This window comes from Crotalus tigris, unplaced genomic scaffold (genome assembly GCF_016545835.1).
Source record: "Crotalus tigris isolate CLP2741 ecotype Arizona unplaced genomic scaffold, ASM1654583v1 scf7180000018825.4774228, whole genome shotgun sequence".
Taxonomy (NCBI): Eukaryota; Metazoa; Chordata; class Lepidosauria; order Squamata; family Viperidae; genus Crotalus; species Crotalus tigris.
The window spans coordinates 4,073,859-4,312,884 of NW_024097215.1; the positions used below are offsets into that span (position 1 = coordinate 4,073,859).

General features: G+C 40.0%; 6 protein-coding genes and 3 long non-coding RNA genes across 16 annotated transcripts; 2 read left to right on the top strand and 7 right to left on the bottom strand.

The window, feature by feature from the left end:
• Positions 1-55,627: 55,627 nt before the first annotated feature.
• On the bottom strand, positions 55,628-91,036 carry LOC120313967. 2 transcript variants are annotated; one of them, XR_005558308.1, is made up of 3 exons: positions 90,857-91,036; positions 63,899-64,023; positions 55,628-55,781 (listed from the first exon to the last, which is right to left on the bottom strand). It is a non-coding gene; the product is annotated as an uncharacterized LOC120313967 (long non-coding RNA). The 2 variants fall into 2 exon arrangements; XR_005558307.1 differs by having other exon boundaries at positions 63,899-64,135.
• Positions 85,569-87,330, top strand: LOC120313966. The gene is made up of 2 exons (XR_005558306.1): positions 85,569-86,117; positions 87,230-87,330. It is a non-coding gene; the product is annotated as an uncharacterized LOC120313966 (long non-coding RNA).
• Positions 91,037-113,346: 22,310 nt separating the features above from the next.
• Positions 113,347-123,176, top strand: LOC120313982. The gene is made up of 3 exons (XR_005558310.1): positions 113,347-113,433; positions 120,991-121,110; positions 122,867-123,176. It is a non-coding gene; the product is annotated as an uncharacterized LOC120313982 (long non-coding RNA).
• A 12,553-nt stretch (positions 123,177-135,729) lies between these two features.
• LOC120313948 (secreted seminal-vesicle Ly-6 protein 1-like) lies at positions 135,730-137,158 on the bottom strand. The gene is made up of 3 exons (XM_039356487.1): positions 136,844-137,158; positions 136,243-136,362; positions 135,730-135,869 (listed from the first exon to the last, which is right to left on the bottom strand). Exons 1-3 carry the CDS (start codon positions 136,893-136,895, stop codon positions 135,736-135,738), a joined length of 306 nt encoding a protein of 101 aa, XP_039212421.1. The 5' UTR covers positions 136,896-137,158; the 3' UTR covers positions 135,730-135,735.
• A 12,732-nt stretch (positions 137,159-149,890) lies between these two features.
• LOC120313989 (secreted seminal-vesicle Ly-6 protein 1-like) lies at positions 149,891-152,105 on the bottom strand. 2 transcript variants are annotated; one of them, XM_039356562.1, is made up of 3 exons: positions 151,816-152,105; positions 151,017-151,145; positions 149,891-150,606 (listed from the first exon to the last, which is right to left on the bottom strand). In XM_039356562.1, the coding sequence occupies exons 1-3, from the start codon at positions 151,865-151,867 to the stop codon at positions 150,470-150,472; spliced, it is 318 nt and encodes a 105-aa protein (XP_039212496.1). In that variant the 5' UTR covers positions 151,868-152,105; the 3' UTR covers positions 149,891-150,469. The 2 variants fall into 2 exon arrangements, with proteins under 2 accessions (XP_039212496.1, XP_039212495.1); XM_039356561.1 differs by having other exon boundaries at positions 151,017-151,148; positions 151,816-152,085.
• A 12,283-nt stretch (positions 152,106-164,388) lies between these two features.
• LOC120313996 (nucleoplasmin-like) lies at positions 164,389-191,461 on the bottom strand. 3 transcript variants are annotated; one of them, XM_039356586.1, is made up of 13 exons: positions 189,881-191,461; positions 189,305-189,421; positions 186,761-188,739; positions 185,905-186,024; positions 184,377-184,872; positions 182,723-183,115; positions 181,742-181,861; positions 171,619-171,706; positions 171,433-171,518; positions 170,166-170,285; positions 169,786-169,879; positions 169,040-169,215; positions 164,389-167,297 (listed from the first exon to the last, which is right to left on the bottom strand). In XM_039356586.1, the coding sequence occupies exons 8-13, from the start codon at positions 171,686-171,688 to the stop codon at positions 167,241-167,243; spliced, it is 603 nt and encodes a 200-aa protein (XP_039212520.1). In that variant the 5' UTR covers positions 171,689-171,706; positions 181,742-181,861; positions 182,723-183,115; positions 184,377-184,872; positions 185,905-186,024; positions 186,761-188,739; positions 189,305-189,421; positions 189,881-191,461; the 3' UTR covers positions 164,389-167,240. The 3 variants fall into 3 exon arrangements, with proteins under 3 accessions (XP_039212520.1, XP_039212519.1, XP_039212518.1); XM_039356585.1 differs by lacking the exons at positions 181,742-181,861; positions 182,723-183,115; positions 184,377-184,872; ... (2 more) ...; positions 189,305-189,421; positions 189,881-191,461 and adding an exon at positions 177,365-177,401; XM_039356584.1 differs by lacking the exons at positions 181,742-181,861; positions 182,723-183,115; positions 184,377-184,872; ... (2 more) ...; positions 189,305-189,421; positions 189,881-191,461 and having other exon boundaries at positions 171,619-173,492.
• Positions 191,462-191,984: 523 nt separating this feature from the next.
• CHEK1 (checkpoint kinase 1) lies at positions 191,985-204,404 on the bottom strand. Of its 2 annotated transcripts, none has more exons than XM_039356502.1 (13): positions 204,074-204,404; positions 202,551-202,635; positions 201,573-201,736; positions 199,765-199,829; positions 199,595-199,664; positions 198,694-198,882; positions 198,163-198,267; positions 197,290-197,385; positions 196,854-196,962; positions 195,559-195,736; positions 194,529-194,660; positions 193,948-194,049; positions 191,985-193,129 (listed from the first exon to the last, which is right to left on the bottom strand). In XM_039356502.1, exons 1-13 carry the CDS (start codon positions 204,354-204,356, stop codon positions 193,034-193,036), a joined length of 1,674 nt encoding a protein of 557 aa, XP_039212436.1. In that variant the 5' UTR covers positions 204,357-204,404; the 3' UTR covers positions 191,985-193,033. The 2 variants fall into 2 exon arrangements, with proteins under 2 accessions (XP_039212436.1, XP_039212435.1); XM_039356501.1 differs by having other exon boundaries at positions 201,513-201,736; positions 204,074-204,400.
• A 2,717-nt stretch (positions 204,405-207,121) lies between these two features.
• Positions 207,122-221,826, bottom strand: STT3A (STT3 oligosaccharyltransferase complex catalytic subunit A). Of its 2 annotated transcripts, none has more exons than XM_039356498.1 (18): positions 221,697-221,826; positions 218,787-218,909; positions 218,241-218,301; positions 217,283-217,404; positions 216,514-216,659; positions 215,548-215,638; positions 214,492-214,598; positions 213,558-213,722; positions 213,182-213,362; positions 212,397-212,552; positions 211,894-211,985; positions 211,476-211,631; positions 210,549-210,737; positions 209,972-210,088; positions 209,589-209,691; positions 208,956-209,144; positions 208,039-208,154; positions 207,122-207,373 (listed from the first exon to the last, which is right to left on the bottom strand). In XM_039356498.1, exons 2-18 carry the CDS (start codon positions 218,872-218,874, stop codon positions 207,335-207,337), a joined length of 2,118 nt encoding a protein of 705 aa, XP_039212432.1. In that variant the 5' UTR covers positions 218,875-218,909; positions 221,697-221,826; the 3' UTR covers positions 207,122-207,334. The 2 variants fall into 2 exon arrangements, with proteins under 2 accessions (XP_039212432.1, XP_039212434.1); XM_039356500.1 differs by having other exon boundaries at positions 221,666-221,779.
• A 1,245-nt stretch (positions 221,827-223,071) lies between these two features.
• Positions 223,072-237,819, bottom strand: EI24 (EI24 autophagy associated transmembrane protein). 2 transcript variants are annotated; one of them, XM_039356506.1, is made up of 11 exons: positions 237,666-237,819; positions 233,097-233,242; positions 232,184-232,329; positions 231,123-231,183; positions 230,305-230,371; positions 229,818-229,942; positions 229,128-229,247; positions 227,818-227,929; positions 227,311-227,422; positions 225,804-225,878; positions 223,072-224,630 (listed from the first exon to the last, which is right to left on the bottom strand). In XM_039356506.1, exons 2-11 carry the CDS (start codon positions 233,136-233,138, stop codon positions 224,480-224,482), a joined length of 1,011 nt encoding a protein of 336 aa, XP_039212440.1. In that variant the 5' UTR covers positions 233,139-233,242; positions 237,666-237,819; the 3' UTR covers positions 223,072-224,479. The 2 variants fall into 2 exon arrangements, with proteins under 2 accessions (XP_039212440.1, XP_039212442.1); XM_039356508.1 differs by lacking the exon at positions 237,666-237,819 and adding an exon at positions 237,057-237,116.
• Between the last annotated feature and the right edge of the window lie 1,207 nt (positions 237,820-239,026).

Sequence of the window (239,026 nt, forward strand, 5' to 3'; positions counted from 1 at the left end):
ATGAGAAAGAAGAGGAATGGTATTTTTATCCCCCTAGAAGCCTGTCTTGGAATAAAATTGGACAAAGATGCTTGAAACTTTCAACAAAATTCTTCAGCTCCTTCACAGCAAAGTAGAGTTGCTGATCTTTTCAGGTCTATGTTGGCCAAGCTTGAGTTCTGTTTTAGAACCCAGAATGATCACAGGTAAATTCTGTGTGGGAAGGTTACTCTTCCTTCTTGAAGAAGAGATAGAAGATGTTGTTGTTCAGTCACTAAGTTGAGTCCGACTCTTTGCAACCGCAAGAACCATAGTATGCCAGCTCCCCTATCCTCCCTGTCTCTCAGAGCCCTTCCAAAGAACAGTTAAGGTTGATTTCCTTTAAGATAGAACATTTAATCATTATCAAATAGAAAACTGGGATAAGCTAAGCTGCTCTTTTGGATTGTCTTTATGGTCTTCTGTAGCAGAACAATCTGAATACTTCGTGAAGAGTCTCCCAAATAGCTGGTCATGTTTCTGATAGATGAGACCAGCAAAAAGAACTCTAAAGCAAAAAAGTTTCCTTAAAGAACATATTTATTTGGCTACATAATATTGGCACCTTCAAAAGTGAACCCAAGACTGAAACACCCCCTCCCAAGGTTACAAAGTTTCAAAATAAAACTTCCCACCCCAGTAATATGTCATAAATCACATTCCCCAATTAACTACTTGTCAGGAGGCTTTCTAACTAAAGTTATAGCCAGCCAAAATGCAGGCAGAAATGACCTTGGTTCCCACAGAACAATTTATTGTTATGTCTAAGACAGAGGTAGGCAATCTTGGCTCTTTTATGACTCGTGGACTTTAACTCCCGGAATTCCTGACCAGCATGGCTGGCTCAGGAATTTTGGGAGTTGAAGTCCACGAGTCATAAAGAGCCAAGGTTGCCTACCCCTGGTCTAAGATAAAACACTCATCCCCTGTCTCAATTTTGTGGCAACCGAAAATGAAGGGAAAATGGCTTCAGCTAATTTCACTGTAGAGTTGACATAGCTTTTTCATGGCCTAAGGAAAATAAAATGCCAAACTAGCCTCTTATATCCCCCCAAAACTGACTGGATTGTCTGCTGAAACTTTTTTTCAAGCTTTATGACAGAACTGGATCTTCTGAGGACAATTGGCTAGCTTAGAAAGCATAGGGCAAGTATAGTACCATCTTCCAATGTCCTGGGTGAGATTATTGGCTAATGACAAGTCAGGCTCCCCAGTTTCTCTGCAATATTAGGCATAATTTAGCTGCTGGGTTTTGCAAAGGTGGAACTCGTGAACCTGAGTGGTATGATGTTGTTGGACAAAATAGGGCCAAGGACTGTGTGATTCCAGTAACGATTATGTGAGACACAATAATAATCTGTTCTTTCTTTTCATGTTCACAATTTTCATGAAATTGTGAAGGTAGCTTGCCACCTTATTGCCATTATAGAGGGATGACCCACTGGGAACAAAAGAAAGATCCTGCAGATCCTTTCTATAAGACTGATGGCATAGATCATTGGCTAGCCCAGGGGTAGGCAACCTTGGCTCTTTTATGACTCATGGACTTCAACTCCCAGAAATCCTGAGCCAGCCACGCTGAGGGGAAAGGGAGGTTTCTAAGCTGAGCCATGCTGGCTCAGGAATTCTGGGAGTTGAAGTCCATGAGTCATAAAAGAGCCAAAGTTGCCTACCCCTGGGCTAGCCATTCCTTGCAGGGTTATTAATTAATTTTAAAGAAAAAGTAGTTTTTCTATAGGTGCAGAATAGTTTAAAATACATCAGAAAAAAAAATTCCATGTATTTCAATCAATTTTGCTATGAAAGATGTCAATGAAATTTGGTAAGATCCCATATTACCCCGAAATAAGATTTGGCTGGGTGCTCTCCTGCTAGTCTTAACTATTCATAACACATTCTGCAAACTTGGTTCAGAGAAATGGCTTAAGAATCAAAAATAGTGCAATACCAGTGAAGCAAAACCAGCCAAAGTTTGGTCAATGACATGGATAGGAAACAACTGAGAGCCCACTAGAAGACCTGCAACTGTAATAAAGTTTTTTTTAAAAAAAAATCCATCTGTTATGCATTTACTGTTTACACAACAAACGAGTATGATAAAAGCCACACCAAACAGCTGTTTAATAACCGTAAACAAACAAAGCATATAAGTAGGTATGCAACTAATTCCTGAATGCTTTTCTGGTGTTTGTGAACTTGACTGCATTGAAAATCCACATGGTTGGCCATGGTCCAGCCCAACTGACTATAAACAGAAATACTGATTATTACAAAATGTTTGATTGGAGACCAAGGGCTTTCATTCTCCTGCCTGTTCCACATCTGCATGCCCTCCCCAAGTAAAAAAAATAACTAAAAGCATCTCCCCAAGCATCAGAAACATCCTTCTGGTTGGCAAGAACCTTTTGAGGCTATGCCTCAAAACACTAAAGCAGTGGTTCTCAACTTGTGGGTCGGGACCCCATTTGGGGTCGAATGACCATTTCACGGGGGTCGCCAAACAACGCAGTCTGCCATTTTTTTCCCCCTTTTCCTTAGCTGTGCTATTCCCTTTTATTCTATTGGCTTTTGAAAGCCAATAGAATAGACTCTCTTGAATAGAGTCTAATTCTATTGGCTTTCAAAAGCCAATAGGAATTGTCCAGGCTGTCTCTGCCCTGCTGAGCCCGCCAAAAGTCCCATTCTGCACACGGTGCTGCACCAGTTGAGTAGTCCTCGACTTACGACCGGTTGAGTAGTCCTCGACTTACGACCGGTTGAGTAGTCCTCGACTTACGCGGCATTAAAAAGGTTGAGAACCACTGCACTAAAGAATGCTCAATTTGTTTTTATTTTTGCTTCTAATGATAGGTTCAAAAGAGTCCCTGGGTCCAACTGAGCCTTCTCTTTCTACCCTTGGATCCTATGTTCATCCTCTAGCTATTCCCAACACGCTCTTCCATGTGTATCTACATAATGCTTTATTTGGGACAGGAGGACTTGGTTATGGGAACTCATACCCTCGTCACCACTCAGAGTCCTTTAATTGGCGTGGCACAGAAATACATTTAAGAAACAAATATCATACAAATGGCAAAATCCCAAATTAGCGTATAGGAGTAATTCTCATGCAGAAGAAGAAAGAAAATGGACTACCATGACAATAAGTCCACATTTCTCTGCCTATCCCCCCCCCCTTAGATAAAACCTTATTTCCTTGCTGGATAAGACGGTATCGACACCTCTATAGGCCATATAATAGGTGTGAGGGAGAATCTCCACCTGCAGCTAATAAGTATCACATGGCATCATTATAGCTCTTTTCATTGATCTGGAGCCCAATCCCCATGTCTTTGATCAGGCACAACCCAGCAAGATTCTTTGCCAGAAACCATGGATGCTTGCTTCAATAAAGTGTGATTTAGATGTTAGAGTGATGACAACTCTTTGAAAACACGCATGCAATGGGAATGTTAGAGGCAAGGTCTGTCTGCAAACACTCCTTGTTGCAAACATTTTGATTCATTTTGCTGGTTAGGTTTATTCCAGTTTTAATAATCTGATATTATCAGTTCTGGATTATTTTAGCCATGTTGATTTGGAATTATGGGGATGACCATCTGGTACATTTGAAGGGCATCTGTTTGAACAAGACTACTTTACCCCACTCTACTTTGAAGTTTCCACCCAGAACCACTCTTTTAAAGGTGGTGGTGGATGCTCCAATCTGTGATTTTAGCCTCTCAACGGGGCCAATATTTTTTATTCTACTTATTGCAGAAGTATATTCTCCTTATTGCACTGTTGCCAAAAGCCAAGAAATATAGATTGAGTTTTCACCTGGGTTTTTCAGTTAATATAATTATGTCTTCTACCAAGTCCTTTGAAGAAGTCAAGACAAAAAGCACCAACTTTTATTTTATGTTATGGTAACAGAATCTTGCTAACTTAAATGAAAGAAGCAGAGCCCCAATAGAATTGTCCACACAGGAGTCAGCTGGTGAGGCTTACATTTCCTGCACAGATAAGGTCAAGAAGCAGGAGAATGATCAATAAGCTGTCTTGTGCTTAGATTCAGCACCAACCCAGCCCTGTTGCCAATCTACTGCATCCTAGCTTGGAATTTCTGAAGATGGCTTAAGAAACAGATGGGAGCAGCATGGGAGACAAGCAGCTTAACAGACTTACTCTGAGAGTAATGACAAACACTAATTTACTTATAACTGGCAACATTTCATTGATGAAAGCGAAAGTCTGCTTGCAAGTCCTCAGTTCTCACAACACATTTCCCAATCTGGTGTCCTAATTTCCAAAAATCTCAGCCTACCAGACTTCCAGTCCCAAAACATCTGGCTGAAAGTTTTTCACTGTGTTCATTCATTCCATAAAGTCAATTTTAAATATTTGTTGTTCCCTTCTTAAATTCATTCCATCTCATTTCCATGGAGTATCAGCTGACAATTGCGCAGGATGGAATTTGTAACCCAGTATTCCTAGCGGGGTTATCAGGATGGGGAAGAGTGTTGAATTTTGGCATTTTGCATTTTGCGATCTATGAGATTTCTCATTCCTTCCTATCAAATTTCTTTCTATATTCTGGGAAATACTAACTTGCAGTAGTCATCCACTTTTCTAGTACATTCCAAAGTTTTGTCACCTTTTTTAGGTAGAGATCTCAGAAGTGCTTTTGATAACACAAAGCTACTTCCCACTATAAGTGACACAGTTGCCATCACCTCTGCATCTGAATTTCAGCTTAGGTATTATTTTAAAAAAATAATAATTAGAAGGGCATTTCTCTTTGAGGCTAAGATACAATATGACACCTGAATTGCAGATGATGCCTACTGCTTTTAAAATCACACCATATGCTTTTAAATAGACAGTTTTCCTTAAAAAAAAAAACTAAGAGAGAAAACAAAAAGAACAACCTTATGAAACTTTTATTGGGAAGTATGCTCCAGTGACAGAGACAATGTGGTCATATTTTTTTTAAAATCACAAACCATCCTCACAATCCCAAATGTTATTTTAAAGAGGTAAACACAGATTGAACTAGAAGAGCTTACAGCTTTGCTGATTGTAACTTGCAACCATGAGTCCTGTTTTAAAAATGTTCACATCTCATTCTAGATAGCAGCTTATGAGATGTAGCCAGAACAGATCAAGGAGGAGTCCTTGGTGTTCTTTGAGCTTGGTTGCTTTCTTGCAGATGTTTCAATACCAAAACTACCTTGGTCTGAGTATTGAAACATCTGCAAGAAAACAACCAAGCCCAGAGAACACCAAGGACCCCACAGTTACCCTTCTCCTCCTCATCCCATTCTCCTCCTCTTCCATTCAACAAACCCTACTCCTTTCTAGCACTGATGATGTTACCTAGTTTGAGTAATGAAACATTTGCAAGAACACAACCAAGCCCAGGGAACATCAAGGACTCCACAGTTACCCTTCTCCTCCTCCTCCTCCTCCTCCTCCTCCTCCTCCTCCTCCTCCTCCTCCTCTTCCTCTTCCTCCTCCTCCTCCTTCTCTTCCACTCAACAAACCCCACTCCTTTCTAGCACTGATGATGTTACCTAGTTTGAGTAATGAAACATTTGCAAGAACACAACCAAGCTCAGGGAACATCAAGGACTCCACAGTTACCCTCCTCCTCCTCCTCCTCCTCTTCCTCCTCTTCCTCCTCCTCCTCCTTCTCTTCCACTCAACAAACCCCACTCCTTTCTAGCACTGATGATGTTACCTAGTTTGAGTAATGAAACATTTGCAAGAACACAACCAAGCTCAGGGAACATCAAGGACTCCACAGTTACCCTTCTCCTCCTCCTCCTCCTCCTCCTCCTCTCCTCCTCCTCCTCCTCCTCTTCCTCTTCCTCCTCCTCCTCCTTCTCTTCCACTCAACAAACCCCACTCCTTTCTAGCACTGATGATGTTACCTAGTTTGAGTAATGAAACATTTGCAAGAACACAACCAAGCTCAGGGAACATCAAGGACTCCACAGTTACCCTCCTCCTCCTCCTCCTCCTCTTCCTCCTCTTCCTCCTCCTCCTCCTTCTCTTCCACTCAACAAACCCCACTCCTTTCTAGCACTGATGATGTTACCTAGTTTGAGTAATGAAACATTTGCAAGAACACAACCAAGCTCAGGGAACATCAAGGACTCCACAGTTACCCTCCTCCTCCTCCTCCTCCTCTTCCTCCTCTTCCTCCTCCTCCTCCTTCTCTTCCATTCAACAAACCCCACTCCTTTCTAGCACTGATGATGTTATCTAATTTGAGTAATGAAACATTTGCAAGAACACAACCAAGCTCAGGGAACACCAAGGACCCCTCATTTCAACTCTGAGCTCCAAATATTCTCCTTTAGTAGAGGCAAGGAGGGCATGTAGCGAAAGAAGATGAGAAATGCTTGAATGCGTTTGAAGAGGACAAAAGACAGAACATGATCCACTGTCTGGAACTAAAGCTAGAGTGGTCAAGATTTGCCTTACGTTATATGAAAGATGAGGTTAACTAACCATTGGAACAAATTCTCTGGTGGGGAAGTTCCGTAACTGGAATGTATTTAAATTCAACATATCAGATTGCAACAGAATGTATTTTAGCACAGCTGGGAACTCTGAAAATTGAGCAGGAACTATGGTTGTTAGACATGCCTGGTGGGTTGCATATAACTTTGCCGTATTCTCCTGGTACGAAGGGACGAAGAGGAGATGGAAAAGAGAGTTATCAGCACAAGCAGGATCATCTTCACACAGTGTATCTGGTTTATAAAGATGCCAATGCTTGTCATAACTGTTGTACCAATTCACAGTTTACAACACAATATGAAAGGGGTGAGTTTTGTCCTTGAAAGCTCCCGATTTTCACCTTTTTTATTTCAGTCTCTAGGAGCACAGATTTGCAGTGGCCTAACATCAGCAGAGGAGGGAGGCTGGAAATATGTTTTGTTTTCAAAAGTGGCATTAAGCTTATTGGACATTCTATGCTCAATTCCAGAACTTTTTTCATCCTGCAACAACCTGGAAGATGGTAAGGAAATACAGCAGCCTGTTCTGATGGCATGCTCTTGGGAACATTTAGGGGGATATTGGAAAAGCAAGGACATCAGCCTGCCAACCAAATGTAGGTTAGGCCACCCTACTGTGTTCCCTGTAGCTACCTATAGTTGTGAAAGTTGGACCTTAAAAAAGCAAGACAGGAAGAAAATCAACTTGTTTGAGCCATAGTGCTGGAGAAGTCTCCTGTGTGTTCCTTGGAGAGCAAAGGTGACTAACAAACAAGTCCTGGAGCATACTGGAAGGAAAAAAATCAGGAAACAGCATCTTATTTTGGCCATGTCATGCAGGGGAATTCACTAGAGAAAGCAATTATGTGGAAGAGTTAGCAGTAAAAGGAAACCAGGCTGCCAAAGAACACGGTGGCTGGACACCATCAAAACTGACACCAGCCAGAGCATAGAACAACTCAAAAAAGCTGTGCAAGATTGGAAGATATGGAGATACCTGGCCCATAGAATTCCCAAGAGTCAGACATGACTGAATGGATAACATCATCTCCTCCTCCAACGCCTCCTCCTCTTCCGCCTCCTCCACCTCCACCTCCTCCTCCACCTCCTCCTCCTCCTCCTCCTCATCACTGGACAAGGACTACAAGATGGTGTGTTTCCCATGATTGTACTATGTGTTAGCGAACTAGGGATGTTTTTCTTTTTTCATTTGGGTTATGCACTTGAAAGGGAACAAAGATGACTGATATAATAAAGTCCTTGCATAAATGTGGATAAAACATACGATTACAGGTTGGAAACAGCTGCTCTCCAAGGGGGAAAAAAAATGCAGCAAACTTTTTAGAATGGAGTAATGGAGAGTAAGTACTGATATGATAAAGGCACATCATGTGTGGCATGTTCTTTTGTGTGTGCTGTGACTAAAGGTGTCTACTGGAATTAAATGCAGGAAGATTCAGGACCGATGGAAGAAGATACATTTTTCACACAGTCCATGCCACTGGCAATTAATTGTTTTCAGAGTCAATGATTACAAAAATCAACCTGTCAGTGGGTACTTATAGTAATGGATATTTACTGCTTCCAGAATCAAAGGCTGTAGAAAGTTTTACTAGTCTGGCTGGTTGGGGAATTTTGGAAGTTGAAGTCCACACTTCTTAAAGTTGACAAAGTGGAGAAAACAATGGATTTAAACGCTGGGATATTGCAATAGTGGATGGGCGCTATTACCTACCAGTTGAGTTCATGTTGATGCCCAAGTAGAGGAGAACTAGCAATCTCACATCTGCTCTCCCTTATAGGATTTTAGAAGGAAGTTGTTTCTGACTAAAGGGCTAAAATGACTCACTAATTATAATAGAGTATTGGAATGAGATAGCTAATTGCATGTTTACATCTGATGCCTCTCAGCCAAGCCAATGCCAAGGAATTGTACTCTTCTGTATCTGCCTTAGATGCTCTTCATTCTTTGCTAGCCACTTTGCAAAGGGACGGGGAAGGGAACTTATCCAGATGTTTGCATTTCTTCCAAGAGCTCATTTCGTAGGATGTGGACCACTGCAGAGGGCAAAAAGCTTCTACTTCCAAATTTCTTCAGGCGTAGCTGTGCTTTGTCAACAGTTTGGTCATGAAGCAATTTGGATTTTAGGATCGCTGGAGATTAAAATACAACAACAAAATTCCCCTTCCACAAACCACTGCTTGTATACAGGGAAAATGGAAACTTCTGCTTCTCATCTAACTCAGCAAAATTGAGGACCAAAGAATTCAGGGAGTCTGTGATGCACATAAAAAACTGATCATACTAAGGCCAACCTCTTTTTTTTTTTTTTAAACCAGACTCTGGAGATACCCAATAGAGGCTAAAAACCTGCATCCAGCATTTTCTGCCTTAATATTTTTGCCATTATTTTTCAAAGTAGTCATGGAATTCCAAAAATATGTGCTAAAAAATAAGCAAACAACAAAATGTAGTTCCTGCCATAGATCTCAGAACACCTTGAGGCTCTGGGAACAAAGATAGCTGGGTGGTAAAATATGCAAGTAGTTCCTGCTTAGCAATTGCCTTGTTTAGCGACCATTCACTGTTATTATGATGATGGAAAAGTAACTTTGTGAGTAATGTTCACATATACAGCTTTCGCCCATCTATAAAGGGTGAAGGAAAGCTGAAGTTAGACTGTAAACACATGCGTGGCTTAACTTAGCAACTCTCTGATCAATCTGAGAAAAATGGTAGGTTCATGGGCATCTACAGGACAATCTCATGTGCCACAAGTCACATGTTGCCGCAAGATCATGCATAATTTGGATCATTTGCATACTAATGTCATAATGCATTTGAACAGGAGCATCTGCTGGGATGCCCCAAAGGTATTTCTTCAAAAGGCAACTGGACTTGGTTTTTCCTTGGAGACATTTCGCTTCTCATCCAAGAAGCTTCTTCAGTTCTGACTGAGTGGTGGCGAATGGAAGGATTTATATTCCTTCCAGTCATCTGGTCATTAGCACTCTTTCTGAGAGTCCTTGAGGCCACTTGGGGGTTTATCTGTGCCCTGAGATAAACTTCCAAGAAACTCAAACCGTCTCAGAAAGAGTGCTAAGGACTAGAAGACTGCAAGGAATATAAATATTATGCCGCAAATCACTATCAACCATAAGCCATTAAAGCAGATTAAATGATCTATATAATGGTTTACAATGTGCAAAAATAGTTAGTGTAAACATTGTTACGGTTGGCGAATGGAGATAAGCCAGTTTACTGGGTAGAGACAGAAGCATATTTCAGAAGAGAACAATCCATAGAAGAAGCATCAGAGTAGAAAACTCAATATCCCTTGACTTACCTTTAAGACCTGAAAATCTGAATAATTGATCCATGATAAATCTTGCATGGCTGGCTAGGAAATTCTGGGAATTGAAGCCCACACATCTTCAAGTTCCCAAGGTTGAGAAACAGTGCAACAATCCATCTAGTACTCTCATTCAAGCCCCATAGCATTCATCTCCATCTTTTAATTGCCTCAGAAAACAATCAGGAAGGAAATCAGGAAGTTTTGATGCTGGTTTTCCCTGAAGACTTTTTCCCCCCCAGAAAATGCACAAAAGGCTATGGTAGCTAAGAGTATATCATACACATTCTTATATGTTCAGTTTGCATTGGCTGACAACCATACCACTATTTTAAGTTCTAATGAGAAGAAAGAAAGAAAGAAAGAAAGAAAGAAAGAAAGAAAGAAAGAAAGAAAGAAAGAAAGAAAGAAAGAAAAGAGAGGGAGAGAGAGAGAAAGAAAGAAAGAGAAAGAAAGAAAAGAGAGAAAGAAAGAAAGAGAAAGAAAGAAAGAAAAGAGAGAGAGAGAGAGAGAAAGAAAGAAAGAAAGAAAGAAAGAAAGAAAGAAAGAAAGAGAGGGAGGGAGGGAGGGAGGGAGGGGGAGAAAGAAAGAAAGAGAAAGAAAGAAAGAAGAGAGAGAGAAAGAAAGAAAGAAAGAAAGAAAGAAAGAAAGAAAGAAAGAAAGAAAGAAAGAAAGAAAGAAAGAAAGATCCCTTTGAGCCAAGGCCACATATCTCCCTGGGAATCACCCCAATTCCATCTTCTGCTTGATAACTTTGGTGTCAGAAATGCTGACCTTTGATCCAGAAGATTAAAGAGGATAACACCTGGTCTTTTGCAAAGCCATGGGATAAATATATCCTTTGTACTTGGTCTAGCAACAATCCATTCTTGAATCCTCAGGGTAACTCAAACCATCCAGGCAGACCTTGAACAGGGAAGAAGAAGATGACCAAACAGACCTAGCATTGACTTCCAGGTTGATACAAAGCTTCCAAGAAAGGAATCATTTGAATCCATTTTGATGGGTATAGCCTGATTGGATGTGCCATTCTAGGAGAGGTTGAATTATGATCTTAACCATGAGCAATCCAAATTCCACCATTGAATCATGTAATTATGATTTATATTAGACAGCCTGGTCTAGTGGTTATGGCATGGAACTAGAAACCAAGAGATTGTAAGTTCTAGTCCTGCCTTAGGCATGAAATCTGGCCTGGTGACTTTGGGCCAATCACCAGGTGATGGTGAGTTCTAGCCCTACCTTAGGCATGAAAGCCACCTCAAGGTTGTTGTTGGGAAATTATTATTCAGTATGTTTACCACCTTGAGTTATTTATAAAAATAATAAAGGTGGGATAAAAATAAATAAATAGAAGTGCCATATAAATCAGCAAATAATTGTTTGTTTGGAATCACTAAAGGGATAAGAGGGATTTCTGTAGGACTGGCTGAAAAAAATTGGGATCCAGGTTTTGATTGTTGTTTAAACTTAAAAGAAAATAGGGACACACGTGCCATAGGCCTGACATTTGGGGGAAAGCAAATGTTTTAATTCAAGAGACATTATTTTCATGTGTTATAATTTACTGGCATAGTTTACTTTTTTCTCTCTCTTTTTGTGAAGCTTTTTAAAAAAGCACTCTCCATCCTGAATGTACCAAAAAAAAAAAAAAAAAGGAAGAGAGACTTAAATGAGAGAGAAAAGAGGTTCCATCAGAATGTAAACCATTAGTTTCAGATGAAAGCCACCAGCAGCCATAAGAGAACATAGATGGGTAGATCAGTCTCACCAGCTCTCTCCTGGGATAAGTTAGCTTTATAAAGACAGATCAACTTCTGCAGGCCTCACTTACTCATAGCAAACATTTCTTTTTGATTTAACCAAGGATTTTTTTTTCTTTTTCTTTTCAAGCATCCACAGACACGTCCTCCCCCCACTTTCCTCTCCCTCCATCACATCTGGCAAGCAAACAAGTCAGAACATCTCTTCTGGCTAGGAGCCAAAGAGCTGATGGAAAAAAAAAAGTGGGGAGCCATAACTCTACAAAACTCAAGATGCATTTTCAGACGTCTCCTCTTAGATGCCATGAGCAATGGGCTGGATCAAAGAGGCAGAGGGTAATTCACCCTCCCTTTACTCCCTGAGAAACAAGTCTGGGAAAGCCATATCCTAGCCCAAATCACAAAGTGGCTCATTGTGTAGCAGAGTAGTTATCCTAATCAGAACGAGTCAATTACAGATATGAAGAAAATATCTGCAGGGATTCAGAAATTCATTTCTGACAGGTAAGATGGGGATAGGATATTTTGCAATGATACCACAAGGGGTCTTGCTTACCTGGCCAATGCTGGGTTACCTTCCTAAGGTCTTCATTAAAGATTGACACAGCTGTTCTTGTTTTTTTTTCCCCAGAAGCCAGGTGGGTCCATTCAGACTGAATATAGGAACCCTCCTTTGCTTTTATGCATGCCAGACTTTCTACTGTGTTTTATTACCTTCGATTCCAGATTCTATTACCCCACTGGACTATTGACTGTAGGAACAGTAATAAGCAGAAGTGTATCTCAGCCCAGAATCAGATCTACATTGAAGATGATCCCGGAGAGAATAAACCGATAAATATCTTTTTCCAGCAATGGGTCAATCTTACACTTGCAAGTCAATCTTTTGGTGGCTGAGGAGCATAGATTTTTTGGCCTGTGGAAAGTGGGGCCTGGAGCACTTGCTAGAGCAGAACATGACACATAAGTGAAATCCTTCAATATCAAATGAAGCAAAAGCCCTTGCATCTTGCTCCTGCATATAATTCTGATACCATGTTGCCCACTTTTGGGGTTCTGTTCTGATTCTGGCTTGTAATTAACTGCATTGGTAAATGTTTGCAATGGTGAGTGGGCAGGTAGAAAGCATTGTTTCTGAGAATCCAAGCTTTCTCTTTCTTGTTGGTTAAAACCAGCAGAGTACCTGGCCTCTAGTTGCTTTTCATGAAGTCCAAAGCACCCTCTGAAATAACTCCCATATTAGAAAGATGTTTATTTAATTGAACAGAAATTGGTGGCTGTGGAGCAAAGATTGGATGATGAAGAAAAGAAAGTGGAAGAGATGGGAAAAAATTTAATGGAGGCTGATAAAGAGTTAATGACAGCGGTGATATTATTGGAAGTGGAGAAGGCGTCCCAATATCTTAGGTTTCAAAATGTTACTGAAGAAAGAGGAGAAGATCTCCCAGATAAGATGGCTGCGTTGCTAGCAGGAGCTTTAGAGAGAGAAAAAGAAGAGATGATTGCTGAAATGGATGAGACCTATAGAGTGCAAACAAATTATGGAAGACATCATAATCTTCCTAGAGAGGTCCATGTTAAATTTATAAGAAAGAAGATTAGGGATGAATTATTATACAGAACATGTGATGACCAGTTAGAATATGGAGGGAAACAAATTATTATATTAAAACAGATACCTAAGAGGATGAGAGACCTCTGGAAAAATTACCTCTTCCTGTCATCTAGGCTACATCAGAGTAAAATGGAAGGGAAGAAAGAATTGTAACTGCCATTAACCTTCCTATTAATCTTGCAGCAAATGTCCCAGAATTTAGCAAGGCCACCTGGCCTCCCCTGTTCTTTGATCTGCAAAAACAGGTTAACGTAGACTACATCCTTGCCAAAATGTGAACCAGCAGAGGAAAACGAGCATTGAAATATACCAAATCAATGAGGACAAGAATACAATTGAGATGAGCTTAAAACATGAAAAACAGGCTGTTGGACATCATCATTATGAGCAGATAGGGCTCTGCTGTATGTTACAGGTTCAACCTATAGCTTGGGTATCTCAGCTAGAAAGTTTTGATACTAAAAAAAAAAAAAAAACAGTTCCCAAGAGAAGAATAAAATGTTCTCCCATTACAATGAATCACAATTACAATAGTTACAGCTTGAACAACTATTATATTTAAGATGATGGGTACGGTTGGGTTTGCCCAACATGCTAAGTTACAAAAATTGGTTTATAAGCTATAGTATCAAAGTTTATACATTGCACTATGCCAAAATTGAGTTTATATAAATCCACTCTTTGAAGTAGGGCACTTGAAGAACGTATATGATTGTGTTTCAAAAGCATTACTGAAATAAACATAGGCAAAGAAAGAGAGAATGCTACAAAAAGAAGCAGTCCGTACATTGATGCTAAGGTTTCTTGCCATTGATAAATCGTCTCATCTTGATTAATGGGTTTTGGATTTCACTCCCAAGTTGAATTCTGGCTAAACTACCAGCTTTATCGGAATCTTTCCAGCTCAGGATTAATTCCCTGGCTGGGACACAGAAGTCCTATAAGGAACAGCTGGGACAAAGAGGTCTATTGACCTGCAGCAAAGGTGTCAGTATACAAATCAAGATGCTACTCGGATGTATCAGAAGACTGTTCTTGATTTCACCTATGAAACAATGGAGGGATTCCATGTTCTCATCTAGCGGTGAGCCAATTTACTACCATGCATTTCTTTCAATTTCTTAGAGTTGTGAATATCAGTTTGGGCTCCTCTTAGTACGTCATTTCCTGCTTGACCCAGTCCTGTGCTGAACATTAAAAAAAGAATATTTGCAGTAAGATGGGCATGCATTTTTGGGCATAGCCCTCCAGACCTTGCATTATGATATTCAGTTGGGTCTAGATGTGCATTTCTCTGTAGGTAACTTCTCCAGTATTACTTCTGTGCCTTGTGAACAATTAATCAGTGGAACAACTCGCCTCCAGAAGTTATGGGTGCTCCGACACTGGACATTTTAAAGAAGAGATTGGACAACCATTTGTCTGAAATGGTATAGGGTTTCCTGCCTGGGCAGGGGGTTGGACTAGAAGACCTCCAAGTCCCTTCCAACTCTGTTATTCTGTTATTTTCATGAAGGGTTACATTTCTGTGCCTTCCTTTCTCGCAATGTCACTGTCAGCATTCGGACAACCCTTCAGAAAGGAGTCAATATAGAAAGGCAACCAAGCTTTGGCTTGTGCTTTGTTGAGAAAAAAATAACAATAAGACAAGACTGCGCCTGGTTGCAAAGGAAGTGAAATTCCTCTTCCATCGCTCTATTCAGCCCAAATCTCTTCTGCAAGGAAAGATGCTTCTCATCCAGAAGCCATTGTTTCCTTTCTGTGGGTTTATTTTAGTCCTGATTGAGAGAGCTTCCTTGTCAGGTCTGCACTGCTCTTTCTAACTCTTTCCCTCCTACTCCCTAACTATCCACTCAGCTAAGTAAACAAATCCAGCACTTGGCCTGTTCACAAGCTGCTCACCCGCCAATCTTGCCCATCCTCCCTCGAGCAACACTTCTAAAACAAACACCCTTCCCTCCATCCTCACTGCTGTTGCGTGCCGTTTGTGCACACCCGTGATGTCTGTCTCCTCCCCTCGGACCCACACGGGGATGTGCGGGGATGATGCGCGAGGGAGGTGACTTGCTGTTCTCTTTAAATAAACACAGGCTGAAAGTATTAGCCCTGGAATAATAAGGGCAAGAGAGTCCAGCCACCTCTCTCCCCTCCTTCCTTGCAAAAAGGAAGAGAGAGAGAGAGAGAGAGAGAGAGAGAGAGAAGTCTGGAAAGGATGCGGGAGAGGAAAGCCACCACCCTTCTCAAACTGACAGAAGTCTCTCCAGAGAAAGAAAGGAATAACTATTCAGCTCAGAGCTGCATTTAGCTTGGCAGCCCAGCCAAGACAGACAAGCTCTCAAAGTGTGTTTTCTCTTCCAAGGGAGAACATTAACTCCCAGAGACAGAATGATGGAGTGACTCAGAATTCCATTTCTTACAAGCTTGCCAGATGACATTTTTCACTTTTGAATTCAAGCAACCACGAAGCCGATCTCTGTCCCAGAGAAGAGGAAAGTGGGGTGCAAAAACGCCATGTGAAAAAAATAATCTTGTTGTTCAACTGTGACCGTAGGGTGACCCATGGCCCAAAGTTCTTCTTGGATGGTTGACCCCTAAAAGCATGGGTAGACAAACACAGCTTGCTAGATGTTTGGGATTAAAATTCCCATAGAGCACAACTGGGAGGATCCCTATTCACAGACAATGGGAGCTATAACCCTAAACGTATGAACTGGTTTGTATTGCCTGTTACTACCTTGAACCATTTAGTGGTATACTGCCCGTAGTGTTTTATAGTACTCTCTGAAATGGTTTACAGAGTCAACATATTGCCCCCAACAATCTGGGTCTTCATTTTACTAACCATGGAAGGATGGAAAGCTGAATCAACCTTGAGCCGGTCAGTGTTGAACTCCAGACCGTGGGCAGAGTTTGACTGCAATACAGCACTTTAACCACTGTGCCATAACGGCTCTTAAGGTAATTAAAGGTAATTCTCATCTATTCTTCTAGATAAATATATGACATGTTTGGGGTAGTCCAGGGCAAGGTACCATTCTGATCCAAGGTCTCATGGACAATAGCAATAGCAGTAACACTTAGACTTATATACCGCTTCATAGTGCTTTGTAGCACTCTGTAAGCAGTTTACAGAGTCAGCCTATTGCTCCCAATAGTCTGGGTCCTCATTTCACTGACCTCGGAAGGATGGAAGTCTCTCAATCTGGAGCTGGTCAGGATCGAACTCCAGACTGTGGGCAGAGTTAGCCTGCAATGCTGCATTCTAGCCACTGCGCCATCAGGGCTATGCATTCTTTCTGATCTTTAAACAAGTTACATGACCCACATTTATTACTGTGTCAAGAATCACTTTTGGGGACGTGACCATCCCTAGTCCATATCACTGAAAACAAGCTCAGCATCACCAACCATCAGTCATAAACAGCTGATAGTGTTTGCTTTGCTTTAACCTAGGATCTGTCATCTTGAATTTCCTTCAATTCTACCCTGGTAGCCTCTGCAGCACCATTTTAATCTTTCCAGATTGTTGTGCTGAAAGTACCACAAGGGCCTTATGGGAAATGTTGAACCCTTTGGGGAAGGAGAGTGAGCTCTTTTTGGTTCATTCCTGCCTGATTTGTGGTTCTTACCATCTGTCATTTTGTGTTCCTTGTGTTTCTCTTGTTATTAGAGGTTGCAAGCTGCTCCTAGTTGTTCAGAGCGGGGTGGCATGCAAACTTGATAAACCAACAAACAATGTTGGAAAAAGCCAACACAGAAGGTAAAAGAAAGCTTCAGGACCTTCTCTTATGAAATTCCAACTTTTCTTGGCTTTTCAAGAGAACATTGGTGGGATTGATTTTTCAGTAAGAAATTTAAACTATACATAAGGGCTACAAACAACTTTCCTTTTTGTCGTTAACAATATGGGCCTTCCATCATCTGTGTTGCAAAAGAGAGGAACCGGTGATAGGGACAATATCCATGTGATGAAACATTGGTCTTTTGAATCAATACATTTTCTTCCAAAAGAAAAGAGGTTGCTGCTGCAGTTAGTCCTTGACTTACAACTGGTCACTTAAAACCATTCAAAGTTACGGTGGACTCTGAAAAAGGGACACATGATCTGGATCCGGAATTCCGGCAGGGATGGTCTCCCCATGGTCACATGACCACATTTTCGGTGCTTAGCAACCAGCCTGCATTTATGGCCATTTGTAATATCTTGCAGTCACGTGACTGTGATTTACACCACTTTTTTTGGGGGGGGAAACTGGCATTTTTTTTCAGTTTCAGGGGGAAAAAAACATTCCATAGTGAGCAATGGGTTCATTTAACACCTGTCAATTTGCTTAACGACTGCCACAGAAAAGTTCGTAACATTGGGCGTGGCCACATGGTGATCTGCTTTATGGCATCATGACTTACAATTGAAATTACAGGCTCGATTATAGCTGTAAGTCAAGGACTTCCTGCATTTATTTTTATTTTTTTTACTCTTTCTTCTTGAAAGAGACATCATTAAAAGCCTAGTTCTTCTACCCTTGGGAACTGAAGCACAGAGAGAGGATGGGCCATCATCTGACAAGTGTCTTTTCCCTCTTGTCTGATCAGAACACGCCAAAGGGGACAAGAATGGGCAAGATGGGAAGAAAACAGCATTAGGGAAGCAGATTAACTTCCCTGTTTATTTGACATTAATCTTTAATGTAAACACACTTCCCCATTCCACAAGTCAGTGTTGCTCTGAAAATGGAAAGAAAGAAGTCTGCGTGTATGGAGGCTTGATTGCAACACTGAATGTCTGCAATGTTGTCTCGGCGAGGGAGCATAAACCAAGAGTTTTATTTGAAGGGTATTCAGTAACCTGTGCATTTTCTTTTTCTTTTTATTAAACTGAGCATTTTAAAAGGGGGGGGGAAGCAGAAGCAAAAAAAGGAAAAAAATTACCAGCAACTTCACAATGTGTTGATTTGCAGTCATCCCTGCATGCAGAAAATTAACACGTCTAGGACTTTTCAGCTGTGTGTTCATATATCACGCGACCTAGACTAGAGCCACTTTGGTGTGATGGTGAAGGCACCAGGCTAGAAATCAGGAGACTGTGAGTTCTAGTGCTGCCTTAGGCATGAAATCCGACTGGGTGACTTTGGACCAATCACGAGGAGACTGTGAGTTTTAGTCCTGCCTTAGGCATAAAAGCTGACTGGGCAATTTCTCTCTCAGCTCAACCCTCTTCACAACATTACTGTTGTGGGAAAACCAGGAGGAAGAAGTACTGTGTAATGTTTTTTGTCACCTTGAATTATTTATAAAAAAATAATAAAGATGGGATACAAATAAATAAAAACCTCACTAAGCCAAAACATGCTTACTGAATAAAGTACATTTGGTTGCGTTCATTCCCGATACATTAAGCCATAAACAAAGACAATGCAACTTCCATCAATGTGGGGGTGAAGATTTGGGTGACACATCTAAAGGTATCCTCCAAAGTGCATGGGACCAAAAAATGGTGACATTTTCAGGAAATTAAGAGGAGATATGGGTGTCTAAAGCATTTGCATGGCTTACACTTTGTCCCTTAAGCCCTCCCTCCAAATCCTCCCCAAAAGTCCAAAGGAGGAGGAGACTAAGTTTGGGACTCTACTAATTCTGGAGGCCACAAGGAGGATGCTGACATGGTTCTTCATGCCCACACAGTAAACCACAGTTTGTAAGCTGCAGCAGCTGAGTTCATGTATGGCATTAGACCAAAGTCCAACGTAGCCCAGGATGATTCAGCATCTGCTATAAACCAGACCACAGAGTAATGATGATGGAAAAGTTAGAAGGAGAAAAAGGAGGAGGACTGGAGAACTTCAGACAGGTTGTGGGGAGGGGTGTCTTGGAAAAAAAAAAAAAGGATAAATGATTTCACAAATCTTTTTAAATACCAGGGCCTGGGGCTGCAACATCAACTGCTATTTCATTAAATGGGGACATTAATTTTAACAGCTGTACAGCAGATGTGAGGCCAAAAACACAATCATGGTGCCTTCCCTTAGCCTTCCCCCCCAAGCCCACTTAAAAGTATTAAGCACAAGGCATCTCTCTCCCGGTCAGTCCTCCTGCCCCTGGCCTACAGCTATAATATGGTTTTTGTGAGGATCAGAAAAAATAAACAGAGCACAACCAGGACAGTTCTAATGTGCTAAATTACTGAAAAAGACATAACAGATTAGCAGGCAGGCTGAGGCGTGGTGGACAGGGGCCACCCTTTCCATCTCAGGGAGTTATTTAGTTAAGGGTTGGTTTTGCTTTCCCTGCCTCTCAGGATGGATGTCAGCCTTCGTCAAACCCAGTGGGGGGGGGGCTGTGAGTCACAGAAAAGAGTTTATAATAAAGGCAGGGGGGCAAAAGCCGGAGCTTTCCCAAGTTTCAGCTGGGATTTCTTATGTTGGAGGGGAGGAGAGAAACATGGCTTTGCTTTGAGTATCAGAGCGCTTATTCTCCTTCAAGCTAATCATGAAAAAGTGGAAACTGATCAAGGAGAGAAGCAACCTGGAATTAAGGACAAACTTCCTAACAGTGAGAACAATTAGCCAGGGGATCAGCTTGCCTTCAGAAGTTGTGGGCGCACCATCACTGGAGGTTTTAAAGAAGAGACTGGGCAGCCACTTGTCTCAAATTGCATAGGGTCTCCCACTTGAGCAGGGGTGTTGGACTAGAACAGTGTTTCTCAACCTTGACAATTTTAAGGCATGTGGACTTCAACTCCCAGAATTCCACAGCCAGCAATGGTGGACTAGAAGATCTCCAAAGTCCCTTCCGGCACTTTTCTGATTGATATTCTGATTGAAGCTTCTGGAGAAGTGAGAGCTTCCAGTTGCTTGGTTTTTAACTCCAAAGAAGAAGAAAGTTGGGGAGAACATTTCCTGGATGGGATATAGGATCTTTGAGCCTATTTTAGGGGTAAATTTCGCTCTAGCCTTTTTTTAAAAAAAAATCTGGGCATAAGAGTTGCAATGTTAAGGGATTAGGTGGACTTGTACATCCTTCTCACACTTCTTTTGTCTGCTTGTGTGTAATAGGAAAACTCTGTGTCATCAGCAAGCATAGCAGGTTGTGAAATTGGCCTGATCTTTGCAGTGGAATGACTCCTATGAATGGAGAATTTTGTGATATTCCCCCGACAACATGGATAGCTTTCTTGGCCATCCATGGTATTCTCAAGAATCTTGTCCAACACTACTGACCCAGTTGCTGGGGGGGAAAAATCTGGGCTGTTTGTTTCCTTCCTTGAAATTGTGGCTGTGTCTTTTAAATGATATGTCAATGGGGTTTAACTCCATGCATCTGCTGATGACTAATTTGCCCAAATGCCAAGCTTCCAGGAATTTTGCAACATTTTGGGATTTGGCTTGGTCTAGATAGAATATCAAGTTCCCCCAAAGAAATGGTGGTTAGATCTGTTTTTGTGTTGAGAGATTAATGATGGATCTCAAGCTGTTAGATGGGCTGTCAAGCTATAGCCAATCAATTTTATTTTGGGAGGCAAATAAAGTAAAATCTTAGCCTTGAGCAAAGGAGCATCCCAAAGGACAAATATGAGTAAGAAAAGATTATCTTGCCCGAAAATGCACTGTTTGAATGTGGTTATCTTTGCATTAAGAAAACGTCTTAGAGGAAATGTTCATACGTATCTCTATAGATGGGTGTATTGTTTACTGCGGTTGAGAAAAATTTATAAGCCAAATATGTAAGGGGAAAGTATGATGTCACTGGTGCTGACAACAGATCCTTGTGATCACCATAAATTAACTGTTGCAATCCTGTTACACTGTTTCCCCCAAAATAAGCCCCAGTTAAGATCCTCAGCCAGAAGGACACATTTAGTACCATGTTTCCATAAAAATAAGATTTAACCGGAAAATTAGCGTCTATTGGAGTAAAAATTAACATAAGACACGGGCTTATTTTCAAGAAAATGCAGTAGTTATGGTTAAATATTGCTGTTGGCTCTTTCCTAGACACTGTTTGTAGTGTTACAAAAAGTGTTAACACAGAGAAAGTGAACAGGTGTGCCATACAAGCAATGACAGCAATATGATACCAAATTTACGAATAGATTTCATCTGCATACAATCTTCCACATTGATAAAACTACCAATCCAACCAGCATGAGCACTTTGTTGCTTCAGATGCTTCTTCCCATTTTTTTTTATTTTTATTTTTTTCTAGCTCCAGATGAGTCTCCCAGATGGTCTGCATTAAACGGAACTTCCAATATTTCCATCATGGAACTAGAAAACCTTCGCCAAGAATGTTCTGGCTCTTCCTGACTGAAATTTACCCTCCTCCCAGGGCTGTCAGTTTACAAATGACCCAGGTACCTCCTGGCACATGAGATTAAAATGCATCTGTTTGCCTGATAACCTTCCCAGACTCTGGTGAAATATGTCCCAGTCTGCCGTTCCCAGAAGTCAGAATGGGACATGGAGGAATTGGTCATCAACAGAGATTTAAAATCCTGTTGTTGTTGTTAATTGCGAAGTCGTGTCCGACCCATCGCGACCCCATGGACAACATTCCTCCAGGTCTTCCTGTCCTCTACCATCTTCTGGAGTCCATTTAAATTCACACCTACTGCTTCAGTGACTCCATCCAGCCATCTCATTCTCTGTCGTCCCCTTCTTCTATTGCCCTCAATCTTTCCCAGCATTAGGCTCTTCTCCAGTGAAATCCTAGATAGCTTAAAATCCTAGATAGCTTAAAATCCTAGATAGCTTAAAAACCCTGAAAAGAACTATAAACCGAAGGAAGGGGGGGGGGGAAATGCCAGCTATTCTTTCTCTAGAGTAGTGGCAGTGTGGTAGAATGTATGTTGAGTTTCTGAGGATCTTAAGGAGAAAAGTATATGTAGTATTTATTTGCATCCCATATTTATTATTTTTTACAAATAATGTATCAATATTGCTTCTTCCTAACGACCTCCCAACAGCCCTGTGAGACTGAGATTGACTAGCCCAGAGGTAGAGAACCTTGACTCTTTTATGACTTGTGGACTTCAATACCCAGAATTCCTGAACCAGCCATGCTGACTCATGAATTCTGGGAGTTGAAGTCCACAAGTCATAAAAGAGCCAAGGTTCCCTACCCCTGGACTAGCCTAAACTCACCTGGCTAGCTTTGGCTAAGGCAGGACTAGAACTCCTGCTTTCTCGCCTGGTGCCTTAACTGGCTTAGGGATCCCTCCTTGCCTTTGTTTTTGTTTTGCTGGTTAAGTAAGCAATGTAACCAACTGGTCATTGAGAAGACTACAAGGCTTTTCCTGCTCTTTACCAGTAAGAAAGAGGGATCTGTTTCCTGTCAGTCCGCCATCTAGCAAGGCTTTAGATCTGAGAGATGAAACAAGAAAAACAAGACAGCCTGTTCTGCAAATTAGGTGTTACTCTAGGGATCTTTCCAGCAATGTGTCTCGGCACGGTTTTAAGCCTTGTGTGGACAAGGGTCCATTCAACCCACAGATTTCTCCTTTTTTTAGGAGAAGGGAAGCTTCATTTTAAGGAATTCATTTGGGTAACCTAATACCCACGTGCGTATCCCCAGTAAAATGTCTGTACCATCAGGAAAGGGAAAAGCCATTGGGAAGAAATCCTTGTAATTGCCCTATAAACATTCTTGTGGGACTTGGTGACACACCTAATGACGTCAGTAATGGTTCTGGCCGAGAAGTGAATAAAGTCTCAAGGAAGTGTGAGTAAATAGCTACTGCCTTTGAATTGTGAGGCCCAGGGCAAGGGAAGCAGTACTGCAGCAGAGATATAACCGAGGGTCTTTCCCAACTGTTGAATTGAAGGGCTGTGGTTATACCAGTGGTTATACCAGTGTGAAATCCTTTCTCCTTTGCTGTTGCTATCCTGTCTCTATGTTTTAAGTCACTCCAGTCAGTTCAGCAATCTCAGGTGGCATAGTTGATATATGTTGTGGTTGTCCTGGGATGATGTTGGAAGAAACATCAGTTTCTTGCATCAGTTCAGTTAAGGATGCTTTACAACAGGGGTGTCAAGCTGCCGGCCAGTTTCATTATACCAGAGCTGCGCCCACCCCATTGCCGGCAATGGCGAAAAAGCTCCGATACATCACGTGACGTCACATGACGTCACGAGTTTGACATACCTGCTTTACAGTTATCTCACTTACGGGCTATTGATCAGATGAAGGCAACCTCAGTGGAGGGACAGTTGAAAAAAGATGCTGCCAAAGTGTGTGATGCGCAACGAGCAATGAAAGGACCCAGAGATTATTGAGCTTTCACAAATGTGGTCAAGTGGTCAGGAAGACTACATCATTTAGTTATGGAAATTCCAGTCTCAATTACCATTGTTAAATGAGGACTACCTGTATTATATTATTCCTCTATCTACTGGGTAAAAAAAAAAATGACAAAAATAGCCTCTTCCAGTTTTACCTTTCCAATTCTGTGATGTAGAATAGGCTAGGAAGATAGTAGAAGATCCACAATTATCAAGAAAACTCCCTAGCAAAATAGACAATGGATCTTCCTGGCCCTAGTTCAGCACAGCATCTGTATTTAGCTTCTTTCTCTCTGGTTCAGGTTTCATTCTGCTCACCAAGGTGAACCAGAAGATCCTCTTGGACAGGAAGGAAGGACCCTAAATAGTTCCTCAAATTTGTGGACTTCAACTTTCAGGAGTGGCCATGTTGGTTCAAAGGACTAAGAGCTGAAGTTCACATATTTAAAAGGAGCCAAGTTGGAGAAGGTTAAACCAGATACGGATGCCAGTTTATCTTCTCAGACCAAGAAGAACTTCTATGTTGTGTTTGTATCCTTTTATCTTGCCCTATCCCTTATTCTTTGCTCCTGTTTGCCGACTCTTGGTTTATGTGCCTTGTTTGTTTAGACCATGTCACTGGCTGTCCTTACAATTTCTTATCATCCTCTGGTTTGATAGGTTGCAATCCAGAGGCTAATCTGAGAACCCGTCTAATCTAGCCTTTCCAATTTAGCATTTTCCCAATATGCTGGATTGAATCTTTTAGGTAGGACCTGCAGACAGCTTGGCCAATAACATGTTGTCTGGGGATGATGGAAATCTAACATATTTAGACAGCATCAGATTAGAGACAGAGGCCAAACGCACTAAAACGACACCCAACAACTTTAAAATATTATGTTCTTATTCAGTGATGATTAAGTAAATTATTTACATAAGCACTTAGCATTTGACATGCAGACTGATTATTGCTCTGTGGCAGCTAACTTTTTTAATAGTCTAAAACAGCTAACTTGAAATACTGTTCTGTAAGTTTTTTTATTCACTGAATTTATTAATTCTGGGAGGAAACATCTTCTGAATCAGTGAAATATTTCCAAAAATTCAATATTCCCCCAGATTTCTCATTTGCCTCTTATTCCTAGATAGCTGTCATTTTTTAAAAATATAGGTATGTGTGTTTGTGTATGTATGTGCATTTAATTATGGTGCTAAATAAATAATGGAACATAACTTAAATAAATATGAATAGAGAGTTATTAGGAACAGATGTCTACCGAAGATCTCTCTTCAAGGATCATAACATTGTTAAAATATAGCAGCGAAAACTGCTGAACCACAACACTTGGATCATTCTAAATATAATTAACCCCAGTAAAAGATGGTACTAATTATAAATGCCAAATTGTTGAAACTAGCAATAACACATGGCACAATGCAGATAAGTCAAACCATTGTGACGAGACTTTTCAATCCAGAAAGAAATCTTTAATTCTTAGAGTTCTGGTGAATGTTTTCCAGTTTTCATTTTCAGGAAGAAATAAGCAAATTCAACAGAAGCCCTCTTTTCACTCTTAAAACTATTGAGATGTGTAAACTCCAAAGAAGGATTCAACCCATTGAGAATGACACAATGGGACTAACACATCATAAGATTAGACAACCTGTTGGATTTGACTGAGGAGGCACTCTATGAACCAGAGAGGGCAATGCAAATGAATAACAGAACAGCAGAGTTTCAGATAAATGGCTGTCCAGTCTCTTCTTAAAAACTTCCAGCGTTGGAGCATTCACCTCTTCTGGAGGCAGGTTGTTCCACTGATTAATTGTTCCAACTGTCAGAAAATGTCTCCTTAGTTCTAGATTGCTTCTCTCCTTGATTAGTTTCCATCTATTCTTTCTTTTCCTGCCTTCATGTGCTTTGGAGAATAGTTTGACTCCCTCTTCTTTGTGGCACTCCCTGAAATATTGGAACACTGCTATCATATTACCCCTAGTCCTTTTTTCATTAAACTAAACATATCCAATTCCAGCAACCATTCTTTATATATTTTAGCCTCCTACTCTTCTCTGCATGGTATAGGGCAGTGGTGGCAAATCTATGGCACGTGTGCCGAGGCAGCATCAGAGCCCTGTCTGTGGGCACGTGTGCTGTTGCCCCAGCAGAGTTTGCCAGAGTAGCGAGCACATGGTGTTTGGAAGTGAAAGGGCAGGAAGTGAGCGAGCAAGCAGCGTTGGCCCGCCCAGGGATGCCCCGGAGATGGCGAAGCCTGACCCCGGCTACACTCACCCAGCAGGCCACACCCCCCCCAAGGGCACCATAATGCTGATGCAGCTCTGGCACTTTGCGATAAATAAGTGGGTTTTGGGTTGCAGTTTGGGCACTCGATCTCTAAAAGATTCGCATCACTGGTAAAGGGTTTCCTGCTTGAGCAAGGGTTGGACTAGAAGACCTCCAAGGTCCCTTCCAGCTCTGTTATTCTATTCTATTCTATTCTATTCTATTCTATTCTATTCTATTCTATTCTATTCTACTCTACTCTACTCTACTCTACTCTACTCTACTCTATTCTATTCTATTCTATTCTATTCTATTCTATTCTATTCTATTCTATTCTATTCTATTTCAGAAAAATGGCTGTCCAATCTCTTCTTAAAAACCTCCAGTGATGGAACACCCACAACTTCCAGGCAAGCCATTCCACTGATTAATTGTTCTCACTATCAGGAAATTCCTCCTTAGTTCTACTGTAGGTTAAGTCTCTCCTTGATTAGTTGCCATCCCTTGCTTCTTATCCTGCCATCAGGTGCTTTGGAGAATAGATTGACCCCCTTGTCTTTGGGGCAGCCCCTTAGAAACTGAAATATTGCTATCATGTCATCCCTAGTCCTTTTTTTCCATGAATGAATACAGGTACTCCTCAATTTACAATCATTTGTTTAGTAAACGTTCAAAGTTACAATGGGATTGAAAAAAGTGATTTATTACCAGTTTTCCCACTTATGGCGGTTGCAGCATCCCCATGGTCACCTGGTCAAAATTCAGACGCTAGACAATTGACTCATATTTATGACGGTTGCAGTTTTCCGGTGTCCCATGATCACCTTTTGTGACTTTCTCACCAGCCAAATCCATGGGGAAGCCAGACAACCAGACTGCTAACTTAACAACTGCAGTGATCCACTTAACAACTGTGGCAAGAATGGTTGTGAAGTGTGGCAAAAGTCACCTAACCATTGTCTCTGTTAGCAACAGAAAGAGTAAGGGCTCTCCTCGTCATAAAGAAGAAAAGCATTCTTCACTACTTCACAAAAAAGCAAAAGCATTAGAAATAGTTAAAAAGAATATTTGGGGATTAATTTAATTAGTTGGGGGCAACAGGAGGGAGGATAGAGAGAGTGAGGCTGTCCTGTCGGGAAAAGAGGGCTGCTACATTAGATTTTTGCAAGTATGATACCCACATTAATTAAACATACACAGATTTCTACCAATCAGCAGACGTGTGTTCCTTTGAAAACAATGCTGCTTTTCTGTCTAGGCTGGAAACAGTTCTTCTTTTTCAATGACTGGCAATTAGTCATAGCAGTTTTAACACCAAAATGGAGAAAACATAATTTTCTAGCAATCAGGAGAAAATATATTCTTTCTTTTTTTTTTTGAGTGGGGGAAGGTTAATAACTTGGGAGGGGAGCTTGCTTGGCAGGGCTGGGCTTATTTGCTGAGCCACAGAAGGTAAAATAAATCATGCAAGCAGGGGAGAGATCTAGTGGCTTAGATAAAACTTCATGTGTAAATCAGAGGAGAACAGAGAAGATAAAAAAGCCCTCAAACTCATGTTAAAAATGTAAGTCTCCTGCCAAATTGCAGTGAAGGGTCTTGCCTCCATGTAAGGAGTTTGGAGAGCTTAACTTGTTTTTGAAGGAATACAGAACCATTTTCTGAAACAGACTAACCTTTAGTTACATTAGACTTTTAAGGAGATTTTCAGCAATCACCGATATTGTGAACTCTGAAGCAATCTGGCTTTCCAAGTCATCTTAGAATCATTTAAATGTTGTACATTAGTGTTTCTCAACCTTGGCCACCTAAAATGTGTGGACTTCAATTCCCAAAATTCTCCAGCCAGCCATTCTGTCTGGGGAATTCTGGGAGTTAACAACCACACTTCTTAGAGTTACCAAGGTTGAGAAACACTGTTGTACATAATTAGCTCTCAATATAGGGCATATATAAAGTGTATGTGTGTATGTGTATATACAAACACACCTAGTTCACACAATGCATCAAGTCATGGTGTGCTTAACTGTGATCTGGTGAATTTATCACAGTTAGCTAGGTTTCTGTAGTACATTAAACCATGAATTTAGTTTGCAAACTACTTTGTCTAGATTTATATAATTCGTTAACCCATAATGAGAAATGGTTTGAGAAATAGTCCGTAGGGTGAACCCAGTTATTGTTTTCTTTCTTTGATTTATTTTGTAGACAATTGTGAAATATCACTATATGATTCATCTTTAACCAATCAAAACTTGTAACTTTGCTGTATTCCTCGGTCATTATAGCCATTTTGCTTAACGAATGAATTTAGAAGGGGGATACATATATACACCATACCATATGTTTAGGCATATCATATCTGAAATGGAACAAAACCTGGATTCCCATTAGATGGCAGCAAAGAGAAACAGAAAACATTACTCTTTTCTGCCATCTAATGACTGCCTGGAGTTTTGCAGTCTATCTATGATATCCTTAGGCAGGATGTTAGAATGTGAGTTTGCATGTTTTCTGCTTTACACAAAGTATGGACCCACTCACAGAGTTTTTAAGCCATGACTTATGATTAATCGGTCAACTATAACTCAATCAACAAATAATTATTTAATAACTGTCTATAATTGAGTTTACACCTTATTTAAATGTCGTATGTTGGATCCCACTTAATAAACCAGACATAATTCACTGCGTTCAGACAGCTACTAAGGCTTATTCTAGAAAACATCATTAAACTATGGTTTAGTTTAAAAAATGAATTCTGTCAGCATGCATAAAGGGCTATAATCCAAAATTTATCTCAAAATATTATTATAAAAGTTAACAAATGATCTTAATATGTAGTAAATGAAGAAATTGAACTGCAGGGATTCAAAATATCCTAGGAAAATTTGATTCAGGGTTCCCCCCCCCCCTTTCTGGGCAAGGATTTCAATAGTTTTGTAAATTCATACTACTATATCCAAGATCCCTGGACAAATATGGCTGCTGTCTTACTGGATCTCTGCCTGATACTTGTTGATTGCAGTATTTTCAACAGTGCTGAGTTCCCAGCATTTATTCTGCCTGCCCACAGATGAAGGGAAAAGATATGATTACAATGGAATTCCAGTCAGGCCCAACAAGCCTTGAAAGCTTTAGCAGTAGGGTTGAAATTTGAGGCTAACACAAGGTTTAGATTTCACAAAAGAAGGATCAAGCGAAGTCTGTGGAAGCTAAAGTGGAAAGAATCCTCAGCAGCTCTCCGTTAAAAGCAAACAATGTAAGGGGGGGGGTGGGAATCCTGTCCTGGAAACAGCTGTGCCCATCTGGGGGAAAGCAAGTGAAATAATCTCCTCAAGTGTCTGATAAAAAGAAAGTGGGATTTTAAGATCTCATGCTAGTAGTATGCCGTTTCAGAGAGTTACACTTCAGTGTTCTAAACTAACATGATGAAAAAAAGGTATTAAGCAGGACTAAGGAAGTTAGGCACTATCTAACAAAATGAAATTCAATGGTGAAAAAAGCAAGGTTCTACATTTAGGCAAGAAAAACCAGATGCATAGGTATAGTATAGGGGGTACCTTGCTCAGTAGTAGTAACTGTGAGAGGGACCTCAAAGCCCTAGTAGACAATCACTTAAATATGAGCCAGCAGTGTGCTGCAACTGCCAAAAAGGCCAACACAGTCTAGGCTGCATTAACAGAGGGATAGAATCAAGATCAGGTGAAGTATTAATACCACTTTACAATGCCTTGGTAAGGCCACACTTGGAATACTGCATCCAGTTTTGGTCACTGCGATGTAAAAAAGATGTTGAGACTCTAGAAAGAGTACAGAAAAGAGCAACAAAGATGATTAGGGGACTGGAGGCTAAAGCATATAAGGAACGGCTGCTGGAATTGGGTATGTCTAGTTTAATGAAGAGAAGGACGAGGGGGGACATGATAGCAGTGTTCCAATATCTCAGGGGCTGCCCCAAAGAAGAGGTAGTCAAGCTATTCTCCAAGGCGCCTGAAGACAGGACAAGAAGCAACGGATGGAAATTCATCAAGGAGAGAAGCAACCTACAACTAAGGAAAAACTTCCTGACAGTTAGAACAATTAACAATTAACAACCTGCCTCCAGAAGCTGTGAATGCTCCAACACTGAAAGTTTTTAAAGAGAGACTGGACAGTCATTTGTCCGAAATGGTATAGGGTTTCCTGCCTGAGCAAGGGGTTGGACTAGATGACTTCCAAGGTCCCTTCCAACTTTACTACTACTACTACTACTACTACTATTATTATTATTATTAGTATTAGTACTACTACTACTATGTTAGGCCAAGAGATTCTAGTCTGGATAGACTGGATGTTGAGCCAAGTTTGGGTTGCCCAGCCCTGTAAATCTGGCAGATCGACTCTTTTTGTCCACAGGTGAATTTCTTTACTAGACTTCCATTCCATGCAATATTAATTGATGCATCCACTTGAAAGAACTCCTTGCTTGTCCAATGCCCTCATGCTCAAAAATATAGTTCTCATTCCATATAGATCACTGAATTTAGATTTCATTCAGTACAAGTCCATTTAAATAATGGTTTCAAGGTGATTATCTCTTAGAACCTTTGCAGAAGCTCCTGTTAGGACATGTTTTTGGAACCCCTGATTAGTAGCTTTAGTTCCTGGTGACCGATAGAACAGATGTGGTATAACCAGAAAGAATTCTTAGTTATATGAAATGAAAATTATATGAGCGATGCTCACGGTCTTGGCAGAAAGAGAGCGAGTTTTGGGTTTTGTTTATTTTACTGTTTTTATGGTTGCCTCATAATTGCAGGTGGTCCACAACTTACAACCACAACTGAGCCCAAAGTTTATGTTGCTAAGTGAGAAATTTGTTAATGAGCTTTGCCCTGATTTACGACTTTTCTTGCCACATTTGTTAAGTGAATCGTTGCCATTGTTACGTTAGCAACACGGTTGTTAAGTGAATCTGGTTTCCCCACTGACTTTGCTTGTCAGAAGATTGCAAAACAGGATCACGTGATCCCAGGACATGGTAACTGTCATAAATGTGAATCGGTTGTCAAGCATCTGAATGTAAATCACATGATCCTGGGGTGCTGCAATGGTCGTAAGTGTGAAAGATGGTCATCAATCACTTTTTTCCAATGTTGTCGTAACGTCTAACGGTCACTAAGCAAACTCTTGTAAGTCGAGGACTACCTGTATTGTTTCAATGTTGTTGTGAGCCATTCAGCACCCAGTGTTGTTTAAGATGGGTGGCCTTATCAATCTTCTAAGTAAACAGATAAAGCCTTTGTGGTGGTCTCCAATATTCCTGAAGACTTACAATGCATGAACTTTGGCTTATCTTTTACAGCCAGAGCTTCCAGCAAGAACTTCCAAAATCCCATCTATGCTTGCTAGACAGTTGGAATGAGGTGGAGCTTTCTGTTGACAAAATTGTAAAGCTGTCAGTGCTACTGTAATTTGTCAGATGTAGCTGATATTAAGTTGCTCAGATTCCATCTATTCTGCTTAACTAGACCTTACTCTTTCTTGTGAACCTCGGGGCATCTTCCGTCTCCTGGCTCATGCAATTAAGGAGCACGTTAAATCCTTCAGCGATCTATCCCTAGGTTTTCATTCTACCACCCATCAGGAGATGACATTATCTGTCCCTTTGAGGAGTTTTGGCACACAGGAAGCACACATGCTTGGAAGAGATTGATTAGGTTCTGTCTGCAACATAAATCTGAGTTTTCATTTGATTTTACAACAGGATCTGCTTCTAAAGGTACACCATGTCAGAGTTTGGTTCTGCCCCGATTCCATAACAGGGTCACCTGCAGGTGGTAACCACACCGAAGCCACTCAGAAATTCTGAGAGCCAATCTGGTGATAAAGTGTGAAATAACAGAATAACAGAGTTGGAAGGAACCTTGGAGGTGTTCTAGTCCAACCCCCTGCTCAGGCAGGAGACCCTATACCATTTCAGTCAAATGGCTGTCCTCCCTTTTCTTAAAAACATCCAGGGATGAAGCACTCACAACTTCTGAAGGCAAGCTGTTCCACTGGTCTCAATGATAGGAAATTTCTCCTTAGTTCTAGATTGGTTCTCTCCTTGATCAGTTTCTATTCATTGCTTTTTGTCCTGCCTTCAGGTGCTTTGGAGAATAAGTTGACCCCCTCTTTCTCTGTGGCAGCCTCTTAGATATTGGAACAATCACTGTCAGGAACTAGGATTTAGTGTTCAGAATGCACAGTCAACGCCAAAGAATGTACTGAAATGTATCTTTTCTAAAGAAATTTTTGCTGTTCAAGCCAGGTCCTGACACAAGCAGAAGGAAAGCTTTGATAGACACCCCTTGTTGGAAAGGTCAAATAACTAGGCTTTTGTGGGAAGACCGTACTGGAGGCGGAGTGTGAAAAGATGTACACAAGGTCACAAGCAAACAGCCTAATATAAGAAGAACTGGCTATCAAAACACCATGCAGATGGAAACTGGTGCCCAAAAGAGAGAAATTTCCACTCTGTTGTATTGTACAGGGGAGAGAAAAAGATGCCAGAAACTGAACCCTGATCTCACTTCAAATAAGGCTCACATATATTACCCAGAAGTCACTCAAGTTCTTTCATAAAGGCTTCTTTACATTTTCTTCAGTGCATCTACCTCTGAAGTTGTTATTCCTTTAAGTGCCTTCTCCTTAAGACTTCTCTCTCATATGGAAAAGGACTCCTCCTCCTCCTACTACTACTACTACTATTACTACTACTCCTACTCCTACTACTACTACTAGCATTTTTCCTATGCTATGGCAGAGTATGGTATGGGAAAGGATTAACAGTGAGAATTATTCATGGCCAAAGAAATATTGCAAAGTCTTGCATGCTTGATGCATGCAAAATCAAGTTTAACTATCCCCTTGAAAAAAAGATATTTCCCCACTCAAAGATAAGCATCACCTAATGCTAAGAAACCAATAATCATATACTGCAATGAAGTGTCCTGTTGGATTGTTGCACTGCAGGTGACCACACAACAAGCAAGACCAGATGCAGAATGTTGCACGTCCGTTGTGTTTTACACTCCTGTTCTCTTATACATGTAGCCCTTGAATAAAGGACCCTGCCTGTTAAAGCTCATAAAACACAACAGCCATTAAACAGGTCAGTCACATGACCTACCCAATTTTACAATGTTCTTTGCAGTAGTCCTTAAGCAAACATGGCAGTCATTAAGCAAACACACTGGTCGTTAAGCGAACCCATTGTTCCCAATGGTGCAGTTTCATAAAAAGCCCTGCTTTTCAGCAAAACCATCAGAAATGTGATAATTGATAGCAGGATGCTGCAAATGACCATAAATACAGCTGTGTTGCCAAGTGCACAAAATGTGGTCACGTGAACGGGGGGGGGGGATTTCAGTCCTGTTTTCCTGATAATTCGAGGACTATCTGTATCCCGCTGGGTCAGAGAGAATCTGACCTAAGTCTCGTCCTAATGTTCCCTCCTTTCCAGAGTTAAGAAATTCTTCTGCTCTTGTTTTTGTAATGGCTCCTGAACGTGATCTTCAGAGTCATCTCCGTGCCTCTTTACCACAAGCTGCTGCCATCATCCACTGGCTACAGATGGGGCTGAGGAAGCACAAGAAAGCATTTTTCCAACCTAGCAGAAACCTACAAGAAGTTAGAGAGGAAGGAGACCTAGAGGCAACATCTGTTGCTTTTTGCAATGTCAGTCATATCTTGGTTATAAAAGGTTATTCCAACAGTGCACACCCAAAGGGAGGAAAAGATGCCTTCTTGGAGCTAATAAACTGAAGTATTTTATTCATGTGGTTCATAACCGCAACATATTTTCTGAGTTCTGAAAATGTAGACACATTTCAGACTGTTTCTCTCCACCCCCCCACAATATTGTTTTCTGAACGGTCACAGTGGGTAGGTTTTCTGCTGCCTGCTTCTGAGCGAAGGTACCAAAGGAGCCTTTGGATCACTGTCAGCGGAATAAACTGTTTTTTAATAAAGAAACTCACTTATCCAGACGGCTCTTCTGTCTGCTTTGCTCAAGAATGCTTTTTTTTTTTTTTTTTACATATATTAAAACAAATATTTTAAAGTGTTTGGTACAAGCTGGCGTCTAGTGCCAAAAAATGAGCTCAGACTATATTTCCAAGATGTTACTGTGTAAGAATACTGTAGATGTTTGAGTTGTATATAGCAACCACCTGGATTTCTTTTTTTCCCAGGAACGAAAGAAAAATGCCTCATGTTCCATCTGATGCGATCATCATTCGGTTAGGACTCCCACAGTCCTTAAATAATCCTTTACTAGATCAAGTTAGAAATACACAAGGAGAAAAAGAATTCACACACACACACACACACACACGCACACACACACACACACACACACACACACACACACACACCTCCTCTGGAGAAGGGGGGCATATTAAGCAATTTACATTTCTATTAAGCCATTGCCCTGCCATAGAGTCAAGTCAACAGAGACTGCTTCTGGCCTCCATAAAAGGAGAGGCGTAGAAATGGGTGGAGGTTGACGAGGATGAAAAAGGAATTGGCTGCTGCTCGTTTTCACTTTCAGCAGTTGCTCCTTATGGGTGGGCTTCCACTTCACCTTGGATCCTGACCAAAAAAAGCATAAGCACTCAAAGTGTTGCTCGCAAAAAAACGATAGATCATTAAAGAAAGAAAGCTCTTTGCTTGGTATGGTTTCCATGAACCTGGCTGTGTGAGTACAGCTGGCTGGCTGGCTCTGGTACTGCTTTGCTACCTTCCTCCATTTCAGATCTCAGCATCAATGCACGGACAACACGTTCTGCTCTGGCTGCCTCAAGAGAAACAGATGTGCATTTGTAGGAGCAAGAATGAACCTTTACGATAGTCACACATTCTGTTCAACAGGACATTCGCCAACTTTGAGCCACTATTCTAAAAGGGGTGGTGGTGGCTTTATAGATTTGGGATGCATTGAATAAGGAATCTAAGCCAGGATGTTTTGATGTCACAGGAAAACCTGTTGGCAGGCAAGAATATTGCAACTGGAATGCACAAGTAGTTCCCAATTGAAGTCGGTGTTCCATCCCTGTGAATTGTAGGAAGGTAAAATCATCTTCCAAATCCATTCTACAATGAAAGAGGTATGCTTGAGCACCCTTGCAATGATTTGTACATCGTTCCATTTTAGTTCTTTCTGTGGCCTGTTAACAGCAGATTGATCCTGAAATGTTAATGTCTTTCACTTAAAGCATTATATTCCATTACTGGCTTGAGAGAATTGAACTGCTGGCAGTCGACAGTCAGCAGAATTAGCCTGCAATACTGATTCTAACCACTGCGCCACCATTATTTGGGTGGCACCAGCATAGAAAAGTTTGATTTAGATCTGTCAGTTTGGGGAATAAGCAAACAGAGGCCCTCCTCCCAGTCCATTTTTGCATCATCAACTCATCCATGTTCTTCTAAAATGGTTTAACAAGGTCTGAGGCCAAGAAAATATTCTCCATCCAAATCAGGATAAACCAAACTTGGAACAGCAGGAGGCGAATTGGCAATTAACAGTAAAAGTCATCTGAATTCAAGATCTCTAAGACAACAAACATTATTTCATAAATGGAGATAAGTAGGTTCCTTTACTGAGAATTAGGGATTACTGTTGTGGAGCATTGTTGCTGCGTTCACTTTATGACCACATTTGCTTAACAAGCACCATTAAAAAGGTTGTAAAATTGGGCACGGTCACCCCCTTAATGAGTGGCATACTTATATGACCATAATTCCATAACAACTGTAAGTCAAGGACTATCTGTAGTAGATTCTCCCCAACCTTCAGGTGTGAGGACCAAAAGCTGTCTAAGATTCCCACATGTCAAGAGGTCAAGGAAAACTCTCAAATGCAGCTGAGTTGCTCTAACTTTTCTCAGGTCTCCAACATCTGGATTCCACATGAGTTCCTTTGCAGCGGAGCCAATTCCTGCCTTCCAGATGGGAGAAAGAATGAAATGCTGAGATATTTTTTTAAAAAAAAACCCTTAAAGGTCAAAGTTACATGACTCATGATCACAGGAAAAGGGGCAAGGAGGGGGGAATAGACACATGTTTCCATGGTTCTTTTCTATTTTGGGGAGGTGTTCCATGTAGTCTTGAGCAATATCACGCAGTTAGTTATGATAGCTGGGAAAGAAAAGGACTTAATTTCTCAGTTGTAAACTAGGTAAGAGAGAAAGGATAACAGGTGGGAACAATACCAATTTAAAAACATTGTAGTTTGTCCTCCCTTAACAGATCGGTGTTGTGGCATCAAACAAGATGGATGAAAACGAGAGAGAGAGAGAGAGAGAGAGAGAGAGAGGGAGGGAGGGAGGAGGGAGGGAGGGAGGGAGAGAGAGGGAGGGAGGAGGGAGGGAGGAGAGAGAGGGGGAGGGAGAGAGGAGAGGGAGGGAGGGAGGAGAGAGGAGGGAGGGAGGAGAGGGAGGAGAGGAGAGAGAGAGAGAGAGAGAGAGAGAGAGAGAGAGAGAGAGAGAGAGAGAGAGAGAGAGAGAGAAATAGAATAATTTTGGAATCTCAGTTTTGGAATCTCAGCATTGCAGTTTTTGTTAAGGCAAATCTGTGAAACCTCTCAAATTATGTCAGCTCTTTGAAGCGGACCAGCCCTTTGGAAACCAAAATTAAGAGTACAAAAACTACTTGCATTATAGAGCTATAGTAATATAATCCTTCAAGTATGAATATGACTCTGCCTTTACAGGTAGTCCTTGATTTACAACCACAATTAAGCCCCGGATTTATGTTGCTAAGTGAGAAATTTGTTAAGATTTGTTCCAGTTTATGACTTTTCTTGCCACATTTGTTAAGTGAATCACTGCACGTGTTAAGTTAGTAACACGGTTGTTAAGTGAATCTGGCTTCCCCGTTGACTTTGCTTGTCAGAAGTTTGCAAAAGGAGAGCCACCATGCCCCCCCTACAACATGTGGTACCTTGTTGTAAATGTTGGATATTGGAGGGGGGGTGTTACTTAAGTTTTGAAGGAGATCTCTGCGTCCTTTCTTTTGCAGAATAAAGTTTATTTTACAATACTCATCCCAGTGGGGTCCACTTTTGGTGATAGTTGCACCAGGCAATGGCCCCACTATTGAGCTTGTCTAAGATGTATTTCTTTTCAAATTATGTTCCTGTTTTAGGCTCAGATTTCTCTTATCTGACTGTTGCCTTGTCTGTGGCTCCTCTTCCTGTTCTTCAAGGTTACTCTCACAGCCCATCCCACGTAGTGAGCTAAATTCAGACACCCATGTTCTGTTCTATTCATAGCCCTCTCTGTGCATTCTCTCTGCTCTACCCCTTATCTCACACAAGGATAAAGGACATTTGCAAAATGGAGAAAGTGGATGTCTTTTTTCTCCCCTGCTTTAGTGAGTAAAACATCACAACTGGGCTGAGCCTGTAATTAGGTATGGCTGCAAAAAAAAAAAAAAAAAAAAAAAATTTGGAGGCTGCATCCGTGCAGGCATAGCTTCCAAATTACAGGAAGTAAATTGTCTCATTCTGTTCAGCGTTCATTTGACCTCATCTTGAATACTGTGACCAGTTTGGGGTAGCCCTTCTCTTTAAGGAAAGGAAACAAATGGAAGCAGATTCAAATACGAATAAAAAGATTTTAAACCTAAACAGATTAGGCCTCCAAGGTCCCTTCTAGCTCTATTCTGATTAATTAAAATATGTAGATTCAACCTTGACTAATAATGAATGTGGGAGACTAATATACCAAGGAAAAGGGGTTTGTTTTCCTTTAACCCATAATTCAGGACAGTTTTAAGTTCTAGGAAGTCAGGACCTAGCTGAATGTCAGAACTTCAACTAACAAGAGAATAAAACACATATGAATGCCTTTTTATTGGATATGTTCAAGTGGTCAAATTTAATGGCCATGATAGAATTGTATAATTCCACCAGCCCCTTTATTCCAGCTCCCAATATGTTTCCGCTAGAGGTAAATCAACACTTAGCAGAACAAAGGAAGCAAATCATAGCAAATCATATTTTTCTGAATATGAATGGCAGTGACCATTTGTCTCACAGCGTAATTTGGCAGAGTTCATCCTGCAATATTCAGGCTGATTTGTTGTTATAGAAGTTGCATTTCTAAAGCTGAGTTGGTCAGATTTAAGTGATGATCATGACCTCCCACTTGCATAAGACCGAATGATTTCAAAGGAGCAAAGCTTCAGCTAAAATATTCTCTTGATATTGTCCAAAACCACATTCCATCTGGGCAGGGCAAAGAATAGGATTGTGGTTCAAAGCATTCTTCAGATAATCAAAGTCAGGTTGAACTTCTGGCCAAATTGCTGCCTTTTTTTTTTGCTTTGCTTTCTCTTTTTACCCTTAATTTTTCACTTAATAGGAAAGTTTTAGCTACTCCCCAAGATTATCATTCTCAGTCTTCTAGCCCTGTCTAAACCGCCTAAGAAAGGAAAAACAGCACCGAGTACAAAATTCTATCTGCGCTAACATTTCTCTCTCTCTCTCCCTCCCTCCCTCTCTCTCTTCCTCTCTCCCCCTTTCTCCCTCCCTCCCTCTCTCCCCCTCTCCCCCTCTCTCCCTCCAGAGATGAATCTGAAGTTCAATAACAAAAATTGTAAATGGCTTCAGGATATTTAGCCAAACCCTTCCCCATGTTCTGTCTTTACATTTCCAATTAATACTCAACGTCCTGTGCTTCTAAGAAGTTACTGAACATATCTAAGCCTTGTGGAGCTCTTTACATAGACATGGGTGCTCCCTTTCTTTTCGTTAAAATACTTTTCATTTCTGCACAGCTTGGAGTTCATCCTTATCAGGCTCATGTTTGTTTGTTTTTTGTTTCCACTTTGGCTCTGATAGTATCGCCACTCAAAATCCATTTTGATTTAGAAGGAAATCATTCATAGAGTCATCGTTAATTGGATAGATAGACAAAAACACCAAATTAGATCAATCTGAGCAAATAATATGTTTGCAAAAGCCAAGCCAGAATTGCTCAAATGTATTTTAAGCTGGAAGAGCAATCTCATTCTCTCCCCCCCCACTCTTTCCGGTTATAATTTGTGTATTTTCTGCTGCTTCGTAAAGATTAAATGGCTCATTTTCCACTTGGAAATTTCGATATATTTTAAAGGGATGGCCAAGTAATGAGAAATGCTTTTTATGGCACAGCAGTATGGAAAATATATGCCTAAGCAAGCAAGTTTTCTTCTATTTAAATGTAGTTATTTCAGATATATTTCCCTTGAATTAGAAGACAATTCTAATGAGTATTATGTTTCTGCAAAGCTAATGTGGAACAGATTAAATAAAAATAATACTCCAGACCAGAAAACAAAACAAAACAAAACAAAAAATCCTTTGCCCTTCTTTGTTTAGGGGAATTTCTTACATTGTCTCATATTATAGTTCTGCTGTCCATTAATGGCACTCCATATGGAAGAGAAACTGAAATTCTAATAAATGTAGTTTGTATTTTCCGGCGTATAAGACGACTCGGTGTATAAGACGACCCCCAACTTCGGAGAAGATTTGCATGGTTTAGAAAGTTGTCTTATATGCCGGAAAATATGGTAGCAGCAGTAGTCAAAAGACTACCAATGAAATCCAAAGGTACATTGATTGGTATTCTCCTAGTAAGTGGTAGCTCAAGAGAAAATCCCAGTGAAAAACATGTAGCCTGTTTAAATGATGACTAAAACATTCAGTATTTGATCTAGTGGTACTTTGAGCTAAGGAGTACCACATTATAGGCTATAAAGTACATGACAATATAAAGTGTATCCACACTTAATGATGATTTTTCATGTTGTTGCTGTAGCCACAATGCTTGAAGTGCATTAACATTCCATTTGGAGGTTGGGACAGTTTCTGCACTCACCCATCTCTCTCTCTCTCTCTCTCTCTCTCTCTCTCTCTCTCTCTCTGTGTGTGTGTGTGTGTGTGTGTGTGTGTGTGTGCAAGAGAGAGACAGAGAGAAAGAGAGAGGGAGAGGGGGAGAGAGATATGGAGAGAGAGAAAGAGAGAGAGAGAGATGTGGAGAGAGAGAGAGAGAGAGAAAGAGAAAAGAGAGAGACAAAGAGAGAGGGAGGGAAAGAGGGGGGGAAGAGAGAGAGAGAGAGAGAGAGAGAGAGAGAGAGAGAGAGAGAGAGAGATTTCATGTTTTTCTTCCCCCCAAAGGAAGTGACTCACCTCTCCCAGTTGAGAGCCACAAAAATTAGAGACTTCCCCTTGCCAACAGCCTCCATCTTCTTAGAGGCATCAGAGGACTTGCTAAGCAGCTGCACCCTTATACTAGTCTCTGGAGAGAAAGTGTGAACAATGCACATTTTTTTTAAAAAGTAAGTATCTTTGTCCTATTAAAGTATGCCCTTGGAGTAAAACCCATTTATTTATTTAATTCCCATAAGCTTGCAATATAACACCACAAAGGCAGAGAATTGGCACTCTAACCAGCGAGAAGTCTTTCTGAATTAGTGCGGTCCCAGCTGCCTCCTTGTACGTTCAGGGAAGCGAATTATGACACATCTGGAGGACTGCTGTGAGAGAGCGAGAGCCAGCCATTCTGTGACTGAACAGGGGTTTAACAGGCTGAACCCATTTACACAAAGAATAACAGAGGGTTTGTATCTACGCCAGGGAGATATCTACCAAGCTTCATGGCATTAATTAACCAATGTAGCATGTCTCAGACAAACACACACAGCCCTCTAGTGGCAACGTTTGTGTCCATCTACTGGTCCAGAAAATACCTGTCGTGTTATAGTACCCAGAATTCTTAGGGGCAGGAAATTAGGTCCCCTACTATGGCAAAATGAGGTTATAGATCTTTCAAGACTCATCCAGTCTTGGCAATGTTCTTCTTTAGAGGATGTAAATGTGCACAGACTACATTACATCACAGAGACTGGGAAGGACTTGAAAAAGTAGACAAGTTTCTCTTTTAACCTGTATAGTGAAAATACACAGGTCTTTCACTGCAATTGTTCTTCTTGTGGTTTTAAATGTCTCTCTTTAAATTTTTGCATTGGATAACTGTAGAACGAAAATCAGATAAACTGGTGAAATTATCTGGGGCTTAGAAATACAGCTCGTACAGGGGATGGCCACAGAATGTGATATCCCTGGAGTGGTTATTAGTAAATAGAGAATTTCCTTATTTCTTGTAATAAGAAGCCATCCAAAGGATTCAATCTAAAAATGCAAAGTTTTATCCTTGTGACTGTTTTCCCCCTTCCATGTTTCCATTTGCCCTGGGTTATTTCTGCTTCTTATCACCAGCCTGTCAGAAAGGCATGTGTTTCATCTCAGATGTGCATGAATGTTGTCTCACATCACAGCCAGAGCTGATCTATTAGCATAATATTCATGCCTTTTGGCTTTTCATTGGCACCAGAGGCAGAAAAACTCAATCAGAAAGAACTGAACCATGACACGGGGTGAGCAGGATAGAACTGCTTCTGAACTCCCTCACCAAATCCCACCGTAACTCCAGATTGTAAATGAACTCTCAAACTTCTCAGATTTGAAAAACTAAAACTTTCTGCTGCAAAAGTCTAATCTCCTTTAGATGAAGACTTCTGAAGTGATGGACTGTATTTCAGAGAGATGAAGCCACCCCTTTTAAATGTTGCAATATGCTTGATCTAGAATTATATTAAAGTAATTTCATGTGGAAGAGAGATGTGCATTGGATTAACTACCACTGCTAAGAAAATCAGACTTTGGGCAAAAGATTCACATCCTGATCAGCTATCAGCCAAACAACTTCCTCACCTTTTCATACCGTCTATTAGTAAACCCCTGAAAAAGTCTCCATTTTCACTTTAAGAGATAGGTTAGGCACTACAAGGACAGCAATGCAAATTGATGAGATTTCTGAAACTTTATACCATTCTTTTTCAATAAATCTTGATTAACTCTTGTTTTGTGTTTTGTTTTCAGTTATAGCTAGCTTGGCAAATTGTAATACTTTCCCTCAAAAATGGCTACCACACTACTGTGTAGTAGAGATGAAACTGTTTGGTGTTCTAGCCTGAATAGGAAAATGTTCCAAGTTGTAATTCTGCTGGCTGACAGTACTAGGAGGTGATGGTCCATAATTCTGTACATAGTGGGAGAATTCCTACATTAAACTATTCATTTATAGCAGTGGTTCTCAACCTTTCTAATGCCGCGACCCCATAATACAGTTCCCCATGTTGTGGTGACCCCCAACCACTTATACATTACCGGGTGCCAGGGGCGTGGCCAAAGAAAAGGGGGGAAAAATGGCAGACAGCCTTGTTTGGCGACCCCTGTGAAATGGTCGTTCGACCCCAAATGGGGTCCCGACCCACAGGTTGAGAACCACTGATTTATAGGAAGGATCTACATCAGAGTTGTCAAACTCGCCATGTCACGTGACGTGTCGCGATGTATCGCAACCTTTTCCCCATTGCCAGAGCTGGGGTGGGTGCGGTTTTGGCATGATGCATCCGGCTCGCAGGCCAGCAGTTTGACACCCCTGATCTACATCAACCTTTCCTAGTGAGTTGCTCTATATGTGTGCTTGTTGAACTCCTGTAACACCCAACCAATACAGCCCACAATGAAGTCTTATTGTGCCTTTATAAGTTCAATGAAATGGGTAGGCTAATTCAAGGCTCTGTAGGAGATGACCAGGCTGAGCCCGAGGGAGGGGGTCTGCCCATTTCCCTTGACTGTTAGTAGGTCAGATTTTTGTAGAGAACTTACCCTTGCAATAAATCTTTATCCTCATTTGAGCTGCCTAAGTCTCCTGATTTCCCCAGTGCTTGACAAGCTCCAGGATATGGCTGATCATTGTAGATGATCACGTCATCCCACACAGCTGTAGATTTCATTGCCTAACCTTTAAGCAACTGCTAAGCCTCACAGCATTGATTTTGAAAACCATTAGTTTATGAAAGGGAATCCCAGCTGGATTTGAATACAGATCATCAACTGATGTATCAAAGAATCTAGATCAACAACTTTATTAGTTTGTGAGCAGAATAGATACAGTGCCATTCATCCAATAAGATGTTATAGTATCATGTCATTACTAAGGGCATATCCTGTAAATGTAGATGGAAATATATCTAGAGGTTACTTTTCAGGGAATGTTATCCTTACTTCTAACCCTTTAAAAAAATCTATAGATGCTTTTGATTTGGATAAGCTCTAGTGAAATCCCATAACACAGCATGGATTTATAATAGGCATTTTACCACATCACTAGTACGACTGAAGAAAGAAGGGGAAATATCTTTAGGATTCCTTCATCCTTCTGTAATCAGTGCATTTATTCCATGATTTATATGTGGTTTGTAGATGCAGTTGCACAAACCATCTGTAAATGGATTTACTATGAATCATTTATTTGACTCGGTAATTTAAGTGACAGGGATAGGTTGACTTTCACAGATTTTGAGCAGGTAAATCCAGAGGCCACAATGTACACATCCTAAAAGCCAGGCAAGATACTTCAGCTTGAATTCCAAACATAAACCATGGGAAAAGAAATCTTCCTATAGAAACTTTCTGCACAGAAACACCAACGGGTTACCCGAAGGGAGGCGTTTACATACTTTCGGCTCACATGGAGACCTTAGATCATCACAAATTTCTCAAACAAAGCTTGAGGTTAACCAGAACCCTGAAGTCTAGCTGTAGCAGATACTGCTGGATTAGGCGACCGAGAAATTCTGAAGAGGAATAGTGCAGTGTACCTCCATTAAAGGAATCTGGAAATCCCCAAAGGAGACAAAGTTAGGGTTTTCCAGTCGTCTGAATCTTAGGGACAGAGTGCAGAAAGAGTCTAGGATTTAAAAAGCAGGGTTAAGCAACACTGGATGATCCTGTTACCGCAAATATCTCAAGAGTCTCCTTCATGCTGATGTCTAATGCAGAATTACAGAGCTAAAGTCATTTCCATCTGTTTTCAAAATAGATTTATTATGCACGTTCTGATATTCACCTCTCGGTGAATCTTTCTGTAGAGAGAAAGGAATGAGATTCTTGCAATAGAGCAGACTAGGGGATTGGCTTGAGAGAAAACAGCTCTCTCCAACACTTGGGGTATTAAAAATCTGCAGGTTTTTTTTTTAAAAAAATGCTAAATCATGAAACCTGGATCAGACCTGGTTACCTGGGTAAAGAAGAGAATTGCGTAGAGGAAATTAAGCTGATACTTGATAACTGCAGATGAAGAAAAAAAGGGTTCTATGCCAGGCTGGGGAGACACGGGATTCTGACAGTCAAGTAAACAGTGTTGGGCTGAGTTTACACAGCACCAGAACAGAAATAGCCCTTGACTGTGTTTATCCTTTCTTTCTCACTCTCAATTTGTTAGAGAGGCATTGAACGATGAGGTGAAGGTGAAGGTGGTGGTGGGGAAATCCCTTTCACAGCTCAGTGATAGAAATGATCCACTTTGGCTAGACTGTTTCAGTATCCAGTGATGGCATCTGTGCAGGGAGCTCAGGCAGAAAAAGACCATCTTGACTTCAAAAACAACACAAATGCTTTGCAAAGAAGAAAAACAAACTTGTTTTTTTTAAAAAAAAAAACAACAACAACAACAACCAGCTCCCAATCTATATCCTTCACCCAATTATAGAAAATTTGGGTGAAATTTTTATCAAGGTTAGGTAGACTCCTGTATTTACTTCTAGGTTCGCCCAGATGTGTCTACAAGCGTCTTTTCTTTTTCACCGAGGATTCGTGTTTGCAACAGACTCCACTTTCTTTAAATTTCCAAGGAATCCCAAGGGGAAAACATCAGGAGAGAATATATTTTTCAGCCTTTTTCAGACTGGAAAGTAAGGGCCTCCAGAGAGATGGAAAGGGAAGAAAAGAAGAGCAGCAGCATAGGCACCCTCAAGCCTTCTTAGAAACCTGGAGAGAAACTCCAGAGAAATTCTCCAGCTACCCAAGAAACATCTAGAAAACCTTTTTTCCCCAGAGAGAAAATCGGCGGAGGAAAGACCCGTTCTGACACAGTGTTTGCTCCTTGAGCAAATTCCTCCAGTGCCAGCCTTCCTTAATCAACTTGGGTTTAATCAACTCCCCCAAACAAGGGACAAGTCAAAGCCCCCCTTGGTCCCCTACACTGGGTTTCCCCTTCCTTCATTTCAAAGCCAAGGGACTGGAAAGGCGTGGGGACTCGGGGAACAGTGGGGGGGGGGAAAGAGAGAGGAACCCTACTCAATGAACAACAAGAAAAGAGAAAAAAGAAAGACGTGCTAGAGGGTTTTACTATGAATTTTTGATGAACAGAAGGAGAAACTGCCCCCTTCAAACAGAGCTGGGTGCAATGTCAATAGTGTTGGTTTAAGTAATTTTGCACGGTTCAGTGCGTTTCTGAGAGCGTCTTATAAGCAGGCTGGGCCTCCCTAACAAATCTCTTTTGCTCTGGGCTCTCTCCTGCCAAAGCTCTTAACAATAACTGCTTTCAAGGGTCTCTCCTCTATGGAGCTCTTGTCTTTCTGTATCCTAATCCGACTGTTGGCCAAAGCAGGAGTTCAGGGCGCACTAGTCTCTTTTCTTTTCCTTGGCTGCTTGGCAGTGGCAAAAACTAATGGCCCTTTTAAGAGAGGACAGGTCAAGTTTACTCCCAGACAGGGCTCTCTCGACCCTTGCTACCCACCCCCTGCCTCTACTGCATTCACACAACACACCAGTCCCGACTTAATTATTCCTGGAAATGAACTTGCAGCCATTCTGCACCAGGGTGGCCTGCCAGAGAGGTGGGGGGGGGAGAGAGAGAGAGATGGAGAGATGGGGAGAGGGAGAAAGAGAGAGAGAGATGGAGAGATGGGGAGAGGGAGAGAGAGAGAGAGAGATGGAGAGAGAGAGAGAGATGGAGAGAGAGAGAGAGAGAGATAGAGATGGAGAGAGAGAGAGAGATGGAGAGAGAGAGAGAGAGAGAGAGAGAGAGAGAGAGAGAGAGAGAGAGAGAGAGAAAGAGAATGTAGATGGAGTACACCTTTGCCTTATTCAGACTCTTCATATAAATAAGGTGACCAACCATCCTCCTTTAGGGAGGATAGCCCTTCTTTTGTAAGTTCTGTCCTCCCTCGAAATTTGTCCTCCTACATGTCCTCCTTTTTGATATTTGAAGAGTAATCTGCAGGGCTTTTTTTTTGTCATAGAACGCTCAGAACGGCGTTCCGGCACCTTTTTTTGATGTTTCTTTTTTTCACCTTTTGCATGAGCTGTGCTACTCCCCCTATTGGCTTTCGAAAGCCAATAGGAATTGCTGCTGAGCGCGCCAAAACACCCAGCTGGCAAACTTTGCACATGCAAGTTGTCTGTATTATTGTTGCAATGAATAAAATGTTTCTTTTATTTACGATATTTTTTCTTCAATTTATTTGTGTCCTCCTTTTCATTGTAAAAAAGTTGGTCACCTTAATATAAACGAGACAAATGGGATGGAATAAACCAAGGTTTACTCAGAGTCTGTCTCTTTTTCCACAGGAACACACCAAACCAGAAGCAGAAAAATATCAGGAGCCCCAAGCCTTGTCCATTCCTCTTAGCTCCGTCAAGAACCTTGAGCCTTACAAATAAAATCTGAATAATTTATCCCTACGGATTCCTAATACAGATAGTTCTTGACTTACGGCCTTAATTGAGCCCTACAGTTCTGTGGCTAAGTAAGAAAATGGTAAAGTGAATTTTGCCACATTGGTTAAGTGAATCACTGCAGTTGTTAAAGACAGTAACACAGTTGTGTAGTGAATCTGGCTTCCCCCACTGACTTTGGTTGTCAGAAGGTCCCCGGGACACTGTGACCATCATAAACATGAGCCAATTTCCAAGCGTCTGAATTTTGATCTCGTGACCGTGGGGATGCTGCAACAGTCATAAGCATGGAAAATGATCATAAGTCACTTTTTTCAGTGCTGTTATAACTTTGGAAGGTCACTAAATGAAGGGTTGTAAGCTGATGACTATGTGTAATATTTAGAGATACGTTACCTGAATATATTCAATCAACCAATTTATTATTACAGCCAAAGGCCAACACATAAATTAAATATTCCAATAAAACAAAACTAAACAGAACCAACACAAGAAGACAGAGCAATATATTACAATTAATGATAGAATCAATGGGTGACCAAGGTCTGCCTAGTTTTACAGACAGTATAACAAAAACTAGCTAGCTTCAGAAAAACTGAATCGTACTGTCCTGACAATAAAAACCTGAATATATTAAGCAGCGTGGCCAGCTACACAGGCTGGGGACTCCTGCGATAGCACAAGTCGGAACTCTAAACCTCTGGTCCCAGTGACTGACCCAGACTGAATCTTGAAACATTATCTTGAGAAAAATATATTCGCCTTCATTCGTCAGGTGGAGCTTTCACTGCATCTTGTGGTCCCCATCATTTTGACTTTTTTTCTTTTTCTTTTTGCCATTCATTGCCAATACCTCTGACTTGTCCCAAACTGTGGGGAATGAAACAAGTTGCATGAGACTGCAGGGATTGTTCTGTCTTGCATTTTTTTTTTTTACCAGATCAAAATTGCCCTGTCAGCTCTGAGTTGTCGATTGCTTATTGCAGAGAACTTTCGGATTCTCCAATGCTGCATATCATAGAAGATGGACGAGAAAGCAATTACATTGTAAACAAATAGCTGGAACATTTTAGAATAAGTTATTATTTGGGAAGGGGGAAATGGGACTTTAAGTAATGAGATGGGTTTTTTTGTGTTTCTTTTGGCAGTCAGAACGACTGCTTGGGAAGTGACCCTTTGACCCCGAAGGTCCTTTCCCTTGAGATGATAAGCAATTTGGCTTGAAATCATTAGGAAAAATGTCCAACTCTGTCAAGGAACACCTGCCAACAATTATAACCTATTTCTGTTCAATTCTTCTCCCTCTAGCTCTTTCTTCATTTTTTTTTTTTTAAAAAAAAAAACTGACTCTCATCCTTAAAGCTGAAAGATGTCTTGGACACCACACGCCATTTTATTTAACAAGTAATACTAAATCTTTTAATAATTCTATATCTATTATGCCAGCCCTCCGCCACCTGGATGACCTCCAGTGTATTGACTTCAAGTTATAGGAATTCCCCATCCAGCCCAATAACTGCTAGAACTGAGGCATCTGGAGAGTACTAATGATAAGAAAGGCTGATTTACTAGCTCAGTGATAGAAGACATTCCCAGATACTTTGAGATGACTACTCCCAGGGTTGAAAACATGGTCAATAGCTTTGCTGGCTGGAATCTTTGGGAGAAGTCCCAGCAATTCCAGAGAGTACTAGCGTGGAGAAAGTAGGCTATGGATCCTGGCAGAAGTCCATCTATCATATTATAACCTAAGCTGCATTACTATGATGTTTTACAATTTTATCAGTACCTGGTTCTTAAAACTAAGGTCAGCGGTGGGATTCAGCCAGTTCACATCACTTCGGCAGAACCGGTAACTAATTTTTTGTTGCCCAGGCCCAGAATGGACTTCCAGAAGCAGCATCCACACAGAGAACCGGTTGTTCCCATATTTGAATCCCACCACTGGCTAAGGTCTCATGAACATCTTCTAACTATCTACATGAAGCTGAAGGAAGGAAGGAAGGAAGGAAGGAAGGAAGGAAGGAAGGAAGGAAGGAAGGAAGGAAGGAAGGAAGGAAGGAAGGAAGGAAGGAAGGAAGGGGGAGAGGGAGGGAGGACTCATATAAATAGTTCCATTAAGCAGTAATTTGCAAATCTAGTATTTGGGTTTGTGGAGGAAGGCAGCTGGGGAACAGGTAAGAATAGGATTTCTCCTCAGCAGGGAAGCCATAACAGGAACAGGACAAATCCAGGAAGAGATATCACCAGGAGAAAGTTTCTGGTGTCTGGCCTCACTTTGGAAGCTTTTCAGCTCTTTCAGATGCACGTGAATATTGGCATGGCTTATTTCAAATCTTCTCTCCTCAATCTGAAAAGGATGTGGGAGGAGCTTACTTTCTGAGAGCATTGCTTGGGATGGAGGTTGAGCTCGGATAGCAACCAAAGCTAAATCTTTCGGATTCTCCAATGCTGCATATCATAAAGCAGGGGTCTTCAAACTTGGCCCTTTTATGACTCGTGGACTTCAATTCCCAGAATTCCTCAGCCAGGCACGCTGGCTGAGGAATTCTGAGTGTTGAAGTCCACAAGTCATAAAAGGGCCAAGTTTGAAGATCCCTGTCATAAAGCATAGGTGAGAAAGCAATTATATTGTAAACCAGTGTTTCTCAACCTTGAACCACCTGAAGATGGGTGGCAAGACAGACTGGGGAGTTCTGGGAGTTGTAATCCACCCATTTTCAAATGGCCAAGGTTGAGAAACCCTTTTGTAAGCAAATGGCATGGAAAAGTTTGGAATATGGTTCCACAATGTAAGCCAAACCATTTTAGAAGGGCCAGAAAACCACGCTCCTTCTCTGAGATGGCACCCAAACACTCTTCTTCTTGGAAAGAAAGTTCAGAAACAAAATTCCCTTTCACCAAATGGAAGGAGAACAGGTGAGGAACAAATAATAATGATGATGATGATGATGATGATAATAATAATAATAATAATAATAATAATAATAATAATAATAATGGTAAGGACTCGATAGGTAGACAAAATGCCAAATCCAGTCTGAACATCTGGCTGACTGTGCGATGATCCATAATAATAATAATAATAATAATAATAATAATAATGCAGAATTTCTTCAGATTTTTTTTTTAAATCTAAAAAATATCACCGCTAATAATTTACCACCAATAAATTCAGAAGGAATACCATTAGAAAAAGTTGAAAGGATCACACATCTTGGTTCTAATTTACATGAAAGCTGGGACATGACCACTGAAGTAAAGACTAGGATAGAGAAAGCTCAAACAGCATTCTTCAAAATGAAAAAGGTCTTCTGCAATCACGACATAAGCCTATTTCAAAATCTAAAGGACTGGTTTGGACAAAACTCAGCAGCACTTTTTCGTGTGGCTGCTGATAAAAACAGGATCGCCAACATGATCGCCAATGTCCAATAACGGATATGGCACAAGAAGAAGAAGAAATATCACAGATTCAAGCATAGATTTGGGGTGTTGGGGGGGCAGGGGCTATGGAGAAGAAGAAGAAATTGTCAAGTCCCTTGCTTCCACTTGATAAATCAGCATCAACTAGAAAAGAAGGCCTCTTGAGGAAACATTGCTGCTATTTCCAAGGCAGATGGCATAAGCTCCAGTCTTTGAGGAGAAGAAGCCTATTCAGTTCTGCTTTTGAAAGCTGCTTCCAAAAAGAAGATCTGTGTCTCCGTCTCCTTCCTTATCCCATGTTCCTCCACACTGGATTTTATAAGGAGCTCCCTGTGGTTGGCAGCTCCTTGTAATTGAAACCAAATGCACGTGTCTCTTTTTGTGAACAAACATGGCACAAAAGAAAAAGAAAATGTTTTCTGTTGGCTGCCAAGGATTTAAGTGCCTACAGGTGTCTGAGGAATGCTAATGGCTGGAAAAAAATGGAAGGGGGGGGGAGGAAAAATGGCAGGGGGGCACAAGTCCTCCATCTGCATTTGGTTCCCATTAAAGTCCCCTTTCACTGCTCTCCATGTGCCTCCAGCCTCTTCCTGAACCCTCCAGCAAAGGTGGCTTTCATGAGCCGGTTGCTTTGTCCCCTCTCTCTGTGTCCCCCAGTGAGCTGGGCATGGTTAACCAAGAGCAGATGTGAAGGGAGCAGAGAACCGGTGGCTTCACCCTGGCCAAGGCTTACGGAGCCCAATGGATTCTCTCCCTCGAATCCCAGAACTCAGAAAACCATGGTGGAGCTTGGTGACCTTGGCATCTGAAGTCATGGGGCTGAAAAGTGGGTATCTTGGCTAAAAAGAGTTGTGGTGGCACAATGGTTAGAATGCAGCACTGCAGGCTACTTCTGCTGACTGCCAGCTGCCAGCAGTTCAACAGTTCGATTCTCACCAGGTCAAGGTTGACTTAGCCTTCCATCCTTCCGAGGTCAGTAAAATGAAGACCCAGATTCTTGGGGGCAATATGCTGACTCTGTAAACCACTTAGAGAGGGCTTTAAAGCACTGTGAAGCGGTATATAAGTCTAAGCGCTATTGCTATTGCTATGAGCTTTCCCAGTTGATGACTATTGAACCAGGGCAAGGTGGTGGCTGAGTTGGAGACCAGCTTCAGGTAATGCTTTACTGATAAACACAATATTAACAAGAAGAAAGCCAGTTTAGTATAGTGCAGAGGTGTCCAACTTTAAGACTTGTGGACTTCAGTTTCTTTTTTAAGACTTGTAGATTTCAACTTTCAGAATTCAGAATGGCTGGCTGGGAAATTCTGAGAGTTGAAACTCAGAGGTCTTAATGTTGCCAAGTTTGGACACCACTTGTATAGTGGTTAAAGGCACTGGCCTAGAAACCGGGAGATGGTGAATTCTAGTCCTGCCTTCGACTTGAAGCCAGGTGGAGGATTTGGGGTGAATCCCTCTTTGTTAGCTCCAGAAAGAAAGCAAAGGCAAACATTTCTGAAAATCTTGCCAAAAAAAACCTCTGGTAGGCCAAGAGTCAAGACTGATTTGAAGACAAAAAAAACCTATTAAAAGCAGCACACAGACATTTTTATAAAGAAAATAAATAAACACTATCCCCATATACATATCTGGCATACAGCCTATTAATTACTAACGCTGAAGGGGAGGAATTGTATAAGTTGCTGGCTTTATTTTATATTAATATTAATCTTACTATATGTTGATTGTGACTGACCTCTTTTTAATCCTAGCCTTCAACCCTGCTGTAGTCAAGGTTAAACATCTCTGTTTAATTTATATGGCAATCCTAGATGGCTTTTGGATCTATTTTGGATGTTTATCCCAGACGTTTGTTAATTTATGTTGATTTATTGTTTTCTTTAACATTCGTTTTGCTTTTGTACCTTGAGGATATTTTTAAAAGAAAGTTTGCCATTTTTTTTCTCTGTGACTCTCAAGGGGGAGGGTTGTGTGGAGGCGGAAAAAGGAATCACATGGAAACTGCCTTTCCAGAATTTTTCATTTTCCACCCCAGACTTGCAGGAAAAGGTTATTCATTTTCTTTGAACCCAACATGACATTTTTTTAAAAAAAAAAACCAAAAAACGACATGTGTCTTTGATACACATTCAGGATGCACAAACTTTCCTTTTTCCTTACCAAATCTTTATAGGTTTCAGTAAGAATACACACTGTTTTGATTGATTTGTTTCTGTCTGCTTGAGTCAGTCATTTTAAGTTTTGGGAAAATTTTGTCCATAATTATCGTCACAATGGTTCATTCCTAAGCCACTGCTGATGAAGGTTGAAACTTCTGTTCCCTTCCTAGGGTGGTTCAGACACACACTGCCTGGCCTCTGGGCTCATGTAAGCACATAATTAAAACAAGACAATGGTTAATTAACCCACAGAATTGTGCTTGAAGACCACAAAGGCGGAAAAACAGGGTGAATCAGAAGACCCATTGTAGGATTTAAAGTCATTAAAATGTAACACCTGCCAAGGAATCTGGTTTGTGTTGATGTGAGAGGAAAGTCTGTTGCAGATGTCAGAAAAGAAGGAAGAGAGCTAATTTTAGTTCCTAAAAAGGAGAGGGAAATTGACCCAGGGTTATAAATTATGGTTTATTTTTTATGTCAACTTTCAGTTCAAACCAAACCCCCAGATGGTTCATGAAGGTTCCTACAAATTCAACATTAGGACAACAGGAACTCAAGGTTCGTATTTGAAACCTGCAATCTCTCAATTTGTTCCAGCCTTAAGAGAGAAAAAAAATATGTAACTTCAACATAGCCTTCTAAAAGCTTGTTTAAAAGTCAAAGCTGGTAGTATTCACTTTCCCAACGCATTCTCCAAACAAATCTTGTGTGGTAGGTTAAAATGACCAGCTATGGAGCAAAATTAGTTATACGGCAAAATTCCTTTCTCAGCAGCAACTTTAGGCCAGCATGTACTAAGGTGGGTTGGGTCATAAAGACCCAGATAAGAGAAAGCTGCAATCCTACCTTTTCAGAAATACTGTTGATTTACCATCATGAAACTATGCTTAATGAGAGTGTATCTAAACTGGTTATAAGGGGGCATGATGGCTCAACTGTTAAAGATGCTGACCTTATCAGCTGGAACGCTGATAGCCTGGGTTTGAGACCCGAGTCTTGCATGACAAGAGTGAGCTCCCATTCCTTGCTTCAGCTCCTGCCCAACTAGCAGTTCAAAAGCATGCAAATGCGAGTAGATAAATAGGTACCACTTCGGTGGGAAAGTAACAGCATTTCCTGTACCTTGGTGTATAGCCACAAGACCATGGAAATTGTCTTCGGACAACATTGGCTCCCTTGGCCAACAAACGGAGATGAAGAGTTTAATGAAGAGAAGGATGAGGGGGGACATGATAGCAGTGTTCCAATATCTCAGGGGCTGCCCCAAAGAAGAGGGAGTCAAGCTATTCTCCAAAGCACATGAAGGCAGGACAAGAAGCAACGGATGGAAACTAATCAAGGAGAGAAGCAACCAAGTACTAAGGAGAAACTTCCTGACAGTTAGAACAATTAACCAATGGAATAACCTGCCTCCAGAAGTGGTGAATGCTCCAACACTGGGAAGTTTTTAAGAAGAGACTGGACAGCCATTTGTTCGAAATGGTATAGGGTTTCCTGCCTGAGCAGGGGGTTGGACTAGATGACCTCCAAGATCCCTTCCAACTTTATTACTATTACTATTACTACTACTACTACTGTTACTATTATTATTATTATTATTATTATTATTATTATTATTATTATTATTATTATTATTGATCATCGCACAGTCAGCCAGATGTTCAGACTGGATTTGGCATTTTGTCTACCTATCGTGTCCTTACCCAGGACCTGGGATAGGCAGATGTGGATGTTTGATGGTATTACAGGTATCGTCGCAGGATGGAAGCAGTTCCTAGTAAGACCGCCTTTTGCAATTGACTAATAGCAAATTTGTCAATGCCAATGGTGTTCAAGTGGTGCTCCAGTTGTTTTGGGATTGCACCCAAGGCGCCTATGACTATTGGTACTACCTTTGCTTGCTTTTGCCACAGTCTTTCTATTTCTATTTGTAGTTTATTATTATTATTATTATTATTAAGATGAGCATTGTGCCTTAGCATCAAACATGATTGAAAGGAAAACCTTTACCTTTTTTTATACTGATTATACCAACAGCAGGATAAGTTTTAAAAAACTCCCAGTCTACTATTAGAATCTTTTCTATGCAGTTTTACAATTTTGTTCATGATTGGAATGGGTGCCTTTCTGTTTTACCTTAATAGGCAAAAGCTGGTTTTGACCTTTCAACCTACATAGTGGGGTGCTAATGTATCCTCAGGGCCAGTTCTTCTTCTGTCTCCCACAAATGAGAATGTCTAAATTAAAACTCTGTCGCTATAATCATGGCTACATCAGGAGGCCATTCAAGAATCTCCGAGGTGAACGGCATTTGCTTCAGAAGAATTTCAGATATTTACTAGTTTCTCCAGGTGTATGGATTTGATTGAGCTGGCCCGAGAAAGATTTTTAATGGCGCAGCACAGATATGTTAGTAGTAGACGCCTCTCTCAGTGGGTCTAATTTTGTCTAAGAGTTACTATCAAGTTAAATGGAAGAAAGAAAATCCTTGCAAATGCTGCAGAAATGTGATTTGACTCTTATTACCAAGTATTTGGTTCCTAGGATCCCAGGATAAGGTGTTTGTGTGTACATGTGAATTCGGGGAAAAAAACCAAGAGGAATCTCTCTTTTCCTTTGAAATCTTGGCTTCATTTCCTTGGTTTCTTAGCAATCTAAAGTGCATACAAGTACTTTATTTAATTTTTTAAAAAACTATATTTTTAAACATTTTTAAGAAATGGAAAAGGAACCCGCAAAAAGAGGGAAAGGAGACCAAAAAAAGGAAAAATAAAAGACAAAACGATTATCTACAAGCTTCATAGAATTCAATTAAAATTCCTAACAATTCATATATTAAAACTACAAATCCAAGTAATATACGAATTTCAACAGCAGTAATCAGCAGAGTGAAAATAATAACATGAAATTAAGAATTACGACAATTTCTGTTGGAGCAAATAAAGGTTTTGTGTTAAGAGAAACCCAATTTTCAGTTGTGGTACAAATCCATATATAGAGTTACAATCCATGCAAGTATTTTAAAGAGAGGAGCAAGTCAGTTTGTAAAACCAGGGAATATAAAACAACCAGACTTTGCTCTCTGACCTCAGTAATGATTTGTTTATTGTTGGAACAGCAGTGTGGAGTATAAGAAAATTTTAGAGTGGTGCTAACTGCAAGAACTCCAGTAAATAGCACCATGTAAATGTTAGGCTCCCTATATCGAAGTTTGATGGTATCTAAAGAAAAATGTCAAAACCCCACGTGATAGACAGGATTGTGCAATGATGGAAGACATGGATATCTGTCCAGTATAGTCTCTCTATCTAGCTCATTCTTTTCAGAAAAAGATGCACAGATTGTAGTTTGCAGATCCAAAAACATGAGATCCCAATATTTTCCTTGTAAGCAAAGCAGTGGATTGACTTGCCTCCAGAGAACAACACTAGAGGTTTTTAAGAAGAGATTGGACAAGCCTTTGTATAGGGTAGGGGTAGGCAACCGTGGCTCTTTTATGACTTGTAGACTTCAGCTGGCTGGCTCAGGAATTCTGGGAGTTGAAGTCCACGAGTCATAAAATAGCCAAGGTTGTCTATCCCTGGTAAGCTTCCTGCTTGAGCAGGGCATTGGACTAGAAGACCTCCAAAGTCTTCTTCTGTTATTTTGTCATTTTGTTATATTCTTTCCGATTTACTTACTGTGCCATTGTCTTATTGTTCTCTGGCCTCAGCTTCTGCTATGAATGGAAAAGGTTTTGTTTGCATTTTGGCTCTATACAAGTCAGTGTCTTTCACATTTCCTTGCTGGTTAAACAAGTCGCAGGTTTCAGCCCCTATAAAAAAAATGGAGTGATACAATATCAGCAGCCTTCAAAAATGGGATTCCAGTATCTATTTCATTGCACGAGAACAGATCAAATATTGTAGATGTAATGAAAAGGGAACAAGAAACCTGCTGAATGAGTTTTGTTTCCTCCTCTTTGTCTTCTTTATCTTTCTTTTTTTTTCTTTTTTGTTTGTTTGTGTTAAATGGCTAAAGCAAACGTAATTTTGAACTTCCTAAAAAGTTTCCAGCTGTGTCTCTGGAACGGTATCCAAAGAAATCTCCCATTTGGGATGTCTTTGGTGTAGCAATGTTTAGACTGAATTATAATTACAGACAACATGGGGATGGGAACAAAGGAAAACTGAGGCCACAGAAAAGTCACCCTATATGAGCTCGGTTGTCCTTTGTGGAACATTGCCACGGGATGGACAGCTTGCAGGCTAAATGCAGCCTTCCCTCATTTTTGGTTTTGTTGAGATGGAGCTGAATTTCTCCTATAGCCTTTCACCATAGCAAGGCAGAATCTCCACTGAGTCATAACGAAGTCAGGCAGCCTATAAAACTAAATGACAATCCATAGGCCAAAAGACTTCATCAAGGCAGATTATGTGAGATCCACAAATCCCTAGCATAGCTTGGTAAGTCAACTCCTGCTTGGCATATAGGAACTATCCATGTTATATTTACATGGTAGACCTTGACTTACAACCATTCATTTAGTAACCATTTGGGGCTGAATTTTAGTCATAAGTCAAGGAATATCTGTATAAAAAAAAACCAAAAAAAGAAAAAAGGGAAAATCATAGTCCAACTGCCATCGTTCTAAGCCTAATAGGGCAGGATGGGAAGAAAATTAGATGCAAATGTGAATGTTTGTGAACTGCCGGCTTGTTCAGCAGCTGGTTTTGATATATTTCCCATCAAAGAACGACAACTATCAACACCTCTTTTTACAAAACCTCATCTTTGCTTTGGAAAGAAAGAAAGCATTGGTCACTTCCTTAATACAAGATGCCTTTGGGAGGAGTTGATACAACTGAGGCAGGCCCCAAAGTGGGAAGGAATCTGTCACAATGTTTTAAAATGTCACATTAAGTGAGTATTTCTTGCCCTCTTGTTCTCTGCTTCCCCCTAACTCCCTGAAGCTGTCAAAACAAGAGACCTGAATTTTTTTTTTTCATACAATCAGCTTCTCTGAAGACTGGTTTGCAATCAAGATCCACTTCTGAGTCAAGTCAAGAGTTGGAAGTGATTGTTCTAACTAGGCACGGCTTATAATGAGGAAACAGACACTGTTGGGGAGCCCAAGCTGGCCCTAAGTCCACATTAATGAGACTTCACATAGAGAAGTCTCTCTTTCAGGAAGCCCATGCTGGAATCCTGAAGCTATGGAGTCTGCTTATTAAGAGACAAAGGCAAAGAAATTGGGGGTTGGGAGAAGAAAGAGGAACAAGAAAAGAAGTCCACTTTGGTCCAAATTTTAGGTAACCATAGGGGGACAAGGAGTCTATATAAAATAAAGAACAATAGTTCAACTATTTTTTTTCCTCTCCATCTGGAAAGGAGTCTTTCCCAATGTCCAGCAATATTATTGATTTCCACTTCTTCCACCCTCACTGGTCAGTCTGAACTAATTACCATTTACCCAGATTTTATCCTTCTTAAAGCTCTACCAGTTTCAACTTAGATCCCAGTATAAATCTTGAAGAGCAGAGTTTTCCAATCATTTCAAATCAAGCTCATTAACAGGTCCCTGTTCTGTGGCACACAATTGTCTCTGACATCATCAATCACTCTAAATCTTTTGGCTGAACATTTAGAGGCATGCAGGAAACAGAGCTTTTTAATTGCTTCATCAGTGTTGGCTGGACTGAACGCTCAGCGAAATATACCCAAAGGGAAATAATTTCATTGTGCAACTGATTGCACACAATCCTTATCACACTACCTATCTCATGAGGTTGGTTGAACATGATGGTAGAAACACTTTGGGAGAAAGATGAGGAAAAAAGATGAGAAAGAGAGAGAGAGATGGCTGTTACAGCTAGTAACCTTTGTTACTAATATCTCCACATACTAGCCAAGCCGTTTAAACCCATATAAGCTGCCATCTTGCACCAATGAATGCCATCAATTGAAAATGCATGCCAATAAAGGAGAATATATGTAGCTCAAGGTTGAAATGAGGGTCCTTGGTGCTCTCTGAGCTTGGCTGTTTTCTTGCAGATGTTTCATTACTCAAACTAGGTAACATCGATGATGTTACCTAATTTGGGTAGTGAAACATCTGCAAGAAAACAACCAAGCTCAGACAGCACCAAGAACCCCTCATGAAAATGGTTTGAAGAAATACTGCCTTGTGTTTTCAAATATCTACACAGCTGACATTAAGGGCACAACTATCTAAGATTCTCTCCTTCAAATCTCAACCTATAACTCTAAAGCATGCTGGCTGAGGAATTCTGGGAGCTGAAGTCCACAAGTTATAAAAGGGCCAAGTTTGAAGACCCCTGCTCCAAAGTTTTGATTAGTAGGATCAAGCATAGCGTATAAAACTCATTATCATACGATTACATTGTATACCACTCAGAGCCCTACTCTGAGGGAGATAGGCAGTTAAGAATTACAAAATATAAAAATGACAATTTCTGTGGGATATTGGAAAACTATAACAATGGGTACACCCTAATGGTCTAGATGTATGGGCATCTGTAGGAGAAGGCGAGTGACCTCATGTGTGCAACTACAGCATTATGCCCCTGACATCATAGTTTCATGTATGATGATTGACAATTGATAAGGAGATAGATTGGCTAGACTGACAATTAATAAGGAGCAAGACTATCTGCTATGTTCCTTTAATATTTAGCTAACACTGTTATAACCAGTTGCTAGTTTATTCCAATATCCTGTTGCCTTGCAATAGCAGCCTGTCCCAAGTTGAGACTTTCTAGAAATTGATCTTCGTTCCCTATCAGTCCTTGTCCATTGGTCCAGCATGTTTAAAGGAGACCAAAACTGGGACAGCTGGCCTGATATACAAAGAAAGCTAGTGCGTAAGTAACATTAAAATAAACAGGTAGTTTATGGAAGGGCTGGAGCACCTGTTTTGCACCCAGGAAATCCCAGTTTCACTCTGACATCTCCAGACAGCTTCTAGGCTGACTGCTATCTTGAAATGAAGCTTCTCCTAATCCAGGTTGACAACGTTGCCTTAGTGACTTGATCTAAATGGAAGAATTTTCATAGGTTTCTAAGGATTAGCACAAAAACCACTCACATATTGTTCCAATTGAAAAGAGACAACAAGTCGCCCTAACATAAGAAGTTGGTGGTGGATAGAATATTAAGAGTTTATTGAATGTGTCAACTTCAGCCTTGTTCTAAAGGATGAAGAGTGAACTGGGAATAGAATGGTATTTATTCATTGCTTTAAATGAAATTAAATGTAGGGTCGTGGAAATGTATTCCCTCCAGCTGAACACCAAGCTTTGAATAGGAACCTTTTCAAAGCAGCATCCAGGACACTAGGAAGAGGGATCAAGATCTGTTTTAAATTCTACTCAAATGATTCTCACCTCTAGGGTGATATGCATGGATCTGCAATTCCCATTTTTTAAAGATAAGGATTTCTTTATGTATTGCACTGAGGAGAGAGGGAAGAGGAAGGGAGGGAGAGAGGGAGAGAGAAGGAGAGGGGGGAAAGAGAGAGGGAGAGGGAGGGAGAGAGAAAGAGAGAGAGAGAGAGAGAGAGAGAGAAAGAGAGAGAGTCTTATGTGGGGGGGGGAAGGTATTCTGTCAGCTTCAACCAATGAGTTCAGGGCTCATGATCTGGAGAGAACTTTTTTTCAGATACCAGAGAGCAGTAATCCCCAAGAACAGCTATAATTTTTTTAAAAAGGAAAAAGAAATTAAAAGGGTGTCTGGGATCTGCCGTCATTCTTAAATAGAGCTAGAAAGAACCCAGCTGTAGGATTTCTAATCTTCCTCGATTCCTTGTGCAGTTTTAGAGGAGACTTCATTTTACCCTCATTAGACATCAGTGTAGAGGGGGGGGGAAATCCACCAAGAATCTTGACTTGAAATAATCTTCTCCCCTGACCAGAGAGAAAGAAGAGAGAATGCTTCCTTCCAAAAGGCAAGCAATTCAATTCAAGAAAAGTGGTTTTTAAAAACCTGTAGAATTTCCTTTTTTCTTCATGTTGATTGAAGTACCAGATTGATCCATGTATTTATAAACAATGTGCAACAGATCAAGCCATGGTAGTTGATTTCCTTTAAATGTGATAGCACACAAACGTGTGTGCCAAAAATGTATTCCAATGCACAACTTCGCAGCATGATACCAATATATTTTACAATGATATAATTACCCAAGATTAATATATCTGCCTGACACTTTCTACCTACTGTACCGAAATATAATGGGCTCTTTAGTTTTTGTTTTTTTTTTTGACATTCATTCATTCCGTTCCTATTTTTTTCAATGCACTCGTTCCATTTTCCAGTCATGTTTGCTTGGCCACTGAGTTAATATAATCGGTGTGAAGTTGCCTCCATACTTACAATAAAACAGCATGAAAGTTTCAGGAAGTTTCAGATATTCTTTAATTTAGGTAGGAAGCCTGTTGAATTCAGAAGATTGGATAAATAGGGCTAGTTCTATTGCCCCTTTTAAGACATTCTGTATTACTGATATCCACTGATTGCGTGGGACTATCTGCAAAAAACTGCAATTTTAGTCTTTAAGATGGCACTGATTTTTTCAAGCCCTCTTCTGCTCATCCCATGAAAGAGTCAAATTTCAAGCAAACTATAAAATTCTAATCAACAGACCCAGTTTATTCTCTGTGCCTCCCTGGGGTAAATTGTATCCAGAAAGAGACCTGTTTGAATGAATGAACCTGTATATATCCATAACGTAGGTCAATAACAGAATAATAGAGTTGGAAGGTAGCTTGGAGATCTTCTAATCCAGCCCTCTGGTCAAACAAGAAACCCTATACCATTTCAGACAAATGGTGTCCAATATCTTCCTAAAAACCTCCAATGTTGGAAGCACCTGCAACTTTTGGAGGCAACATATTCCACTGATTAATTGTTCTCACTGTCAGGAAATTTCTCCTTAGTTTTAGGTTGGTTCTCTCCTTGATAAGCTTCCATCCATTGTGTCTTGTCCTGCCTCCAGCTGTTTTGCAGAATAGGTTGATCCCCTCTTCTTTGTGGCAGCCCCTGAGATATTTCTAGAAGGAACAATAATATTTTCTTTTCTTTCTTTCTTTTCTTAGTTTTATTCATTTATAACATAAAATGTGAAAATACAAAAGCAAATAATAGAGGACAGCAGTAGAAAAGGGAAAGCAAAAATGGTGTGAAGAAAGGGGGAGGAAGAAACACAAGGTATTGACTTCCAACTCTCTCTGTTGCAGTAAAATCAGACATTAAAATCAATTCTCAACTTTTTACATTTCTAGAACAATGATATTTTCTTGATTTGAGGTCATGGGTTCTATAGCAAGTAGAATTTCGGAATAGCGACATTCAGGTCAAAAAATAGATGAGATCAGTCAGTGAAGCAGCACAACATCTGCTCTGTTCCTGGAATGTCTAACAATGATACCACGTTCATTAGGTAGTAGCAAGAAAAGGAAAAGAAAATGAAAAGAGCAGCTACTGTTGCTATCTCTGCAATTCAAGTAAACCACAGAACATCAGTGTTTCATTACAGTCTCTGTACTCCTACACAAACAGCATCTGGGAAGCAAAGCATGAAGAATTGTAGTAAATAAAACCCCAAATTCAGTGTCTCTTCCAGTAAATACCACAGTTATGGCTCCAGGCTGACAACGTGGTAAGCTGCCTTCCCATCAAGGCAGAGCAAGAGGGCAGGATGAGGACAAACAGCGCAAGGCGTTGGAGGTGGAGATGAGTTCAGAGGCAGGAAATTTTGGGAGAGAGAAAGAGATTGGAAAACAAACAACAACAACAACAACAACCAACCCTCCCCTCCAATGCAGTTCAGTAGAAATTTCCCTGGCAAGTCAGCTGACTTTTTCAAAGAGTTTTGGGTTGCAATTTTCCTGTCATTTTTTATTTTCTGAAATGTTTGATGCAACCTATCCCACAAGCAGTCTTGGAAGTTAAGATCAACTGTGTGTTAATGTGCCCCTTTGATTTAAATAATAATAATAATAATGAGGTGAAAAGGGAGATGACTGTGAGCAAATTAGTGCTCTGCACACTCTCTGGCCTATCTAGCGTTGATAGAAATATTTTAGTAGAAGTTGACTGCCATATGTTAAGCAGAAATGGCTCTACAAGAACGTCTCCAGTATTATGAATCTATGGTTGTAGAACACATGGATGTCTGGTATCCTTAGAGCCCACCAATCCATCCAGGAATATGTCAGTCTTTTTTTCCTGAAATGTTAGCTCTACCAAAGATAAAGAAACACTCGCTCCTCCAGAAAAAAAAACCCAATGTGTAGACTACATTGTACTGACGGTTCACTAAAATACAAATTTACTTTTGCCATTTCAGTCCCAGAAATTTCAGCCTCAAAACTACAAAGTCCTCACCAACCTCTAAAGGTTCTATTCATGCTCTGTAAATATTTTTTTCACAACACCTGGTTCTTCTGAACACGGTCAAGGATGTGTTGGGAACCATGCTGCTTTTGTTTTGTTTTGGCACATTAGCATGGATGTGCCCAGAAGCACCTTCATTTCAGTTTATCTTCTGAGGAGGACATCAAGAGTCCAGTGGTCCTGAAAACAATTACTTGAGATGAACATTTGGTGCTGTCACAAAAGCCCACCAAAAGACAGAAGAACAAACGGGCTGCTGGCAGATTTGTATCTGAAAGGCTTAAACTGCTTGAGTGGTGAAAAGGGAGTCTTGGACACGGACATTAAGAGTACAAGGATCTGGAGGGAAATTGGAGCTTCCTCAGGTCAACCTTTTGGCTTTGGAAGAAGCCAGAGGTAAGAGGCCATTGAAACAGAATGGAAGGAAAAGTAGAAACCATGGTGAAAAAAAAAATACTGTTTTCTGTGAAGCTACTCTGCTAGCCAGAGAGCCCAGCAAGCCTCTGAAGATATGATACAGGTAGTCCTGAACATACATCCATTCATTTAGCAACTGTATGAAGTTACCACAGCACTGAGAAAACTGACTTAAACCAGTCCTCACAGTTACGATCATTGCAGCATCCCCATGATCACGTGATCAGAATTTGGGTGCTTGGCAACTGGCATGTGTTTATAAGGGTTGCTGCATCCCAGGCTCATGTGATCACCATTTAGAACTTTCTAAGCCCGCTTTTGTCAATCCAAGGCAGTGAAGCAAGCCGGATTCACTTAACAACTACATAATTCACTTAATTGCAGCAATTCACTTAACAACTGTGGCAAGAAAAAAGAGGTTTCTATCCATCCCACTTGATCCTACTGGAAGGGACATTCCAGGTCCTTTCAGTTAAAGAATGTCATCTAATAGGACGAAGGAAATGTCCCTTTTCTGTTACAGCACTTGTCCCCTAGTACACCATACCCCATGAGATTATATTGGCCCTGACCTTGCCAGCATCTCATACAGTGTTGAAGACTTGGATGTGCTCCAGAGACAGAAGGTCAGGAGGTGAGATGGCCTGTTGAGAGATGTTTGTTTCTGTTCGGTTTGATTTTGCCCTGTGCAACCACTGAAGGCCGAACTCTCTGTTGCTATTCTTTTTCCTATAGTTTTGGCATGTCATTGGGTGCCCCAATTCATATTTGCAAGATGGATGGCCATATGAATTGATGAAATAAATAAATAAGTCCAAAGCATAGTGAGAAAGAGAAGACAGATCGCATACACACAAAACCCCATGTGATTCCAGCAAGGTTCAAATTCCAATGGCACAGGAACGGTTCTAATTACACAAATGTGTTCAAGAAGAAGAGTTCCTTAGCTTCGTAGTCTGAAAATTGGCTCTTGCTTAACTAGTGGGTGAATAATAATGCTACCTATTACATGAGAACAAAGGAAACACGGAGACATGAACAGTGCCAAAGTACATTAATGTTATTTACAGAACGCTGTCACTGAAGGAGACTGTTGCATTCCATTGAAACCATACTTACTCTTTTGATGTTGGATTTCCAGCTGCGAAGAATTGCTTGAGCGTCTTGTTTCTGGTGAGCAGGTTGTGCCTTGTCATCAGCATGACTAATGATTGCACAGATATTACACCTCTCAGTTTTTATATCTACGAAGACAACATATGGCATGACTTTAGAGGCTGACATTTAACACGCATGAGAAGCAAAAGAGGGGAGAAGAAGCATAGTGGTCCATGATGTCTCTCTACCATGTTACACCTGAAAGTAAAACCACAGAGAGAGACAGCGAGAGAGAGAGAGAGAGAGAGAGAGAGAGAGAGAGAGAGAGAGAGAGAGAGAGCGTAAGTTACCTAGCAGAATATTCATCAGAGCATTCCAATTATTCCATGATCTCATTCGAGGTAATTAAAGCAACTATTCATTGGGCTCCAGACATTTGGGAAATTCTCCAGCTCATGTTGTTTGGCATATAAATCCACCAAAATGCACATATCAGAATAAATCAAATAGGAGTAGGAAAGATAGTTTGGCAGATATGTTCATACAGATGCAAAGGCACTGCATTATGAGTAAGGTCATGGCCGAAGAACCTGGCTTCAAGTGAATGCTGAATCCGTAAATTCAGAATAGCTTTCACTTAGGACCCATTCTCCTTTAACTGACCAACTTTGTTTTATGCTCGTTTCAAGATTAGGCATCATAGTCTGGGGGGGAATAATTTGCCATAGGGTGAAAGGGAGGAAATTACAGTAGCAAGAAGGTGGGAGCAAATGCAGAGAAAGTACTGGGGAAAGAGGGAAATGAAAGTAGGTGGGTCAGGATCACCTGACCTGAAGATGTTGCAAATGTAGTATATGAGAGCCGGTTGCCCACATAACAATCACGTGACCATGGGGGGTGGTACAACAGCCACAACTTTGAGGATGGGCCTTAAATACAGTACTTTTTTCCACCATTGTTGTAACTTTGAACCATTGTTAATCAAATGGTCATAAGTAGAGCAGCATCTGCGTATACATTGACATCATTCATCAGTAATATACCAGCATTCTAGTTCTCCCAAAAGTTACAGAATTTTTCCTGTAAACTACATAACATTGTCACACACGGAAGACTCCCATTTGCAGGTTATATTCTCTGCAAAGAAAACAATCAAATCCCCAAGATGGCAATGAGATGGAACAGACACACACACACCCATGCCAAATGACCAAGAGGATGCCCTTGAAATACATGGCAAAGAACATTCATGGAAGACTTAAAGATTCTAAACATCACATGGCAAGACATTGAAATGCTCGCCCAAGACCAGAAATGCTGGAGATCCCAACCCGATAAGCTACACAACTAATGCTAAAATATTTCTACTTCTATGTCTCTTGGTTTACATTGTGTAGCCTATTCATAATCATTTTCTAGAACTTGGAAGATACTTTCCATAGGAATATTGCTTGACTTGAGACAGTGCTACAATGAAATGGAAGGTTCTTTTATAGAGCCGTGATGCCACAATGGTTAGAATGCAGTATTGCAAACTAATTCTGCCCACTGCCAGGAGTTCAATCCTGACGGCTCAAGGTTGACTCAGCCTTCCATCCTTCTGAGGTCAGTAAAATGAGGACCCAGATTGTTGGGGGCAATAGGCTGACTTTCTAAACCACTTAGAGAGGGCTGTAAAGAATTATGAAGCGGTATATAAATCTAAGTACTATTGCTACTCTCTCTTCTTAGTGGGAACCAAAGTTCATGCCAGGTGAAATTGATCCAGAGATGCACAACCCACAAGAGAACTTGATAGAAGGAAAACTAAGGAGTTTGTGTTACATGTCCATACAAGGGAGTACTCTGGGAAATGAGGGGGAGAAGCAAAGTATAAAAGGAGCACAGGCAAAATTCAGACTAATTATCCTCAAGGCTATCATCTACAGTATGAGCTTTGGAAACAATGAAAGATCCTTAATCCAGAATGAAAAGCAAACACGACCTCAGCCATTGTCTCCCTGCTTCCCCTAATCAGGGCGAGAGGTCCTGCTCCTGTTTATAATTAAAAATCCCCAAAGACTCCAGTAATTGGTTCTCAAGAAAGGAGAAAGGAGGTGATGCCTCCTAGCCCTTTCCTCCCTCCTCTCACCCCTATGAGGAAGGATGAAAAGAGATTTGTTGTTTTCTACTTGGCACTCCTGCCTCTGCGAAAGTAACCTCCTGTTTCAATGCTGAGAAATCAGTCAAGCTAGAAGGAGCATTGAGATGCTTCATAAAGCATCAGCTGGGCAGTTGCAACCTGCTTGTGATCTGAAAATGCTCACTGGAGTTTGCAAAGCAAGAGACATTTCATCCCTCAGAAAGAACATCAAGCCGCAGCTGAACTTCATTGAAACGAAGGCAGAATTAATATAATATATAATAATATAATATAATAATATGTAATATAATAATAAAGTTGGAAGGGACCTTGGAGGTCATTGAGTGCAACCCCCTGCTCAGGCAGGTAACCCTAAATCATTTCAGACAAATGGCTGTCTAGTCTCTTCTTAAAAACTTCCAGTGTTGGAGCATTCACTGCTTCTGGAGGCAGGTTGTTCCACTGATTAACTGTTCTGTCAGGAAACTTCTCCTTAGTTCTAGGTTGCTTCTCTCTTTAGTTAGTTTCCATCCATTGCTTCTTGTGCTGCCTTCAGGCCCTTTGGAGAATAGCTTGACTCCCTCTTCTTTGTGGCAGCCCCTGAGATATTGGAACACTTCTATCATGTCCCCCCCTCGTCCTTCTCTTCTTTAATTGTGGCAGAAGACTCAAAGCTGCTAAGACCTGGAGAGGGGGAAACAGGTATACTGTATTCCCTGTTTCCCAGGTGATGGTACCTTCTGAAATGCAGGAGCTCATCAACCAAATAGCCCCAAATAGTTATTACTCAAGGGGAGTGCATAATTATATTGCTGAATCTAGCTGCCTATTTGTCAATTAATCCCATGTGAACTTGCCAATTAGATTTCAGAACTGTTGGTAGATCCCGCCCCCGTTCATTTTAAAAACATCCTGCATGCCACTTTGAGGTCTGTCACTTTTCCACCAAGCTGAAATTGCAAGAAAACAATCAAATAAATCAGGGACAAAGCAGGTCTTTTAAACTGGAAATCCTGAGCTTTAATAAATCAACAAACTGACCAAGGATCTTGCGGTCCACTGCTGATGTTTCTTGGCAGTTACGTGTTCATTAAACTCAGAAACAGCAATTAAAAAATCAGGCTGAGTGGACTCCCCTATCCCACTCTATAAACTTATTAATGTAGGCACTGACCTGATTCAAAAAGAGTGACCTAGTATGAGAATTCGGGGCTAGACGTAGAAATGAACATGGAAGTTGTTTGTGGTGAACCAAATTCATGGAATCTTCAGGGAAGAAATGTTCTATTTGATGACTAAAACTATCGGTCATGCTAGAAAGATTAAGCCAATTAGACTCCATATTAGACCGGGAGTCAAAACCAGGAACTTTGGAAGGCTGAAAGGTTTGCAGTGCTCAGTCAGTTTGTGTGTTTTGATGAATTGTTTTTAATCATCAACTCTGGCCACCGTTGCCAATTGCAGTGCCTCCTTCTTGGGAAAGGGCAAATGACAGGGTACATAAATGGGATTCTGAGTAAGGGTGTGTATATGTGTTTGAGTGAGTGAGAAAGAGACTCCTTTCCCATTACATACAAACAGCTAGAGCAACATCTGCATTTTGGTATGTGTCGATTCCTTAAAGAAATGTTTCTCAACCTCAGCAACTTTTACATGCGTGGATTTCAACTCCCACAGTTTCCCTTGTGGCTGGGGAATGCTTGGGGTTGAAGCCCATGCATCTTAAAGTTCCTGAGGTTGAAAACCTCTGCCTTAAACTAATGGCCTTATCATACTGACCAGCCACCTTAAGATAGAAATCTATAAATGTGAGAATAATAAAATAAATAACAAACATATTGTCATTGTTAAGGGTATTAATATTAATGTGACTATTAAAGCAGAAGCAATTATTTTTCAGGTTTGTAAGGACAAATTTGAGCTGCTTCTTTGAATAGCAAACAGATGTTATGTTCACAAGAGGTCCGGAAAACCTCTTCCCAATCATTTTGGAAGTTTACATGTATGCATGAATAAAATATCTGCATGTGCATGAATGAATGTGGTGGCAGTCCTGATATGGCCGCCTTTGGGTATATTAAAGTTATTAAACACAGCTTTGTAATATTGATGTATTCACTTTCCCTCATTTTAGCTGAGACAGGAAACAGAATGCAGTTGTTTGGTTAAAGTATAAGTAAGCATCTGGAGCTAAGTTTGTGATTTCGGTTAAACCAGTTGTATATCTGCTGAGATCGTCTTCTGGACCTCTAAATTCATAGGAAAGGTTTGAAACTGAGAAGCCAAACAAATCCTCTAGCCTTCCTTGTAAGAACAACTATGCTTCCAAACTCAGAGGAAACTTAGTCCTTTTATCTTTGCTTTTGCAGGAGCTGTCAGATTAAAAAAAGAAAAAGAAAAAAAACAATCCTTTGGTCTGGAAGAAATGCCAATTTACCTTGATACTTTATCCATAAGGGTGTACAATGTTGCCTGTGGTTTTGTTGTTGTTGTTGTTAATTGTGAAGTCGTGTCCGACCCATCGCGACCCCATGGACAATGTTCCTCCAGGTCTTCCTGTCCTCTACCATCTTCTGGAGTCCATTTAAATTCACACCTACTGCCTCAGTGACTCCATCCAGCCATCTCATTCTCTGTCGTCCCCTCCTTCTATTGCCCTCCATCTTTCCCAGCATTAGGCCCTTCTCCAGTGAGTCCTTCCTTCTCATTAGGTGGCCAAAGTATTTGAGTTTCAACTTCAGGATCTGGCCTTCTAAAGAGCAGTCGGGGTTGATCTCCTCTAGGACTGACCGGTTTGATCGCCTTGCAGTCCAAGGGACTCGCAGGAGTCTTCTTCCTGTGGTTAGGACTATGCAAAGATTTAAAAGAAGTTCTTTGCACCATCCAGGAGTTGAAATGCATAACTTTTCAAATTGCTAAAGCAACTATATGTTTTGCAAGATTCACATGGCTGCTTTAGAAGCGGTTTCCATTTTTCTTGAACAGATTTTAGGTTTTTGATATCAAATCAGTGGTTGTTGTTTTCCTGCTGTCATCTCAGTCTGCTTGAGGACTTCATCCCCCATGAAAAAATCTGGATATCCTGAAAGTTTGCACACTTTGTGACCTTTGAATTGTCCTAGTACAAGAAATATTGCTTCAAGACAGATTTAGAGAACAAACCCTATTTATCCTACCCTCTCCTTTCCCACAACACATTAAAAGTTTAAGAGAATCCAAGTGCTTTATTTTGAACTGAGTATCATCACTGTGAAGTCTTAAGTCACCCTTTTCTAAAACCACTGATCATTTACTGATCACCAAAAAGAGATAATATATCATCCAAAACATCAGTACTTATAATGAGAAGGGCACCGGGCAGAAATGATGAAGTACATGTCATGCATAACTCTATTTTGTTCATACTTGCATCCCAACATCATAGTTATGGCTGAGATAAAATTTCTTCACATCGACTTACGCATACTTCCCACAGAAGTCCATTGTGGCTTTTTGTTAACATTTCTAGCCCTGTCCCAGAATATCTCCAGTTTTGTAGCATTGGTTAGAAAAATAAGTAGTCTTCCAGCATTAGGGAGAGTATTATCCTGGAAGGCATTGCATTAGCCATGCCAAGTTAGGCCTGGCTGGAAGCTCCTCTATGTTTAGTGCCCTCCCCCTTCATAGTTGGAATCTGAAAACAAGCCAGAGTGTCTTTGGTTAGAGCTTCTTACTGCTGTCCAGGTGGTACACATGAAGAGGAAAAGAACCTCCACTCAAGACTTTCTTGTTAATTGGAATGAATAAAAATATTCAGCCACAATGGCTGTATTTTAACAGACTTTTCCTGTGATCAATTTCAACAGGAATAAGAGGAAAGGCAGCATAAATGTTGGATTTATGCATTGTTTCTGTCCTGTTTTCTCAACATATTGGCTAGCTAGAATTGGTACCACCTTGCATTTGTCTGTCAATCAGTAAATGACACAAACAAGAGGTCCTCAGTGCTCTCTGAGCTTGGTTGTTTTCTTGCAGACATTTCATCACCCCAAATAGGTAACATCATCATGATAATTTTACCAGGTTTGGGTAATGAAACATCTTCAGGAAAACAAGCAAGCTCAGAGAGCACCGAGGACCCCTCATTTCAACCCTGAGCTACAAATTTTTTCCTTCATTGGTAATGGTATAAGGCCCACACCCTATATTATTCTCCAGTTTTCAAGGTGGTTGGGTTAAACAGGTATCTTTGCCATCAGATTAAAAGAGATTGAGAAATAGCTTAAGCATGAATGAAAAGAGCACAGCAGACAACACAAATCTGCATGACTGTTCATTTAGAAATAATGGCAATCCCTTGCGTAGAACAGCAATACAAATTCTCTTCGAGTAAATGATGGTCATGCTCAGCCTGTTGTCCAAATATCAGCTGTTGATCAAATTAACTCTCATCCTCTCTATATTTATTATTTAATTTAAACTCAGGCAGGCTTTCAAATAGGGAATCAACCCATAAAATGATCAGCTTTATATAGGAACTAGATTTTCCCACTGCAGGCCCCTTTTCACCTCCTTTCAGCTTTAAAGGACCAGCATTTAAAACAGTGGGTTTCATTCCCAATGTTCGGTCCTTATATATATTCTTCCTTGCTTTCATTCATTCATTCATTTCTATTCTTTCCTCCAAAAATTCACAGGGGTATGCTGAGCGCCTCCAATTTGTCATTACAGACACAACCCAAAATTAACAGTACATTTGATTCTTGGCCTCTACAGACCTCATCCAACTATCACTCCCAAACTCTACACTTAAATACAGGGACACAATTAGCACTCATCTCCTTGCTGAGATAATCTATGAGTAAACACAAATGATAAGAAAAAGGCTGACTTTTAGATAGTTTAAAGAAAATGGCCATAAGCCACCATCAGGCTATCCAGCCAATCCTTTACACCTCTTCCAAATTGCAGACACATTACTGTATATGTCAAATTGGGTGAATCACAGGGTTTCAAGAAATCAACGTGGCCTTGGTTCAAAATTAGCATTATGTTTTGGATTTGTTGATCCTCATAGCTTTTCAACCCCACCCCAGTTTTGGAATAAAGTAGAACGAAATGCAAAGCAAGCAAGCAAGTAAACAGATAAATAAATAATGTGAAACAGATGGAGAGTAGTCTGAGTAAACGTTTGGTAGCAGCAGTCTGTTTTCTTTGAGTTTCCACCTCAAAGGCAATCATAAACTTTTGTCATACCCTCAGATGAATTCCTTGAAGACTTACAGAATTCTTCATAAATCAGCTTGTGACAAACCTCAGGCCATCTGATCTTTCCCTATTGCTAATCCTCTTCTGTTGGGGAAGATTTAGATCTCCAACAGCAAAGGCTGAGAGAATCATTTATGTGACAAGAAAACATTGCGTGTTCCAATGGGTGGTATATATTTAAAAAAAAACTTAAGTCATTCTTTTCTTTGCTTTCCCAGTTTGTTCTGGAGGAGGATAGCTATCGTTTTAGTGGAAATCATAGATTTTTGCCAATAACAATATCTTTAAAAACTCTCCATGGTGTTCTGTTCCCATTTTGCTTCAGTTTGAGGGCGGTAAAGACATATGGACTGCTAGATATAGGAAATCCATGCCTCATCAAAACAAAACATTTCACTAAAACAGGGAAGAGGAGAAGAATGCAGGGGTGTTAATTTATAGATGCAAATTTTGAAATAACAACTGCCAGTTAAATAGGGTAAGACAGATGGAGAACAGTCACTAAGTGCCCCAACTTCAAAGTCTTCCATTTTTAGCAATCTCCATAGGCTTGGACTTGTGTTGCAAACAGAAAAGGTCACTAACACAAGACTAGTCTACAGTTATCTAATCTAATTTATTGGAAGTTTATAAGCTAATTTTTATTTTTAAAAAGTTTGGAGCTGGAAGAAAGTATTGGCGTAATTACGGCAATGATATCAAATTTAACTGAATAAATAGGAATCCCATTTCTCTCTTTTATTATCTTATGCCTTGTTTTTCTGTTCCACTATATTCAGTCATCCCTAGCCACTGGATTAAAAATAGCTTTAGAGATTCAACTATCTAGGAAGAATCTTTGCCTGATCTTCACGTTTGAGAAAAGATTTGGGGACTCTTAGGATAGTGTTTCCCAACGTTGGCAACTTAAAAGAATTGTGGACTTCAGCTCCCAGAATTCCCTCCATCAGTGTAGAATTCTGGGAGTTGAAGTTTATACCTCTTCAAGTTGCCAAGGTTGAAAAACACTGCCTTATGGGATAATTATTTGTTTATTGCCAGTATCATCAATTCACACAACTTTACTGACTGGAAAAGTTTGTAGAACAAAAAGCAGCACATATCCAGGAAGCTGTCTTACTTTAAGCGTCAGTTTCAACTTTCTCTCTTTTTCTTGGGGGGAAAAAAAATCCCCTTGCTCCCTCCCAATTCTAAAATCCACCAGCATCTTTCCTTTGGTGTCCATGGTTATTCTAGTAATCTGGCAAGTCTCGAAAACTGAAGACAAAGCCAAGTTTGGTTCCCTCAGATGCTGAAACCTCAGACTGAGCCTTTGCCAGAATGGAAAAGAAAGCTCAGGAAGTGATGCACAAAATTAGCGATGCCTGCCAAGTCTCACTGGTGGAGTGTTATAATAATAATAATAGAGTTTGAAGGGACCTTGGAGGTCATCTAGTCCAACCCCCTGCTCAGGCAGGAAACACTAGACCATTTTGGACAAATGGCTGTCCAGTCTCTTCTTAAAAACTTCCAGTGTTGGAGCATTCACAGCTTCTGGAGGCAGGTTGTTCCACTGGTTAATTGTTCTAACTGTCAGGAAGTTTCTCCTTAGTTCTAGGTTGCTTCTCTCCTTGATTAGTTTCTACCCGTTGCTTCTTGTCCTTCCTTCAGGTACCTTGGAAAATAGCTTAACTTCCTCTTCTTTGTGGCAGCCCCTGAGATATTGGAACACTGCTATCATGTCCCCCTTCGTCCTTCTCTTCATTAAACTAGACATACCGAATTCCAGCAGCCTTTCCTTATATGTTTTAGCCTCCAGTCCCCTAATCATCTTTGTTGCTCTTCTCTGTACTCTTTCTAGAGTCTCAACATCTTGTGTTCAGGTTGCCTTGCATCCCTTTGGATCATCTTCTAGGTCAGACTAGGAAATGAGCCAATTTGGTACACTCATCCTTCCTCGGACACTCTTCCTCACTGCTCTTCTGCTTTTACTGTTCATTTTAATCACTCCTGCTTGCTCTGAGCACTGTTAACCCTGGTTCCTCTATCTTCAAAGAGAATGAAACAAGGCCGATGAGGCCTACAGGCCAGTCAGCAATGAATAATTGATTCCATCTTAGGGGACACAGCTATAGAAGTCATCTAATCACAGACCACATTTCCTCCTAAAGCTTTTCAGCTCATAAAACTGAAATATAGAGTGTTTGCAACTCAAACATGTGCCAAAGCCTTTCTTTTGACATTGTACTCATTCCTTCATTTCTAGGTACAGGGATTGGATTTTTTATTTTTATTTTTTTTAAAAGTATACAACACATGCATTTTAGAATAAAGGCCATTGCAATTTAGGTGTAAAACCAATAGCAAGAAATACAGCAAGAAAAAAAAAATTCTATAAAATCAAGCCATTACAGACATCAATATCAAGACTGACAATACAATATTCCTGCATCACGTGAGGCATTGTCCAATAATCAATGTGCCTTTATTGGCATCTTCTAAAAGTGTGGCTGGTTGGAAGTCAGACTGAACACATCTGGAGGGCACCAAGAGAGGGAAGACAGATGTCTCCTGGATCTGGAAACATTGAACAGGTAACATCTGGGACTTGCCTGTTCCTTCAATAATCTTGTAGCATTCCACGTATGTTTACTTATCCACAGAGATAAAAGAATTTTGGAATTCTGTTAGAATGTGGTCAACAGAAGTGGAAAGCACAGTGTTGGAAAATCTACGGAATCCTATCTCCTTTGAGAAAGGTGATGATTTACTTGATTTAATCTAACGTGGCTTCACTTATCAACATTTCATGACTTCTTTTCTTCCTTGCTTTCATTTTTTTTCCCTTAAAGATGTTCTTTCTTGGTACATTAAAAGTTCATTCTGTCTCCGGAAATGAAGCATTTCTGCCAAGACCTCCGGCTGAGAAAATAGGAACAAGATGCTTCTTGCTTGCAAGAGTCTTTTCTGCTGAACTGCCTAGTAGTATCTTAGGATGGATGACTCTGAAAGCTCAAATAGCATCATTGGCAGATTTTAAAGTCATCACGGAAACACGTGGGATGAAAACAGCCAAAGAAACTTCCATAGCAATGAAAGCAAAAAAAAAAAAAAGATGTACCATAAGAGACCAAACAGAGACTGAGAGCTGCACCTTAAGGGAACAGGTGATCTTCCATCATGTTACCTGATGACAGCAGACGGACCTAAATGATGCAAGTTAATTATTGTGGGGCTCAAAGGTCTGTTTGGGAGATCTCAATCTCACAGCCAAAGGCTCTGCTTCAAGCTACAAATAGTGGAGTTGACCCTGGTGAGGGCTACTGGAATTTTCTGATAAAAGTTAGGTATGACTGAGGAAACATTCAAGATGCATGGTGAAGGGTATGCTTTGAAGGCAGAAGTTCAAATCCTAATTCAGAAGAATCAGGAATTAGCTAATAGGAAAGGCCTCTGCCACAGATCCTGGAAAGATATCACCAGTCAAACTGAACAACACTGAGCCAGAAACAAATGGAAGCAACATAGGGAAGGTCGTTATGCAGGAACTGACAAGAGAGTTTCTCTGCACGTAAGCCAACACAGTGTTGTTGGATGCAATGTCAAATAGTGATTTGCCTGTCTTCAATGGCTGTCACTTGGCCGGTGCTGTGGACATAACTGAGCATCATTTCATGGTTTCCTATAGAGTCAGTTACTTAGCAAGAGTCGTGCTTAGTGATCATCCCTTGAGAAATCGTCTAGATAAAGGAAATGTGTGGGAATTATCACAGTGGAGCTGTGTTTCTGTCACCTAAAAACTCAGCTTTATCAATATTAGCACTATTGTGTATGCTTTATTTTGACTAACAAGTTTCAGGGTATTCTATTGTGCTTTAGGATTGCAATTTGCCTTTATATGTGGTAAGCTGGAAATGAAAACCAACCCTGTTCACAGTTGCTCAGAAGGAAATTCTGTTGGAGTTGCACAGAGGAAGGGAAGGGGAAGAAAGGAGAGGAAGCAAAGAAGAGGGGAGGGGAGGAGAGGGGAGGAGAGGAGAGGAAAGGAAAGGAAATTTTATGATCATTCTAGAACAGTGGTTCTCAACCTTTCTAATGCCGCGACCCCATAATACAGTTCCCCATGTTGTGGTGACCCCCAACCACTTATACATCACTGGGTGCCAGGGGCGTGGCCAAAGAAAAGGGGAAAAAAATGGCGGACAGCCTTGTTTGGCGACCCCCGTGAAATGGTCGTTCGACCCCAAATGGGGTCCCGACCCACAGGTTGAGAACCACTGTTCTAGAATGATCAAAACTTTGAGATCAAAATGGGAACACAAGACATTATGAACACATGATCTGAAACAAAGGACTGTTGGGAGCTGACTAGGCCCAACAGTTTTTCTCCACAAATCATTTCAAGAGAGCTAAGAGGTAAAAGTTGTATATTTTTCTAAATGAAGAGGCCGGATGGTGTGGCTCACAAGGTGAGCTGTGCTCTCCAGTTACACATACACAGCCAGAATGGCATAACCGTTCTGTGCATTTGTCTGTGAATCTCAATTCACTGACAACTAGGCTATGATACTGTGAGCCAGATGGGAAATGTGGAAAACTCATTGCTGGATTTTGTTGGTTGATCTATTTCCAAATTGCTCCTTCTCTCTCCATTCCCCAGTTCCAAGTGTAATTTGAGACAAGTCCCTGCCAGAAAGAATAGCTAGTGATGTAGACTGCCTTCTAAGAGTATTATGAAGAAATGAATTTTGTGCAATACTTCTTGCCCTCAGAATGTTAAATGAAGATATAGCCACTGACAGGGCTTGCTGTGTTCAGGTAGACTGAACAGAGTTTGTGCATTTTAATGAAGAGATAGCAAGTTCCCAATTTTTAAGCTGCCCGTGATTTTTGATGAGAAAGACATACATCAGATAGATGTCTACGGAGATTCTCAGTCATCCAAGTCATGGTTATCTCAAGGTGCTTTTTCAAAAGGCAACTGGACTGGTTTTTTCCCTTGAAGATGTTTCGCTTCTCATAGGAGCTTTGCAGGCAAAATGTCTATGGAGATTTTCAGTCATCTAGGTCATAGTTATCCCAAAGGTGCTTTTTCATAAGGTAACTAGACTTTCTTGTTTTTCTTTGAAGACATTTCCCTGATGACACAGGTAAACCTCCAGGAGGGCTCAACAACTCTCTAAAAAGAATGCAAATGACCAGCTGTCTTCAAGAAGTATAAATCCTTCCATTTCCCACCATCCAGTCAGAGCTGAAGAAGCTTCTTGGATGAGAAGTGAAACATCTTCAAAGAAAAACAAGGAATTCTCCACCAATAAGCCAATTGACACATTGACATTGACCCATCCTACCAACTGCTGAGAACAAAAGAACTACTTCAACTGCAATCCCGAAGGCAGCATTTAAAATGAACAAATAGGCACTCCACCACACAGCAACAAAAATCACAACTCCCCCCCCCCCACTAAAAACTGGACCACGTCTCAACAACAACAGCCAGCCAGCCAAACAACCCAAAATCAGACCATGACTCAGAGGCAACCAAATGAATAAACACAGTGGTGGGGTTCAAATATGGGAACAACTGGTTCTCTGTGTGGATGCTGCTTCTGGAAGTCCGTTCTGGGCCTGGGCAACAAAAAATTAGCTACCGTTCTGGTGAAGTGGTGCAAACCGGCTGAATCCCACCACTGGACACAGGGTCTCCTGCTTGAGCAGGGGGTTAGACTAGAAGACCCTCAAGGTCCCTTCTACTCTATTCTGATTCTGATTCCAGATTCCCAACCCTTGTAGGCAGTGATGGGATTCAGATATAGGAACAACCAGTTCTCTAGTGTGGATGCTGCTTCTGGGCCTGGGCAACAAAAAATTAGCTACCAGTATTGTCAAAGGGGTGTGAACCGGCTGACTCCCACCACTGAATAGACACCATTTGCATCACACAGACGATACTTAAACACAAAGACTATGGCCCAGCAACAACAACCAGCCAATTAAACAGCCTGAAACCAGACCATGACTCAGAAACATCCCGACAAATAACACCCACACCAATTTACATCACACAAAAAGGTATTTAAAGGCCAGTGCTCTGACAGACGAGCACAATTCAAAGCACACTGAAGATGTCTCCCCTTCCCAGAATGGAGATGAAATGTTTGCAGCCAAATTGCCAAGCTCAGAGATCAAACCAACAGCCCAACCACCAACCCAAGCTACTAATATTCAAACACATCTCAAATATAAAGCCCATCACCACAATGGGTAGGTCTGCTGATTGGAAATCTGGGCGCCGTCCATCAACAAAGGAAGTGCACCAGGAGACTGAAGAAGACCAGACTGAACCAAATAGATCGATAATTTAATTAGTCCATTCCCTGTAATCCTAACACAAGGTCATCGACTGTCCCTTTCATATACCATTAGCCTGTAAATCTGTTATATTTGCGGAGACACCATACTGGAACTACTGTTAGTACAAGAGGTTCAGTTCAAGGCCTTTTTTCTTGAGAATATTGTAAAATTATCTAACTATCATAAATCAAAACCTTTTAAAAGTTGAGAACAGAAAGACATTTACCCTGCACTCAGAAATTCCAAGTCTGGCTGTATCTCCCCATCAATTCCAGACAGATGACCTTTTGACCCAAAGGTAGCAAGCCAAGGAGATATCTCACTGTCTTCCATAGAGGGAGAGGGAGGGAGAATTTTTCAGGGAAATAGGGAATGAATAATCCATGCATACTGATGTCAGCCAACAGCCATGAACCTACAGGCTGGCTATAAATCAAGGGAGGGATAATAAGCACATCCATCAAATCTTTGCTCTTGGTTTCAAGACAGAGATAAGGGTGATGTCTGCAGCCAAGGCTTATGTTATCACAACAATTGAAGAGTCACACACCATAGCCAGGCAATTAGGATTAACCCCATTTCCAGAGTTGCTGTAGTGCCCTGCCATCTCCCTTGAAGGAAAATGTTTCAAAGCCTGCTTCTTCTTGCTGAATCTTTTCTAATTTTGTGAACAATGCTTTCACAATCCTGCCTATGGAGATTCTCACTCATCCAAGTCATGGTTGTCCCAAAGGTGCTTTTCCAAGAGGCAACTGTACTTCCTTGGTTTTCTTCTTTGAAAATGTTTTGCTTCTCATCCAAGAAGCTTCTTCAGTTCTTTAGAATTTCTCTTGGATGACAAGCGAGACGTTTTCAAAGAAAAAAACAAAAAAATCCAGTTCCCTTTTGGGACCTTCACAATCCATCATCATCACTAGGCTGTCCATCAGATGGACAACTTCTTACTGAAGATCTTAGAGTAATGTTCCTTAAGCCAAGGGTCCCCAACCCCCGTCTGTGGTCTAGTACCTGGCCGCAGCATGCCAGCAACTGGTCTGCAAAAACAAGCAAAGCCCCATCCGGGGGATGCAGGCAGCACACAAAACCACACACTGGTCCATGGAAAAACTTCTCTCCACATAACTGGTTCCTGGTGCCCAAAAGATTGGGGACTTCTGCCTTAAGGCATGCATTGGATAGATTTACACATTGTGAACCAAAACAGATTCATTTATTTTTTTAAAAAAAATTTCTCTGATAATGTAGGATAGACATGTCAAACAAAAGGCCCGGGGGCCGGATGCGGCCTGTGAAGTGGTTTCATGTAGCCCGCGAAGCCATCCTGGAAAAAGTGAGGGAACGGCCCTCGCTGCCTTGGCTCTGGCCCAGGCTGGCCAAGAGCCAATGTACAATTTTGTGGTGGCCATCTATGCTGAAACACATTCAGTCTTAGCTCCACAAGGCCGTCCAGAAACAGCGAGGAACCAGCCCCTGCTGTGTCGACCTTGCCCCCTGGGTGCATGCTGGGGAGGTGTCACCCTTTGTGAGGAATGAAGAAATGGACCATGCCTTGGCACTTGCCCCGGTCCCACCCCCTTCTGCCAGAGACCCTCAGATCTGTCCCACTCCTGCCCAGGCCCCCACAGGCACTCTTGGCACGAAGGATGTAGAGCTGGCCACCCCCACCCAGTAGGCCACACCCACTCCATCCACGCCCACCCAGTAGGCTGCACCCACCCAGCCCCCCAAGGGCAACTGCAATGCTGATGCGGCCCTCAATGAAATTGAGTTTGACACCCCTGATGTAGGATAAGTAGAGGAAGATGTATGCAAGACTTTGGATACATAATTCATTTAGAACAGTGGTTCTCAACCCGTGGGTCGGGACCCCATTTGGGGTCGAACGACCATTTCACGGGGGTCGCCAAACAACGCAGTCCGCCATTTCTTTCCCCCTTTTCCTTAGCTGTGCTACTCCCTTTTATTCTATTGGCTTTTGAAAGCCAATAGAATAGACTCTCTTGAATAGAGTCTAATTCTATTGGCTTTCAAAAGCCAATAGGAATTGTCCAGGCTGTCTCTGCCCTGCTGAGCCCGCCAAAAGTCCCATTCTGCAAACGGTGCTGCACCAGTTGAGTAGTCCTCGACTTACAACCGGTTGGGTAGTCCTCGACTTACGATCGGTTGGGGGTCGCAGCATTAAAAAGGTTGAGAACCACTGATGTAGAACCTTATCCGATCACAATCCTACTTATTGTAGCGTTATTGACTTCCATTGATGGCTCCAGTGGTTAAATAAGAGTTCTTCAAGGCGTTCATATCAAAGAAAACCACACAAACCTCAGAGATGGGGAAGCAGAATGATCACACTGCCTGAACTTAATAAGCTGCAGTTAACCTAAAGATACTGCTGAGTCAATGTAAAATAAACATAGCTGAAGACAGCTTTCAGATTCCCTGTAGACAAAAAAATGGGCATTTGATTGACTCTATGCTCTCTCTTGTTCTGGTCTCCCAGGACTGTAAGCTTTGATCCCCCCCCCCCTTTTTTTCTTTCTTTCTTGGCAACATTTTTGGAAAGGCACTTTGAGGTACTTTGCAGTAAATAAACCTCCTTTCTCTCCAAGTGCTTGCAAAGAATAATTGAAATAAGATTGCTGTCTTCAGTTATAAAAGGGCCAAAGTAGCTTTTGAACTGCCAAGTATAATTCCGGGTGTCTGGCAGGAAATCACCCTCAGCATCAAGGCATGGCTGTGAATATTTTGCCTTTGGGTCAATTGCCAGTCATTTCTCTTGGAGTCTAAATTACTGATGTAGTTAATATTAGAGTTAAGTTATGGACCTCTTTTCTATTAAGGTCTCTGACTCCATCAGAACAGCTAGATTTTCAGGTCCCTTTATATTCTAAACCAGTGTTTCTCAACCTTGATAATTTTAAGGCATGTGGACTTCAACTCCCAGAATTCCACAGCCAGCATTGCTGGCTGTGGAATTTCCGGAGTTGAAGTCCACATGCCTTAAAATTATCAAGGTTGAGAAACACTGTAAGCTGATCTATGATACCCTGCCATTATAAACCACTAGAGTTAACACAATTTTGAATTTGAGACAAGTGGAAGATGCAAATCAAGTTTTAGGTTGCTGTAAAAATCATTTGGCTCAAAAAAAAATATCTGAAACTCTTTTGAGCCCTTGAAAATCCTCCTCCTCCTCCTCCTCCTCCTCCTCCTCCTCCTCCTCCTCCTCCTCCTCCACATACCTCACTCCCTACTAATACTGATGATGTTACCTAGTTGGGTAATGAAACGTCTGCAAGAAAGCAACCAAGCTCAGAGAGCATCAAGGACTCCACAGTCCTCCTCCTCCCCAGTTCTTGGTACAAACTTTAAAACAAACCAGTTTAGGGTTAATGAATTTCAGTTTATAGTTCAGTTATATAATCTGAATGTGGTGGGGGGGAGGATTTTCTCGGTAGAACCCTGTGGCCACCAGCCACATAAGAAAGAGATAAGTGGAATAATTATTTGTTGGCAGTGTATTCTTGCTCTCCTGGTGCCTATCTCCTTATTGTGAAACCCAGTTACACCCTGAGTGGGGCTGGTACCCAGTACCACCACCTAATTCTTTTGCAGTTCAGCCAGACTCAAAATCTCTTTGGATTTTCTCACGTCACCGAAGGGGGGGGGGAGAAAGACAGAGATGGGAGGGGTGAAGAGAGGAAAAGAAAGTCTGGTGGCTTTCCCAGAATTTGATGTCTTTTGGACGCTTGTGAATTCTTTCACATATCCCTCCCCTGCTGCTGGAAGCTTGAATCACAGCGGCTTTCTGACAGTTGAGAAGAGCTGGGGGGCTCAGCTCCTCCCTGGGGTCTGGCCCATTGTGGGAACAAACATATCATGCCTGTTGGTTTCATTAAAGGGCATCTGTGAATGCGTGAAACCACTTAACTCCTTGAGTGCCTCAGGGCTCCTAAAGCACCACTCCAAACTGGGCAGTAAAAAGACACACCAGTCAGCTGTGGAGCTGGGCAGGACCAGAGAGATTTAAAACACCAGCAAAACATTTTGCACTCCAGGTAGCCTTCAACCTGTAACAGTTCATTTAGTGACCATTTCAAAGGTGACGTATGACCATTCATCACACTTATGAAAAGTGTTGCAGCATCCACCAGGGTCACGTGATTTACATTTGGATGCTTGACAACTGGCTCACATTTATGACAGTTGCCGTGTCCCTTTTGCGACTCTTCTGACAAGCAGAGTCGATGGGAAAGCCAAATTCACTTAACAACCGTGTTACTAGCTTAGCAACTGCAGTGATTCACTTAACAAAAGTCATCAAAAGGGGCAAAACTCACTGAACAAATGTCTCACTTAACAACATACATCCCGGGCTCCGTGGTGGTTGAGGACCACCTGTATTCGTATTTAACCTGAGAAGCAGGACGGTCTTCTGGAACAATTGTAGAAGAAATCTAAAGCCCCAAGATTGGTTCCAGATTGGCTGCCGGAGAGCAGCTACTGACTTCAATCTGGTTCATTTTCATCAAAGAATGTTTTGAGAGGAGGGGATGAAAAACATTCCTTCCAATAATGGAAGAAGGCTTAGACAGAATTTCTTTCAACTCTCCTCTTCCTTCATGGAGAGGCGAGCTATCGACTGACTTCACACCACTGGGATGGCTGCAAGGGATGAGTTGTAGATGGGGATAATTGTCCATGTCAGATTACACCAACCATTGAAATTTTCAACCCCATCAATGCACTGTCTGTGTTTATATAACACATTACACCCTTACCACCACCCCACAACGGCCTGGCTGATAGCTCTGGCTAAGACGGGGTCTGAATTTCCCATATAACCCTGAACCACTAATTTGCCCAGCTCTATTTTAGCCTGGTTTAGCAAGTTGTACAAACTGCTCTGCAACTTGTGAAGTCCACTAGAATTCAGCAGCCAAATCTGAGTGAGCAGAATTATTTATTTATCTCTTCTCCAAATAGCAACTCATGTCTAATGCTTTAGCTTAGCCTTCCTTCAAATGCAGCTGTAAGTAAGTCCTCGACTTATCACCGTAATTGATCCTGAAATTATGCCAGTCATTTAGTGGGTCACTAGATGATTGCACCTAATTTTATGTCTTTTTTGCAGTAGTCGGTGAGCAAATACCATGGTTGATAAGATAATACATTTTTTTGCTGGAAACTAGAAGTAAATTCCAGCTTCTAGTCATAAATTAATGTCATGTATGGGATGTTGCAAACAGCCATAAATGTAGGCCAATTGCCAAGCATCCAAAATGTGATTATGGGACCACAGGAGGATTGTTGAATGTTTATTAAGTTCTTGTAAATCAAGAACTACCTGTATGTGATATTGTTTCTAGATTGTAATTAAGGATTTGTGCAGGGAAGTGTCCCTACATCCTGGACCAGATCTGGGCATTTTACTACCTCCGGGACACATCTGGCCCTTTGGCTATCCTTGTCCAGCCCTCGTGGACTGCTTTTATTTGGAAGGTGACTGCTATATTTTTGTTTTCAATTTATGCATGTGCATGCATGTATGCCTATACACCTTTACAGCCCTATGGGTTCAGCCACAACAGTCCCAGTTTCCCTTGTGACTTCGTGGGGAAATTAATTGCCCACCCCTGTCCTAAATAGGTTAGAAACAAGTCAGGCACTAATTCAGAGTCAGTCAAGTGATAGGTGGGTAGGTAGGTAGGTAGGTAGGTAGGTAGGTAGGTAGGTAGGTAGGTAGGTAGGTAGGTAAGTAGGTAGATAGATAGATAGATAGATAGATAGATAGATAGATAGATAGATAGATAGATAGATAGATAGATAGATAGATAGATGCTAGTCAGGCTCTAATTCAGAAACAGAAATAGAAGAAATTGCTCCACATCCTGCTTTAGCTCCTCCTCCTCCTTCCTTTTTCTTTCTTTCTTTCTTTCTTTCTTTCTTTCTTTCTTTCTTTCTTTCTTTCTTTCTTTCTTTCTTTCTTTCCCTTTCTCCTCCTCCTCCTCCTCCTCCTCCTCCTCCTCCTCCTCCTCCTCCTCCCCTCCTCCTCCTCCTCCTCTCCTCCTCCTCCTCCTCCCTCCTTCTTCTTTTTCTTTTCTCTTTTCTTTTTTTTTTTCTTTTTCTTTTTCTTTTTCTTTTTTCTTTTTCTTTTTCTTTTTTCTTTTTCTCTTTTTCTTCTTCTTCTTCTTCTTCTTCTTCTTCTTCTTCTTCTTTCTTCTTCTTCTTCTTCTTTTCTTCTTCTTCTTTTTCTTTTCTTTTTCTCTTCTTCTTCTTCTTCTTCTTCTTCTTCTCTTCTTCTTCTTCTTCTTCTTCTTCTTCTTCTTCTTCTTCTTCTTCTTCTTCTTCTTCTTCTTCTTCTTCTTCTTCTTCTTCTTCTTCTTCTTCTTCTTCTTCTTCTTCTTCTTCTTCTTCTTCTTCTTCTTCTTTTCTCTAAAACCAAGATGGTTTTCCTGGCCTTCTCACAAGAGCTCCTGTGTTTCTCCTTCATCCCCTTCCCCTTTAAATCCAATTGTGGTGCTCTGAGCTGTGGTGGGTCTTTATGCAGCTCATAAAACTCTCGGATAAAAGCTGAGATGGACAGCGAGGGTCAGAGTTCATACAATATACCCCGCCCTGTTTCATTTACAACTGGAAGTCACCTCATTAAATACAACACTTTTCTTCCCCACTTCCACCCCTTGGCCGAGTCTCTCTGCTCTTATTCAGGGAGCGCGGCCATGAAATTTCAGGTATAAGGTTGTTACTTGGCTGACTTCACTCCCTTCTTCTGGGCTGTGTGGTGTTCATTTTGCATGTTTTAAGCTAGGCAATGCAGTGCCCATAGTCACAAACACATTCTCAATTCTTTCGAGTCTCTGCCCTACTTGACTTTATTATTTTTAAAGAGTATTTTAATGAAAATAAATAAATGGGAAGCCGATAGGTTGTGAAATCTCCAAATACGACTTCGGACTTTAAATAGGTGCTTTAGAAAATAAAAATGGCAATGGGCTAAAACTCAGTGCTTTATAAAAATGTAAAAAAAAAAAATATAAGGATAGGATGACTTAGTAGTTCCTCTTACTCTGAGAGTGGGGAGCGGAGGTTTTAATATAAAAATCTCAGTTCCAAGTCTGAATATTGGACTGGTAGTTTCTCCCCTGACATGCAATAACTGAGTCTGATATAGTGTCCCCTAGGTTTGAGGGGTGCTCAGGTGTCTGCACAATAGGGAAGATCATCTCCAGATTATTTCCCCAGCCATCAAGAATTACATCACTCTTCTCAGAACCAGAGATGGCATCACAATCAGTACAATGGTTTCTTAACCCAGCAAATTCTCTTTTGTTAAGAGGGTCCTCCCACGGGATTCCTTAATAGCACAGTATAAGATTGCCTTTTCCAATTTGATGCTCAGCACATGTGCCTAAAGGGAGACGAGAGGCCAACACATTTGACAGGCAACCATATCTGGTTCCAATGTAGAATTTTGCTCACAAACTGGGCAAGTCTCCAGCCAGAGTTCCATTTGGAGTTGTCTTGATGTACAACTTTTGCTTTCAATCTGAACTCTTATATTTTATCCGGAACTTTCAAGCCCAGGTAATATTACACTTGTACCAGATAATCAGTTATGCTATCATTTGATGGCTGGGAAACGGCTGGAGCCATTTGTGAATAAACAAGCTCTGTAACATCTGGATGCTCTTTAACAAAGATAGATTTTTGAAGGAAGCAGATCAAGACCACTAATCGTGAGGAACATTAAGATGGCCCTCAGAAGAAAAGATAGATTTCTTTTGAATATCAGCTGCTGGAGAACATGAGAGCAAGGAAGTGTTGTAACTAAGCAATAGCAATAACACTTAGACTTATATACTGCTTCATAGTGCTTTATAGCCCTCTCTAAGTGGTTTACAGAGTCAGTATATTGTCCCCAACAATCTGAGTCTCCATTTTATTGACCTCGGAAAGATGGAAGGTTGAGTCAACCTTGAGCTGGTCGGAATCAAACTCCTGGCAGTGAGCAGAGTCAGCCTGCAATACTGTATTCTAACCACTGCGCCATCACAGTTCCTAAGCTTAGCTTCTTGGCCTTTAGACAGAGTGGCCCCTGGGCAAGGTTATGATGGCAGATCATGCTTCTTCCTCTTTTGCCATTATGTTCTTCTGCTGCTGAAGCCAACATATAATATTTGAGTAAGTTGGACAAGGGTCTCAAAACTGATGTCAATGCTCTTAGAGATCTGGGACATCAATTGTGATGTTTAGCTTACATACACTGGCCACATTTGCATAACCCAGCCAACCCTATGTCTCCCAGTCACCTAGTTCATCTTCATCCACTGGCATAAAAGAACATGGGATGGCTGGGACTTTGATGTTCCAGCCATTTGTTACACCTTCCCAGCCAGTGCAAACGGGACCAGGATGCTATTGCTTATTTTCCAATATCCCATTTCTTCTCTTTCTGCTCTTCATCTTTCTTCTCTTCCTCCTTGTTCTTTTGGTTGAAGGAACCTTCTATGCCTTCATCTTGGCCACCTAGATCAGAAGGTGAGGAATTCGTGATGTTGCTATTTCATAGTCTAGCTCCTGCTATGTACCTTTGATTATGCTTCTCCCACAAATTGAGGGCCTTCAAGAATTGGTGGTGGGCTTTGCATATTAAAAGAAGTAAATTGTTATTACAGGGAGTCATGATGTCATTGATTTGTGGGTAGGAAGCAAAAGCTGAAGGAATAAGGATGTCCCATTAGGGGACTGGAGGCTGAAGCATATAAGGAACGGTTGCTGGAATTGGGTATGTCTAGTTTAATGAAGAGAAGGACGAGGGGGGACATGATAGCAGCCTTCCAATATCTCAGGGGCTGCCCCAAAGAAGAGGGAGTCAAGCTATTTTCCAAAGCGCCTGAAGGCAGGACAAGGAGCAACGGGTGGAAACTAACCAAAGAGAGAAGCAACCTAGAACTAAGGAGAAACTTCCTGACAGTTAGAACAATTAACCAGTGGAACAACCTGCCTCCAGAAGTGGTGAATGCTCCAACACTGTAAGTCTTTAAGAAGAGACTGGACAGCCATTTATCCGAAATGGTATAGGGTTTCCTGCCTGAGTAGGGGGTTGGACTAGATGACCTCCAAGGTCACTTCCAACTTTATTATTATTATTATTATGAGACAAAAAAAGCAGGTAAGGGAGGCTGGTGAGGTTAACCCACCTGATAAAATCCAAGTTCTCAGATCTACCACATTTAACTCTCCTTAACTGTTGTTTTCTAAGAGGTGGACTACATTTCTCCATCATGCACTGGCAGTGTGGTCTTTAAGAGAAAGAACGGTTGTTCAACAGACAAAAGTTTCTGCAAGGCTTCAAGCTGGAGAAAGCTGAATGGTTTAGGATACTCCCAGTGTGTCAGTCCTGAACAATGACAGAAAGCCCCTGAATATAATGTATCTAAGTAAGAGACTTATCTAATGATAGCAGTTGTTAAATGAATTACACAGCAAATTCAGTTTCTTCCACTGAGTTTGTTTGTCAGAAGACAGCTAGGAAGGCTGCAAATGGCAATTACATGACTCCAGGCTAATGCAATCATTATAAATAATTGGAAATAATAATAAATGGAATAAATAATAAATGGAAATAATGATGTTTATCTATATTGCAGGCAACATGTGAAGCAGGATGGAACAAAGGTGTAAGCAGGATCTGACTCCACTGTTCATCCAGCCCATCTTTCATGTCTATTAAAGCTGCAAGTACCCAGAGGATTAGACTACTGTACTCTGATGTTTGGGGTGGACCATTCTCCTCTGGAATTCTGCTTCCTTCCTAGCCCTGTTTTTATTGGCATTTTCAGCCAATGTCTTTCTGTCTTTCCAACACAACCCATGTGGTGCTTCCTTCTCCCCAACTAAACATACTAGTGTCAACCAAAAATGGATCTGTGATGAGAGTCTCTTAAAAGCCAAACAGTGGTGTCTGTCTGAGAAAGGTGCTGTCCCCTGCAGGGTATGGCATGACTGTGCACATTGGTTCAGGAAACAAAATATGCGTTCTAACTTTAGATTCCTCATTTAAAGAGAAATTTGGTTGTATTAATGAGCTAAGTGAGGTTACTGGGGATAATGGCATTCCTCAGTGTACTGCCTGCACAACATATTTAAGAAACAGATGGGTTGCTTTCAGGTGGGTTTGTTTTGTTTTGTTTTGTTTTGGTTAGTATTCCATTGATATTATTACAGGGAGTCCTTGACTTATAGCACAACTGGGACCAGAATTTCCGTTGTTAAACAAGGTGATTGCTAAATGAGTCATGCCCAATTTTACCATGGATTTTTGGCCATGGTTGTTAAACGAATCGTTGCAGTTGTTACAGTAAATGAAGTACACAGCAAATTCAGTTTCTCCCATCGAGTTTGCTTGCCAGAAGCGAACTAGGAAGGTCGCAAATTTATTTATTTATTTATGAGACTTATATACCGCTTTAAGTGGAAGCACTCTCTAAGCGGTGTACACCAATAAGCAATGTATATATATATATATATATTTACATTGCCCCCAACAATCTGGGTCCTCATTTTACCTACCCCGGAAGGATGGAAGGCTGAGTCAACCTTGAGCCGGTGAGATTTGAACCGCTGACCTGCTGAACACAGTCAGCTAAAGTGGCCTGCAGTCCTGCACTCTAACGGCTGCGCCACCTTGGCTCATAATGGCAATTACGTGCCCCCAGGATACTGTAATCATTATAAATACACACCAGTTGCCAACCATGCTGGTTTTGATCCCATGACCAAGCAGATGCTGCAGCGTTAGCCAGAAGTGGTCATAAGTCACTCCTTTTTTTAGCGCTCTTGTAACTTTGAACAGTTGATAAACAAATGGTTGTAAGTAAATATAATTCACGTATGGATTCTCCCTCCCACTTCCTTCTTAGAAAGAAAACCTGACTATTTCAACTACTGGAGATGTTCCATCCACTGATACATGAGAAGACCATGTCACTCATTTTCATTGAATGCAGTCAGAAAAGCAGAATTCTGGGGCCTCTTAAATCTTGACTCTATAATGGCAATCCCCAGGTGTATTTGACACAACTCTCAACATTGCCTCTTCTAGTTATTTTTCTCCCAGATCTGGACACGCTGATGGGATACATCTGAGGCAGCAACGCTGTCCTGACTCAGCACCTCCTTTGTTTAAAAGAGAAAACTTCCTGAAGTTCTAACAGTCTTTTTTTCCCCCTTCAAAATCCTCTTGACCCCAGTCACATGAGAGAGGTCATAGGCGTGAAAGGTTAATACCTTTTCACATGCAGGGGTCAAGAAGTTGCTACTGTTGTATATTTTGCCCCTCTGTTTTCCCAGAACCCTTTTCCTCCTTATTCATCCACAAAAGAAAAAAAAAAATCTAAACAAATCTGGTTCCTAGCAGAAGACTTCAGCTGAAGGGGGGGGGGCAGAGAGGTACTTGATTGTGGCATCATCTTTTTGACCTTTGCCTTTGTAATGGTCTTCCCCAGGCTGGTGCCCTCCAGATGTGTTCATTCATGCTACGCGCACACACGTATCAGCAGGAGTAGATAGCTGCATTCATTCCTCCAAAATTAGCATAGGCTAGCTGTCTTCCCGTGCCCCCATTAATGTTCCAGTGGGCAGCTGAAATCCTGCTCTTTGGCAGTGACATCATTTAGGAAAGGCCATTGTTATTACCTTTTTAAAATATTTTTTATGAACTTTCATTATAAGATAAAATTATAGAAGGAACCAAAGCTAGAATAACAAGAAAAAGAAAGAGAGAAGTGCAAACAGAGGAGCAAAAAGGAATGACTTTCTGACTTTCTTCGGTGGAGTAGATTGCAAAAATAATGTAATCTCAACCATTTGCTTTTACATTTACGACATTTCAGTGATAACAAAATCATTTCAACCATCAAAACCCAAAATCAAAGTTTTATTTTTTTTTCAGTTGCAAGCAAAAACCCAGAAGTAATTTCCAAGTAGAAACAACATTAGATTCCCCCACACACCTTCTTTTAACGACCCAGTAATCCTTTGCATTGAGGTGGAGTCAGGACGACTGAATGGAGCTGAGCATTTACTGGCCAGATGCCCTTCCTGATGCCCAAGTGGAGTTCATAGCAGATATTTTCTCTTTGCTCCCAGAGAGAGAGAAATATCTGCCGCTACCTAGGATCGAACTCACAGCCTCTTGATTGTGAGGTGAGAGCTCCAACTCTACACCACCAGGCCACTCAGAAACAAAATTAAATAAATACTTTTCTTTCATTAAAACAATCAACTTCATACCTCCACTAACTCCATCACTTTTACCACCCACTCTTCCATTGTAGGAATTAGTATGTCTTCCCATCGTTGTGCATATAAGATTCACAGTGGTGTAAATAATAACAGGGCTGAACGCCATCATTATTTCTGAGCTACAAATGTGTTCTCAGCTTTCTTTTCTTGAACATTGTTTATCTATCAGTTGGGTTCAACCATGGTTATTCTTTCTCCTCTTGTTTTGCTGTACTACAGGTAGTCCTTGATGTATGACTGCAATTTGAATCCAAAATTTGAGCCCAAAATTTCTTTTTGCTAAGCGAGTCATTTGTTAAGTGACTTTCACCCCATTTTTCAACTTTTCCTGCCACGGTTCATAACTGAATTGTGGGAGTTGTTGAGTTAGTAACACAGACATTAAGTGAATCTGGCTCCCCGTTGACTTTGCTGGTCAAAAGGTTACAAAAGTTGACCGTCTGACACTGGGGCTTTGCAGCCATCATAAACTCTGGCCAATTGCCAAGTGTCCAGATTTTGATCACGTGACCGTGGGAATGCCGCAATGGTTGTAAGTGTGAAAAATGGTCACAAGACCCTTTTTTCAGTGCCATTGTAACTTCAGTCCCTGAGCCAACAGTTGTAAGTTGAAGATTACCTGTTGTTAGCCACATTAGACTGAACCAGTTTGCAAGTGTCAAATAAATAAACAAAAAAACAAAAAAATTATAAAAATTATGGACCTGTGCCTCTCCTATTTATCATATTAAAACAAGACGCATTTTAATTTCTTCTCTCTCTCTCTCTCTCTCTTTCTCTCTCTCTGTGTGTTATGCAAATATCCGGATGCAAATATGGCGTGGGAAGGCTAGGTAAACATCTGCAGCCCTAAAGCAAAATGCCTGTAAGGAAAAGCTATCAAAATGAGGAGGCTCTTCCTGCTACACTACTCAAATCTATTACCCTGCCACATATATACTGTACATACACACATGCATATTTGTGCTCACCTATATTGAAGCTTCCTTACCGAACGTATCTTCTAACGTGGCCAATTGCAAGCTTCAAGATTTGCAAGCTTTGAAGAAAAAGAAGAGAGAGAGAGAGAGATGTGAGGCTAAATTATCAAAACTAAACAAGTTCCAGATAAAACTGCATGACATTCTGCATGAAATGGCTTCCTCAGGTTGGAATCGCTACCCCCTCCTCTATTTTGACACCTTCCCATAAGGTTTGAAACAAGCCAGACGCTCCTGCAGGGTCCCCCCCCCCGCCTCTTTTGAAAGCAGGAGATTACACTGCTCCAATTTAGGCAGACAAACCCCATACATTACAGTTCAAGAGGGAAAGGCAGAGGAGAGACTTGGTATCGTTCCCATCCCCCTGGAGAGCGTCAAGCTGGTGTCTAATCCCTGCAGTATGAAATGGTGTGTGTGTGTGTGTGTGTGTGTGTGTGTGTGTGTAGGGGGGGAGTGGGGGGGAGGGTCATACAATGGCCAGCAAAATTGTCTGGCTGTGCTGTACCAATTCCATAAGGAGGCCACAAAGAGAACCACCTTCAGGGGTCGCCCCCCCTGAAAAGAGAAGGTTGTGGCCAAGTCTTTTCTCATGCAGATGTGTAGCTCGCTTGTTTCTTGCTCGCTCTTTTGCAGACACTGGCAAAAGCCTGCCTACCACTGCTTTCTTGCCAGCCACAGATGGTATCTAACTCTGAGCCCCACCAGTTTGACAAGGAAGGGAAAACAAATCTTCTCTCTCCCTCCCCTTCCCTCCCTCCCTCCCCCTCTCTCTTTCTCTCTCTTTCTCTCTTGCTCATCCCAAAGGTGCTTTTTCAAGAGGCTACTGAAGAAGAAGAACTGAAGAAGCTTCTTGGATAAGAAGCGAAACGTCTTCAAAGAAAAAAAAAGGAAATCCAGTTGCCTCTTGTTAAAAGCACTTTTGGGACAGCCATGACCTGGATGACTCTTTCCCTTTTTCTCTCTCTTTCTCTCTTTCTAATAATAATAATAATAATAATAATAATAATAATAATAATAATAATAATAATAAGAAGAAGAAGAAGAAGAAGAAGAAGAAGAAGAAGAAGAAGAAGAAGAAGAAGAAGAAGAAGAAGAAGAAGTTGGAAGGACCTTGGAGGTCATCTAGCCCAACCCCCTGCTCAGGCAAGAAACCCTACACCATTTCGGACAAATGGCTGTCCAGTCTTTTCTTAAAGTGTTGGAGCATTCACAGCTTTTGGAGGCAGGTTGTTCCACTGGTTAATTGTTCTGTCAGGAAGTTTCTCCTTAGTTCTAGGTTGCTTCTCTTCTTGATTAGTTTCCATCCGTTGCTTCTCTCTCTCTCTCTCTCTCTCTCTCTCTCTCTCTCTCTCTCTCTCTCTCTCTCTCTCTCTCTCTCTCTCTCTCTCTCTCTCTCGTTCTCTTTTTCTCTTTCTCTCTCCTCTCTATCTCTTGTACTTTCTCTCCCATCCACACCCATGTATCAGTGCATCTTCTAGCCACACACCCCAAACTAACACACCCCTTGCTGTGTTCTCAAAAGAAACCTGTTCCTCAGCGCTGAAAGTCCTGGCAACAACCAGTGGCCATTCCAGAAAGGCATACAGTATCACAGAGAGCTTTTGGCTTATTAATAGTAGGTTAATGAGGCTGCAGAAAGAAGTTGACTGAGAAATAATTGTCACCAGCTGTGCTCACCCTCAGGTTAGCGAGGCTGTCCAGCATCAGCTATATGGTCATCTTGAGAAGACAATAGGCGGAAGATAGGCCAGCTTGCTGCTCTTTGTAATCCATTGCTGAGATAATACCCATGTTTTATTTTTTTGTTATCTTTATCCTACCTTTAATGCTTCATAAGTAACTCAAGGAGGCAAATATTCCTAATAGTCCTTCCTCCTCCTCTTGTTCTCCACACAACAACCCAGTGAGGTGAGCTGGGCTGAGGCAGAAGGACTGGCCCAAAATCACCCAGTTGGTTTTCATGCTTAAGGCGGGACTAGAACTCACAATCTCCTGGTGATTGGCTCAGAGCTATTGAGCCAGTTTTCATGCCTCAGGTGAGACTATAACTCAATCATCTTCTGATTTCTAGGTCAGCACCTTAACCACTACACCAAACTGGCTCTCAGGTCATTCTAATAAGAATTTAAATGGGAATGTGAGCATTTCCTTTTGCTATTACTCTTTCTAGGTTTGAAAAGTGTTTGAGGGGCAGGGTTTTTTTTTGGGGGGGGGGAAGTCCCAGGAAGTTCAGAACTGCTGCTTCTTCAGAGGAGGGGGATGTTCTGCCACAGCAGAAGTGGAGACAGGAAATGGTTTGACTGTGACTTCAAAGGGTCAAGGCTGATCCACTGTTTAAGATCTGAACGTCAATGAAGCTGACTCTGCATTTGCAACCAAGAAGCCACAAAGTGAGAGAAACAGAGATAATTGTTGAGAAGGATCCTTCACAAAACAATCTCCATCTTGAAGTGATGCTTTCACAAAGAGCCAACAGCATGTCTCACCTTAGAGTTGATTTTCTTGGGGGGGGGGGGCATTTGGATTCTTCAGGAGTCAGAGGCAAATTATTTGTAAAGTTGTAGGCCTACCAGGAATGTTCATGCTTGTGTGAGAGTTCTTAAAAATACAACCTTTCTATATAAAATTAACTGCCCAGCAAGTCACTATTAATTTTTCATTTCAAAATAGCCAGTCAGCTAAACTAGCAAAAAAGGGGGGGGGAACACTTGGAGTGCACATGTTTTATTACAATTGCCATATAGCTTACCAACAGAATGGCTCCAGGATACATTTCAGAGATATTTTTCAGAGAACTGTTTTAATTCCTGATCAACAAGTTGCCAGGCAAGATATATGAGGGTGATGTATAGGGAAGAATACCCTGCTCCTAATCCAAAAAACCTTCCCTGGTTCAGAGCACAGAATTGCACAGCCAATATAATAGTTGGAAACTAGGGGTCAACATACTCAGTTGATCTCTAGAAGGAGATTCGATCTCCATTAACAGGGATCTGGATTTCACTAGCTTGACAACAGAACTGCTTTTATGATCTCAAACACACACACACAAACACACACAGAGAAAGAGAGGGAGAGAGAGAAGGAGAGGAAGGGAGAGGGAGGGAGGGAGGGAGGGAGAGGGACTTGCTATCATATCATATTGGATTGGATTGGTGAAAACAATGAACCAGCCAAAGAACAGAGCAGAAGATTCTTGAATTGCATCACTGCTCATTGTTTCCCCAATATTACAAATAGCATCTCCTGGTGTGATTCTGAAATTCTGGGACAAAGAATGAATTGCACAATTCTATCCACAATGGGACGCCAAGATCAACTGTCACTCAGCCAAATGTTGTCATTTTCATCATAGCCTCTCAACTCCCCTCTACACCAGTCTTTGGGCAGGAACTTCAGAAAAGCCAGCCAGAATAATATTGTTCACCACTAAGGATGAGAACCTCTAAAAATGAAGAAGCCCCTCTGGCCGGTTCTGGAGGCCCAGAAACTGATGTTCATGGTTACAAGAGAAACTTCTGGCAACCAACTCCACTAATTCAAATAGCCTGAGCCATTGAGACAAAATAATCAGCAGCTTGAGAGGCAACTGGTGTTTCCCATAAACAAATGTTTTCATTTAGAAATAACAGAAACAATTTACAAAATGAAGGGATGAGGGGAAGATTCCACAGAATTGCAGGGTGGTTTTGTTTTGTTTTGTTTACAAACAATTACACCAAAGTGACACCAATGGCTTTCACAGAAGAATGAGCAACTAGAAAATGTTGGCCACAGTTAGTTGTTTTCTTCATTTAATTGGACACTAAAATGGATTGTGGTGGGACAAGCTTAGTTGGCTTGGGTTTCATGTTAGGTCCAGTTGAATTTTTCTTCTTCAGCTGGCAGATGTGAGATTTTGAGGTGTAGTTAGGACAGGACGTTGCTGCCGATATCCAAAACGTTCTCATCATGCAAAGCAGGAGGGTCCACAACCCCAGTTTTACACTCCTGGCCAAGGAGAGACTGCATGAACAAATGCAACACAGCCTAGCTTGACTAATTCCTGTCTTTTTCACTTCCCCTCTCCCAGACAATGCTAATTCCCTGGCTCCGTGTTCCAATCTCATCTCCTTATCAAACCTTATTTCCCAGGGGGTATGGTGTGGTGAGGGGAACTTCAATCAGAGGCTTGGTTGATGCAGAGTGATTGATATTGTCTCACTCATCCTTAAGTGCAGAAAGCCCTGTATTGACAGTTCTTTTCATGCACTGAAGATTTTTCCATGACCTCATTAGTTTTCCAAGATGAGCCAAGGTCTCAGAAGACAGCATAATTCACTTTGATCCCAACTGCAATTGCTTGCTGAAGGAACTCATTCTGAAAACATATAAAGGATGCTTGGATATGGTTAATCTGCAAGAGGATGCATAGATCAGAGTCGGCAACCTGCCCATCCTTGCAGAAGTAGAATGGCCCAATCAGTGCCATCTTTTCTTTTTGTTCTCTCTCCACCCTACACACTATATGGGGGCTGCTGAGTTCACACTGGCAAACCAACAGAAAGGAAGGAACAAAGGACCTAGTGTGTCATCCTGGCCATGTTGCATTCCCTTATCTTCTCTTTCAAAGCCCAGTCTTATTCTTGCGTCTTTCTCTGCATGATAGGATGGCCACTAAATTGCCCAGGGATGAGTGATGTAAAGCTGGGAAGACGTTTTCCTGACCTCAAGTGCTGACATATCACTGCCAGAGGAAGCTCAGACCTCTCCACTCAGCCTTGTGTAGCTGGAGAACTTGTTCCAATTCCACCCCTTGTGACTAACTGACACTGAACAGGTCAGAGATATTTTTGACCTTTCTTGAAATGCTTTGGAAAATTACAGGATCTTTAATGCTCTTAGACATGGGCTTGAGTTTATAACAGATAACACATGAGGGCACAATGCAGACTTTGTATTTTGTATACCATAAAGAGTACCATTGTATATTAAATCACACCCTGTGCAAACATACACTCCTTTCATTTTACAGCCTATTTTACAAAGAAGATTTCTGCTACTGCGGGGGGGGGGGGCAGGGGTGAAGGGTATTTTGAGTGGGAGTGGGGGTCTTTATGTGGTCTGTACTCAAAAAGGTAAGAACGTGGTTCAGGCCAGGCCAAAGATCTGATTTCATGAACATTTAACAGAATTACCCTTATTTCTCCCCATGAATGCAATCTTTCCTCCTTTCTCTTCATTAAAAGGGACCAGTCCATGCCAACTTCTAAAGAGTCTTGCACCCAAGGCTTTCCAAATTTTGCCTCTTTAAGCCACAAACATTCTCACTGAATCGGTCACTGGCAGAAGAGGCTACGTGTTTCTGCAGGTAAGAGCCTAGAGCGGCCCAAATGGGTGGCCTGCGTATGCAAGCCCCCCCTTCCCCATTCAGAGTTGTCAATTACACAGCAGTCCACCTGCAAGCTCCAGCAGTGTCCTTGGAATGTGACCTCTGTGCCCTCTCCTCCCTCTTGCGAAGGATCAGGCTTCATGCCACCCCATATTATAGCCCATGGCAGGAATCTAAAGGGGGGAATTGGCTCACCCAGGAAAGCAGATTGTGTCTCGGCTGCAGCTAAACAAGCCCACCAGGAAGGAAGCTTATTAACAGCTGTGGACAGACAGCTGGTCTTGTAGGGTAAACTCATCCCCTCCTGTTGCCCCAGAATGCCCGTTTCATGGCAACCCTTTGACTTGACTTGCTTTTAATGACTCTTGTATTCAAGGAGCATGGAGCAAAGCACGTCCCCTCTCTCTGAAATTACCCTTCCCTACAAGAAAGACAATGTGTCCAACAAAGGCCCCGTTGACGTTCTTGGACAATGTAAAGTGTGGCTGGCCTCAACTGAGCCTTTGTCCAAATTGGCCCACCTGTTCAGGTTAAGGAAAAGACATAACTTGAGGGCAGTAGTAGGCATTCTTGGGAGAAGAGGAGCCTCAGAGCATCGATTCCTGGTTCAGTGGAGCTCTCCCATACCTTGAAGCGGTGGCAGATCTGGTGCTAAGTGCCACAGGCAATAATGCTAAGGTGTCACCAAGCCACTGCAAATTAACTTCCCTCTGCACAAATGCCAGAGGAATTGTCTCAAACAGATGCAGCCTCGGGGCTGAGTCCGTATGATGGACATTGAAGGGGAATGGAGACCAAGTGGCATCGATTGCATATGGCATCTTCATGCAAATGAAACACACCAGGTAACTTCCTTTGTGTCATCATGATGATGCACTGTCCCCAAGGAGGGTGCCAGGCATCTTGGTGAGTGAAATAAAATGGCTGCCAGAGGGTGCAAAGTCAATGCAAATTCTAAGAGAAAGATTGAAAAGTTGTAGCAAGCTCCTGTCTAAGGTAATGTTGATCCAGAGTTCCATTCCATTGGCCCCAAATGCTTTGGTGACTAACAGGAAGCAGTGGCAAGTGTGCTTCTGCTGGTTGGACTCCCAGGCATTTAAGAGAATAACAGTCAGAAGGAACCTTGGAGGTCTTCTAGTCCAGCCCCCTGCTCAAGACCCTACCATTCCAGACAAGTGGCTGTCCAGTCTCTTCTTAAAAACCTCCAGTGATGGAGCTCCCACAACTTCTGCAGGCAGCTCATTCCACTGATTGATCGTTCTCACTGTTAGGACATTTCACCTTAATTCCAGGTTGCTTCTCTCCTTGATTAGTTTCCATTGTTTCTTGTCTTGCCTTCTGGTGCTTTGGTAAATAGGCTGAGCCTACACCATTTCAGACCCATGGCTGTCCAATCTCTTCTCAAAAACCTTCAGTATTGGAGCACCCACAACCTCTGGAGACAAGTCGTTCCACTGATTAATTGTTCTCCCTGTCAGGAAATTTCTCCTTAGTTGTAGGTTGCTTTTCTCCTTGATTAGTTTCCAGCATTTCCCCATGCCTTGGGACAAGGTGAGAGAGATTGCAAGCACTTGTTTTCTCAGAAACAGTCAAGCTCAGAGAGATGGGGGGGGGGGGGAACACAAGCCCTGAAGACTTTCTGGAAAATTTTGTATCTGCAGACAAGAAACAGACCAGGCTGGTAAGGTTGCTGTGTCTTGGCATCCATTCAAAATAGCAAATTCAGAAGGGCCTCTGGTGCGCTGCGTTCCTGGGAAGAGAGAAATTCAGCCAGGTCTGTTGCAAATCAGAACAGCCACCTTTGACAATAATCTCAGCATAGGAGTCTTATGTGTTTTGGAGGGAGGGGGTCTCCTTCACCCTCCCCTCACTTTGCCATGCTATCACAGATAAAAAATCTAATAAATGTATTAAACAATGTGACATAATTGCACCATGTTCCCCAACCCAATGCAAAGCAGGACATTCTGGGGTATTTTTTTTCCCATTCATTAACCTAAAAGGTTACTTTAGTATTTGTTATTGCTCTGGAAATTTGAAAATAAAATAGTCAGCTATTATTGACAGTTCCATGCTGATTTTATTTTTACTTGATTTACCCAAACACCAAAGTATATTCATTATCCTTCCTTCCTTCCTTCCTCCCTCCCTCCCTCCCTCCCTCCCTCCCTCCCTCCCTCCCTCCCTCCCTCCCTCTTTCTTTCTTTCTTTCCTTCCTTCCTTCCTTCCTTCCTTCCTTCTTTCTCTCCTCTCCTCTCCCCCTTTTCTGGTCTGCTCTGCTCTGCTCTGCTCTCCTCTCCCATCCCATCCCATCCCATCCCATCCCATCCCATCCCATCCTATCCTATCCTATCCTATCCTCTCAATTATAAATTATGACAATCTGAGCCGATCTTCTCTATGTAGGACCTTTTCTTCCTCATTTATTATGTTTAAAATAATAATAATCTATGAATTAACACATAGGACATAGTCCTGATGAGGTCAGTGAGCCGCACCCTTTTAAGTCCCAAAATGATGATTAGTGTGTTGATTCAGAAGTGATGTTCATCTGGAGGAGAGAACATAGCGTAATTGCCAGAAACATTCGAAGAAATAAATCAGGAGCTGCCCGCTTGAGGTCATGTCTTTATTTCAAGACCCATCTCTGCATATTTGGACTTTCACAAAAAGAGAACAAAGGTTTATTCCTTGTCCCCATTATTTAAAAGAGAATATGAGTCCACCTCTCCATTGCAAATAGAACAGTTGGAGAAATTTCTTTGGCAGCTACTCACAGCTGGGGTTAGCTTGTGTTTCTGAGAATTTATTGTGTTTCCCTTGGAGATGAAATACTGTTTTTCACTTATAATACTTGCTGCCCCTGAATCATTTCAAAAAGAAGATCTCAAGTGACTTGCACGTTCACCGGAAAACAGGACAATAAACTTCAACCATCTACATGAACGGGTGCCTAATATATTGATGTTCCCTTAATTTTTATAAGAATGCAGACACATATTTTTTCAAATATGACACAGATCAAAAACCAACCTGTTTAAGTCCTACACTATTAACTAGGTTGCCTATTTGCTGCTCCCAGTGACTTCACACAGGATAGATTTCTGGATTCTGTCGGAGTGAAGAGACTTAGGAATGAATCCGTCATTAGACAAAAAGTCTCAGTTTGGGAGTTTTTACAGTTTGGCTCAATGAACACTCTTTTGTACTGTTTGGCATCTGAATTCTGACAAAATGTGCTTTTAATTCTCCTCCGCTTCCTCCATTTTCAATCTGGAACGTATGCTAGGCAGCAATAATCAATTTTTCCTCCCATCAAATAAGCCTATTCTTCAAGCTATGAACTGAGTTCTTCAGCGCTTTTCTCCTCAAGATTCAACTCAAAAGATTATCCTGCCTTTGAGTTTTCTGGTCATAGTTTTCTTCCTCCAGCATGCTTGTGTTACTCTATTAACTCCAGAAAGGATTTGTGAAACGTTGCTTGTATAAAAACATTCAACGGCAGCCTTTCCCCCTTAACAGATGTTCCAGATGTTCTGTGACACTGCCTGTCAGAGTTCTGGAAGTCATGGGATCCACCACATCTGGAGAATAGCAGGATTAGAAGGTTGGAACTGACCCACTGAAGTCAATAGGTGTAATATTACTTCGTATTATATGCTTCATTTCAATGTATCTGTCTGAGCACGTTTGAGTCTGGAACCATTATAAAAGAAAATATGGTTTCTCTTAAAACGAGCAGCTGCCAGATCATTTTCTCTTTCGCCAAGGAACAGAACTGCAATTGGCCGTCTCAAATGGGGCAAGTTTCATTTTCTTTTATCTATTCTTTTTCAGTCATTCGCTTTGTATCATTAGCATTTAAAAGTTTTGGCTGAAAAGAAGTTATCCTAATTCAGAACCACCGTTCTTTTCTCTTTTGAATCCCGACTGCTTCAGCTCATCAAAGGCTAATATATGCCGCGTGTTGTTGGTTTTTTTTTTTTGAAGTCCATAGCTGTGTTGAAAGTCTCAAAACAAAATAAGAAACAAGAGGGAAAACGAGCACTGAAGTCCTTCTTCAGTTTCCATTTTGTAGAAACCCTCTCGTTCTCAGGCTTAGATTTTTCTGGTTGTTAAAACATTCATCTGTCACAAAATGCCTTTCTTTGCCAAAGGAAAATGAGGGGGAAAAAAATACCCGTGAGAAAAAAAAACGGAGAAAGTGCGCCACCCGAAACCAACAGCATTGCAAGAAATGAATCTGGGAAAGTTAGCTGCTACATCAGGGGTCTCCAAACTTGTCAACTTTAAGACTTGTGGGCTTCAACACTCAGATCAAACAGGACCAAAATTTTCTTAACTGATTAACAATTGATCAACCGACATTGATAATAGTGAGCAGGTCAACAATGAAGAGTATATAATGCTTGTTTGTGACTTTTACGTAGAGGTATGAAACAGTGCTGATCTGAAGATTGTCTTTTTGGGTCTATAATTCAGAGGTTGAGTTTACACTCAGCAAAAATGGGGCTGGGTAATTGGTGGTTTAGCTTGTTTTAGGCAACTCAGCAATTGCCTTAGCTTGTTATCTAAACTAGGCCATCATCCTAAATCATTGTATGTTTTATTTATTGGGGCCTAGCATTTTATATGGATGCAGCAATTGTGTTTTGCTAACCTATGTTCAGCATGTTGTGTTGAACTTCACCTGAATGTATTCCAGAAGGCCATTTTCACTGCCACTTTTAAATCTAACAACTGTTTAACACTTGTGGGAGAGACATAAATTTCTTAAAAACCACTGCCTTATATAGTGTAAATACTCTTAGTCTGCCAAACTGCAAAAGTACAGAATATGTGCTTGCCATCAAAGAATATAAAATGCAGCAGCATAAAGCAACTCTAAAAATAAATTTATGTATTAGATAACTTGAGCTGGGAAAGAGATAATAAACATCATGCCCAAAATTGGAAGACCAGCTTCTACAGTACATATGAAGAAGAGACATAATTCCTGATACAGTATTAAATTTGGCTGAGAAATCATCAGAATCATCACATCTTTTCTTTAGAAGTTCTCCAGTTTATCTTGGGTGGGCTACAGGACCTTAAAGCATTTGTCTTGATACTTTCAAAATGTTCTGAGTGCCTCGAATTTACTGAGTTTAGACTGCACCATCCCACCTGGATGGAGTGCTATGCTGTACATCAAGAATTTGGATATCTTTAAAAAGAAAGGTACTAATCTAAATGGAAGTTTTCAGACAGGTTCCCACGGACACAAAGAATTTTTATGAGCTGGCTTAGAAAAATGAACTGGTTTATTAATTTTCTACAGCAGTTTTCCCTTGGCTAATGTCCACCAAAGGTACTGGAAGATGCTACATATTCTCATGTGGTTGTGATTCCTGGGAGTTTTAGTCCAATCTCATCAAGGTGTGTCAGAATGTGAAAGGTGATGAGAATACTGCAACCAATTTTGGTCACCGCAATACAAACAGATGTTGAGACTCTAGAAAAAGTGCAGAAAAGAGCAATAAGGATGACTAAGGGCCTGGAGGCTAAAGCATGGGATGAATGATTGTGAGAACCGGGTATGTCTAGTCCAGTGCTTCTCAATGTTTGTGTGACGGTGACTCCTGTCACACAAACGTTCTGTGCATGCGCCGGGCCGCGCACATGGGGGCGGGGCCCCACGCGTGGCGCACATGCGCGGCGCCGCCCCCATGCGCAACGCGCATGCACGACGCCCCCCCCACGCGCGGCATGCGTGCATGGCGCCGCCCCATGCGCGGCACGTGTGCGCGTCGCTCCCCCCATGCGCGGCACATGTGCACGGTGCCGCCCCCATGCGTGGCGCGCGTGCACGGCACTGCGAAAAATGGCGGATCGCCGCCTTTGGTGACCCCCGAAAAATGGGCAATCGACCCCAAATGGGGTCGCGACCCATAGGTTGAGAACCGCTAGTCTAGTCTAAAAAAGAGAAGGATAGGGGTGACATGATAGCATCTTCCAATATTTGAGGGGCTGTCACTGGGAAGAGGAGGCAACCTATTCTCCAAAGCACCTGAAGGTAGGACAAGAAGTAACAGATGGAAACTTATCAAAGAGAGATCCAATAGTAGAAAAAGAATACTGGCGTCATTGGCTGCTTCTGAAATCTTGAGTGATATCTGGTTAATCACTGCAGGAGAAAAATCAGATATTCTGCTTTGAGCCTTTGGATCTAATTCAGCAACTTCTTCCCACGGTCCTTTGTGAACTACAGATCTAGGATTGGGCCAGAGCTCATGGGTGTTGCAGCATCTCTGTTTGCAGCATAAAGTCTCTTCTTGGAGGAAATGGGATCTCTTCACTTTGATTCTGCAGTAAGTAATGCAGCCTTGCTGGATCTTGATAAATTTGTCACCTAAAAGAGAGCACAGAGGCATAGGGGAATTCACACGTTTTCTGCTAAAACCAGGTTTAGTGAATAAATCACAATGGCTGGGGTTATCATAACACACTAAGCCATAAATCAAGGTTTGAAGGGCATAATGGTTGGGTTCACCCAACACAAAACTGAAACCGAACTAACCACCTATCAGGGCTTAGCACAATATGAAGACCACCGAATGCTGCAGATTTATTTTCCTATAATAAATGTCAGCCTGGTCTGCAAAACCATACTTTATTACCTAGGCCTAAGTTGATTTATGATCCATCTGTTGATATCATTTGCCCATCTAGGAAAAATTAGATGCCTAGAAGCTTGCTGTCCTTAGCTGAGACATTAATCAATCTATTTCTCATGTGATATCACTAGGGCTTTCATCTTAGCTTAGATTCATGAAGATCATGTGAGAGACATCTCTCTCGAGAATAAAATATTTTGAAATCTAGGCATACTTACATCAACCAGGGTACTCTGCACCCTCCCACATCACTGATATTTCAACATGGGCCACACTCAGAGGACTATTCCATTTTGGCAATTCCTCTGTTCTTTTGTTAACTCACAGATTCTTCCTTTGAAACAGAGGAATCAGCTGCGACGTCATGCTCAGGTAGACATCCTCTGTCAAGTTTGTCCTTATTCTGGGGAGGCACAGTGGTTAAGATGGTGGACTTGTTGGCTGGAAAGCCGGCAGTCTGGGTTCGAGACCCGAGCGCTACATGATGGGGTTTGCTCCCATCCTCAGTCACCTAGCAGTTGGGTAGATCAGTAGGTACCACTTTGATGGGAAGATAATAGAGCTCCATGACATCGTGCTGGCCACATGACCATGGAAATGTCTTCGGACAGCACTGGCTCAATGGCCTTGAAACGGAGATGACTACCGCCCCCTAAATTTGGTGATGTAAAATCCGTAGGGTCTCCTTTATCTTTACCTTCATTCTTATTCTACTTCCTCAACTCACCTTTAATAATTATCTGAGCAAAGTAGATACCTATGTAGCCTCCTGTTCAACTTTTACAGAAACAACTATTGTCTATTTTAGCTTTGGTTTTGCGGAAATTAGGATTATATGACATTCATCCACCTGATAGATACATTGATACAAATATATAATTCTTTTAGAAAATATAAAACCAACAAATAAAATCATTTGAGCTCGAGAAGGAGGTTTTGTAGAGCTGGTTTAGAGAAACAGGAGTTTTAGGATTATATGACATTCATCCACCTGATAGATACATTGATACAAATATATAATTCTTTTAGAAAATATAAAACCAACAAATAAAATCATTTGAGCTCGAGAAGGAGGTTTTGTAGAGCTGGTTTAGAGAAACAGGAGTTTTAGGATTATATGACATTCATCCACCTGATAGATACATTGATACAAATATATAATTCTTTTAGAAAATATAAAACCAACAAATAAAATCATTTGAGCTCGAGAAGGAGGTTTTGTAGAGCTGGTTTAGAGAAACAGAGAGACTCCTAAACAAGGGCCAAAGCTAAATGCAAACAACCAGTGGAAGGATGAAGGCTTCCCACACTGGAATCACAAGAAATGTAGATATTGATATAAATTATGCAGTCAAATAACCGGCTTCATCAAATCAGACCTGTTAGGCGTTGGCAGGTCTATTATGTGCGTAGAAAAAAATTCTGTGGGCAGAAAAAAGAAACACAATAATCTATCCAGTAATCGCTTTATTCTTTCTGAGATTTTCATCAAGAACTATGTTTTCTGTTTTTCTTGTGCCAGTAGGAAGCAGAAGTGAATGAACGTCATATAATCCTAATTTCCGCAAAACTAATCCTAAAGAGATCAGGACTGAATCTGAGAGACAGCTTAAAATTCAAAGCATTTTCCTGAAATGGGTAGGACCCTAATCTTTGTTGGGTTATTTGCTGAGCTTTAGTTAACTTTCCATTCCCTTCAAATATTAAAATTCTGTTCCAGTTACCTATCTCCAAACCCTAATATTAATTCAAGAGTGCCCTCTCCTGGTTAGCAGGCCAGAAGCTTAGGTTATCTCCATCCCTGATGCAAATAAAATTGGTCATTTTACTAACTAGTAGCCCACACTTTAATTTCTCCCAAGCAGTTGTGACTCTTGTTGCCAGGATCCCTAAATGCTTCCTGATTCTTCATGTCTTTCATTCTCCCAAAGGGAGTGCAGGATTTTGTTTTTGTTTTTAACATAAAACCCTTTCAAGGATGGGTCATCAGATGGAGCTGTTGCTTTATTTAAGTGGAAAGTTAAAAGGAATGCTCTGGTTAAAAAGACTGGGGTACTGGATGGGTGATCTGAAAGGATAGAATCAAGAAGACATTCATGCCTGGGTTTACATATTGTAGCCTCCATCGTATATGTAATTATAATTTATTAAATAACCTGCATCTGATTGATGGTTTCTTCTGATTTCTATGAAGAAAACTCAAGAACCATCCAACCAATTCCTCTGCCTGCAGGTTTGATGGAGGATTTTAAAAGGCTATTACTGTCTTGCAGTACATCTCAATTTAGCTAGCATGGTTGGGAGGGTTTTAGGAGCAACTTAATGGTCCAGGGCTTCTTCTGATTTTGGAGATCACAATAGATCAGTTTTGATCTACCTTTCTAAGGGGGCGATTGTAAATTCTAAGCACTTTTCTCTTTGAAGAAATTATGAATCATTCACGTCCAAGGTTCAGAACATGAAGACTCTTGAGTTCCTAGGACAAATTGCACAATGATAATTTAACAGGTAAACAGTTAAGTCTCAATATATAAGACCACATTTGTTCATCCCATGTAAACAAGAAGCAATGGACAGAAAGTAATCAAGGAGAGAACCAATCTAGAACTAAGGAGAAATTTTCCAACAGTGAGAACAATTAACCAGTGGAATGGCTTGCCTTCAGAAGCTGGGGTTGCTTCATCACTGAAGTGTTTAGAAAGAAAACTGGATAACAAGTTTTTCTGGAATGGTATAGGGTCTCCTGCTTGAGCAGGATGTTGGACTAGAAGACCTCCAAGGTACTTTCTGTTAAATTATCCTATTGGCATTAGCTGACATTTAGGTTCTCTGATATATGCCTCCATGTTCTCTTGCATTCCGAAAGGAAGGAAATGGAACATGGGCAGTGGGAGGAATGAGGAACTTTTGGCCCACTATATTAGCCCATCTGTTCCATAGGACCTTGAGATCCTCCTCCTCTTCCTCCTCCTCTTCCAATGAGGCTGTGCTCCTCCCTTTATTTCTTACACTTCCCCTACATTTCAAGGATGAAGAAAGACAGGGCATGGATATAAGCACCAAAGAATGAGTCCATCAGCAGAAAACTGGCAAGATCTTCTCTTTTACCTGCCTTTTATAAGCATATTCCTCTCTGCCCCAAAAGAAGAAAAACAAGGCATAAGCACAGTTTTCAGTCTCTCTAAGACAGCAGTTCTCAACCTATGGGTCGGGACCTCATTTGGGGTTGATTGACCATTTCACGGGGGTCGCCAAACAACGCAGTCTGCCATTTTCTTCCCCCTTTTCCTTAGCTGTGCTACTCCCTTTTATTCTATTGGCTTTTGAAAGCCAATAGAATAGACTCTCTTGAGTAGAGTCTAATTCTATTGGCTTTCAAAAGCCAGCAGGAATTGTCCAGGCTGTCTCTGCCCTGCTGAGCCCACCAAAAGTCCCATTCTGCAAACGGTGCTGCACCAGTTGAGTAATCCTCGACTTACGACCGGTTGAGTAGTCCTCGACTTACGACCGGTTGGGGGTCGCGGCATTAAAAAGGTTGAGAACCACTGCTCTAAGAGCTAGCATCAGCTCCCCAACTTGAAGAAGATATGGGATAATTCTGCTGGTTCATTCAGCCAATGCCTTCTCTAATGGAAGAAGATGCACATGAGAAAATAGTAGAGCATTGCTTTAGTGTAGTGTTTCTCAACCTTGGCAACTCTCAAATGGGCAGACTTCAACTCCCAGAATTCCCCCAGCCAGTAGGTGTCCCAGCCATGCTTGCAGTTTGAAGACTTGAGGGCATGGATGCAATAATTCTTCCAATTTTCTTCAGGTACATGGTGAGCATGATAAAATCCCACGAGCACTCTCACTGATAATATTTTAACAATAAACCCACTGAGTCCTATGTTAAAATGCACAGGTTGTCCTTCTCTTTCTCTAAAATAAGACAACTGTAATTTTTTGTTCGTTACTTTTTCCCTGAATTTGAAGATTTGTGTTGGTTTTTTCCTCTGCTGATGATGATCAAAGCTCTGACTATAGGTTTATTAGCTTTGATCTACTTTGGAAAAGGTAGGTTGAAGAGAAAAATGTGGGACCTGTTTTGATAGATATCATTGCCCCACTCTGTTCCCTGGTGATCTATTGATTGTTGACCACCTGGTTGGTGAGATGAAGGATGTTGCTCTCCTACAGTTCCCAAACTTCAGGAAAATTGGCTTAGAATATGAGGGCAGATAATCCATTTTTTATTTATCAGCCATACCATGTCCAGGTTTGTGCTTAGTGGTGCTATTTTTGAAACTGATAATTATTTTTGACCCTCACTTTTGTTCTTTACTTATTATTAGCATATTGCTTTCTCTCTACAGGAGGATCTTTCAAATGTCTTCATTGCCAAAATGTTGCCCAAAATAATGTTTGCACATATAAGGAAAACACCTGTGATTCGGGGTTATGGAAATTCTGCTACACCCGACTGATTAGCAAAAGTGAGTCCAGGAGGCAACCATATTCAGTTCTTATGGCAGAAAATCCTCATTTATACCATAGTTGGATTTGAAGTTCCTCAGTTTTAATCAGCTCTGTGAGTAGGAAAAAAAAATAAAATCTATCTCTCCTTTTTTCTCTTTCTCTCTCCCTCTGACTTTCCTCTTCCCTCCATTTTTTTTTCCAGACTCTGTTATGACACATGTGGAACGGGGTTGTTCCCTGGTGTGCCGTAACCTGAAAAGGGGGGACATAGACTACGAAGAACGGATGTTGTGCTGTGTGAGAAACCTCTGCAACAATCATAACTTCTGGACAAATGAGTGAATGAATAAAGGAAGGAAAGCATGTAGAGCAGGGATGTCCAAACTTGGCAACTTTAAGACTTACGGATTTCAGCTCTCAGAATTTCCCAGCCACCGTGAATTTGGTGAATTGAAGTCCATGGGTCTTAAAGTTGCCAAGATTGGACACCCTGATGTAGACTGCAGGTGGCTTGTGGGGATAATGGATTTGATTAGTTGCTTATGGATTGCAAGCATGGCACGGCAATCCTGGAAAATTGAATGCACAACTCAATATTGTACTAATATAATGATACCAGTTTGAAGCCCATGATTATGGTAGTTGTCATAACACAGTAAATGCATCAGAAATCAGGCTGCAAAAAAAAAAAAAAAACTGCTTGCAAGATTCATTCAGATGGACCTGTCTAGTTTTCTGCCTAAATCGAATGCTGAGAGCCTTTCTTCTCTTTGATCTTTGCTCTGTAGTTTATCATAGGGGAAGCAATGTAAATGCTCCCTTCCCCTGTAAATTTTGTAAGCTTTAGTTACTGGGTTGCAGCTTTAAGCTTTTGGAAAGGGGTGGCATAGGAATCTTACTAATAAAATGCAATGATAAAATAGATAAAATGGATCTCCTTCTTCTGCTTCTGTTTCTCTTTCTCCTTCCCTGAAATATGAAAATCTTTCCCAGATTGATGCAAATTCACAATTATGTAGTTCAATAATGTTGAGCTATTGGCATGGAATTCCAGATCTTTTGTCACCTTTTGCAGTGTAACATACTTACTTTAGAGAGAATGGTGGATGTTCAGGAATACTGAAAAGATTGGACTCTACATTGCAAATATTCATTCCTTTGTCCTACCCCAACATGAACAGCCTGGAAGATCTCGGTTCAAGCAATGTTATTCTGAGCAACTAGATTGACATAGATTTTCATATAGTTCATTCTTAAATCTTTCCATAACCCTTTTTTCCCTATATTGAATTCAATGTTTAAACGGGATTTCCCATTTATTGCTAATGACTGAGCTTTTTCATTAGTCAGGCAATTTAAACCCTCTTTCATTGGTTAGTGTTTAAATCTATTATATAAATTCAAGAAAATTCTTAATTTTCTTGTAAAAATTAAGAGCCTGCTGTTCTTGTTCTATGGCTAATTAAAATTCAGTTTTATACCAGGTGTCATTTCCTTTTTCTGTTCTATTCTGTTTTATTCTGAAATGTATTTTGCATTTCCTTGTCAGCATTTTTACTAATATATGCTATCTACAGTATGTTTCATCATCGTGTGGGTTTCTTAATTTGTTTTCACAATGCACTGTGAAAATGTGTTTTAATTTGTGTGCACACTGTTGAAACTGTCACAGATTCATCCTTCTCTGATGGCAGTTCTCTTCTGCATCTTCTCTTTAATTTGGCAACCTTGTCGACCATGACTTAATGAATTCTGTCATTTTGAATAGATTCTGCCCACCAATTAAAAGCTAAATTTGTGATCTTTCTTCTGTTTATACAATTATCAATATACAATGCCTCAGTGTAACTTTTGCTATTCTTGAGATGGTTAATAAGAAGCTTCTGTTTCTGACTTCAGGTTTGACCCCAAGTCAAATTTAAAAAAAAAAATATCTGTATTAACTGAGGCTGTGAACCCTGTGGTCACCTTCAGATGTTCTTCATGAGACATTTTAAAACAGTGGTTCTCAAGCTGTGGGTCGGGACCCCATTTGGGGTCAAACGACCATTTCATGGGGGTCACCAAACAACGCAGTCCGCCATTTTTCCCCCTTTTCCTTAGCTGTGCTACTCCCTTTTATTCTATTGGCTTTTGAAAGCCAATAGAATAGACTCTCTTGAATAGAGTCTAATTCTATTGGCTTTCAAAGCCAATAGGAATTGTCCAGGCTGTCTCTGCCCTGCTGAGCCCGCCAAAAGTCCCATTCTGCAAACGGTGCTGCACCAATTGAGTAGTCCTCGACTTATGACCGGTTGGGGGTCACGGCATTAAAAAGGTTGAGAACCACTGTTTTAAAAGATCTCTATCAAGGAAATGAGAGAACTGATGTTTAGTAACAGTGAAATATTAAGTTGGTCAATTATCTAGGATTGCAGTGTTCTCTTCTCAGAAGATGCTTTTTGTGAATACAAAATTAGGGGAAATTCTTACATGTGCCATCTTGGTCTCTCAGATGGAAGGTGAGATGAAATACTGTAGCTAGATAGCTGAGTAGACATTATTTGCTTTGGAATTCTCTTCTTACAGTGATTCCCTTAATGCATTCACTAGTCTACTTTGAAATGGTAGGTGCTAGACTCAAATTTTAGCTTGTTCACCCCAGGATGTAGTAGTTATTTCACATCTATTGTTTCAAATTCTGAACAGTTGAAGCTGGTTATAAATGTATTTCTGCTGTAATAATTACAATTAAGGGGCTCAACATCTAGACTTAGATTGATGTCAATATCCTTTATCAGAAACTCAAAGAATATCAGCTGAGTCCTACAAAATACAGAAGGGAGAAAAGGGCTCTGGCAGGATTTAAAGATGTCAGTTCTAGGAATCAGACAACACTTCTTCAAGTTACAAATGTATTCATGTCTGCTTCTTTATACATGCAAAAGTCTTCATAATCACAGCACGTTGTTGCCGTAATTAAAGCTCCCTTTTTCTCCAAAACATTGCACCTATCACCTGGGACAGTGCATCCTCTTTCTCCAGTATGGGGTGTTTCTTCTGTAGAAAGATAAAAAAAAAAAAAGATCAGTGCATGCAGAACACAGCAAGTGCTGATGAAGCTAATCAAGATAATGTAAAATGCCCTCTCCAAACTATATGAAAGACCTTCTCCTGCATGTTTTCCACCTGTTTTCATTCACTTTATGGTGGAAGAATTTGCTTTATCTCCCAAAAGAAACTTTAGAGAATTGCCCATAGTTCACGTTTGTGATTGTGGTTGATGTAGTAACAAGGCCATGGTTTTCCCAGTTGCAATGTATGGCTGTGAATGTTGGACTATAAGAAAGGCTGAGCATCAAAGAATTGAGGCCTTTGAACTATGGTGCTGGAGAAGACTCCTGCGAGTCCCCTGGACTGCAAGGCGATCAAACTGGTCAGTCCTAGAAGAGATCAACCCTGACTGCTCTTTAGAAGGCCAGATCCTGAAGTTGAAACTCAAATACTTTGGCCACCTAATGAGAAGGAAGGACTTCCTGGAGAAGAGCCTAATGCTGGGAAAAATTGAGGGCAATAGAAGAAGGGGATGACAGAGAATGAGGTGGCTGGATGGAGTCTCTGAAGCAGTAGGTGTGAGCTTAAATTGACTCCAGAAGATAGTAGAGGACAGGAAGGCCTGGAGGAACGTTGTCCATGGGGTTGCGATGGGTTGGACACAACTTTGAAAATTAACAACAACAAGGAGTACAAGTAAGGATATGGATCCTATCTTTCATCATCTGTCTACACTTAGCAGCATCCCTGGCTTCTCATGCTTCATCTCAAAGAAAAACCTCCTCATAAAACCTCTCCCAAGCAAGAAACAATATCCTAATCAAGGAACTACCCAAGAGAAAACCACATCTCCGGCCACACTGTTAGAGCAAGCTACGTATATACACAGAGAACAAAACTCATACTCAATAGCACTGATGTCATAGTCAGGTAATGAAATGTCTATAAATAAACAAAGCTCAGAGAGCACCAAATACTCCACAGTTCAACCCAGAGCTACATATAGTCTTTTTTATTGGAATTAATTATATATTATTAGTGAACAGCCACCTCATCTTATTCCATCGTTCCTACATGATGCCATGACCCACAATTGTGGTTTACTTAAAAAAAAGAAAATTGGAGGCCCAGTTTAGAAGGATGACATTACTATTAAGTTTCTCCTTGGTAATTAAAAAAAAATAACAGCAGCATGGGACAGAGGAATATATAGTTCAAAGTTATTATAAATCCAGGAGTACTGAAAGCATTCCAAACATGAATAATATTAATTTATGGCCATTTTTTTCTCTGAGCATTTTTGGAAAAGATAACTGGCATGGCCAGTGATCTGTAAGCAACAAATGATCATTATCACCAATCAACTTGACCTTGTTTAGCAACAACATTTTTATCCTTAACTGATATCAAAGAGATATACAGTAGTGGCCAAAATTGTGGAAACCTTTTGGGAAACGTGTACAGTAGAAATACCACCTTTGGTTAAGTTTCCACCCATTTTTCTTCTAATTTCTTTATCACTGTAGCCTTGTTCACTTAATAATACTATTTTACATCACTTTCTGGGTAACCAGTCAACTCTGCACCATGACTTCAATTTTATTACGTTTTACAAGCTCACTAAATGAAAGGACACAAAAAAAACCAACTAACTTGATAGCGATCACATAACACACTGACAAATGTCCTCCTCTCAGCTTCAATGCATGACATCAATAACTGAATCCTACTGTGATCTGATTGGCTCATTGCCAAAACAAGATGACACCTGATTGGCTCTCTAAACATTCATGCTCACTGGCTACAATCAGATGAAGGAAAGCTACCTGATATCAACCTAAGCAAGTTGTGATTCCTTTTTCTGGTTATTTGGCTCTAACGTTTCATAGAATACTGTACAGATAATTGAACAAACTTTGTTGCATTACATTCTTGATTAAATTATCTTTCCATTGACATATAATTTTATGGTACTACTAAAAAAAGTGGTGTTATTAGCCATCAAACCTTAAAAATACACTTTTCCCAAAAGGTTTCCACAATTTTGGCCACTACTGTATGTTGATAAACTAAATCGTGGAATATAAACAGGCTGATGAGCTTAACCAATAAGCAAGACAGACACGCATTAATACCCATCTGTATCTGTTGGGAGCAAACTTACTTGCATAATATTTAACAAATTTGCAGAATTGTCCTGGCTCAGCCACACAGACCCCTTTTCCTTTGAGGCAACCAGTTGTAGAGTGGTAGCGTTTGCACACATGGCATTTGAGGGCATCAACTGCAGGATCAGGAAGAAAAACAATCCTTTAGGAATCTAAAATTAAATAACTAACTATTTCAGTGTCATACTCTCAGAGTTGTGTGACATAGCTAGTATAAACTCAGTGCAGTGCTCATGAGTTTATGTATAGGCAACAGTAGTTAAATGGCAACCCTGTTTCAGAAATCAGCTTAATCCATTTACTTGACCAGATAAATCCAGTAACTGATGAATACTTTCCTACTGGTATGAGGAGAAGTTCCTGTTGAGTTTGGGAAAATGACTTCCATGATTACTCGTACTTTATGGCCAGCGACATAAATCCATCTTTACTGCCCTAGTGAAATAAAGGAGGAACACAAATTTTGCCATTGTTTGCACAGGATTATTGTTACTCACCGAGAATACAGCAAAGCAAAACTAAAAAGCTGGGAAGCAGAATTTTAACCATCCTCTAGGTCCCCTGTGAGGGATAAGCAGGCCGAAGAGCAAACCTCTTTCAAATGGAAAAGAGATCCTAGGAGGAGAGAAGAAAGCAGGAAAACGTTCTTGGATACATGTTCACCCATGTAAGCCACAAGCAGCCCTGATAGTCAACAAGAGGGATGGAATTCCAGCTGCAGTTTGAAAGGAACCCAACTTCCAAAGGAGGGGTTAAAATTCCAGGACAGTTAAGCAAGAAGACTGGCGTTCCAAGCGGTTATCAGACGGGCTGTCACAAAAGCATGAGTTTTAATTGACTGTAAACTGTCAGTGCATTTGGGTGTGGGATTCACCCACAATGGTAAGTGGTCCCTTTTCTCTATCAAATGAGGCTGTGATATTGGTTGACTGGTACAAAAGGCTACTACTGTCTGTGGATCAACCAAGCCACATACCCCAAAATCACCAGTTTCACAGACGTTGCATTTGCTGCCAGTAGGTTTCCGAAGTTAAATTCCAGGTACTTGGAATTACTTATTAAGCTATATGAAAAAGGTCCTCCTTATCTTTGGGACTCACCGTCTATTTCTCTGGTCAAGAAGCAAGCTAGCTGTGAATCCTTGCACAATAAATCAAGGGAAGGGCACTCCAGAAAGAGATGTGCTTAATCATGGTACCTCGCTTTGGGATAGCCTGTCTCCTGAGGTGAGGGTGGCCCCTTTCCCAATGGGCCTTTAGGCCAAAAGGGGTAAAATAATTTGAAACAATCATGCTAGGAAGATTATTTCTTTGGTTCAGAGGCCAAATGATGCGTTCATTTTGTCTGGATATCTTTTAGCAATAGCAACTTAGACATATATACTGCTTCATAGAGCTTTATAGCACTCTCTAGGGCTAGGTGGTATACAGAGTCAGCATCTTGCCCCCCAACAATCTGGGTCCTCATTTTACAGACCTCAGAAGGATGGAAAGGCTGAGTCAACCTTGAGCGGGTCAGGATTGAACTCCAGGCTGTGGGCAGAGTTTGCCTGCAATACTACACACTAATTTTAATCTTGGATATGTTTTGGTGTTTCATTGGGAGCTAGCTAGAATATTTACAGGATAGGGGTACAGCTGGTCCTTGTTTAGCAACCACGATTGAGACCAAAACTCAGTCATTAAGTGAAGCAGTCAATAAATGAAATCACCAGACAATCTCACTTCAGCTTTCTTTTCCTTTACAAACCCACGAAGGTCATAAATGTGAAAACTGGTTGCAAAGTTACTGCCAGGCCCAGCCCAAGAATGACACAAGAATGACATTGCAGCCAAAATTCAGTTCTTTATTTGCTCATACCATATAAACAGAATCTTGCCAGACTAAACCTATGCTACTTATAACTGAACAGATATACCTTGGGAGAGTCTAGGGAGTGGTTATCTTAAATTCCTTCCTCTTTCTCTGATGCAACTCCTGCTGCCATTGCCTTGTCTTCTTAGAATGTGCTTCCCCCTTCATAGATACATTCCATCACAGTTACTTTTTTAATGGTGGCCATAACTGCCAATAGTCATTAAAAGAGGCTTCTACTAATATTTCATTGCAGCTCCAAGGAAAGCTTATCTATTGCTGAAACTTTTTCAATCAAGATGAAGGTTTTCAGGATAAGGATACAAACAATACAGTAAACATAAGGAACAGTTGCTGGAATTGGGTATGTCTAATTTAATGAAGAGAAGGATGAGGGGGGACATGATAGCAGTGTTCCAATATCTCAGGGGCTGCCACAAAGAAGAGGGAGTCAAGCTATTTTCCAAAGCGCCTGAAGGCAGGACAAGAAGCAAGGATGGAAACTAACCAAAGAGAGAAGCAACCTAGAACTAAGGAGAAACTTCCTGACAGTTAGAACAATTAACCAGTGGAACAACCTGCCTCCAGAAGCAGTGAATGCTCCAATACTGGACATTTTTAAAAAGAGACTGGACAGCCATTTGTCTGAAATGGTATAGGGTTTTCTGCCTGAGCAGGGGATTGGACTTGATGACCTCCAAGGTCCCTTCCAACTTTGTTATTATTATTATGGATCATCGCACAGTCAGCCAGATGTTCAGACTGGATTTGGCATTTTGTCTACCTATCGAGTCCTTACCAAGGACCTGGGATAGGCAGATGTGGATGTTTGATGGTATTACAGATATTGTCGCAAGATGGAAGCAGTTCCTAGTAAGGCCGCCTTTTGCAATTGACTAATGGCAAATTTGTCAATGCCAATGGTGTTCAAGTGGTGCTCCAGTTGTTTTGGGATTGCACCCAAGGAGCCTATTACTATTGGTACTACCCTTGCTTGCTTTTGCCACAGTCTTTCTATTTCTATTTGTAGGTCTTTGTATTTTGTTATCTTCTCCAGTTCTTTCTCGTCTATTCTGCTGTCTCCAGGCACTGCCACGTCCACTATCCAGACTTTTTTGTCTTTCTTATCGACAATTGTTAAGTCTGGGGTGTTATGTTGCAGATGCTTGTGTGTTTGAATTCTGAAGTCCCAAGCAGTTTAATTTTATCATTTTCTATGACTTTCTCTATTTTATGATCCCACCAGTTCTTGCTTACAGACAAATGATATTTCTGGCAAATCTTCCAATGCACCATAGTTGCTACTTTGTCATGCCGCTGCTTGTAGTTAGTCTGTGTGATCTTCTTGCAGCAGCTTACCAGGTGGTCCACTGTTTCTTCAGCTTCTTTGTATTATTATTATTATTATTATTATTATTATTATTATTATTATTATTATTATTATTATTAAACATTTAACAGAGTGTTAAAGTTCTGTGCTTGCAGCTTTGTGTCCAAACGTATTCCCAGCCTAGGATTGGTTGCAGAAGTTCTGTACGCAACATTTGTTGATATGGCGGATGTATACTCCTCCGTCCACATTCTTGCAAGCCGGGGCACAGCCGGTCCTAGTATAAAGGAAAGCACGTTCTAGAAAAGAAGAAATACAAGTGAACATCCAATATTTTCCTTTTCACTCTTATAACAGTGGATGATAATGTTATTAAGCATGGATAATAATTAGTATCTGTAATATATATGGCCTATGCTAAAGACACATACTAATTCCTAGTTTATTGCCAAATTCTTCTGAAAGACCTATTGAAGACTTCTATCACTGATGCTTTAAAAAGGACATGGTGGGTTGACCAGCTACACAATTTTGACACCATTCACTAAGTCCAAATCAATCAAATTAGAACATGGTTTAGCAAAGCGCAATCGGCTGGCTATGCACACATGAGCAGCAATTTGAGAGACAAAGGGTCACATAAAGCCCACGTTGTGTTCAAGAAGTGGATCTGATTTAGCAGACTTTGTGGAACAGACTCATGCCTCACAATTGTCCAGGAGGCCAAAGTCTGGTCTAATGTGGAGTACTGTAGCATACATTGCTTATTGTCATCTCAGTGGCTTTCTTTTTGGCAATAGGGTTGTTCCATACTTACCTACAATGAGCTTCTGTCGGAAACAACTCTCTCCAGATCCTGCTTGGCAGTGTTGAGTTTTCATTCGACATGTGCCATTCATATACTCACGGTAACATTTAACGCATGTGAGGCCATCAACTGGACAAAAAAATTGCATTGTAAATAAATTCCAAAAGAGAGACTGAAAATTAAGATGTAGCACAGCCCAAATCAGTCTGGGGTACTAAAACGTAGGATGAACAGTTGTGGAAACAAGGAGTGTCTACTCTAGGCAAACTTGAAAAAGAGGACCACCCTACACAGTCCTTTCCACGATATAGGGACAAATTTGGAGATGGGGATAGGATTGAGAAAAGACATCAGTGTTAATTTACAACTCCTGGATCACTTCTATGTATTAAACATAGTGTGCATTAAGCTGCTTGAAAGCCAACAATCTTGTCAACTAAAATTCTGGTTCATGTATCACTCCTCTTTTCATGCTTGAGTGTGTATGTGTGTGTGTGTCGTTTGTGTGTGTGTGTGTGCGTAGCATGTGTGTTATGTATATGGGTAGATATCTACTTTCTTTTGAGAGCAGGCCCCAGAATTTCGTTTTTTATGGGTGCCAGTGTACTCACAATAAAAAATGACAATAAAGGTTATATTAATTTTAAACCTAGTATATTGTTCAACAGTTTGTGATTTGTCCAATATTTCAAGTGTAAGAAAAACGTAGAGAGTTTGGTGTAGTGGTTAAGGCATCAGATTGAAAGCAGGGAAACTGTAAATTCCAATCCCACCTTCAGCATGAAGCCAGCTGGTTGACCTTTAGCCAGTCACTATCTCTTAGTCCTAGAAAGAGGACAATGGCAAGCCACTTCGGAAACCCTGTCAAGAAAACTGCTTGTTATTTGTCCAGACAGTCGTCAGGAGCCAATACTAACTCAAGCAAAGCTTAACATAGGGATGGGCAGCCTAGTTTACATGAATCTTTTAGCTCTTGGTTTTATCGCTCTTTGTGCCCCCTCCAACAGAATCCCCGAATATTAGTTCTCTAGCATTTTGAGATGAGAAGCATGCATTTTTCCATAAGCATCATGGTTTAAAAATACCTAAACAAAAATGCCACCTCCTTCTCAATGATATGACCTGAGCTCCTTCACTTTATATCACTATCCTGCCCAATTCAGGTGTCATCCCCACCCCTCTCCAAAAACATCTCTAACACACCCAGTCCTTGACCACCACAAATTTGCCCAGCATCCTTTAGTGAAGCAGTTTGAATGCTGCCATGAATTGTAATTATGCCTTCAGATCAAATTAATCGTTCTAATGGTGATGGCCAACTGATGATTTGGTTACAAGCTTACCCTCTGCGAAGGACAGCAGCATCCAGAACCTGAGTGCCAGGGACTTGTTCATGATGTGAGTTTCTGCCCTCACACCAGATCTTTCCTGGGTATTTGACTACTGTATTGCAGAGGCATGTAGGAGGCTCCAAGTAGGAAGATCATTAACTTAAGAACTTCAGAAAGTTCAGGAAAAAGTAATGGTGGGCTTCAGTCCCAGTTTGAGGATGTGCCTCAAGTCTTCAATCAAAGCTCTGCATTCAGCTGCATGGTAGCAGATCCTCCCACAGATATTTGCAGGCACAAAACTAGAGCAGGACTTTCATTTAGTCTACTTGATGTGGAGAAACTGGTTACAGAGACTTTCCGACTGATCAACTTGAACTGCTCGTTGCTGGTCCGTGTCCTGCATTTCTCGCTTATTCACAGTTGTTTCAATCACCCGACTTTCCACAAAGGGAATGGGTTACAAAGCCTGAAGGGTTTGATACCCTTAAAGGTATAACATTGCTAGAAGATGTCAAAATAAGGGGGGAATGGTCTATCTCACTATAAAATACCTACCGTAACTACAAATCTATGTTCCTAATTTATAAAATGTCACTTCTACTGTTAATTAATGAATTATTTACCAGTCCTGAAATATTATGGTCCAACATTTTTACAGATTAAATTTCACTTGTACAGTACATATCCTACCTTCAGATCGTGTTCCTAATTATTTAGGTGCCTGGAGGAAGCATATCACAATCTTCTTGAATGCACCTACTCTAAACAAACAAAAGGATAATAAAGTGCCCTTGAAATTCAGACCCCAGTTTTTTCAGATCAAAGCAATTTGACCATTGGAGTCAAGTTCCTTTTGCAGAGCAGAGTGAAGTCTTCCATTCCTAATTTTCCTTTGATGTGTTTCCATGCACTCCATCCAAAACAGGGTATGATTGTACAGATTCAACCTATATTTGTAGAATATCTTCTGCGCAAGAGAGCTGTGTAGACATCCAGCTAAGCATGTAGAGCTGAGGAGGAGGAAGAAGAAGAAAACAGAGTTAGTAGTATAAGGAATCCTGCCTGAGTAGGGAGTTGGACTAGAAGACCTCCAGAGTCTCTTCGGAATCTGTTATTCTGTTATAGAGTTCATCCCAATGTATCAGTGTTTATCCCTGTTACCTTTATAAGATAACTGATCATCTCATAAGATCTGATAGCAAGATTCATGCAAAGAAGGACTTGATTTTGTTTTGTTGTTGCCGTTTTCTAGTTGGTAGCAAAGACAGATAGCCTTGATACCATTTGCTTGGGAACAATAATGGGATTCTCAGCCTTCCCTTGAGGAGAGCTTTCTAGATGCATTTTGATAACTATTTGAGGATCCAGAAGGTTGACTTTTGACCTGATTTGGTAGGCATCCCATAAGAAGGAAATATTGACCAAGCTGTGTGAACTCATCATAGCCATATGATCATAGTCATCCAAACAAGATGGAAAGGCATGCCTTCCAGAAGCCAGTCATAAACGCCTCACCCATCGGAGGCGGGATATAAATGGAGAGCAGAGATAACATTATGCATTGCTGACCTCAAGATAGAAAAGGTGACATGAGAAAACTTTTGCATCTTGCATTACTGCTGCTGTTCTTACCAAGATTTCACTTTTTATATTACTTTGGTAAGTCTCTGAAGCTAGTGAGTCACAATTATTCTGGAGTCTGGCTTCAACACTTTTTGAAAACAAATCCACTCTTATGCCAGAGAAGAAGAAACTGAAACGTGGAGTCATGATTTATAAGTGCAATGCATTTCGAGCCAATTTTTACTACTTACTCCATGTTCCAGAGCCAAGGAAGAAAATGATTGGTCAATTTAAATACTTTTATTAATTTTAATGTTTGGACCCCTTTTGTTATCAATGGGTTTATTGAAGCCATGTGTTTGTTTGTTTTCAACCTGAAATAGGAAACATTGATATTTCACAGAAAGTCCAGGAACTGGGAAAGAGCCTAAGTGAATGTATGCCAAAAAGAAAAAAGGGGGAGGGATATGAATTAAACTTTTCTCTCCATGTGATCTTTTTGTATCAAAGCATTTGTCCTCTTAAAATATAAGTAGGACCTGCAGTAGAAGTCGGAACATAAAAGTATTTTGCCATGGATTTCCTGGGAATGGATTTTTGCTCTCAGTGGGTCAATGGTGGGGTGAAAAATAATAGGGAAAAAGTTCCGATACTATTATTGTTGTTGGTGGTCACATAGTCAGCCAGAGGTTTAGACTGGATTTGAACATTTATCTACCTATCGAGTCTTTCCGAAGAACTTGGGACAGACAGATATTGTGTGATAGTGTTAAAGGTATTGTCGCAGGATGTAAACTGTTTTGAGTAAAGCTGACTTTTGCAATTGATTGATGATTTTATCAATGCCAATGGTGTTCAACTGATGTTCCAGATATTTTGGGATTGGTGCCTACTACTTTTCGTACTGTCTTTGATTTCTTGTTAGTTATCCTTTCCCTGGTCAAAAAAACAACAACAACCTCATGCTGGATTTTCTATAATAAAAACTACCCTATATACTCACTGTTGTGTTGGCTTTTCTTGGATATTTCTCCTTGGCCATATTTTATAAAATGACCAACTTATCTATGCAAATTCATGGAGGCAGTGACCTTAGAAATACTGATCTTAAACCCAATTATGCTCTGATATTCATCAAGGGGAAAAAATGACATTGTAAGATCTGATCTCGGTTCATGTAGAAGGCACAGATCTGGAGAATTTGCCTGCAGGATGTCAACCTCTTCGAAAGCAGACAGTACAATTATACGGTGGTTGCACTTCTGCTTCTCCATCACTTAGGTAGGTGGTATGGTGCTGTGGCTTTTACACTGTTGCTATGAAAAAAAAACAAGAAAAAGAGGTGTAGCCAGACATTTTGAAAAGTATTTTCACAACCTGTTTTGGTGGATCAGAACAATGTTTCATGAATGATCCTAAGAAGTGAACTTTGGCTGACCTGGACAACTGTCCTGCGAAATATAAATTAAAATCTACTGGATTTACTGATCTACCCAGATAAATCAAAAACATTTTTTATCTTGAGTCTCATATTTAAAAACTCTCTTTTTCAGACCTTACAACCAAATGCAGGACATGTCTCTTTCGACCTCCAGGCCATGCATGCCGCAGACCAAAACCTCCTTGTGAACTAGTTCAAGGACAGGCCTGCTTCAGACAGACAGTCTATTTCGGTAAGTATTTAATGGCCACCCTATAGCAATTCCTGATTTTCTTTGGGCAGCTTGACACAGCAATAAAGATACATATGTTTGTAAGCAACAGACATTTCTTCTCATCATGGCTATCCACAGCCAGCATCAATGCATCTTTAGGAACATTCTCAGGAATTTTAATTCTCACAGGCAAACACTCATTTATTCCTTCTCTAAGTCTCAATGGAAGGTTGTTGAGTAAACCTAGGACTTAAAAAAAATTGATCAAGGAAGTTTCTCAAACTTTTTTGTTATCTAGACCAGTGATTCTCAACCTTTCTAATGCCGTGACCCCATAATACAGTTCCCCATGTTGTGGTGACCCCCAAGTGGGTGTGGCCACCAATAAGAGGGAGTAGGACAGCTAGGGAAAAGGGAAAAAAATGGCGGACAGCGTGGTTTGGCGACCCCCGTGAAATGGTCATTCGACCCCAAATGGGGTCCCGACCCACAGGTTGAGAACCACTGATCTAGATAGATGTCAAAGGGCATAGGACCTCAATGCAAATAGATCAGGAAAGATCCCACTAAGATACCAATAGGCCTTATTTACAAAGAATGGTCCAGAATTTCTCAGCAGAACATCTGAACATTCAGCTTCCCATTCTGTCTGTTGAGTTGCCCAGTTAGCTTTCCAAATCAAGCAAAGCATGTAAGGGATTTATTGATCAGAGAAAAAAGTGATGATTTGCTGGGACATCATTTTCCAAGTGAGGAAGTCTGCCCGTTACCTTGAGAATCTCAGTAGCGAGATACTTACATTTAGAAAAAGGAAAAGCTTCGTCCATTTTTATGGTTTCATAAATGCCATGCTCAGAATGAATTAATACAGGAAATGATCCAATCTGAGATGGTCATTCTTCCAAGCTTTCAGGCTCATACTGGAGCCTATTATCAAGGAACTTCTCTGTCTCTGAAACATGTGCTTTGGACTGTTCTAGGCATTGCATTTATATGGTTCCCAATTGTGTGTAGCTTTTAGTTGCTAATTAGGATGTTCTTGGCTGGCTAGCTGGCATCATCAGTTGGTCCTAGTGACCAGTTCAGATTGGTCCTGCAACATTTCACTTCATAGCAATAGCACTTAGATGTATATACCACTTCACAGTGCTTTCCAGCCCTCTCTAAGCGGTTTACAGAGTCAGCGTGTTGCCCCCAACAATCTGGGTCCTCATTTTAGCAACCATAGAAGGATGGAAGACTGAGTCCACCTCGAGCTGGTCAGGATTCAACTCTTGGCAGTTAACCTGCAATACTGCATTCTGACCATTGAGCCACCACAGCTCTTTCAGTCATGATACATGAAAGTTTCATACCGCAAAGATGGGCTAAGCTAGAAACTTTCCAAGGATTCTGTCCTGCACACCCTACGGCCTTTGCCTGTCTGGTTGGCTATAAGCTAAACTTTCACCTCCTTGTACAACTGCCCAATCAAATGGAGCTGTTTATAAGCCCAAGAAGGAAAGGACCACCCAACCTCTTATGCTGTCTACAAGTTGTGAGAGGCTGCTTAGCATCAAGGCGTTAGATAGAACAGGGGTAAGCAACCTTGGCTCTTTTATGACTCGTGGACTTCAACTCCCAGAATTCCTGAGCCAGCTTTGCTGGCTGAGGAATTCCGGGAGTTGAAGTCCATAAGTCTTAAAGTTGCCAAGGTTGAGGACCCCTGCATTAGATAGAATGAAAAGGAAAACCTGGAGCCACAGAGATAAGCTAAATCTCTTGTCTTCTGCAGGACGGATCCCACTCTTCTCCAGAATGGGTTGCAATTCCTTTTGCAGGGATGTCAAGGAGAAGAAGGAGAAACTGATGATCACTGAAACCATTTTTTGCTGCTCTAATAAAAGTTTCTGTAATGCATAAGACAGCCTGCAACTTGGAGCTCCCTACATGTATCTGATTTACAATTACCCCAATCCCAACATCAGGAATGGCAGGTGGGAGCAGCAACATGGAAAAGCCTTCTCTGAAGTTTGCAGTTGAAACATGGCCACTGTATCTCCTCTCTCACTGAATAATCAGAGCTTCTGATCTGAAAGACAGCTTCTTCCATTATGTACCAAACACTTTGGTGAATAAAATTGCAAGTAATAATTGTAGGAGATGATCAGGCTAAGCCCAAGGGAGGGATCAAGTGTGTCATCAGTCTTGAGTGCCTTCGCGCCCACAAGACAAAGAACTGATATTTCTCAGTAGAAGTTTGAGTTCAAAACTATCAGCATTCATATGTAGAGGCATCTGGAATGAAACTGAAACAGTATCATGGAGAAGAACTGAAAAAAAATCAGGGTCTATCGATGCATATTACCTGGTTGGGTAATGAAACGTCTACAAGAAAACAACCAAGTTCAGAGAGCAGCAAGGAGCCCCCAGGGTCTACTGTCTTTTCTGCCCATATCTGCAAGCAGAGATTCCACATACAAAGGTTCCTGAGCTGTGCCAGAAAAAGGGTGCAGGTTGCTCGAACACAGCCTACACATGTACCACTTACTTGGACATACATGCCGTACAGATCATCAGATGAAAATGCCAAGGCTGGGAGTGGGAAGACCAGAACTAGTCCAAGATCCATTTGTCCCTTCCCTTCTTGCATAGGCTGATTAGCTCAAAGGAACTGGGAATGTCGAACCTCTTGGAGAAAGGTGGAGCTTGCCCTTCTGATGTGTTTGGATGCATTCATCCAAGAAAAATGATAAGGTAGAAACCAACTGCTTCCCACATCTGATTTGCAGAGGGGATATAAATTCAGAAAGGAAGTGGCATCATCGTCTGCTCTTGACTTGGGGTACAGAAAGGGGAACATGAAAACACTTCTCCCTATAGGGTTATGGATGCTCCTCACTATTGAACTAGGTAAGATTCTAAGGCTCTGTGAACTGGAGAGATTTGAGGAGATACGACTAAGTCTACTTAAGACAGGAAGAAAAGGTGATGAATGCATTTGCCTGGAAGATGTTACCATACTTTTTGTCTCTTGTGGCTGCTGTCTCTCGAACTGTCAAACCCTTAGAATTAAAAAGGTGAAATAAATGGCTATGATAAGGAAATATTACTATTATCTAGTCATTATTTCATTTTTTGTTAATAATTTTTTTTTTAAAAAAATCCAACTACTGTGGGAGTTAGGGAAAGATGTAGAAGCCTGACATTGCATGCAGATGTTTAAAAGAACAAGTGAGGCGGGTTTTTTCGCTGTGAGTTGTATCCAGCTCAGGAGAGCTACTCTTTTGTTATTTATGATTTTCTCTCTTTTATAAAATCTGTTTTTCCATTCTCTCCCAAGCTGTTGGCATTAAATGCCATAACTGCCTATTCAAGAAACCTGGTGGCAATTGCATCACTAATCAAATTCCTTGCAGACTATACATGGGCCATGCTTGCTACAAAAAGACGGTCTATTTTGGTATGTGACATAGTTATTTAGATCACAGTACTTAATTTTTTTTTCCGTTTTGTTTTAATCTTCTGTCCTACCCATCCCTCTATCAAGGAATCTGGGCCCTAGATAAAACAAAATCTATTTTTCTGGGAAGGACATGTATATGTTCCTAGGCATTCTACCATAGTAAGAGTAAAATAAACAGTAAAGATTTCACATTTCAATTATTGACAGTGGACATCTCCTAAACTGTTTCTGAGTTCTATATATGATGTGTGTATCAATGATTGAGAACTAATGACTTAGATCAGGGGTTCCCAAATGACTTAGAGCAGGGGACCCCAAATGACTTAGATCAGGGGACCCCAACTGCCGGGCTGTGGCCTATTTGCAATGGGGCCAGCACGCACACACATGCAAGTGCAGCTCAACTAGTCAGTCCAATTCCCCTCTCCCTCCCCCAGATGATCCCCATGCTGCAATGGTTGGGGACCACTGATTTAGAGCAAAACTCTTGAATTTTCTTCTGGATCTATGTATACCAGGGTTCTCAACCTGTGGGTCGGGACCCCATTTGGGGTCGAACGACCATTTCACAGGGGTCGCCAAACAACACAGTCCGCCATTTTTTCCCCCTTTTCCTTAGCTGTGCTACTCCCTTTTATTCTATTGGCTTTTGAAAGCCAATAGAATAGACTCTCTTGAATAGAGTCTAATTCTATTGGCTTTCAAAAGCCAATAGGAATTGTCCAGGCTGTCTCTGCCCTGCTGAGCCCGCCAAAAGTCCCATTCTGCAAACGGTGCTGCACCAGTTGAGTAGTCCTCGACTTACGACCGGTTGAGTAGTCCTCGACTTATGACCGGTTGGGGGTCGCAGCATTAAAAAGGTTGAGAACCACTGATGTATACGAAGCAATAATAAAAGGACAGATGCCTTTCAACATCACTGTCCTTTGAACATTAACTGCCCTTTTCATGAAACTATTGCAATGGCTCAGAAGGTAATAAGTTGCATTTCTTGGTTCCAGGGACATTGCTAGCATGCATACAGGTAGTTCTTGATTTAGGAGCACAATCGGGACCACTGTTTCTATTGTTAAACAAGGCTGGTGTTAATCACCTCAAATTTTATAACCTTTCCCCTCACAATTGTTAAACACACCACTGCAATCATTATGTGAATCCTTACATGCATCACCCTTAATACATTATTTCTTTTGCTTCACAGGCAAAATGCTTCTATTTCGTTTCCTGGGCTGTGCCCCCAAATGTATTGCAGTCTATGAGCAACCCCAAGATCAAAATATCACTCAGGTTGTTACCTGTTGTTCTAACCGAGATTTCTGCAATGCTTAAGTAAGACATGAAAGATGGGAAGATGGGGTGGGAAAGAAAAACTGTCCCCGTGCCTTTGTTTTAGGATCACTGTTGCTGCTATTAAGCAATTCTCACACAATTATTTATGACATATTATGTCATTTGTACCCTGAGAAGCTTGCAGTTCCTTAACCTGGAATTTAAGCCATAGTTCAGCTCTAGTGCCATGGTTCCAACAGATGAAACTCTTCAAAGAACTTTGAGGCATTGTTTACCTTAAAGAATCTTTATTCGAGTAGCATAGCATCGGCACGTACATAGCAAAGCCTAAATCTGATTTCCCCTCCTCTGAGCACATAGTATCAAAGCACAAGTCCCTCCTCTAATTAACGGTCATAAATCACATTCTCCAATTAGTTTGAAATGCAGGCTTTCCCTCCTGTTCCCCAACCCGCCATTTGTTATCATCTCTTATTTCAAAAAACCTTGGTTCTCACACTATTACAACATTGTTATGTCTAACTAACTCCCATACACATTCCTCCTCTTTCCCCCCCCCCAGTATCATCTAATTCCAACTCTAATTCTAAGAGTAAAACATAAGAAGGAAAATGGCTGCATCTCCATATGTTGTCAATATTTGATGTTAGCAGCATTGACATCTAGTGGAATTCTCCACAACAATCGCTAGTTGGTTGAATCTACTATACTAGATCTGTGCAATGGAAAAATTGTACCATTTTCCCCCAACATATCATTGGCTTGCAAAAGCTGCCAAGCTCTCAGTAATGAGATAATCAGCAAAGTCCCCAATTTCTTGTTGGAGGCAGAAGGCTGATATGAAAGGTCTGCATTTTAATATCTAGCAAGTTTGGCAAACCCACTGAAAATATTTATTTGCAAGTGGAAAAGAGAGAAGTTAAAGTGAAAGAAATGTTTGCTTTGCTGGGAAATTCTGGCACTGAAATACTGAAGAAGAAGGGAAGACAACCAGGCCAAAGGAGCCCAACAGAGGGCGTTTGTCCATCACAAAACCATGAATGGAGCTAAATATCCAAAGTTAGGAGAAGCTCACCAGAATGGACAGGATAAGCCAAGAGAGGGCATCTGTCTATCCTTGAAGTACTGTCAGGGAAGAAAATATATGAGTAAGTAAGGTATGGAAAGTCGGTAGGAAGATTTAGAAATATTAAAATAAACTAAAGAAGTTGGGCATTTCAGAACAAGGCAGGATAAGAAGCAATGGATGGAAACTAATCAAGAAGAGAAGAGAACCAACCTAGAACCAAGGAGAAATTTCCTGACAGTGAGAACAACTAATCTGTGGAACAACTTGCCTCTAGAAGTTGTGAATGCTCCAACACTGGAGGTTTTTAAGAAGAGACTGGACAGCCATTTGTCTGAAATGGTAGAGAGTTTCCTGGCTGAGGGGGGGGGGATTGGACTAGAAGACCTCCAAGATCCCTTCCAACTCTGTTATTCTGTTAAATAGTCTCTTCTATCATTTGAATTTTGTTGGCAAGTTTTGACTTAAATAAACAAACTTACAGTGAAACCTACAGCGTTTCAGAGGCAGGGTACGGATTCCATGCACAATATGTCATTGTTAGAATGCAGCCCAGCCACAGGATTGTCATTCCTAATAAACCTAATTGCATTGGAAAGTTGGCTCCCAGTCCTTGAGAACGCTAGAGATTGTTTCTGGTTTTTCCGCCATGCGTGTCGAACCCGTTATCCACCCTCAGGATCAGCCCAGCATTCATAAACATGTTCTTTGGCAAAGGAGTTTATCCTTTCAGTAAGCCTGCTTCAGAAAGTACAGGTGGGCCTTGACTTACGACCACAGCTGAGCCAAAAATTTATGTTGCTAAGTGAGACATTGGTTCAGTGAGATTTGCCCCATTTTACGACTTTTCTTGCCACGTTTGTTGAGTGAATCGCTGCAGTTTTTAAACTAGTAACACGGTTTTTAAATGAATCCGGCTTCCCCATTGACTCCTGCTTGTCAGAAGGGTTGCAAAAGGGGATCACATGATCTCAGGACACTGCGACCGTCATAAATGTGAACCAGTTGCCAAGCACCCAAAGGTAAATCACATGACCGTGGGGGATGCTGCAGCAGTCCTAAGTGTGAAAAATGGTCATGTCACTTTTTTTCTTTTCTTTTCTTTTTTCCAAATTTTATTTATAATACAGTTAAAAACAAACAAACATTGGACTTAACGTGACATTCCAGTGTATACATTCTTATCAGATTATTCCACTTTTTACAATCAATTCTTCATCTCTACATATACATCTAAGTTTTATATACAATACTTGTTCTAAAATAAACATGTATTTCTATCTTAACATTCATCTTTAATCCCGACCGTCCTCTTCAAATTCCTCCAGCGGTAAAATTTATCCCAGGTTTCATAATAAACTGATCCACATTTGTCTTTTAACATCATTGTGAGCCAGTCCATTTCCGCACATGCTAATATTTTACGTATTAACTCTTCCTCTGTGGGAATTTCCTTGCTCTTCCATTTTTGTGCTAAAGCAAGCCTAGCTGCAGTCAGGATGATGTCACTTTTTCCAATGCCGTTGTAACTTTGAAGAGTCCCTAAATGAACTGTTGAAATTCGAGGACATATTTCAGCTCCCAGCAGGGGCACTATCTAACTTTTCTTCCATTTTGAGCCTTCACAGAGTAAATCCTCTGGAAAACAATAAAGTACCGAATAGGGTGAACGTTTCAAACTAAGCCTAAGCGTGACATTCAGCTAAAGATGATTATATTTCCCAGTTTCTTTTAAGAATCTTTATATATACATACATCAGTTAAAAAACCTGAACAGTGATAGCAAGAACTAATACAAAGTTGAAGAAGGGAGAAGAAAGAGAGAGGAAGAAATAAAAGAAAAAGGCGAAAGTGCCAAAAGGAAAAAGCAAGAGGAAAAAAAGAACAGTAAAAAAGTATAAAGTAACGCCTTGCAGTCTTCACAACAGGTATAAGTACATTTATACTTTCACTTCTCTCTCTAAGATAACACATGATTCTCTTCTTTCTGCAAGCTATCCTGTCTATCATCAAAACCATGAATCACAAGTTTATTTTCTTCTTTGTCATGCAAAAAGTAATACACAGGGTTTCCAGTCACCAATAAATGTAGGGCTTGTTTTTTCTCTAATCAAACAAGCCAATGTAGCCATTTCAACAAGCGCCATCATCTTCATCAACCATTCCTCCAAGGTAGGTGTCAACCAATCTTTCCATCTTTGCACATACAATAATATGAATGATGAAAGCGTCAGGGTTATACTGAAGTAGAATTCCTGCTCTCTTTTGGACATATGAATTCTACTATATTTGAATTCATGTTGGGCATTTTCTGCAATGCAGAAAATTCAGAGAAAGTCAGAACCATCAAGGCTAGAGATAGCTGGAGGACACCACTTTCTGAAAATTGAGGGCTGTGAACAGATTTCTAGGTACCTTCTTGCTACTTCTGTTATTTACTAAGACAAGATTTCAGTCTAACCACTAAATATAAATATAAAACTGAGGATGAAAAAATATTGCACGAACCTGAGTTTATCCTACTATATAAACTATAGTTTAAGGCTTACTGCAATACATGAATCTAAATCACTAGACTTATTCAGCAAATCATTTTCATATAATCCTGGTGTATAACACAAAGTCTAATTAGGGCTATTTATGCAATCTGAGTCCATGTGTTCTGTAAATAAGTGCAAATAAGTGTGAAGGTTTTAAGACTACAGTACATAAGAGGAGAATTTGCTGGTAGTGGGAAGAAAATTAATCTTGCTTGGAACAATGCTAAGCAAAGGTGGATTTTACTCTGGAAGTGTCCAATTTCTGCTTTGATGGCATCTGTTTCCACATTACCATTTCTACATGAAGTCCAAACCCTATTTTTAAAATTCAGATGTTCAACTGGATCGAAAGAAAGCTATGTAGCATCCTTACTCCTTCCTATGATTTAGAAAGTTGATTTTTCTTCTGGTGACCCAGCTGATCCAAATGATTGCTGGTGGGATAGTCAACAATTTGACTGCTTAGTCAAGTGTTTATTGGGGTCATTATATAACAGACAAATAGATAAACAGACATTTGTGATTTCCATTTTGCAGATGTCAAGACTTAGTATTCATAGGGAAACCTGTATTAAATATTTGATTGCTAGAAGTATGCATTATTGTGTCATTAGTTCCACAATTTAATTTAATTTAAATAATATATATGTATGTATGTATGTATATCTTCCTGCTTCTTCATTGGAACCAGAAAAACATCTACAATATTACAGCCCAAAACAAGCCATCACATCTTTAAAGCAAGATCAGATCATTTTCTGCACCACAGCCTTTAGATGCTTGGGGAAAGAAACAGTTGAAAGTAGTAGAGAAAAATAGATGCTGAATTGAGGGTAATGTTGGAACTCTATGGACTGATTTTTTTATGGTATGTTGCAGAGGTTACGATAATCACAACATGTGGTTTCAAAAGTACCCACTTCGGTTACTGTCACAGTCACATTACATTCTATATCAGATTTAGTGCACCCTTGTAAAAATATAGTTTTTTCTCCAGCATCTGAAAAAGACAAAAATAGATTAGCACATCTACAGCAATTGTTGTACAATAAACCCAGAAGAACATATCCAAGACTCCTCCTCAGAAAAAACTTTCCCCATCCCGGTAGCTCCAAAAATATTGGTATCAATTGCCAAATTGGATGGGAATTCCTGGAGTTGAGTCGGCAAGAGAGAACGTACATGATTTGATAGCTAAAAACTATAAACTGCATATCCCTTATCTACTTTCTTCTCTATCCAGAGCCCAGATAACGAGAGGGTTGTAAATACTTTACTATATTTTTAATAAGAAAATGTGTGTCATGTGCGGAGGAAACATTTTTATCTGAATAAATACCAGATTTTAAGTAGAAACATACATACCTGAAGTATATTTGGAAATTTTACACAGTTGACTCGGATTGGCAGTACAGGCTCTTGATAATTTCTTACAATTTTGTCCCACTGTAGTTATTTTGCAATTGATGCACTTAAGAGCTTCAGCTACTGGAAAAAAGAAGAAGCTAAATCCAGGTTGTATAAATATAATTAATTTCTATAGCTACAGAATTTCTCTATCACTCTCTACCTTTCCCCAAAGGTTTAACTGGGTAGATAGTACCCATAGAATTTATTGCATGCAAAAAGGTGAAACAGACAAAAATGAGATGGAGGGAGAGATGCATTCATTCACAAGGACCCCCATATTTAAAGAATGCAACAAATGTTCAGGGTAAAAAATCAAAAGCTTTGTGACATCTGATGATGTTCAGCAGAACCAGAATAATTCTGTTTTTTTTAAAGGGAGGGTATGAGTGGAAAATGATAAATATACAGGACATTTTTTAAGCATTCCATGGAAACATTGCCACCAATTATGACATGGAGAACTGAGTAAGTTAGTGAAAAAATGTAAAGAATATTTTAATTGTTTATTCATAGCCTGACTTGTCAGATTATTGCACTTAAAGCCACAATCCCTCTTAAAGAGCAGGTTCACTTTATAGCTCTGTAATATTGAACTTTGTGCATATCATAAAATATTTGCGATAGACAGGTCTCCACAGAAAGTTTATGTTGTTTCCATAGGGCTTAAGTGCTCTGGACTCACAACGTTTTTTGTTGCTTTATTTCATTTGTTTTTTTGTTGTTTCTAATGGTGAAGTAAAGTATTAAACTTGGCTATTTTTTTTATCCATTTGTAAATTGTAAAATTGAACTAAATGTGCCCATCAATTAGGTCAACACCACTACTGTCAAAAGATTAAAGAATATGGGACTTAAACCCTTCTTCAAAGCATTTTGTTGACCTTCCAAGTAGTGGAAAGCTTGGTTTATAGCTCAACTAAATGCACAAAATGAAGAAAATTAGTATCCAAAAATACACCCATTGTAGCAATACTGTTGAAAGCTTTAATTTTTGCTACTCACCCAAGGCAGAGCAGAGAAGGACGGCAATAGAGAACCACAAAACCTTGCTCATGTTTTCTTTTCTTCCAGCACTTGTTACTTTGAAGTAAGGTTGAAGAATTTGGTGGAACTTTGACTAGTATTGATAAAGATGATCCTGACCTGTTATAGAAGTGAGTGTTAAAACTCACACAGGCATACTTTCTGAGCAAGTCACAGATGGATGTAAGTTCTCTGGGCATTGAAGACGGTGTTATAAATACTCCAAAATTACAATAAAAATCTTATGACAAAGAATTAGCAATAACTCAGAGCAGTATGTTCTGTGCCTCGTTGCAGGCTACACCTGAATGCTTGGTTAACACATTATGAAAACTTTATTAATCAACTGGAAATAGACTAAAATTAGATTCAGTCACAGATATTATGCTCCTATTGGCAAGACTCAAGTTCTTTTAGGACTCTTCTTCCCCATTCTGTTGTGTATCATAGGAAAACACTTGTACCATTTCCAAAGGTACTGAAGACTTTCTTGGACCAAACACATGCCTTGAAATTGCCAAATTAACAGCTAAAAGACAATCTGAGGCAGAAGTGAGCATATTTTTTTGGGGGGGGGGAATCTCTGTCTTCTATTCCATATCCTGCTGCTTTTCTGTTCCAAATGACGACCTGTTACTGGCTACCAGCTTGCTTGCTTCAAGATGAGTTGAACCAATTTACGGAAGTCATAGCAGCTATCAGCCTTCATGGCAGCATGACTGCCTCTGAAGACCATCTGCTGGGAAACCAGTAGGCTCCTTGTTGTAAAGGTTGAGTAACAACAGGTACGTTTTGGATTATGATGGGCCATGGATAGCTTGAAGTGATATCACTTTTTTGCATTCATACCTTCCTTTTAGCTTACAGGTAGATTGAGTATTGAGACATCCTTCACTTTTCTTGTATTTACTCCCAAAAAGGGTAGATGAGATCTTCGGTTACGAGAAAGGGAAAAACCAAAATGTAGAGGAGAAAATAATAATATAAGGCATGCAAAATTCTGGAATAGAATTAAATTAACGAATATTGCTGCTTCTCTAAAAACTGCATAAAGAGTTGTCACCTTCCTCGTTGTCTATCTTTATTGAGTTACCCCAGGCAATGCGGAGGAGAAGATAGATGGTGAGAGGCAGAATCTTCTTCATCTCCTTACTTCTTAAATTATGACATTACAAAGAATTTAATAAGGGGTTGTCAGTAAATGGCAGTGACTGGGAATGGATTGCGTGTGATGCTCACATAATGGGAGGAAGTCAGAGACAATGTTAGCAGAGGTCACAAATCATCTTAATAATTATAGGTCAATGACAAGTGAAGTCCATATCCTTCTGTGCTCAGTTTCAAGTTAATGTTTAGAAGTCATACAATGGAGAAACTACAGTATTAATGACCCATATATTAAATTTTGATTACTTTGTGTACTGAGCTAATAGGGTTGTACCAATTTATGGAAGTCATGGAACTCCATGGCTATGAACCTTGATGGCAGCATGACTTCTTCTGAAGGTCATCTGCTGGAAAACCAGTGGGCTTCCTTGTTCAAAAGGTTGGTCACTGTGACAACAGGTATGTTTTGGGTCCTGATGGGCCATGGAAACCTTGAAGTGATATCACTTTTTTGCACTCATGCCTTCCTTTAGCCTTACAGGTAGACTCTGTATTGAGATATCCTTCACCTTCCTTGCATTTGCTCCGAAGATGGCAGATGAGATCTTCAGTTACGAGAAAGGGAAAAAAAATAAAAATATTGAGAAAATAATGACACCATTGACCTATTAAAGACCCATATCTTATAAAATGTGGGTTGCTTTGTGTATTGAACTAATGGACAATGAACAAACAAGTCATAATCCATGGGGACACATGTTTTCATCTGTTATGAATTGGCACTGGCATAAGTACAGGAAGTCTTTCTATTTATCTGAAGAATATGTTCTCTGCTCCGATATATTGATTATTCTGCATCTCTCAGAATGTTTTGATGCAGCTCAGTATGTGGAATTAATTGAAGCAGTGTTTCCAAACTGTTCTGTTATAGATAAAGAAATGGATAGATATCTTGAATGAAAGACAAATCTTAGCATTTGCTGAATAAAATAGAGATAAATTGCCTAAAAACTGTCATTTCCAAGGAAGACATTTATAGGTTTGCATGCATTCTTGGGACTGATATTATCACTTAAAATGTGTTGTAAAGACTTACCATTTCAATTATTTATGCTGCAATTGTAAGTCAAGGACTTAATACTAAGCACAATAGATACCTACTAGTACAGTAATACCAGTGTAAGACCTGCACTTATTTCGGAAAGTTCTGAGATATGAAAGGCATTTTCTTCCTTGTGCTCCATCTGACTTATGTGTATCATATCCTAACATCTGTACCAATGTCAAAGCAATCTCAGACTTTCTTCACCCAAATAAAGATGTTTCTTGAAACTTGCAGACTAATAAATGGGTTTACTTACTAAGGTCGTAAAATTGCAACTTTAGGAGAGCATCTCTTCCTTCTGCTTTCCTCTACAAATTAGGTGTTTTATTTTAAAATTCATCTATAGGCTCCCTCTTTCTTGGGATTTCCACTTTCTTCCTGTCACTGCCAAAGAATTTTGTTGCACTAGAGAAGTAAGTGTCGGCTAAATCTGAAGGTCAGGGAAAAGGCACCCCGAGTCATACAAAATCACAAACCACATACTTTACAAAATATTTAGGGAGGGGGGAATCCTAAACATGCCTGGAAGGCCCCTTGAGTTAAGGGGCAGACCATGTACAAACTGTAACCATGGGGATTAGAAACTGGAGATGTCATTTTCTTGGGGTTTGCTCCTAGATAGCAAAACTGGAAGTAACACCAGAGAATTGGTGTTGAGTCGCATGGCATTTGGATTGGAATCTCCTGGGACACCATGATTCCTTCTCTGTTTGGATAAGACCTCATCCTACTGGACATTAATATCTTGGGGGTCGTGGTGCCTTCCCTACTGTAATCCAGCTGATGCAAATGATTTATGATGGCACGATCAATAATTGGACTGTTTAGTGATGTTTTCTTGTTGTTGTTAGTTGCGAAGTCATGTCCAACCCATCGTGACTCCATGGACAACATTCCTCCAGGTCTTCCTGTCCTACCTGTCCTACCATCTTCTGGAGTCTATTTAAGCTCACGCCTACTGCTTCAGTGACTCCATCCAGCCACCTCATTCTCTGTCATCCCCTTCTTCTATTGCCCTCAATCTTTCCCAGCATTAGGCCCTTCTCCAGGGAGTCCTTCCTTCTCATTAGGTGGCCAAAGTATTTGAGTTTCAACTTCAGGATCTGGCCTTCTAAAAAGCAGTCGGGGTTGATCTCTTCTAGGACTGACTGGTTTGATCACCTTGCAGTCCAGGGGACTCGCAGGAGTCTTCTCCAGCATCGTAGTTCAAAGTTCATTAGATAACAGATAGACAGATAAACAGATGTCTATCACTTGCATTTTTTATTTGTCAGCATTTAATATTCATATACAAATCTATGTTAAATATTTGATTGCTGGAAAAGTGACATATTTTGTCATTAGTTCCATAATTTGATTTAATACATACATAAACATATTCCTGATAAAACAGGGGAATGAGTGTCTAGAAGAATGTGTAAGAACAGACTGAAGGATTACACCTCTCGCGATTCATGCTCCTTTACTGGAATCAGTAATGCCTACAAGACTGTAATCACAACCCAAAACAAACCATCACATCTTTAACAAATTGGATTCATCAGATTATTTTCTGCAGCATAGCCTTTAGAAGCTTGGAGAAAGAAAACAGTTGAAAGTTGGAGAAAACAAACTGTCCTGACTGGAGGGTGATATTGGAACACTATGACTGCTTTGTTTATGGTGTGTTGCAGAGGTCATGATCATCACAACATTTTATATCCCTAACACCAAGTAGTGTTAGCTCCCAATTCAGATGACATTGATGATTAGATTTAGTGCAGGTTTGTACCATGAAGTCTTCGAACGTTCCTATTGTAAAGGAAGAAAATAGATTAGCACATCAACTTCATTGGTTATACAAATCCTGAAGAGCATAGCCAAGAAATCTCTTTAGAACAGCTTTCAACATCCTGGTACCCTCTCCCCAAGGTAGTATATCCAGTTCATCAAATTGGATGGGAATTCTGGGAGTTGAGGCTCTAAATTATAGGGGGTCACCAAGATTGGAATAGTCTGTAAAAATGGAAGGCATTGGATTGGATGGATAGAAACTACAAATTACATACCCCCTCTCTACTTTCTTCTCTACCCAGAACAGAGAAAACAAGAGAAAACATGACATGTGTCATGTCAAAGGGAATATTTTTATCTGAATATTATTGGATTTTGAGCCGAGACATACCACTAAAATAAACAATTATACACTTTTGATCTGGTTTCGCAATACAGGTTTTTGATGGCTCCTTACAAGCAGATCCCTTCGGAAATTTACTGCACCTCTTGCAGGTAAGAGCTTCAGCTTCTGGAAAAAGAAGAGAAAGAAACAAAAAAGAAAAAAGAAACAAAATCCAGATTGTATAAATATAATTAATTCCCATAGCTCCAGAACTTATTTACCTCTCTTTTTCCTGATAGCTTAACTTAGAAGTTATAGAATTATAGGCAAAATGGTAAAATTGAAAAAAAGAGAAAGGGAGGTATTCATTCATTCATTCATTCATTCATTCATTCATTCAAGTATTAATCTCAAGCATTTTTTCTACCCATTTTTAAATTGTAAAACGGAGCTGAAACTTCCCATCAATTAAGTCATCATAAAAACTGTCAAACTATTTAAAATATGAGACATAAAACCCTATTCAAAAACAGTTTGCTGGCTTTCAAGCAGTGGGACGCTTGGTTTACGGTTCAACCAAATAGACAAAAAGATGGAAATGCATACAGTATCCAAAAATACACCCATTGTAGCAATACTATTGAAAGCTATAATCTTGCTTACTCACCCAAGGCAGAGCAGAGAAGAATGGCAATAGAGAACCACAAAGCCTTGCTCATGTTTTCTTTCCTTCCAGCAATTGTTGCTTTGAAGTAAGGTTGAAGAATTTGGTGGAACTTTGATTGGTATTGATGAAGATGATCCTAACCTGCTATCAAAGTCAGTATTACAACTCACAAATAAATACTTTCTTGGCAAATCACAGATGGATGTAAGTTCTCTGGATAATTAAGATGGTGTTATAAATACTCCAAAAATACAATAAAAACCTAATGACCATGAATCAGCAATAGCCCAGTTCTGTGCCTTGTTATAGGTTACACCTGACTGCTTGATTATGACATCATGAAAACCTTCTTAATCAAGTGGAAAATACACTGTAGTTAGACTTACCCAATGATACTATACTCATATTGGTAAAATTCAGGTTGTATTAGGACCTTTCTTTCCCATTCTTTGTATATCTTATGAAATCATACACTTGTACGATTTTCAAAGCTACTGGAGACTTTCATGGGCTGAACGTATACCTTAAAATTGACAAATTAACAGATAAAAGACTATGAGAGACACAAAACAACCATATTTTGGTCAAATTCTCTTCTTCTATTCCACGTTCTGCTACTTGTCCTCTCCAAATGATGGCCTTCACCATTGCCATGAAATATGGTGCTGGCTAGCAGCTTGCTTGCTTCAGAAAGGGGTTGTACCAATTTATGGAAGTCATGGAACTCCATAGCTATGAACCTTGATGGCAGCATGACTTCTTCTGAAGGTCATCTGCTGGAAAACCAGTAGGCTTCCTTGTTCAAAAGGTTGGCCACTGTGACAACAGGTATGTTTTGGGTCCTGATGGGCCATGGAAACCTTGAAATGATATCACTTTTTGCACTCATGCCTTCCTTTAGCCTTACAGGTAGACTCTGTATTGAGATATCCTTCACCTTCCTTGCATTTGCTCCGAAGATGGCAGATGAGATCTTCAGTTACGAGAAAGGGGAAAAAAATAAAAATATTGAGAAAATAATGACACCATTGACCTATTAAAGACCCATATCTTATAAAATGTGGGTTGCTTTGTGTATTGAACTAATGGACAATGAACAAACAAGTCATAATCCATGGGGACACATGGTTTCATCTGTTATGAATTGACACTGGCATAAGTACAGGAAGACTTTCTATTTATCTGAAGAATATGTTCTCTGCTCCGATATATTGATTATTCTGCATCTCTCAGAATGTTTTGATGCAGCTCAGTATGTGGAATTAATTGAAGCAGTGTTTCCAAACTGTTCTGTTATAGATAAAGAAATGGATAGATATCTTGAATGAAAGACAAATCTTAGCATTTGCTGAATAAAATAGAGATAAATTGCCTAAAAACTGTCATTTCCAAGGAAGACATTTATAGGTTTGCATGCATTCTTGGGACTGATATTATCACTTAAAATGTGTTGTAAAGACTTACCATTTCAATTATTTATGCTGCAATTGTAAGTCAAGGACTTAATACTAAGCACAATAGATACCTACTAGTACAGTAATACCAGTGTAAGACCTGCACTTATTTCGGAAAGTTCTGAGATATGAAAGGCATTTTCTTCCTTGTGCTCCATCTGACTTATGTGTATCATATCCTAACATCTGTACCAATGTCAAAGCAATCTCAGACTTTCTTCACCCAAATAAAGATGTTTCTTGAAACTTGCAGACTAATAAATGGGTTTACTTACTAAGGTCGTAAAATTGCAACTTTAGGAGAGCATCTCTTCCTTCTGCTTTCCTCTACAAATTAGGTGTTTTATTTTAAAATTCATCTATAGGCTCCCTCTTTCTTGGGATTTCCACTTTCTTCCTGTCACTGCCAAAGAATTTTGTTGCACTAGAGAAGTAAGTGTCGGCTAAATCTGAAGGTCAGGGAAAAGGCACCCCGAGTCATACAAAATCACAAACCTCCTCCACATACTTTACAAAATATTTAGGGAGGGGGGAATCCTAAACATGCCTGGAAGGCCCCTTGAGTTAAGGGGCAGACCATGTACAAACTGTAACCATGGGGATTAGAAACTGGAGATGTCATTTTCTTGGGGTTTGCTCCTAGATAGAAAAACTGGAAGTAACACCAGAGAATTGGTGTTGAATCGCATGGCATTTGGATTGGAATCTCCTGGGACACCATGATTCCTTCTCTGTTTGGATAAGACCTCATCCTACTGGACATCAATATCTTGGGGGTCGTGGTGCCTTCCCTACTGTAATCCAGCTGATGCAAATGATTTATGATGGCACGATCAATAATTGGACTGTTTAGTGATGTTTTCTTGTTGTTGTTAGTTGCGAAGTCATGTCCGACCCATCGTGACTCCATGGACAACATTCCTCCAGGTCTTCCTGTCCTACCTGTCCTACCATCTTCTGGAGTCCATTTAAGCTCACGCCTACTGCTTCAGTGACTCCATCCAGCCACCTCATTCTCTGTCGTCCCCTTCTTCTATTGCCCTCAATCTTTCCCAGCATTAGGCCCTTCTCCAGGGAGTCCTTCCTTCTCATTAGGTGGCCAAAGTATTTGAGTTTCAACTTCAGGATCTGGCCTTCTAAAAAGCAGTCGGGGTTGATCTCTTCTAGGACTGACTGGTTTGATCACCTTGCAGTCCAGGGGACTCGCAGGAGTCTTCTCCAGCATCGTAGTTCAAAGTTCATTAGATAACAGATAGACAGATAAACAGATGTCTATCACTTGCATTTTTTATTTGTCAGCATTTAATATTCATATACAAATCTATGTTAAATATTTGATTGCTGGAAAAGTGACATATTTTGTCATTAGTTCCATAATTTGATTTAATACATACATAAACATATTCCTGATAAAACAGGGGAATGAGTGTCTAGAAGAATGTGTAAGAACAGACTGAAGGATTACACCTCTCGCGATTCATGCTCCTTTACTGGAATCAGTAATGCCTACAAGACTGTAATCACAACCCAAAACAAACCATCACATCTTTAACAAATTGGATTCATCAGATTATTTTCTGCAGCATAGCCTTTAGAAGCTTGGAGAAAGAAAACAGTTGAAAGTTGGAGAAAACAAACTGTCCTGATTTGAGGGTGATATTGGAACACTATGACTGCTTTGTTTATGGTGTGTTGCAGAGGTCATGATCATCACAACATTTTATACCCCTAACACCAATTATTACTAGCCCCCAAGTCAGATGACATTCATCATTAGATTTAGTGCAGGCTTGTGCAATTAAGTCTGTGGACATTCTTATTGTAAAGGAAGAAAATAGATTAGCACATCAACTTCATTGGTTATACAAATCCTGAAGAGCATAGCCAAGAAATCTCTTTAGAACAGCTTTCAACATCCTGGTACCCTCTCCCCAAGGTAGTATATCCAGTTCATCAAATTGGATGGGAATTCTGGGAGTTGAGGCTCTAAATTATAGGGGGTCACCAAGATTGGAATAGTCTGTAAAAATGGAAGGCATTGGATTGGATGGATAGAAACTACAAATTACATACTCCCTCTCTACTTTCTTCTCTATGCAGAACAGAGAAAACATGACATGTGTCATGTCAAAGGGAATATTTTTATCTGAATATTATTGGATTTTGAGCCGAGACATACCATTAAAATAAATAATTTTACACTTTTGATCTGGTTTCGCAATACAGGTTTTTGATGGCTCCTTACAAGCAGATCCCATCTGAAATTTTCTGCATCTCTTGCAGGTAAGAGCTTCAGCTTCTGGAAAAAGAAGAGAAAGAAACAAAAAAGAAAAAAGAAACAAAATCCAGATTGTATAAATATAATTAATTCCTATAGCTCCAGAACTTATTTACCTCTCTTTTTCCTGATAGCTTAACTTGGAAGTTATAGAAGTATAGGCAAAATGGTAAAATTGAAAAAAAGAGAAAGGGAGGTATTCATTCATTCATTCATTCATTCATTCAAGTATTAATCTCAAGCATTTTTTCTACCCATTTTTAAATTGTAAAACGGAGCTGAAACTTCCCATCAATTAAGTCATCATAAAAAACTGTCAAACTATTTAAAGTATGAGACATAAAGCCCTATTCAAAAACAGTTTGCTGGCTTTCAAGCAGTGGGACGCTTGGTTTGCGGTTCAACCAAATGGACAAAAAGATGGAAATGCATACAGTATCCAAAAATACACCCATTGTAGCAATACTATTGAAAGCTATAATTTTGTCTACTCACCCAAGGCAGAGCAGAGAAGAATGGCAATAGAGAACCACAAAGCCTTGCTCATGTTTTCTTTCCTTCCAGCAATTGTTGCTTTGAAGTAAGGTTGAAGAATATGGTGGAACTTTGATTGGTATTGATGAAGATGATCCTAACCTGTTATCAAAGTCAGTATTACAACTCACAAATAAATACTTTCTCGGCAAATCACAGATGGATGTAAGTTCTCTGGATAATTAAGATGGTGTTATAAATACTCCAAAAATACAATAAAAATCTAATGACCATGAATCAGCAATAGCCCGGTGCAGTATGTTCTGTGCCTTGTTATAGGTTACACCTGACTGCTTGATTATGACATCATGAAAACCTTCTTAATCAAGTGGAAAATACACTGTAGTTAGACTTACCCAATGATACTATACTCATATTGGTAAAATTCAGGTTGTATTAGGACCTTTCTTTCCCATTCTTTGTATATCTTATGAAATCATACACTTGTGTGATTTCTACTGGAGACTTTCATGGGCTGAACGTATACCTTAGAATTGACAAATTAACAGATAAAAGACTATGAGAGACACAAAACAACCATATTTTGGTCAAATTCTCTTCTTCTATTCCACGTTCTGCTACTTGTCCTCTCCAAATGATGGCCTTCACCATTGCCATGAAATATGGTGCTGGCTAGCAGCTTGCTTGCTTCAGAAAGGGGTTGTACCAATTTATGGAAGTCATGGAACTCCATGGCTATGAACCTTGATGGCAGCATGACTTCTTCTGAAGGTCATCTGCTGGAACACCAGTGGGCTTCCTTGTTCAAAAGGTAGGCCACTGTGACAACAGGTATGTTTTGGGTCCTGATGGGCCATGGAAACCTTGAAGTGATATCACTTTTTTGCACTCATGTCTTCCTTTAGCCTGACAGGTAGACTCTGTATTGAGATATCCTTCACCTTCCTTGCATTTGCTCCGAAGATGGCAGATGAGATCTTCAGTTACAAGAAAGGGAAAAAAAATAAAAATATTGAGAAAATAATGACACCATTGACCTATTAAAGACCCATATCTTATAAAATGTGGGTAGCTTTGTGTATTGAGCTAATGGACAATGAACAAACAAGTCATAATCCATGGGGACGCATGATCTGAACAGGTGCTGGCATAAAGTACGTGAAGTATTTCTATTTATCTGAAGATTATGATGCCCAATTTTGTTGCACTAGAACACCGCTTTTCAACCTTTTCACCCAATGGTACACTTTCAGGATATGGCAATATCTGAATACCACCAGTTGCCTAGCAAGGAGTCAAAAACTTGATGACCCCCCCAAAAGGAAAAAAGTGATAAAGTACAGGTAGTCCTTAACTTACAACAGTTCACTTAGAGACTGTTTGAAGTTACAATGGCACTGAAAAAAAGGCCCCCCAAGCCATAGCCAAGCAAGACACCTGCCTGCCCACCCAGCAGCGCTCTTCCTCCTGTCTGAGGTTTTCATTGTTGTGAGCATTTCTGTTGAAGATTGGCAGTGGGGGTGGGGTGGGGGGTATTTAGTTTTTATCCCCTCCCCATCTGCTGGGTGTTTGTAGCAGGTTTTGGTCACTTCACCATGACCCTGGGACACTGTGACTGTCATAAATATGAATCAGTTGCTAAGCATCTGAATGTAAATCACAAGACCCTGGAGAAGCTGCAACATTCCAGCTGATCCTGGCGCTTCTTCTGGGCTCAGCAGAAGCACCAGGATCAGCTGGAGCCTGGTGCTGTTCCTGGTGCTTCCACTGAGCTCTGACAGCCCTGCAGCTCCAGCCATCTCTCACTCAGGCTTGTGCGGTGCTGCCACCAGTTCAGCTCATTCCCCTCCCCTGCTACCACTTTTCTAGGATGGTTGTGTACCACCTGCCAGGTGCCAATGTACCACAGGTGGTACCCATACCACTGGTTGAAAAGCCCTGCGCTAGAGAAGTAAGTGTCACCTAAATCTGAAGGTCAAGGAAAAGTCACTCTGAGTCATACAAAATCACAAGACTCCTCCACATATTTTACACAATATGTAAGTGAAGGAGGGAATCCTAAAAATGCCTGGAAGGCTCCCTGAGTTAAGAATGCACACCATGTTCAAATTCCAACCATGTGGATTAGGAATTGGAGATGTTATTTTCTTCAGGTTTGCTCCTAGATAGAAAACTGGTACCAGAAAATAACACTAGAGAATTGGTGTTGAGTTGCATGACATTTGGATTGGAACCTCTCGGGACACCATGATTCCTTCTCTGTTTGATTAAGACCTTGTCATACTGGCCATCAGTGTATTGGGCATAGTGGTGACTTCCTTATTGTGATCGAGTTCACGCAAATGATTTTTGGTGGGATGATCAACAATTAGACTGCTTAGTGCTATTATGACTAGATAACAAATAGACAGAAAAACAAATGCGTGTCAGTTGTCAGCTTTTAATATTCATATATCTATATTACACAATAATAATAATAATAATATTAATAATAATAATAATAATAATAATAATAATAAAAAGTTGGAAGGTACCTTGGAGGTCATCTAGTCCAATCCCCTGCTCAGGCAGGAAACCCTATACCATTACAGATAAATGGCTATCCAGTCTCTTCTTAAAAATGTCCAGTGTTGGAACATTCACAGCTTCTGGAGGCAGGTTGTTCCACTGGTTAATTGTTCTAACTGTCAGGAAGTTTCTCTTTAGTTCTAGGTTGCTTCTCTCCTTGATGAGTTTCCATCTGTTGCATCTTATCCTGCCTTCAAGTGTTTTGGAGAATATCTTGACTACCTCTTCTTGGTGGCAGTCCCTGAGATACTGGTACACTGCTATCATGTCCCCCCTCATCCTTCTTTTTGTTGAACTAGACATACCTAATTCCAGCAGCCGTTCCTTATATGTTTTAGCCTCCAGTCCCCTAATCATCTTTGCTGCTCTTCTCCGTATTCTTTCTAGAGTCTCAACATCTTCTTTACATTGTGGTGAGCAAAACTGGATGCAGTATTTATTTGATTACTGTTGTAAAGTGACTTATTTTGTCATACAATTCTTCCTGATAAAAAAGGAGACTGAGTGTTTAAAAGAATGTACAAGCACAGACTGAAGGATTACACCTCTCACGATTCATGCTCTTTCACTGGTACCAGAAAAACATCTGCAGTACTATAGCCACAACCCCAAATAAGCCATCACATTTTTCAGCCGTTAGAAGTTTGGGGAAAGAAAACAATTGAAAGTAATAGAAAACACACATACATACACACACACACACACACACACACACACACACAAGCTATGGGCTTCTCATTTCAATTAATTATGCTTTGTTTCTCGTCCTGGGATAAAAAAAGAACCTAACTTCTTAGCCCCCCTTGTGGCATGCACGCCAGTGCTTGAGAAGAAAACATTGTCCACCCCTCCCCTTTAAAACAGAAATATTTTTTTTTGTGCACTAGTAAAATAATTTTATTTTCCAATATCCAGATGCTGGCCATTACATTTTCCTCTACAAAATATTTGAAGCACCCTCTTTATGCATCTGAAATTTGAAAACAGCATTTTCCTCAGAGTTTATCCTTCATATTCTGAACCGTATAGCTCTATGTAACCCTAACTAGAGAGCATGTATCAGTATGTTAGAATATCTGGCAGTTAATGAATCAGTGAGAGGAGTCTCTAAAGGGCATTGGGAGACTTCCTGGACACAAGCCAGATTGGAATGTCTTTGTCTGAAAGAAGCATGGGCCATCAGATATCACCCGATGAGCCTGCGCCGTTATAAAGATGGTATGGAAGAGAGCATCATCCTTTTACCTATAGGAATGGACAAAAGATGTATTTTCCAGAAGTAAAAATCACAGCATGAATGCAAGTAATCTTTCTGATTAAAAATATATTTTTTGTTATGAAATCATTTCTATTCAGTTATCTATTTGACTTGATTTAAAAGAAGGCGTTTTTAACTCAGAGTCAGAATACTTCACTAAAATTAAAATTAAAAGCAACTTACAAGAAATTTTCTCAGAAATATTTTTATCTCTATGTGATCAATTAATTCAATTTAAAATGTTGGAATGAAGAATTAAAAATATTAAAATGAGTGTCCAAAAACTATTATCTTCGTAGGTCTGGCTCACCACACACTTTTGCAAGGTGGTTGTCCGCAAACAATTGGAAGGAGAGTTCACCAATTAATTTTGCAAACTCAGAAATCTTGCGATTATATGTAGAAATTACTACAAAATAATTCCTAGACAACAAAAAGCTTAAGAACTTGTGCTTTTTGACCAGCTTTCTGTAAGAAATTTACTATCAGGTGCAAATTATCTTGAAACCACATTGCACTCAATTTTCAAAACAGAAATATTTTATTACAGAGAAACAAGAAATACATATTACATATTTGATTGCTGTTGTAAAATGACATATTTTGCCATTAGTTCCATAATTTGATTGAATACACACATACACATCTTCCTGATGAAAGAGAAGAATGAGTGTTTAGAAGAATGTACAAGCACAGACTGAAGGATTACACCTCTCACGATTCATGCTCCTTCACTGGTACCAGAAAAACATCTGCAGTACTACAGCCACAACCCCAAATAAGCCATCACATTTTTCAGCCGTTAGAAGCTTGGAGAGAGAAAACCACTGAAATTAGTAGAAAACAAAATGCCCTGAATTGAAAGTGATATTAGAATACCATGATAGTCTTGTTTATGGTATGTTGCAGAAGTTACGATCATCACAACATGTTGTTTCCAGAGTGCCCACTGTTTCACTGAAAACCTTCAGACCACATTCATTAATAGATTTTGTGCACCCTTGTGTAATCAAACCTCTGATTGTTCCTTCTGTAAAAGAAGAAAATAGATTAGCACATCGACATGATTCCTTGTACAACAAATCCTGAAGAACATGTCCAAGAAGTCTCTTTGGAACAGTTTTCACCCTCCTGGTACCTCCCCTCCCCCAAGATATCGGTATCCAATTCACCAAATTTTAGAGTTGAGACTCTAAATTACAGGTGGTCACCAAGATTGGAAAAGTCTGTAAAAATGTTAAGCGCTGGATTTAATAAATAGAAACTAGAAATTGCATACCCCCTCTCTACTTTCTTCTCTACCCAGAGCACAGAAAACAATAGATACATAAATATTCTACTGTATTTTTAATTGGCAAGTGTGTGTCATGTGCAGAGGGAATATTTTTATCTGAATAATATCAAATTTTAAATAGAGAGATACATACCTAGAAAAGACTTAATAACTTTACACTTTTGACCTGGTATGGCATTACAAGTTCTTGATCGCTCCTTACTGACACAACCAAATCCAATCTTAAATCGTGCGCATTTTTTGCAGGTAAGAGCTTCAGCTTCTGGAAAAAGAAGAAACAAATTCTAGGTTGTATAAATATAATTAATTTCCATAGCTCTAGAACAGAGCTTTTCAACCAGTGGTACGGGTACACCTGTGGTACATTGGCACCTGGCAGGTGGTATGCGACCTCCTAGAAAAGTGGTAGCGGGGGAGGGAAATGAGCTGAACCGGTGGCAGCACCGCACAAGCCTGAGAGAGAGATGGCTGGAGCTGCAGGGCTGTCAGGGCTCAGCGGAAGTGCCAGGAGCAGCGCCAGGCTCCAGCTAGAGCTTGGCGCTGATCCTGGTGCTTCTGCTGAGCTGTGAAGAAGCACCAATCAGCTGGAAAGCAGCACTGATCCTAACACTTCTGCTGAGCCCAGAAGAAGTGTTGATCAGCTGGAATGTTGCAGCCTCTCCAGAGTCTTGTGATTTACATTCAGATGCTTGGCAACTGATTCATATTTATGACGGTCACAGTGTCCCAGGGTCATGTGAAGTGACCAAAACCTGCTGCAACCACCCAGTAAATGGGGGAAATAAAAACCAAAAACTCCCCCACCCCATCCCTGCTGCCAATTCTCAACAGAAATGCTCACAACAATAAAACCTCGGATAGGAGGAAGAACGCCACCAGGTGGGCAGGCAAGTGTCTTGCTTGGCTGTGGCTTGGGGGGCACTTTTTTCAGTGCCACTGTAACTTCAAACAATCACTAAGTGAACTGTTGTAAGTCGAGGACTACCTGTACTTATCACTTTTTTCCTTTTGGGGGGGGTCATCAAGTTTTTGACACCTTGCTAGGCAACTGGTGGTACTCAGATGTTGCCATATCCTAAAAGTGGTACAATGGGTGAAAAAGTTGAAAAGCCCTGCTCTAGAATTTCTTTACCTTTCATACTTCCTAATAGTTTAATATGTCAATTAGTCCCAATAGAACTGTAGGAAAAAGGGTAAAACTGAGAAAAAAGAAATGACTTCCTTCCTTCCTTCCTTCCTTCCTTCCTTCCTTCCTTCCTTCCTTCCTTCCTTCCTTCCTTCCTTCCTTCCTTCCTTCCTTCTGGATCCCCCATATTTTAAGAAAGTAAGAAATATTTAAGCAAAAAAAGAAATTTTTGTAACATCTGCTGATGCTCAGTGAATCCAGAACACTGCATAGCTTTCTGAAAGGAGGGTACAAGTAGAAAATGATTGATTTACACTTTTGGAAAATCTCATGGAACCATCACCACCAGTTATAACATAGAAAAATGTGTACATTAATGAAAAAATATAAAGCATTTAATATACTTTAAAATATAAACAATTTAAAATATTTTAATCACTCTTCAAGAACAGGTTCACTTCATGGAACTATAATTGTGTATGTGTGACAAAGTATTTTGCTATGATGGGCATGTCTCCACGGAAATCTAGTGGTGGTTCCAAAAAGGCTTAAGAGCTCTGGACTCACAACTGTGAAGCTTTTTTGTTGTTTCGTTATGGGTTGTAATCAAACACTGAAGTAAGTATTAATCATGCACATTTTTTTCTATCTGTTTTTAAAATGTAAAACTGAGATGTATGGTCCCATTAATTAAATCAACACTACAATGGTCAAAAGAGTAAAAGATATGGGACATAAAGCCTCATTCAGAAACAGTATGCTCACTTACAAGCAGGAGACACTTGGTTTATGGCTCAACTAAACGGACAAAATGAAGAAAATGAGTACAGCAATACTGTTCAAAGCTTTAATTCTGGCTACTCACCCAAGGCAGAGCAGAGAAGGATGGCAATCGAGAACCACAAAGCCTTGCTCATGTTTTCTTTTCTTCCAGCAATTGTTACTTTGAAATAAGATTGAAGATTTTGGTGGACCTTTGCTGGTATTGATGAAGATGATCCCCAAAGTCAATATTAAAACCCACAAAGACGTATTTTCTGAGCAAGTTCACAGATGGAAAACGAAGATTGTGTTGTAAGTGCTTCAAAATACAATAAAAATCTTATGACCAAGAATCAACAATAACCCAGGGCAGTATGTTCTGTGCTTCATCATAGGCTACACCTGAATGCTTGATTAAGACATTATGAAAACTTTCTTAATCAACTGGAAATAGACTAAAATTAGATTCAGTCACAGATATTATGCTCCTATTGGTAAGACTCAAGTTCTGCTAGGACCCTCCAGTCTGGGTGTATCTTAGGAAAACCCTTGTATCATTTCCAAAGCAGTTGGAGATTTTCTTGGGCCAAACCTATGCCTTGAAATCACCAAATTAACAGCTAAAAGATTATCTGAGGCAGAAAATGAGCACATTTAGGAAAATTTCTCTATCTTCCATGCCATATTCTGCTGGTTTTTTGCTACATATGGTGCTCTTCACCATTGTCATGAAATAGGATGCTGGCTACCAGCTTGCTTGCTCCATTAAAGACGTGTTATTTATTATTATTATAGGGTGTGAAGATTGCAAATGGAGAACACATGAGCCTAAGACCTTGCAACCATCATAAATACATGTTGGTTGCCAAGCAGCAGGAATTGGATCACGTGACCATCGGGATGCTGCAACAGTTGTAACAGCAATAGCACTTAGACCAGTGGTTCTCAACCTGTGGGTCGGGACCCCATTTGGGGTCGAACGACCATTTCACGGGGGTCGCCAAACAACGCAGTCCGCCATTTTTTCCCCCTTTTTCTTAGCTGTGCTGCTCCCTTTTATTCTATTGGCTTTTGAAAGCCAATAGAATAGACTCTCTTGAATAGAGTCTAATTCTATTGGCTTTCAAAAGCCGATAGGAATTGTCCAGGCTGTCTCTGCCCTGCTGAGCCCACCAAAAGTCCCATTCTGCAAACGGTGCTGCACCAGTTGAGTAGTCCTCGACTTATGACCGGTTGAGTAGTCCTCGACTTACGACCGGTTGGGGGTCGCGGCATTAAAAAGGTTGAGAACCACTGCCTTAGACTTTATATACTGCTTCAGATTGCTTTACACAGGGATCAACCAAGCGCGCGCAGCTCCATTTGTGTGAGTGGCAAGAGCCTGAATGTAAATGTGTGTAGCTCCATTTCTAGGAATGGTGACCTCACACACCCGCCGGTTGTGGGCCCATTGTAATTCAGCTATTGGAGTGTGGTTAAGCATCATCAGGGGAGGGGAGAATGCAAAAGAATTCCTTGAAGTTTCCTCATGATAAGATACAGACCATGTTCAAACTCAAATCCTGCAGATTAGGAAATAGAGATATTGCAGTCTTGGGATCTGGTCCTTGATAGAAAACTGGTACCAGAAAGTAACGCCAGAGAATTTCTGTTGAGCTGTATGGCATTTGGCTTGGGACCCTCCGGGATACCGTAATTCCTTCTGTATTTGGACAGTAGAAATACATATCATAGTATGTATCTTGGGGACAGAGGTGACCTTCTTCTGGTGATCCAGCTGATGCAAATGACTTCTGAAAGGATAGTCAACTATTGGCCCTCTTAGTCAAGTGTTTATTGGAGTCATTAAATGACAGACAGGCGGATAAACAGACATTTCTGATTTGCATGTGTCAGGACTTAATATTCATAGGGAAATCTACCTTGAATAGTTGGTTGCTGGAAATGGGACATATTTTGACATTAGTTCCACAATTTTATTTAATTTAATATGTGTGTATGTGTGTGTGGATAGAGAGAGAGAGAGGCAGAATGAGAGAGATAATCTGGGTGTGTGTATACACACACACACACACACACACATACATACACATACCCATTTTCCTGATAAAAGAGGAGAGCCAGTGTTTAGAAGAATGAACTAGCACAGACTGAAGGATTGTACCTCTTGCAATTCATGCTTCTTTACCGGAACCAGAAAAATGTCTACAAGACTACAACCATATCCCAAAACAAGCCCTCACATCTTTAAAACAATGGACTAATCAGATCCTTTTTCTACAAAAGTACCTTTAGAAGCTTGGGGAAAGAAAAAGAAAAAACAATTGAAAGTAGTGAAGAAAAATATGTGCTGAACTGACGGTGATGTCGGAACACCAGGGACTGCTTTTTTTATGGTGTGTTGCAGAGGTCTTCATGGTCACAACAGATGCTTTCAAACATTGTCCCTTCTGTTATTGAACCAGTCGTATTACATGGCATGTCCCGTCTACGGCACCCTTGAAAAAACACGCTTTTCATTTCTTCACCTGAAAAAGAAGAAACTCAATTAGCACATCTACATCATTGGTTGCACCACAAACCCTGAAAAAACATGCAAGAAACCTCCTTAGCATAGCTTTCCTCTTCCTGGTACATACACACACACACACACACATACATACATACATACACACACACACACACACACACAAACACACAAAAGCTATGGGCTTCCATTCCCAATTTGGATGGGAATTCTTGGAGTTGAGAATGAACATGATTTGATCACTAGGAACTAGAAATGACATACCCCACCCCACTTTCTTTTCTACCCAGAGCACAGAAAACAAGAGGTTCGTAAACATTTTACTCTATTTTGAATAGAATAATGTGTGTCACATGCAGAAGGAATATTTTTATTGGAGTAATACCAGATTTGAAGTAGAAACATACATACCTTCATAATATTTGATAATTTGACATGGTTGATTCTGTTTGGCGATACACGTTCTTGATGGTTCCTTATTGATACATCTTGAAACAGCCAGTTTAAAATTTTTGCACTTGATGCAGGTAAGAGCTTCAGCTGCTGGAAAAAGAAGAAGAAAAATCAAGGTTGTATAAATATAATTAATTTCTGCATCTCCAGAATTTCTTTACCTCTCATTTTCCCAATTGTTTAGCTGAGTAGCTGGTACCAATAGAATTGTGGGTCGTGGGTGCTCCAATACTAGAGGTTTTTAGGAAGAGTGTGGACAACCATTTGTCTGAAATGGTATAAGGTTTCCTCGGTGGTGGGATTCAAATAAGTAAGCAACCGGTTCTCTGTGTGGATGCCGCTTCTGCACGTCTGTTCTGGCAACAAAAAATTAGCTACCGTTTCTGCTGAACTTGTGCAAACTGGCTGAATCCCACCATTGGATTTCTTGGTTGAGCAAGTGGTTGTCCTAGACCTAGTGGATCTTCTAGGTCCCTTCCAACACTGTTATTCCATTATTAATCTTGGACATTTTTTCTATCCTTTTTTAAAATGTAAAACTGAGTGGAAAGTTCCCCACAGTTAAGTCAACATTACAATGGTCTAAAGAGTAAAAGATATGGGACATAAAGCCCCATTCAGAGACAGTATGCTCACATACAAGCAGGGGATGCTTGATTCATTTCAATCAAATGGAAAAAATGAAGGAAATAAGTATAATATTTAAAATGCACATATTATGGCAATATTGCTAAAAGCTCTAACTTTAGCTACTTACCCAAGGCAGAGCAGAGAAGGATGGCAAACGAGTACCACAAAGTCTTGCTCATGTTTTCTTTTTCTCCAGCGTTTGTTGCTTGGAAATAAGATTGAAGATTTTGATGGAACTTTGATAGAATTGATGAAGATGATCCTGAGCTGTTATTGAAGTCAGTGTTTAATACTCACAAAAGCATACTTTCTGAGCAAGTCACAGATGGATGTAAGTTCTCTGGCTAATGAAGACTGTGTTATAAATGCTCCAAAATTACAATAAAAATCTTATGACCGTGAATCAGCAATAGCCCAGAGCAGTATGTTCTGTGCCTCGTGGTAGGCTACACCTGAATGCTTTATTAAGACTTTATGAAAACTTTCTTAATCAAGTGGAAAATACACTGAAAGGTCTGCATTTCATTAGCTGGCAGTAAATGGCAAACCCATCTAAAATAGTCATTTGTAGGGGAAAAGAGAGAACCTAAAGTGAAAGAAATGTCTGCTTTACTATGAAATTCTGGCATTGAAGTACTGGAAGGGAAGGGCACACAATTACTTCAGTAGGACAAACTAGCCCAAGAGATGGTGTTTGTGCATCACAAAACAGTATACTGTTAACAGGTTTAATAATAATAATAATAAAGTTGGAAGGGACCTTGGAGGTCATCTAGTCCAACCCACTGCTCAGGCAGAAAACCCTATACCATTTCAGACAAATGGCTGTCCAGTCTCTTCTTAAAAACTTCCAGTGTTGGAGCATTCACCGCTTCTGGAGGCAGGTTGTTCCACTGATTAATTGTTCTAACTGTCAGGAAGTTTCTCCTTAGTTCTAGGTTCCTTCTCTCCTAGATTAGTTTCCATCAATTGTTTCTTGTCCTGCCTTCAGGCGCTTTGGAAAATAACTTGACTCCCTCTTCTTTGGGGCAGCCCCTGAGATATTGGAACACTGCTATCATGTCCCCCCTCGCCCTTCTCTTCATTAAACTAGACATATCCAATTCCAGCAACCGTTCCTTATATGTTTTAGCCTCCAGTCCCCTAATCACCTTTGTTGCTCTTCTCTGTACTCTTTCTAGAGTCTCAACATCTTTTTTACGTCGTGGTGACCAAAAGTGGATGCAGTACTTCCTTACTATTTTTCTTATCTGTTAAGAAAAGATTTCATTCTAACCACTAAATGGACATATTCAACTGAAGATGAAATAATATTTCATGCACCTGAGTTATCCTACCATATAAACTACAGTTTAAGACTTACTGCAATCCATAAATCTAAATAACTAGACTTATTCAGCAAACCGTTTTCATATACCGCTAGTGTATAACACCAAGTCTCAGTGGGTCTATTTATGCAATCCTGAGTCCATGTTTCCTGTAAATAAGTACAAAAAATATGAAGGTTTTAAGAATGACATATGAGAAGAATTTTCTGGGAGAGGGACAGAAATTAATCTTGCTTGTGACAAGCAAGCAAAGGTGGATTTTATTCTTGAATTGTCCAATTTCTGCTTTGATACCATCTGTTTCCCCTTTGCCATTTCTATATGAAACCCAAACCATATTTTTAAAATCCAGATGTTCCCCTGGATCTAACAAAAGTTGTGTAGCATGTCCTACTCCTTCCTATGATTTAGAAAGTTGACTTTCCTTTTACAGATCTGAATATTTTCTGTTTATTGTGCTTGTACTTTGCTATTGGAGTGCTATTGGAGTGTGATTATCAAGGGGAGAGGGGAATCCCAAAAAATCCTGGAAGATACCATGACTCCTTCTCTTTTTAGACAAAACAAACGTATCAAAATATGTATCTTGGCGACCTTCTGCTGGTGATCCAACTGATGCAAATGATTTTTGGTAAGATAGACAACAAATTGACCTCTTCAAATGTTTATTGGGGTCATTAGATAACAGACAGATAGATAAACAAATATTTGTAATTTGTATTTTGCAGATATCAAGACTTAATATTCATAGGCAAATCTATATTAAATATTTGATTGCTAGAAATGTGACATTTTTTGACATTAATTCCACAATTTGCTTTAATTTAATAAACACACACACACATGCATAAATACACATATATATCTTTCTGATAAAAGAGGAGAACCAGTGTTTAAAATAATGCACAAGCACAGACTGAAGGAAGAGACTGGACAGCCATTTGTCTGAAATGGTATAGGGTTTCTTGCCTGAGCAGGGGGTTGGACTAGATGACCTCCAAGATCCCTTCCAACTTTATTATTATTATTATTATTATTATTATTATTATTATTATTATTATTATTAATCATTGGAACTAGAAAAATATCTACAATACTGCAGCCACATCCTAAAACAAGCCATCACATCTTGAAACCAATGGATTAATCAGATCATTTCCTGAAGTGTAGCAGAAGCTTCGGGAAAGAAAAAAACAACTGAGAAAACGTAGAGAAAAAAATATGTGCCGTATTTGTGGTGATGTCGGAACACCACAAACTGCTTTCTTATGCTGTGTTGCAGAGGTCACGATGCTCACAACATTTGCTTTCGTAAGTGTCATTTGTTTCAAATGTAATAGTCATATTACAATCAAAATCAGGCTTAACGCACGATTGTTGAAACACACCTTTCTTTTTTCTACCTGAAAAAGAAGAAAATAGATTAGCACATCTACATCACTGCGGAACTAATCAGGAAACCTCCTTAGAACAGTGTGCAGGTATCTATTTGCAAATGAGATGGGAATTCTTGGAGTTGAGATAGTCTGTAAAACAGAAAGTACAGGATCAAAAACTGCAACTTGCCTATCACTCTCTACTTTCGTCTCTGTTCAGAGCATAGAAAACAAGAAGGTCATAAATACACTATTGTATTTTTAATAGGAAAATGTATGTCATGTCCAGAGGGAATATTTTAATATTTTTCTCGGAATAATATCAGATTTTAAGTAGAAATATACGTACTTGTAGAAAATCTGACAATATTACATGAGTCACCTGGTCTGGCAATACACGTTTTTGATGGTTCGTTATTGATGCATGCTGAAGGATTCAGTTTCAAATTTAGGCATTGGAAGCAAGTAAGAGCTTCAGCTGCTGGAAAAAGAAGAAGGAAAATCCAGGTTGTATAAATATAATTAATTTCTACAGCTCCAGAATTTCTTTACCTCTCATTTTCCCAATTGTTTAACTGGGTAGTTAGTACCAATAAAATGGTAGGCAAAATGGTGAAACTGAAAAAAATGAGAGGGAGGCATGCATTCATTCACAAGGGCCCCCAAATTTAAAGAATGCTACAATTTCAAGGTAAAAAATAGAAATCTTTATAACCTCTGATGATGTTCAGCAGAAAACCAGAATAGTGTGCAGGGTTTTTTTTGAAAGGGAGAGTACGAGTGGGAAGTAATAAATTTACAGTACATTTGCAAAATATTCCACTGTTATAATAAGGACCACTGTTACATTAGTGAAAAATGTAAAAAAAAAATGAAATATATTAATCTCCTTCTTTTTTTTATTCTTAGTCTAGGTTGCCACAATCTCTCTTCAAGGGCAGATTCACTCTGTATGAATGACAAAATATTTGTGGTAGACAAATCTCCACAGAAACTTTGTGGTGATTCCAAAGAGTTTAAGAGCTCTGGACTCACAACTTTAAAGCTTGTTGTTTCATTTCTGGTTGTACTCATCGAACACTGAAGGAAAGTATTCCAGGACCAGATGGATTACATCCCAGAGTTCTGAATGACCTGGTAGATGTGATCTTAGAACTAGTGAACAATATCTTTCAAAGATCCTGGAGCACCAGAGAACTACCAGATGACTGGAAAAGGGCTGGTGTAGTTCCTATCTTCAAAAAAGGTGAAAAATTAATCCAGAACACTATTTCCCTATCATGCCTGACATCAATACCTGTTGAGATTCTGGAAAAGATAATCAAGTGACAAATCTGCAAACATCTAGAAGCAAACAAAGTCATAACCAGAAGCCAACATGGATTTGTCAAAAACAGATCATGCTAGATAAGTGTTATTACATTTGTGGACAATGTGACAAAATTAGTGGACTAGAGAAATGCCATGGATATAATTTACTTGGACTTTAGTAAGGCATTTGATAAAGTAGACCACAATCGACTACATGATACGACAGAAAAATGTGGGTTAGACAACATCACCATCAGATGGATTCATAACTGCCTAACTAACCACACTCAATGTATAATCCTTACTATTACTACATATACATGGAGGGAAGTATGCAATTGGGACCACAAGGTTTCTTTTTTGACCCAGTATTCTTCAATGTCCTCATCGTGATTGCCACGATATAAAAAATATGTTGAGAGACTAGAAAGAGTGTAAAGAAGAGCACAATATGAGCACAATATCTCAACATATTCCCATTGCAGCAATACTGTTCAAAGCTCGAATTTTGGCTACTCACCCAAGGCAGAGCAGAGAAGGATGGCAATCGAGAGCCACAAAGCCTTGCTCATGTTTTCTTTCTTTCCAGCAATTGTTGCTTTGTAGTAAGGTTGAAGAATTTGGTGGAACTTTGACTGGTATTGATGAAGATGATCCCCAAAGTCAATTTTAAAACTCACAAAGACATATTTTCTGAGCAAGTTCACAGATGGGTAACGAAGATTGTGTTGTAAGTGCTTCAAAATACAATAAAAATCTTATGACCAAGAATCAACAATAGCCCAGGGCAGTATGTTCTGTGCCTCATTATAGGTTACACCTCAATACTTGATTGTGACATTATGAACATTTTCTTAATCACCTCAGCAAGTCACAGATGGATGTAAGTTCTCTGGATAATAAAGATGGAGATACTGTATAAGTACTTCAAAATTACAATAAAAATCTTATGACCAAGAATCAGCAATAGCCAGATGCAGTATGTTCTGTGCCTCATTGTAGGTTACACCTGAATACTTGATTGTGACATTATGAACATTTTCTTAATCACCTGGAACTTACACTAAAATTAGACTCACCCAAAAATACTTTAGTCAGATTGGGAAGATTTAGGTTCTGTTAGGACCCTTTTTTACCCATTCTATGTGTATCTTATGATAACACCTGTACCATTTCCAAACTTATTGAAGATATTCTTGGGCCAAATATTTTCCTTGAAACTGCCAAACTAACAATAGAATGATATTTTGAAGCAAAAAATAGCATATTTAAGACAAATTTTCTTGCTTTTGTTCCACATTCTGCTGCTTTTCCTCTCCAAAATAGTGGCCTCCAACAGCTATCTTCCATTTTAAAATTCAACCATCCCTTTATTCTTGCAGGCTAATAATATTCTAACAATTTTTGCATTATTTCAGTTTATTCCTGAACACCTACATGTGTATGCATTAACAACAGGTATCTATGCAAATTCTCAGTCATCCAGGTCATGGTTGTCCCAAAGGTGCTTTTTCTAGAGGCAACTGGACTTTCTTTGTCTTTCCTCTCACTTCTCATCCAAGAAGCTTCTTCAGTTCTAAGTTGGAGTTAATAACAGGTCTGGACATAAGTCAGAAGTCAGAAACATTTCCTAGATGTGGACTGCATTAGAAGACAAATGTATCAAAGACAAATGAAGTCATTATACTTCTTTACTCAGAAATGTACTTGGACTCACGAATGAAGGTGGATATACACGTCCCATGATAATGTTGCAGGATCCAATCTGGGTTGATCACAGGGACTAGAAGTTTTGTCTTCCGAGCTTTCGGACTCATGCTGGAGCTCATCCTCAGGGAACGTCTCTGTGTGATCTGGGTTGTTCTGTGCATGATATTTATATGGTGGCTTTTGTGTGTAACTTTTTACATGTAGATTGGGGTGTTGACAGCTGGCTATTAAGTTATCTACATCTAAAAAGCGACACACAAGAGCCACCATATAAATACCATGCACAGAGCAGCCCAGAACACACAGAGAAGTTTCCTGAGGACGGGCTCCAGCAGGAGTCCAAAAGCTTGGAAGAAAAAATCTCTAATCCCAGTGACTGACCCAGACTGGATCCTCTACTTGGACTATCACTTATGTTTCTGGGTACTGAGTTTTCTGAAAGAGACTGACAGATTAGAAATGATGTCCTGGAGAGCAACCGAGACGATGCTAAGGCATTTCTCAATGTGTCCAATGAGTCTCTCCTCCATTCACCCTCTGTGGTACCAGCAGAGCTTGTGGAGACAGTGGACATGTCTCCTGAGGCTCTGATAAGGTTGATATGGGTCAAGACGATGAAGAGAATTTCCAGAAAGGAATTTTGGAACACTTATTTTGTTTTCTGTTTTTAGTTCAGGAATGATGGTGATGACCTTTCAGCAGTATGGTTGAATTCCCCTTTCCTATTTTAAGTTGCTATTACATGATCAGATACGATATATTAAAACAAAGAAATGGATTAACACTCAACTTTGGTCCGTTTTATTCTATTATATTGGGCAGTGCTATAAGTTCCAAATGCAGGTTGACATAAGAGACATTAATCTGAATATTTCTGTGGAAAGAGATAAGGAAATGCAATTGTTCACTGATGGATGAATGAAGGAAAGATACATACTGTTGTGTCCTGGGTCTGTTGAGGCAGCTCAGCAGGCCCAGAAGTGTTGCAAATGGTCCCGGGCAATCCAAAAGCTGCCCGGGACCAGACTGGCTGGCCTCGTACGCAGGTGCAAGGTGCGAATAAGGGAGAATTATGATAGGCTGTTTGGGAAACTATAAAAGGCCTGCGAGCCTGTTGGTTATCGAGTGGAACTTGGAATGAATAACCTGGTTGTTGTGTGTGTTGCTTCAATGCCGCGAACCCCAATACTTAATACATACGTATGTTTGATATGGGGGAGGAAAGTATGCCTTTATAACAAAAATAGGGTTTTATCAAAAACAAAACAGTTACTAGGGAGTAACTGCAAGTGAAAAACATGGTTGGAGTCTGACATTTTTTTAAATTAAAAAAAATGTCAGTGAGCAGCAAGATTGAGACAGATTACTGATTGTTTCGTACGGTTCAGTGTTAAATGTTTCCAAAACCTACTTTCCCTTTATTGAATTGCAATTTAATGTTTAAAAGAGATCATTTATTGATAAGAAAATAACAGAATAACAAGTTGGAATGGACCTTGGAGGTCTTCTAGTCCAACCCCTTGTTCAAACAGGAGACCCCATACCATTCCAGATAAATGCCTGTCCAATTTCTTCTTAAAAGCTCCCTTCACTAGTTAAAAAACGTAAACTCCCTTTCCTTGATAAGTGTTTAAATCTACCATCTTGTTGTTGAATAATACAGATCTGTTTTGTTGAATAATACAGATCTATATATAATACAGGTCTCCTTTTTCTTCTATCACATGTTTATGTAATATACCTCTTTTTATCCTAAGTAAAATAGGATGTAAAAATACTGCACTAGCATTGTTTTGTGCTGAGAAGAGACGAGAAGAGAAGAGAAGAGAAGAGAAGAGAAAAAACTCAGACAAAAACATTTTTAACCAAGGAAGAAAGATTTAAAGAATTTCAACAATATTAACATTTTTTTGTTGTTGCATGAATCTGATATTTTATATAGGTAGATAAAAGAGATGCACTGAAATGCTAATTCTAGAACAGAGACCAGACATTTTGTTGTCTTATACTTTTTACATTGGAACATGTTTTATTTTATCACTTTTCTTTGTTCAGAATAACAATAATGTTGATGCTTATTCTATAGGTTTATGGTAAGACTGTTTCCATATTATCTTGAACTATTTGGCCATTTTTTTTCCATCTATGAGGCAACGATAAAATAACCCCTTTTATGACATACAAAGCATACATGTTAGTGCTCACATTTAGGATTTACAAGATAGTAGACTGTTGTGGCTTTGGCACCAGAAGGAATATAATCCCTCTTCTTATATGCTCTGGTTAAATGGTTAATTAAAGAATGTGTGTATGTGACAACACCGTGACTGATTAAGAATTAGTTCCTGAGTGAAACCTAATTTTCTATTATGCAATATGCTGTATTTGGGAATGATGAAGGGACCTCAGAGGAAAACAAGAAATAAATCAGAAAACAGATTGACATTCTGAAGACAAGACAAGAAGTAACGGATGAAAACTAACTGAACTGTGTGGATTAGGATTTGGAGAAATACTGCCTTGGCTTTGCTCCATGACAGAAAACTGGTGCCCAAAAGTAACAGCAGAGAATTCATGTTTAGCTGTATGGCATTTGGTTTGGGACTTTCCAAGATAACATGATTCCTTCTCTATTTGGATAGGACACTGCATATCATGGTATGTATTCTGGGAACAGTAGTAACCATCCTCTTGTGATCCAGGTGATGGAAATGATTTATATTGGGATAGTCAACTATTTGACTTCTTAGTGGTGTTTTTTGGAGTCGTTAGATGGCAGACAGATATAAAGATGTTTGTGATTTGCATTTTGGAGTTGTCAGCATTTAATATTTATCAACAAAACTATCTTAAATATTTCATAGCTAGAACATATTTTGTCACTGGTATCCTCATTTAATCTAATTTAATATGAACATATTTGTGTATGTACATGTGTTAGATTAAATTAAAGTGCCTAGAAGAATGAACAAGCACAGACTGAAGGATTACACCACATGCTTCTTCACTGGAACCCAAAAAATATCTATAATACTACAACCATACTTGAACTGGGTTGCCTTCCAATTCAGACCCAGACAGATAATGCAACAAATGGATTTAAACAAATATTTAATCCGGGAATCCGTAACAGGAACTTACATTCCTGAAGATATGTCCAGTAGTGAACATTTGTCCATTATGTCAGTAAAATCAATAATCTCTCCATATTCACTTTTGCCTGATTACATTCAATGTCCAAGCATGCTGCATGGTTGGTTTGCACAAAGACAATTAAACACGAGCTGACCCGTAGCCAGGATATCCTGTGATGAACTTTGAGTGGCTCTTCCTACAGACTTGTTAACAATGGGATAGCTAACTAGCTAAAACTACATTACCCATAAGCCATCTCTTAAGGAGATAGCGCTTAACCCAATAAATGCCAAACATTCTAATATACAGATCTACATGCTCTAGTCAGGGTTACATGATCCAGAACAATATCCCAAAATATCCCACATCTTTAAAGAAGTGGACTAATCGGATAATTTTCTGCAACATAGCTTTTAGAAGCTCAAAGAAGGAAAAAAATGAAAGTAGTAGAGAAAAATATGTGCTGAATTAGGGTGATGTTGGAACACCATGGACTGCTTTGTTTATGGTATGTTGCAGAGGTCACGATCATCACAACATGTCGTTTCTACAGTGCCCACTGTTTTATTGAAAACCTTCACACCACATTCTTTAATAGATTTTGTGCACCCTTGTTTAATTATACCTTTGATTGTTCCTTCTGTAAAAGAAGAAAATAGATTAACACACCTACATCACTGGTTGCACAATCTACATCACTAGTTGCGTAAAAAATCCTGAAGACCATATCCAAGAAACTTCCTTAGCTTTCCCCCTTCTTGGTACCCCCAAAATATTGTATCCAATTCCACAAAATGGGTGGAAATTCTGGGTGTTGAGATTCCATAATACAAATGGTCACCAAGACTGGGAAAGCCTGGAAAAATGGAATGTATTTGATTTGATAGAAATTACAAATTACATAACCTCTGTCTATTTTCTTCTCTACCCAGAGCACAGAAAACAAGAGGTCATAAATACTCTATTGTATTTTTAATTGGCAAGTGTGTGTCATGTGCAGAAGGAATATTTTTATCTGAATAATATCAGATTTTAGGTAAAGACATACATACCTAGAAATGATTTGACAATTTTACACTTTTGATTTGGTTTAGCAGTGCAAGGTAATGATAGTTTCTTAGTGACACAACCATATCCCAACTTAAATTGTCTGCACTTGTTGCAGATAAGAGCTTCAGTTGCTGGGGGAAAAAAGAAACAGGATCTAGATTTTATAAATATAATTAATTTCCACAGCTCCAAAATTTCTTTACCTCTCATTTCTCCAAAGGTTTAACTGGGTAGTTGGGACCAATATTATTGTAGACAAAATAGTGAAATGGGAAAAAAAAATGAGAGGGAGGCATGCATTCATTCACAAGAACCCCCATGTTTTAAGAATACCACAAATGTTCAAGATAAAGAAAGTTTTGTCATATTGGATGATGATCAGTGAATCCAGAATACTGTGCAGCTTCCTGAATAGCAGGGTACAAGGGGAAAATGATAGATTTCCATTATATTTCTTAAATGCGTCACAGAAACAGCAGCACCAGTTATGACATGAAAAACTGTATACTTCAGTGAAAAAAATGTAAAGAATTTAGAATATTGTAAACCTCCTTTTTTCATTCTTAGCCCAAGTTGCCAGATTGCTTTACTTAAAGCTACAATGGCTTCTCAAGTTCATGTTCACTTTATGGAACTGAAATATTGAACTTTGTATGTATAACAAAGTATATCATTATGGTAGACATGTTTCCACAGAAATGTGGTGGTTCCGAAGGGCTTAAGAGCTCTGGGCTCACATATATGATTCTGAATATTTTTTTCCAGTTCAGTTGCAGGTTGTATTCTTCTCCACCATTTCTTTTAATCCATTTGTAGGTGAAAACCTGAGATGAAACATCCCATCAATTCAGTCAGTGCTACAACTGTCAAAAAATTAAAAATATGGACATAAACCACTCTTCAGAAAATGTATATTCACTGACAAGCAGTGGGACACTTGATTTATGGCTCAACTGAATGGACAAAATGAAGGAAGTGAGTACAGTACCCAAAAAATATACCCTTTGTGTCAATACTATTCGAAACTCTAATTCTGGCTACTTACACAAGGCAGAACAAAGAAGGATGGCAACTGAGAACCACAAAGCTTTGCTCATGGTTCCTTTCCTTCCAGCAATTGTTACTTTGAAGTAATGTTGAAGAATTTGGTGGAATTTTCACTGGTATTGGTGAAGATAATGCTGACCTGTTATCAAAGTCAGCATTGTAACTCACAGAGACATGTTTTCTGAGCAAGTCACAGTTGGATGTAAGTTCTCTGGACATTGAAGATGGTGTTATAAATACTCCAAAATTACAATAAAAATCTTATGACCAAGAATCAGCAATAGCCCGGTGCAGGATGTTCTGTGCCTCCTTGTACGCTACACCTGAATGCTTGATTAAGACATTATGAAAACTTTCTTAATCAACTGAAAATACATTGAAATTAGACCCGGTCAAAGATGTTGTATTCATATTGGTAAAAATGTCTATTGGAGAAAGATACATATGTGGTTAGAAAAAATATTGGGTGAACAAATGGATTTTAAACCTGAACTTTTTTTACTAGGTATTATGCCTGAAAAGACTAATAAGCAGAAATTATATTTAATCTTACACATCACCACAGCAGCGAGAATAATTTTTGTACAATACTGGAAGAATGAACGACTGCCATCAGAAGAAGAAATAATCAGGAAAATATTGGAATGTGCAGAGATGGACAGATTAACTATGAGGTTGAAAGATAAAGAAGATACAGACTATTATCAAATTTGGGATCTATTTTATTGTTGACTAGAGGAAAGAATGAAGGATTAGGAATTGAACATGTATTAGCATAGCAAACTCCAGACAACTCATTGATTGGAAAAATTAACATATGTTTATGAAAAAAAACAACCAATAAAATCTTTATAAAAATATATATTGATAGGCCAATCTATATTAAAGGTTTAATTGCTGGAAGTGTGACATATTTTATCATTAGTTCCTTAATTTAATTTAATTTAATTTAATTTAATACATATCTTCCTGATAAAAGAGAAGAACAAGCATTTAAAAGAATGAACGAGCACACAACTGAAGGATTATGCCATTCGCAATTCATGCTCCTCCACTGGAACCAGTAAATGCCTATAATACTACAGCTGCAACTCAAACAAGCCATCACATCTTTAAAACAATGAACTAATCAGATCATTTTCCACAACATAGCTAAAGGCTTGGAGCTTGGAGAAAGAAAAACACAACTGAAAAATTTAGAGAAGAATATGTCCTGAACTGGTGTTAATGCTGGAACACAATGAATTGCTTTTTTTAAGGTACGTTGCAAAGGTTAGTGTTGCAACAAATGGTATCAGTAGGGCCGTTATTTGGATGGTGAACAGTCTCATCACATTCCTCTCCAGGCTCAGTGCATCCTAATGTAACTATATTTTTCATTCTTCCTTCTATTAAAGAAGAAAATATATTAGCATATCCACATCACTGATTTCACAATAAATCCTCTGGAACATATCCAAGAAGCCCACTTAGAATAGCTTTCTCCTTCCTGGTATCCCCAAGATATTGATATCCAAACCCCAAATTGGATGAGAAATCTGGAATTGAGACAGTCTGTAAAAATGGAATGTATTTGATAGCTAGAAAGTAGAAACTACAGTACACACCCCCTATCTACATTCTCATCTACCCAAGCACAGAAAAACATGGGGGTTGTAAATGCTCTTCTGTATTTCAATTGGAAACTGTGATGTGTGCACAGAGAATAGCTTTATCTGAATAATATCAGATTTTAAGTAGAAGCATACATACCTAAAAAAGTGTTTATAATTTTACACTTTTGACCTGGTTCAGCAATACAAGTTGTTTGAGGTGCACTCCTACAGCCAACTCCCACCTTAAATCTGTTGCATTTATAACAGGTAAGACCTTCAGCTGTTGAAAAGAGAAGCAGCAAAATTTAGGATGTATCAATAAAATTAATTTCTATAGCTACAGAATTAAAGAATATTCATTTCCCTGATATTTAAACTGGGTAGCAAATATCGGATTACCCCAGTGTACTTAAAAACACAATCGCTCCCCATGAGCAGATTTACTTTATGGAACTATAATATTGAACTGTGTATTTTGCCATGATGGGCATGTCTCCACCAAAAAAAAAAAATATGTGGTGATTCCAACAGGGCTTGATTACTCTAGACTCACAACTTTATTTCTGAAGCTTTTTTGTTCTTTCGTTTCTGATTTTATTCATCATAAATTAAAGTGTTGATCTCCACCACTTTTTCTACTCATTTTTAATCTATAGAATTGAGTGGAAACCTCCCACCAGTTAAGTCACATTACAACTGTCAGACAATTAAAAATATGGGACATAAACCATTCTTTAGAAATTATATTTTCCCTGACAAACAATGGGACACTTGGTCTACGGTTCAACTAAATGACCAAAATGAAGGAAATGAGTAAAGGACCCCCAAAATATACTCTTTGCATCAATATTGTTTGGCTACTCACTCAAGGAACAGCAGAGAAGGATGGCAATAGAGAACCACAAAACCTTGCTCATGTTTTCTTTCCTTCCAGCACTTGTTGCTCTGAATAAGGTTGAAGAATTGGTGGAACTTTGATAGATATTGATAAAGATGATCCTGAACTGTTATTGAAGTCAGTATTACAACTCACACAGACATACTTTCTGAGCAAAGTCACAGATGGATGTAAGTTTTTTGGACATTGAAGATGGTGTTATAAATACTCCGAAATTACAATAAAAATCTTATGACCGAGAATCAGCAATGCCCTGGTGCAGTATGTTCTGTGCCTCCTTGTATGCTACACCTGAATGCTTGATTAAGACATTATGAAAACTTTCTTAATCAACTGGAAAATACATTGAAATTAGACTCGCTCAAAGATGTTGTATTCATATTGGTAAAATTCTATCTTATGATTACCCTTGAACCATTTTCAAAACAATTGATGACTATCTTGGGCCAAACATATGCCTTGAAATTGCTCGATTAACATCATTTGAACGATCTGAGGTAAAAAGTAGCATATTTAAGAAAAATTCTCTGTCTTCTGAGGGGTCCTTGGTTCTCTCTGAGCTTGACTGTTTTCTTGCAGACATTTCATTACCCAACTAAGTGCATCAGTGCAGATGATGTTACTTAGTTTGAATAAGGAAATATCTGCAAGAAAACAACCAAACTCAAAGACTGCCATTTCATGGACTGCCATTTCAACCTTGAGCTACAAATATTCTCCTTCATTGGTATCTTTCTTCAAAATGTGGTTGCTGTTCCATTTTAAAATTTAAACATCCATTTATTCTTGCAGGATTATATTCTTTGAAATATAATTTTATTAGAATTATAAATGCAGAATAAAGACTAACAAGAATCCATTTTAATTGTTCAACTGTGGTTCTCAATCATAGGCTGATATTAGAAGCATTTAATAATAAGTAGTGTTTTTGTTCCTGTGGGTCATATCTATCTTGGGACAGCCTGTATTTTGGTATTATTTTTACTTCTCTCCTAAGTGTTGGCATTAAATACCACAATTGCCTTTTCAAGAAGCCACATAGGAATTGCATTACCTGGAAGCATCCTTGCAACCTATTTTGATACATATCCATAATCATTTTGACCAGAGTTCTTATGATCTTTTTTACATATTCCACCAAAGTCAAGACACCTGGGTTTCTCCAAGGTAAACCTTAAAAAACTCCTTTTCCAAGAAGGACATTTATGTTTGCAGACATTCTGGGACTGATTTTATCATTTAAAATATGCTATGAAGGTTTCACTTTTTATTATTTATGCTGTGTTCCCCTTCACCAAAGACAGACTCCTAATCAGGATGGAGAAGATGAACAGGAAGAGGTGGAATATTCCTTTACAGTCTACCTGGTGTGGAAGAAACTCATCTCACTCATATATGGCGAATCATGTTCATAGGATCCCTAGAACATACTCCTATGTTATCATCCTAATTCCTGCTGTGGCTGAAAGTCTAACTTTTTCCACTCAAACACATAAAAATGTTTACATTAATCTTTCACAGAGCTCCTCCCCCCTCAAAAAAAGGCCACAAACCATATTGATGTGAATGTTTAATTCTCTTACAAGAACATAATGACATATCTCCATCCCTTTTCACATGCATCGATCTGTGTGCTTCTTCCAAACCTCTACTGGTTTGTATCATTCTTTCTTCTCCATTGCATTGTTTCCATTTTGTCGTTCAGTTCTTGCCAACTTATCTGACTGGCCAAATTTAGATTGAATGGAAGAAGCAAAAGTAGAGGAAGATACATATTTTATTTTCTAATGGCTTATTGATGTTGAAAATGGAGCTTGAGCATTGCTAAATCATACACACACTGCATCTACTGTTTTTAGAGCCATTCATTTTGTGTTAGAAAACTTCTAAATTACAGAAATGCAAAGGTCTGAAAGCAAGGTATCATGGTATCTGTTTTTGCTTTAGGGATGAAGTGCCCATATCCAATAAGTGAATGACTTGTGAAAACAAAATACTGGAAGAAACCCGTTCTTTGGAGAATCTCTTTGGTTCTGAAAAGGGTCTCTATCTCTATCAAATGGTTTCAAGGAAGCCATATCTATTTCACCTTCTATAAGAATTTAAAGCCGCAGTTCTCCCTTGGTAGTAGGCTTCCTTCCTCTGTTTGCTTTTTTTCTCTGTAGGAAAAAGCCAAGGCATTCAGAGTTAAACGGGGCACAGAGATGGATATTTAAAACAGGAGTCCTCAACTTACAACTGATCACTCAGCAACCATTTTAAGTTACAACAGACTCTACTAAAGCTACTTACAATCCAGTTAGAACACACATACACACAGAGAGTCACATAATTTCATTTTGGGTACTTGAGTGCATTATACCGCCACAATTTTTTCAATCAAAATCTGTTAACTTAAAGAATGCATTTAAAAACATCTGGGAGCCTTTACTCTGCGGAATTGAGATTTTCACAATGTTCAGATCAGTGTTATTCACAAAGTTGTGCCCATTGCAGCATCCCTGCAATCATGTGGTCATGATATCTGATGCTTCTTGACAGCTTCCCACAAGCAAAGTCACTGGGGAAGCCAACAGGAAATCAGAAGTCTCTCTTGCTCCTAATGCTTTCTTGTTTACCTATGGTCCTTCTGTTTATCCTTTCAGGTAAGTAAATATAAGTTCATTTGCCAGTATAATTATTTTTCTATTTATTGAGGCATACTCTTCTTATACACACACACACACACACACACACACACACACACACACACACACACATCCCTTCTCACCCTTATGGGTGGTATGTGTCTTTCTCAATCTCGGGTCCTCCTCTACTGTACACAAGTAGTCCTCAACTTACAACCACAATTGAGCCCAAATTTTCTGTGGTTGAGACAGTTGTAAAGTGAATGTTGCCCCATTTTACAACCATGTTGCCTCAGTTGTTAAGTGAATCACTGTAGTTGTTAAATCAGTAACACACTTGCTAAGTGGCTTCCCAATTGACTTTGCTTGTCAGACGGTCGCAACAGAGGATGGTGTGATCCTAGGGCACTACAAACATCACAAATATGAGCCAGTTGCCAAGCATCCAAATTTTGATCACATGACCATGGGGATGCTGCAACAGACATAAGTGTGGAAAATGGTCATAAGTCACTTTTTTCAATGCCATTATAACTTCGATTGTTGTAAGTCAAAGATTATTTCTGTATGTCAATGGATCTTAATGGAAGGTGAAACAATAAAGGAAATTGAATGTGGTTGGCAGGTATTCTGCAAGCTAAGCATAATTTTCAAGAAAACCTCCCCCTATGCTTGAAGAGAAAAGTTTTCGATCAGTGTGTGCTACCTGCTCTAACATATGCCAGTGAAACATGGACACTAACCTCACAATCAATACAAAAGCTAGGAATGGTGCATGGAAAAATACATGCTTGGCATCACAAGACAAGATAGAAAGATCCGCATGTGGATTAGAGAACAAACTAAAGTACACATCAAGAGAGTAAAAAAAATGAAATGGAAATGGGTTGGCTATATAGCAAGAAGAACTGATGGCAGGTGGACCGAGGCAGTTATAGAATGGATCCCACTTGATAAAAAGCATCCACAAAAGAAATCTAAAACAAGATGGACCAATGACATCAGCAAGTATTGTGGGTCCAATTGACAAAAGAAAGCTTAGGACTGTATAGGTTGGAAAAGGCCTTCATCCTGCAGTGGATAGACAATGGCTAAAATGATGATGGTGGTGGATATGTGTTTGTGTGTGTATGTGTGTATTCATCATCATCATCATCATCATCATTTTAGCCATTCTCTATCCACTGTGGGATGAAGGCCTCTTATACATGGAAAACAGCTGACTTGACCTATAAGCTGCCTACTTGTGCATTAAAATCTAATTGTTTCTTTACCGAAATGGGTTCCTGAACAGGCACCTCTTGTTCCTTCTTGGTGGAAGACCCACGCTTGCTGGGTCTCACAGGTTTTACAGGTGAGTCTTCCGTGGAAGAGCTTTCCGTCTCAGCACTTTGCTGTGATGAAGAAGACGATTCTCTCTCCTGATCATCTCCATTCCATTGCAAGCCAACTACAAGACACATGGAGCTATAAATGTTGCTAGTTTTATGGAAAGCTACCTTGACTGCAGCCACAGGCAATTTTCCTTAAAGGACATATGAAATGGAACATTAGCTATATTCAGTCTGCATTTTTTTTTTTTTTTGCATCACATCTTCAATTCCATGTGCAGAATTCAGTTCTGAGAACTTGTCATTCCTAATAAAGCAAATAAAGTTGGGAAGTTGATATCCAGACCTTCAAACTTTTAGAACTTGTTGTTTCTACCACATATGTGAACCCCTCAATTACTGTCAGAATCAGTTCACAATCCACAATAAATCCCTTTTTGCAAAGGGCAATATCATTATTTCAATCAACCTGTTTCTATTCTCGGAGAGATATTTTATCCAGCCACATCACCTCCATTTTTCAAAATTCAAATAACTTTATTGCAATCATTAACCAGCAGAAAACATGTTTTCAGAAATTATATATATATGTAAAGATATCTTTCACAACACATTTGAGCAGATCTGAAGACCCAATTAAGAGAGCCCAAGATCAACTTCAGATTGTCTCAAGGACTTTGGATTTTTACCTGTTACATGTTGTCCAGCAAGGTATATGGGTCCAGATCCTGATTTTAGCCTAAATGTGATGGGAGGAGTCAAATCAAGCCCTGCTAGAGTAGCCTAGAGAACATAAAAATTCATAGCCTGAGAAGCTATTCAACACTTCAATTAAGCAAAAATACAAAAAACATTAATACTAACTTGACAGACTGAACAGTGGCTAGCAAAGTCTACTGTTGCATCTGTTGGAGGAGGTCAAGATGTTCTATAGCTGAACTGCACAAGATAAATGTTTTAAAGAGTACAACTGTAGACGCTAGAAAACTTTAGACGAAAAGCTAGCTAGAAGGTGTTTGGAATTACCAAATGAGACATCCTAAAAAATAATTATTATGATATCACTCACCATCGGAAGTACAGAAAGTTTCAAGGTTGCAATGCGCACTGGAGTAGAATTAGTGCTACTCTTTGGCGGCAAGATCTCTACAACATTGAATTCATCCTTGGCGTTTTCCCCAAGGCAGATCTACTTGGAAGAAAGGCAGAGTCACCAAGGCTAAAAATATCTAAAGGTCCCTCATTTCTGAACGTAGAGTTCTGGAGCCAGTTTCTCACCAACAGACATTCTCTGACCAAGAAATGCATTCAGTTTAGCCCTCATAAATCCTAAACATATAGCTCCTGAGGGTGAGTTGATTGAAGTTTTGACTTAATACATTGCATAAACCTGTGTCACTCTAATGGATAAACCAATGTTTGTTTATGTAAATTCAAATAACAATAGCACTTAGATTTATATACTCCCTCATAATGATTTACAACCCTTTCTAAGCATATTGTCCCCAACAATCTGGGTCCTCATTTTACCAGCCTCAGAAGGATGGAAGGCTGAGTCAACCTTGAGCCAGTCAGAATCGAACTCCTGGCTGTGGACAGAGTCAGCCTGCAATACTGCATTCTAACTTCTGTGCCACATGGCTTTATAAATAACTTTATTGTGGTCATTAACCAGCAAAAAAAAAAAAGATTAAGCATACCATTTCACTGTATCTTTACTGCACAATATAACCTCTTAGCAAGACTTTTTATACAGTCCCAGACCTCTGAATTTTGTACATAAGGCAGAAATATTCCTAACCATTTGAATGAGAGAACTGGTTACGATTAAGAAAAAAATTGTTTATTTACTGCTTATAGTATTTCTATGGCACTATCCATTTTCCTCAACCTGTGTCTTCATGCATCCCACAAGTATTCCATAAAATCTACCAGAAACCCTGGATCTAAAGAAAAGCCCTATTCAAGAGTTGGAAACCCGATTGTGTTTCGTATCTGTTATTTTTCTCTGAGGATTCACAAACCCCTCACCCAGAGTCTTTTGGAGGGGCAAACAATAACTCAATATTCAAAATGCCCCAAATTGGTGAGATTTTTTTTTTTAAAAAAATGGGATGCTTCGAAACTAAGCTGTTAAAATATAAGCCCCAACATTATTTCAGTGCTTTGCGTTCAACCCTATTTTGATATCAACAGAGGAAAGGAAAACCACTGATTAGCAGGCAGTTAAGAACAAAACAGATGTGAAGCAGAGGGACCGCTGAAGGAACATTTTGACCCCACCTCCATCCCTTGGATTCTGCCTCCTTAAAAAAAAGGACCAGCCATTCACTTACTGTTCTTAGAGCTAACTGCTGCTCACAGGACCATTCTTCCGGAGTTTCAAATGTATAGACTGGGTTTTCCCTGTTGAGCTGACATCCTGAATAGAAAAAAAGGGGATGTTAGAAAGTTGTTTGGCCAACTCACTCTCTCTGGTGGATGGCTTAGATTTGATCAAATCTGGAGAAAACATTTCTTACCCCAGATTACACAAACAGGCTTTTCTGAGCAAAAACTCTCATTGGTAGCAGAGCTGGTTTCCAAGGCCATTGCTTCAAGAAAGATCCTCTTTAAAAAGACAAAAACAAGAGACTCTGTAAATTCTGGAGAGTTAATCAGATGGACCATTCAAAATGTATTACAAAAGCATCGTATCTGTGAGAAATGGCACCACGTCTTGCTTCTTTGGGAATTTAATGGCAACTTGAGTCGAGCAAAAGCAGTGATTATTTACTTTCAGTGGCTAAATGTCTTAGGCTCGTCTTACTTCCCTGCAAATAATCAAAATACATAAGAATGCAACTGCAATTGTTGCCAGGATTCAGGAATAAGATAAAACCATTTCACCTACAAACAAGTAACATTATAAAATCCATTTCTTGAGAAAGAATGTGCTCTCACTTAATACATTTTAAAAGAGATTATCTCAGAGGAATATTTGAAAAATAAATACTATCAAATTTCAAATATCCACATTACAAAGCTCTGAGTCAAAGTCTTAAATCCCTGACACAAGCTCCTGCAATGGTATGCAAGTTAACCTTTACTCAGTTAACCTGTTACAACTTAACCTGGTATCCAAGTTAACTTCTCCCTAAAGTTTCTCTCTGTCTCTTTTTCTTCCCCACTTTAATTTTTAAATAGGAACCCCCAAGTCCAACTAGATGGTCTTTTAGAGACCATGTTTCAGCTGAATAAACAAGGAAAAAACACCACAAATTAGATGGCCAATTTGTTGAAACTAAGCTCAGACAAAAGAGTGTATGTTTTTCTCCATTTTTTAGTTCTGATCAGCAGAACATGCAAGATTTTCATGCAAGTAACTCACCCAAGTCTCAGAATGAACCACCAAACCCTGCTTTGAACAGACGTCCTTTATAAAAGCAAAGCACGTGCTTAATCTCTCCTTAGGCCAATCAATTAAGCCTTGCACCTAGAATAAAATTTCTTAAAGAAAACCAACCCACTCCTATTACAATCTCTCATATTAGGGAGGGCTATAAGCCAACTTTCTTCAAGCTGGTGTTCTACAACAGCTACCACCTTAATCTGTAGGTTCCAGTAACTTTGGTAGATAGCCCGACATACTGTGCCTGAAACACATTCTGTAAAGGAAGGGAGGACAAATTTAGCCATGATTTATTGAATTAATTACAATTGGCAACAAAACAACAAAAGAATCTACACCTAAGTTTGGGGTTCACAAGGTGCACATAGCCTTTGGGGATCTTCTCCCCATCAAATTTAGAATGTAACTTCATTGTGCAGAGAAAGCTCGGTGTGGCTTTCAAGCTAGCAGAAGTGGAACATCTATGCACTAGGATGCTGGTTTGTTGTGCAAACCTAGCTTATTACTTTAAGAATATGTTCCAGATAGACACAATCTGTATTGATGGTTTATGGTTACAGAACTGATGGTTACAGAACTGCAGAGAAAGATACAAGCAAAGGAAGCTTTTTTATTTTTACAGTTATTTGGATTCCCATCTTATTTTAAACCATAACATTTCTTTGGCTCCGAATCAGCTTATGGGAACACAGTCATTCTGCTTGTAAATTGTATTTTATGTCTCAGTGTAATGTGTGAGCACAGCCAGCTAATCAACAAGCCATGATTAAAAGTATAGTGATTTTAAAATGATGTATGAGTACAACTGTTTGACTTTTTTATCCTTTGTTTGTTCTTGAATCCATGTGTCTTTCTATCTTGTCTTGTAATGCCAAGCATTTATTTTTCCATGTTTTTTTGCGTCACTCATAGCTTTTGTATTGATTGTGAGGTTAGTGTCCATCTTTCGGGTTAGTGTCCATGTTTCATAAGAATAGATTCATGGACCTATGTTTATCTTTTTTTTTTTTTTTTTAATTGAAATTTTTCAAAAGTTTTACAAATAAAAATCCACCCCCCCCTCCCCAACCACCCCACCCCCCCCCCGACTTCCCAGAACTGAATATAGGATTATTTAACAAATATTTTAAAAATAACATTTGCAATTTATAAAATAATTAATAATAATAATAAAAATCACAGTAATAATATATATAATAATAATATACATAACATAAACTTTAAAATGAATAATATATACTAAAAAAGAAAAAAAAAATAAAAAGAGAAGAGAGAGAGAGAAAGAAGAAAGAAGAAAGTAGACGAAGAATAAAGCATATATATATAAAAATATATATATATATAAAATAATAATACATAAAAAATGTATATATATAAAAAAGAAAAAGAAGAAAGAAAGAAAGAAAAAACAATCATTACAAATTATAAAAAGGCTAAATAATATTTTTCCATATCCAAATTATGTTGTATAAAATTTATCCATTTTTCCCATACCGCAAAAAATTTTTCTTGAGATTGCTCCTTTAAGAAAGCCGAAATCTTTGCCATTTCTGCCAAATACGAAACTTTATGAAACCATTCTTGTAAAGTAGGCAAAGATTCCTTCTTCCAATATTGTCCTATTAACAACCTAGCGGCTGTAATCAAATTTAACATCAATATAACCTCCTTAGCATCACAGTCAATAACAATACCTAGTAAAAATAATTGCGGAGTAAATTTTACCCTCCTTTTAAAAATTCTTTGAATATTCCACCATATCTTAATCCAAAAAGCTTTTATATGCTTACACGTCCACCAAATATGGTAATAGGTAGCATCCAAATATCCACATCTCCAGCATTTCGGCTGTAGATTAGGGTACATAATGGACATTTTCTTTGGGTCAAGGTGCCATCTATAAAACATCTTATAAAAATTCTCTCTTAAATTTTGCGCTTGTGTGAATTTAACATTTCTTATCCAAATAAGTTCCCAAGTATCCATTGAAATCGTTTCACCAATATTCTGTGCCCATTTAATCATACAATCTTTAACTAGTTCAAGTTCTGAATCTAATTCCACTAAAACCCCATAAACTCTCTTAATATGGGTTGGCCTTTGATCTCTTACTTGTTTTAAAAAAATTTCATCTTCTCTAAGCCAGCCCATTTTACAATCCATCTTCCATCTATCCACTATTTGTCTATATTGGAACCATGAATAAGTTAAGTTTTCATGTGTTAATTCTTCCAAAGATTTTAACTGCCAGTCTTGGCCATCCCATCTTAGTAACTGTACGTAAGAGACCTTGTCCATATTTACCCCTTTCCTTATACCTTCTATGGCATGCCGAGGTATAGCCCATAATGGTATTTTGAAGTCACTTTTATAATACTTTCTCCACACTCTTAGCAAAGAGTTTCTTATAATATGAGACTTAAAAACCCAATCCACTTTTTTATTAAATATTAAATAGGCATGCCATCCAAAAAATAGGTCCCAGCCTTCCAAATGAAGTATTTCTGTATTTGTTAAATTCACCCAGTCGCTAATCAATGTCAATACTACAGCATCATAATACAATTTCATATTTGGTACCTTGAGTCCACCTCTCTCACGAAAATCTTGCATTATTTTAAGTTTCACCCTTGGTTTTTTCCCTGCCCAAACAAATTTATTAATACCTTTTTGCCATTCATCTAAATTACGTTCGTTCTTTAAGATAGGTAACATTTGGAACAAAAAAATAAACTTTGGCAGGACATTCATTTTAATAACTGCAATTCTGCCCATAAGGGATAACTGTAAATTATTCCAGTTTTTTAAATCCTTCTGTACCTCCATCCACAGCTTTTCATAATTATTTTTATACAATTTTACATTAGAAGCAGATAATGTAACCCCCAAATATTTTACCTTATCAACAATTTCAAAGTCTGTTAAGTTAACTAGAGCCTGTTTATCACCATTAGTCATGTTTTTAGCTAATATTTTGGTCTTATTATTATTAATTTTAAAGCCAGAAACACGTCCATATTGTTGAATCAATTGTAATAATTTCACCACCGAAGAAACAGGTTGAGACAAAGTAACAACCAAGTCATCTGCAAAGGCTCTTAATTTATATTCTTTTTTATTAATTTCTATTCCTTTTATTTCTTGAGACTCCCGAATTTTAATCAACAAAATTTCCAGTGTTAAAACAAACAATAACGGAGACAACGGGCATCCCTGTCTTGTTCCTTTTTCTATTACAAAAGCCTCTGACAAACCCCCATTTACAATAATTTGAGCAGTCTGTTTTTGATATATATTGGATAATACTTGTAATATATTTTGTCCAAAATTCATCTCCTTGATTAAACACAGCATAAACTGCCAATTCACTTGGTCAAAGGCTTTTTCAGCATCCAAAAATATCAGGCCTGCAGAGACTTGGTTATTCTTTTCTAAATACTCTAATAAATTAATAATTTGTCTAACGTTATTCTTCATATACCTTCCAGTTATAAAACCCGATTGATCCCTATGTATAAACTGCTGCAAGATCCCCATAAGCCTGTTAGCTAAAATTTTTGCAAAAATTTTATAATCCACATTTAAAAGAGATATAGGCCTATAATTTTTAGGCAAAGTAAAATCTTGACTATCTTTTGGAATCAATGATATAAATGCATTACGCCAGGATGGAGGGATCTCTAACCCCTGTAATAAATTATTAAACAGTTCACACAACGGTTGAATCATCTCTTCTACTAAAGCTTTATAATAAATAGATGTCAACCCATCCGTACCCGGCGCTTTGCCCAATTTCAATTGTTTAATAGCTGTAACAATTTCTTCCTTAGTAATTAAACCGTTAATCTTTTTTTCCTGATCTTCTGTTAATTTAGGAAAGTTAACTTTGCCTAAATAATTATTTATATCTGTAATTTGAATATTAGTACCCTTATATAATTTTTGATAGTATTCTAAAAAAGATTTCTTAATCAATTCTTTCTGATAAACCAATTTACCATTATAATTTATTTTATCTATATTCCTCTGTTTCTGTTTTTTTCTTAACTGATAAGCCAACCATCTCCCTGGTTTATTAGCATTACAAAATGTATTTTGTTTCATAAATAGCAAATTAGTTGCAGCTTGATCAGCCATCAGCATGTTAAATTGTGTTTTTAACAATTTTAAAGCTCCTTTAACCTTTTCATCTAAGGGATTTGAAATTAAAAGTTTCTCTTTTAATTTAATCTCCTCTTCCAAGTCTTTCCGTTTCTGAGTCTGTTTCTGTCTATGCAAATTATTCATTTTTATCAAAATACCACGCATAAAAGCTTTACTTGCATCCCAGACCATTGACATTGATGTTCCCTTGTTCATATTTAAAGTAAAATATTCCTTTAAACATTCCTTTAATTTATGAACATTTTTTTCTTGTTTAAATAAATTCTCATTCACCCTCCAGGATCTCCTATCTTCCTTCTCTACAAACAGTTCCATCCAAACTGGACTATGATCGGACAATGTCCTAGGAAAAATTTTTACATTCTTCACCCTGTTGTATAAATCTGTTGTGATCAAAAAGAAATCAATTCTTGAGAAAGATTGGTGTCTATCTGAGAAAAACGTAAAATCCTTTTCTTCTTGATTACGTTCACGCCAATAGTCTCTCAATTCCCAATCTTCTTTCATATCAAAAAAGGCTTTAGGTAATTTAGCCTGTTTAAAAAAGGTAGAAGAGCCTTTTTTGTCCATTTGTATATCTAAGACACCATTCCAGTCTCCCATTAAAATCACAGATCTATAGTCCAACAAAGTTATTTTCTGATGTAGTAACCTATAAAATTGCTCCTGTTGCTGGTTTGGTGCATACAACCCCACAATAAGAATTTTCTTACCATATAAACCAAGTTCAAGCATAACATATCTTCCGTAAGGATCTGATTCTAACAAGGTAGCAGATAAATTCTGTTTAACATAGATTACCACACCCCCTTTCTTCCCAGGGGCGGGAGATACAAAATGAGATCCCAAGCGAGGATTATTTAAATATTTTTGATCTTTAGCTGTAATATGAGTTTCTTGCAAGCAAATAATATCATTGTTATGTTGTTTCAAATAGTGGTAAATTTTTTTTCTCTTTTGAGGAATGTTTAATCCATTAACATTCCAGGACAGGAGCTTTGCCATCTCCCTTGGCCTTCAGCCTGGAGAAGATCCGCTCAAATTCTGCTGCTGATGAATATGTAGCAGAGCTTTTGGGTCTTGCTCCTCCCACCGGCACTGAAGCAATTTGCTGAGTAGATTCTTCAATTTCTTTTTCTTTTTCTTTTTTCTGTTGTTCTTTTTCTTTACGTTTATGTGCTGCACGGGTCATTCTCTGTTCTTTAACCTCTGGTTGAGACATCCATACCACCTGTCCAGCAGTCATCATCCCTGTACCTTCAGATTTCTGTTCCATCTCTTTGTCACTCAAGACTTTATGCATCATGGGCAAAGGAGAGCCTGCTCCCAGGACCGTTTTATAAAATTCCTTAGCTTTAGCAACTGTATTAAGTCTATAACGTGTCCCCGCATGGCTCAAAACAATGCCCATCGGAATCTCCCATCTAAATGGCATTTGTCTTGCTTTAAGTTCATTTACTAAAAAAGCAAAATCTTTTCTGCTTCTTAAAATTTTAGGTGGAATTTCCTTTAAAATAATAATATCTTGGGCAGCAATCTGAAATCTTTTATTATAAAAAGTTTGTAGAATCTGATTTCGCAAAGACTTCTTAGCAAAATATATCACCACATCTCTAGGCAAATTCCTCTGTTTTGCAATCCAAGAATTAACTCTATAAATTCTTTCCACATCCCCACGTAACTCTTCTTTATCAATATTCAAAATAACAGCCAAGTCATTAATCACCATTTCCATCAAATCTTGAGTTTTATCTTCTTTCAGACCCCTTATTCTCAAAGCATATTCCATCTGTCTATACTGGAACATAAGAATATCATCTTGTGAAGTCTCCACTTTTTTCTCCATATCTTGAAATTTATAATCCAAAAGTTCAACTGTTTCTTCAATTTCCTCTACTCTGGAGTCCAGCTTCACAACCACTGAGGCCATTCCAGATAGAGCTAGAAGTATATCATCCCTCAAAATAGCATTATTCTGTTCTAAAAGCTCCTTCATCTCTTTCTTCATTTCCTCCTTAGTTTCAGATTTATTCTGGTCCAAAAGTTGTTTCATTTCCTCCCTAAACTGTGAGACAGCACTTACCATTATTTCTTTAATGTCTTGTGCTGATGTGCCAGATGGGGGAGGTGAAGGTGGAGTGGATTTAGGTTGCTGCACTGAGGGTATTATTTTAAGTTGTTGTTGCACAGTAGAAGTAGCAGGAGAAGAAGTTACTTTAGAAGCTGCAGTAGCTGGTTGTCGTTTTGAAGCCATTTTAATTTATCTTCCTTTCTTCTTAAAAATACCGATAAAAATAAGTAATCCAAAAAAAAAATTAAAAATAAGATAAAATAGAATAAAATAAGATCAATCTAAAAGTCCCCAAGAATAAAAAAGTAAAAAAAGTAAAAAAAAAGCAGTATTAAACAACAATTCAGCCGATCCGTCTTTTAAAGGAAAAAACTTTCAAAACGCCATTTTACTTTCACTCTCACTTTTCCGCCCGAAAAAAAAAGAGAAAGCTCAAAAAAATAAAAAAAAATCAGCAGATACTAAATAAACTAAATAAACTAAAAAAAAATAAAATAAAGCTAAACTATAAATAAAATCCTTTAAACAGTTCTGTCCGGTTTAAGATTACTCACGGTTTCTTTAAGTACGGAGATGGTAGCGGCGTCTCGCTTTGTTTCCGAAGAAACAAAGACAGCTGAGAGGCGGAGAAGGCAATGAACTCCGAGGGAACCCTCTTTCTACCCCCCTAAAAATAAAAATCCAGGGAGAGTTAAGAGGTTCTACCTCTATTCATGCGATCTCTACCCCTTCCCTTCGCCCGGGAAGGGGATTGCGAGCCGCGGGCCAGCTGGTAAACGCTGTGCTCCGCGGATCTGACACCTTCTCAGGAGGACGGCTACAAAGTAGCCGCCATCTCCACCGCTTTAACCACCGGAGGTCCCCAGGGCTGACCTATGTTTATCTTGAAATCATATTTCTGTAATCCAAGAAAGAGATAGAGGGTTCTTGTAAAAGGATCAGCAGAAGATAAGAAAACGTTGAAGTTTTCGTTGCTCCCATCTGGTGGTCATCCAGCTTTTTTGCAAGCCAAACTTTTGCAAACTGCAAGAGCAGAAGACCACAAGAAACACATTGTCATGCAACTATCTCGATGCTGGGCTTTCTTTCGCTCTAAGCCTGTTTCCTTTCACATTCTGATTTATGGATTGCAATAATCTGTGAAGCAGCAAATAATCTCATGCCAAATCTTACGACTGTAGGTTCTGTAACTGCGACATTCTTGCATGCACCCAGCTTCAGAACTGATCACAGTTTTTGCTGGAAAGAGAAGAAGAAAAAAGTAGTTTACGAGTCATAATTTGAAGTACCTGATCCCTTTCTATGATATTATCTGGGAATCTTTTTTTGTTACCCCTAAGTCTGAAATCAACGTGACCCATATTATGTTTGGCATAAACAGCAAATCTCTGGTTCCATGTTTCTTTCCTTTCTTAAAAAAATAGATTTTTTTTAGTATTTTCCAGTAGACTAGAAGTGTAAAGAAAGAATAAAAGAATAAGAAAACAAAGAGTATAGAAAATAAGAAAATGAAGTAAAAAGAAAAGATAGGATTATAACTTTCACTCTTCTTTCTGTTGAGGAATTATCCCCTTATTCTTCCCCTTTCTTTTTGATCCCCAAATTCATGTATCATCAATGCAGTCTTTTCTTCTTTCAATAAAAAGTGCATGGAACGTTTCTTTTTTTTCTTTTCTTTTTTTAAACCAACAAAACAAAACACACATATACACACAGTATCCCCCTTTTTTTAACAGCGATTTCGTAACGGTAATCTTCTATTATTTTTTCGTAACGGTAATCTTCTATTATTTACATTTCCCCCCCTTATTTTTCTTTAGGATATTTGTCCTTATTGCCCCGTTGTTTCTTATTTGCATTTTTCTTCCTTCATACATATTATTATTACTATACATTATTATACACACATTTTCCACTTTTGACCTTTCCACATTTATTCTCCTCTATTATTTCTAGTCTCCAACCAGTCATACCACTTGTTCCATATTAGATAGTACTCTGTGTCTTCCTTTTCTTTTATCTCTTTTGTTAATTTGTCCATCTCAGCACAGTCCAGAATTTTTCTTATCATTTCTTCCTCTGATGGTATATTCTCATTTTTTCAGAACTGTGCATATGCTATTCTTGCTGCTGTTGTTATATGTAAAATTAAGTACCATATTTCTTTACTATATTTTCTGTTTAAAATACCCAGCAAAAAGATCTCTGGTTTCCAGTCTACGGGTTGGTTTATTATTTCTTCGATCCATCTTCTTATTGTAGTCCAGTATTTTTTCGCAACTGGGTATGTCCACCATAAATGATAATATGTTCCATGTACTTTTTTATATTTCCAACATGTTGGTGAATTGTTCTGGAACATCTTGGCAAGCTTTGCTGGTGGAAGATACCATCTGTAAAACACCTTCAACTGGTTTTCCTTGAATGCTGCTGACATAGTCAATTTTATGTTTATTTCCCATATTTTTTCCCATTTCTACAATTCTATATTATATCCCAAAATTTTTGCCCATCTAATCATTGTGTCTTTGACAACCTCGTCTTCCATTTTATATCTCAATAGGTATTTCTATAAATTGCTAATTAATTTTATTTCTGTTCCATGTATAATTTTATCCAATCTGTATATTTAGATTGAATTTGTGTAAATGTGCATGGAAGGTTTCTAATCTTTTAAAAGATTATTTATTATTTTTTGTCTTGACCCAGAGTCACTTTGGATAGTGAGATCGGTAGCATATAAATTTAATGAAGAAATACCTTTAACGATAAATAATAAATCGCGCTAATTTCATGCTAATTCGGGAAGCTGAAATCACCATCATCTCTCTGAATAATAAGATCTTCATACCAATAATCCGGTCTCCTGTATCATACTGCCTTGCCCCAAAATAAATTTCTCAGTAAAAAGCTGCAGAAAACCTTGACTTTGAGTGAAGAGAAAGAAAGCGCTATCTCACAGATTTAATCTGTGGTCTCCCTGCATTTATTGAAATGACCTCTCCCCATGCACACTTACAAAGGTAGAGTTTCAGTGTGTAGCAACCTGCTTCTTCTCCTGCCCAGCATAATTCATTTTCCGGAGAGCAAATCCCCTTTGAAAGTGGCCTGAGACAGTGGAAACACCAAATAGCATTTGCTGCAGAAGAAACGTAAAGGTACAAAAATGGAGAAGATCGTGAAAATTATTCTACCATTACAGATGAAGCTTCACGAAGTTTGAGACCGAGAGTGGATACTTTATGTGTTTGGATATGTGATGTGAATCTGGTTGGTAGGTGCTGGGAGTTATAGTCTAGCAAACTAAGGCACTGAATTTGGGAAGTGTGTAACCTGCAGTAAAGTTCTTACATGATCTCAGAAGAAGCATCTGAGCATAATTTTATTTAACATCTTATTTTTCTGTGTGTGGACGGGGTTCTTTGTCTTATCCAAAAAATTTAAAATACGAAATCTTTCCCTCATCATAATCTGCAGCCTAAACTTTTTATATAGTCGAGGAGAAAAGCACATCACCTGCTATCTATGGAGATTCTCAATCATCCAGGTCATGTTTGGCCCCATGATTCTTCCTCAGCTCTGAAGAACTGAAGAAGCTTCTTGGATGAGAAGTGAAACAATTTCAAATAAAAAACCAAGAAAATCCATTGCCATTTGCTAAAAGCACCTTTGAGACATCTCCTACTGTATCACCTGACTCAAGAGAAATAAATCCTAATGCTTTATATTACCAAAATAAATCTGCTTGACCTGAAAAGTTCCATTGAACTTTATGCTATCATCAAGAAGTCATTATTGGAGTAATTAAAGCAAAACGTTGCTTTTGTTACTCCAGTGTTAGACTTTCGTTAGATAGTCAAATCCTACCTAACATCTAAGATGAATCAGAGTACTAACTCAGACAGTTCTGAGTGGGACGATTGACAAACAACATAGTAAGAGATGGTTTTGAGACTAAAAATTGTATTTCAATTTTTCCTGTTTTTCTTCAAAGACATACCTGAGTATAGATGAAAGACCATCCATGGCCCATAGATTAGAAATGTATTCATCATCAGTGGTTGCTCTTTCAAAACACAAGGTGTCCTAGATGGGTCATTTAAAGAACTCTGTAATTTTGTGAGGTGAATGAGAGAAGAAACAAGATCACAAGAAAAGTTTAGCTAACCTTTCTGACAATACTTCCTGAGACAATCAACTCAAAACTTGATGAAGGATTGATCTTTGACAGCCTCACTAACAATACCATGCACGTCGTGAAAGGAAAATGATTGACATATTGCATATTATTCCTGTATCATCTTACCTTTCTACAGTATTCAGTTCTTTTCCTTCTGAATCTCTAGTCAAGTTCTAATACTGCACAAGAAGATTCCAGAAAGTGCCTAATGACCTGATTTGAAACAAGGATTAAGTGTAAAGGATAACATTCTCCCATTCCTGGAACATAGGGACAGGCATATGCAATGGTGGGATTCAGCTGGTTCGCACCACTTTGGCAGAACCGGCAGCTAATTTTTTGTTGTACAGGCCCAGAATGGACTTCCGGAATCAGCATCCACACAGAGAACCGGTTGTTCACATATTTGAATCCCACCACTGGGCATATGGTGTGATCTCAGCCAAGCAGATCAAACAAACCTCCTACAGAAGAATTTATTAGGCTTTTGATAGCATCAACTGGTGGGAGAAAGAATGTGAGGGGTTGTGGTTTGCCCATCAAAACTACTTATCTAGCAATCTTTTTGAAAAATTATAGCAGCTCATTGGTTAAGACACTGGGCCTGTTGGCTGGAAAACTGGCAGGCCAGGTTTGAGACCTGAAAGGCACGTGATGGGGTGAGTTCCCATCCTCACCCCAGTTCCTAACAACTTTGCAGTTCAAAAGCATGTAAAAGTGAGCAGATAAATAGGTGCCACGTCATATAACAGCACTCTGCGACTCATGCTGGCCACAGGACCGCGGAAATGTCTTTGAACAGGGCTGGCTCAATGGCCTTGAAGCAGATATGAGCACTGCCCCCTATAGTCAACAATGACTACAGAGTAAAATCCTCAGGGACTCATTTACCTTTACCTTTTTAAGTAGTTCTGATACACAATAGGGTAACCACCATCTACTAAATTCTCTACAATTGGAACACACTCTATCACAATACAAGAGCCATGGTGGCACAGTGGCTAGAATGCAGTGTTGCAGGCTAACTCTGCTGTCTGCCAGCAGTTCAATCTTGACCGGCTCAAGGTTGACCCATCCTTCCATCCTTTGGAGGTTGGCAAAATGAGGACTCAGATTGTTGGGGGCAATAGGCTGACTCTGTAAATCACTTAGAGAGGGCTGTAAAGCACTCAGAAGCGGTATATAAGTCTAAATGCTATTGCTATACTGAGTCATATCAATGTGTAATAATGTCTGTGGCGTATCTGCCTTGTTAAAGATGTACTTCCTACTCACAAAAGGAACCCAAATTCACATAGGACATTTAATCACAATGTATTGAATAAGCCATAGTAGCTGGATTCATACATGGCTCTCTCTCATGATGCATGATTTATAGACCATAATGTCACAATTTGTTGGGCTGACAATAGCAAGCAAATTTGCTGTACTTTACTAAATCAAGGAAACGTCTGAGGACAAATGGAATACCCACAACTTCTGAAAGCAAAGAGTCCCACTAGTTTATTCTTCTCACTGTCAGGAAATGTCTCCTTTGTTCTAGGTGGGATCTCTCCTTGTTTAGCTTCCACCTTTACATCTTGTCCTTTAGAAAATAAGTTGGCTCCTTCTTCTCTGCAATAGCCCCTCAAATATTGGAAGACGGATGTCATGTTACCCCTAGTCCTTTTTTTATTGGACTAGACATACAGTACTTCATTACTACTAGCAAAACACAAATGAGAGAAGAAGGAATTATTTATTATTCAAAGTACCATTGACAGTTTTTAGTGTTCAGAATATCTTAAAACTACAGCTTCTGTTGTTCAAGGCTACTCAGTCCTTTTTTCCCTCAAGATTCCAGCCATAAAACTAAATGTTGCAATAATCCGTGTAACAACAAATCCTTTCAGACCCAGCACTAGGTTTCGGATATTGTTGAGTGGCACAGTTTTTGATGCAGCCAGCTTCAGAAGCGAGCAAGCCATTTCCTGGAAAAAGGTAAAAAGAACATAAAAAAACTGTTGATCTTGGCTTCGTTAGCACTGGCTTCCATACCTTAAATGTTCTTCCATGCTTTGAATAACATTATAATTGCATATGATAATATGATAATTGTATACATCTATGTAATATTCTGGCCCACTCCATTTCATTTTATTGCCTAAGAAGGCAATAAAGGTGGTCTTCTTCCGACTTTAGGCTAACAGCAGAAATTGGTTTGTTGACCCAATGATAGACATAATGATTTCTGCTTCTTAGATAATTCAATCAAATATCAACTCCCCACAGATTTCAGCTCTTACATTAAGATAATTGACCATGGATTACTTATTTGATATTCTCTTCACTAGAATTTGAAGAAGCAGAATAGAAAGAGTATTGACACTTTTGAACTTTGCTTTGGAGAAGACGCCTGAGAATATCCTGGACAGCCAAGAAAACAAATGGATGTTTGATCAAATCAACCCAGAGTTTTCTCTTGAGGTACAAATACAAGGATGAATGCTACTCCAGACACCTGGGAACACCGAGCTCTCTAAAGAAGATTCCAATCCTGCTAGAAATGGAAGGAAAGAGAAGAGGACAACTAACAGCAAGGTAGACATACACAGTTACAGCTGCAATGAGCACACCACTGGAAAACCTGAAAGACCAAGTTAGAAAGAGATCATTATGAAGAAAAGTATATGTGCTTGCTCAAGGTCAATGGCAACTTGATGGCATACAATCAATCAATCAATCAATCAATCACTAGAGTTCTCCATAATTTGTGATATGTTGAATTTCATATGAATGAAAGTTCATTTGAAATTGTGCTGCCAAGGCTGAATATCAGCAATATTCAGAGCTCTGCAAGAAGGATAAGAATGTATCTTGAGATCAATGGGCTTCAAACACAAAAGCTATCCTAAGAAAGTGGAAATCTGCCCCCCTCAATATTAAATGAAAAGATGAAGACAAGCCTAACTTGAATTGCTTGTTGAGCAATTAAAGCCAAAATTCTATTCCAGCCCTCTTACCATAATAGATGTTGTAGATGTAACACCCAGTACCTTCACCAGCCCAACAGAATTCATATTGCCCAGTACATTTCTTAAAATATGTTGACCTGGAACATTCGAAACACCAGAAGGCATTTGCTGCAAAAAGAAATTAGGGGGGAAAATGCATAGGAAATGGGTGTGGAAGAACATTAAAGCCATGAAATCACAGGACGTGTAAAGCATTGTTAGTTATTAATACAACTAAAACAGGAGGATAAAACCTACACTGTCCAGAATGCTCACTTGCATCTACCTCTCATGAAGACATACATTTTATATACATTTTATAAATATATAAGACCACCAGAAGGTTGTCTCCAAGCCAATTCCATTCTTGAACTCTACTGTACAAGTAATCCTCGACTTACAACAGTTTGTTTAGTGATCATTTAAAGTTATAATTACTCTGAAACAAGTGACTTATGACTGTTTCTCACACTTACGACCGTTGCAGCATCCCCATGATCGTGTCATCGAAATTCAGATGCCCTGCCAACTGACTCATATTTATGACGGTTGCAGTGTCCCGGGGTCATGTGATCCCCTTTTGTGACCTTCTGACGAGCAAAGTCAATAGGAAGCCAGATTCACTTAATAACCAGGTTATTAACTTATCAACTGCAGTGATTCACTTAACAACGGAGGCTGGAAATGTGGTAAAATAGAGCAAAATTCACTTATGTCTCACTTGACAACAGAAATTTTGGGCTCGTAAGTCGTAAGTCATACACTGAGGACCACCTATACTGATTTATAAAATGCTTTGATTATATTTCAAGATCTGAAATATTTTCTCCGCCTTTTCTGCAAGGGTTGAAGTTTAAAGACTTACCAGTGGATATGATGAAAAGCATGCAGAATGCATAATTCACTTGTCTATTCATCATCCTTTGGTTTTGCTTGCATTCAAGACAGCAGTGACTTCAGTGAACTGAAAATAATAGTAGTAATAACGTCAGACTACAATGTAATGGGATGGCAAAAGAAGCTGCAATGATTTGGGGGGAGCCACAGTGATTTGGGGGATCTTCAACTTACCTGGTGACTGATTTGTAGTTGGTGCAGGTAATGGCAAATTATCATACATTCTGCAAGTCAAGGGCAGATGCATGGCTACCTCACCTGATTTTCCCATTTAGCAACTTCCGGAGTCAATCTCCAATAAAATCCTAATACAGCAAACAAAGATCTCAGAAAGGTCATAATGATTTGAATGATTAGAACTAGAAGGACCAAAGTTTGCCTGTTTTCTTCTTTTATTCTCCCACTTTGGGTACGTTGTGATAGGCACACACTGTGGTACCCGTCAGTAGGAAGTGCTGACTCTAAATCCGGAGGTCTAGGGAGATATAATAACATCAACACAGAGACTCAAAAGATTTGGTATTTTTACCAAACCAGTTTTATTGGGAAATAATGAGAGTCACCTTGTGGCAAAATGGGAGGCAAAATTTAATAACAAATATAACCCAACAGTCATTAACTTAGGTCAGGGGTAGGCAACCTTGGCTCTTTTATGACTCTTTTATGACTCATGGCTGGCTGAGGAATTCTGGAAATTGAAGTCCACAAGTTTGAAGACCCCTGGCTTATACCTTCAAAATATAATTGATTTTTAAGGTGCAACAAACATCTGTATCGTTTTGGTGATCTTCAAGAGAAGTAAAAGCAACATACAGCCTGTCCTGAAAATGTCTTCTTCTTGTCCACAAATGCCATAGAGGAGAATCTGCCATTGCTGGTCCAAACCATCTTTGACTTTTTACCTCAGAGTTTTTACAGGGAGGAAAATATCAGTCCTGATGTAACATGGAATGATTTGGTGATAGTTCTGTGTAGCTGTTGGGTAGATAAGACACTTTGGCTGTCAAAATTCTTCATCTACCTCCCAAAAGGAGAGATATTAACAAAAGCAGCAAAGTTTTAACATTTTGCCAAGGTTATTGTATAACTTTGTCTGAAAATTACATCTCCCTCCCCCTTTCCCCTCATTCCCTTAATTCTAGATCTGGTGAATACAGGTAATCCTCATTTAGTGACTGCCTCATTTAACAACTATTCACAGTTAGTGATGAAGAAGTAACTTGGCAACTAATCCACCCTGAGGCTAAAGTGTTGAATGTGTCAACAACCCTGTTTCCTGGCTTTATTTCTAACCAATCAAGTATCTCTGCTGCTGTGTATACCAATTTTGGATAATTTTATTGTTTTTTAATTGTTTTAAATTGTTTTTAGCCTTTTAATTGTAACATATTTTTTGAATTGTAAGCCGCCCAGAGTCATTGACTGACATGGGGATGGCTAGAGAAATTGAAATAAATAAATACATCCTCTTTTCTATGACCTTGGTGGGTGTGTAAAACAGAGAGAAACTGAAATCAGATGGAAAGCACAGTTAAGGTTCACTTAACAACTACTTTACTTAACAACCAAATAGCCAGTCCCAGTTGTGGTCACTAAACAAGAACTACCTGTAGACCTTTGTACAAAACCCTAAAGCAGAAAAGCTTACTGGAATGTTATACTGTAAAGCCGCATCCCAGTGGGTTCTTCAACCCATATAAAGAAATAGGAAGTCTCCATCCACCACCCATATTTGTATATATATTTGTGTCAATGTTTGGAAGATGCATATCAGTTGTCAGCAGCAGAATGGCTGCCAAGACTGAAGTTAAAGAAACTGCCAAACATTATATTTGTTACAGTAATCTGTCTTGCAGCAAAAGGTATATCTTATATAAGCATTGCTGAACTGAATAGTATCTAGGCAGTAAGAGGTACAGCCTTGACTTATTCTCTGAATGTGTCCTCCTGTAAATGAAAAGAAAGGTGAGGGATTAGGATTGTCTATATATTTATTGTAATTGTTATATTCTCATATTTTATTCCTACAAGATAGGTCAGTGGTGGCGAACCTATGGCACGGGTGCCAGAGGCGGCACTCAGAGCCCTCTCTGTAGGCACGCGTGCCGTCGCCCCAGTCCTAGGCCTTCAGCTGGGTTTTATAAAGCCTTTTCGCTTTAGGCCTCCGCCGCCGTGTGCAAAAAAAGAGGTTCAATCAGTCAATTTCAACTTCTTGCAGGAAAAAAAAAAGATCTTGCAAAGTTGGAATTGATTGAATTTTTTAGTCCCACCCATTCTGCTATTACCACCACAGCCACGCCCACCCAATGGGCCACACCCACCCGACACCCGATGATACATAAGTGGGTTTTGGGTTGCAGTTTGGGCACTCGGTCTCTAAAAGGTTCGCCATCACTGAGATAGGTTGTTTACTTGGCAGTTCCTAAGGAGTAACTCCCTCCATTCTTTCTGCATGGATTTCAAAATCTATCCAGTGTCCGTTAATTTAACTTGTTCCACCATTGCTTCTCACCTTTTGAGTTTCTTTGAATGAAGCAAAACTGTTTTGTAGACACTTTGCAGGTGGATGGTCTGCGACATTTATTGTCCCTTTTAACTGAGTAACACTGATGACATATCAGCCCTTCAGCTGCATAATGCAAAAAGAAGAAGGAATGAGGCAAAAAAAAAAAAAAAAAAATTCCAATAAGTAAAATAAGGTTTTTTAGGGTTGAGAGCAACTCTTGATGATTTAATGGACAAGTTCATGATGCTGTGGTTCTTTTGTGCCAATATAGAAGTTTTCAACTTCCTAGTCTAATCTATAGTTCTAGGTTTTCTTATGGTTTCTATTCAAGTATTAATCAACTACAATCCTGCTTAGCCATTTCAAGAGCATCTTGAAATGCTGCCATCTACTATGAATACAAGTGCATAAGAAGGAAACTAATTTCTTGCATAGTTTGTCGATTATCTGTGTCTGCCTGTCTGCCTGTCTGCCTGCCTGCCTGCCTGCCTGCCTGCCTATCTATCTATCTATCTATCTATCTATCTATCTATCTATCTATCTATCTATCTATCTATCTATCTTTATTCTTTATAAGCATACCTGTTGGAAAGGACAGCAATACTAAGAAGACAAGGATCAAAATCTGAGTCAGCGGAAATTTCATTCTGAAAAGGTCATTCACACATCTGAATAAGTGAAAAATGTACAAATTAGGCATATTTTATTGGCTTTTTTTCATGCAGATACTGAGATAATATGTATCAACAGGGTTTAAGGTTGACTCAGCCTTTCATTCTTCTGAGGTTGGTAAAATACACAAATAATGCTTACATTGTAAACTGACCAGAGTGCTATTAACCACAGTAGAACAGAGTGGAGTGGAGTGGAGCGGAGCAGAGTAGAACAGAAGAGAGTAGAACAAAGCAGAACAGAACAGGCTTTATTTGGCCAAGTAGGATTAGACACACAAGGAATTTGTCTCTGGTGCAGAAGCTCTCAATGCACATGCAAAGCAATAGAATAATAATAATCATAATATCATACCAGAAAGTATCTACGGCACCATGGGGCAATATATTATCCAAACTTCTTATAGGTTAGCTGATCCTTCAATGAATTGCAGATTATTTCAGGTACTATTAACAGCCAGAATTCAAATATTTTGAAATTAAGTATCTCTTCCTTCAGCAATATAGGCACTTTAGAAGCATCTCACATTATGTGCTAGATCACAGCAGAGGCAGTTACCTTTGGAGTGTCATAAAGACCAGGAAGAAATGTTTTAAAACAAACACACTGGTTTGTTGCTTACGATAGTTGAATGAGCAATGATTAACTCAAATTTGGAAGTAGTTCACTGCGTAGGCAAGGCAGGTATTTTCTTGGGACCATAGAAATTCAGAAATCTAGATCAGATCAATCTGAAACAATTCAGAAGATCAATTTTCTGAAAGTCACAGTTCAAATTGGAACAGATACTCTGCATGGGGTAGATTTTTATACAGCTGGAGAGCTGACAAGCCAGGATTGAGACCTGAGCTTTGCCCAATGAGGTGTTACTTGGCCAACTCCTGACCACCTAACAATTAGAAAGCATGCAAATGCAAGTAGATAAATAGGTATCGCTTTGGTGGGAAGGATTCCAGCATTGTGTGCCTTTGATGTACAGCCATGTTGGCTACATCTTTGGGCAACACTGGCCAAGAAATGGAGATGGGCACCATGCCCTAGAGTCGGACGTGACTGGCTTTTTTTTACCTTTTTACTGTACAACTAAATACAACGTTTGTTTATAGTAGCTCACGATGACACGTCTGGAATAGCTGATTCTTTTCATTTTGTTGATGTACAAAAATAATTACATACATTGCCCATCCAACATATTGAAATAGGACCTATTGATACATTTCCAACCATTGCGTAATTGGAGTGCATAGATGTATCTAGAGCCAAGGCCAGTCTATGAAGGAGGCATATAAGGGGCACAGATCCGCAAATTCAAATTATTCTCAACCATTAGAAACTTAATTGAGTTAGGTTGGCCAGTAACTCTTTCCCTGTCCAACCTCACAAGGTGAGCCGAGGTGGCACAGCAGTTAAGAGTGCAGTACTGCAGGCCACTTTAGCTGACTGCATTCAGCAGGTCAGCAGTTCAAAACTCACCGGCTCAAGGTTGACTCAGCCTTCCATCCTTCCGGGGTAGGTAAAATGAGGACCCAGATTGTTGGGGGCAATGTAAATATATATATACATTGCTTACTGGTGTACACCGCTTAGAGAGTGCTCGCATTTAAAGCCGTATATAATCTCATAAATAAAATAAAATAAAATAAATATATACATTGCTTACTGGTGTACACCGCTTAGAGAGTGCTTGCACTTAAAGCGGTATATAAGTCTCATAAATAAATAAATAAATAAATAAATCCTTCTTAGAGAAAAATCAGGAGTGCTACCTATCTTGAGTTTCCAAAGATATGACATAAATCTAATGATTTCCCCAAAAATATACCCAAGCTACAAAGCATGTGTTCAGCCATAAACTGTGTTGGTGCATTTATTTCTACCAAATTTGTAGAGCCACATTATCTTCTTAATGCTCAGAAATTCTTCAATACTACTGAAAAATAGTGTGACAAGATCACACAAGGGAAGCGCAAGTCATTTTTCACCATCTTTTGTGGCAATAAGATTGACAAATATATTTATTCATTGCTTTATTTTCTCTTTTTAAAAAATTATATTGCTGAACATGGTTAAGTAAAATTGGTCAGCACCACGGTGAGAACAAAGGTCCATGTCTCCACTCTTCTCTGTGTTCTTAATGGTCCAATCAAGCAGCATTCAGACATGAGGTAATAAGTGTCTGAAACATCTGGAATGTCTAACGAACTAAGAGTGATAGGATACAGCAGTGTTTCCCAAACTTGACAATTTTAAGGCATGTGGACTTCAACTCCCAGAATTCCACAGCCAGCGTTGCTGGCTGTGGAATTCTGGGAGTTGAAGTCCTCATGCCTTAAAATTGTCAAGTTTGGGAAACACTGGGATACAGGAAAAACTGCTGATCTTATCCCATTCCTATTTATATATTTTTAGTGCTCAACAAGACAGAAGTTTTTATGGAAGAGACATAGGACATAGAAAAAATATTTTAACAAATCACATTAATAACATCTGTAACATTTTCTTTCTTCAAAGTGAAAAATTAAAAAATGAAATAGAAGAGAAATGTGCCACTTTTTTTTTTTTCCAACAACACTTGACCAAAAACTAATTTCAAGCTAAGCCAAGTATTCTGATATGGAGTTTGTGCTGGAGTTTGAAAATTCAACAACCTTGCTCCCTGGATTGTATACAAAGCGAGTTGTTACTTGGTGCTGGTTTTCATTTAATTTCCTTCTTCTACTCTTTGCAAAAATTCAGTTTGTATTCTTGTGTCACATTTTGGAAAGAAAGAAGAAAACATTCCCATCTAGAAAAGGCAGCGTGCCAAAACATTTGAATTAATCTGTATAAAGTAGAATGCAAGCTGAAAGCCTGAGAAATCTAAGTCACTGGAAATTTTCATGACAGTTACCCTAGGAAAAATACATAATTATGTCTCATCGCAGTATTAACTTCCCAGTTGGCTACTGGTCATGTCAGAGCCTAGAGGCACTGAGTGTGTGAATTTAGGGTATGCCTTAGCATAAATGTTCTATGGCTGAAACCACTGTAACCAAATTCACTTGTTTTTCAACCACAAGGCAATCATGTCACTGGAAGCCATAACTTCTGTGGGCTAACAACATCATTCAGTTTCTCTTTGATCCTCAGGAAATGCCTTTTGAACTCCAAGCCATCACCCTGTGTGGAAAAGGAAGGGGGGGGGGAGAAAAAGCTTAGCTTCAAAATATCGATCCTGTACAAAATACTGCATTCTGACCTATTTAGCCTCCTATAAACAAATAAGAAAAATATTACCTAAAAAACTTTTTTAGAGATTAGAAATGAAAGGATGATCAGCTCAAATTCTTACTAGGTAGGTAGGAAGATAGTATAAATGTACAGTTTAATCATTTTAATAATCGTGGATTTATAAACAATGTTTTGATATGTTATACTAGAAGCTGCTTGGTGTCCTATAACTGAAGCAGAATATAGGTAGTCCTCAACTTACGATCACAAACTGAGGCCAGAATTTCTGCTGCTATGTAAAGTGGTTGTTAAGTGACTTCTGCCCGATTTTACAACTTTTTCTGCCACAGTTGTTCAGCAAATCAATACCGTTGTTAAGTGAACCATGCAGTTATTAAATGAATTCACTTCCTTCCATTGCCTTTGCTTGTCAGAAGCCGGCTGGAAAGATCGTAAATTGCAAATTTGATCTCAAGATGTTGCAACCATCGCAAATACATGCTGATTGGCCCAGCACCCAATTTTTGATCACATGACCGTTGGAACGTTGCAGATTATAAGCGTAAAGACTGGATGTAAGTCACTTTTTTTTTAGTGCCTCTTTAACTTTGAATGACCACTAAATGAATGGTTGTAACTTGAGGAGCACCTGTAGAAGCACTGCTATGATTATTACTACTTGTTTACTTTGTAAACAAATCTATTCCGCATGCAAAAAAAAGTTTTCTTCTGCCTAGGCTTAGACATATTTGCTAAAATAGACTTACCTTTGACAATCGGAAATCCACCAGAATTTTCTCATCCATTTCCGCCAGGTTGGCTTTGAAAATTAGTTTGTTGTTTCTTCGGTCCATGGTTGATATGGTGACCTTTCAATGGAAAGAATTATTGAGCAGAAGGGAAGAAATAATGTTAAGTCTTCTGGGGGAATTGCTTTCTTGCTGTGATGGGGCTGACAGAAAGTCTCACAATATATAATAAGCATTACAGTCGTGTGTGCTCTTTCCTGAAGCACACGGCAGCCTCATAAATGGTTTTCTCCCAAGCAATATTCTTGAGTCACTAACTCAATCACAAATAAACACCCTGAGAGAAATAAAAACAGGACTGACCCAAAGTCATCCAGTTGCCTAAGGTAGGACTAGAACTCTGTCTCCTGGTTTCTAAGCCAGTACCTTAGCCATGGCAGCAAACTGGCACGTTTGTAATTATAATATGTAATAATATAATAAAATTAGTAGTAGCTAAGAATTGCACAAATAGCACCCACGTGCAGTTCTAACTAATTACTTATTCCTTTGCTTATTCAACCAACATATATATATACTTCAAGGTGTTACTTTTATACCTGGTTTCTGCAACCTGTCCTCCAGATGTAGCCCATCTTTTCACAAACCTCCTTCAAGATTTGATAGGACTGGTCAGCATCCAATTTCAAAAAGAAACGGGTCATCCTCTTTACTAGACGTTGCCAGGGGTTCTAAGAGAGAGAGAGAGAGACAAAGCAGAAAATGGCAGAAACTGATCAATTCAGCTGATTTGCCTGGAGCTAATGTGATTTCCAACCATTAGTTGTAACATCTTCACTGAAACTATGAATTTATCCTTTAGTTTTGTTATTTATTTATTTATTTTATTTATTTATGACTTATATACCCCTTTAAGTGCAAGCACTCTCTAAGCGGTGTACACCAGTAAGCAATGTATATATATATTTACATTGCCCCCAACAATCTGGGTCCTCATTTTAACTACCCTGGAAGGATGGAAGGCTGAGTCAACCTTGAGCCGGTGAGATTTGAACCGCTGACCTGCTGAACATAGTCAGCTAAAGTGGCCCGCAGTACTGCACTCTAACTGCTGTGCCACCTCGGCTCTTTCATGGTTATGGTGTTTTGTTTTGTTTTTCAAAAGCATTAAATTCCAAAGCAAAGGATGGAGTTTAAACAGAACAGGAAAACACAATATAAAGTTCTCGGCTTACGCCCACAACTCGGGTCAAAATTTCTGTTGCTAAGCAAGGCAGTCAAGGAAGTGATGCCTGATTTTACAATGTGTTTTTTTTTTCCCCATAGTTGGGAAATTTTTAAACGAATCATGCAGCCATTAAGCAAATTGAGAATTGCTTGTTGGAAGCTGGTTGGGAAGGCTGCAAATGACAATCATGTGTCCCTGGAATGCTGCAACCGTTGTAAATTTACCCCAGTTGCCAAGTGCCTGAACTGCAGTGATTTGTCAGGGCAAGGATTGGCCGTATGTCACTTTTTTCAGTGCCTTTGTAACTCTGAACTGCCACTACATGAATGGTTGCAAGCCAAGAGTTTCCAGCAGTGATTTAAGAACAGAGCGAAGCCAAGCGTTCCATTGGGCAACCTTACCTGTGATGAACCTGGAGTGCCTAACAGCTGGCTGTTCAGCAGCATATGCTCAGGGCGGGTGGGTTGAGAGAAGCTAATCCCTTGCACCAATTTCTCGATATTGCCTGGGCTGCTATCCCACAAGGAGAGCCCAGTTCTTGGTTCTGGCTGGGATTTGGAACAGATCTTTTTTTCCTCACTGCAACAAAAACAGATCAGGTTCATCACAAGGTTAGTGTGCATCAGTTTTCTAGTTGTCCAGTCTCTTCTTAAAAGCTTCCCGTGTTGGAGCATTCACAACTTCTGGAGGCAGGTTGTTCCACTGATTAATTGTTCTAGCTGTCAAAGTAGTTATCGTACTTTCAGAAAGCATAGTTTTGTCTTCGCTGGACTGTAGTAGCCTTTGTTTTACATAAGACTATTAAGCTAATTTTGCATACAACCTAGTGTTTCATTTCCCCCCCCCCAAAAAAAAACTATTCCAAACGTAAGCATATTCCAATAGGATCATCACTAACCAATCAAAATATACAACCAGCACTTCCCAAATTGAAGATTAATCCAGACCAGCCAACTATTCAAAAGGAGCATTTTGGTTTGATAGAGAAGACAGGCAGAACATTGTGATGGTGCAAGCCCATCAGAACCTGGGAGAGCTGATGGCCTTCCACTAGCCTAGGACCAGCATGCTTGATAAGCAGCATTGCTGCAGGATTTCAGGCCAGCAATTTTCAAGCCTGACTAGAAGATTCTACAGATTGAACTTGTGTCAGGGTTCCGACTAATGAAGCACTTCAAAGAACTTTCAGGCATGTTTCCTGAAGTCTTTATTACAGAGCTACAAATTGCCGGTCACCATCATGGACGTTTTGATGCCAGAATCTGACTTCCTCTTGCTGGCATCAAACTTTTCTTGCTAAACCCCTCCCTTATTTTGCAGTCACAAGTCACATTATCCAATTAGTGTGAAGGTCAAAAGTTTACTTCCTCTTTCTTTCCTGGGCTTTTTACCCTCCCCCCCCACTCTAAGCTATGTATTAACCCAGTAAATACCAGACAGTTTTGCATATACAAGAATATACAGTATTTGCAGCATTGACAACTTGTCAATCTGTACTCCACTTCTGATGTCCAATCCTGCCTAGAAGAATGTCCCAAATTCCATGGTGTCAGCCATGGTTCTGTTGCCTACATGTATCCTAGGGAACTAATGAGAACAACTCACACCTCAGAAATGTACAGAAACTGTGCTGTTTCTCTGAAGTTAAATATTGCCGATTACTAGACACTATAGACACACATAAGGGTGTCTTCACCTGTGTGCATCTTTTACTGGAGAGAAATCCATATCTGATCTAATGTGTTTAGAAAAACCTCCTGGAGAATCGGAAGGTCCTCCTGAAGAAACCCGAGACCGTTTTATGCCTACAAAGACAGAGATGGCATGATTAGGATCTAAACAAAAGCAATTTAAGTTAAATTAAGCCTTTCAAGGCCAGGCTAGAGTCTGCAGCTCTCTAGGGCTGTTGACCAGCTTAAATTCAATCAATCCATCTTTATTATGGTCACAGACCAGCAGATTCAAGCTTCTTGAATGAGAAGCAAAAACAAAGTCCACGAAAAAGTCACAGACTAGCTGATTCAAGCTTCTTGAATGAGAAGCAAAAACCAAGTGCTTGAAAAAGCACTTTTGGGACAACCATGATCTGAGTGACTGGAAATCTCAATCTCCATAGACCAAAACACACTCACCTTTCCTTAAAGGTTTTGTGTACCATCTGTCTTTTTTAATGTCTGCGATAGTAAGCCTGGATGAGGGGCTTTCATTTAAGAGTTTGAGGAGCAAGGCTGCAAAAAAGAATAATAATAATAATAATAATAATAATGAAGAATTAAATGGTACAAAAGCAATTTCAATTAAAATACTCTAACGCAGCGGTTCTCAACCTATGGGTCGCGACCCCATTTGGGATCGATCGCCCATTTTTCGGGGGTCGCCAAAGGCGGCGATCCGCCATTTTTTGCACGCCGCGCATGCGCGTGGGGGCAGCGCCGCGCATGGGGGCGGCGCCACACATGCGTGTGGGGGCAGTGTCGCGCATGCACGCCGCGCATGGGGCGCCGCCGCGCATGCGCGCCGCGCATGGGGCGCCACCGCATATGCGCGCTGCGCAGGGGGCGGCGCCACGCATGCGCCTCGCACATGGGGCGGCGCCGCACATGCGCTTCGCACATGGGGCGCCGCTGCGCATGCGCATCGCGCAAGGGGCGGTGCCGTGCACGTGCCCCATGCATGGGGGTCGTCGCGCATGCGCGTCACGCATGGGTCACCGCCGCGCATGCACACGGCACATGGGGCCCCGCCCCCATGCGCACGCCGCCACGCATGCGCGGAACGTTTGTGTGACGGGGGGTTGTGTAACGTTGAGAAGCACTGCTCTAACACAAAACATCTTCAAACAAAAGTTTTTAACACTGGATTTGCAATGTTCTTTGGATGACGAATCTGAGTGTGTAAAAAATAAAGCTGGGTTTCTTCCAAAAGGACATTACAGATCAAGGGAGGGAGAAGTCAGAGATTATTTCCTGGTTTAAAGACAAAGATTATTCAATCCGCTGAGGTACCGAGGGGCAATGAATCAATCTTCTTCCATGGGGAAAGATATGTCTTTCTTTCTTTCCAATCACAATATTCTTGACAAGTATCAGCAGGCTGGTCCCAAGGCAATTCTGCAAGAAAGAGAACATTTTTTGAGCCAAATTTAAGAAAAACACAAAATGTTACCCAGAAGACTCATAATTAATCCACATTCCCAATGTATAGATATGTTGTTCGTTATAGAATGGAATGGAGAACAGAATAGAATAGAACAGAATAGAATAGAATATGGATAGAATAGAATAGAATAGAATAGAATAGAACAGAACAGAATAGAATAGAATATGGATAAAGTAGAGTAGAGTAGAGTAGAATAGAATAGAACTGGAAGGGACCTTGGAGGTCTTCTAGTCCAGCCCCCTGTTCAAGCAGGAGAATCTATACCATCTCAGACAGGTGATTGTCCGGTCTCTTCTTGAAAATTTCCAGTGATGGAGTGCCCATGTTTTATAAGAATTCCCGTTAAGAAAAGGAATTAGACCTTGAGTAGCTCTTACCGCCTGCCAACATTGCAGTGAGCACGATTCCACAGGACCAAACATCAACCGGCTCAGCATGGAATTCTTTCTTTTTCAGGACTTCGGGGGCCAGGTATGGAAGCGTGCCGCATATCTTGTTCAACAGTCGCTCAGAGCCGTTATATTTAAATACCGTAGCGAGCCCAAAGTCTGAGATCTTGAGGTTGTCTGCACAAAGCACAAGGACACTGCATCATCCTTCACGCTGGCTGAATTCAAATGAAATCACCCAAAAGCGCCCAGGTTAACCCAGGAAAATTCCAGGTGGCTGAAGAAGCGGCAAAGAGATCTCCAGGTAAAGAACAGAGGTGCTATTTCCAGCATTTCGCTCATGAGCTAAATGCAGAGATCTTCAAACTTGGCAACTTTGAGACTTGTGGACTTCAACTCCCAGAATTCCTCAGCCAGTTTTAAAGTTGTCAAGTTCAAAGACCCCTGGCTTAATGAATAGATTGAGAAGGGAGGAGAAGAACACACAAACCACAGGTGGGCTCGACTTACAACAGCTTCTTTAGTGACCGTTCAAAATTAGAACGGCATTAAAAAAAGTGACTTACGGCCGTTGTTCACATTTATGATCGCTGCGGCATTCCCATGGTCACATGATTTTTCCCCCGTTCCCCTATAGTAGTGGTTCTCAACCTGTGGGTCGGGACCCCATTTGGGGTCGAACGACCATTTCATGGGGGTCGCCAAACAAGGCTGTCCGCCATTTTTTTCCCCTTTTCTTTGGCCACGCCCCTGGCACCCGGTGATGTATAAGTGGTTGGGGGGTCACCACAACATGCAGAAATGTATTATGGGGTCACGGCATTAGAAAGGTTGAGAACCACTGCCCTATAGCCCTAAGGTTTTAGGATACAGAAGAAAAATTGCATACCTCTTGCATCAAGTAGCAGATTCTCTGGCTTAATATCCCGATGTGTCACTCCTATGCTATGGAGGTAGACCTTATAAAAAAATATAATTCTAGTAATTCTTTTCGCCCCATACCAACTTCAAAATAGAATGCGAGAGAAATCAGTGAAAAGTCAGCATAAAGAAACTCACCACGCCAGCGATTAACTGGTGGAAAAATTTCTGTGCTTCTGATTCTGGCATGCCGATATCAGGTTCTGACAACAGAAAAAAAATAGAATAATAACTTTGTCACTTGGAATGTACACTAATCGGCATACGTTAAAATGAAATTTCGTTGCATTACAGCTCTCAAAAGGTCACCACCTCTGATATACAATACATAAATGAGAAAAATGAATAAATAAATATGGAATTATGCATATTTGTTGTTAATTGCAAAGTTGTGTCCCACCCATCGCGACCCCATGGATAATGTTCCTCCAGGCCTTCCTGTCCTCTACCATCTTCTGGAGTCCATTTAAGCTCAGGCCTACTGCTTCAGGGACTCCATCCAGCCACCTCATTCTCTGTCGTCCCTTCTTCTATTGCCCTCAATCTTTCCCAGCACTAGGCCCTTCTCCAGTGAGTCCTTCCTTCTCATTAGGTGGCCAAAGTATTTGAGTTTCAACTTCAGGACCTGGCCTTCTAAAGAGCAAATTATGCATATACACTCATATAAATAACACCTTATTGTTATGCAGACAATAAAATAATCTGCATCTTCAATAACTTCTTTTCCCCACTAGAATTCTGCATTTTAAGACAATATGGCTGGAGATGGTAATGCTAGTAGAGAGAGTAAGCTTTAGAAAGAGGTATTTCATTCTGCAACTTGACTAATTTGTATTTATTAATTTGCAGCCCATATTGTTTCAAAGCGACTCTGGGCAATTACACCATATAAACATTAAAATTAACCATAATAAATATGCCTAACCCAGGGTAGGCAACCTTGGCTCTTTTATGACTCGTGGACTTAAACTTCCAGAATTCCTGAGCCAGCATGGTTGGCTCAGGAATTCTGAAAGTTTAAGTCCACGAGTCATAAAAGAGCCAAGGTTGGCTACCACTGGCCTAACCCAATAAAACAACAATAACATCAAAGTAAAATCATGGACAGAAGATGGAGAAGGAGAATTAGCTCTTAATTAACCTTCTAATCTGGAATCTTTTAAACTGATATTAGTTTACTTTAAGGCTGGCTTGCTAGAGATATATTTAAATAACCCTGAAAGAATAAGACAACATAGTTGCATTTAAACCAGGTCCTTATTGGAGAGGCAGTTTTACATCGCAAGCCTTTAAATTCTTCTATATTTTCAATTTAAACTGAACCCATGCATAAGTTGCATAAAATAAGCAACATATTAAAAAAGAGATCATCTATTTAACTAACTCCTCTGCAAGCAGAGATGCCTTTTCTTCAATCACCTTGCAGAAATGGCTTCATTTCAGAATGCCAGTTTTTTTTTGTGTGTGTGTGTTTTTAATAAGATACATACACAGTGCTCAGACACAATGAAAATTGCTTAGTTTAGTTTTGGCATGTTATCGAATTCAACCAACCATGTTTTATACAGCAAACAAGCCACAAAGAAGCATATAAACTGGGTTTTATAAATTGTCCCCTGTAGACAATTTAGCATGGAGGGCTCTTGTCTATAAAGTCTCTAAGAGTCGGACACGAGTGAATGGTTAAAACAAGAATAAATTGTCCCACTGGGAAAAAAAAATGGGAAATAGATCAAGGCCGAACTAAAATAATCCAACCAGTTTGAGTTGGCTTTCTTAGAGCTACGTAGGAATCCACACAAGGTTCCTTCGTAGTAAAATAACACTACCGTCCCTAGACTGCACCGGATCTCAGTCAGGGTGGCCCCCTACAAATTCTCCCATACCTATTCGGTCAAAGAGCTCGCCCCCCCTGCAATATTCGAGGAAGAGATACTGAATAGTGCCTTCTCTTCGGTGTCCATAGAATTTCACAATGTTCTCATGATTCAACATTTTGTTGATACAGATCTCCTTCCTGATCTGTTCCGGACATTCAACAGCACATTTTATGTCCACCATTTTCACTGCCACTGCTTCCTCTGTGCGCCTATTCACAGCGAGTTGAACTCTGAAGAGGAGACCAAAACAGGGTTGCAAATTAAGTCTTCTACCCTGGAAATTAAGATCACTATAGCTTTGCCCGCCACCCATTTTTCTTCTACAGAAAACAGGGCCCCCTAACTTAAAACAGCATGGTTTTCCTCTTCCATAATTCTTCAATGTCGTGGATTACAATTTGCAACTCATCCTTTTTCTACAGAAGGGGTGTCAAACTCAATTTCATTGAGGGCCGCATCAGCATTGCGGTTGCCCTCGGTGTGTGTGTGTGTGTGTGTGTGTGTGTGTGTGTGTATGTGTGGCCAGGGAGGGTGTAGCCTTCTGGGTGGGCGTGGATGGAGTGGGTGTGGCCTACTGGGTGGGCATGGCCAGCTCTACATCGTTCACGTCAAGGGTGCCTGTGGGGGCCTGGGCAGGAGTGGGACAGATCTGAGGGTCTCTGGCAGAAGGGGGTGGGACTGGGGCAAGCGCCAAGGCATGGTCCATTTCTTCAATCCTCACAAAGGGTGACACCTCCCTAGCATGCACCCAGGGGGAGGGGCTGACATGGCAGGGGCCGGTTCCTCACTGTTTCTAGACGGCCTTGTGGAGCTCAGACTGAATGCGTTTCAGTATAGATGCCCACCATAAAATTGTACATTGGCTCCTGGCCGGCCAGGGCCAAGGCAGCGGGGGCCGTTCCCTCACTGTTTCCAGGATGGCTTCGTGGACCACATGAAACCACTTCGCGGGCTGCATCTGGCCCCCGGGCCTTGTGTTTGACATGTCTGTTCTACAGGGTTTATCTGAGCTCCATGTTTTATGCATTCACATAAGCTACTTACTCTCCATAAGCCCCTTCACCAAGAGTCTGCACTAAGTCCCAGTCTTCCACAAACGGCACTGCCATTTTCACAACCAGCACATTTGCTACAAATATTTGAAAATAAGAAGGAATTTATTTATTTAGCACATGTATATAGCTGCCCATCTCACAAAAACATGACTTATGGGCAGTGTACAATGTAACAACAGATAAAAACTCCACATAAATACAATAAATATATAATGCCAAGAATTACAAAATATGGCTTCCAGATTCTCATTAATCATATATATATTGCATTTTTCAGTTCATTTACTTCTTCAGTTCATTTACTAGTAAACAGAAGTAATTATAGATAAGCAACCCAGGAAGGTGAATCTAAGATATACTTGCTCATGTGAATCTTGCACGAGAAAAAAAATGCTTTGGAAGACACAGCAGAAGAGAAACACTTGAGCCATCACAAGCTACTCCCTCCATAAATAAAACAAATTCAATCTGTGGCCCAGAATCCATTGTTGATGCAACCTACATACACATTTTTTACATACTGCAAGAAGCAATGCAACCTTCCCCAGACCTGAAGACAGACTGATGAAGGAAGGACAGCTCCTGGTTATTTCCATCCATCTTCTGGACCAGGGGTCTTCAAACTTGGCCCTTTTATGACTTGTGGACTTCAACTCCCAGAATTCCCCAGCCAGTGTGCCTGGCTGAGGAATCCTGGGAGTTGAAGTCCACAAGTCACAAAAGGGCCAAGTTTGAAGACCCCTGCTCTTTCCTATAAACTCCCCAGCTGCACCATCAAGAAGCATGGGAATTACACTCTAGTCTCTAGAGCAGTTGATCTCAAGCTTATGTTGTGTCGACTTCAACTCCCAGAATTCTCCAGGCAACATGGCTGGGGAACTCTGGGAGTTGAAGTCCACATCTATAAAAGTTACCTTTAGGAGCCATAGACTTACTAAACTGTAAAACCTGTTTAGTAACAAGTACCCGGGTGGCCAACCAAATCCAACCAACCCAAAGCCTATCCCCGTCATCCAAAGAGCACCAGCCAGGCACACAGGTGCAATTAACTGCAGACTCGGGTCCACATCTATAAGTTACTGATCAGTCTTGGGATGGGATGGGGTGGTCCCTAAAGGGAGACCCCCCAAGCAACCCACTTGCTCAACGAGCAGATAAGGCTAAGCGTTGGGAGGGGGGCGGTGGGGGGAGAGCTGAAAACGGGAGAAAGGAGCGGAGTTGAACATACAAAACAACGGAGCTGCCTTCCCCAACCGGGCGCCCCCTTTGCTTTGCAACTCCCAATTCAGCTGGGGGGAAATGCAGCGAGCTCCCGCCGCCCATCCAACCCAAGGCAGGTCGGGAGGGCGCCAGTCCGGCCTGTCCGTCCGGAGACCCTCCCGGGACAAGCTCCCCCCCTCCCCCGACACCAGCCTCTCCCCTCCCTCCGCTGCTCGGTTGTACCGACCGCCCGAGTCCCGGCAGCTCCTGCCTGGCGGCGCCCGCCTACCCTGCCCGCCAGCGCGCGCTCACCCAAGCCCTGCTCTTCCGAAAACGCCGCTTCCTTCCCGCCAAGGCGCGTCGCAAGCCGGGCGCCCAGCAGGAGGATTCCGGCGCCGGCTCCGCCCCTTCCCGGGCCGGAGCTGAAGGCGAAGGCGAGCGGAGCCCGTACGTGGGCGGAGTTGTGGCGCGGGATGCCCGGGGAGAGCCTGCCTCCCGCGTGCCCCGGAGCTTTTTCCCCCCCTCCAAATTGGCAATTTAAAAAAAAAAAAAAAAGACTTGTGGACTTCAAGTCCCAGAATTCCCCCGCCGGCATAATTGCCTGGAGAATTCTGGGAGTTGAAGTCGACACAACTGTAAGAGTGCTGAGCTTGAAAACAACAATTCCCCCCCCCCCGCTTCTTGACGGTGCAGCTGCGGGGTTTATAGGAAAGAGGATGCTAGACTCCCGGGTTACACCAAATTGCTGCTTCTTGGTCCAGAAGATGGATGGAAAGAACCAGGAGCTGCCCTTCCTTCGTCGGTCAGGTCTGGGGAAGGTTGCATTGCATCTTGCAGCATGTAAACAGTGTGTGCGCGCGCGCGCGCGTGTGTGTGTAGGTTGGATCAACAATGGATCCTGGGCCAGATTGAATGTGCTTTATTTAAGGAGGGAGTAGCTTGTGATGGCTCAAAGCCTTTCTCTCCTGTGCCTTCGAAAGCATCCTTTTTTCTCTTTTAGTAACTTTACAATGACTAAAGGTAACTTTTATCGAACTGGACTTCAACTCCCAGAATTCCCCAGCCAGCATAGTTGCCTGGAGAATTCTGGGAGTTGAAGTCGACACAACATAAAATTGCCAAGCTTGAGAAGAACAACTGCTCTAGAGCAGTGTTTCTCAACCTTGACAATTTTAAGGCATGTGGACTTCAACTCCCAGAATTCCACAGCCCTAGAGTGTAATTCCTACCCTCCTTGACGGTGCAGGTGGGGGCTTAAAGGGAAGAGGATTCTAAATTACCAGGTTACACCAAATTACTGTTTCTTGGTCCAAAAGATGGATGGAAATAACCAGGAGCTGCCCTTCCTTCATCAGCCAGGTCTGGGGAAGGCTGCATTGCTTCTTGCAACATGTAAAAAAAACAAAATTAAAAAAAAAATCTTGGCAGTTGACGTCTGCAAGTCTTGAAGTTACCAAGCTTGGATACCCTTGCTTTAAGCCTTGGGGGGATGGGGGTCTCCTCTTTGGGAGCAGGTGGAAAATTCCCTGCATCTGAGCTGAGCACCTTGGAGCACCAAGAGTGATCTCCCAGGCAATGCACACCATCAGAATCTCCAATTTCAGGGCTGCTGCTTTAGATTTTAAGAGTACCCCAAGGCATCAGATGGGGTGGTTGAGGATCACCTGTTTGGTTTTAAGGTACCTGGAGCAGACATTCTGCTTTTGCTTCTAGTTTAATTTCTTAAAAAAGTTGGGAGCAAGGGTTATTTTTTTTCCCAGGCTTTCATCATATTTCCCATCATCTGAATAGGGCAGGTAAGGAAAGCAAGCAGGTAAATCAGGCAGAGGTGGTCATTCCAAGAGATGTGTTGCGCTTGCCCCAAAGATACAAAGCCTAGTGCAAATTGTCCAGAAGTGCAAGGAATACTTTTATGTGCAAAGACAAGGTGTATGTTGCTTGGGCTTATTGGCACAAAGTGTTTAGAGCAGTGGTTCTCAACCTGTGGGTCGGGACCCCATTTGGGGTCGAACGACCATTTCATGAGGGTCGCCAAACAACGCAGTCCGCCATTTTCCCCCCCTTTTCCTTAGCTGTGCTACTCCCTTTTATTCTATTGGCTTTTGAAAGCCAATAGAATAGACTCTCTTGAATAGAGTCTAATTCTATTGGCTTTCAAAAGCCAATAGGAATTGTCCAGGCTGTCTCTGCCCTGCTGAGCCCGCCAAAAGTCCCATTCTGCAAACGGTGCTGCACCAGTTGAGTAGTCCTCGACTTACGACTGGTTGAGTAGTCCTCGACTTACGACCGGTTGGGGGTCACGGCATTAAAAAGGTTGAGAACCACTGGTTTAGAGATTATTTTTCACAAGCAATCGGGGAACATTTCTAAAGGCTTATATAAACGGTTCAGACCTCTGAAAAGTCACCAAATATTTGTGTGTTTGCTTAAAGGCAGCCTACAGCTGAGAGGGGAAAGTGGCAGAGTTCCTAAAATAATATAAAATGCCACTTCAGGCAATAGCTTGTGTTTTCTTTATTGCAGCAGCCTCCTGGGCAATTACCCAATGAAATCTCAACCAGGGATTCCTGCCGCCTAAGACCATATTTCATTTTAAGGCTCTAAGACAGGGGTCTTCAAACTAGGCCACTTTAAGACTTGTGGACTTCAATTCCCAGAATTCCTCAGCCAGCCAGATTTCCCCCCAATTTTATTTATCAAAAGTAAAACAGGACAGGAACACCCTTCAATCATATAGCTATTTCTTTTAAAAAAAACAGCTAAAAATTTCTGAAAGACAATGTTATGGTGATGTCTTCCGTAGGTTTTTTTTCCTTTTCTTCATGAATATCTTACATCATATTGTACAAAACCAAATGGTTAAGTAACAGACCAAATATGTCCATTTGTGTCATTGGAGTGTGCAGGAATAAAAAATACTATAGGAGAACCAGTTGGGAGAACTAATTCAGTTACTGGCACCCTCTTGAGCTATAAATATCTGGCCATTTAGATCAGCTGTCAAACCAGGACCATCTAGAGCAGTGGTTCTCAACCTTTCTAATGCCGCGACCCCATAATACATTTCTCCATGTTGTGGTGACCCCCAACCACTTATACATCACCGGGTGCCAGGGGCGTGGCCAAAGAAAAGGGGAAAAAATTGGCGGACAGCCTTGTTTGGCGACCCCCATGAAATGGTCGTTCGACCCCAAATGGGGTCCCGACCCATGGGTTGAGAACCACTGATCTAGAGTCTAGACCTATTGAGCAGAAATTCTTAGTATCCTCAGTTTAGAGAGCAACAGAGTAAGGAAAACTGATTTAACTACAACTGTACATTATCAAGAGACAAGGTAGAAAGAAATGAACAAGAACCCACATTTTCCACACCCTTTTAATTATCCTTTCATAAAGCTACTCCTTCTGATTTGGTAGCAGGTTTGTATTTATAAAAATCATAATACGGATTCATTACACGAAGATGGGATTCCTTGGGCAATTAAGTCCCAAGTCCATGCCTGCAAAGAGTATAAAAACCATCTGTTTCACAAAGGCTCGATCAGTGCTTATTATGGTACATCTGAAGGCAGGTTACGTTCTTGACAAGCCACGATTATCCAAGTCCTTTACCTGTTAAAACAAAATTTAATTTTTTAGGTTTTTTTCCCATTTCAATGTTATTTGTAGGAGGTATTAAAAACTAATAAAAGTTTTAATAAAAACTAGAAGCTATTTGCAACCTTCCCTGCCTCTCTTCCCTGGGAGAAATCAGATAGGTTTAGGGATCACTCGATCCATTTAATTGCAATAATTTGCTTAACAACATTGCCAAAAAGGTTGTAAAATCAGGCTCGCCTAACAACAGTGGAAATTCTGATCTGAATTGATAACCCCAACTGCTCTTTAGAAGGCCAGATCCTGAAGTTGAAACTCAAATACTTTGGCCACCTAATGAGAAAGAAGGACTCACTGGAGAAGGGCCTAATGCTGGGAAAGATTGAGGGCAAGAGAAGAAGGGGACGACAGAGAATGAGGTGGCTGGATGGAGTCACTGAAGCAGTAGGTGTGAATTTAAATGGACTCCAGAAGATGGTAGAGGACAGGAAGACCTGGAGGAACGTTGTCCATGAGGTCGCGATGGGTCAGACACGACTTCACAATTAACAACAACAACCTATAGTACAGATTAACTATCAGTTGTGATCTGTCCATCCATCCCTCCTTCCATCCAATGTACTGGCTGCCCATCTTACCACTGGGTAACTCTATGCTACAACTGTATGTGGTTGGCTTACTTTATATATTCGAACTAGCCAGTGTTCTGTAGTATAAGCTTCTTCCAAAACATCAAGCTCAAAGTCTTTGTTGCCAATTTCAGCATTTCTCACTCGGTCATAACCTGGTGGGCGTTCTAAACACAAAGGAAAGCAAACAACGGCTTGAAAAAGGTTAACCAACCATTCCTGATCCTATGAATTCCAATTATCTCCCCTTACAAAAAACACATTCAAGCTTTTTTAAAACTCTGGGTAACCTTCTTTAAGGTAGTATGTAATCAATCATGCCTGTGTCTTGCTCCATATCAAGCTCTCTCCGTATCGGAGAACAGGAGCAGAGCAAAGAGGGTGCAAAATAAGGTCACCTCGCAATATAAATTCCAAGTTCTCATAAAGCAAAGAATATGAAAACTATTGGCGGAAATCCAGCTGCAGTGGAAATAAAAATGGAATGCAAAGCTGGTCCAAGTTCAAAATAATTCCCCAATACTCAAAACAACACTTTTAGTGCTCAAAAGGCTTGCGGAGGAATTCACTGGAAAAAGCAATTATTTTGGAAGACGGTCAGCAGTAAAAGGAAACCAGGCTCCCCAAGAACACAATGGCTGGACACATCAAAGCTGACACCAGCTAGAGTATAGAAAAACTCAAAGTACTACAGAATTGGAAGATGTGGAGAGACCTGGCCCATAGAATCGCCATGACTGAATGGATAACATCATTAGTTGCTCAAGGTAAAATGAGATAAAATACTCATTTACTACTAGCTACCCCATGCTGGAGAATAATAAAAAAAAAAACCCTAATTTTCTCGAGAATAAAATAGAACAAGGCATCTAAGACATGGAACGTGCAGAGAACAGCCTATAGAAAAAGGGAATATCCTCCAAACTAACTCCTCAATAATGCTGCAAAATGCAGACAAAATCACTCACTTGCTTCTGTATAGACCTGTCCAAAACGGTAGTAGCACATCTTGTACATGAGGCAGTTAAGCAGCACCGGGGAGCCCTCTCGGTCTACCCGGAACTCTCCGGTTGGTGTATAGTAATCATGTTCCTTTATGTGCTTGCCGGTGTCTGTGCTCCCTCCAATTCTCACCATCCACAAAAATTTGTTGATGTCTATGGGACAAAAAGTAAGGCAGTTGATGAACCTGTTCCAATTCATTAGGGTTGAAGGAGTCTTTACCTTCCTAGTTATCATAAGATTCTCAAAAAAAATAAAAATAAAAATCAGTCTGTTGCTAAATTAACTACATTATACCAGCAGGAAAAGAAAAAAAAATCTCTCTCTGGATCAATGTTTCTCTACTTTGGCAAATTTAAGATATGTGGACTCCCAGAATTCCCCAACCAGCCAATGGACGGTTGAGAAGTTGAGAAATATTGCTGTGGATTAACAAGGCCATCTGGTTTGGATTTTTTAAATGCAGAAAACATGAAGAATATAAAAAGCAATTTATCAGCAGCTGTACTGAGTTGGATTTATGTAGGGATGCGCACAATTCAATGACTCAGGAACCCTGAAAATTCCTTTCAAGGGAAATAATAAAAACATAGCATTACCATCTGAGGAATATCCAGTGAGGCCTCCAAATATAACTAGCACGTAACTGACATCCAGTTCCCTCATGATCTCATAAGCCCGCTCTTCAGTGGACGCCATGGCCTGGAAACACACATCAGCTCATAAATTCAACCTTCATCATTTTGCTGAGGTATAAAAATATGCTGTTATTATTTTATGCAATTTATCCTCCACTACCTCAGTCATAATGGGTACTAACAATGTGCAGGTAAAAGAGGAATGAATAAAGATCGAGCACTTGCATTCAGAATTTCTTGGATGTATAATGGTTAATTATGATTTTTTTTTTTTAAAAAAATGCCTTCACTATTCAAAATACAAAGAAAATTAGGGAAATCATCCATAAGCATTTAGCACCTACCTGTCCGACTCGGGAAATATGTGTATTATTCCAAGTATTATTATCCACAAGGATGGTTCGATTTGCCATAGCTGTTATCTGATAGCCATAATCCCACCACGACATCACTTTTGCATCCTGAGATCAGACAGAAAGACAACATTTCAGTGAGCACGCAAATAATAAATGCCGATGAGCTGATGGTGAAAATAAGCTGGTCACAAAACAAGTATTTTTTTGGTTTGCGTTGCAAGCTTTTCAATTGGATGAGAATGCCAACCTTCTAATTGTTAATCAAGATGATTAAATGACTTTGTTCGCAGGCAGTGAAAAGATAAAAGCAAAACGGTGAGCTTATTAACACTTGCAGAGAATTTATCTGTCCTGTAGCTGCCTCAGAAATCTTGGTGATATATAAATGCTTTATATATTAGCTCACATACAGACTTTAGACAAAAATTTGGGGATATATATATATATATATATATATATATATATATATATATATATATATATATATTAGCATTAAGAAAACCTACAGCCTGTTCCAATTTTCTTATCAATGTGCTTGCACAGAGACCAACTGTGCAAGTATTACCTCTGGCGTATTGTGACGAAGCCAATAATACGCTTCTCTGAAGTCATCAAAAATAATTCTGCTCCCATCACCACCACGAGCAGACAGAACTATTGAGGGAGAAGAGTAGGCTTCACTGGTTACCCAAGTTGAATGAAAGGTGTAAGTGATCAAGAAGAAGGCCATGACGAGGATCATCCCGCTGGCAACCTAAGAAGCAACCGGAATCATTAATAATAATAATAATGATGATGATGATGATGACGACGATGATGATGTTGGAAGGGACTTTGGAGGTCATCTACTCCAACCCCCTGCTCAGGCAGGAAACCCTATACCATTTCAGACAAATGGCTGTCCAGTCTCTTCTTAAAAACTTCCAGTGTTGGAGCATTCACCGCTTCTGGAGGCAGGTTGTTCCACTGATTAACTGTTCTAACTGTCAGGAAGTTTCTCCTCAATTCTAGGTTGCTTCTCTCCTTGATTAGTTTCCATCCATTGCTTTTGTCCTGCCCTCAGGTGCTTTGGAAAATAACTTGACTCCCTCTTCTTTGGGGCAGCCCCTGAGATATTGGAACACTGCTATCATGTCACCCCTCATCCTTCTCTTCAATAAACTAGACATACCCAATTCCAGCAACCATTCTTTATATGTTTTAGCCTCCAGTCCCGATCATCTTTGTTGCTCTTCTCTGTACTCTTTCTAAAGTATGCCTAAAGTATTTTTTTTGGGGGGGAGGGGGAGAATATTATTTTGTTAAAGGAACCTTGTTAACAGGCATTCAGAGGCATCTATTCTCTGGCAGATACTCTAGAGACAATTCCAATGATATCTCCTTCCACCTCTAGTAAAGTAGAACATTCTATGCTCAAGGCTATAAGCTGTATTTTAAATATGTGGCTGGAAGCCTTGATGTATCAAACAATTATGCTTATATCAACACTCACTTCATTTTTGATGGGGTAAGTAGAATCCTGTTGCTTTTTAGATTTCTTATCGGGTCGGCTGATGTCTAGGTTTTTCATGTAGGTCGACAACACTTGAGAAACTCCAATGCCAGACAGAATACACATAACTGGGGCCAGTACCAGCATGAGACGAACCTATTAAAACACCAATTTACTGAGTACATTCAGCCATACGCATATACATGATTTTCTGGGAGGTGAGATTGAAAAGGGGATCAGATACGATGCCTGTTGTCTCTATTTATTCCCTCCTCCCCGAAAGAGAAAACCCACTTGCCCAGTGCATCTTGTCTAATGTATCTATCAAGGAGCAAAACAAGACAATCTCTTTTATTCATACTAGTACATTCTTTCCCCCAAACCCAAATCCCATGGTAAGCCAACATTCGGGACTCACCATCACAGCAGAGAAATACATGCTTGTGACGCCATACATGATTATGAAAATTCGGGCATCAGATAGATGGCTGAAACAGTAATACAGACCAACTGTAAGATAAAAAGAGAACGGGTCAACTGCTAAGCGTAGAACAAGATTTGGAAAAATCTTGTCAAATAAATTTTAAGACTGAAGTAGACATTTGCACAATAAAAACTTTGAAGGCACCAAGTAAGATCTTCTGATCAACTTTTTTTTCCTCCAACTATCTGCTTGAGACACTTTCCTAAGATCTTATTTTTTCCAAGTAAGAATCTGGTCTTTTTTAAAAAAAAAAAAAAAAAAAAGCTAAATTTCAGCGGAACATTGTTTACATGAAATTAAAATTTTACAAGTCAAGTCCAAGATTAGCATAGAATGAAGCAATTAACAAATTATGTTGGAAGTAACAGAGGATGACCAAACAAGACATAAGCTAAAATACACAACATTATTGTCACACATTTCTACACTATACAAACCTGGAAACATGAAAACAAGAAGCTGAAGATCAAAATAGTAGGATGACCAAGTGGTGGGCTGGTGTTCAGAAACTGAAGCAATGATTGGAATATTATTCTTTGCATACGAAGGATCAAGCAAAGAGTAGAAGCGTCCAGTCCATGGAGAAATTTTTCCTGACAAAATTGAGAAATAACTAGGCTCAAAAAAAATATTAATGCAGCAGTGTTAGAATATCTTCAAGCAGTATCTCAACATGCCTGCATAATGCTTGAATTATACACAGACACACACAGAGATTCTATAACAAATCTAGAAATTCAGTTTTGCTAAAAGATAGAATCAAAATATCTTTTCCAATTATGCCCAGAAAATTTAATCAGGATTATTGTTTTTTCCTTAGACATATATTAAGAGAATAACTTTTTACTAAATATAAAACTCTGCTCCTGCAATTCAGACTGTACTTATTGATCCAGAATTCTTCAAAGCTTCAATCACATGACTAATTAAGTCCCACTATTCATTTGGTATTAAATAGTATCCAAAAGCTGGAGAGTTTTAACCTATTTCCACAATTTGCTTTCAAATAAGTAAACAGAAAACATTATTTTCAGGAAGTTGCAATACCCCAAAATGCATGCTAACACAGCGAAACTAACTCATGTGTCCAAAGATTTTTGAATCTCAAAAAAAATAAAAAAAGGAGAGCATCCAATCAAAAGCAGAAATTAGTTTAAAGTTCCAACGAAACTGGACAGAAATACATCAGTACGCATTCTTAAGCCCTGCGGCATCCCCTTACCTGTTAACATCAAAACAGCTCCTATGGATAGAAGGACAAAGCCAACCAAGGAAATCACACTCCTGAAGAGAATCTCAAATTGCTGAGGATTCAGTTTGCTGCGCAGATAATCCACAAAGGCATGAATCTGACAGAGACCAAAAACCCCCAGGGCAGCCATATGTTCAGATGAAAGAACGGGCTATGGGAAGGAAGGAAGAAGCCCAATTAAGCTATTTTTTATGACAATTAAATGCCTTTGTTTGGCCAGCAGGCTACTGAGTTAGCTCTTTGCCTCAACTACTGTCATTGTCAAATGGCCAAATCAACAGGCAGCCAGGTCAAGAGCAGAAAAAGCTTTACTATTCCCTTTTCCTCCATCTTTCAGATTTCTTACCTGGAAACCGACAAAAGAGATCTGCATGGAGAGAATAGTTCCTAAGCAGTATACTGTACAATAAGCCACGTAGATCCGGTGGGAGAATCGTCCAGTCAACATCAGCACCAGGACATGAAGTGGAATTAGGTTGATTAAAAACACGTAGCCACCCCAAGAAGAAACCTGGGGAAAAAACCAAATGGAACACAGAAATGATACATTTCTAAATGCCGCAACAGTCTGATTGGGTTGGGATGCTAGAGAGATGAGTAACACAAAAGCTTTGCTTCCCTCAAAAATCTTACTGCTCTTAGCAGCTAAGTTGAAGGTTGACTGTTCCTTTTAATATTAACATGCCTATCTTTGTAACACAAGCAAGACCAGTGAGGGCTAATGTAAAGGTTTAAGTTAAACTAGGAATAGGAAAGCACTGCCTATTTTTTGCCTTCATTCCTGAGAGACAATGACTCATTCCAGACAATCTCTCAGTTTAACTATCTAGCATGATTTTTTGTGAAAATAAACACTGGGGACGGAAAGAGAAGCATTCACTCCCTTGGGTCCCAATAGGCAAGGTGTGATTTAAATTTAACAAATAACTCAGCTGCGAAAGAAAAAAAAGAAAACCATCTAATCTTTATTTAGCGATTTATAAAAATAGCTTGGCTTTGACAAGTAACACAGATGGAGGCTAAGAGGTACAAGCTGTAGTCTGAAACAAGGAGAACAGTAGCACTCATTTCCCCTTTCCTTCTCCAAGGACAGAGGCACATGCTTCAAGAATGGTGCTACATAGTCCTTAATAGCAAAGTTGGTGGCTTCAGAAATTTACAAAAATGCAATAATGTTTACAAATGTACAAAGTATAAATAAGTCGGGAAGCGATTCCAGGCCGAACTTTGTCTGTTCTGACGGGATGTCTCAAGGCGCCTGGTGAAAAGTTATCACTCACCATGTAGAAATAGGCCAGCGCGCAAATGGCCGCCCAATATATGGAACCTGTCTTCACAGCTTTGATCCACATATAGTAGGTCAGAAGCATGCAGAATATAGCAATACCTGGAAATAAACCAGATCTAAGTCAAACTTCAGCCTTTCGATCCAAAGGTGCAAAACCTGTAATACTACGTAAAAGAGTAAAAGATATACTATAAAGAGGTGTTTTCCAATCTTGGCAAATTTAAGATGAATTCCCCAGCTAGCATATTTAAGTCCACACATCTTAAGGTTGCCCGAGTTGGTAAACATTGTCAAATAAAGTCTTGAGTTCTCAGAAAGAAAAGAGGACTGCTTATCATATATTTGTCTCCTAATTTTTCTTCACAGTATTTCACTCATTCATGTTTCCAATTTATATCCCATTCAAAGGGCATGCGGTAAACTCAGTAACAGAATTCTATAATTTTTAAAAACATCATGAAATTTTATGAAGGCCAGTATTAGTACTGTTATCAGCAAAGAGCTACTCTCATAATGCATTTTTAAAGGGTTCTTAAACTTTTGCCCTATTTCTTTAAGATAGATTTTTTAAATAAAACTCCAAGAAGCAGATTTCATGTGAAAAATACTTCACAGTGAAACTAGAAATAAGACTTCAAATAAAAAGTAATTTTACTGCTAATAAAATGATTAAATCCAAAGCTTCCTTGTTTCATGCCAGGAACAAATGTTTTATATCTGGCTTAGCATCAAATGGTTACAATTTTAATTTTATTAGTCTGATTTGAGAGATGAATGAGGATCATTAAATCAACAAAGCGATCAAGACTGAACTAATCAGTTTCTTCAATCCTTGTTGTCAGAGATCTTGGCATTTCCCCCCTTAATATCACACAACAGAATATTCTATATTTGTTTCTATAAAGTATATTCCGTTGCCTATATAGTGCTTGCGTGACTGAGGAGAGAACTTCCTTCCTTCCTTCCTTCCTTCCTTCCTTACCTATCTACCTACCTAAATTTATTCCAGGCTGAAATTATTAAGGACATTAAAAAAAACTGACCTCACCTTCATTATCATAGGAGCCTGCAACAGAACGGGAGATGTAACCAGGCACCACAGCAATCATAGCAGCAGCCAAAAGACCAGCTCCTGCATCCTAGGCAGAAAAAAGAAGAAGAAAGTCACTAATGCTGACATTATTTCCAAGATATGTAAAGAGTGTTGGGAGGGAGGCTCCATATATTTCTTAGACATGATCACTTTTCTTGCATTTATTACTATTTTTATTTCGTCAAAATAATAATTTTGTAAAGAAGCAATGAATAAAGGCTGTTACAAACAAGTTAACGGAAGTCTATGTAAATTTCTAATTTGTAATCAGCAAACATCTTCCCACTGAAGCATCTAAAATATATTTTCAGTAATCAACATACGTGACCTTCCATCTTAAATCAACATGCATGAATGTTAAAACATGAATGAATGCATCTAAAAGCTTAGACCAGGGGTAGGGAATTTTGGCTCTTTTACGACTCGTGGACTTCAACAGCATGGCTGGCTCAGGAATTCTGGGGGGTTGAAGTCCACGAGTCGTAAAAGAGCCAAGGTTGCCTACCCTTGGCTTAGACAGTCTTTCAGTGCAACCTACCTAGGAATATTGTGTGTTTGTTTATTACATTTTTATCCAACTTTTCAAGGCAGAGAACATACATAATACCCCTCGTGCCTAAGACAGGACTAGAACTCTCCGTCTCCTGGTTTCTAACCAGCACCTTAACCACTATACCATAGTATTACACTTTTCTTTACTGCTTCCCAATATGCTAACATTGTACCAATACAGACCCCCAGATACAATGATTATATTAAGTTTGGCACAGCTTACAATTAAGACTGTTTTTGAATCAGCCAATCAATAGCTGAAAGGAAGAGGAACTGTAGAAATAAATATTGCCAGTCTCAACTTTTCTATACAACGCACAGAAAGTACAGCTTCCATTCCCAGAAGTTGGCTCTATCTTTCAGTATTACCTTAAGTTCTTTGGTGAGGTGGTATGTTACTATGGTGGTGAAGGAAGAAAAGAGGGGGGCCAGAAACACACACACATTTCGGATGTCTATTGTAATGTGGAAGAAGTGCAGAACGTGATAGATGGCAGCTGATGTGATCATTAAACCTGAAATAAAATGAAGCAGGGATGTTATTTGCAAGGAGTTACTGGTCTGCTGGATGCAAAAGTGGAAGTGTTACTGTATATTCCGGCGTATAAGACGACTTTTGAGAGCGTTGAAACAGCCTCCAAACTCGGGGTTCGTTTTATACGCCGAGTCGTCTTATACACCGGAAATACCAGTAGTTTCCGGCGTATAAGACGACTTTCTAGGCATGTGACTCGGCGTTGATCGTCTTGCGACTCAGCGTCGATCATCTTGCGACCCAGCGTCGAACTTGGGGGTCGTCTTATACGCCAGGTCGCCCTATACATCAGAATATACGGTATATTTGCCAGAGACTTAAGCAAAATCTGGACTGCTGAGACAACTAGCTCTCAATATCGCTGGCTGACTATAGGGTCTCTTATAGATCTGTAAGCATGCTTTTCCCTATAAAATGAAGCCAATACCACATTGGATTAATTATGTTTGGCCGCACTACCTGAAAAATGAATGACACTTGCTTACCCGTTTGGGGGTATTTGTTGCATCTGTGATCCGCAGAACATCAGAAAAGGACTATTCTCAAAGGTGACGCCATTACAATATATTGTGCATTGGTCTTTGAGAAATGCCTGGCTCTTACCTGGGTAGATGGTTCCACCTATGATCCTCCCCAGAGGATACCATGCTCTATCATCGAACCAGTTGTGAAATTTATAAAAACCCTCTTCTGCCAAGAAGCGAGTGGTGCGGTAGTTAAAATACCTGTGGGAGTAACAGAAATCTGAGTCTTTTGCCAGTAAGATTTTATTGTTTGCTGTTCCTCATATTGCAGACTTGGCCTTCAGTTACAGTACTTATGTAGCAAAGCTCCCAATTCCAATATACAAATTAACACCAACTTGATAAAAACAGTTTTTCTCTTCAATCCTTATAGAATCCAAACAGAAATATTCCAAATGCATAAAGGATTAACCTTCTTTGCAGGCAACCAAGAAAATGTAGCCTAGCCTTATATTTCTAAATATCATTACGCACCCTTTAGCTTACTGTAACAACACAAATATTCTGTTATACAAACTACTCTTCACCATACCAGACCGTTGAGCTAAACATCCGATACATCTCATAACCATTCAATAGTAGTCCATTATTTTTGAGTCAATCTCATAGTTGTAAACATTCCTTTAGAACAGTGTTTCTAAACCTTGGCAACTTGGCGAGATTTGTGGACTTCAATTCCTCGAGTTCCCATGGCTGGACTGGATAATTCTGGGAGTTGAAGTCCACACGCATCTTAAAGCTGCTAAGGCTGTTTTAGAAGAAACACTTCTATTATATTTCATACTCAAGATTCATAGTCAATCCAGGCAGAACTGGCTAGAATATTAATTTTATTGCAAAACTATCTGAATCTAATGTTAGTTCTTTGTCTTCCAGAAAAACACTCTCCCTGATATATTGTGAAGCCCTATTACTGAAGCCGAACAACCTGCTTTATTATTTGGAAGCTTAGTATTCTACACTAACAAAACCTGCACCTGAACACACCAAGACAAAAGGATCTCTCCAATCAAATCAGAGTCAAGAGGGATACTTACGGATCAAATTCATGAATGACACTCTCGAATCGTAACACAGAGAAAAGTCTAGTAGAAAAAGCTGCAACACAAAGAAAGAAATATGCAGAGGTGGTTATTTATTTATTTAGTGTATGGTTAATCATGGGGCTTCAATGATCTTCATATTAGTTATCTGCCAATTGGAAACGTAGAGGCTAGAAATGTTGAACCAGGCCAAGCCAAGGTTGATTATATGACTAGGACAGTGGTTCTCAACCTGTGGGTCGGGACCCCATTTGGGGTCGAACGACCATTTCACGGGGGTCGCCAAACAAGGCTGTCCGCCATTTTTCCCCTTTTCTTTGGCCACACCCCTGGCACCCGGTGATGTATAAGTGGTTGGGGGTCACAACATGGGGAACTGTATTATGGGGTCGCGGCATTAGAAAGGTTGAGAACCACTGGACTAGGAGAACAAAATGCCAAAGTTCAAAGTGGTATTCACATTAAAAAAAAACCTCAAGAGGTAATGGTTATAGCCATACATTACTCTTGCCAGCTAGAGTTTTTAAAGCACAGACTTACAAAGAATAGCTGCCATGGACAGAATCAGGAGCTTGAGGAGGGTGTCCTGTTTTTCGTATGACAAGCGGAGGAAACCTAACTTGGTCATTCTGCCAAAGGTAACCAAAGGTAACACTTACACACCTGAAAGGAAAAAAGAACCCAAAAAATTAAGTACAAACACATTCTTAAAGTCATCCTTATTAACACATCATAAGCAAATGCTGCATGGTGGGATAGCGGCACAGATTTCATTTTATCAGGATCAAACAGTGTTGTTGTTGTTTCCTCAAAACAATGTACCATCCATCCATATAAATTAGTGTAATTCTATTTGTACTTCCCCAGAATCCAACAGGAAATATATAAGAAATGTTCATTGCTTTGTTTAATTACAACCACCGTGATGGTTTAAGGACCTAAAAACAATCAATGCCAACTAAAACAAAGAACAGCTTTCTGAAGGAGACTTTCTACATTTTCACGCGTTCACAATAGATTCCATTGTTTAACCATTTTTAAAACTTCAAAAAGCAAAAGTTATGAAACACTATCCAACAGTTGCCAAAAACATTCAAAGCAAACATTTCAGTATTAACTTAAAATTATCTTTTTCCACCCAGTAGCCTATGAGGGAGCTGCATTAGCATAAACTTTATCTTCTGGATGTGGATTTCACACAAAAGTTCAGGTTTACAGAAGTTTGAAAAGGTTACGCTGACAAGAAAACTTGAGTTTATCTCATGCAACCTTTAAACACTGCTTAAAATAAATATTTGTTCGCTGGCCAAGTGGGGGATCTAAAAGAACATGTACTTCATGAAAATGAAATCAAGAAAGTTAATTGCTTAAAAAGCCAGGTGCACAGTTCATTTTTGCTAACAGCTGCTCCAGGAGAAAAGAGAAACATAAGTTCTAATTCAACTTCCTATCTGAAATCTACTTCTTTCAAATCAAGTTTCATTTGGGATTCAACAACAACCACAGATTTTCTTTTATCTTAAGCTACGTAGCAATGAATGAGAATAAGGTTTCCAATAAACATTCCAATAAAACTAGAATTATAAGGGGTCCTATTCAAGTGCTGCAGTTACTAAATTATAAATTTAAATGCTCCCAATAAAAATCAGAAACAGGGCTAGGAAGTATCAGTTTAGAGCAAATAAAAGGAGTAAAACATTATTAACATCCCAGGTAAAGTCCACCAGGCATAGGAGGTACTTTTCAAGCGGCTCTCCTATTATTTAGCACACAATTAAACTTTGAGGTTAGAATATAGTAGCATTCAAGACCACAAATATCCAGCCCAAAGTTGTTCTAAATATATACTCCACTGTGCATCTTAAAACACAACCGTGGTCACTAGAACTATTTAGACTCATTCTTATATAGCACAATACTCTGAGATTTAAAATCAGTGGAAAGTTGTCAAGATGATATTAGTCAACTTAACCAACTCTTGAACACTGACTTGCACAGGTTTCCTTTCGGATTCTCCAACTCAGTGCTGGAGTTGGGTAAATTGGCTCCTATTAGCTTGACAAACATAGGTGAAATCTCAGACTTACAGAAATACAGATTTGCACTAAATATTAAGAATGAAGTTCAGTGAAACAGATTCATAGCAAGTAAGCTCTTCTCTGTTGGGGTATTTAAACAAAAGTTGAATCAGCATCTGACAGAGAGGCTTCAGGATTATATAATATCCCAAAGTCCTTCCACATTTTAATTTTTAATAATTATAGATCTAGGGACATGATTTCATGGATTTTAAGAACCTTTGCGCATGCAAATAGTGCGTAAAGCAACGACCTGGATGCATTTTTGGCTCCCTTGAAAAAATGGGAAATATAATATACCCATTCCTTATATGCAGCATAAGGAACTACTGGATAGAATCAATGCGAAAATATCAACTTGCTTTTTTTTATAGTTAATAAGATCAACTATCTGCAATGTGTGGGAAATGGCTAATCTGGCTATTCTTAGCATCTAGCCAGAGAGCTTTAAGCACTGCTAGCAGTGATTTTTTTTAAAAAAAAAACTGAAAATCCATCCTCCTGGATCCTTCTGGATGCCAACCATACACAACTGACTGTGACACCCGGGGACAAACAAAGCTGTCAAACACTGAGGATGATGAAGATCTACCTTACAGGGAGGTAGAAATATCAAGGAAAGTGAAAAACGTTCCTCGGGGCCTGAGGCAAGAAAGAGACCGGAAGGACCAAATAAAAGGGGGGCCCCGTGCTAGAGTTCAAATGGGTGGAGAAATCGCAGCTTGGGGTTCTACAAAGCTTTACAAGAGAGAGAGAAGTCGGGTGCAATGAGACCGTTAGGCTACTCCCCGCCTCCTTCCTGGCAGCGTCCCGTCCACCTTCCTCCTTGCGGAGGGGCCGTGGCTGCTTGCGCACGCGTTGCTCCAGGGCACCCCGAGCTCTGCTTCTCGCTTCAAGGGCTCGGGGGAGCTAGGGAACCGGGGTTTAAGCTGACGCTGCTTCAACGCGAACGTGTGAAGTCATCCTGCCCGCGTGTTCAGACTTCATTCATTCTCTGAAGGAGAGCTTTCGGGCGAAGCCCATCTCACACACGCCTCCCCGTTGCCTGGGAAGGACGGGCACCTTATTCCCCGAGGAGCTACTTTTCCAGCTGCAAGGCTTGGGGGAGGGGGGGGGGAAGCGGGAGATGCGGCGGCTGATGCGGAAGGAAGCCGCGCAGCGCGATCGGCGGCCTCGGGAAGCCACCCCTCTTTCCTTCCAGAGGCCGCCTTAGGCCGATCGCGCGTGGGGTGATCGGGGGGGGGTATCCATGACCCCCCTCCCCAGCCGTGATCCCACCGCCCAGCCGTTGCCGCCCTCCTCTCCCTCAGGCTGCAGCCACGCCGCCTTCCCCTTCCTCGCCTGAGACGCCCTCCGGGCCAGGGTGCCTCACCGGGGACTCAGAATTCGCTCTCCGCCCCGCTCCCTCCGCCATCCGCTCCACGCGCGCCCACTCCCAGCTCCGCAGCCCGCCCGCTTCCCCCGAGCCTCGAACGGTAGATCACGACTGGCCCAGAGGCACGTCGATCACGACGGTGGGCCCGCCCCACGGAAAAGAGGACTGGGCCGAAGCCACGTCCGTCAGCAAAGCGGAAGTTCGAAGGACGAGCGCCGCCCAGCTCGGTCTCCGATGAGAGGGGAGGCGGGCCGACGGGGTTGGTTGTCCTGAAGGAGGAGGGGAGCTTGGTTGAGGTGCGAGTAGTGACGTGTCGCTCTGGGTAACGGGGATGAGCGAGACAGAGCTCCGAGGGGGCGTGGCCAGAGGCTTTCACGTGGCAGGAGGCGGCAGGGCGAGTTCGCGGCCGGGAAGAGCCGGGCCGGGTTCCCAAAGTGCGTCTGAACGGCCAGGTTTGAGGATGCGCGAGTTCTTGCAGCTTTTTCCCAGTCTGATGCCCTCCAACTGGGACAAGTGCGACTGGCAGAATCCCGTCAGGAGGAGCGCACCAGCTGAGCATTAGGGCATGCCTACTTTAATGAAAAAAAGGACTAGGGGTGACACGATAGCAGACATCTCTTGCAAATGTATTCTTTACAGCAGTGTTTCTCAACCTTGACAATTTTAAGGCATGTGGACTTCAACTCCCAGAATTCCACAGCCAGCAATGCTGGCTGTGGAATTCTGGGAATTGAAGTCCACATGCCTTAAAATTGTCAAGGCTGAGAAACACTGCTTTACAGGGTAATATTCATAATTTCCAAATTCTCTAAATCAGCCCTGAGCATTCTGATCTTCTGCTCCTTCTATTCAGTTCTTCCCTAATGACTGCTAGTTTTTTGAAAACAACATATAAACAACTGTAATAAATAATAAAATAAGTTTAGGCACTACATGAACAACAGCAGCATTTTCTTCCTCACCTGTCTCTACCTTTCACTCCCTTTTTTTTTTTGGCAAATGAATTTATTGGATTTATCTGATGATGTCTATTGGCCAGCCTCTGAAAAACGCTGCAGAAAGGCAGAAATTAATCTATTCAAAGCAGATGTTCCTATGCCATTTTTAAAAAATGTATATAGACATCCCTAGTAGTTTTTCAGCTTTTATGCAATTCTCCCTTATTCCCTGGAAACCATAATTTTATGGTTTCGGCTCCTATCTGCTGCTTTTGGCCATAATGCCACTTTGGGTCATTTCCCAAGCAGAAAAGTTTGAATCAGGAACAGGAATTCTTTGAACCGCTTTGCAGAAAGTTTTTTGTTTTTAATTCTGCCCTTCTCCCATCCCCCTCAAAATGAGTTTCATGATTCAGTCACACAATCACTCTTTATTTTTAATCCCATTTTCATTTAATGGTTCAGTGTGAAAATACAAGAGAAAACATTTATCTGTAGACTGACTTCAGTTCTACAAAAACCAGAGGGCTTTTTTTTTTTTTAGAAAAAAAATCTTATAATGTTTAGCCATACAGAAACTGACATGCATAAAGAATACTGCCTAAGAGCAGGACCACATTATACTTCGTTGTGCATACACAATTACATATGTAGACACACGGACAGATGAATACATATGAAGATCACATATCCTGAGCTGAGGAGTCCTTAATTTCAATCGCAATTACAATCACACAGGAGCACTTTGGTGTATATCATTCTCACTCAGCTGGGACAATTATTCCAAGTCAGGCTTCCTAACAGCATTTGAGTCGGAGGCCTTAAAACTGACATCACCAAATTCTCTGCTCTGCATACTGGGCTTAGCACCGATGGCCTGTATGTAGCCTTGTGCAGAAGCCCTGTGGAAAACAACAACACCTATTTCTCCATAGATATCTTTCGGAATCTCCCTTGTGTACATGTCCCTCACCACCACCACCCCCAAACAAAATCCATCCCCAGGATCCATAAATATGTTCCTTAGAAGCATTATTTCTTGCAAGATTTTAACAGTATATTGCCAACTTTACAACCCCAGACACAAGAATTAACACGTTTTCGCTTAGTGCCTGACTTTACCCGTACACTTTTCAAATTTCCCTTTCAGAGTTCAGAAGGTGCTTTTCAAAAGCTCCAAGGACATAAGTAAAAAAAAAACCAAAACGATACAATCTGTCCTTAAGATTAGGAATTTGTTGCATCCATTAAACGCTGATCCCTTCAAAGTAAAAACCAAATAAAGTTAAGAGAGGCCACCAGATGCCAGGAAGAGGAAGAGCCCTCCCACCCAACATCTTAACCTTATGCAAGTGTTACATGATCCACTTTTCATTTCAGCACACAACCGGGAGGGGGGGGGGATTACAAAATCCTGACCTGAGGTAACCATATAAAGAACTACGATCATTGAGAAAAATCCAACACTTGTGGTAAAGACCCCATCAGCATCAGAAAGCTACGACAATATGCATTACAAAAACCATTCATCCCGGGGGGGAAATGGGGGGGGGGGAAGGTAAGGAAATGTACAAAAAAGTGCACAGAAACAGGCCCATTACACACTATAAAAACAAGCCAAGGAGAACCTGGCATCCGAAATAAACTCACAAAAGTGTTAAAAATCCAGGTTCTTCCCACCCACTCGCCCGCCCGCCAGATGTATTTTGTTAACCAACCTCCGACGGGCTTAAAAGAGAGATCACAAGGGGAATTGCACAAGCCTCCCGCCCGCCCTCCTCACAATCACAGAAGCACGTGTTGTCTGAAGGGTTCTCCTCCTTCCTCCCTCCCTGCCTTGGCTCAGTGTGCCAGTCTAGCAGGCGAGGAGCGTGGCGAGGGCAGTCGATCAGCAGACGAAGAGGTGCTCAGGCTGGACTGAAAATAAACCGTCTTGTGGAATAGCTTGTTGCTAAGGAAGACGACCAAGGAAAAGAGGCGCAGTTGGAAATGGCTGAAACAGAAGACAGCCTCGCGTTAGTTTCTTAACCTCTCTTAAGGTCCCCTTTCGTTCAGGATACTCCGTTAGTAAGTGGTGATGTACTAGGACAGTGGTTCTCAACCTTTTTAATGCCGCAACCCCCAACCGGTCGTAAGTCGAGGACTACTCAACCGGTTGTAAGTCGAGGACTACTCAACTAGTGCAGCACCGTTTGCAGAATGGGAATTTTGGCGGGCTCAGCAGGGCAGAGACAGCCTGGACAATTCCTATTGGCTTTTGAAAGCCAATAGAATTAGACTCTATTCAAGAGAGTCTATTCTATTGGCTTTCAAAAGCCAATAGAATAAAAGGGAGGAGCACAGCTAAGGAAAGGGAGGGGGGGGGAATGGCGGACTGCGTTGTTTGGCGACCCCCGTGAAATGGTCGTTCGACCCCAAATGGGGTCCCGACCGACAGGTTGAGAACCACTGTACCAGGATGAGAAATAGAAAATGTCTACGAACTGTTTTTGCTAGGAATACTAGGATCCAATTATGGGAAAGAGAATGAGTATTTAATATGACCGCTTGGCAACTGGTGTGTATTTCTGACAGTTGCAGTGCCCCGGGATCATGCCATCACCTTTTGTGACCTTCTGACAAGCAAAAATCATTGGGGAAGCTAGATTTGCTTTACAACCGGGTTACTAACAACTGCAGTGATTCACTTAACAACCGTGGCAAGAAAGGTCAGAAAACGGGACAAAACGCACACAACAACTGTCTTGCTTAGCAATGGAAAATTGGGGCTCCGTTGTGATTGTAAGTCGAAAACTACCTGTATGCTGCATTGGGGGCCTTTCAACGTACAAAATCTGCCTAATCCCGATTAATGATGGCAGAGGACAGTTCTTACCATTTTTCTCTACTGCTGAAATCTTTTGTCAATAACGCAGCCTCGTGGCAAGCTGGGCGGCAAAGCAATTTAATAAATAAATAATAAACAAAACTTTTAGATCTAGGTATAAAAGTTTATAAGTAGCGCAGGTTTCTAAGTGGTACAATTTTTTTTCTGCTTGCAGTGAGTTTCCATAGCTATCGGGGCAAAAAATGGTATACAGTATAATCTACTTCACTGGGGCAGAAGCCTTTACACATATAGGTAGTCCTTGAGTTACGTCTGCTGAAAAAGGAAATGGATACCTACTATGCTCTTCCTGGTGTCTTCGATTCATTGGCGCTGATAATAAATAGAGGAAAAAGAATGGAGAACAAGCAGCCACTGTGGGATAGGGAGATGGGGAGAGAAAACAGAGGATGTTTTGTACAGATCTCTGCAGACTAAAAAGGGAGAAAGCATAAACTACAGCAGTGTTTCTCAAACTTGACAATTTTAAGGCATGTGGACTTCAACTCCCAGAATTCCACAGCCAGTGTTGCTGGCTGTGGAATTCTGGGAGTTGAAGTCCTCATGCCTTAAAATTGTCAAGTTTGGGAAACACTGAACTACAGAATAGGAACACAATTCCATGTTACATGCAATTGGCTAGATGAAAAGTCTATTCTCAATGCAGATTTAGGACCGGCCACTAGTGCAGAGGTGAGTTTAAACCTTTCTATTTTGGTGCAGATTTTTTTTTTTTACATCCTTAAATTAAATAAATTTCAATGTCATTATTAGCATTTATGCTACCAAGAAATTAATTAATCGCACTATGGTTTTTAAATTATAGTAATCAGCTTAGGGCTACACTTAAAATAAGTATTATTGTTGTGATAAACTCCGGCTAGAGTAGACCATGTCTTAACAAGATCTGAGAATTCAAGCACCTACATACATGCACACGCAGACATGTGTGTGAGAAAATGAAGAGGGCACTATAGTGAATGAACTTGTTTTTTCCAAATGATGTGCTTTAAGTTTAGGAGATGTCAGACTGTATTTATTGACCTGTATGCTCCTTCAATCACTGAAACAATTGCTCATACTAAACCAAAAACGTGGTCTGAGTTTTTATGTACCTTTTCTTAATTTTAATTGTTTTTATATTTATCTTTTACTGTTTATAAACTGCCCAAAGTCGCCTTATTGATGAGATGGGCGGCATATACATTTAACAAATAATTAAATACAAAATAACAAAAAACAATCCAAATATCCAGCATCCAGATGCTGTACCCACATCCTTCTTCATACAGCTTGCCACTTAATATAGCTTCTCCTATATCACAACAATTTATTAAATTTATATACTATCCATGTTTTTATATAGAAGAGTCCCTCTTGTCCCCTACTGCTGACACATGGAACGGCTCAACAAATCGGCAGCAGAAAGAGCAGCATCCAAGTTCTGCCCAGATTAATATTCCGGCATAATTGAAAACAGGAAATAGTACTGTACACTACTTATAAGAAAGTGTCTTGGTTTTCTTGCACTGCTATCATGGAATATAAAATAGGAAAACACATCATGGATGTCCAGAAGAAAAAAAAACATACATCTCAATTAAACCTTCATGGGCTCACAACAATATCCCATGACCAGCTTTTCAAAAGCTTTGCTTCTATCACTGTTCCAAGGAGTTTTCTTTTTCTCCTTCCCTATTAACATTTACACCAGGTCTCTTTTCATTAATTCCCCACCTACTTGTCCTCCTCTCCCTCCCACAGAGTAGAAAAGGGATGGCATGACTCCAGTTTCTCAGTAAGTCACCTGATAATGTAAGAAGACTGCATTGCAGTGAGAAAGGCCAGTGGTAACCCAAATCCAAAGTAATAAGGCCAGTTCCTTTCAATGTTGGATAATCGTTGATGCATTTCAATGCCTAGCAAGAGAAAAGCCCAAAACACATGGTTCAAAGCATTAATGCTGTGATATAATACTGGCTTTCATATTCCAGGAATTACCATCCCAATATTTTTTCCTAGATATCTTCATAGTCTAGGAAGTATTATGTAAATTCACCTCCATCCCATATATCAGTAGTTTATTGATCACTGGTGATAGCAGAAAACACCAGCCACCACAAGCAACAGGCAGAGAATAAAATGTACTCTTTAATTTTTCAGCCCTGCTTCTGCCACTGGAGAACTCTGCAAAGATCCTGTAGGAAGAGTGTTACTGGAATTTGTATACATTTGCACCAAACAACCCCAGCACTGAACAACAAAAGAAGATTTTTTTTTTTAAATTACACCGTGGAAAGTCAGCAGGACTTACCTTTATTAAACCAACGGTATTCAAAGCAATATAATGAGTAGAGCAGGGACATATGAAGCAGGCTAATTAACTGCCCAATGATATCAATAGGAAACAGGCTGACAATCATCCCCTGGGGAAAGTAAAACAAATTCAGTTTGAAAGAGCATTCCCTTCCACAGAAACCTCAAATTCTGTACCTTGTTAAAAAGTCCAGGAAACTAAACAAGTGAAGAGACAGTACAGGTAGTCCTCAACTTACAACCAATTGCTTAATGACCATTTGCATTACAATAGATTCAAGTTACTTACAACGTTATGACTGCTGCATAACCCCTCCCCCATGGTCACATGATTGTATTTCTGACCCTTGGCAATTGGCTCACATGTATGACCAGTGGCAGCTTTGTGACATTTATTGCAGTTTTCTGGCAAAAAACATCCATTGGATAAAATGGCTTAGTACCTACCACCACACTGTCTCTTAATGACTGCACATGCTTAACCATGACTAAAAACAATCATATAATTGAATCTGGTCATATGCTGCCTCGACGTACGACTGAAATTCCAGTCCAGTTATGGTCATAAGTCAAGGATTAACTGTATATACTTAAGTCTCGTCTTTCTTGGTACACTCTGCTCCACTCCCAGTATTAGAGCATTGGATCCTAGGTACCAGGGCAACAAAGTCCATGATCATCATTCTTGGCTAGAAGCCCAGCTATGCACATTTGAGCAACAAACCTAGTCTGTAGTTCTTTCATGCATGGCAGGAGGACATGATTCCAAGAGCCGAGGTGGTGCAGCAGTTAGAGTGCAGTACTGCAGGCCACTTTAGCTGACTGCGTTCAGCAAGTCAGCGGTTCAAATCTCACCGGCTCAAGGTTGACTCAGCCTTCCATCCTTCCGAGGTAGGTAAAATGAGGACCCAGATTATTGGGGGCAATGTAAAATATATATATACATTGCTTACTGGTGTACACCGCTTAGAGAGTGCTTGCACTTAAAGCGGTGTATAAGTCTCATAAATAAATAAATAAACTCTCCGTTATAAACAGCTTTGAAAAAGTAGTAGTGTTAACCTATCCCCCCAAAGGTTGTGACTGGGAGAGAACTACCACCTAAGTCAAACTGGCTAGTGACCTCTTTGTAAAAATATGGCCAAATTCATTCCTTTTTTCTTTCACAGTCCTCTCTGCTTTTTCTCTACCTTGGGCTCTATTTCTTGTTAAGATCTGCCGAATGTACAGTTCTGTCCTTCAAATACCAATGTCTATTACTCTTAGTGTCTGGATAATCTGGGTGGAGTGTTTTAGGCCCATTCTTACCTGGATGAGAAAGAGAGCTTGCAGTAAGAGGTTAAACAACATGTCGGCAATGATTTTACTGACACTGGGAAAGGGCTGCGCCTTCCTTCCTGACACCTCAAATGCCAGATCAGCAATGTCCTGAAACAGAATAACCAGACTTACTTCTGAATAAAATGGAAGAAGATGGTTGTCTTGAACATCCCTCAAAAAACACAGGACAATACAGGTAGTCCTTGACTTATGATCACAACTGAGACCAGAATTCCCATTGCTAAGCAGGGTGGTTGTTCAATGAGTCACGCCCAATTTTAAGAGCTTTTCCGCCATGCTTGTTAAGCGAATCACTGCAATTGTTAAGTGAACTAGGCTGTCATTAAGCGGATCTGGCTTTCCCCCTTTGACTTTACTTGTTGGAAACTGGCTGGGAAGGTTGCAAATGGCAATCACACAACCCCAGGACTCTGCAACCATCAGAAATATATTCCAGTTGCCAAGTACCCGAATTTCGATTGCGTGACCATGGGGGTGCTGCAACAGTCATTGAGAAGAACAGTTGTAAGTCACTTTTTTCAGTGCCGTTGTAACTTTGAATGGTCACTACACACGGTTGTAAGACAAGGACTACCTGTGTATCAAGGTATGTCTTAGGTAGGGAGCCAAAGAAGCAGTAGGTCAACAAGTTATTGATTTCCTCAAAAAACGACTTACCTGAAACCAAATGGCATTGACCACTTTACTGAGCACAAAGAGTGGGAGGACCCAAAGGGCACTGAAGATGGAGGTCAGGATAAATTCCAGCCAAGACCAGACATCACCATGCAATGACGGATCACCTTCCAAAGCAGAGAGAGCATTTTCAACAGTAGTAAGTAAAAAGATTCATTACAATTCAGGTGCCTCACCTGAATTGTTATATCAGAAAAATAAAATGCACCTTCCTTCTACAAATCTCCTCTACTGGTCACAAGCTGATAGCAGATCGGTAAATGTAGCTAGGACCATAATTATTGCCTCCTTTCATTCAAGAGTATTATTTCACCTTTACAAAAATAGTACTGTGTTCCAGTTTTGAAAATTTGAGGCCAAGGGAAGAGAAGAGTACAACAAATTATACGCTTCTCCATCAAAACATAATTCCCTAGGCTAGATAAACAATTATTTATTTGACAAATGCCTTAAACGGTAATATACTTACCAATTACATGTGCTGTTGCTGACTGAAGCAGAGGTATGAAAACCCGATAGAACAAGAGGAGGCTAAGCTAAAAAATAAAATAAAACAACAACAACCAAGAAGGAATAATTCAGTTTTATTCACTATTTTTAAATGTGCGTGCTACTATGGAGAAAGTAAGTTTTCTAAGATCCGGAAGGTGTAATCTGTTTTCTATAACTGATCTTCAAACCTGATATCTTAGCACTTATTTCATGGTTTTCTCCAAGTACATATACAAGTAAATATATGAATAATTTATCTTTACAAATGTGACAGCTCCAGCACATGCATCAATAATTATATGGGAAAATCATAATGGGGGGGACAGCAAAAGGAAACAAAAAAATTCTATAAACATATAAAATTCTTTGGATCCAAAGCCAAAAAAGATATAAAACCACATCCCATGTCCATAAGAACTCCCTTAAACAATTTGCACCTTTTCTAGGAGTTGCATAGTGCTGTAGTTGCACAATTCCAGTAAAAGATGTACTTCAGATGACAAAAATCGATGAGTGACCTCTTAACTCACACACATATTTCCTGGGGTTGCATGGCTATTTTTATTTATATTAAAATCTGATTGGGATAATACTGTATCTACCAAGGCTAAATAAATGTTAACTATCCCTTATCTGGGAAGTAGTAATGATTTCAATCACTATTCATTTGCTTTTTCAGGTTGAAGCATTATCCAATTCTAAACTTCAAGCAGGTAAGCATATTTGCAGAAAAGAATAAAGCAATTGATTCAATTAAGTTGCTGTTTTTTAAAAAAGAAGCAAAATTATTCTTACCCAAAATACACCTCCATTCCATGCACAACACTGAAGTATTCGGCTTACTATCCGGGGTTCACTAAAGAAAAGTAGAAGAAAGTGTAAAAACCAAAACTACATGTATTTTCAAAAAACACATCTGTTTAACACAGAAAGAGAGGGGAATGCTTCAGATAGGGCAGCAGATTCTTTCAGCTTGGTGGTTTCAGTCTCTTTGCAACCCTAAAAATGCAAATGTATAAATTTCTATTATCCTCATTAAATTTCAAATTGTTGGGAGCCTCATTTGGAAAAAAAAGGCGTTTCAAAAGTTGGATTTTTACATTCCAGTTTTTCTTCTTTTTCTCTATTATTAGGTAAGCCTATACATTCACTGTTTAACTATTCAATGTCATACAGATGTACATGTAAAACTAGTTGTTATTTAGCACCTAAGATAAATTTGCAGACTTTTTCTATTTCTTTTTCACAATGTCAATTTTTTTAAAACATGAATTACAACCACAGAAGCTACTGGGCAAGAGACTAAAAATAGTATCTTAAAATCTTCATTCCAAATCTCTTCCTACAAAGAATCCAGTGCCTTTCGTGATGAAACTAAACAGAACATAGAACATAGTTGGTCCCTCAAATGACACTTTTAGAGAGTTCCACATAAAAGAATATTTCAAAATCCTCATTTAATTTGGCCAATATAAAATAAAAATCCCTACCAAAGTTTGCAGGATCCAGTTTGTACACAGACTATGTTAGCAGATGTAAGTCAACTTCTAGGGGGTTGGTACCATTTTGGTGGTGGCTCAATGGTTAGAATGCAGTATTGCAGGCTATTCAGCTGACTGCCAACTGTCAGCAGTTCGAGTCTTACCAGCTCAAGGCTGACTCAGCCATCCATCCTTCCGAGGTCGATAAAGTGAAAACCCAGATTGTTGGGGGCAGTAGGCTGACTCTGTAAACCGCTTAGAGAGGGCTGTAAAGCGGTATATAAGTCTAAGTGCTGTTGCTATTGCTATCTGGATGGTAAAACACTGATAGATGATTACTGTTGGCACGACGCAATCCCCAAGATTGGAACTTACTTCTCTTGCTTCCTCTCTTCGCTTTGTGCTCTTCGCTGGGCAAGCACACTAGTTGCTCTTCTCTTCCGCTGCTCTTCCCTTTTTTGCTGGATCCGAGCATCCAGCTTGGAGATTGTACAGATCCCCCATATGGAATCTTTAATTCCCTAGAGACATAAACACATTGTTTCTGCTGATTTTTCTCTAAATGAGATGTCTAAGCAAATACCCAGTGATTTTCTAGTTAAGTCTAATTCTTTAAACCAAGACTGGACAATCACTTGTCAGAAATGGTATAAAGTTTCCTGCCCGAGCAGGGGATTGGACTCGAAGACCTACAAGGTCTCTTCTAACTCTATGATTCTGTTCTGTTACTCTGTTATTCATTATCTGATCACTAATATATTGGCATCACAGTTCAGGAACTCTCTCTTTCCATTTACTAAGAATCATAAGGTTAGACACATGGATACTATACTTGAGCTTAATCAAAAGACCGAGAAACAATCACAGAATTGGTACTGAGATGGATTTTACTTGATAAGTACACATAGTTCAAGTTTGTGAATAAAGTCCTAAAACCACCCTTCTTCATACTGCCAAAGACAGATTTATGGGAGTTTACATAAATATTAGTGGCTGAAACACTCTGAAATCCAATCTTATCTTAAATGAACTGTCATGTATAACAACAAAAATAAAAGGAATCAAAAGACTGAGAAACAATCACAGAATTGGTACTGAGATGGATTTTGCTCAATAATTACACATAGTTCAAGTCTGTGAATAAAGTCTTCAAATTTCCCTCCTTCATACTGCTAAAGACAGATTTATGGGAGCTAACATAAATATTAGTGACTGAAACACTCTGAAATCCAGTCTTATCTTAAATGCACAGTCATGTATAACAACAAAAATAAAAGGAAGTGCTTACCCTGATAAGATCATTAAGGAAGATCTTGACACTATCTGCCATATCTATGCCAGCATTGTCTCGGCATCTAAAACTATCAACTACAAGGTATAGGGAAGAAATAACCCCAAGCTTGTCTCATTGTGAAGACATGAGAAGTTGGTAATCTGACAAAAGAACAAAAAGATACCTATAAGTAAAGCAATGAAATCAATGTTATGATTATAAATGGAGTATATTTGTCCTTAATCATTCTTAAATTCATATAGATCCCGAAAATGTTTACTTTCCGAGATCATATTAAATCACTTTAAATGTGTTTCTTCCAGACTACAATAAACATCAGTGTTTAAGATATTCCAAGAAGAAGCAACCACAAATAACACAATGCTCCAAATATTTAAGTCTCACGTTTGGGGTGTGGATGATACAATATATAAAATCTATGGTAGAAACATTTGATGAAATCACAATAACTCAGCAGGGATAGTTTCCATTAATTTATTTATTTTATTTATTTATTAAAATTTATAGACCGCCCCACTCCCGCAGGACTCCGGGCGGCTAACAATAAAAACACAATATAACTTAACAACACAAACAATACAATAACATTCATCCAGGGGTCACATTTTATAAACCCCAGGCCTGCCGGAAAAGCCAGGTCTTAAGCAGCTTGCGGAAAACCAACAGGGTGGGAGCGATCCTAATCTCTGGGGGGAGCTGGTTCCAAGACGTGGGCGCCATCACAGAGAAAGCCTTCCCCCGCGGCCCCGCCAAATGGCACTGCTTGGCCGACGGGACCTGAAGGAGGCCCAGCCTGTGGGATCTAACCGGACGAAGGGAACTATGAGGTAGTAGGCGGTCTCGCAAATAGCCTGGCCCTTAGCCATATAGAGCTTTAAAGGTAATAACCAACACCTTGAATTGGACCCGGAGACCAATAGGCAACCAGTGCAGCTCGCGGAGGATAGGTGTAACGTGGGTGTACTGTGGAACCCCCGCTATCACTCGCGTGGCTGCATTCTGGACCAACTATAGTCTCCGAATACTTTTCAAGGGTAGCCCCATGTAGAGCAATTAAACACAAGTGAGACCAACACCCACCCACAAACATGCCAAGCCTATTCTCAGCCCCAATGAGATGCCAGCCCAAACTATTCTGGTTCTCTAGTTTACTTTCTGTTGTTTTCTTTCTTACTTTATATTATTCATTTCTGTTTCTACAAATTAATAAATATAAATGTACATTTTACTTAGCATTCAAATATTTTTAACAAAAAATATCACAAAATACAAAGTATCCACAACTAAAATTTTATCTTCCAAACATCTGTCTTTTCTCATGTTTTTCAAAGTTCTTACAACAACTGCAACAATGTTTCAGCATCACCAAACTACTACTGACAAAAGTAAACCAAAGAAAACATTAACTTAAGAGTGCAGGTGATGGCAAAGCAAATGGTTACATAGTATGAAAAGAACTTTCCAAAGAAATCAGACTGGATGCCAATGAAATAAGAATATGGATCTTTTATTAACAAACATTTAACTGGACAGTTTTTCATTTTTGTCTGTGCAGTTAAAATACAATTTAAGATATTTATCTGATACATGCTGTTTTTTTTAAATATAGGACCATCAATATACAAATCAATTTACAGGCTAATATGAGTTAGACAGTAGTACAGTACAGAGAATTAACATTATAGAATAATATGTAGAAGAATTGCAAAATCAGTTGCCCTGAGATATTTACACCAAACTATCATTAATGTTTAGTCTAGTTACTGCAACTATCAAATTATAATTTATGATTGGCTAAAAACAGAATCATAAATCATGATTTGTTTTGAAATGATGGTTTGTGCAAATCATTCAGCTGAATGAAAAACTGATGCTTAGATGTTCAGCCTGATAGAAACTACTGATTTACAGAAGGAAAGGGAAAACAGACAGGTTACTCTAATCAATTGTTCATATGTTTGGGAGCCCAAAACAAGTTTAATGTTGTGAACATAAAGATTTAATTTTGCCGGACTAAACTTAATGATCATAATTCTAGGGTTAATTTCTAGAATAGCATCAAGGAACAATCTGAAGAGGTGGGAGCAAAACTGCTTATAGGGATTAAAATAATGATAACCTGAAGTAAGATGTAAGATTTTGTGAAGAGGTAGATGCCAGGACAAAAATTAATTTGATTACAAAATTCAACTAAAGATAATATGATTATTCATAATATTCCTTTCATAACAGAGGATCTGGATGCCAAGCCTATAGGTTTGGGAAACTAATATAGGGTTCTGGAACATCAGGCTATGACCTCTTCTATAAATAGCAATATTTATATTAACAATGTGAAGAAACTTACTTTCTCATAAATCGACTCAGATCTCAACAACAGTCAATATAGATTACATAAAGTATAAATCAATACATGTACTGAATATGAATCCAAATTAACTCACGAATGGTTCATATTTTAAACCAGAATTACTTTATCTGCAGTCGCAGTAATAAAACTTAGATGAAAAAGATAAATTACAAACTTTCAAAAGTCTGAGATTATTTGTAAGGAAAGCTCAGTCTCAAAGAACTGTTCAACTCTAGTACTTTGAGATATAACGTCAAGCAGCCCAAAACATTACAATATGTAGGAACCTCTCACTAAATCATGTCATTTGGGAACAGAACTAGTACTACTTGCTGTTCAGTACTCATTCATCTTCTTGCCAATTGCTCCAGAGAACTATGTTTAAAATAATGACTGAAATGCAATGGAAATCATGCTTCAATTTGGAAGTACTATGCTACTTTGTAGTACATGTTTATTTTAACTTTATTGAAGCACTGTCAGAAATGTCTGTGTTATCGCCCCAATTCCCAGAACAGAAATATCCACTTCTGAAAAAATCATATATTAACTAAAATTACTGGACAATCTCGTAGGTGCAGCAAAGCCTGAAAAAAATAACTTCATGACTGATAGTTTCTAATGGGCTTCTAATGACTGCACTAGACTGCTTCTGATAAGGAGATTAACTCAGAAGATTGTTCTTGTTTGATGTGCTGCAACAGACCATCTCTCTACTGACATCTGAACTGCTTGCTAACAATGTTTATTTGCTTGCTGAATGAGAAGGAAACTTTTTCAAATGGAGTGCCTTACAATATTATAAACATTTTCCCCGCGGGGTGGGGAAAGCTTCAAAGTAATGGATCAAACAGAAACAAAACAGAAGGGAAAAGCTTCAAATCCAAAAAGCATTGGAGTACAGCAATGTTGGATTGCAAAGCAGGTTCCAAATTTAAAGATTTGGAGGTAATATGAAGAAGAGAAGGAAATGGCATGGGGAGAAGAAATGGAGAGTCCAATACATGTAGTCCTTGACTTACAACCACAATTGAGCCCAAGTGCTCAATTGCTAAGTGAGACATTTGTTGAGTGAATTTTGCCCCATTCTACTTTTTTGCCACCGTTGTTAAGTGAATCACTGCAGTTGTTAAGTTAGTGACCCGGTTGTTAAGTGAATCTGGCCTCTCCATTGACTTTGCTTGTCAGAAGGTCACAAAAGGGGAATCACATGACCCCGGGGCACTGCAACCATCATAAATAGGAATCAGTTGTCAAGCATCTGAATTTTGATCGTGTGACCATGGGGATCTACAATGATTGTGTGAGTCATGGTCATAACTGACTTTCTTCTGTGCCACTGTTAACTTCGAATGATCACTAAACGAACTGTTGTAAGTCGAAGACTACCTATAGCAGAGAGTCTCAGTAGCTCAGGGCTGAACTGCAGACAATGTTGTTGTTACCTAGCTGAGTAATGAAATGCCTGCAAGTAAACAACCAAGCTGAGAGAGAACCAAGGACTCCCCAGAAATGGAAAGATTGTGAGTGATGGGCTGATGTTATTATTATCAATCAGACATGAAAACCGGTGAGGCCAGCTGCTTTCTTTTGGCCCAACCTACCTCACAGGGTTGTTGGTATTGTGAGGAAAACAGGAAGCAGGAGCATTAAATACCACTGCCTTGATTTGTACAAAATAAAAATCAATTATTATTATTATTAATAATTATTATTAACACTATTAATACTATTATTACTATTATTGTTATTATCATTATCATTATTCCTGCAAAGGAGTCTTGCGCGTAGTAGCATCGGTGAAAACAGATTAAGGCAAGGGGCCCCGTCCAGGTGTCTCGGGAGGACTACGACTCCCATCATCCCCATGCACTACCCCTTGCTGGCCAGGGGTCGTCAAAGAGGCGGCCCGGCCTCCCTCGGCAGAAGCCGCCTCAGACAATGGCATAAGGGGGGAAATAGACCCGCCCGACCTGAGGGGCCACAGCAGGGGGGCATGACAGGAGCGGCGGGGCAAGCGGTGGGCGATGGGCTTTGTAGTTAGGCCCACGACGCGAAGTGGGAGGGGGCGAGAGGATGCCAAAAACGGGGAAAGCGAAGCGGGGAAAATCCGCAATCCGTGGAAGCCCAAGCCCGAGATAGATCCCCGGAGAGAAAAGCGGGAGACCGCTCCCTCCTACAGCCAGCCACCCCAGACGGCCACCGATACTTGCCAGCCCAGGCCTCCCGGGGTCCGCGACGCGACAGGCCGGCACGGCCGTCAGCCTTCAACTCCTCGGGCAGCACCGGGCGGGGACGCCACTGCGCACGCGCGGGTCACCTCACACCACTCTTCTTCGCCCTTCTTCCTCAAGCCTTGCCAGGAGCCAGCGCCCGCTCCAGGGAACATCCCGGGCTTCGACCCCAGCGATGCGCATGCGCCCTCCCACAAGGAAGGACATGCGCAGTTTCAGAAGGCTCGAGGCAGCGGGCGGGGACAGTGGGTGGACTCTCCTTTTTACTTCAGATGGCGTGAGGCAGTTTCAGGTCTTCTTTTTATATATATACAAGGCAAAAGAGTTCTTTCTCCCATATTTGGGTTGACAGGGTGCATCAAAAAGCACTCAAGATGTGTGTGTGTGTGTGTGTGTGTGTGTGTGTGTATCAGAGGTTCTCAACCTATGGGTCACGACCCCATTTGGGGTCAAACGACCATTTTATGGGGGGTCGCCAAACAATGTGATCCGTCATTTTTTCCCCTCGGGGTGGCTCCACGCACATCACACAAACGTTGAGAAACGCTGATATATATATGTATATATATATGTATGTATGTATGTATATGTATGTATGTATGTATACATATATGTATATATATATATATACATATATGTATGTATGTATATGTATATATATATGTATGTATGTATGTATGTATGTATTCCAGTTCCCAAATACATTGCGTTTGTTGCTCCTTGTTGATGTACAAAAATAGTACATGAACATTTTTTTAATGTACAAAAAATAGCTGTAGGTTTTAGAAATTATTTCTAAAATGATAAAATTATTGTTATTATTCCTAGGAAAGAAACTGCAAGAAAACGTCTACTCGGATTTAGTTCTGCCTTTTTAAACTGTGTCAGACTATCCCGTTCCCCAATATTTGAATAATGCACACGTCCCAAAATGGTTCCCCCAGAACTATGGACTGACTGGGAATACTGCAGAAAGTTTTTATTCTGTATGTTTTGGATGATCCATTCCAGAACAGAGCTTCCTATAGTGCAGTGGTGGTGAACCTATGGCACGGGTGCCAAAGGCAGCACTCAGACCGGTCCTAGGCCTTCAGCTGGGTTTTATAAAACCTTTTCAGTTTAGGCCTCCACCACCGTGTGCAAAAAAAAAAAAAAGGTTCAATCAGTCAATTTCAGCATCTTGCGGGAAAAAAAAGATCTTGCAAAGTTGGAATTGATTGATTGAACTTTTTAGTCCCACCCAGTCTGCCATTACCACCACAGCCACGCCCACCCAATGGGCCACGCCCATCCTACTGGCCACACCCAGCCATTGGGCCACACCCACACGGCACTCGACG

What these genes read in the sequence shown, in the direction of transcription:
- LOC120313948 (XM_039356487.1), bottom strand. Translation starts at nt 136,895, where the DNA reads ATGAGCAAGGCTTTGTGGTTCTCTATTGCCATTCTTCTCTGCTCTGCC. An exon ending in TCTTCTCTGCTCTGCCTTGG is followed by an intron (nt 136,363 to 136,843) that starts GTGAGTAAGCAA and finishes TTCTTTTTCCAG; the next exon opens with AAGCTGAAGCTCTTACCTGC. An exon ending in TATAATTGTTTATTTTAGTG is followed by an intron (nt 135,870 to 136,242) that starts GTATGTCTCGGC and finishes CCTTTACAATAG; the next exon opens with GAACGTTCGAAGACTTCATG.
- LOC120313989 (XM_039356561.1), bottom strand. Translation starts at nt 151,867, where the DNA reads ATGAGCAAGACTTTGTGGTACTCGTTTGCCATCCTTCTCTGCTCTGCC. An exon ending in CCTTCTCTGCTCTGCCTTGG is followed by an intron (nt 151,149 to 151,815) that starts GTAAGTAGCTAA and finishes TTCTTTTTCCAG; the next exon opens with CAGCTGAAGCTCTTACCTGC. An exon ending in AATTATCAAATATTATGAAG is followed by an intron (nt 150,607 to 151,016) that starts GTATGTATGTTT and finishes CTTCTTTTTCAG; the next exon opens with GTGAAGAAATGAAAAGCGTG.
- LOC120313996 (XM_039356584.1), bottom strand. Translation starts at nt 171,766, where the DNA reads ATGGTCCATCTGATTAACTCTCCAGAATTTACAGAGTCTCTTGTTTTT. An exon ending in AACTTTCTGTACTTCCGATG is followed by an intron (nt 169,880 to 170,165) that starts GTGAGTGATATC and finishes TATGTTCTCTAG; the next exon opens with GCTACTCTAGCAGGGCTTGA. An exon ending in CTGTTCAGGAACCCATTTCG is followed by an intron (nt 167,298 to 169,039) that starts GTAAAGAAACAA and finishes TTTTTCCTACAG; the next exon opens with AGAAAAAAAGCAAACAGAGG.
- CHEK1 (XM_039356501.1), bottom strand. Translation starts at nt 204,356, where the DNA reads ATGCCGGCGGGGGAATTCTGGGACTTGAAGTCCACAAGTCTTTTTTTT. An exon ending in CACTGCAATGTTGGCAGGCG is followed by an intron (nt 198,268 to 198,693) that starts GTAAGAGCTACT and finishes TCTTTCTTGCAG; the next exon opens with AATTGCCTTGGGACCAGCCT. An exon ending in CACAAAACCTTTAAGGAAAG is followed by an intron (nt 196,963 to 197,289) that starts GTGAGTGTGTTT and finishes CTGTCTTTGTAG; the next exon opens with GCATAAAACGGTCTCGGGTT.
- STT3A (XM_039356498.1), bottom strand. Translation starts at nt 218,874, where the DNA reads ATGACCAAGTTAGGTTTCCTCCGCTTGTCATACGAAAAACAGGACACC. An exon ending in GTCATTCATGAATTTGATCC is followed by an intron (nt 217,405 to 218,240) that starts GTAAGTATCCCT and finishes TTACTCCCACAG; the next exon opens with GTATTTTAACTACCGCACCA. An exon ending in ACCTCACCAAAGAACTTAAG is followed by an intron (nt 215,639 to 216,513) that starts GTAATACTGAAA and finishes TTTTCTGCCTAG; the next exon opens with GATGCAGGAGCTGGTCTTTT.
- EI24 (XM_039356506.1), bottom strand. Translation starts at nt 233,138, where the DNA reads ATGGCAGATAGTGTCAAGATCTTCCTTAATGATCTTATCAGG. An exon ending in TCAATGCCATTTGGTTTCAG is followed by an intron (nt 229,248 to 229,817) that starts GTAAGTCGTTTT and finishes ATTCTGTTTCAG; the next exon opens with GACATTGCTGATCTGGCATT. An exon ending in AAGCTCTCTTTCTCATCCAG is followed by an intron (nt 227,930 to 229,127) that starts GTAAGAATGGGC and finishes TACTTTCCCCAG; the next exon opens with GGGATGATTGTCAGCCTGTT.